The 241,300-nt window shown below is 38.1% G+C and overlaps 9 protein-coding genes, 3 non-coding genes and 1 pseudogene across 18 annotated transcripts in view; 4 read left to right on the plus strand and 9 right to left on the minus strand.

The window, feature by feature from the left end:
- Positions 1–4,839, plus strand: part of LOC149817280 (uncharacterized) — a 13,882-nt gene extending 9,043 nt beyond the window's left edge. The window contains exons 2-6 of one of the 2 annotated variants that reach the window (XM_089987174.1): positions 895–950; positions 1,035–1,210; positions 2,022–2,130; positions 2,746–2,820; positions 2,925–3,128. In XM_089987174.1, the coding sequence (XP_089843300.1) occupies positions 895–950; positions 1,035–1,210; positions 2,022–2,130; positions 2,746–2,772 (368 nt within the window). In that variant the 3' untranslated portion in view covers positions 2,773–2,820; positions 2,925–3,128. Of the gene's footprint in view, positions 1–894; positions 951–1,034; positions 1,211–2,021; positions 2,131–2,745; positions 2,821–2,924; positions 3,129–3,786 lie in introns of those variants that run through there. The other variant, XM_089987173.1, reaches the window with a different exon arrangement.
- A 9,674-nt stretch (positions 4,840–14,513) lies between these two features.
- Positions 14,514–28,319, plus strand: LOC149817281 (serine carboxypeptidase-like 42). The gene is made up of 12 exons (XM_089987058.1): positions 14,514–14,706; positions 14,777–14,825; positions 22,055–22,233; positions 24,788–24,895; positions 25,198–25,290; positions 25,449–25,541; positions 25,621–25,706; positions 25,947–26,222; positions 26,344–26,477; positions 27,284–27,376; positions 27,464–27,581; positions 28,101–28,319. Exons 1-12 carry the CDS (start codon positions 14,514–14,516, stop codon positions 28,263–28,265), a joined length of 1,587 nt encoding a protein of 528 aa, XP_089843184.1. The 3' UTR covers positions 28,266–28,319.
- Positions 28,320–36,636: 8,317 nt separating this feature from the next.
- TBL7 (TRICHOME BIREFRINGENCE-LIKE 7) lies at positions 36,637–42,203 on the plus strand. 2 transcript variants are annotated; one of them, XM_089987430.1, is made up of 4 exons: positions 36,637–37,715; positions 38,272–38,661; positions 39,919–40,077; positions 41,306–42,036. In XM_089987430.1, the coding sequence occupies exons 1-4, from the start codon at positions 37,318–37,320 to the stop codon at positions 41,604–41,606; spliced, it is 1,248 nt and encodes a 415-aa protein (XP_089843556.1). In that variant the 5' UTR covers positions 36,637–37,317; the 3' UTR covers positions 41,607–42,036. The 2 variants fall into 2 exon arrangements, with proteins under 2 accessions (XP_089843556.1, XP_089843557.1); XM_089987431.1 differs by lacking the exon at positions 41,306–42,036 and adding an exon at positions 42,104–42,203 and having other exon boundaries at positions 37,173–37,715.
- Positions 42,204–43,943: 1,740 nt separating this feature from the next.
- LOC149817283 (pentatricopeptide repeat-containing protein At5g16860 pseudogene) lies at positions 43,944–46,846 on the minus strand (annotated as a pseudogene). Its single transcript, XR_016427580.1, has one exon. The product of XR_016427580.1 is annotated as a pentatricopeptide repeat-containing protein At5g16860 pseudogene (transcript).
- Positions 46,847–66,107: 19,261 nt separating this feature from the next.
- On the plus strand, positions 66,108–91,634 carry LOC149817284 (pyruvate kinase 2, cytosolic-like). 3 transcript variants are annotated; one of them, XM_089987248.1, is made up of 16 exons: positions 66,108–66,252; positions 68,678–68,774; positions 68,883–68,980; positions 73,864–74,019; positions 74,229–74,306; positions 74,387–74,518; positions 76,148–76,228; positions 77,129–77,197; positions 77,288–77,377; positions 88,913–89,057; positions 89,151–89,239; positions 89,862–89,957; positions 90,050–90,117; positions 90,212–90,311; positions 90,379–90,438; positions 91,139–91,634. In XM_089987248.1, exons 1-16 carry the CDS (start codon positions 66,184–66,186, stop codon positions 91,289–91,291), a joined length of 1,581 nt encoding a protein of 526 aa, XP_089843374.1. In that variant the 5' UTR covers positions 66,108–66,183; the 3' UTR covers positions 91,292–91,634. The 3 variants fall into 3 exon arrangements, with proteins under 3 accessions (XP_089843374.1, XP_089843376.1, XP_089843377.1); XM_089987250.1 differs by lacking the exon at positions 90,379–90,438 and having other exon boundaries at positions 91,139–91,546; XM_089987251.1 differs by lacking the exons at positions 88,913–89,057; positions 89,151–89,239 and having other exon boundaries at positions 91,139–91,546.
- An 8,247-nt stretch (positions 91,635–99,881) lies between these two features.
- Positions 99,882–99,954, minus strand: TRNAA-UGC (transfer RNA alanine (anticodon UGC)). Its single transcript has one exon. It is a non-coding gene; the product is annotated as a tRNA-Ala (tRNA).
- Positions 99,955–101,828: 1,874 nt separating this feature from the next.
- Positions 101,829–104,350, minus strand: LOC149817286 (Tetratricopeptide repeat (TPR)-like superfamily protein). Its single transcript, XM_089987863.1, has 2 exons — positions 102,139–104,350; positions 101,829–102,102 (listed from the first exon to the last, which is right to left on the minus strand). Exons 1-2 carry the CDS (start codon positions 104,305–104,307, stop codon positions 101,863–101,865), a joined length of 2,409 nt encoding a protein of 802 aa, XP_089843989.1. The 5' UTR covers positions 104,308–104,350; the 3' UTR covers positions 101,829–101,862.
- Positions 104,351–121,581: 17,231 nt separating this feature from the next.
- Positions 121,582–142,879, minus strand: LOC149817287 (phospholipase D delta-like). Its single transcript, XM_089987059.1, has 10 exons — positions 141,953–142,879; positions 141,018–141,134; positions 139,983–140,177; positions 135,639–135,911; positions 135,481–135,549; positions 135,182–135,329; positions 133,990–134,138; positions 132,871–133,041; positions 122,624–122,821; positions 121,582–121,875 (listed from the first exon to the last, which is right to left on the minus strand). Exons 1-10 carry the CDS (start codon positions 142,877–142,879, stop codon positions 121,582–121,584), a joined length of 2,541 nt encoding a protein of 846 aa, XP_089843185.1.
- A 307-nt stretch (positions 142,880–143,186) lies between these two features.
- On the minus strand, positions 143,187–157,504 carry LOC149817288 (V-type proton ATPase subunit G 1-like). The gene is made up of 4 exons (XM_089987060.1): positions 157,417–157,504; positions 157,162–157,262; positions 154,608–154,747; positions 143,187–143,286 (listed from the first exon to the last, which is right to left on the minus strand). The coding sequence occupies exons 1-4, from the start codon at positions 157,502–157,504 to the stop codon at positions 143,187–143,189; spliced, it is 429 nt and encodes a 142-aa protein (XP_089843186.1).
- Positions 157,505–159,993: 2,489 nt separating this feature from the next.
- TRNAS-GCU (transfer RNA serine (anticodon GCU)) lies at positions 159,994–160,075 on the minus strand. The gene has a single exon. It is a non-coding gene; the product is annotated as a tRNA-Ser (tRNA).
- A 2,867-nt stretch (positions 160,076–162,942) lies between these two features.
- On the minus strand, positions 162,943–202,375 carry ATSAC1 (Phosphoinositide phosphatase family protein). Its single transcript, XM_089988089.1, has 16 exons — positions 202,107–202,375; positions 201,335–201,539; positions 200,987–201,152; positions 199,581–199,803; positions 179,602–179,678; positions 178,252–178,439; positions 178,035–178,132; positions 176,344–176,477; positions 176,125–176,256; positions 169,230–169,590; positions 169,024–169,145; positions 168,718–168,828; positions 168,333–168,539; positions 165,670–165,858; positions 164,552–164,663; positions 162,943–163,302 (listed from the first exon to the last, which is right to left on the minus strand). The coding sequence occupies exons 1-16, from the start codon at positions 202,251–202,253 to the stop codon at positions 163,057–163,059; spliced, it is 2,718 nt and encodes a 905-aa protein (XP_089844215.1). The 5' UTR covers positions 202,254–202,375; the 3' UTR covers positions 162,943–163,056.
- A 1,916-nt stretch (positions 202,376–204,291) lies between these two features.
- Positions 204,292–204,365, minus strand: TRNAR-UCG (transfer RNA arginine (anticodon UCG)). Its single transcript has one exon. It is a non-coding gene; the product is annotated as a tRNA-Arg (tRNA).
- Positions 204,366–211,428: 7,063 nt separating this feature from the next.
- LOC149817292 (uncharacterized protein At4g06598-like) lies at positions 211,429–218,235 on the minus strand. 2 transcript variants are annotated; one of them, XM_089986633.1, is made up of 6 exons: positions 217,816–218,235; positions 217,207–217,548; positions 214,848–215,586; positions 212,698–212,773; positions 212,493–212,619; positions 211,429–212,084 (listed from the first exon to the last, which is right to left on the minus strand). In XM_089986633.1, the coding sequence occupies exons 3-6, from the start codon at positions 215,570–215,572 to the stop codon at positions 211,894–211,896; spliced, it is 1,119 nt and encodes a 372-aa protein (XP_089842759.1). In that variant the 5' UTR covers positions 215,573–215,586; positions 217,207–217,548; positions 217,816–218,235; the 3' UTR covers positions 211,429–211,893. The 2 variants fall into 2 exon arrangements, with proteins under 2 accessions (XP_089842759.1, XP_089842760.1); XM_089986634.1 differs by having other exon boundaries at positions 217,207–218,186.
- Positions 218,236–241,300: the final 23,065 nt, after the last annotated feature.

The raw sequence follows: 241,300 nt of genomic DNA on the forward strand, positions 1-241,300 counted from the left end.
CTTATTTCTTCTTGCCTCTTTCTTGTTCATCCATGTGCATGAAATCTTGAATAGCATGCACGCATGCAGGTGGTGCACACATGCACATATACCCACATATATCATGTTCTGGAAGCAAGCATTCAAGGAAGTGATTTTTCTGAGGCACTATTGGAAATTCTAGTAGTGGTGTTTGAAGTTATTCCACATAATCTTGTTTTTCAACATAGATTATGTATTTACTAAACACAACAATCTCATTACTTCTGCTAGTTGAATATAAAAAGAAAAGAAAAAAGCAAGCAATTCAATGTGTGACTGCTTTGTTTTTTTATTTGGTGGGATATGCTTCTCAATCTTGATTCTTCTGTATCACCTTCAATTGGTTTCTTTATCCTGCATGCTCCTATGTTGGCCTCAGGCTCTGTGAATTGATGAAATTATTGGTAGACGTGTCTGTGTTAGACCAGGATTTTATTGTGATAAGTTTTGTTGTAACTGCTTAGATGTTCATATACAGTTTGGCCTTGTATCATGCAGTATCAGGCAGACCATTTGTTTGGGGGTCAAATGTTGCATTTCCTTATGTATCATATAATGTTGGGCTGCTTCCTTATTCCTTTTTTTTTACTTGGAGAAACCACCCCAGGATCGTAGACCTAGTTGTGCTGGCTCTGCCTGCCGTACTTACGGTCGCTGTCCTGGCGGTGTAAAACTCCGAGGGCTTACCCCTTGCCCCCAGGGAGTCACCATGCTTTGGCTTGCGCAGGGGGTGACGCTGCTTTCTTATTCCTGCAACTCAATTTTAAAGGGATTTACTTTGTATTTGCTACTTTTAAAATACTTTGTTTTAGTTCAATGCAAAATCATTAGTATTGGGATTTCTGGCAGACATGACATCCTTCTTTGATGTAGGTATCTTTTCAGAAGATGATGATGTTTTCAACTTTGAGGAGGATGCTGAACCATCTGTAAGTTATTTAATATTTAGTTGCATTACCAAAGTCGGCAAAGTTTAGCTTTTAGTGAACCTCAAAGTTTGCTTCATTTTTAAGGTGGGGGATGGAGTTGGAGGTGGTGGGATTGTCATTGGTGATGCACAGTGGGAAAAAGAAGCATTGTCTATAGCAAAAGAGGTTGTGCTTTCATTTGACGGTGACTTGCAAATATATGCTTTTAAGACATCCCCCAATTTATTAATTCAAGTAAGAATCGAGAGACTAACTAATAAGTAAGTATCCTTCTCTGTATCTAACCAGCATATGCACTTTTTTTTATATTTACATGGAGAAACCGCCCCCAGGATCAGAGACCGAGCCACGCTGGCTCTGCCTGTCGTACTTATGATCACTGTCTTGGAAGTGTAAAACTACGTGGGCTTACCCCTTGCCCCCAGGGAGTCACCACGCTTTGGCTTGCGCAAGGAGTGACACCCATGGGATTTGAACCTAGACCGCCTGCTTGGTGCCCTAGGCCCCATCACACTATGCCAAACCCCTTTGGGGCAGCATATGCACTTACATGTCTTTATTCTGGATATCTAGTTATATCAACTTATCATTCATTCTAGACACAATTCATGATGCAATGTTTTATATATTAACCAGTGGTTTCTTTTTACTAGCTACAACTTCAGGACTAAGTCACATGTTGACACCCGAGTTATGCCTATTTCATGTTCAAGTGCTTGAAGTATCAAAAACTCAAATAACAGCCTGACTTTTCCAGGAAATAGCTCAAACAGGTGCTTCTGTTCATGTCTGCTAATGGAACTAAGCTTGTTGGTTAACTACCCTCTAGTTGATTAAAAAAATGACAATCTTATTCTATCATTTTTTCTCTCCTCCAAACTCCATGAGTACCCAAACTAGCTGGTTATTTTCTATCATGAGGGGTTTACTTCTATCATGAATTTCCATATGGCCTTCTCTTGCAATCTTTTCATGTGGACAAATTGAAACTTCATGGACAAGGATGTGCAATAACTTCTCTGCTATATGATTATGCTGAAGTGTGTATTTCTTTGATACTGCTTCCTGTAGGTCTGGTTCTCCTAGTATGGATGACATTGAAGCTTTTTCTTCTGCATATAGAGCACGTCTGGACGATGCTGAGCGCACTGGAGCTGTTCCAGAAAATATATCTCTAGAGGTAGTTTCTGTACCATTAACTTTGGTAATCATTTCATGATCTGCTAGGTTAAACTCTTTTGTCTACGTTCTTGGTGCTTAAGGTTTTTTATGATTCATTTTTGCTGGTTAGGAATAGAATAGTAAGTTTTTTTCTTGTTTAGAAGATTGATTGCAAACTAGAGATTGAAATATATGGAAGTATTTTCTCGATAGTGTAGATAATACACCTTGAATTTAATAAAGCAACAATTTAAGAATGACAAAAACAATCCAGAATCTTTTGCCTCTAAAATTTCAGAAAAATGGTTTAAGTTATGTAAACTGCATTTATTTCTCCTTGGATTTAGGCCCTCTTAAGTCTGACAACTTCGTTTAGCCAAGTACAATTGTTTCTCTCTTATATACTCCCATCAAACTGATTCTCTCTTGGTGATGGGAACACTAGCCAAGGAGACAAGTGGGAAAACTTGGTATAACTCAAGGGAAGCTAGATTGAAGGAAGTGATTGTATGCTGAGCTAAGAAACTTTGTTGGTGTCATCTTGGCTCTGTCTTTCTCTCTTGGCCTGAGAATAGTCAAATTTTGTTACCTAGTGATCATCTGCTTGTTATAATAAATTTTCTTCTTTTTGCAGAAAAAGAAGAAAATTAATGTGCTATAGCAAATGCACTCAATTTTAGAAAAGTCATATCGGATGATAGGATGCAAGGTCCTTGTTTTTTCCCTCCCATAAGCAGTATTAGGTTCTTTTTTCTTCTCGTGTTCTACTGGAAAATATGAATCATCTCTCTTCCCTCTTTCTCTGCTTTTCAGCAACTGTCTCCAATTTTTAATAGGCAAGAAGCACACACGAATGATCAGAAGGCCATTTTCTAAATAGTTTTTATATTTTGTCATGCCCCACTGCAGCAAAAACATAGTGCTGGTGGTTGCTGGACTATTTTTTTAATGGTTTTTGTTGTAGCTACTGGTTCCATAAAGCACACATATACATGAAATCTAGCAATTGCATGCAAATATATTTTGGCATGTCTAACTGCAGAAAAAACAGTGTTGGTGATTGCTGGACTATTTTTTTCCAATGGTTTTGGTTGTTGCTACTGGTTCCACAAAGTAGGGCTGCACAACGAGCCCAGCTAGCTCGGACTCAACCCGTTTAAGTTCAGTTCGAACTCGTGTGAGAAAATAAATGAGCCAAGCTTGAACAAGGGTTGAAGCTCAGTTCATATAAATGAGCCCAGCTTGAACAGGTGATCAAGCTCGGTTAAGCCCGATTAGGCTCAGTTCCTTTAGTTATATGGAGATCAGTTTTCTATGTATATATTCTCTTAAGTAATGAAACAACAAAATAGGTGTTGCCTCTATGATTTACCCGCTGGCCAGTTACTCAGGAGATGGAAAGTTTGAATCCCATCCTTCATGTTGTTTAAAAAAAAAATTATATTGGAGTAGCCAGCTCAAGCCGAATCTATTCTAGCTCAAGCTCGACTCAAGATGGTTATAGACAGAGGGTGTTCAAGCTTGGCTCGAGCTTGAACACCCAAAATTTTTATAACAAGCCGAGCCAGCCCATGCTTCGAACCCAGCTCATTTGCAGCCCTACCACAAAGCACACATATACATGAAATCTAGCAATTACATACAAATCTTTACTTGAACAGCACTGGATCTTCAGGTATCCTCACCCGGCGTTGAAAGGTTGGTTCGAATTCCAGAAGAGTTGGATCGGTTCAAGGAATTACCAATGTATGTCAAATATATGAGTGAGGCACCTGGAACCAGCTCCACGATAGAGCAGGATGGTGTATTCAACCTTGACTCTGTTGAGTATGAAACAAGATTTTGCACTTGGCGCATAGCAAACATAAGAAAAAATCGAGAGAAGTTGGGGAAGGGCAGGTCATTAAGCAAAAAGCAGAAAGAGTGGCGGCTACGGATACCTTTTGACTCGCTACGGATCGTCAGATTGTCTTCTGACTTTTGAAGAATGGTGGGTTATCTTTTGATTCTTTCACTTTTCCAACTTATAATGTCCCACATGATTTTGTTTGACCGGGAATAAATGTCAATTTAGTACAGGATTGAATCATTATTTGAAATGAGGCTCTGTTTGGAAACTGCCTCTTGCGGATGAAAAAGTGTATTGCATAATGGTCATGGATTTAGCAAATCCTAAGAGTCATCTGGGAGCAAACTTTAGAATTGACTAGGGATTCTCCCACTTCCATGGTCATGTTGTTTGGGATGCAGTTTTTACCCTCATAAATGTACTGAAAAGGTCACTAGAAAGTCACCGGTGTGACCATCGGAAGTGACACTGGTGTAGCATTTGGTAATTATCAGCTCACCCTGGTAGTTTTTCCCGTTTTTTCTGGCTTCCAAACAGTTATGAAGTGAGGATTACGCACCGCTGGGTGACCTCCGATGGTCATTTTCCAAACAGATGGTCACTTTCCAAAAAGACCGTTCATTTGATTTTTAAAAGTACTTGCTGGAGACAGGAAGTAGGATATGTGTGTGCACATGCATGGGTGCATGTTTTCGCAGTCATATTTGTTTGTGTTGAAATACTGTTAGATTGGCAGTACAAGATGCCGATTAATGGCTTTCTGGAGAGTGTGGGATTGCTCATTGTGAAGTTCTGCATGGTAGTACTTTTGTGGACAGTTGATCTAGTGACGTTCTTGCACACATATTAATGCATAATTCCAAGGATTGAGTGTTTCTTTAGGCAGGGTTGTAATCATTTATATTCTAGAAAATGATTTATGGAGAATAAACTTGCTCATGCTGACAACAAGAGTGCTTTTTGTACTGAAAGCTGGTTACACGAAACACAACTATGACTAAGAATGCAGTACTAGAAGCAATCAGGCATATTGCGGCGCAGAGCTTTTTGTACTGAAAGCTGGGTTCATATTAAGATGCTCTTGCACCTCTTGCAGGTGTTGTGGTTCCAATATTCAGGAGTCATACTAGATAAAAGAAGATGACCAACTATTACCTCAATGCTGGCTGAGCATCACTGCGCAAAGTTAATTGTCGTTGGGTGTCTCTAACTTGTAAATTCATTGATTAGTTGGTTGTTCAGTTTTATGAAGTATTAAAACCACTAGTTGGGTACTCACCAATGTTGTCAGTATCGTACTGGGCCTTGAATCTTTTTGAAAATTATTCAGGTGAATTGGCCAATTCCAATTCAGAGCTGAATCAAACTGAAGCAACCAACTTTCAACCAAAAAATAACACACCACAAAAATATTAAAATAATATTTAAATTATTTAGAAATATATAAAAATATTTATAACCATTTTTAAAATTTTTGAAAAATAAACTGAATCAGCCTTGTACCTTATTGATTTCTCGCTTATACGATAGTAAGATACTAATCGGCTGATTCAGGCTGATTGGCATCGATACTGACAACACTGCTATTCACTGAAAAAAAGACCACCAGTTGTATCAATAGTAAGAACATCGGTCGGGGAATGACCCCCTTTGCGAAAACTGCATGTGTGACACACACACACACACACACACACACACACACACACACACACACAAACATATAACTTGTGAATTCAGATATATGATTACTTAATGTGAACATTTTGAAAAACCATTGGTTGTTTCAATTCTGAAATTGCCTACTGTTTGAGTACTTCGCTGCTCAGGATTGCTTGACTATTGTTGTTTGACATTTACATCGTGCAACGCCCACCAGTAAGCAGGAATGAACATCCTTGGACTTCATATAAATAGTTTATGCCCATGTTTTCTTCTTCACCAGGATTATGCCACCATTAAGGCTCTGTTTGGGAGCCGGTGGCTGGAATGATATGGGAGGGGGGTTGCTATCCGCAGATTTCACAACCTCCTCCTGCAGATGTTAAAATCCACCGTTTGGAGGGCTATCACCCCTCTCGTCTCCACTCCGATCTCCCGCTCTCGTCCCAACTCCGCAACACCAACCAGCAGAGACCGATGGGGATTTCACAAATCCCGGTTGCCGCTCTCAAAGCGGGTTCCCAAACAGAGCCTAAATAGGGTTACTGTCTTCTATTCAAATGCCACATTATGAGTTGAGGAATCTAAGCTCATGGGTCAGTTACCAAATAGCAGCATAGGTGTATCCCGTGTTGTATTGATCAGTCACTTTTTTAGCACTGTGCATGGCTGAAAGAATTAGGTTCCTATTCAGCCAACGCCATCTTAATGCTATGTAGCATCTCTCTCTCTCTCTCCTATTACTAGACCGAGCAAATATTATTCTGTTATTTTTTGTTTCTTTTGGCAAATCTAACTTTACAGATGTGATCTACATGGTGTGTCTAGTGGGATTGGCGTTCTGGTCTTCAGATTTTAATGTGTGATTAGGGTTTTGCGAAAAATATATCAATATTTTTTATTTAAAAAATAATTTTTTTTAATTGAGAAAACATGATCCAAGGGTCAATTCCTATCAAATCAACTATTTTCAACACATGAGACATGGATATGTGAAAACATAGTATATTTTGGTTAAAAAAAAACTTGATCTGAATGTCAATTCCTATCAAATGGACTATCCAAACACGTCAGCAAGGAAATATTTAAAAAAATGGAAATGTTTGTCTACATGAAATTGGTTCACATGAAACAGTTTCGTAAACACTTCAAAAAACATAATTTTTCCTTAATCTAAACCTGCAGATGTGTTTGTCACTGTTTATTTACAAAAAAGTATGCTTTGAGTCAAATTAATTTGTCCAGAAAATTTGATCTTTTTTTCATGTTTCATTGCAATATGTGCCTTTAAACTTTTGTTGCTCTAAAACCACATGTAAACTTGAAACTACTTCTAAAGTACGTTATCTACCAAGCAGATTACATCATCTGTAAGTTCTAGTTAATCAAGATGCTACATGTTTTTTTTTGCCATTTACGACAATACAAGAGATAAAACTGTTTAGGAGTTAGAACTCTCTCTCTCTCTCTCTCTCTCTCTCTCTCTCTCTCTCTATATATATATATATATATATATATATATATATATATATATATATATATATGTGTGTGTGTGTGTGTGTGTGTGTGTGTGCTAAATGAAACTTGTTATTAGATTTTCGGGTTTTTTCTAAATTCTGACTGTACTTACGGATGTGATCTATATGCTTGTTTTTATAGGAATCAGTTCTTGGAACATTTGATTTCGATTCGATGCATGGATAGGTTTTTATAAGGTTTAAAAAATCAATGGCCTGTAATTTTCATAAATTTTTGAAGATCCAAATACCATTTTTTTCATCTAAATTGCATGATTTAAGTGCTGATTTCTAGTAAATCAATCACATTGAACACATATAGGATTAAAATTGCAAAAAAAACACCAAACATCTAATAGCTTGTTTCATTTAGCACCATGCCCATTTAGCATATATATATATATATATATATATATATATATATATATATATATATATATATATATATATATATATATATATATATATATATATATATATATATATAAAGTGGTAGTTGCACAACCCTTAATTGCACTCAGCATCGTTTTTGTGCCAAAATACTTTTAGCTGTGACAAAAGTCGCTGCTAAAGGTCTTGGTGGGACTTTTAGCGGCAACTTTTTGTCACCGCAAATGGTGTTTTGGCAGCATCATTCCGGTTTTTGTTACTAGAATATGAGAACTGGAAATATAAGAACTAATGTGTGAACGGCAATTTTCATGCTTGGTTTTATATGAAGCTACTTTTAAATCATTCGATTTTGATGCATAAACAAGATTTTTTTTAAGGCTTTAAAATCAATGGCTCATAATCTTCATAAATATTCTAGCATTCAAAATTCACATTTTTTCATCAAAAATACACAATTCAATGGTTGATTTCTAGAAAATTCACCATTCCAAGCACATCTACATTGTTGGAATTGCAAAAAAAGCATTGAAAATGCCTGTAATTTTAGTTCTCATATTCTAGTCGGAGAGAGAGAGAGAGAGAGAGAGAGAGAGGAGGGGGGAGAAAGTACAACCTTGATTTGACAAATACACCTTACAGTGGGCCGCGCTTTTGAATGAAATATGGGGTCTACAGTCCATTGAATGACCTGTATTTCATGCAAAAACATGGTCCTCAAAAAGGTGACAAATCAACCTCATCGGATCTTGAAGATAATGATATAAATGGCCTTATGTGCAGTCAAAGGAACATCATTTTTGCCCCTTTTAGTGGTTATGCTTTTTGACCTGCACAAACCAATGCAGCAAGCAACCAAATGCTACAAAATGCAATAAATGTGAGCTTGCAGTTTCTTTTTTTCAGATATATTTAAATGAAGATCTGATTATTAATTTTCAAAGTTATCCTTAATGCAGTAGCATTCTTGTGATATTCTAACTGATATTATTTTCAATCTTTTTTATGATTCTAATTTACTTTGATGGCAACGAGTGGATGGGACTTTTTCAAAAGTTAAAATGCAGTTTCAATTTTTAGCTGTAAAGTTACTATTCTAGATAATGATATTTTGAGACAAGATTGTTATCCTTAATGCAGTAGCATTATTGTGATATTCTACCTTATATTATTTTCAATCTTTTTTATGATTCTAATTTACTTTGATGGCGATGAGTGGATGGGATTTTTTCAAAAAGTTAAAATGCACTTTCATTTTTTAGCTATAAAGTTACTATTCTAGATAATGATATTTTGAGACAAGATAAGATTGTTCAATTGTTTGGTCTAGAAAAAGGAAAAGAAATAAAAAAAATCCTTGGGTGCTGCACCCCATTACATGTCTATTGATCTTCTTTTGATGTAACGTAGCACAACTTTTATGAAAGTAAAAGTTATACCTTTTTTCTGAAAAATAAAAGTTATACTTGACCATTTAAAAAGGGAGAAATTAAAAGTCAAAAATTGAAATGTCACACATGTCTGTTTTTCTTTTCTTTTAACTCCGCAAGTGGCAATTAAATTTCTAAAAATATTTATTAGTCTTTTTTATTTCCTTTTTCTTTTCCATGTCAATGGGGATGGGGAGATTGGTGGAACCATAACAGTTTATTAACCCATATTGACACGACACGTCATATTACTTTTTGCCACACTATATTCAATCGTATCCAATATGAACTGCAAAAGCAATACTATTATCCAAACTTAATTTATAATGCAAATTAAAAAAAAAATGCAGACCATGTCCAACTTCAATCGTTTATCAGGAGAAAAGTTATCTTAAGTTATTGAGATGCACTCTCTACGATCTACCAGTAATTTAATTCAGTTAAACATCATTATTTTTAAATAAATTATCTATTATTTGTCTTTTCCTTTTATTTCTTTATTTTCTTGGTTAGCTTATTTTTTGTGCCTTCTGGAATTCATGAGTCACTTAACTCTGCATAGGGCTGGGAAACGAACTGAGCAGCTCGTGACTCAGCTTGATTGGGCTCGTGGTGATCTGGTGAACCGAGCCATGAGCAGCTCGTTCAGCTTAAATGAGTCAAGCCCGAACATAGTGTTCTGCTAGGGTGAGCTCATATAGATAAAGTATGTATATGTTTTACGTGTAGTATATATATTTAGTATAAGATATAAAGAGAATGCATAGAATATAAATATAAAGAGAAGGATACATGAAAATATATAAATTATGAACTATTATGTGTAATATATAAAATGTATACAATTTTAAGTGTAATATATAAACATTATATATAGAGATATAGATTCTATGTAATTATTAACATAGATTATTTTACACAAACAAGTTTGTGTTTGGAGCATCTCGTTCAGGCATGCAAGCTCCGCTCAAGTAAAAATGAAAACAAGCCGAGTTATGAGCTCGGTCAACTGCTAGACGAGCCAAGCCCAAACATTCCCCACTAGGTTCATTAATTAGGTGTGTTTATCAACCCTAACTCTGCATGTATTGAGTGTTCTCTCTCTCTCTCTCATATATATATATATATATATATATATATATATATATATATATATATATATATATATATTGGTGCTTGAGCTGTATATATGCAATGCTTTAAGGCAAACTGCAGTTGAACAAACCCCTACCAGTTACCATTGAACTATACCATTGGGTTTTGAACCTGCAATGGTCCAACACAGGCGGAGCCCCCCGTTGGTGTATATATGCAATGCTTGCTAGTGCTAATTATAGTTTTCTTTTTTTGTTTTCTATGGCATCCACTAGACACAATATACATTGATTTGTCCCTATTAGGGTATTCTCTATATTTTAGATTTACATTTTACCTTGTAAACATGACTTTTTTTTTAATTTATAATTAAAAAAAACTGCACCCAGCACGAAGACCTGATCGGCTCAGCCTGTCATACCTACGGTGGACGGCTGCGTAAAACTCCAAGGCTAGGACCCAAGGGCGGCTCAAGAGAAGTTGAGGCACTAAGCAAGTTTGTATTTTCAGCATAGTAAACCTAGAAGCAGTAATTGGGAAATCAAGCAAACTTAGCATGCTTACAGTATTCCTATATGATTTATTTTTATTTTTTGTTTGAGGGTGTGGAAGGTGCTACTCATGGAGCATAATTCCAATTACCATGAAAAACAGCAAACAAGTTTTTTCTCTCAGAAAAATGTAGAACATAAAGGTAACAATTTCATTATTTACACCAACAATATAAATATAATTGATGCAATTAGACAACTTGGTATTTCATATATGACAAAGTAGTTAAAAACTTACCCAAGAGTCAAGCTGGCAAGACTATTGCTATTAATAATATGGTCTGAGCCATAATTTATAATTCTGCTCTTTTATTTTTATTTTTATTTTCAGATTCATTGACGAGTAATAATTTCACCTAGGAAAACTGTCAACAAGTAAAACAACGAGCAACGTAAATAACTCGGCTTAGAGAAATGGAAGAAATTAGATCAACAGAAAAGTATATAGAGTGAGAGTAGGACAAATGATTCCATATTCAATATGTAGGAAATATTATTATGAACTCTGAGAGAGAGAGAGAAAGAGCTCTTCACCTTTTTGAAGACGTGCAAGTTCAGATAGCATGTAGGGTAATCCTCTGTGCCTTTGTCTTAGCCATAGCGAGCTTCTGTATAAAACCCCAATACCTGAGAATGTTTGCCCTCACAAGCTATGTACTTTCAAAAGAAAGGATGTAATATCGTCTGTTAAATTATGAGATTTTTGAAAAATTGACCAAGTATTTTTTAGAGTCGATAAAAATCTTTGATTTTTAGGTGGCGTCAATTGCGTCTAGGCATAGCCCAGGACCTATTAACAAGACTTAAACGAGTCAATTAAGATTTAGTAAAACTTTTATTTTTGACCTTTAAAATTGAATGAAATATGAGTTAAATTCAAGCAAAATTCAGGTAATATATCATTAGATGTGTCTCAAAATTTTGAAAACATCGACATTTGCTAAAAAAATCAAATTTGCTAGATTACCAAAACAAACGACAATATCATTTACAAACTAAAGATTTCATAAGTTTGCATGCTATTCTGTGCTAAATGCAATGCGAAATCATATTGTATTCATGCAACAAAACAAAATATAACTGAACTACATGCAAAACAAATAAAGAGACAGGGGAGGAAGAAGCAAACCTCACAATTTGCCTCCGACAAAGGGGGTTGAGAAGAAGATGCATTCTTTCTGCGAGCTGCACGTGCCTCCGACGATGGAGACAAGAAGAAACCGGCGATGACAAGGGCAAGAAGTAAAGAATAAAATAAGAAGAAGAAGGAAGAACATAGGAAGAAAACCGGCCAAGGATTGAAAAGGAGGAAGAAGAGAGAAGATAGAGAGAAAGGAAGAGGTTGGGCATGAATCCCTAGAGGAAGACACCCAGTTCTTCTTTAAAATTATTATTTATACTAAAAAAATCTAGGTTAAATGAAAATTTCTAAAAACTACCACTAATGTTTCAAAAATTCTCAAAACCATACTTCTAAAAATATATTTCAGAAAAAAGGACATTCCTAAACACATAAAACTATTAATTGGAAACTCCTAAACTAATTAAAACATTGTAAAAGATGCAGGGTGTGTTTGAAATTGGCGTTTTCCCCTTATTTTTTATTTTAAAGCAGTTTCTTGAAAGACATTGACAAGGGTTTTTGATGCATTTTTTGGACAGATCATGCATATATATATATATATATATATATATATATATATAATGCAAAAACTATGCATGATCACTGTTGAAGACCTGCGATGAGACTGTGATTAAATATTGTTTTCAAGACATGCATATATGTAGAAATCGTTGGCTATTATATAAAAGAAAAAAAAATCTGATTTCTATTACGACGAGTGTCAAATTTAATTCCCTGTGTTTTTATGATTTTGACATCGAGGTTGTTTTGGGGTGGTGACATGGGTTGATATCGAAACTGTTTTGATGATATCGTAATTGTTTTGACACTATCAAAACTATTTTAATATCAAGACCTATTTTTTAGGCTATGATGTTTGAGGTCAAAATTGTTTTGATACTATCAAACAGTTTGATACGATTATGATATCAAAATTGTGTTGAGGTTGTCAAATCTTATCAGATCTGTTGTTTTTCTTTATGTTGTCATGATGGGCTGAATACTAAATCTGTTTTGTTTATGCTGTCTTTGAAATTGTTGATAACTATGCTTTAATGCAGCCTGTTTCAGGTGAGTTGTCAAGGTAGCTGAGCTACACCTGTGTACAACTTTAGGTGTTGTTCATGGCACACTACCGTGTACTGTGAATAGCAAATTGTTGTGCATGGTGGGCAGCAATGCAGCATGTTAGTTGTTTGCCTTAGTAGTAGTAACATGCTGATTTACATGTTATTGTGCAGAATGTATTATACTTGCTTATTTTCAATTCAGACCGCTATTTGTGAGTTTGCAAGTTGTCCAGGCTTGTGCATTGCTTGAATGCCTACAATCTGATCGAGTCTGGCAATGATTGCACTGGTGTACTCTGATCGGATTCATTGAATGGCAAGCCTTGTGCAATCCGATTAGATCGCCATGGTTTGTGTCACATGAATTTTGTTCAGATTAGTAGTGTGGTATGCTTTGTTTGGCTGAACTATGTAGTTATGTTCTATATCACAAGCATGCCCAAATTTGTTGCATGAATGACAAAAGTATTATTGGTTATATATGTTCATTGATCATGCATAATTTCATACATTTTCATGCATGATCATGTGGGATAATCGTTTAAAAATGTTTGTTTGCAAAGGTTTTCAAAGATTTTTATTAAATTATAATTTAAGCCATTTTTTAGCCTTTTTATGAAATTAATCAAGTTTTTGGAAAACACCTTCAATAAATAGACTTGTTTGAAATATTTGAAAAATATCTAGACTCTTTTTGAAAACTCTTTCAAGAAAAAAAAACTAATTAAGAAGCTATAAATAGGAGGTTTTGAGAAAGAGGGGGTGTCTCCCACCTTGAGAATCACACCCCCCTCTGTTTGTCTCTCTCCTCTCTCTCTCCTCCTTCTCTCCTAGCCGGCTCCTTCGTCTTCTTCTTCTTCTTTCCTCTACTTCTTTCCCTCTTTCTTCTTTCTCTCCTCTACCCTTTTTTCTCGTCAGCGTCCTCTTCTTCTTCCATCAAGGGGTGTAGCCTGACAAGCATAGATCGTGGAAGACCACTCTTTCTCTCGATTTCTCCATCGAGAGCGACCGCGAGGTACGTTTCTTCTCTTCTTCTTTCATTGTGTTGCAGGTAGATTAGATTTAGATTGTTTTATTAAATGCATAAAAATATTTTTTTAATTAGCATCATATTTTATTTTCAGTACATCGCTTATTCATCTAGAATAGTGTAAGCCATCTTTGCTTTCTACCTTTAGGTTAGAAATAAACCCAATACCTTGCATTGCATAAATAACTTTTGCAGAGTGTTTGATTCTTTTTACTATTTTAAAATTTTTTTAAAAACCACAGTCCATACTTACTCTTTTAAGGCATGCAAATCAGCCTATGTGACGTGCATCTTTTGTACAAAATGAACAGAAAGAACAGAACAGAACATTGGTTTTGTTCGTTCTGTAACAATTATTCTAAGTCCAACGTTTGTTTGGATCGTACTTAAATGCTATGTTCCAAATGTTCGTTGTTTGATGACAATGTACGGACAACTTGCACAGTCATGGATAATGGGTCAAATTACTTTATTTTGGATCATATGACCCAATCCGTTCACTATTTTACATGTTTTAACAAGTTTATTATGGTTTTTTAACCAAATATGAATTCAATTGCGCAAATATATCTAAAATCATGGATTTTTGCCCTGAATATGAATTTAGAATTGGAATTTTGCCCTGAATATGGATCTCAATCTCTCTGGAGAGATCATCGTAGTAGCCAATCAAAGAAACCAAATGATGATGTCGAAGCTTGGACAACATCTGAATTTTAGTTTGAAACTCAGTGAGACCTTGCTCCGATATTGGATTTCTTCTTTTGATAGCAACGTTGGTGCCATCGTCAATCATTCCCTTGTAAACTTTGCCAAAGCTGCCTACACCGAGAAGCAGACCCTCATCAAACTTGTTGGTTGCATCCAATATCTCTTGGAAGGTGAATAAGCGCCCCAAATTTGAATTTGCCAAAGAGATTAAGCTGGCAGTTCTGGTCTTCTGAGAAGTAGTTGAAACTTTGCTCATGGTGTGTGAATTTTCATATAATGGCAATGGCAGTCACGAATGAGCATGGTGTTGCCTTTTCGATCTCAGAAAGGCAAAGCAACAGTAATACATAGCTATCAGCAGAATTGCCGCCAGACTGCCCACAATCTCTAAGAACGATTGTCAACTTCATCTTCTTCGGCTGTGAACCAGAATAAATGTCTCAGACAAAAAGCAGTCCATCCAAACTTCCAGCATCATTGTTGATCTTCATGATCTCTAAACCATTGAGAGCGGCATTGGCATTATCCAAAATAGTCGAATCAAGGCCAATGCTCACATTTATGCGAGTTGATCCAGGAGAGGTATTGGAAACAAAAACTGCACAATATGGTCTTCTTGGAGGGATCAAGACCAGTTGCCCCATAATCAAAATGGACATACACATTGAAGATGAGCTCATTCAAAGCATTGCTAATGATATCACAGAAGTGAAGCCGTATATAATACAAGAAGCTTGGATCAACGGGGAGAGACCATGTGATGTTGTAGTTGACATTTAAAACATTCGCGTTTGCCATTGCTTCAGCAGTGGCATATACCCAATTGGGTGCAATCTCCTTGGTGACCATCATTTCGTTGTTAATGGAGGTTGGATCCACATATGCAACAGTCACGAAGTTGTTAGAGAACATGTAAACCCTATCATTTTCCCAAGTTATTCATAATGTATCATTGATTGGGGTAATCTTAGGACCTCCCACATTGAGCCTGTAGACAGTCTCCAAGGCCAAATTGGACATACCACTGAAAGGGGAACCAACAGAGACCTGCTCAGCCGCATTTCGTTGATCTCTCCGGGGACCAGAGACGCATCGATCTCTCTGGCCAGCCGCATTTCGTCAAAGATTTTTCCACCGGCGAGGAACCAAACCCGGAGAAATGAGACAGATCCAACGACACTAGGGTTGGTGCTGAAGCTTGCAGAAGAAGGATCGTGAGAAAAAGAGGAAGAAGCGCAAACGAGGGGAGAAGTTTCTGGCACGCCCGTCGATGCACATTTTTTTTGTTCCCTCTGTTTCTGTTCTTTTTGTAACGGGGGGAGGGGTGGAGCCAAAATTACACATCAAAATGGACGCAGCGAAAGCGCGGAACGTCGTCCACCGCATCCAACGTTTGTTGAAAATTGACGTTCTCAGCGTGATTTTCGTCCGAATCACGCTGAGAGCGGCACATCAAACGTACCCTAAGTACACGAATTACTCTCAATCAGGTCTTGGGTCCCACACCTGACAGGCTCAGTCCCCAAGATAGAGGGTAATTAGATACTTAATGTACAAATATTTGTGCAATCACATTGCACCTGATCTTTTCACAACATTTGTGGTCCACAGGCCAGACCAATTAACTGATGGTCCTGCTCAATGTTGTCAGCATCGGTTTGTATCGTATAGTCAGAAAACCGGTACGATACTAACCTGAATCGCCTATTTTTTAATAAATTAAACAAAATACTTAAAGTTAATTTTTTAATATTTTTAATAATTCTAACACATGTCAGATTGACACAAAATGCTTTTTAATTGTTTTTTAGCTGATTAAGAACGATTCACTTGAGAATCGGTACCGTTGGCCAAACGATTCAGGGCCGAGCCTATACTGACAATTGTACTTTGGGCTGGTATGAGCTAGGCCTACATGACTAACTTGGTCAAGAACAGTATATGTTTCAGCAGTAGGGATGTCACCAGGTTGGGTTTGTATTTGATTTTTCGGCTTGAACCTAAATATCTGGGTATGGGCATAAAGTTGGTGAGTCAAATATTATTTGGGTTGACCCGAACCCCGACCCGAGTAATGTGCAAGTCAGGATTGAACTATGTGTTTTTGTTAGATATCCAACATAACCCAGCCTGACTCACACGCGTTCTTGCATATTTTTTTAAGTGAAAACATTTTTTTTTATAATCTTAGCTCACATTTCTGGTCTCATTTTCTTGACCTAATTAACCTAAACCCAAACCTAAATCTGATTGGCTGTTATTTGGGCAGGCTTCAGTGCAACTTTCTAGGTCGGATACCCGATCCATTGACATCCCTACCCAGTGCATCCATGTCTGCCAAATTGACAATTGAGATTAGGTCCCAACCAGCTTACTTAAGTACATCCAAATTACATCCATTTTATCAAATCCAAAAGTTTCAGCTCCAGTAGACCCAAATTACTACATTTTATTCAAATTCAATGCAGTATTAGGATCAAATGCAAGATTGATTTCTGATTAAAAGGTTCAGATCTGGTTCCTATACAATGGTGATTTCAGTGCATTTTGTGTGTTAAATGAGCCAGATCTATACTGATCACTGTCCAAATCAAAATTTCTAAGTCCCAACTGATTCAGTTTTCTGACCTAAATCTGATATATTCCCTAATTGGGCCCCATTTATCCCATCCATATCTAGGAAAACTGGATCTAGGATGGGTCCTACTAATTGAGTTCCTATATCGTCAATCCCCCAAATGAAACAAGGTAAGGATAAACAATTAGCGGTTATCCCAATGGTGCATTCCTGTAAAAACAAAGTAGGAAACTATTGTGAATAGATCCAAGATAACCTAATTTCTAGAAAAGTTTGTTTTTTTTTCTTTACAATTTTTATGCCAAATGTCCAAGATGACGAGACATCACAAGTTTGAAACCCACGAGTGGCGTCCTTTGCCATAAGGTTGAAGTTGAGTGTACTTCTCAATAGGTAGGGAGACCTTAAGGGTTTTAACAACCGGAGGCCACCCATGGTGCAGTTCGTGATGAGGGGTTTTCCCTTGGATTATCCAAAAAAAAAAAGAAAATAACTTTTATGCCAAAGGGAGATGACTTTGGAAAAGATCACTTGACAAAAAAAAGGGACATGTTTGGGTGAGCCCCACTCTCTTCCACTTAAAAGAAAGTTACTGTTGTGCCCTGCATTTTTTCAATAATGGTTCTTATTGTCCTAGACTGAGCCTTCGGAATGGGGCATGTGCAGTATTGAGCTCTACAGAGTGAAAAATGCATCGAGTGCAGAAATGTGCGGCATGCGTTGGCTTGATCGATGACGTGCGATGACAGCACGGCACACAATAAGCAACGATATCGACATTAGTGCATCGATATATGGCGGCATAGACGTGAAGCGTTGTTTGATTAAGCAGTGTCAGCGGATTAGATGATGTTGTCTTTGGAGATTTAGTTAAGGACCTCTTAGCTTGCAAGAGTTTTTCACGCATAGCGGTTGGACGCATGGGGGTGCACGTGAGTTAAGGCTAATCCCTCCAGAAATCAGCTTAGATAATTTCAACCGAGTATGGTGACTCGGGGCTAGGCGAGTGAATGCCTAGGCACCGATGAATGAGTCTGGGTGATGCTCTTTGTTATGGTCTTTAATCATCAACTGGTCTTTGAACTGGGGGCCGCAATGTCTTATTTCTTCAGTGACAAGGTTTTGTTATGTCATGCTCATGGAGTCGCAATACGCTCCATGGCATGCAAGGTTAAGGCAAATTTGTACCCCTTTTGGAAGTAATAGTTGGTATGGGACGACTATGTACTAAGCAACATGGACTAGATGAAATTTGCATTTGAAGATGCGCTTGATTAGCTTTCGCTAGGCAATTGCGCATGAGGTGATGCACAGGGCCAATAAAAATGATTCAGCACATGGGAAAGTGTTGGTGCGCGGTCTTTGATCATTGGGCTGGGCAGTCTGGCGCATCGCGGGTTTGCAAAAAATTCTATACCCGTGATAAATTAGCATCAGAGTAGAAAGATTTACGGAGACCTTGTTGTTCATTGTATGCGACACTGAAGAGGACAATGATGGTTTATCTTGGTTACGTAATTTTGCGTAACTGAAGTGTGGTTTATCGAGCATAGAAAGCAAGATATTGGCAGGTTGGTATAGGTCATCTTGTCGATAAGCAAAAGTGTAAGGTTGTTGTTCAGTTGGCTAAGGGGACGTGGATAAGCCAAAGATTCCTACCAGTTGTGTGTTAGGCTCGCAGGTAGAGCATGGCGTTTGCCTTGTGTATGCAGAGAATGTACATTGGATTCGTCTAGATGGATTTGCACCTTTGGGTATGGGAGACTCAACTAAACTTCTAGATTCTCTTTCAAGATTATGGGTTAGTAGAGTGCCCATGTTGAGGAGAATGTTCATTATTTTGGTTCAATGAGTTGGCAGTTTCTCTGTGGATTGTGTGTGTGAAAAAAGTTGTTGTTCTTGGCTCATCTATTTGGTTCCTGCGAGAACGTTTTGTTGACTCCGGATGAGAGTTGCAGCATATTGGCTCTGGATGAGAGTTGCAGTGTTGGGCCGTGTTACCCTTTATATGGACGAGTGCCTAGAAAAACGCTTTGAAGGACCACTTTGAAGTGATACGCAAGTAAGCGTCTCCCACTTGAAGACTAGTTTGAACTATTGAAAAACCACAAGTTGGTGTTTAAGGGGGTTGATATCCTTGTGGCACGCGTTGGTGGTCGTCTTTCTCTGTGAGGACCACGAAAGGCTTGGAATTTCCCTTGTTGGGGTTGGAAGGCACCCTAGCCATGAGCTTGAAGACAACAAGTTTGTCATGTGGGTGAGGATGACCTGCTTGTGTTTGTGATTGCACTGAGGTCCTACAAGCAAATAATGCTCGATATTGATAGAGTGAAAGACCATTGTCTAAGTGATTGAATGCGCGTTAAGGAATGAGACTTAGCATGTTAAAGATTGCGGCGATGATGAATAAAAACCAGAATAAGTTGAGTATGGTGAAGAAAATAAGCAAACCAAAGATGATTTAAAAGGGAAACCGACATATCAATTAAGACTATGTTCTTACCTGCACCGGCATTGTCAAGGACGACAATGGTTTGGGTGGGAAATAATGTCCCGGATTGAGCCTTCGGAATGGGGCATGTGCAATGCGGAGCTCTACAGAGTGAAAAATGCATCGAGTGCAGAAATGTGTGGCATGCATTGGCTTGATCGGTGACGTGCGGTGATAATACGACATGCGATAAGCAACAATATCAACGTTAGTGCATTGCTATGTGGTAGCATAGGCGTGGAGCGTTGTTTGATTAAGCAGTGTCAGCGGATCAGAGGATGTTGCCTTTGGAGATTTGGTTAAGGATCTCTCGGCTTGCAAGAGTTTTCTACGCGTAGTGGTTGGATGCATGGGGGTGTGTGTGGGTTAGGGCTAATTCCTCTAGAAATTACCTTAGGTGGTTCCAACTAAGTATAGTGACTCGGGACTAGGCGAGTGAATGCCTAAGCGCAGGCGAATACGTCTGAGTGGTGCTCTTCGCTATGTTGTTCAATCATCAACTGGTCTTCGGACTGGGGGTTGCAAGGTTTTGTTTCTTCAGTGGCGAGGTTTTGTTATGTCGTGCGCATAGAGTCGCAATACGCTCTATGGAACGTATGGCTAAGACAAGTTTGTGTCCCTTTCGAAAGCGATAGCTGGTATGGGACAACTATGGACTAAGCAGCATGAACTAAATAGAATTCGCATTTGAAGATGTGTTTGATCAACTTTTGCTAGGCAATTGCGCACGAGGTTGTGCTCAAGGCCAATGAAAATGATTCAACACATAGGAAAGTGTTGGTGTGCGGCCTTTGGTCGTTGGGCTGGCTAGACTGAGCTCTGACGCATCGTAGGTTTGCAAAAAATTATATGCCCATGACAGTTATATCCATAGTTCTTAAACAAGGCTCTTACTTTATTTCGCATATTACTCGTGTGTAGGTCCATCCATGTGGGCCCCAAAGGAGTTTGCCCTTGTGGGATGGGACCTAGGCGGTTGGCCTGCTCTCTAGGTTCAAATCCCATGGGCATCACCCCTTGCGCAAGCCAAAGCTTGGTGACTCATTTAGGGGAAGGAGTAAGGACAACGACTATAAGCATGGTAAACGAAGCCTGTGCTGCTAGGTCTCAGATCCTGTGGGTGGTTTCTCCGTGTAAATATCAAAAAAGAAAAAATCCAACCATATGGAGCCTACAAGGGCTTGACTCTTCTGGTAAGGGCAACTTGTATCAAGTTTGCGAGACGTCATAACTTCAAAACTCATGGATGCTGAGTGTACTTTTCGATGGATGGGTGAGACCTTAAGGGTTTTGGAGGCCTACCAACGTACCATTAATTATGGTATGGTTTTCCCTTCGCCTAGCCAAAAAAGAAAAGCCTAACCACATGGGGAGACTCAGTCAGGGGCCACTCAATTTGGGTTGAATCTTGGGCACAATGTGCGGTGAAGGTCCAACTCAATCCCTTGACCATTTACCTTCATTGAGTCAAACTAAGCCCACTTGGAACCACTTGAAATACAGGATCTAGGCAAGAGTCGACTGGCTTGAGTCAGCTCAATGGATTTACATGAGTCAACCCATGTCTAAACTCGCTGAACCTACTTGATTGGCTTGAATTAGCACTGCTTAGGCTTAGGACTCCAACAACTGAACATTACAACCAATTCAGATCGGACGCCCAATCGGGTCCGATCCGTTTAGTCAGATTCCATACTATAAGTGGCATCTGAGTAATAACATTGTTTCTAAAACTGACGTACATTCCAAATCTGAGTACATGTAAACGTTATATCCTACTAGCTATTTAAGCTATTGGATCTTGATTCAGTTTTAACTCTTTCTATTTGAATCTGAATCAGAATCCAAATCCAATCATGTATAATCCAATTAGACCAGAACAGATTCGGACCCGTGTACATCCCTAATCATGGTTTTTGGATGCTTTTCATGGCTGACCCGGTCCGCTCTCATCATGGACCTCCTCTACCCAAGACCCGCAGGTGGTCCAAATCCAAAAGAGAATGGACCTGGGTATGGACACGAGAGTCATTCCAAAAATCACCAATTGACATAAATGGCAATCGAAATTTCTTTTTATTTTTTTGCCAAAAGTAAAAAAGCCAACGGTAACAATTTAGATAAGGACGCTTCTTGTTGTAGATGGGCCCAACCCTCCTTCAAAATTAACAAAGATTTTATGACTTTCCTTTACTGCTTGGCATCATGCTTCTGTGGCAAAACAGGACTCTTCCCGCAATTCCCTCAATTTCTGGAAACCCAATCTCGCTATTCCATCCCTCTCTCTTTCTATATAAGCATCACCCATGCCTCCTCTGCGAAAACTACACTTTTTTTTTCTTTGATTCTGGGCCTCTGACATGATGGGTCCTCTTCATTCTGCTCCAAACAAGGATTTTGCATTGTGGGTGTCTGTGTTTCTTCTTGTGTTCTTGGTTTTTGTGGGTGTTCATGGGTACCCACGTGAGGATTTGATACATAGATTGCCAGGACAGCCAGAAGTTGGCTTCAGGCAGTTTGGTGGGTATGTGACAGTAGATGAGAAGGCGGGGAGGAGTCTCTTTTACTACTTCGTTGAGGCAGAGCACCATGCTCATCATAAGCCCTTAACTCTTTGGTTGAATGGAGGTATTCTGTTCCTCTGTTTATGGTTTCAATCTTTTTTCTTTTTTGGAATTGAATTAGCTAATAGGATGTGTTTCTGAGTTTCATCCTTGTGGTGATGTGGAGTTAACATTTAGCATTTGTTTTCTGTTGGTTTAGAGAACATTGAATTGAGGATTCAGTTTCATGGTTGTTCATGATTCCTCATCTTTTTTTTGTGTTTTTTGGGTAATGGAGTAAATCAGTTGAAGGCTTTTTGGATGTTAAAGAAACAAAAAATCTGTGAATCTGTGAATTAGTATAAGGCTGAATTCTCTCTTCATGATATGAATTTTCAGTTTGTAGCTAAAAATTTAGAAGTTTTTATCTTTGATTATTTTATAACAAGCAATATACTTCGGCTATTCTTCTTCTGGTTATGAATTGGATGTCTCTGAACTTTCAGGTGACGGATAATATTAGGGCCTTAGGGGATTTGAAGTAAAGTCGATTTTTCATCTGCTTAGCTTTTTGCTTTGTTTTACTGTTCCCAACTTTTTTTTCTTTTTTTCTTGAGAGATTGTTTTACTGTTCCCATCACTCTTTGGTTCTCCAGTATAAAAGGTTATCGTGTCAACTATCTGGACCACTAGATGCACTCGGTCTAGTAGGTTCATTATATGAATATTTTACTGTTAGCTTCTGTTCTTGTCTTATTAATTACTTTTTTGCTATACTGTCACTCATGTTTTTCTTGTCACCTTTCAGCCTTGTTGGTATTAATGTATTAGTTTAGTGACTACAACAACAACAACAACAACTACGCCTTCATCCCAAAACAATTGGGGTCGGCGATATGAACCAAAAAAGAAAATCATTCTGGGTCTTCCACATGAATCCTTCTCCTCCAATCATTTCTATCCAATGCCATGTCCTCGGTGAGGTTCAAAGCATTCATATCTTTTCCTATCACCTCCATCCATGTCTTCCTAGGCCTACCCCGACCTCTTTTAACTAATATATTTTCCCATTTCTCCATCCTTCTAACTGGAGCATCATTAGGCCTTCGCCGAATATGTCCAAACCACCGTAAACGATTCTCTCTCATTTTATTTTCAATGGGCCTTGGTATTAACATATTAGTCTAGTGACTATGTATTCAAAATATTTTGGATGTTATTCCTTGCCTCCTCAAATATAGAAATACTCCGGACGTACACAAGTAGCCATCTTTTCGCTTCCATCGTTTTTGACTTATAGTGACAAATTGAGAGGGTCTTGGCCAGGTAATTTCTCATCTAGTCCCAAATGTTGCAACCTGCATACCATTGTTTCAGTGTTGTATCGCTTTTATAACGACACAATCCTGAAAAAATTGTGATATTTCAAAATATCCCCTATGTTGAACATATTGTGTTTTTATTATGATATTATTGTGTTATTAACACAATATTCACATATATATATATGTTCTTATATATTTACATATATTTTCTTATATATTTTTAAATTTTAAATATGCCGATATTTTCTCAAGATTTTCCCAAAAAACATTTTGTTTTTAATTTATCATGAGATGTTACTTTGCCAAGAAAATCCTAATAACAAGAATTGAAATTTGTGTTTATTTGGTTGGCTCATTCAGGTCTTGCAAGATTAGACTTAAATCCATTTAGCTTTCTTTAACTTTTCCAACCATCTTTTAGATCAGACTAGCAGAGTGGCTAGGAGACATAATGACTCTGTAAGATGTAAAAGATAGAGCACAATTGACTCAATAAGTTAAGTTGACCAAGTCCTCTTAAGTTTTTTTATTCTTTGCTTTTTTTTTTGTTTTTAGTGTTTCACCAAATCATGGATTGACTTTTCTCTAAATGTATACTTTTGACACCATGGTTAACTTTCCTATGCAAAGCCTGCTAGTTGAAGGTTTAATCAATTGACTTTTTTTTATATTTCTGTGAATGATCTACAAATGGTCATCTTTTATATGTACACAAGAAATTTAGTATTAAGGATTTGTTCATATTTTTATAGCGTGATAGTAGTAGCATCTTTCCAGCAGCTTAAGTAACCTTATTGGTTTCTAGAAATTAACTCCAGTAATAATGTGCATGTGTATAGCAGCTGAATCGGTAGAATTGATTATGTTAATTTTAGGTATCTCAGATTTGAATCCATTGGGGACCATTCCCTAGCTTGGCTATCTAAAACACTTTATGGGATGATGTAGAATTTTCTCCATCATGTCATTGAAGTATTCAGCCTTCAATCAATTTCAATAAGTTCATGTTTTCATTCTTTATGAAGATCTTGCATTAAATGATTAGACAAAAAGTGATTTTGATTGTGTTCACATTTTTTTCCATTCGTTAGAAAGATCTTGCATACCAGAAGGGATTTTGGTTGTGTTATCTAGTAAAGGAACATAACTTCAAACCCCCACACCAAGAAAAAAAAAGTCACATATGCACATCATGTGTAGTGGCATGTGACTTCTAAAAGAATAATTTGGGTGTATTCATTCTCTTATTTGCATCTTAGAATCTAATGATTTCATAATCACATCAAAATGACTGTTTGGCTTTTTTGTGATCAGGCCCTGGTTGTTCCTCAATTGGAGGTGGCGGTTTCACAGAATTGGGCCCATTTTTTCCCAGAGGAGATGGTCGTGGCCTCCGAAAAAATCCCAAATCATGGAACAAAGGTTATAAATTCTAGTAAATAATCCAGAAATATGCACCTATTGAAGTCAGTACCAAAGCTTTTCTAGTTCATTCTCATTGAGCTGCTCAATATGTGGCAATAAGACTAATATGCAGTGCAGCCATCATTAGTTATTGTCACACATTTAGCTTACCAAATAGATAATTTATGACCTGTGCATTTTTCACAATTTCTTCATGGAAGATTAGTGATTTTAATTCAGATATAGATGGTCTTGTTATTGTTGGAGATTCTTCTCTATTACTCTTTGTCATATATTAAATATATTGCAATTTATTACAGCCTCTAATCTCCTTTTTGTTGAATCTCCTGCTGGAGTGGGATGGTCATACTCAAATACGAGTTCTAATTATAACTGTGGAGATGCATCTGCTGGTAAGAAATATCTAAAAGATCAAAATAAGAAATTGTAATTTTTTTTATTGGTATATGTGGTTAATAACTTTTGCCAATTATGAAGCTTATGTGCTTCATACTTCCACTAGGAAGATCTAGACTTTGATCTGACTGCATCTTCCATTTGTCTTTTTTAGCTTCGGACATGCACAAATTCTTGTTGGGATGGTATGAGAAATTTCCAGAGTACAAATCAAGAGCTTTGTTACTAATGGGAGAAAGCTATGCAGGTCTTGAAAACTATAAATTTATAGTCTATGTGATGTGATTCTGTTTCTTGATCAGTTTCTCACTTATGACTACTTGTAGGGCACTACATACCTCAGTTGGCAAGTGTTCTGCTACGCCACAATAGACATTCATCTGGGTTCAAGTTCAACCTCAAGGGTTTAGCTGTAAGTTAACCAGTCTCATTGACATAGCATACAGTACCAATCAATGAACACATTGCAAGCCATAACAGAATTGCCAAATATACTGATCTCCCCTGAGCCGATAAGTATTTGGCATTTGGTTTGACCTGGCATGAGCTCATATTTTCAATCAAGTTGGCAATGCCAAATTTTGTATATAAAGGTTGGTCTTCTGAATTTAACTTCAATTTTTTAAATTTTGGTTTCTTTCTGATTATGTAGATCGGCAATCCCCTTCTCAATCTGGCAGTAGACACTGCTGCTACTTATGAATATTTTTGGTCCCATGGGTTGATTTCTGAAGAGACTGGTTCAATCATCAAGAAAGAATGTGATTTCAGTAACTACACAGACAGTAATAACAATCTTTCATCTTCTTGCAAAAAAGCAACTGATGATGCAGACACAGAAGTTAGTGACTATATCAACAACTATGATGTCATACTAGATGTCTGCTATCCATCTATTGTTGAGCAAGAACTTCGTCTGCGAAAATGGGTATGTTTGATTCATTTTGTTTAATATGCTAATTTTTTGTCATTATTCAACACTATGATTGAATTTTGGGCAATATGACGACTATGTCATTGAGATTGTAATAATTATCAATGTTCAACAGGTCACTAAGATCAGTGTAGGGGTTGATGTGTGCATGACATATGAAAGACGCTTCTATTTTAATCTTCCAGAAGTTCAAGAAGCTCTTCATGCAAACAGAACTAAATTGCCATATAGTTGGAGCATGTGCAGTGGGTAAGTACTGTTGATGGACTTAAATCATCCATGATAGTTTTAGGGCATGTTTGCAATGCCCTGTTCCTGGATTTTCTCAAGATCATATGATTGTAAATCACAATCACAACACTTTCTCATGGCCAGTGAAACATGAGGAAAGTACAAGTGATTGTGATTGCCAGCTGACTGTTCCAAATTGCTGCTTAAGTTGACCCAGTGACATGAGAATCAACTGAGTTCATTTCTTATCGCTTGGGACACATCTGATTCCTTTTTCATGGCACGTGTTTTGAACTTATCTTGACACAGAATTTTGTGCCAGTACAATGTTGGAACTGTTATACTAGTCATCTGTACTCTTGGTCTCTGGTTTCATGATTGATTATCCAAATCTTGCAATAGTTAAACATAAATAAAGAAGTTTTGTAGCTTCATCTGTATGTTAAAGTTTGAGAATGCACCTTCCATTTCTTTGACATTGTTAATAGACAGTTCTTATTCCCCATCATGCTAATTCAGAATCCCGGAAAGACTGATTTTTTTTATTGTAAAGAAAAGCTATTCTTAATTTAATATTACAGATTATAGTATTTAATACAAACCACTAAGAAAACTTTCTAGATTGTAGACTTTCAAATGGCATTTTTGGTGCATCTTGAAAATTCATTTCATAAATTACCAAGAGTTCTTTGTCATTATTGACCCTCTAATTTTTTAACCACAGTATAGAACTTGTGTGATTCAATCTGCACTTTCATCATCACCAGTCATTTGCTTTAAATTCAAATGGTAGAATTCATACTGATTCTTTCTTTCTTGTCTAGAATCCTGAATTACAGTGATACAGACTCAAGTATTAGCATTCTTCCCGTGCTCAAAACAATCATCAAACATCGTATACCTGTGTGGATATTCAGGTGCTCATAAAAATTAACTACCAAGATCCTTCTTCTGTTAGTCCATCAAGGAAATGGACTTCTCTTACTAGTTGTATTGGATTGCAGTGGTGACCAGGACTCTGTTGTGCCTCTATTGGGTTCACGAGCACTCACACGTGAGCTAGCTGCTGATTTAGGCTTCAGTATAACAGTCCCATATGGTGCTTGGTTTTACAAGGGGCAGGTATTTCCCCCTTATCTATTAAATGGTCCATTGTCTTGCTTAAACATTCTTATTTCTGTATATGATTGTATTTGACGCCAACAGGTTGCAGCTAAAAATTCAATTGGATTAAAATGTTCACTTTTTAATGCCTTGTTTGTCCTTTGTTGTCTGTTTACCTGATTTTTAGGAAATAAAAAAGTAAAGAGATGAACCTAGAAAACTCTGTATTAGGCTATTAGCACTTGTGACTGTCGTTGCACTTTGATTACAATAATACATTGTCATCTTGGTACAATATCTATTCCCTTGTTTAGTTCTCTCTCTCCCTCTCATTATAATTTTCACATTGAATTTTTTTTACCGCTTTTTTGTTATATTTTAGCCTTTGTTTTTGGAAAGGAAAAATTAAAAAGAAATGAACCTAGAAAACTTGGGATTATCAGTTTGCGGTTGCATTTGATTGCAATGATGCATAACTGTTATCTTGGTTCAAAATCTATGCTTTGTTGAGTGCTAATTATGAATCTCTCTCAACAGGTTGGTGGATGGGCAACTGAATATGGGAACTTGTTGACCTTTGCAACTGTTAGAGGTGCATCCCACATGGTACCATTTGCTCAACCAGCAAGGGCACTTGCCCTCTTCAAGGCTTTTGTGTCAAATAAAAGGCTGCCAAACGCTACCCATCCTTCCATTGACTAAAGACAGAGACAGAAGGGAACCCTTCTTTCATTCATTGTTTGAACTTGATAATGCCATTAATAAATTAACATGTTCACTTTCCAAAGGAATATGTCTCTTCATTGAAGCTCTTTCATTATCTTGGAATGTGAGTAGGTTGAATGAAATTTTCTAGCCAATGTCAATCAAAATTTCAAAGAAATTTTTCATTGGAACTGTCTCATTACTATGATTTTGGATGGAATCAGTAAGACATTTCAATCAATACCAAACAATAGATCCGCATAAGGGCTCTGCTCATCTGGTAAGGGTGGATATCTCATTCTCGAAACCCACTTAGACATTCTTTGTGGCAAGGTTAAAGCTGGGTGTACTCCCTGGTGAGCAGGGGAGGCCTCAAAGGTTTTATCAACCTGAGGCCTGCCAATGTGTAGTTGATGATGGGAGAGTTTTTTCTAGCCAAAAAGAACGTCAAACAACAAATGAATTACACTTAAACTTTTTAGTTTTACCGGTATGGATTGGCTCGGGTTTATGTAATTTTTATCAGATTCAATCCCAGGTATGATTTTTTTTTTTTTAAAGATCTGACCAAATTTCTATCCAGATCTGATACCAACACCTCTTAGTTAGATCTGGGTCTAGACCCACCCATTTAAGCAATGCCTCTGGCAATAATATGTTGGAGGTGAGATGTTTTATCTGTTTAATTTGGTGTATTAATAACATGACTACCTGAGAATATGATAATCAAGCTATGTTACATAGATACGGCTGCCCATAAAGGGATATGGCAGTTTTTATGAAGTTTTCAATGTGATTGATAATTGAGGGGACATACATAGAGCGGGAGTCTTAAGGAGGTATTTTTTTTTTAGGGAAACCACCTCCGGGATCAAAGATCTAGTCGCTCTGGCTAAGCCTGTCGAACTTACAATTGCTTTTGCAACAATGTAAACTTGTGGTGCACCCCTTGCTCCCAAGGACTCGCTTTGCTTCGGCACTAGCAAGGGGCATGGCAATCGGGTCGGGTTGGCGGGTCGGATTGGCGGGTTGGTGGGTCAGCATACCTCAACATGAACCCGATCTGTTTATTAAATGGGTTGGCTGTGGCAAACACGAACCCGACCCATTTATTAAACGGGTAGCCCGACACAACATGGTTAACCCGTTTAATAAACGGGTTGGCGGGTTGGGTTTGGGTAAACGGGTTGGCGGGTCGGGTTCGAGTAAATGGGTAAACAGGTTGGCGGGTTGGGTCGGGTAAGCGGGTTGGCATGTCGGGTTCGGGTAAACGGGTTGACCTGCCCGCCTAACCCGTTTATTAAACGGGTCAGCCGGGTTGGCGGGTTGGCATACCCCTCACACGAACCCGACCTGTTTAATAAACGGGTTAGGCGGGTCGACCCGTTTATGACAGGAACCCATTTAAGCCAAACCCGAACCCGGTTAATAAGCGGGTTGGCGGGTCAGGTCAGATTTTGCCACCCCTACCCTTGCCCAATGTCATATGCAAAGGGCTAACGTCCATAAGAATAGTACCCTCATTATTCATCTATAGGGTTGCACAACTAGCCAAGCTAGCTCAGGATTGACTCGTTCAAATCCGACTGGGACTCAGTCGAGTAAGTAAATGAGCCGAGCTTGATCAAGCATTGGAGTTCAATTAAGCTCGATTGGCCCGATTAAGCTCTGCTAAACGAGTCATATAATGGCCAGTTCAAGGATATGTAGAGATTTTGTCCAATAATAAGCACAAAAAGTCCTTTCACTAAAGTGGGTAGGGTATTGTGCATTTGAGTTCAAGTTTGGGGTTCAAATTTTTCATGATTTGCAATTATTCTTGTTATATTTATTTAAAATAAAACAATCCGGCTCAAGCCTAAGCTAAGTTTGACCTCAAACTTAAGCCGAGTTTGTACACAAAGAGCCAGGCTCGAGCTCAAATGAACCAAGCTTTTTGAATTGAAACTCGGCTCGATCCTGGCTCGCTGCCTATGTTCCATCCCATTAAGCCAAACCCCTCCGGGGGGGAGAGCTTCTTTAAGTTATAATGAGGTAATCAGTAAATTATTTTTCAACACTTGTCCAGGGATTGTTTTGCAAATAAGGATGGAAAAAGCATGATTTTTCTGTCATGCTAGCTCAAAGAGCAAGATCTAGGTCTCTAGGGATGCAAACGGGTCAGAGCACCAACCTGATCCAAACTGGATCTGGCCCATATTATTGGATTTGTCTAACATGTATCTGGATCCAGGCTGGATTCAAAACAAATGTGGTCATTTCTAGTTGAATCTAGATCAAAACTGCACAATTAAATATGTGCAGAACCGGATCCGGACTGGGTCTAATGCGACCTGTTTTACTGATAAAAATCAATATATTTTACCCATTTTTGGCAGCTTCAGTACAACAGAGCATCAAATTATATCTGGATCCAAAATGCTGATATAGGATCCAAAATGAATCTGGATTTAAACTGGACCCGCTTTCTGAAATTCGGATCCTGTTCTGCATAAAGCTCGACCCTGACCCATATTTTTTTGCCCAAAAATTTCCTTTTTTAAATTTGTTAATTCTTTCAATACCCTAATATTGTAGTGTGGCAATGCGTAATATAGCTTGGTTTTTACTCGATATGCAACCACCTTCTTAATGGAGCAGTTTGGATCTGCGTAAACCCCGGTTCCATGAAATAATTAACTCAAGAGCTGTTGAATTATGCATTCTGGATCATAGGACGAAAATATCATGGGTCATGGTTCCTACTGAATTATTTACAATAGGGTGCAAATGCACAGTGAAATGGAAAAATAATTTCTATAACAATACATTATATTAGCAAGTACAAACAAAAATTTGAAGAGCTAAAGAGTGTCATATTCATAATTAAGAACCTTGGTTAAAACTAAACAACATGTTTTGAGTAATAAAGAAAATTGTTTAAGAACTGTAGAGTACCATAATAACACATTTAACTTTGTTTGATATAAAGGCCAAAGAAAATATCTTATGAATAATGTACCCTAACCAAACTCAACTATTGAACAAGATGCGGCAAAAGAACACAAATATCCTACAAATAAATATCCAATTGATTAGTTAATCTTCCAAAAAATGTCCAAAAGATATCATAAATATTTTATAAATAATTAAAAGAAACACAAGCCACAAAAAAGAAACATCAAACATATTTAATAAATTTTATGTTTTTCACTAATTTATATACATTTTATATTAACATAGTTAAATGAAACATATTTAATTATTTCTCTAATCAAATCACTAATCAATTAAAGTTTTTCAAATAACTTCTAAAAACAATTGTATACTAATGATTAATAATAAGTAACAAGTATTTAATAAGTGAATAAGAACATAATTAATTGAAACAAAGACATGCTAATTGAAAACAATAAATAAGATAAAATTCAAAGTTCTAACCAAAGTCAAGTATTAAAAAGAAAAAATACATAACACTTAAAAGTATGAAACAAAATTTATGTTATTTAAACAAATATAAAATCAAAACCCTAATTCTTACATCATCAAGTATACATTTATATTATTTAAGCATGTAGAATTATGCTTAATGTTAATTAAAATTATAAAAATACCTAAATTAAATATTCATCTTATTTAAAAAAAAAATTTAATTGTTATTGAAAAACATAAAAACTCTAAAACCTAATTAAATATTCATGCTATTAAAAAAATAAAAAACATCATTTTTAACGAACATCATTCATAGTTTCCGTACATCAACTAATTGAAACAAAAAATAAAAAACCCTCAAATTTTTAACTAAAATCAAGCATGTGGATAATGTATAATGTTGATTAAAAAAATAAAAAATAACTAATTAATATTCATCTCAAAAAACAAAAAAGTCCTAAATCTAACTAATTGAAACAAAAAATAACAAAACCCTCAAATTTTTAACTAAAATCAAGCATGTGGATAATGTATAATGTTGATTAAAAAAATAAAAAATAACTAATTAATATTCGTATCATTAAAAACCTAAATGCTAATTGAAAAAACAAAAAAGTCCTAAATCTAAATTTTAATCAAAACCCTAATTCTTACGCCCTGCATTTATGTTCTAAATACGGTAGAGAAAGAGGGTATAAATCATCATGTGCACATTGTGGTAGATGTGTCGGACGACTATGCCGCTGTGGGGTTAGTCCGTTGGGGGAGGAAGCCACACAAAAAGTCGAGAGGGGCTCACTGGTGGAGTCACGAGGAGGGCAGAGCTGCGAAGGCTGTGAGCAAATCGAGACATAGAGGGGGGTGGTGTGGGGTTACGAGCAGGGGCAAAGTCGCAAAGAGGGGTCATAGGTAGGGTCATGGGAAGGGAAGAGCCGCAAAGACCGGAAGCAAATCGAGAAAGAAAGAGAGAATGGAGGGGGACTTGTCGGGTAACAGGTAGGAGTGGAGTAGCAAAGAGGGGGCACGACCCACAAGCCCACAAGTGGAGTCGTGGGGAAGGCAAAGCCACACACACACACACACACACACACACATATATATATATATATATATATATATATAAAAGAAAATAGGGCCGTTCAAATCCACAGTGTAACGTCACACATTCTGTTTTTCAAAAAAATCAGAATTAGCAGTGGTCAAGACCGCCACTAAAAATTATGAGCGCGCAAAAAAAACATAATGAAGCGTCGTTGTTTGATCGCACACTAAAAACTTTGTGTTTAATGATACAGGTTACTATATATATATATATATATATATATATATATATATATATATATATATATATATATATATATATAAAGAGAAAGAGAGAGAGAGAGATGGTTGATCATTGTATATTAATAAAATTCATACATTACTAGTTTCATGTGTTAGACACATGAGCACTCCACATCTGCATGTGCATGACAATCCGTGTACATGCTTGTGAAAACTGACATGACAATGCCACTTCACATTTATTTATTTTAGTAAGTGTAGAGTCGGAGTGTCATTCCAAGTTAAGTTTTTGTTAGTCAATCACAAAGTTAGGTTTTCATGGTTTGGCATGGGCCTATCCTTGGCATCTTGTAGGGTTTAATATTGCCCTCCCTCCCTACCTACCTAAGCATTAAGACAATAGCATGACATTCTTTTCCTTATTGTTTGTAATTGCTTTGTATGCAAGATAAAATAGAAGATTTTAGATGTTGAAAATGATAGACAGTGAAATAATGACAGTGACATAAAAAAAAAGACATTATAGGCATAACCCACCATTGATTATGACCATCCTTCCTTCCTATTTTGTTATTATGAAAAAATTACATTTGAAGACCCACCTTTTGCCAGCTATTCTAAAAAGAGTCTCATAAGGGGTGGCAATTTCTGACACGACCCGCCAACCCGACCCTTAGGCGGGTTCGGGTTGGGCTTAAGCCAACCCGTTTAATAAACGGGTCGACCCGCGTAACCCGTTTATTAAACAGGTCGGGTTCGGGTTGGGGGTATGCCAACCCGCCAACCCGGCTGACCCGTTTAATAAACGGGTTAGGCGGGTGGGTCAACCCGACAACCCGAACCGCCAACCCGACCCGTCAACCCGTCGACCCGCCAACCCGACCCGTCAACCTGACCCGTGAACCTGAGAACCCGTTTACCCGACCCAACCCATTTATTAAATGGGTTGGCGAGTCGTGTCGGGTTACCCGTTTATTAAACGGGTCGGGTTCGTGTTTGCCACAGCCGACCCGTTTAATAAACGGGTCGGGTTCGGGTTGAGGTATGCTGACCCGCCAACCCGACACGATTGCCACCCCTACTGTCATACTACCATTTCATGACCCAACTTTTCACTGAAACTGCCAAATAGAAACCTTAAAATAATTTCATAGTTAAGATCTTTATAGAATATAAATTTTTTAACCTTTGATTTTAAACATGTCTTGCCAATAAAGGCAGGTTAGTCATTTTTATGCTTAACTCACAATTAAACCTAATTAGTCCAATTGAAGTCTCAATTTGACAGTTTTTTTTTTGTGAAAATTTGGGTCTTGCAGCATCTTTGCAAAAACTATGAGACTCTTTTTGAAATATTAGCAAAAGGCGGGACTCTAAAGGGTAATTTTCTTATTATTAAAGATATTCAATTTCATTATCAGCTGAATGAGAAGGACCACCACGGTTCGAAACCCACTGTGGGCATTCCTTGCTGCAAGGTTTAAGCTGAGTATACTCATTGGTAAGCAAGGGGCCTCATGGGTTTCACCAACCAAAGGCCTGCCAGTGTGCAAAACTGAATCCCTAAAAAAAAAAAAACTTAAACAAGGAGCAGACAAAATCCAACTGAAAACATCCTACCCAATATCCAAACCAAATTTGGTAACATCGGTGCCCTTGCATTAGGGTTACCGAGAAACAAAATGGATACGAGAAGCAATGCATGGAGCAGAAGAAGCTAAATGCATGTTAAAAAGTGGCATGAAGTAGAAAGCAAGATATAGTTGTGAAGCAATTATAAAAGTACACTAGAAATGAATTTTTTTTTATAAAAATCAATATGAATCAATCGTAAAAATAAATAAAAAAAGTTATGAAAAATTAATAGAAAACAATATAAAAACAACATACAAGCTTATAATTTTTTTTTTAATATCAAATATATAGAAAGTAAGGAGGAAGCAAGTGGGAAGCACCAAGAAACAAGAAACAAGGGGAAAATGCTAAGAGGGAATAGATTTAGAAACTAAAGAGGGAAGCAAGCTTCCTAACTCAAGGGTAGGGATGGCAGGGGACCGGGGGAAAGCGGAGCCCCGCCACGTTTGGACCGGGGATGAAGGTTAAAATCCATCCCTGTTCGGGGATGGAGGCGATGATGGACTTACACTTTTCCTCTCCCCGCCATGATCCCCTCCCGCCCCATCCCCATCCTCATCCTCATATCCCCCATCCCCCGTCCTTGTAAAGGATGGCAATAGACTATAAGGAAACGGAGCCCCACCCCACCTCATCCCCGCTTGAATCAGGGATGGAGGACATGAAACGAAGATGAAGGCGGGGGTGGAGGTTAAAATTCATCCCCGTGCAGGGATGGAGGTTCTAATCTTGAGACGGGGTGGGGGTGGAGACCCTATCCCCCGCTTAGGGATGGCAGTGGACCGGGGGAAAGCGAAGCCCCCCCCCCCCCGCTTTGAACCGGGGATGAAGGTTAAAATCCATCCCCATGCGGGGATGAAGGCAAGGATGGACTTATGCTTTCCCCGTCCCTATCTCAATCCCTGCCTTGCTCCGTCCCGCCCCATCTCCAATCCTTCTAAGGGATGACACTAGACCGAGGGGAAATGGGGCCCCACCTCACCCCTGTTTGGACCGAGGACGGAGAACATAAACGGGAATAGAGGCGGGGGCGGAGGTTAAAATCCATCCCAGTGCCCGGATGAAGGTTCGGATTTTGAGACAGGACAGGGGTGGAGACCTTGTCCCCCGCTCCGGTCCATTGTCATCCCTACCCCCGCCCCCGCCTCAGTCCATTGCCATCCCTACTCAAGGGAAGTGGTTTCCCATTACTTCTTTTCGTGTCTACTTCTAATGCAAGGAGTTTTCCTAGAAAACCTAGCTTTCCCATCTAATAAGAAGCTTCGGGTAACTATGGTTTCAATTAGCATTTTTCAATCCTATAGAATCACGTCAAGCTCAATTAATTTATATTCAGATGAAAAAAAAATCATAACCTAATCATTGTCGAATGTCAAATCATTCAGATACAGATCCATTACAAACATTTAAAACAAAATCCAATTCAATTACCAATCAGATTTGATTTCTTTTACCGATTCGGTTAAATGGATTCAGACTCAATCGGATATCCAACCAAAACCCCAAGTGCAAGTAGGGGGGTGTCAACGAGTCAGGTTTACCCTAACCCAACCCGTAACAAACCGTATAGGGTCTATGTATAATGATAAATAAGAAGACCCAATTAAGACCTAAGTCCAGACCCGAAGGCCTGATTAATACATAGATCCGGGTATAGTTTATGAAATTTTACACCAGACCTATGCCCGACTCAAGTTACTATTAAGACCCACAATTTTTCAATGTAAAAATGATAAAAAATAGTATTTTACCGGGTATGGCCCAGTCTGGTTCATGTAGTTCTTATCAGGTCTGGTATGGTTTCTCTTATAGTATATCAGATTAGACCCGGGTTCGGACTGCATACCCTATCCGAAAATTAGAGCCAAGTCTAGTTCCACCTGGATCCGAACCAAACCCGACCCGTTGACATCACTAAGTACAAGGGACTCGGCAACCAACGCTCATCATAGGGGCACGATGGTAATTTCGACTGAATCGAGGGCATCATAGTCATTTTCTCTTCCTATATAGGGGCCCCACACCCTCTTCTCTGTTCTCCCTTTCTCTCTTCAACGCTCTGCGGCTCTCCTTCTCTCGATCTAGGGTTTCCTGTTATAGTGTCCCCTTTTTATTACCCAAAACTCTAATTCATCTCTATCATTCTTCCGATTACCATCCTTCCAATCCTTTGGTTCGTCGTCTTCGTTGATCTCTTTGGCCATTTCTTCCCTCGAATCTCTGGTTTTTCCGGCGAAGAAACGCTGCCCCGATTTACCCATAAAACCCTAATCTCCATCACGATTGCGCCGCATTCCGGAATCAGATGATCGATAGATTGAAGTCGCTTCGATTCTTCCGCGGACTGTTCGCCGTTCGAGCTGCGGTTGATCCAGTGGTTTTGGTTCGGGGACGATTAATAATTTCGGAAATTATGGTTTTAGGGTGCATTTTGTATATAGCATATTCTGATAACGGATTATGTTGAGCCGGTCCCCGCTTCATCCTTTGGGATTTTGTTTCCCCTGTTTCTTTCTGGGTGTTGGTTGTGTGGTGGATAGATTGTTGGCGATGGTTAACAGATGGGGAAATCTTTTCTGAGTGTTTTTGGGTTTTAGAGAACAATGTATTGCGTCTAATTTCCTTTTATTGGTCTTTGTTGCCCGGAAAGAAATAGAATTGATTGTTGAACTGTTCAGTTACGAAGAAGGTGTAGGTGTTTGTTAATACAGTGACTCGCATGGCGAACTTGGCGAATTCTGGCAGTTTTGGCCGGAAAATTCAGAGCCCTAGAGTTGTTGGCCATCGGAAGAATTGGGTTTTGGTTCATTCCAGTTTCAAGGCAGTAGTCGTCCTATGTGTAGTGATGGTTGCCTGTTTAGTTATGGGACGAGGGTACGTTTTCATCCCCATCCTTGAACGAGCTGAGAGCTATAAAGATGCAATTCTTGATGGGTTTGAGTTGGTTGGGGAGTGCAATATTTTTAAAGGGAAGTGGGTCAATGATGACTCCTATCCGTTATATAACAGCTCGCTTTGTCCATTTACAGAGCGGGGCTTTAATTGTCAAGGCAATGGGCGTAGAGATGACGATTATTTAAAATGGAGGTGGAAGCCCCAGCATTGCGATATACCAAGGTAATTAGTCCTTTTCTTTTCTTGAGCGCCTTCGATTATTGTGTTACTTTTTAATATTTGTAGAAAATTGATTGGTTGGGATCGACAGTCTTAAATCAATGCCTCACACATTCGGTTTTTTTCTCTTTCTTTCTTTCTTTTGGTCTGGACTCAAAAATAATATTTGATACACCGTATATCATTCTCTCTTTGTTTTTCTTTTTCTGATTATCGGTTTTCAATATAATTACCTGAAATATGTATGAATGTACTATTCTTTCATCTTTTACATACCTTTTTTCCTCCTGAATATCTGAGTGTTCTTATTTTCCTTTCACTTTCACTTTCATTATGAAATCGATGATCTTTCTGGGGCTTTTATAGTCACTATTACATAAATGTGCTTTTGCATGGATCTGTCCTTAAAACAAACTGTTTTCCTTACTTTATAATCTCATGTCAATAAAGAGCCATGTGCCGATTATTTGATTGTGTGTATCTATGTTTATTTGTATGAATAGTTGTGTAAAAGTCAGTGCGTGCTATTTAATTTTTCTCCACTCCTTAAATATGCCAGGTTTGATGTGCATGGTATTTTGCAAAGCCTGCAAGGATTGAGAATTGTTTTTGTTGGTGACTCAATGGGAAGAACGCAGTGGGAGAGTATGATATGCCTTCTCATGACTGGTGTGTCAGATAAGAGTTCTGTTTATGAAATAAATGGGAACAACATCACAAAACAGATCAGATTTCTTGGTGTGAAATTTAGTTCATTTAACTTTACAGTGGAATTCTATCGTTCACCATTCCTTGTTCAAGGGAGTCTTCCACCCAGACATGCGCCAAAGAGAGTCCAGTCTACTCTTAGGCTGGACAGATTGGATAGTATCAGTAAAAGATGGATCAATTCAGATTTTTTGATCTTCAATTCTGGCCATTGGTGGAACCCAGTGAAGATCTTTGACGTGTAAGTTCTGTGCTTGAGTGGCCTTGTTCCTTCGTTTATCATTTGTGATTGATGCTTTGCACAAAAGGTTATGCACTCAGAGAGAGAAAATGTCATGAGATTTTAAAGTTGGCCTTAAAAAGTAGTTTAGATGATACACTTGTAGAAATTGTATGCCATAAGATTCTAAAGTTGGTCCTAAAAAAAATAGTTTAACTTACACAATTAGCATAAACATCTATCTCATGGAGACTTCAATCATTCTTATTGGAGACTTGATCTGTGGATGAAGAAACACATTAATGTTTTTCCGTTCACCTTTATTTATTCTTGTATTAGCTAAAATCTGAACAAATAGTGTTTCTAAAATTTTGTGCTCTCTCTCTCTCTCATGCAAGTTTTTGTTATTTTTGTCTTTTTTGTTCATTAATGACTAGATGGTTTTTTGTTTTGTTGCATTTGTCAATAATGGCAAGGTTTTTTGTTTTTTCATTATTGATGTATCATATTATATATAAGAAAGCGTATGTTCATTTTGAAGGTTTAATGTTCACCCAATTTGTATTTAGCCATCTGCTAGTATTTTGAATCATGAATAGTCAGCATTTTTTGTTGTTTTTGTTCATCAATGGAATATCATATTCTATATAAGAAAGCTTTATGCTCATTTTGAAGGTTCTATGTTCATCCAATCTGCCTGTATTTTTGAATGATGAGTAGTTGGCACCTGGCATGCCTAACTTTTCATATTTCTGGGTTAGGTGCATCTTGGAATGCATGTTGAGAACTTGACTCTCTCATCAAGGCAAGATTATGTTTCCAGCGCTATTCCCATATGCTTAAGTCCTCTAGGAAAGGATGAAATAAGGAAATGTCATATCAGAATCTATATTACCACCTCAAGAGGTGGACACAAGTATTCCCTCTCTATACCAGTAGTATATGCCACAGTTGTCCAGTTAAAACCTTTCTTGACATTGTCGTTGATGGGTTAGGAGTGCAATGAACATTCCTATTCAAATGTATTGATCAGTTACTTGCCTTGATACCTTACAATTTATTCATTTCATAAATAAGTGTATGATTTATGGTTTTCTTTGCCAGAACGTATCTCATGTAAATGCATTGGTATGTTGATAAAGCAGGATTTTTTTTAGTGTGCATATCCATATGCATGCATGTCATCTGCTTATCTTATCAAAGAAAATGTAGATTTAGATTTCAATCTGGAGACGTGGATGTTCTGGAACAGAGATTCTGAACCACATTTTCATACAGTGGCTGCTATTTTCAGGTGGGGAATTCAGTGAAGCTGGGAATGCAAATCACCAGTGCGTATAGGATGGCATTGAACACATGGGCTTCTTGGGTTGAGTCAATGGTCAACACAAATAGGACACATGTCTTCTTTCGAACTTTTGAACCTTCTCATTGGAGGTATTTATTTATATCACTTCCTTTTGTTTAGTTGGTGGCATGATCAAAATAACAATCCAAATATTTCTTCATCTTATGCAGTCTTCTTGTGTCTGATATTTATTATCTCCATCCAACTAAATGGTGGGGAACAAAAGTCATTCTAATTCATAGATGTGCATGTTAAGGACTGTGTTGTTGTGGATCTTGTGATTGCTCTAGTTTTCATGAGAAATTTTCCCATTAAATGATTTTTATAGTAATGAGGATAGGATGATAAGCCTTCCCTGAAAGGGAGAAAATTTGAGTTAATAGAAGCACCTAGGTAAGTGGGGAAGCGCGCTTCAGAAGCGCGGAACGTCGCACTTCCGAAACGCGCTGGGAAGCACCCTTTTTAGATGGGAAGCGTGCTTCCCATCACACTTCCCCCGTTTTTTCAATTTTTTTGTATTTTTTTGTATTATTTTTTTTTTCACTTTCCCCTCGCTTCCTAGGTCGCTTCCGAGACGATTCCCGATTCGCTCTTAAGTGGTCCCACGCTTCTCACTTCCTAAAATTTTGAAAGTACCTCGCTTCCGGCTCCCGCTTCCCGCTTCCTCAACTGGCAACCATGGAGAAAACCCTGTGTGTGTGTTGGGGTGGTGGTGTGGTTTGGGGTAGGGGAGAGAGAGAGAGAGAGAGAGAGAGAGAGAGAGAGAGAGAGAGAGAGAGAGGTTACCAAGTCTCTAGGAGGTAGGGCAACCTCCATCCCCACCCACCATCCAAGCTCTCACAAGCAAGGCAGAGTTATTTTGAACCTACATTTTTTCCTTTCATGGAGGTTGGAACCATGAACCACTCCATCCCATCTGTAGAAGGTGATATTACTAATATTTTAGCCATCATGGGACTGCTAATGTGGGCTGGTAGATATAATTCCTGGACAGTTTGAGAAAAATGATGGAAATTCTTCAAGTTGATCTGCAATTAGAATCTCTTTAATTCATTATATGAACTGCTTGAGATAAAAGGTGCCAATGATCCAGTCTCCAGTTTGTTTTTCATGGCTCCTGTTTTTGTCCAGAACAAATATGAAAGATATCACCGACACACAAACAGTATATCTAAGATGTGAAACTTTTAGGCGTAACACATTATTTTGCAATTGTTAAAGCCAGTATGTCCTTTGTTTGCTATTTATTGGTTATTGAAGTGTTGATAAAGAAGTCTCATGGAGCAAGGACACAAAAACCTGTTTGTTCTTTGACAGTGATTTTCTACAACAGAGAAGTTGCAGTGTTACTCAGCATCCTATGATTGAGCCAGGAGAATTTGCTCAGAGCCCACTCTCAGAGATTGTATCTGAGGTGGTATCAGAAATGAGCGTTCCAATAGTGGTCCTAAACATAACTTCCATGTCTGCCTTCCGAAGTGATGCACATATTGGCAACTGGAGCGATACACCATCTGTGGAAGACTGCAGTCATTGGTGCCTTCCTGGAGTGCCTGATGCCTGGAACGAGATTCTTCTCTCATATCTACCAAGGAAGAACATAGTTTCCCCAAGTTGAATCAGTTGATGATGGGAAAAATTCTTTTGTATTCTTCAATACGTGCAGCCTTCCCTGCTGTGGTAGGTGACAACCGAGGGCCAATGTTATGAGGTTTTCTTTGGCAAGAAGCACGTACAGCCACCAACACAAATTTGAGTTGCTCTCTTATTAAAGGGTTGTTGCTTCACGGTTGCTGCTTCCCCGAGTAGTTTTTTCAGTCATTCTTTTATCAAACACACATAACAAAGTAATGCTAAGATTGTTTTATTTGTTATTTTGATGTATATGTTCCTCATACAGATCTTTTTTTTTAAATCACCATTTGTATCTTCATCAGTTAGTCACTGATGTGTCTTACAAGTCATCAAAAGAGAGGGACATGTTTTGTAGTTTCTGTAGTCTTTGGTTTCAAGATCAAATACTAAGAGCAAGAACATCACATTTTTTCTAATTATCCATGCATAACAATGGTATGTTCTGGTATTCCTTTATTTGTTGATTGTATTCTTGTGTAGGGTCGTAGGGCCCAAAACAAGCAATTGAAGCCTTGGAAATGCATTGCAAAGCAAAATATGACACCCCATCAAATTCTTGCCATGGAAGGCAAGATTCAAGCCTCAAACAAGTAACCAAGTGGAAGCCACAACTGCTGCTCAATTACAAATAGCCCTCTTTGCATGCACTTTCTCTCATCGCAGCAAATACACATTCTCCTTTGCCATGGCTTTCCTCCAACCTTACAATTTCCCCACTTTCACTGCACCACTGCTGCCTCTTTGGCCACCCGAGGCATCACCACCTCATGGCAACATTCACCCAACTCCATCATCACCAGAATCAAAGGCACCACCTCCACCACCTTATGTATTTCCACCACCTATGGTTCCCAACATCCCTCCACCCTCCCCTGCTCCTGCACACCATTCAACAGTCATAATAGTCGTGTTCATCTCCTTGGGAGGATTCTTCTTCCTTGCATTTCTCTCTCTTGCTCTCTGTTGTTTCATCAAAAAGAGTAAGAAGAGGGTGGAAAAGTCAGAGATAATCAACATGGAGGAGCACTTCAAAATCCAGGAGGCTGTAGCCCCTGGTCGTCATGGTGAGCAGACCATTGTATTGTCCATGGAGGAGGACATCAAGATTGAGGAAAAAATAAAGAAGGATGAAAAACTTGGTGAAGCTGGTGAAGGGTCAATCATCATGCATGAAGGGCCTTATCATTCACATAGCCATGATCTGCTTCATGTTCAGCATAAGAGTTGAATCACATGGATGCCAGTAAGTACCCTTTATTATTTAAGCCTATTGTCCTTATTTGTAATAAACAAGAAAAGAGAGTTTATGTGAACTCTTGCCATTCACGAAAATTGTATCCTCCATCTACTTTATCCAGAAGTGAATAAATGTTCTCAGCTTTTGTTGTCTAAGGAAAGCCACTACGCATTCGTTTTGGTACTTTGTCAGGCATTATTCCATTGAAACAGTCCACCTGATATATGATTGATTTACCATTTTAAGGGTTTTATGATTAACTTGAGAGCCCCCATTTAACTGATTGGCTGATACTGGATTATTTGGTCCAACTCACTCTCAGAATGTCTTAGCTAATAGGCCCGCTTCAATCAGAATCAACCTGACCTTTTTCCATTCATCTACCTGTACTCAAAACTAGGGGTGGCAAAATCTGACACGACCCGCCAACCCGCTTCTTAGCCGGGTTCGGGTTTGGCTTAAACGGGTTCATGTCGTAAACGGGTCGATGAGTCTAACCCGTTTATTAAACGGGTCGGGTTCGTGTTAGGGGCATGCCAACCCGGCTGACCCGTTTAATAAACGGGTTAGGCGGGTGGGTCAACCCATTTACCTGAACCCGACCCGCCAACCCACCCACCAACCCGTTTACCCGATCCTGACCCACCAACCCGTTTACCCAATCCATTTATTAAACGGGTTAACTGTGTCGTGTCGGGTTAACCGTTTAATAAATGGGTCGGGTTCATGTTTGCCACAGCAGACCCATTTAATAAACAGGTCAGGTTCGCGTTGAGATATGCTGACCCACCAACCCGGCCCGATTGCCACCCCTACTCAAAACACTAGCCAGGCCCCTTTATCAATATTTTTTTTCTGCTCTTAAAAGCAGGTCAGCGGTTCCTGTTTTATTGACCTAGGCCTGATGGATCTTACCGCAGGCATAGGAATACCAGATACTGGTATGAAACTCTTCTTACGAATCATATATAGGAATATCAAATACAAAAAATATTTTTTCTGAAAAAACTTAAGAAGCTTACAATCACTGCATTTCGTACGATAACCATCAGTCTGGTGACAATAATATTTTCAAGATAAGCATTTTCTCTTTTATTCCCCTTTCTTTTCAGGAATAAGAATTCAAGACAAGAAACACTCGTGTGTTTTTTACCATCACATAATTTTTCTGATGACTTCCTTTTCCCCCGTCATTTAAATCACCTACCTTGCATCCACGGAATAGCTTTGAGACGGTAAAAACACACAGCATTACTCACCAAAAACCTCTGCATGAGCAGGATCCCTTGTAGAAATGATGGAACCGGCTTGAATCTCGAACGATAATCTCATGGTCAATAATTTGAGAAATAAATCCCATGGCAGAATGACAGTCGCCACAAACCCGAAGATTCTTGGTAATCCTAATTGGTGCTCCAGGTACTGCTTCGAGGAGTGCAAAAGCAAGTGCAAGCTTCTCACTATGTTCAGAGAGAAGTGAATCCTTCTCTTCATCATCCACATCATGGAGGGCAAATCTGGTTTCTGAAACATAACCAATCTCTTTGATCCTTTGGAGCAAGTCCTTAAGCATCATGTATATTTCCACTGATCGAGGGTGCGACCTGTCTCCAACAAAGAAGGTAATGGTACCACTCTTGCCTTGTACCCAGCTGCAACCAGGTCTCTTTTTTATCCCTGAAGACTTCATCAGGCCTCTAATTCTTGCCACATCTTTCCAGCGGCCAGCATTGGCGTATATGTTAGACAGCAGTGTAAATGATCCATCATTTCCATCTGAGTCTAATTCTAACAGACGCTGTGCAGCATATTCACCAAGTTCAACATTTTTGTGAATCCCGCATGCACTAAGCAATGCCACCCACACAACATGGCTAGGTTCCATAGGCATGCTTGCTATAAGCTCTTGTACCTCATCCAAGTGGCCAGATCGGCCAAGAAGGTCAACCACGCAAGCATAGTGTTCAACTCCAGCAACCACCCCATAATCTCGAGTCATGCTTTCGAAATACCTGCGCCCTTGATCCAACAGTCCAGAATGGCTACATGCATAAAGTAACACAACAAAGGTTACATCATCAGGCACAAAGCCGTCTCCTTGCATCTTATGAAACATGTCAATGGCTTCACTGCCATGCCCGTGCACTCCATAACCAGTCATCATCGTTGTCCAAGATACTGCATTTCTTTCAGGCATCTTGTCAAACACTTTCCTTGCTGTTTCTATGGTCCCACATTTCGAATACATATCTATGAGGCAGTTAGAAACAAACAAAACTGGATGACCACTATTTCGGAAAACAAATGCATGGATCTGTTTGCCTTCACGCAGTGCTGATAAATCAGCGCAAGCCATCAAAGAACATGATATAGTAAATGAATTGGGCTTGGCTTGAGAATGCACCATATGAGAGAAGAGTCTTAGAGCATTGTTGGCATTACCATTTTGAGCATGACCGCCAATCATGACAGTCCATGTAACCACATTCCTGTCCAATGAAGAGTTAGAAATCCCTGTTGAATCGAACAAAATTTCTGCAGACTCCATATGTCTGCACTTGGCATACATGTCGATAAGAGCATTGTTCAGCATGGCATTTTCTTGGTGGCGGACACTATCTGGATAACATTTGACAATATGACCGTGTACTTCCTTCCCCTGAACCGAAGCTCCAATAGAAGCACATGCTGAGAGAAGTGATACGAGTGTGATAGCATTGGCCTTTGCGCCTGAAAGCTGCATCTTCCGGAAAATCATCAATGCCTTATTCCCTTGTCCTCTCTGTGCATAACCAGCAATTACTGCACTCCAAGTTACAACGTCGAGTGCTACGTTATCCGCCTGCATCTCATTGAATAGCTTGAGTGCACTCTCACAATCTCCATTCTGGGAATAACCAGTAACCATCGCATTCCAAGAAACCACATCCCTTGTTGGCATCCTATTGAAAACCTTGACAGCTTCTTGCATCAGCCCACATTTGCAATACATATCAATAATTGCATTGTTCACAAAAAGATCAGAAGAGAGCCCCTTAATTATGGCAAAACCATGTATCTGTTTCCCACCTAGAGCATATCTCAGAGAAGCACATGCAGGAAGAACATTGACAAGACTTATCCTATCCGGCATAATTCTGTTATTGCCCATACTTTTATCATTCTCTTGCATCCTCGAGAACATCGAGAACATCAGTAAACCAGTCTCTGGATTACCAGCTTGAACATAGGCTGATACAATCGAGTTCCATGAGACAACATCCCTCTGATTAGCTGGTATTTCACTGAACACATCATAAGCATCCTTGATGCATCCACACCTTGCATACATGGCAATCAGAGCATTATAGACAAACACATTTGCCACAAAGCCATCACTAGAAATGCAACGATGAATGTCTTTTCCATCATCTAAGGAGGATAATTCACCACATGCTTTCAAGACAAAAGGAAAGGTGAAATTATCTGGCTTCACCCCAACCTTTAGCATGCGTTTGTAAAGGCTGACTGCATCTGCAAAGAGGCCGTGTCTGACATGTTCCTTGATAGTAGTATTCCACCAGAAAACAGATAAAGGTTGGGAGGAAAACTGACAACTCGACACAACAGAGCGAGCCTCTGATAGACCGCCACATTTCAAGTACATATCTACCAAACAGTTTTGGATTGCAGGATTGGGTTTTATGCCTAGATCCAGTATTTGTTGATGGATTTGTCTCCCATGAGACAAACACTTGCTTCTGATGCATTCCTTCAAGAGAGATATCATGTACCCTTCTATATTGGCTATAACTTCCTTCACATTGTCCTCCACAGAACATAACCACTGACAAGATAATGTTGGGGATGAAGAGGATGAAGAATTCTTCCGCCATAAATGGCTACGGCAATAGCAGGAGTGGAAAAAGAAAGGCTGCTTTTTTACCCAGCTGAATGAATGTATTATCATGCCAACTCCTGTCCATGTTCTAGGCCTGCTGAAGTGACGAACCTACAAAACAGAGCCAGTGTTGGCTGGTTTGAACCAGTCTTAAATGCATGACACTCTCTGCATCCATGGTGTCTCTGTAACAATGAACAAAATTTGCATAACTCAGAAAATATAATATTAACAGTAACATTGCAAACTCTTGTTTTGACTGCCATAGTGCTAAATGTCATTTTTCCACAACAGACAAATTAATTGGACGCACTGGGCGCATCCGACCTATGTTCGACGATTGGGTGTTCGATCATATGTTCAATCATGTTTGTATATATATATATATAGGAAATGAAAAAATACCCACTAAAAAACATGCCAAACCTACCCAACGGAAAAAAAATAGTATTTTTTTCAAAATGTTGATCGTACAGATGTGTAAAGCATGATTGATTTACTAGAAATTGACACTTGGATCATGAATGTTGGATAGAAAAATGGTATTTAGAGCCTCAAAAATTTATGAAAATTGTACGCCATTGATTTTTGAAACTTGTAAAAACCTATCCATGAATCGGAATCAAAATGCTCTAAGAACTGATTCCTATAAAAACAAGGATGTCGATCACATATGTATGGTTGGAATTTTGAAAAAAATATCAAAAATCAATTAAAACGTGTGGTGGATAGGTTTTCATTCCTATATATATATATATATATATATATATATATATATATATATATATATATATATATATATATATATATATATATATATATATATATATATATATATATATATATATATATATATATATATATATATATATATATATATATATATGAGTAACCTGCTTTTTTACCCAGCTGAATGAATGTATTATCATGCCAACTCCTGTCCATGTTCTAGGCCTGCTGAAGTGACGAACCTACAAAACAGAGCCAGTGTTGGCTGGTTTGAACCAGTCTTAAATGCAGGACACTCTCTGCATCCATAGTGTCTCTGTAACAATGAACAAAATTTGCGTAACTCAGAAAATATAATATTAACAGTAACATTGCAAACTCTTGTTTTGACTGCCAGAGAACTCCCCGTAGTTGCCTAAGTATAGCCTTTCAATATATCCACATTCACAATAGTTTCCAAGAAGAGATAATCATTATAAGTCATCAATTTCCCAACAGAAAGGACAAAAAAATAAAGGAAATGGTATTCTGGTAAGAAATATTGTTCAAATAGCACGTGCACTAGCAATATAATTTTAGTCACAAATAGTCAGCGAGGTCATGTGTCAAGCTGAAGACCCAGCAGCATCAAATCCCACTCGTGCATGGAGGACTGCCGTTGCTTTATCATGGTTGGGGCACGTAAGGTTGGGTGGCTGTGTCCTCAACCCGGAGTTTTACCTCGTAGGGAGGCAGGCCCTTTAAGTCACCCGGTTCTCGGTGAGGGTTCCTTCATCATATATATATATATATATATATATATATATATACCCTTAAATAAATCCCATGTAGCCCTCTTTCCAGGCCTAAACAGTATTCTCTCTCTCTCTCTCTGCTCCAACCCTGGTTAAACCCTTAAATAAATCCCATTTAGCCCTCTTTCCAGCCCTAAACATGATTCCCTCTCTCTCTCTCTCTCTCTCTCTCTCTCACCTCCCTTCTCCCTTATTCGGCGACCCAGACTGGCCGAGTCCCCTCTCTCCAGCTCCCCTCTCCTGCGACGACTGCCCAAATCGGACGGTACCGACTGGTGGCGGTGACCACCGACCACTCTGGCGAGCTAACCCCTAAACATGATCCTCTCTCTCTCTCTCTCTCTCTCTCTATATATATATATATATATATATATATATATATATATATATATAAATGACCATTTGACGGCAGTCCTGGACCGCCGCTAAATGTTATTTTTCCGCAACAGAAACAAATTAATTGGAAGCACTGGGCGCATCCGATCTTTGTTCGACGATTGGGTGATCGATCATATGTTCAATCATGTGTGTATATATATATAGAAAATGAAAAAAATACCCACTAAAAAACATGCCAAACCTACCCAACGGAAAAATTTTAGTGTTTTTTTCTAAATGTTGATCGTACAGATGTGTAAAGCATGATTGATTTACTAGAAATCGACACTTGGATCATGAATGTTGGATAGAAAAATGGTATTTAGAGCCTCAAAAATTTATGAAAATTGTACGCCATTGATTTTTGAAACTTGTAAAAACCTATCCATGAATCGGAATCAAAATGCTCTAAGAACTGATTCCTATAAAAACAAGGATGTCGATCACATATGTATGGTTGGAATTTTGAAAAAAATATCAAAAATCCAATAAAACGTGTGGTGGATAGGTTTTCATTCCTATATATATATATATATGAGTAACCTGTATCATCAAACAGGTAAGTTGACTGACACATATCGGACACTTTTTGCACTGCAATTTTTTTTGTGTTTTTTCAGTTTTTAGTGGTGGTCAGGAACCACCGCTAAAAACCCATTTTGACTGGTGGCGTTTGGCCGCATGTCAGAGCCTTGTTTGACGAAAACCCGTTTGACGATATGGGTTTTCAATATATATATATATATAGATATATATATATATATAGGGGAATGAAAACCTCCCCAATGAAAATGGCCCCAAACCTACCAAATGGAATTCTTTTGGTGTTTTTTCCAAAATTCTGAAAGGAAGATGTGTTCAGCATGACTAGAAATCGACACTTGGATCATGAATTTTGGATAGAAAAAATGGTATTTGGAGCCTCTAAAATTTATGAAAATTATATGTTGTTGATTTTTGAAACTTATAAAAACCTATCCATGCATAGGAATCAAATGTTCCAAGAACTGTTTCGTATAAAAACAAGCATATATAGATCACATAAATACTATCAGAATTTTGAAAAAAACACCAAGAATCCAATAAAACGTCCATTTGGGAGGTTTGGGAGGGTTTTCCATTGGGAAGGTTTTCAAAATCATATATATATGTGTGTGTGTGTGTGTGTGTGTAAACAAATAGTGAATCTTATGGACATTGAAAAATAATGTTAACAGAATGCTAAGTACTTCTTTGTGATATTTCAACAACAGTTTGTGTGCGTGTTCCCGTGATCAAGTGAAGCACTTGGGCCGCACTTCTCACATGCACACAAGGCCAAAATCTACACAATCTTGCGGCCTGAATATAGACTACCGATTCAACTACCCCAGATTGCATTAATAGTAGTTAGAGTCTTCATGGCCGAGATTCACAGATTCGTCAGAAAATTAAGCTCACACGCGCGGTGAGGCATAACAACAAACACTTGGTGTGCGATTCTTTTTCTTCACACACAGACACCTGGACTTCGCTAGGAATCGATGGGTTGTTAGAAATCCGATTTCCTGTCGCCGGAAAGCCAACAACAAAAGGGTGGTGGTGGAAGAGGGGGCAAGAAAATTACCAGTTTGGTCTCGCTGGCGTTTCTTCTCTTCAGACTCCATCCAGTGCCTTCCTATCGCATTGGCGGATCCAGTGAACTTAAAGTTGCAAGCGGATCCGGTCCGGTTTGGTTGGAAATCCGATCCGAAACTGATACCTTAAATTTTCATTTTTCTCCCCTGAAATGAATCTTAAAATAAGATCCACCATGTATTCAGACCAGATTCAGATTTATTTGGTGGGATTTTTTTACATATTTGGAACTCGATTCAGATACATTGTTTTTGTTTGGTTGGTATTTGGGTCTGGATTAGCAATGCAAGTTCCTTCTTTCGAACCTTTCTATCTGATCCAGTATGATCATATAAAATTCGGGTCTAAAATGTTTAGAGTGCAAGTGGAGCAGATTCGGATTATACATCTGATACAAATATGACAAATTAGTGTTGGATATTGTTCTCACAATTGAACCCGAACTTATCTTGAGTTTGTATTTGGACCAATGTTAAAATCCGTCTAAATCGCCTGATTCAGATCGAATCGGTCCAATGACAATTCAAAAGGGGTGATTCAATTCATTTTTTAAATATTTTTTAAGGAGGTTAAAAAAATTATTTCATATTATTTATTCTTTAATGACACATGTCATCTGATGGTAAAAGATTGTCGATAAAAAAAGATTCAGTTCCATTTTATTCGTATGTGAACCAATTTTTACAACATTGATTTAAACTTGTATCAGTTGTATGGAAGGATTCCAAAGGAGCTGGCTCAATTTAAATAAAAAAAAAACTCATTTTCATAGGGTTGAAGAATATTTGATACTAATGGAGGTATGGAAATATCGAGTAAAAATCACATGGTTTTCATAATTTTAGTACCTTTTTTTCTTCAATCAAACCCTAAAGATGTGATTTGTAAGTTTTTTATTAAGTAATGAGTTTTGAATCATATGATCGAAATTCCTTGTCGGGTAAGTTTTGACCCGCATAAAAGGCGTAACGATCTGGGTACTGTCTCGGAGAGAGGCTCGATGAAATAGACATGTTTGAAGATACAGACTACCTACATTTGGACAGAATCTGAGTAGGTTTTTCAAGGGCTTCAAAAAATCACCTGTCAACAATTTGCCAAAACTTCATGATTAAAAAAAAATGTATAGGGTGTTGGGACTGCGTGGAATGGAGAACTTTTGGAATGGTGTATCTCTTCCTTCCCCTCTATGGGGCAAGTGAAGCATAACTCCTATCTCGACTGCTGATCAGTGGCGGCACAAGAGAAGTTGAAGCCTTAGGCATATTATATTTCATTGGACGCTGATATTTCTCCATATTTTTTTCATTGGAGGCCTTCAGCTTGTGCCATGTTTCATTGGAAGCTCTCAGCATGTGAAATATAAGCAATATATATATATATATATATATATATATATATATATATATATATATTTCATTTGAGACCTTAGGATATAATATGGTGGATGTTTCTTAGCTCACTTTAGAAGATTTGAACGTGACACATAGTTTGTCCGAGCGATGGGGTTCTACTTTCCATGTGAGGCTGCCCTACCCCAATTGGGGGAATGGAAGAAGCATATGTAGTGGAAGATCTAAGAATCCAAAAGGATCAGATTGATTCTACAATCGAGGAGTTGCAACCCAATATAGCTCAAGGCTTCCTAGAAGCCATTGATCGATAACTTCATCTTTATGATGAACTTTCAGAAATTCTTATGCTCGAAGAAACCAATTGGAGACAAATTTCGAGGTGTAGATGGATCAAAATTCGTGTTACTTCCATCTACTTGCCACCAAGAATATGCACAAATTTGCGTCACATTGCTCTCTAAATTTCGTCTCATTAGCTTGTGCAATTTCTTGAATAAAATTATTACCAAGACAATGGTGGCTTGAATGACCCCCATTCTAGCTCGAATTATCTCTCATAATCAGAGAGTCTTTCTTAAGGGCCTAGTATCCAGGAGGGCATCCTCATTGCCCACGAGCTTGTGTCCTCCATGGCTACTAGCAACGTCCCATCCTTCCTCTCTCTAAAACAGACCTTGCTAAAGCCTATGACTCAATGGACTGACAGTTTTAGAGGACACCCTCTGGCACTTCAGTTTTGTAGGAGCTTGGATACATTGTATCATGCAATGTGTTTCTACAACCAAATTTATGGAGAACTTGGTCCATAATTTACTATCTGCAGAGCTATTGGACATGGGGACCCTCTATCACCCTTTCTCTTTTTATTGGTTATGGAAAGGCTAATTAAGTCGTAAACTAAACAACCTCAAGCACACGAGAGGGTGTTGCGTGTGCACCCCTGGAACACGCACTGTAGCTACAGTGCATGTTCCGGGCTCCCCACTGAGCATCGCATGGTGCTCAGTGCGGTGTACGGGAGAGCCGTACACCAGCCTGTAGGATGTACGGTGGTGTACGGGTCCCCCGTACACCCCACTGAGCATCACGCGGCGCTCAGTGGAGACCCAGGAACACGTATTGTAGCTACAGTGCGTGTTCCTGGGGGGAACATATAACCTGCCCGCCAAGCACACCTTATCCGGAGCAAAAGGTCACAACCCCAGGGCGGCTACAACTCTTTTTTTTTCGCATTCTCTAACAAGCTGCTAACCCATGAAAGTCTAAAATCTCTAACAAGCAGATTTATGATTGGCGAGAGAAGAACAGACGTGGTTGGTAGGATCTGTCAGTGCACATCTCGTTGTGGTGGGACGTTGCAGGTTCAAACCCCACTGGTACGATTGAATAATAAATGGTGGGGTCTGCCTAACCCCAGCTTGCCTTTCAAATAAAAAGGATGAGTCCTGATTGGACTCCTCAACTGTAAATTCTATGGTTTTTAGCTATGTTTTTCCTTGATTTTACATTAATAAACACTGTTAGGGGTTCACCTAACCCCGGCTTTCTATGTCCAAAAAAAAAATCGTATACTAAGGTCAAGAAAACATGATCCAAGTTTGGATCCATGGTAAATAAGCCAACACATTTATGTGATCAAAACCGAGTCATCATCACTTCCACCTCTTCCACCCATATATACATGTATGACAGTACAAGGGTTGAAATTTTTGTATATTATAGGGTGTTGATTTTTCAAAAGCTGCAATATCTCACATGCACGTTTCACATTTCAAAGGTTACATGGTTAGATGTGTAAAAAAACATCAAAATATTAATAGTATAGTTTTATATATATATGAACATAATAAGCCCTCTTTTCTCATTCTGCCTCATAGCTTGAAGTGTTTTAATGTGTTTATCATGCTAGATTTAATGAGAATCAATTCATGGATCATATTTTTTTGATGAAACAATGTATTTTTATGAGTCAAAAAAAATTGATGCATTCATAGCCATTGATTTTAGATCTCAAAGAAACCTCTATACAGGTCAGATTCCGGTAATCCAAAAGTCGGTTCCCACTATACAAAACCTATAGATCACATCTAGATCATATATATATAGGGTCTGATCAACAAAAAAAATTAAGAAATTTGAAAATCTAAAGGTTCTACTAGGTGGGAGTAAGTACTCCGAGAACACCCTTTCATTACCAATATATAGAGAGTGTCCTGCATCAGATGACATGTGTCATTAAAGAATAAATAATATGAAATAATTTTTTTAACCTCCTTAAAAAATATTTAAAAAATGAATTGAATCGCCCCTTTTGAATTGTCATTGGACTGATTCGATCTGAATCAGGCGATTTAGACGGATTTTAACATTGGTCCAAATACAAACTCAAGATAAGTTCGGGTTCAATTGTGAGAACAATATCCAACACTAATTTGTCAGATTTGTATCAGATGTATAATCTGAATCTGCTCCACTTGCACTCTAAACATTTTAGACCCGAATTTTATATGATCATACTGGATCAGATAGAAAGGTTCGAAAGAAGGAACTTGCATTGCTAATCCAGACCCAAATACCAACCAAACAAACACAATGTATCTGAATCGAGTTCCAAATATGTAAAAAAAATCCCACCAAATAAATCTGAATCCGGTCTGAATACATGGTGGGATCTTATTTTAAGATCCATTTCAGGTGAGAAAAATGAAAATTTAAGGTATCAGTTTCGGATCGGATATCCAACCAAACCGGATCCGCTTGCAACTTTAAGTTCATTGGATCCGCCAACGCGATAGGGAGGCGCTGGATGGAGTCCGAAGAGAAGAAACGCCAGCGAGACCAAACTGGTAATTTTCTTGCCCCTCTTCCACTACCACCCTTTTGTTGTTGGCTTTTCGGCGACAAGAAATCGGATTTCTGACAACACATCAATTCCTAGCGAAGTCCAGGTGTCGGTGTGTGAAGAAAAAGAATCGCACACCAAGTGTTTGTTGTTATGCCTCACCGCGCGTGTGAGCTTAATTTTCTGACGAATCTGTGAATCTCGGCCATGAAGACTCTAACTACTATTAATGCAATCTGGGGTAGTTGAATCGGTAGTCTCTATTCAGGCCGCAAGATTGTGTAGATTTTGGCCTTGTGTGCATGTGAGAAGTGCGGCCCAAGTGCTTCACTTGATCACGGGAACACGCACGCAAACTGTTGTTGAAATATCACAAAGAAGTACTTAGCATTCTGTTAACATTATTTTTCAATGTCCATAAGATTCACTATTTGTTTACACACACACACACACACACACACACACACACACACACATATATATATATATATATATATATATGATTTTGAAAACCTTCCCAATGGAAAACCCTCCCAAACCTCCCAAATGGACGTTTTATTGGATTCTTGGTGTTTTTTTTTCAAAATTCTGATAGTATTTATGTGATCTATATATGCTTGTTTTTATACGAAACAGTTCTTGGAACATTTGATTCCTATGCATGGATAGGTTTTTATAAGTTTCAAAAATCAACAACATATAATTTTCATAAATTTTAGAGGCTCAAATACCATTTTTCCTATCCAAAATTCATGATCCAAGTGTCGATTTCTAGTCATGCTGAACACATCTTCCTTTCAGAATTTTGGAAAAAACACCAAAAGAATTCCATTTGGTAGGTTTGGGGCCATTTTCATTGGGGAGGTTTTCATTCCCCTATATATATATATATATATATATTGAAAACCCATATCGTCAAATGGGTTTTCGTCAAACAAGGCTCTAACATGCGGCCAAACGCCACCAGTCAAAATGGGTTTTTAGCGGTGGTTCCTGACCACCACTAAAAACTGAAAAAACACAAAAAAAATTGTGGTGCAAAAAGTGTCTGATATGTGTCGGGCAACTTACCTGTTTGATGATACAGGTTACTCATATATATATATATATATAACAATAACAACAACTACGCCTTCATCCCAAAACAATTGGGGTCGACGATATGAACCAACAAAGAAAATCATTATGGGTCTTCCACATGAATCCTTCTCCTCCAATCATTTTTATCCAATGCCATGTCCTCGGTGAGGTTCAAAGCATTCATATCTTTTCCTATCATCTCCATCCAAGTCTTACTAGGCCTACCCCGACCTCTTTTAACTAATATATTTTCCCATTTCTCCATCCTTCTAACTGGAGCATCATTAGGCCTTCGCTGAATATGTCCAAACCACCGTAAACGATTCTCTCTCATCTTATTTTCAATGGCTGCAACGCCTACCTTCTTACGTATCTCCTCGTTCCGAATCTTATCTTTTATTGTATTTTCACACATCCATCTAAGCATACGCATCTCAACTATACTCATTTTTTGAATATGATGTCTCTTGGCAACCCAACATTCCGTACCATATAGTAAAGCGGGCCTAATAGTCATCCTATAAAACTTCCCCTTCAACCACAATGGCATTCTACGATCGCACAACACTCCAGTTGCACTTTTCCATTTCATCCACCCAACCTTTATCCTATGATTTACATCTTCATCAATTTCTCCATACTTTTGAATGATAGATCCCAAATATTTGAAACACTCATCCACTGGTATTTCTTGCTCACCAAGCTTCACTACACTCCCATCACTACTTCTTTGCTTACTAAACTAACATTCCATATATTTTGTCTTACTCTTACTCAACTTAAAACCTCTTGCTTCCAATGTCTGTCGCCATAATTCTAACTTAGCACTAACCCTAGCTCTAGACTCATCAATCAAAACAATATCATCAGCAAACAACATACACCACGGCACATTTTCTTGAATTGATCTCGTAAGCTCATCCATCACTATAGCAAATAGGAAAGGGCTTAAAGCAGATCCTTGATGTAACCCAACCGTTATAGGAAAATTGGTTGTCACCCCTCCACAAATGCGGACATTGGTTACTACTCCTTCATACATATCTTTAATTATACTAATATACTTGAGAGAAACACCTTTCTTCATCATTGTCCACCAGAGAACATCCCTAGGTACTCTATCGTATGCCTTCTCTAAATCAATAAAAACCATACGCAAATCTTTGTTCCTCTCTATATCTTTCAATAAGTTGTCTAAGAAGATGTATAGCTTCCATAGTAGATCTTCCAAGCATAAAACCAAATTGATTCTCCGATATCATGACAACCTTCCTCAACCTAGACTCAATCACCCTCTCCCAAAGTTTCATAGTATGACTCATGAGTTTTATACCACGATAGTTTGTGCAATCTTGTATATCACCCTTATTCTTATATAGAGGCACCAAAGTACTCTTCCTCCACTCATTAGGCATCTTATTTGTCTGCCAAATCTTGTTAAAAAGATTTGTCAACCATTCTAAATCATTCTCTCCCAAGCATTTACAAGCCTCGATAGGTATACCATCTGGGCCAACTGCCCTTATTGATTTCATTTACTTCAAAAGCCTCTGCAATTTCTTTCTTTCATGAAGTCACGATTCATCTCATGAAAATGAATGGACAAGTCTCCAAGATCCTGAGCATGACTTTCATTAAATAGCTTATCAAAATAATCTTTTTATCTCTCCTTAATCTCTTCATCTTTGACTAAAGCCCTTTGTGTTTCATCTTTGATACATCTAATCATACCCAGATCCTTCGATTTCCTATCTCTCATCTTTGCAAGCCTATAAATATCCTTCTCGCCCTCTTTGGTATCCAACTTGTCATAAACCTCCTTATATACCTTATCCCTCGCGTTTCGAACTACTTTTTTAGCTTCCTTCTTTGCTATCATATACTTCTCCAAATTCTCATTCTATATATATATATATAGGAATGAAAACCTATCCACCACACGTTTTATTGGATTTTTTATATTTTTTTCAAAATTCCAACCATACATATGTGATCGACATCCTTGTTTTTATAGGAGTCAGTTCTTAGAGCATTATGATTCCAATTCATGGATAGGTTTTTACAAGTTTCAAAAATCAATGGCGTACAATTTTCATAAATTTTTGAGGCTCTAAATACCATTTTTCTATCCAACATTCATGATCCAAGTGTCGATTTCTAGTAAATCAATCATGCTTTACACATCTGTACGATCAAAATTTTGAAAAAAAAAACACTAAAATTTTTCCGTTGGGTAGGTTTGGCATGTTTTTTAGTGGGTATTTTTTCATTTCCTATATATATATATATACACACATGATTGAACATATGATCGATCACCCAATCGTCGAACAAAGGTCGGATGCGCCCAGTGCGTCCAATTAATTTGTTTCTGTTGCAAAAAAATGACATTTAGCGGTGGTCTAGGACTGCCTCCAAATGGTCATTTATATATATAGAGAGAGAAAGATAGATAGATAGAGAGAGAGAGAGAGAGGATGGGAACCTGCTAAATGGGTTTCGCTACTAAACCTGCTAAATCAACCAAAGTCGTCCGATCAATTTTTATTTTAACAATATTTGGAGGTTTGCAACATATAAGTTCACACAAATATGTTGCGAATCTCCTTGGTGTTTTAACCATAGTTGGAGGTTCACAACATATTTGTGCAAAATCTCCTCGGTGATTTAACCATAGTCGGATGTTCACAACATATTTGTGTGAACGTGAGGAGGTTTGCACAAATACGTTGTGAATCTCCTTAGTTTGATTTTAATCATATTTGAAGGTTCAGCCAGTCTGGGTCATCGTCGCCAAAGAAGGGGGCTCAATCGTCACCAGTCGTGGTCGTCATCGCTGGAGAAGAGAGAAGGGAGAAGGGGGGAGGCGCGCGCGCGAGAGAGAGAGATGATCATGTTTAGGGGTTAGCTCGCTAGAGTGGTCGGTGGTCACCGCCACCAGTCGGTACCGTCCGATTTGGGCAGTCGTCGCAGGAGAGGGGAGCTGGAGAGAGGGGGCTCGGCTAGTCTGGGTCGCCGAATAAGGGAGAAGGGAGGTGGGAGAGAAGGAGAGAGAGAGAGAGGGAATCATGTTTAGGGCTGGAAAGAGGGCTAAATGGGATTTATTTAAGGGTTTAACCAGGGTTGGAGCGGGGAGAGAGAGAGAGAGAGAATAATGTTTAGGCCTAGAAAGAAGGCTAAATGGGATTTATTTAAGGGTTTAACCAGGGCCGTCCGATCAAAAAATGATCGGCTCTGGTTGATTTAGCAAGTTTAGTAGGGAAACTCATTTAACATGTTCCCATGTATATATATATATATATATATATATATATATATATATATGAAGGAACCCTCACCGAGAACCGAGTGACTTAAAGGGCCTGCCTCCCTACGAGGTAAAACTCCGGGTTGAGGACACAGCCACCCAGCCTTATGTGCCCCAACCATGATAAAGCAACGGCAGTCCTCCATGCACGAGTGGGATTTGATGTTGGGTCTTCAGCTTGACACAAGACCTCGCTGACTATTTGTGACTAAAATTATATTGTTAGTGCACGTGCTATTTGAACAATATTTCTTACCAGAATACCATTTCCTTTATTTTTTTATCCTTTTTGTTGAGAAATTTATGACTTATAATGATTATCTCTTCTTCGAAACTATTGTGAATGTGGATATATTGAAATGCTATACTTAGGCAACTGGGGAGAGTCCTCTGGCAGTCAAAACAAGAGTTTGCAATGTTACTGTTAATATTATATTTTTTGAGTTATGCAAATTCTGTTCATTGTTACAGAGAGACTAAGGAGCACAACCGCTTGTACAGTCGAAACAAACGTTGGACTTGGTACAGTTGTTAGAGAACTGACAGAACGTAGTATACATTTTGTTAGTTCATTCAGTCCAATCCTGGACAAGCCATCAAACAAACCCTAAACAGACTTCTTTTTTATGAGGATCTCCCAAGCAAGAAAACCCCGGTAGGATCCCACGGCCACTCTGCCTTACGTGGCCCACCTCTAAAAGCTACGGACATACCCGTGCGCCAAAAGGGTTTGATCCCGCTTCTTTCTATTCCTGCAACTCTAGATAAAGAAATGAGCCCCTTTTTCTTGTTCACCCCAAGGAGAAACAGAAGGAATCTTGATTCCACTATTGAAAAAAGAAGAAACAGCGGTCATGAGCAATCCAAAACAGAGCACGCAGTAAATAAAAACCAAGAGTTCGGAATACGATGGCAAATTAGAGAACAAGAAGGCAAATTTCTCATCCAAAACACTCGCCCTGCTTGGAAAAAAAAAGAAAGAAAGAAAGAAAAAGAAAGCAGCAGTTCGGCATAAGCACAAAAGAAGACGAGCAAAAGCAAAGATGAAACTAAAAAAACATGCCTCAGCAATTTCGAGCACACGCTTCCCACGTTCCGTAACGAAAGAATCAAACAGAAACATAATGAGGAAAAGAATCGCTTGGAGCACCAAAGAATTCCAGAAAAATATCGAAAAAAGGGAAAATCTTACTTGTTTTGAAGGAGTAAGACGGAGACGAGCCGGGGCGGTTCATCCATGATCAACTGACCTCCTTGCATTGCGTGATACGACGGAAACGTTCGACGATGAGAGAGAAAAATTAGGGTTTTCGGACGAGAGAAAGAGAAGAAGGAGAAAGTCGAGGGAGGAGGGAAAGCGCGGGGTTGCGGGTTGACGGGTTCGTGTAAACGGGTTGACCCGCCCGCCTAACCCGTTTATTAAACGGGTCAAACGGGTTGGCGGGTTGGCATACCCCTAACATGAACACGACCCGTTTGATAAACGGGTTAGGCGGGTCAACCCGTTTACGACACGAACCCGTTTAAGCCAAACCCTAACCCGGCTAAGAAGCGGGTTGGCGGGTCGGGTCAGATTTTGCCACCCTTATATACAATTATTTAATTTGGAAAGGAAAAGAAAAAAAAGGCCCAAATGTTTTTTCAATTCACGTTGTTTTCATTCGATGGGCAGCAATGACCTCTCTTTTGACCTAGCAAAAAGAAAAAAAATTTAATTGCAGAAGACATAACTTTGTTGCCTGTTTTTTGGTTTCAAGAAATCATTAGGGTTTGGCTTAAACGGGTTCGTGTCTTAAACGGGTTGACCCGCCTAACCTGTTTATTAAACGGTCATGTTCATGTTAGGGGTATGCCAACCCGCCAACCCGTTTGACCCGTTTATTAAACGGGTTAACAGTGTCGTGTCAGGTTACCCGTTTAATAAATGGGTCGTGTTTGCCACATTCGACCTGTTTAATAAACGGATCATGTTTGTGTTGAGGTATTCTGACCCGCTGACCCAACCCGACCTACCAACCCGACCCAATTGCCACCCCTACTTGTATCAGAATCATTGCTCATGCACCGTTGATAAACAGAGAAAAAAAATATTATCATAGCATCTTCCGTAAGGGCTTGGGTGTCAGTGACCCCACTCGGGGTATGGACTGATGACCTAGTTCTTGGTGAGGATTCCTGATCATAAAAAAAAATAACGATGCCAGTATAAAATGACGATAACAACATAACCAAGACATACTATCATAGTTTTTACTACACTAAAAAATCTTCAAAATATCAGGGCCTCTTTGTAGCGTGGGAAAATAACCCATTTTCATACGAAAATAGGCTACCCAAGGGAGAATATGGGTCAGCTTTTCAACTTATGTAAAGCATAATTAAACCTTATTTGAATGTTACCCACATTGTTAGATTTGGTGTTATGATCCAATGACCCAACTTGGACCTAAACCTGCAACCTTGGTTCTGCTCAAATGTTTGGATCCAGACAGAATCCATCTCGGATTCGATCCGTTTCACTCGAAATCTAATGCCAATGCCAGCTGGATTAGAATCATTTGATGCTGAAAAGAAGAGAAGGCTTGTCCATCCAAACCCTAACATGCCCCCTACTTTTAACATTAGGGATGGATTTCAGTACCTTTAACCCGAATCCTTATCTTCACATCTTTTTAAGTTTTAGTCCTTTTTTCTCACATTTTAAAATTTCCAAATGTGTTTCCCATTTTTTATGAAAATCAAATAAAATTTTTGAAATTTCATTCAGAAATTTGCATAAAAAATGATAATTATAAAGATTTGTCAACACAGCAGTGCATACAACATCTGCAGGGTCGCAACCAGAGCCACAATGAACATATATGTCCATAATTTTGAAAACATCCCAAAAATAATATTTTTTCACATACTTTTATAACTTTTACATATCACAATCTTTTGAGTTGGGATGCAAATGGGTCGTATCCGGTTGGAGCTTTTGCAATTTTTGGCGGTTTTGGATCCGATTCTGATCTGAATCCCCATGTATTTAGTTTTTTTTTTCGGATCCGAACCGCTTGCACCCCCACTCTTGAGACTGTTGCAACCTGCAATTCATGTTGCTTAAATGAATATATGTGGGTATATTTATGTTTATTGATAAAATCCAATACAACTGTTCATTTTATTTTTGAAAAATTTATGCTTTATATTTGTGGAATTTAAATTTTCAAAATTTGTTACATTTATTGGACTGCAGGGTTTGCGCACAGCAATGGGCGAGGGCGAAGGTAATGCACACTGCACGTTTGCAATACCTGTGATTTTGTGACTTTCACATGCTCTTGTGATTCTGAATCACATTTTAGAACTTTCATATGGGTATCGCAAACATGCCAAAATGCAACTGGTGAATGTGATTCCCATATGTGAATGTTAAAGCTTCAAAACGTGTAAAAGTTTTATGGTGTATAAACCAAGGTTGTTAAATGCGATGAGGCGAAGCGAGGCGTTGAGCCTGCGCTTCGCCTCTGAGGCGTACGCCTCACACAACATGAGTATTCGTGGTATTATCTAAAATATCATAAAAATATGTGGCATCACACTCAACGCCTCGCACTAGTGATCTTACTTCTCTTGGAGGGGCTTCGTATCACACTCTCAAGTGATCTTACTTCTCAAGTATCTGTGGTATTTTTTTTATATTTACTTTAAGTGCATCACAACAACGCCTCAGTACCTTGAGTGTGCGCCTCGCCTCTGAGGCGTACGATTCAGGTACTGAGGCGTATGCCTCTCACAACACTGGTATAAACCTTTCACAAGTGGTAAAACTAGGTCCTGTGCCAAGCTCAAGGCTTAGATTCGAATCCTTCTGTCACATGACATGATAGGGTAGTTTGCCTTTCAAAAAAATAAAATAAAAAATAATGACATGACATGATAGGACACATTCTCACATGATCATTTTCACGCAAACATCAAAAAGTTTAATGCTTGAGAATGTGAATCACATAAATCACTTTCATAAGGACAACTTTTTCAGCTGAAGTAACATCCCCAATTGCAATGTGTGCAAGCCACAGCTGTGAGTGTAGGGATGGCAGTGGATCAGGGAGAAATGGGGCACCGCCCTGCCTCGTCACTTTTGTAATGGAGATGGATGAAGGTTAAAATCAAAACCCGTGCAAGGATGAAGGTGGGGATGGAGGGCAGAATTTTGAGACAGGACAGGGATAGAGACCTTGTCCCGGCCTCGTCCCCGCTGCCATTCCTAGCGGAGTGCAGTGATGAACCCAAAAACTTTTATTGGAGGCCTAAACATAAATAAGATATTTCATTTATATTGAGAAAACCCCCAAAAAAAATCCTTTTTTTTATTACATATGTTGGGATCGGACCTCCTAAGGTCAGGCCCTTAAAGACCTTAAATGACCCACTTAGGGTGTGTTTGATTACCTCATATCTCGAATTAAAACCGAAGTTTTGTGGATCGAGATGTGCGACCCACACCTTGATCCAACATCGAGGTTTTGAAATCCTCGTTTTAGGGTTTTACTGGTGTTTCTATGAGGGTTTACTACGAGGTTTTCCCTTGAGTCAATGTTATCAGTATCGATATTAACCCTCGGTCCCGGCGCGGAATCGCCCGATACCGATTCTCAAGTGAATCATTCTGAATCGACTGAAAAATAATTCATGTGACATGTATTAAAATTAGCAAGATAATACTAAAATAATATTACAAATTAATTTTAAGTACTTTTATATTTATTAAAAAAGGCCGATTCGATTCAGGTTAGTATCGATTTTTTCCTGCCAATACGATCTGTATCGGTCGATACTTACAGCATTGCCTTGACTTAACCTAAAAAAGTTACATTTATTAAAAATAAAAAAAAAAATAGTTGTCATGAACAATTCACCTCATGGGGGCATACCATGACAAATTTACAACATATGGTACGCCAAACTCTTTGACGCATTTATTAGTTTACTTCTATTTCAAGTCCAAGCACTATGACGTCACTGCAATCGTAAGATTGCATTCCTCAAACTTTGTTACTTTTTATTCTAAGAAAATTTCATTTAGTTGTCAACATTTTGCACCTAATTGCAAAACTTGACTTACATTTTTTGAAATTCTTGATATGTGCCACAGGTTTACTGAAAACTGTCAAAAATACAGACCTGAGATATTGGCATCTATTATCTCATAAAATGCGAGTTTTGGGTTTTTTTCATATTGTCCTATAGGATTTGAAAGCCTCTTTTATTCTCATAGAGAGCCTAACTGTTTTTTGTTTTTAATCGATTCTTCCGTTTAAGAAAAGGAAATCTGAATGGGTTCATAGTTCTGGAAAAAATACTATGGCTGGGAAAATTGAGATATACCTATTTTTTTTCTTGGCGATTTTCAGTGCTGAGCACGGACAAATTTCTTTTATTAGAACTTGTGTGTGGTTGCGTTGAAGCTGAATTATTCGCGACAACAAACCTATGTGTGTTGGTAGTACATGTTTGCTCATGTATAATGCTTGTTAAATCTTTTAATACATGAAAAGTTTTTAGATCTGCACATAGTTATTAGATTTGCTCATGCATGAGGGTTATTGGATCACAGGATGTTTTATTGGGTCTGCATAGGCAGGTCATGGGTTTTCAAGAAATTGTGAGGTATAAACTTGATTTCTGAACCATGGGTAAGAATATGATTATACTAGTATGCGTGTATATGCTTTCGAATTTAATTTTCTATACGGTCATGAGTTATCATAAAATCTATGCATTTTTTATGCCTATTTGATAATTTTCTAAAAATTAGAGGAAGCTATGAAGAAATTTAGATATATGAGCAATTTTTTTAAATTAGGGGTAAAAGGTTGCCCTAAATGAGATTTTCTTTTTATTCTATGATTTCAAAAAGTCAACGTCAATGGAGAATATAGTTTAGTTGAAAAGGTTAGATGTGTCTTGAAGGCGCCACCGCGGGGACTTGACGCCGTGGCATATTTTCTAAAGTCTAAACTATCCTCTTAAAACAGATAAATGACCAACAAGTCCCTATAGCGTTTGAGTCAAGTCTACCCAATTTGGACTTGAGAAGCTCGTTAGAGTCAAGGTGGTCTAGTCCACCTTGGCCTAGATTCATGGATTGTGTGTAGGCTTGATTAACGGGATAACTAAATCAATAATCGACATTGTTAATTGGTTGATATTACTATTTATCGATCAAACCCAAATCAAACTAGTTTCCATGCATTTTGATTTCATTTACCAACATTTTTTTTGGGTTTTAATGTTGGGTTTGATTTTGACAAAAAACTTTGTTATATATTAAGAAAAACACAATCAACTCGTGCTAATCAAGTCTATAGTCATCAAAGCCGGTTGAAGAGCTTTGACATTTTTCTTAATTACCAAAATCAAGTTCAATAAAAACGCTTGAGCATGCATTTGCAAGCTAAAAACTTATTGATCCATGAATTCATGCAATGAGTCCTAATATTTAAAATTTTAGTTTCCCGTAAAAAAAACATTCAAAATTTTAGAGTTAGCCATAACTCATAGTCATAAATCTAGTTTTAGGGATTTTCTCAATGACATAAAGTATAGCAACAAATTGATTTTTTTTGTTTTTCGAGAAGATGCAAAAAAATACATATATTACAAGAATAAGGAAATAGTCATAAAAATATAAAAAATATAAAAACTCCAAAAAACTTGACAAATATGCAACAACATTGATGTATTCAAAATAAACACTATCTTGCTTTTTTTGCTATTTTATAGAGATTCTCAAAGAACTAAACTATAACCACCTCGGCTACGAACTGCCCACGTGTCCACCTGCAACTGCACCTCAACGAACCAAACTGGATCCATTTAACCCATGACCTAGCCAAGCTCACCAGTCCAGCACCAAGGCCATGCATACCATCCCAAAGTAGAACGGACGCTCATGACATTTTAAACTTTTATGGGGCAGTTCCGTCATTTACTAAAACAAAGAATAAAGACAAGGGGATCAACGACCGTCGCAACAAACCACTCAATCACCCTTCACCATAATACAACATATGATAAGATCCATCATACTTAGCCGTCCAACCTACGGCTACCCCATTTGAGACTAATCACAGCCACCCAGATACGTTAGTTGGACGGTTAGATCGACGTAGTATGATTCGTATCATATGACGTATGATAGAATATTTCTTTTCGTTCCATCGCGCCCTTTCCTTGCTCCCATAAATACCCCGCGCTTTCCCTCCTCCCTCGACTTTCTCCTTCTTCTCTTTCTCTCGTCTGAAAACCCTAAATTTTCTCTCTCATCGTCGAACGTTTCCGTCGTATCACGCAATGCAAGGAGGGCAGTTGATTATGGATGAGCCGCTCCGGCTCGTCTCCGTTCTTACTCCTTCAAAACAAGTAAGATTTTCCCTTTTTTCGATATTTTCTGGAATTCTTTGGTGCTCCAAGCGATTCTTTTCCTCATTATGTTTCTGTTTGATTCTTTCGTTACGGGACGTGGGAAGCGTGTGCTCGAAATTGCTGAGGCATGTTTTTTGAGTTTCATCTTTGCTTTTGCTCGTCTTCTTTTGTGCTTATGCCGAACTGCTGCTTTCTTTTTCTTTCTTTCTTTTTTCCAAGCAGGGCGAGTGTTTTGGATGAGAAATTTGCCTTCTTGTTCTCGAATTTTCCATCGTATTCCGAATTCTTGGTTTTTATTTACTGCGTGCTCTGTTTTGGATTGCTCATGACCGCTGTTTTTTCTTCTTTCAATAGTGGAATCAAGATTCCTTCTGTTTCTCCTTGGGGTGAACAAGAAAAAGGTGCTCATTTCTTTATCTAGAGTTGCAGGAATAGAAAGAAGCGTGTTTAAGAAGTCACCGGATCAAACCCTTTTGGCGCACGGGTATGTCCGTAGCTTTTAGAGGTGGGCCACGTAAGGCAGAGTGGCCGTGGGATCCTACCGGGGTTTTCTTGCTTGGGAGATCCTCATAAAAAAGAAGAAGTCTGTTTAGGGTTTGTTTGATGGCTTGTCCAGGATTGGACTGAATGAACGAACAAAATGTATACTACGTTCTGTCAGTTCTCTAACAACTGTACCAAGTCCAACGTTTGTTTCAACTATACAAGAGGTTGTGCTCCTTGTATCTGATGTTTGTTTTACGCTGTTAGCGGATAGTATGAACACACATGGATAATGGGTTGGATAACTTCGTTTTGGATCTTACTACTTGTTCTGCCCAACCATATGAGTGTTTTAACATGTTTATTATGGATTTTAGCCTCAAATATGGATCTAAAAACTAAAAGATATTTACAATTTGAGTCATTTGAGAAAAATTAAGAATTGATAATTTTTTTATATATAAATGATTTAATCAATGTCATATCACATCTAATTATGAAAGTTTATCATAAAAATATCAAACCCTAAAAGCAAATTAACTATAAAAAATCAAATGATCAAATCTTATTAAATCATAAAACTGTAAAATGCAATAAAATAAATCATAAATAAATAAAAAAACCCTAAATTATCAGAAAAACCCATAAAATTAAATAAAAATACCCTAATTCAAACTCTAATCAAAGAAAATAAAACAAATCCCTAATCAAATGCAAGAAAAGCCTTAATCAAATTATAAAATAATAAAATGCAATAAAATAAATCATAAATAAATCAAAACACCCTAAACTATATGAAAAAACCATAAAATTGAATAAAAAAACCCTAATTCAAACCCTAACCAAAGAAATTAAAAAAAATCCCTAATCAAATTATAAAACCTTAAAACACAATAAAATAAATCATAAATAAAGCAAAAACCCTAAACTATAAGAAAATAACCATAAAATTAAATAAAAACCACCTAATTCAAACCCTAACCAAAGAAAATAAAAAAATCCCTAATCAAATTAACTATAAAAAACCTTAATTTTAAAAAAATTATTCAAAGCTGTAATCATAAAAAATCAAAGAAAAACTTTAATCAAACCAAAGAAAACCCTAATCAAATTAACTATGTCACATGGGTGCGGGTGCGGGTGCGGGTGCGGGGGTGCGGAACAATATATATATATATATATATATAAAGTCCAAAAGTTGGACATAAATGGCCCTAGGTGCATTGACTGCACCCAGTGTCAGGTTGACCGCATCGGGTGCGGGTGCGACACCTAGTTGGAGAATCCCTGTGACATATATTAAAAAAAAATTTCTTGGCAATTTTTTTTTGGTCCAAAAAATTGGACCAAAATGACCCTGGGTGCGTTGACCGCACCTAGGGTCGGGTTGACCGCACCCGGTGCCGCATCCGCACCCGCGTTGCGTCGACGCGGGTGCGGCACCCTGCTAGCCGAATCCCTGTGACATACAAATTAACTATAAAAAGCCCTAATTAAAAAAAATTGATTAAAAAAACGTAATCAATGGAAAAACCCTAAATAATAGAAATCAATACGAAGAAGAAGAAAGAAAGTCTGTTTAAAGTGGAGTCTAGAGAAAAAAACACCTAGCTGCACATATCTCACTCTAATGAGTGAGGATTTCGTAGTTCTGGATCTTCAAAATTGCTTGGTCCTTTGATTTTTCTGGGATTTCAGAGGATATCACTGTTACTCTTCATGTTGATTGGCTACCAATGAATTTTTGTTATCGGGTTTCACATTCAAGCTGGGGATATAGATTATAGACCGCAATGAGATTTTTGAACATGAGACCCCCCTGTTAAGATAGTGCAACTCCCCCTTGTCCAGCTATCATGAAATTTACAGCAATAAGAAAAAAGAGAGGTGTTGACCATTTTCACTTAAATATCTTCTGAATTCTTTGTGGGATGTGCAGAGCTTTTTCCCATCATTGACCAAAATTGTTGGCACACTTGGACCAAAGACACGATCTGTTGAGGTTATTGAAGCTTGTCTGAGGGCAGGAATGTCAGGTAAACTTTTATTCATATTTTTTTTCCTGTTTCTTTTACAGTTGATGGTTATTCAGCCATGTATGTGATGCTGCAACAGCTTATGATTTTATGGCATGGTTTTGGCAGTTGCACGTTTTGATTTCTCGTGGTTAGATAGTGACTACCATCAGCAAACACTTGTCAACCTCAAGGCCGCTGCTAAAAATGTTAAAATGTTGTATTCTGTAAGTTGGTAACCTTTCACTTATTTTTATGGATCACTAGATAATGAGTGTGGACCGTGGAATAATGTGAAAACTTTGAGAAGTTATATTGCGTTAAATTCTTCTGGTATTAAATGATGAGAAGCATTAAAAGTGTTAGTGCCTCTTGTACATGCAACCGAGCATATGGAATATAAATGAAATAGTTGGACTGTAGTCATTTATATTGGAGCTATAGTGCAGTTTACAGCTTTAACTATACTCACCAACTATTTCTATATTTTCAGCTTATGGCATTTTTATGTCACAAGGGCATGCTTTTTCCACACATTTTGTATGACATGATCAATATGTATCCAACATGAAATACCATGCTGCATGGTGGTGTCCAACTTGGTCGACTATGGCTGACCAATCTTAAACTCTGTCAAAATGTTTCCAAGAGTACAATCATCTTTGGTAAATGTAATCAAAATTGAAAGCAGAAAAAGATTAAGAGTAAAAAATAAAATTAATGAGTAAGAAAAAAGAACTTTAAAGCCTTTCCTTCAATTTTGAGATGGAACACATCAGGAATGCCTTCCTAGTGCTGGGAGTCCTTATTTCCATATTCAGAATCAAATTTTCTGGGATTAAAGAATCATTATTCCTAGATACATTAATCAAGATTCTTGAAGCATTCGTATATTTATAGTTTTCATCTATATGTTTGAATAAGCACTAGAGAATACATGCCAATTGTTGCGTAGATTTTTCATTATTATTATTAAGATATTGGCACATATCACATACATAATTGTTGTTTTGAATGATAGATGCACGATTTTGTGTTGGTCATTTAAATAAAGTGGTATAGGAATGTCTTGTTTACCTTTAGGAACTGCTTTTTGCTTGTTTTTTCACTTCCCTGCCACTTCATATGCATATCCTATATTGCTTCTGAACTGGTTCTTTTTGATATGTTGGTTTACCTAGAATATTTAATATCATTCTGATGAACTTTTCTTCAGACCAGTGCTTAATGTTTTAGGATTGATAAACAACAACAACAACAACAACTACGCCTTCATCCCAAAACAATTGGGGTCAGCGATATGAACCAAAAAAGAAATTCATTTTGGGTCTTCCACATGAATCCTTTTCCTCCAATCATTTCTATCCAACGCCATGTCCTCGGTGAGGTTCAAAGCATTCATATCCTTTCCTATCATCTCCATCCAAGTCTTCCTAGGCCTACCCCGACCTCTTTTAACTAATATATTTTCCCATTTCTCCAACCTTCTAACTGGAGCATCATTAGGCCTTCGCCGAATATGTCCAAACCACCGTAAACGATTCTCTCGCATCTTATTTTCAATTGGTGCAACACCTACCTTCTTACGTATCTCTTCGTTCCGAATCTTATCTTTTATTGTATTTCCACACATCCATCTAAGCATCCGCATCTCAGCTACACTCATTTTTTGAATATGATGTCTCTTGGCAGCCCAACATTCCGTACCATATAGTAAAGCGGGTCTAATAGTCGTCCTATAAAACTTTCCCTTCAACCGCAATGGCATTCTACGATCGCACAGCACTCCAGTAGCACTTTTCCATTTCATCCACCCAACCTTTATCCTATGATTTACATCTCCATCAATTTCTCCATACTTTTGAATGATGGATCCCAAATATTTGAAATAATCATTCACCGGTATATCTTGCTCACCAAGCTTCACTACACTCCCATCACTACTTCGTTGCTTACTAAACCGACATTCCATATATTCAGTCTTACTCTTACTCAACTTAAAACCTCTAGCTTCCAATGTCTGTCTCCATAATTCTAACTTAGCATTAACCCCAGTTCTAGACTCATCAATCAAAACAATATCATCAGCAAACAACATACACCACGGTACATTTTCTTGGATTGATCTCGTAAGCTCATCCATCACTATCGCAAATAGGAAAGGGCTTAAAGCAGATCCTTGATGTAACCCAACCGTTATCGGAAAATTGGTTGTCACCCCTCCACAAGTGCGGACATTGGTTACTACTCCTTCATACATATCTTTAATTATACTAATGTACTTGAGAGAAACACCTTTCTTCATCATTGTCCACCAGAGAACGTCCCTAGGTACTCTATCGTATGCCTTCTCTAAATCAATAAAAACCATATGCAAATCTTTGTTCCTCTCTCTATATCTTTCAATAAGTTGTCTAAGAAGATGTATAGCTTCCATAGTTGATCTTCCAGGCATAAAACCAAATTGATTCTCCGATATCATGACAACCTTCCTCAACCTAGACTCAATCACCCTCTCCCAAAGTTTCATAGTATGACTCATGAGTTTTATACCACGATAGTTTGTGCAATCTTGTATATCACCCTTATTCTTATATAAAGGCACCAAAGTACTCTTCCTCCACTCATTAGGCATCTTATTTGTTCGCCAAATCAAGTTAAAAAGATTTGTCAACCATTCTAAACCTTTCTCTCCCAAGCATTTCCAAGCCTCGATAGGTATACCATCTGGGCCAACTGCCCTTCTTGATTTCATTTTCTTCAAAGCCTCTGCAATTTCTTTCTTTTGAATCTTGCGCATGAAGTCACGATTTATCTCATGAAAAGGAATGGAGAAGTCTCCAAGATCTTGAGCATGACTATCATTAAATAGCTTATCAAAATAATCTTTCCATCTTTCCTTAATCTCCTCATCTTTGACTAAAACCCTTTGCGTTTCATCTTTGATACATCTAACCATACCCAAATCCTTCGATTTCCTATCTCTCATCTTTGCAAGCCTATAAATATCCTTCTCGCCTTCTTTGGTATCCAACTTGTCATAAACCTCCTTATATACCTTAGCCCTCGCGTTTCGAACAACTTTTTTAGCTTCCTTCTTTGCTATCATATACTTCTCCAAATTCTCATTATCACGACTCTTACTTAGATTTCTATAACACTCTCTTTTAACCTTAATAGCTAATTTGACATCCTCGTTCCACCATGATGTATCCTTACCTAGTGGTGCACCGCCTTTAGACTCACCCAATACCTCCTTAGCTACTTTTCTCATACCACCCGCTATCTTATTCCACATTGATTCTGAATCCTCCTCGAGACACCAATCAACTTCCTTAACTACCTGCTCTACAAACATTCCTTGTTTAGCTCCTTTCAGTGCCCACCACTTAATTCTAGGATCTATCCTATGTCTATCCCTTTTGCGGCATTGTCTAATTCTAAGATCTAAAATTAAGACTCTATGTTGTGTAGCTACACTTTCTCCTGGTATAACCTTACAATCGATGCAACAACCCCTATCTCTCTTTCTAAGTAGGAAAAAATCTATTTGACTCGTATTAACCCCACTTTTAAATGTTACTAGGTGAGACTCCCTCTTCCTAAACCAAGTGTTTGCTAAGATCATATCATAGGACAAACAAAAATCTAAAATCCTTTCTCCACTTTCATTTCTTTCTCCTATACCATAGCCTCCATGGATATTCTCAAATCCATCCCTACTAATGCCTACATGTCCATTAAGGTCACCGCCGATGAAAATCTTTTCTCCATAAGATGTCTCTTGTACTACTCCATCTAAATCTTCCCAAAATTGATGCTTAATGGAATCATCTAAACCTACTTGAGGTGCATAAACACTAATAATATTAATAATATCCGTACCTAATACTAATTTAATAAGTAAAATTCTATCACCCTTCCTACGGACCTCAACTACATTATCTATAAACTGACGACTCATAACAATCCCTACTCCATTCCTATTCCTATTTATTCCTGTATACCAAATCTTATATCCCCAAGGTTCTATCACTTTAGCTTTCTCACCTACCCATTTGGTCTCTTGAAGACATAAAATATCAATCTTTCTCCTACACATAACATCTACTAACTCTACCAACTTACCAGTTAAAGACCCTATGTTCCAAGTGGCTAACCTAATTTTATGGTCTTGGACTAACTTCTTTACCCCCACCCGTCCAACAAAGTGAGGGAACCCTTGCCTATTTGACACCACACCCGGGCGCCGGTGTGACGCGTCGCTTCTGGGCGACGACCTAGCAACCCTTGCACATTTATCACTGCCTCCGGGCCTAGAGAGTACAGCGCGTCGCTCAGTAGGGAACGCCCCAACGAAATTCTCATATTGGTTCATTTTCATAGGATATGACAAAGTTTTTATGCTGGCTGTCACAGGCCTACCGCAACCCTCCTCCTTTATCCGGGCTTGGGACCGGCAGTATTCAAAAAATAAAAGAAAAGAAAAGATGAAAAAGGATTCTAGGATTAACTTAAGGTACCATTTTCAGTCTTTGTCTGCAGATGTGTTAGTAGCATTTTCTTTTAGAGAAAACATTTTAGTCCATTAATGAGCCATGGGCTAAACATTATAGGGAGGCCCTAGGTTTTCATTAGAGACCAAGTTAGTCCATTAAGTAAGAAGTCATGAGCTAACCATTTCTGATAAGTCCTTTGTTGTCAATTTCCATTTGTATTAGTGCACCAGTGAATGGTGTAAGTATGGATATGATTCCTCAAGTACTATACATTTATCTAATTAACTATGCCAAAAATTTTTACTTGTTAAAGATAACGATATTTAGGCGTAGGGATTGTACAATAAAAGAACCATTTTTGGAGTTTGATCTATGAATTTTTTTCTTTCCTTTGCTTGGAAACACATTTTGTATAGCCTTCTCTTTTTTCTTTTTGCCATCATATTCCATTGATTTGGTATAAAAGTCAATGTTAGCTTCATGGAGTAACAAGTTTTCTGTGCACATACATGCATTGATGCATATTTGCATTCAGATAAAGTTTTTTATTCTTATTCAACATCTGCTTTTAATGTTTATGGGTTAACTGCATTATCTTTCTATTTTATTAGGTCATGTTAGACACAGTGGGACCTGAGCTACAGGTTCATAACAAGACCGGAAACCCAATCGACTTAAAAGCTGATAACCACGTCATTCTCACTCCAGACCTCACTAGAGAACCCTCTGCCATGGTTTTGCCTGTTAATTATCCCGGGCTTTCTGAGGTATTTACATCATATGTTTCAAAAATGTTCTTGATGGAAAGAGCTGGAATGATCTTGTTCAACCCCCGCTGTGTGTGTGCGTGTGTGGGTGTGTGCCGGTGTGCGTGTGTGCGTGTGTGCGTGTGTGCCGGTGTGCGTGTGTGTGTTTTTCATTTATAGATGCATACTTCTATTTATAAATGATGTTTCTCCTCTTATATTGAACACAGGCTGTGAAGACGGGTGATACTATCTTCATAGGACAGTATCTTTTCACTGGAAGTGAGACCACCTCTGTGTGGCTTGAGGTGAACATAGTTCTCGTGCTTGTTTCAATTATATTATATCGAGACAGCTATATGTTGAGTGTGGTGTATGGTTTGTGCAGGTCTTAGAGATAAATGGTTTAGAAGTTGTCTGTCTTGTAAAGAATAGTGCTACACTTGCAGGTTTCATCTTCACAATGCACGTCTCTCAAGTTCATATCAATATGCCCACCTTTTCTGATTTTGATAAGCAGGTAAATTGATTTTAGCTTTCCATCCTGGTATTTGTAGTTTCTCATTCACTTGCCTATGGATTATGGCATATCAGTTAAGGCTGCCTAGATCTGTATGATGTATGTCAAGGTTACCTGGTACATGTGTTTTAATTTCAAATTATTCATGTCTTTTAATTTCAATTTCTTGCAAATTGAGTATTCCTTTTGGTTGCAATCTCATTTACTAAAGGACTTGTAAAATAACCAGCTTATGTGGTTCCTAGGGAAATTTAATTTGTCTAGACTATTAAAAATCTTTGCCATTTTCTTGAGCTTTTATCTGATTTCTGGGCCATATGAATACTGACTTGGACAGTGAACTTTTAAATCAGGACAAATACATTACATTCTTTCGGTGTTTTCTTTTCACTAATAGTCTTATTTGATCTTAGTGTAGCATGTCAATCCTCTTAGAAAAGCGCCACCAGATCTTTAAGCTAGAAAAATAACATAGTAATGGAGTCAAATAGCAGACTGCCTATTTGCGAATCCTTGAAATGTCACAAACATTATAATTTTTAATTAAATTGTACTTATTATTATTTGAGGAGAAACCAACCCATTATGATTTATGGTTCGCACATCCACAATACAAGCTGAGAGGTACCATGTTGACAGTGGCCCTGTTTAGGTGTTCGCAGTGTAAAACTCCTTGGGTACCCCATCCCCACTGGAAAATTTGCCCCATCTCTTCAGGCTTATGGCAATGGATGTACACACCATGCATCAAACTTGCAATGTCCTTTGGCTTGAATACCTTAAGTCGACCCACCTAGCCAGGTGGGAATCAAATTGTACTTTGGGCAAAATTATTGTAACTACCAAAGTTACAAAGAACTGGTAGTTGGCAGTGAACAAGACCTGCATTGCACCTTTATCTTTTATTATGTGCCTCAGTAAAATGCACAGTTCTATAGATTATCTTGTCCGACATCAAAGCTGCAGCCAATTTTTCATCCAATGACAAAGTCTGGTTCCATAATTTTATGGTTCTATTTTCTTGCCTTGAATAGAAATTTTATGACTGTATGATCCAATTTGATTATGTATCATTTCTTATTGCATACATGTGCTCCAACAAGCTTCTGTCAAATCAACAAGTAACTAGTTGTTCTGAACCTGCTGATCTTTGAGTGGTCGAGCAATATACTTGGGTTCTTCTGTTGACCAGTGAGGCTTGGTCTTGATTTATGCTATCATTCCACTGTATTAGGATTTCCGTTGCCTTTCCCTTCTTAATTGGCTTGAACTTTTATCCTTTTTTATCACGACATGCCAAAGTTTAGTGTTTGTGATGTACCAGGTTCAATAAATAGGTATTCCCAAATAGTAAATTAACTATTTTTTATTTAACTAGATAACATATGGTTCATGAGCATCATAGTGAAAGACATAGCAGTCTGTGGCGGTTTCCACTGAATGAAAACAGATCGAAACAAGGAAATTTTTTGCTTGATATATGAATGCTTTTTAGTTTTTACTTGTATTACATTGACACCCTTTTTCTTTTATGATTTGTATTTTCAATTTGTTGTATCATTTGATGTGCTGATCTAGCAATATTGGGCATGTATCCTCTTGTATTAATTTTTGTTTATTTATTGTCAGATTATTTCAACATGGGGGGTCCACAACAATGTTGATATTATTTCTCTTTCATATACACGTCATGCAGAGGATGTGAGAGAGGTATTTTAAGTTTTAAGGATCCTCAAGGATGTTTATGGTCATGTATTCACAGGCTTTGCGAAATTTGCATTGATGTATTTATAACAGTGGATGATGTACCCTATACATAGGGCATGTTTGCAATGCCCTGTGATTCTTGGATTTTCTCAAGATCCTGTAATTGTAATTTACAATCAAAACACTTTGTCAAAGTTGGTGAAAATGAGAAAGTACAAGTTGTGATTTGTGGTTACCAGCGGTGATTTTCCTGCCTTGAATCTGGTGAAAATTGGTCACAAGATTGACCATGTGACTGAATCACAGCTTGAACTTTCTCAGCTGTGATTGTTCATCCCACTTGTGACTAAAGCAAACATCCCCATAATTGTTTATTTTATCCTGTATTCCTTCTCCGTGGAAGTAATGCCATGTATATCATTCTTTAGAGTCAAGATGATTGAGGATTCCTTATCGGGTATCAGTTTTAGTCACCTTGTGCTGAATATATTATTGATAAATATAAAGGACAAAGCACCTGATGGATATATTCTGGGCAGGTGTATAGCACTTCTGTGCCAGTCTCAAAAATACCAAGCTGTGCTGTACAAGCCTGTATCTTGCCATTAACATCTGCATACTGTTGAAATTTCAAATTTTGTTGGTAAACATTCAAATATATTTGCCTCTAGAGAAGAAGACTCATGTTCTTTCAAAGTTGTATTTTTTCTTGTTGGACAAAAAAGAAAGTCAAGTTGAAAAAGTCTTGTTTCTAAGGTGCACAATATGAAGGATTTTTTTTTCTGAATTGGTGCTTTAGTAATTTAGTTCTTGAGAATTGAGCTGGAATTACATTGTAATTAAGTGATGGTATCTTCGTTTTGTCATGAGTTGATGATGAAAGTTTTGTCCTATATTTTACAGCTTAGAGATTTTCTTCAAAAGCAAAATCTGCATCATGCACAGATATTTGCAAAAGTGGAAAATGTTGAGGTAAGCCAATCTTTTCTCATTGAAATTTTGCCAAATTCTGCTTTTTAGCTATTTCATTCCTTGTAATATTTGTTGCTTATAACTTCCCAGGGTTTAAAGCATTTTGATGAAATCCTTGAAGCAGCAGATGGAATTATCCTCTCGCGTGGAAATTTAGGAATTGACCTTCCACCAGAGAAGGTTAGCTGTTCTGCTTATACATGTAGAGGCACTGCATTGTAATATAGCAATGCATTACCCTTATCCTACCATCCAAGTTTTTTCCATTATTCTGAGGTGAAATTTCTTATAAGATCAAAGACCTCCAATTACACTATGCATATGGAAATTGATGTTTAGATCTAATTTCGCATCAGTCAACATCTATTTAAAATAGAAAAGGTTCACATAATCTTTTTTGTTATAGACATCCAACCATGAGATTTAAGCAAAATTCAATAATCTAGGTCAAAATCCAAGACTTGGGGCGTTTGAACTTCATTTGGTATAGTCACCTATACTCATTTTTTTCATGAAAATCTTGGATTTATTGCATGTACTGTAAGAAAATGGTGGTATTCCACAGAAGCACTTGAATCAACAAAACAAGTGTCTAGAAAGACACTTCACACAAGACCCGTAAAAGGGTAAATATGGAAAACACAATGAAAAAAAAGATTTTATTCAAACTATGAAATGCTTAAAAAGCATTTTCTTCAAGTGAGATACAATGGGGGATGCAACCCCTATTTATAAGAGAGGGGAGGAGAGCTCATAAAGAGCTCTCCCTCTAGCCGTTGGAGCTAGTCCAACGGCTAGAAATCTAGCTGTTGGACTAGCTCCAATGGCTAGAGTTTGGTCAAGTTCCAACTGGAACTTGACCAAAACCCTAACTATCTAGTTCGATGTGAACTAGATAGTTATGATACAAAATAAGAGAAAAATAAATTAATAAGAAAATAAAAAATAAAAATACATATAATTCTTTTTACATTTTAACACTCATACTTACGGTACAATGAGCGAAAGTTTGTTTAAGAGAGTGAAATTGGGGAGCTGCAAGAGGCTTGGTGAAGAAGTTTGCTAACTGGTATTTTGATATAACATATGGCAAATCAATTGTTCCATTTAAGTACTCCTCTCTTACATAGTGACAATTCATTTGAATGTGTTTGGTGCGTTCGTGGAACGTCCAGTTGCTTGCAATGTAGATTGCACTCTTGTTGTCACAACACATTCGTGAAACGTGTGTTGCTGCAGCTCCCATGTCCGTAAGTAGACGTCGGAGCCATACGACCTCCATTGTGGTGGTTGCCATGGCTCTATATTCAACTTCAATGTAGGATAGAGAAACCTTTTGCTGCTTATTGCACCTCCACAATATGAGAGATTCACCTAAAAACACACAAAAACCAATGGCCTATTATTAGGATCACCTCCCCAGTCAACATCAGTATAAGCAATTAAATTCAATGATGATGAAGCATACAAGAAGAGTCCTTGTGAAAGAGAGCTCTTTAAATATCTAACAATACGTAAAACCACTCTCATGTGAACAGAGGTGGGAGCATGCTGAAACTGGCTAGCTGTGTGTACGTCATGTGCAATGTCTAGCCTAGTGATAGAAAGATAGGAGAGTGCTCCAACAAGCTGTTTGGGGTAGGATCATCGAGACGCTCTCCATCATCAATTTTCATTTTAACATTGATTACTTCAGGAGTGTCCACCATTTTTTATCTGTAATGCTAGAGCTGAAAACAATATCATAAGCAAATTTAGATTGAGATATCAAATATCCTCGAAGAGAATAAACAACTTTTATTCCTAAAAAATATCTCAAAAATCCTAAGTTAGACATTTCAAAATGAGTTTTAAGAAGAGTTTTGATGTTGGCCACTCCCTGTTTGTCATTACCAGTGATGATCATATCGTCCACGTATTAATAAACAAGGCAGTGTCAGTTAAGCAAGAATGAAATCCAATATCTGTCATAACATAACTAAACTTGTCATACCAGACTTTCAGTGCTTGTTTGAGACCATAGAGCCTTCTCAAGACGAAGAATTTTGCCTTTGAGAATACAAATACCAGGTGGAGGATCCATGTAGACTTCTTCAACAAGACTCTCATTTAAGAAAGTGTTTTTGACATCCATTTTAAAAATATGTCATATTTTAATAGAGGCCAAGGCGATTAGAGTTCTGACAATGGTCATACGAGCTACAGGAGCGAAGGTTTCTTCATAGTCAATGCCATACTCTGGAGCATAACCTTTGGCTACGAGTTGTGCTTTATATCTTTCTAGGGTCCTATCACTTTTGGTTTTGACCAGAGTTATCAGAAGCTTCTTAGGTAGGTGGAAAGCTCCCTTCCCGGAAACTCGCTTCGGAAGCGCGATACTCCTCGCTTTCGAAACTTCATGCGAATCTCGATTCCCCCACGCTTCTTCTATGCTTCCCACACACATGGTCTATGCTTCCTATATGCTTTTCTCGCGTTTCTTTTCAAGATTCAAGTTGTTTATGTATTTTTTCTCACGCTTTCACTCACTTTCCATGTACTTTCTTTAAATTAGTAACCATCATTGTTAGATTTTAACAAAAATTTAACTCTTTTACTGAAAAATCATGAAATATAAGAATGATCAATTTTATTTTAGTTTTTATTTGTTTCTTGTTCGATTCCTATTCAATTACCATATTGCTTCATTTTTTTAATATTTCGCTTTTAAATTGATACTTTGCTTCCCGCTTCCTATAAATTTTAAAATGCCTTGCTTCTCGTATCGTTTCCTTCTTCTAGCTTCAACCCATTCTTTATGATTTTTGGCTTTAGAGTAAGAGGAAGGTTCAACATAGGATTGGATTAATGCAAAGGTTGCCCTATATGACGGTGAAAATGAGTCATAAGAAACAAATTTGTGGGGAGGTCTAGAAATTCTAGAAGTCCGTCGAGGAGAAACTTCAGAAAACCTTTCTAACGCACATGGAGGATGTTGTTCTCCAACTCTTCGTCTTGCATACTGCAATCCAACTTCCCTACTGGTTTGGTCTCTGCTATCAATGTCATGAACAATGGGGCTTTGATCATTGTCAAAGTTACATTCAAAATCTTCTTCATCAAATTTTGAGGTTACATCTATTAGAAAGGAATATTCAGTATTATTCTTAGGTTTTTTACTCTCAAAAGCATTTTCTTTTTCTAGAAAAGACACATTTCTTGATACATATAATTTTCCATTTTGAATATCATAGCACCTGTAACCTTTTTTATTCTCAGCATATCCAAAAAAGGCACATGTGATTGCTTGAGGAGAGAATTTATCATTTTTTTGTAAATACAAAACATTTGCAACCAAAAACTCTCAACCTGGAGTAATCTGGTGTTAAATCATAAAGTTTCTCAATTGGACATACATTTTTTAAAGAAGAGGATGGCATTCTATTGATGAGATAGGTGGCAGTTAAAACCAAAACCCTTTTGGAACTTTACTTGCAATCAACAAAGTCCGAGTGGTTTCCATAACGTGGCGATGTTTGTGTTCAACAAGACCATTTTTGTTGAGGTGTGTGGGGGCATGATCGGTGATGAGTAATGCCATTATTAGGATTAAGATAATTTTTAAATTCTCTCGATATAAATTCTCCCCCTGAATTGGTGCGAAAAAGGAGATATTACTTTAAAATTTGTTAATAACCATTTTATGAAACATTTGAAAGTGAGCAAAAACTTCAGATTTATGTTTAAGAAAATAAATCCAAGTGTGTCTAGAAAAATCATCAACAAAAATGACATAATACACATAACCGCCTTTAGAAATAACTAGTGCGGGTCCCCAAACATCCGAATGTACTAACTCAAAAGGTTTTGTAGTGACAAAGGTTCAACTAGAAAAAGGTAATCTTTTCATTTTTACCAAGAATGCAATATGTACAAGCACAATTTTCAGATTTACAAAATTTTTCCAAAGTTGGGAAGAATCAAATTTTAGACATATGAGGATGGGCAAGTCTTTTGTGCCATAATTCTATTTTCAATTTCTGAACATTTAGACAAAAAACATTCTTTGGTAATTCCAAAAGGTCCATGTAATATAGTCCTCCTTCTTTATGACTTTCCCCAATCAGCTTTCCTGATCCTGATTGACGATCATGTACCCAACAACTATCAAAAGAGAATGATATATTACATCAATAATCAGAAATTTGTGAAACAGATAAAAGATTCAAATTTAATTTTGGGATATATCTAACATTAGGAATACAAAAACTTTTAGATTTTTGATAACTTTCAAAACATCATATTCCTTTTATTTCAAAGGATGTTCCATCTACTGTGAAAAATTTGATATACTTGAATTGTTTTTAAGATATTCGGATAGGCAGTTGTCATTTGAGGTCATATGAAATGAAGCACCAGAATCTAAAAGCCAAGGAAAGTTACTTGGACCGAAAACAAATGCGACTGCTGCTCCAGTTGAGGCTTTAGTTAAAGATGATACCCCTTTGAGAAGAGGTTGGAGGATCTCCATCGATTGAGCCATTGAAACAGGTGCATCTTGGTCTTTTGGCTCGACTTCAACAGAGGCAACCCTTTTTTCATCCTCCTTTTTAGTTTTGGACATTAGTGCCTGTAATGCCCTGGCTCATGACAGTGGTGGCAGATAACTTTTATTTTGTCGAACTCACCATTTTGCCTTCTAAAATTAGGCATCCTGGAAGCACGAGTATGATTCTCTGGCCCAGATATTGCTAGGACGGAATCATCATTTGTTTTTTGGGTGCTCTTCCGGAGACGATTTTCCTTCATTGTTAATTCTTCAATAGTTTCCACAATAGTGGGAACTGTTCCACGGTGAAGGAGGGCCGATTTGGTGGACTCAAACTCCAGCCTTAACCCAATTATAAATTGGTAGAAATGTTCAGTATCGAGTTGCTTTTGGCGAAACTCGATATCCTCGGCACAGTGCCATTTCGGTTCTAAAAGAGCTAATTCTTCCCAGAGTTCGGATAACCCATTGTAATATTCTCGAATGGATTTGTCATCTTGGGTCATCGTCCGAACGTTCTCTTGAAGATTGCACACATGTGCAATATCTTTAAGGGAATACATATTCTTAAGGTATTTTCATGTCTTATTGGATGTTCAAACTTGTCAAGACTAGAACACTTTAATGTCAACGCTATTGATAAGCCATGACATTATTTTAGCATGTCCCATCCTCCACTCTTTTTAATTTTTTTCATAAGAGGCTAAAGCCTTGATTTTCTCCTCCTCCGACAATGAGACTTCTTTATCTCCCTCTTTATTGGTAAGGGATAGCTTGTTAAAATGTAAAACTGTACATATATGTATATATAATAATATTATATTATTATATATATATATATAAATACATTTTTAATTTCTTTCTTTTCTGTATTTTTTTTCCTTTATTTTTATTTTTTGTCTTTATGTCATCTAGTTCAGTTTGAACTAGAATGACTGTTGCTAGCCTGTCCAGACTTGACTAGCAATAGAGCTGTTGGACTGACACAGTCTACAGCTCTTAATAGAGCTGTTGGACTGACACATTCCAACAGCTCTAAATAGAGCTGTTGGACTGTGCCCAACAGCTCTATTGAGTCCTCTTTCAGCTGTGTATATAAAGGGGTGCAGCCCCTCTTGTATTTGACTCCAATGCTTCTTAAGCAATTGGTTTTTCATATCAATAAAGAATACATTTTTATTTTTATTTTGTTTCCAGTTATACCCTTTTTAAGGGTTATGCTTTAGTGTCATTCTTGACACTTGCTCTTGTTAATCAAAGCTCGTGTTTCGAAGATCCCCATTTCATTTCATGGTATCAAAGCCGCGGAAGTACTAAATCTTGAGGAAAAGCTGCCTCGGTTTCCGTGCCCGTTTGCAAAAGTGTTCGCCACTTGAAGAGAAGTGTTTTATCACTTCATTGGAAAAGATTTCACATCTTGTTGTATTGTTTTTTTTTTCTTTCTTTCTCATTTTCCTTCTTGTTTCTCTTCTATCCCTATTCTTTCTCTCCTTGTAATCGATGGATGACAATGATAAAGTCACCATCATGCCTATGAAACTAAGCGATACGAACTATGTAACATGGGCTTCAATCATGAAGCACCATATATGGGGAAAAGGCTTATGGGGGATTGTGGATGGTTCCGATTCGGAACCTAAGCTATCTCTTACTAAAAAGGAGGGAGATAAAGACGTCCCTCTATCGGAAGAAGAGAAAATCAAGGCTATTGCCTCATACGAGAAGAAATGGAAAGAATGGAGAATATCTCATGCGAAGATAATGTCATGGCTTATCAATAGCGTTGACATTAAACAATGCCCAAGTCTTGCCAAATTTGATCATGCCGATAAGGCATGGGAATACCTTAAGAATATGTATTCCCTTAAAGATATTGCACACGTGTGCAACCTCCAAGAAAAAGTTCGAATGATGACACAAGGAGACAAAACTATTCGTGAATATTACAATGGGTTGTCTGAACTTTGGGAAGAACTTTCCCTTTTAGAACCAAAGTGGCATTGTGCCGAAGACATTGAGCTTCGTCAGAAACAACTCGATGTTGAACATTTTTACCAGTTTATCACTGGATTAAGGCCGGAATTTGAAACCACTAAATCGGCCCTACTTCACCGGGGAAAAATTCCTTCTATTGTTGAAACTATTGAAGAGTTAACAATGGAAGAAAATCGTCTCTGGAAAGGTTCTTTAAAAATTGAAGATGATTCCGTTTTAGCCGTGTCTAGACCAGGGAATCATGTTCGATCATATAGGCCTCCTCACTTTAACCGACAAAATGGTGACTATGATAAGAAGAAAGTTATTTGTCATCACTGTCATGAACCGGGACACTACAGGCCACAATGTCCCAAACTTAAGGAGCTGAGAGAAAAAAAAAGCTGCAATTGCTGGATCGGAGCCTAAAGATCAGGATGCACCAGTTTCCCTGGCCCAACTAATGGAGATCCTTCAGCCTCTCATCAAAGGTGCCTCTTCCTCATCTGAAGCTTCAACCGGCGCAGCAGCCTCATCTTTTTCTGATTTAGGTAAAATTTCTTGGCTTCTTGACTCTGGTGCATCTTTTCATATGACCCCAAATAATCAAAGTCTATCCAAATGTGTTAAAAATAAAACAAGTGTGTCAAAGGTCTTTACTGCTGATGGAACTTCTCTTGAAATAGAAGGAATAGGAGATTTTGAAAAAATTTATAAAACAAATTTTTTTTTTATTCCAGAAATTAGACATGTTCCCAAATTAAATTTAAATCTTTTATCTGTATCTCAAATTTCTGATTATGGGTGTAATATTTCTTTTTCTTCTCATGGTTGTTGGGTACAGGATCGCCAGTCAGGCAAGCTGATTGGGGAAGGCCATAGAGAAGGAGGACTCTATTACATGGATTTTTTGGAAATGCCGAAGAAAGCTTTTTGTTATAATATTCAAAAAATAGAGTTGGAACTGTGGCATAAGAGACTTGGTCACCCACATATAGCCAAAATCCAACATTTTCCAAATCTAGGGAAATTTTGTAACTCTGAATCATTTGATTGTAAAGATTGTATTCTCGGCAAAATGAAAAGATTACCATTTCAGAACAGAACCTTTTTCTCTTCAAGACCACTTGAATTAATACACTCGGATGTTTGGGGTCCTGCACCAGTAATTTCTAAAGGAGGATTTGTTTACTATGTTATTTTTGTCGATGATTTCTCCCGACATACGTGGATGTACTTTCTCAAACATAAGTCTGAAGTATTTTCATACTTTCAAACTTTTCATAATATGGTTAAAAACAAATTTCAAAATGATATTACTATTTTTCGCACAGATTCAGGGGGAGAGTTTTTATCCACATATTTTCAAAATTATCTTAAATTGCATGGCATCACACATCAAAGATCTTGTCCTTATACACCTCAACAAAATGGATTGGCAGAACGAAAACATCGCCATATTATAGAAACCACTAGAACTTTATTAATAGCAAATCAAGTCCCTAAAGACTTTTGGGCAGAAGCTGCCTTAACTGCCACCTATCTCATTAATAGGATGCCATCTTCTTCGTTACAAAATATCACTCCCATTGAAAAACTTATGAACATTTCTCCAGACTACTCTAGATTAAGAATATTTGGGTGCAAATGTTTCATATTTACTGACAAAAATGATAAACTTTCCCCTCGTGCGATTCCCTGTGCCTTTTTAGGATATGCTGAAAACCAGAAAGGTTATAGATGTTTTGACTTCAAAAATAATAAACTATGTGTCTAGAAATGTTTCATTTCTTGAAAAGGAGAGCTTCTTTGATTTTAGAAAATTAAAAGACGTCACTGAGTACTCCTTTTTGCTAGATCTAACATCAACATCTGATGAATATGACCTTGATTGTAACTTTGATGATGATCCAAGAATTATTGATCTTAATGTTGAAAATGAAGAAGTTCATAGAGATACTAGTATTCAATATTCCAGGCGACAAGAGTCTAATACTCCATGTGCACTTGAGAAATATTCTAACATTCCAACTAGACAATCATCCCGAATCTCGAGGCCTCCAGAAAAGTTTGTATCATACGAGTCTTTCTCACCCACATATAGGGCAGTTATTGCATTAATTCACTCATATGAAGAACCATCCACATATTTTCAAGCAAAAAATGATATCAAATGGATAGAAGCCATGAAAGTTGAATTAGATGCACTTGAAAAGGCTTCTACATGGAATATTCAAGATCTTCCTCCAGGGAAGAAAACTATAGGATGTCGATGGGTTTATAAAATTAAAACCAAGAGTGATGGTACTCTTGAAAGATATAAAGCCCGTTTAGTAGCCAAAGGTTATGCCCAAGAATATGGGATTGATTATGAAGAAACTTTTGCTCCGGTGGCTCGTATGACTACTGTCCGAACCTTAATTGCCTTAGCTTCTATCAAAAAATGGTCTATTTTTCAAATGGATGTCAAAAATGCTTTTTTAAATGGAAAGCTAGTTGAAGAAGTATATATGGAACCCCCTCCTGGTCTAAGTATTCCTAAGGGTAAAGTCCTTCGCTTAGAAAAAGCTCTTTATGGACTTAAACAAGCACCAAAAGCTTGGTATGATAGGTTTAGTCGTGTTATGATTGATATTGGTTTTCAATTCTGTTTAACTGACACTGCTTTGTTTATTAAGAATTCTGATGCAGGGATCATTGTGCTTCTTCTCTATGTGGATGATATGATCATCACCGGAAGCGATAAACAGGGAGTTGAAACAATCAAAACACTTCTTAAATCTCATTTTGAAATGACTGATTTGGGCTTGTTGAGATATTTTTTAGGCATTGAAGTTGCTTATTCTCCTAGAGGATATTTATTATCTCAGACTAAATTTGCTTTTGATATTGTTTTCAGGTCTGGTATTACTGATGATAAGAAAGTTGACACTCCAGAAGTTGTTAATGTTAAAATGAAGATTGATGATGAAGAACTTCTTGCAGACCCTACTCCTTACAGACAGCTTGTCGGGGCACTTTCCTATCTATCCATTACCAGACCAGATATAGCACATGTTGTTCATACAGCAAGTCAATTTCAACATGCTCCTACTTCTGTTCATATGGGAGCAGTCATGCGTATTATCAGATACATCAAGTCCTCTCTTTCACGAGGACTTTTCTTATCTTCCTCCTCTTCTCTTGATTTAATTGCATATACTGATGCTGATTGGGGAGGTGATCCCAATAACAGACACTCAACCACTGGCTTTTGTATCTTTTTAGGAGAATCATTAATCTCTTGGAGGTGTAAAAAGCAGCAGAAGGTATCTCTCTCATCCACCGAAGCTGAATACAGAGCCATGGCAACCACGACCATGGAAGTAGTTTGGCTCCGACGACTGCTTGCTGACATGGGAGTTGAAGCAACAAAGGCTTCACAAATGTGTTGTGACAACAAAAGTGCGATCTACATTGCCAGTAACAGAACATTCCACGAACGCACCAAACACATCGAAATGGATTGTCACTACGTCAGAGAGGAATATCTACACGGGATAATTGATCTGCCATATGTCACTTCAGAATATCAGTTAGCAGACCTCTTTACAAAGCCTCTCGCTGCTCCCCGATTTCACTTTCTCTTAGACAAACTTTCGCTCATTGTACCGTAAGTTTGAGGGGGAGTGTTAAAATGTAAAACTGTACATATATGTATATATAATAATATTATATTATTATATATATATATATAAATACATTTTTAATTTCTTTCTTTTCTGTATTTTTTTTCCTTTATTTTTATTTTTTGTCTTTATGTCATCTAGTTCAGTTTGAACTAGAATGACTGTTGCTAGTCAAGTCCTGTCCAGACTTGACTAGCAATAGAGCTGTTGGACTGACACAGTCCAACAGCTCTTAATAGAGCTGTTGGACTGTGCCCAACAGCTCTATTGAGTCCTCTTTCAGCTGTGTATATAAAGGGGTGCAGCCCCTCTTGTATTTGACTCCAATGCTTCTTAAGCAATTGGTTTTTCATATCAATAAAGAATACATTTTTATTTTTATTTTGTTTCCAGTTATACCCTTTTTAAGGGTTATGCTTTAGTGTCATTCTTGACACTTGCTCTTGTTAATCAAAGCTCGTGTTTCGAAGATCCCCATTTCATTTCATAGCTTAGGTTCCGAATCAACGATTCTCCATAAACCTTTACCCGTGCTTCATGATTGAAGCTCATATTACATATTTGTGTCAATTAATTTCATGGGGATGATGGTGACTTTAGTTTACAAGGGGGGAAGAAGGAAGGATAGAAGAAAAAGGAAAGAAAATATGAGAGAAGGAAAAAAAGTAAAATACAATGATGTTGTAGCCCTTCAAATGATTCGTTTTGTAGCCAATAGTAAAGTGATAAAACACTTCTCTCCAAGTGACGAAACACTTTTGCAAGAACAAGTTGATAACATACCTTTTGCACAAGAGGCACATAAACTAAGGTGGATTTTCTCCAAGATCTAATAATTCCGCTGCTCTGATACCATGTAAGAAAATGGTGGTATTCCACCGAAGCACTTGAATCAACCACATAAGTGTCTAGAAAGACACTTCACACAAGACCCGTAAAAGGATAAATATGGAAAACACAAAATGAAAAAAGGATTTTATTCAAACTATGAAATGCTTAGAAAGCATTTTCTTCAAGTGAGATACAATGGGGGATGCACCCCCTATTTATAAGAGAGAGGGGAGGAGAGCTCATAAAGAGCTCTCCCTCTAGCCGTTGGAGCTAGTCCAACGGCTAGAGTTTGGTCAAGTTCCAACTGGAACTTGACCAAAACCCTAACTATCTAGTTCGATGTGAACTAGATAGTTATGATACAAAATAAGAGAAAAATAAAATAATAAGAAAGTAAAAAATAAAAATACATATAATTCTTTTTACATTTTAACATGTACTGTCTACGTTTTGTGGAAATTGATTTCCAGTCTATTCCAGATTATGAAATAAACTTTTTTTCCTTCTAGAAGTTGATTTTAGGTCCAATTACTGTTTTCTTTTTTTGTGAAAATGTTCTCGATTTGTATTTGATCTTCCCTAGTTTGTTACACTTAGTGCATGGTAGATCTGCAGCATCTGCCCCTCATGACTTGGCAGTTTTGAGATTGCTTTATCAGTTCAAGTTTCTGCTCTGGTCTAGCTTCATCTGAAGACTCAGAGATTGTATTGCAGGTTTTCTTGTTCCAGAAGTCTGCTGTTCACAAATGCAATGTTGCAGGAAAACCTGCGATTATTACTCGAGTTGTGGATAGCATGACTAATAATCTACGTCCAACGCGTGCTGAGGCCACTGATGTGGCAAATGCTGTCCTTGATGGTTTGTATCGCCCAGATTTCGTGCAGATCCTTTATATCTCTGTCATCCTTTGTCTTCTGTGTCTTAAAGGCTGGATGTCTTTCTATTGTGCAGGAACTGATGGTATTTTGTTAGGTGCAGAAACCCTGAGGGGCCTCTACCCAGTCGAGACAATTAGAACTGTGGGTAGAATATGTGCTGAAGTATGTCACTGGATCTGCAATTCTGCATATTCTTACAGTAGAATTATATAATTTATATTATAATTACTTAATTTTACTGTGCACACAGGATAAATAAAATGCTTCTTGTTTCATTTTTTTGGTTAATGCCTGGCAGCCTATGTCACATGGGTGCGGGTGCGGCACTTTCAAAAACCTTGGGTGCGGGGGTGTGGCAAAAAATAAAAATTATATATATATATATAGATAGATAGAAGGGGGGTCCGTGGGTCCTGCTGACCGCAGGGCGGGGCCGCCCCTGGCGGGGGGTTATAGGGGGCAGCCCCCCCAAGATTTTTTTTTAAATTCTGCAGCCCATTTCATAGGTCATAATTAAAAAAAAAAATCAAAAAATGGACCAAAATGACCCTGGGTGCATTGACCGCACCGGGTGCCGCACCCGCATCGCGTCCCCTGTGACATAGCTGGCAGCTGTACTAGTTTATCAGTGCAATGGATAATGGTTTAGTACTACTTTTCTAGGCATGACAATTGAAGGAAAGCATAAAACATGATATTTTTTTCTCATTTAGATATTTGTAATTTGCAAATAGATTTCAGAGGTCTTTTTTTGTATATATGATGGAGATAATCTGTTTTGCAGGCTGAAGTTGTTTATAATCAATCTCTTCATTTCAAGCGAATAACCAAACATGTTGGTGAGCCAATGTCGGACGAGGAATCAGTTGCCTCATCAGCGGTATTTGCAGTACCATTTGTTTATGATATCTATGCTGTGACATAATTGGCGTTTTATTTAACCTACCAATTCTTTTTTATGTTATCAAAAAGGTCCGTTCTGCAATCAAAGTTAAAGCAGCTGTAATTGTTGTATTCACATCATCCGGGAGAGCTGCAAGGTCTTTTATAAGCCTTTTCTTCTAGAAATGTGATGTTCAGAAAAATAAAAGGGATGTTCTGGTGGACTGGCTCTTTAAACATTTGCCACTGCAGGTTGATTGCAAAGTATAGGCCTGGCATGCCTGTGTTGGCTGTTGTTATTCCAATGCTCATGACTAATTCACTGAAATGGACCTTTTCTGGTTCAACTCAGGTATAATTTCAAACTGAAGTTCCACGTAATGGGTTTTTCACACTTTAAGACTTCACTCTTGATGCAGGCAAGGCAGTGTCTGTCATTGAGAGGTGTCCATCCCATTCTTGCCGCTCCAGCTCGTTTGGTAATATTTTGAAGTGCAAACTTTTTCCTCACTTTTAGGTTTTAAAATTGTATAGATGGTAGAATTTCTACTGAAATAAAGAAAAGATCATATAGGTTACTGCTCTAGTTTAGTATGTTTTTGTAACCTCTCTAAAATCTAAGTTTTTTACATTGCGAGCTATGTCAGACGAATACTCCATTTTGACTGCTGTTCTGTATCCCTTTATCTGCAAGTCATACTGGAAACTTCATAAAAATGGCTGTATCCCTGTATCCGCAGCTGTATCCATGTGACATAGATTGCGAGTGTCACTGCTCTTATCATCAGCAGATGACATTAACTCCCCCTTCCTGGGGCTATATTTTAAAGCCTTTCTACTTTCAAGTTTTGAATCTGAATAATGATCGTGTCAGTGAATAATATACATTTCTTATTTATCTGCAATGAGAATCATCACATTTTTGTTAAATGTGATCAAACTTTGAAGTACTTATGTTGCATCTTTCGGTTGGCTTTTACTTTATGTTTTAGGTATACTTAATTTATTTGCGTTTGGATGAAATTACAGTAATGTAAATAAAGTAGAAGGGTGACTCTCTTTATTGCACTTAAAAATTTATGCTGCTGGTCAAAGGAGCAAATTCTGCTAAAGATTAGTCAAGGCACATAGCTCATATATATGGGGGTTTCCCTTATTGTAGCTTATTTCATGTTGCAGGATGGTCCTGCCATCTCCACCGAAGAGTCCAGGCTCACTCTCGCACTTGAACATGGAAAGAAGGTTGGATTAGTTAAGCCCCATGACCGGATTGTCGTGTTTGAGAAGATTGGTGATTCATCTGTGGTCAAAATTATCGAGGTTGAGGACTAGGTCGAGGGATGAATTTTGAAAGAAATGCTATGGCTATTGTATCCGCCTGCAAAATTTTGTCTCCATTTTTTTGTGGTTTGCATTTTTTGCAGCATGTTTAATAAATGAGGATTCCAGAAGCCCCTTATATGGGAGGTTTTCCCAGCTGATAAAGTATAAACAGTTTAACTTTTTGTATTGTCCAAATCTGAACCTGAGGCATGGGCTCTTTAAGATAGTACTTTTAATATTTTGATCAGTTTTTGCAAGTTTCATGTGACTGTTCACTAGTTATGGCTTCTCTTTTAATAGAAAAGCTGCATTTTGTAATTCAATTCAACCACCCCTTTGCACTCAATGAAAAGTGCTTTGTGTGTGTGTGTGTGTGTGAGAGAGAGAGAGAGAGAGAGAGAGAGAGAGAGAGAGAGAGAGAGAGAGTTATATCTTTATTTAAATTATAAACCTCTTTATTTTCATCAGTTGAAAATTCCTTTCATGATTATAGTGAAATAATGGAAATTTTTTCTAATTGGGTTCCTTAAAGAAGAGCACATGTATTATATAACAGATGGAGAATATAATGATTGCAACATCAATTGTGATAGCAGTGAGAGTCTGATCACTGAGCTTCATGTTCTTCCCACCAAGCCCATCAGCCATGTCGGACAGATTCCCACTTCTTGTGACATCTTGTTCATAAGGGTCCTCTAGTCTCACCTTCGTCCTTTCGGCTTGATGGTTCGCGGCTTCCTGAGCCAAGCTCCAGTCATAAAACTGGCACCTCTTCATTACTTAAGACATCGTAAGCTTCTCGCAGACACATTAACTTGTCCAAAGCTGCCTTTAATAGGAGTGATGTGGTATCAGGATGGTATTCCTTTGTCAATCTTCTGTAAGCTGCCTTCTCTTCCAAGTCTGCTTTAGCCGATACCCCTACAAAACTGAATTTGCAAATTATGTCAAGATTAAAATAAAAAAATCTGTCAAGCTTAGCCTGGCTGGTCCAAATAGACTGTTTGGTTTGACCAGGTTGCGGCCCATTGACTGGATGGCCTGGACCACCCTTAACCAATACAGGCTTTTCTTGGTTTAGACAGCAAAAGATCCAACACCAAAAACAAAGACTTGCTCGTAATAGAAGCCTGTAGTGTTCTTGAGAAGTTCAGAAAATTTCTCCCCAAAGTTCTCTTGTTTCTCTGCACCAACTGTGCTGGACTTCCCTCCTACCCAGCCTTTTTCAGGATTATCCCAACCGATGAAGTTGGTGGAAAAAAGAGAGGCTCTGGATGAACGAGGAAGACAATTACCCAACCGTCTCTCACTCTTCGTGGAAAAGGGAAAGGATAAACCTTACCCTCCATGACCAGTGGGTGGAGGGTGAGGTTTATCCTCACCCACCGAACAGCTCTCACAGTGAGCCCTCCTGCCCCCAAAACCCCTTTTGATATATATATATATATATATATATATATATATATATATATATATATATATATATATATATATATATATATATATATAAAGAGAGAGAGAAAGAGTGAGTCATCTGAGCGCCATCGAGATGAACCGTCGCATGTACGCCCTTCTCCTTCTTTCTTGTTTCGTTTTGGAAGGTTGGCATCCATGGCTGCCAGCGTATTAAAAAAAATATCCGGCAGCCATGGCTGGTGGCATTGTTGCAAAGAGAGAGAGAGAGAGAGAGAGAGAGAGAGAGAGAGAGAGAGAGAGAGAGAGAGAGAGAGAGAGAGAGAGAGGGTCAACAACCAGAGGTTGTCGGTAACCTCTGCAGCAAGGGGGAGAGAGGTCGGGAAGGGGTTATGCCCCTTCTGCTTTAAACCCCAGCCCTGAGTCGGCAGAACCGACTTGGTCTGAGAGGTATACCAGACCGAGTTGGGTCTGCCGAATCTCAGATCAATCTAGGTGCAACCCAAACTGAACCAAGTGGTTTGGGTCCGACCTAGACCAAACTAAAAAAAAAACTTGATCGTAGTCAACCCAACCGGTTCAGACTGAACCGCACCAACTCAATTGGATCAAACTGGTTTGGGTGTGAACCCAGACTGGGTCAGGTCTGACTAAGGCTGACTTGGTCTGGTTTAGCCTGGACAAAGTCTAGTCAACATTTTTGAACTTGACTCGATTGATCGAACTGGTTCTGACCTAGTCAGGTCTGACAAGGTCTCAATTCCCTGTTTGGTTCTCATTTGATTTGGACCATATCAAATATGAGTCCAGTTCGATCGAGTCAATATGAACTGATCCAAGTTGAACTAGATTCAGACAAAAAATAGGTTTGGATCTGGTATGGACTAGATGTAACAATACTGGATCTGGATCTACTTCAAAACTGTTCAGATCAGTTCTGGATCAAATATATAGCTGAATCTGGATCCAACCCATAGCTGGATGGATCAGTTTTAATCCAGATTCAAAACAGTTTTTGTTCCAGATCATAATTGGATCTAGGTTTAGTTTGTAATTTATTATGAATTTTTGAGAATTCAATTGAGTTTCAAAGCAAACTTAATTGGGTCGAGACTAGGTTTAGTAAACCTAATACTCTAAACTCATACCGAACCTATTTTTAACCTCGGATGAGTTAGGTCAAATCATAAGAGTGAAAATGATCAAATTACCCTTATGTGAAACCAATATCTGATTAAGTAAAATGGGCATAACTTTGCATTCCAAACTTAAAATTGAGTGAGGTTTACTGCGTTGAACTCGTACTATAGAGGGAAATCTTCTTGTCTTATGGTTCTGGTTAAATTAGGAGCACAAAAATCAAGGTCTTACAAGTAAACTCGAAAGGAATATTTTGAGAATTCTATCATAATATAAACAATATATGGGTATTAACATGAACATGTTTGTGTGACGATCAAGTTTTATTGTTAGAATCACTTGAGACTCAATTGTGAATAGAGTACACAATTCGTATTCGAGGTAAGAGATATTATAAGCAATCTTAGTTGTAAATAGATAATATTGTGTTGTATATTGTATATTAGCATGTTTAGAAATATAGCCCTTGAGTGTGTACATGATATGGATAGAATGATCATGCATGAGTTAATTGCAATGAGATAACTATATGCATACATGAATCGTAACGTACCTTGCATATTAGAAAGAAATTGTTTTATGATAGCATATCTATGTTATAATCTTTGAATAATATGTATTGTGATTAGCTTTGAGTTCCTTGAATTTGGTTATGTCATTTGAACTTATATTGAGATTATCATGATTAACCCCTTAAATCTTGAAAGTAGTGGCCTGTGAAAAGGGGTAGCCGGTTCGTAGTCAGAGTGTAGCCACCATGAAGAGTGGGCCACTGATGATTTAACGACGTAGAGACTCTATCTCGTTGCATGCTTAATATGATACAAAGTGTGAACCCTAATGCCATTTTGAGATTGAGAATGAGATACACCGTGATTATTTCATGATGGTATTCATGGGAGAACGAGTGCGACCCGAGCTTAAGAAGGAGGTCAAGTGAATGAACTTAAAGTATGACTTAAGGTTTTATGTTAACATAGTATTCGAGACTCTAGACAATGATAGATGGTTGAAAGTCATTTATGGTTAGGATGTAGCATAAACTATGTCGAGTTTGAGTCTGACCCTCCTGCTAGCTATTGGTGGAGTCACTCTTGTTGGTTCACTGCAGTGCCTAGTGATCTGGAGATCATTAGGAGCGTATGGTTTATAGTTTGGTCAACAATGTAGATTTGATATGTTATGCACGGGTTGCTACGTTTATAAATGGCTATGACTGATATAGCCGATATAGAGTTATAGTCTGCAGTGAATGAATATTAAATTGAGAGAGTTAAGAAGAGAATTTAAAACATATAAACCTTTTGTGGTGCCTCAAAAATTAAACTCAGATTCGTAGTTTAGAGTCCACTGCAGTTATAAGTTAAAGTTATTTATTGCTTATAAATATTCTTTATTGAGTTGTAGACTCACCTCTTATATAACTATAACTATAAGTTTCATGCATACTAGCACAGGCAGGATGTGATGCTGTGCAAGAGAGTACTTGTTAGTTTTATTATTATTTTCATGATGAACTTTGTCAAATAAAATGAACTTATTAAAAAAAAAAATTTAACCATGTTTTCTTTGTATGAACTCTATATGTTGTTTCTTTAAGAAGTAATACCAACCGGACCTAGACTCTAGAAGTTTCGAATCGAGATATTACAATGCCAATGAATTTTGGTGTAAACACTTAGTTTACGTTTTTTCCGATGTTGGTTTTCTTTCATCGAGTTCTTTGACGCAAACACGAGTGATCGGCGAGGCCTTGCAATTGCCGCCTTTGTGCCTTTCTTGCTTCTGAAGAGGATGGTCAAAGAAGTTGGTGGAGTTGAAGCCATGGTTAGCTAAGAAGGAAGAGCAAGAATGTGTGAAGCATAGACAACTAACTGCACATGAGTTCTCTACGTCCACAAAAATAGCGTCCAAAAACAACATATTTGTTGCATTAAAATATAGCTATTATTTTTTTAGCTGATATAGCCAACGCCTAACAATTCCAAGATAATGGCGATGGGTCCCATCTGATAATTTAGGCTGTCAATGAATCGGATACATGGTGGTCTCAACTGGATCCAGGCCAGACTAGCATAATGCTTGAACTAGACTCAGACCCAATCAGCATCCATATATATTTGGACCTGGATCTAAGTCCTAACCCATATGGACGCAAGATGTTGGCTTCTTTTGTTATAATTTTTCCAATTTTTGTGTTATGTTTTTTATGACTTGGAACCCTCGCCAAAGGAAGAAAAACCCTGGGCGGGACCCCATGACCACCCTGCACCACCTCTTAAAGCTGTGGACACACCCATGTGCAAGTGGGGTTTGATCAGGTGCCTTCATCTCAACACCCTCACAACCACCCTGCTAGCCAATCGGGCAATGCCGGGTGTGTTCTTTCTGTTGAAAAACAAGAACGTTCATGCCCAAGGGCTCCACTCATTTAGTTGGGGCGACTTTGTGAATATCACTAAGTTGAAAACATGGGTTAACTCCAGTTTGGACCCAGGTCCCAATGATTTTCATCCGATCCAAAGATGCATCGATCATGGAGTCGTGTAATCATTTTCCCTGAAAAAATGAATCTGGACTGGATCCATTCACTATTTAAAATTTAGATACGTATTAAAAGCAAAAAAAAAAAAGTAACCAGTTCTTTTCTTTTTAATATCAGAAATACACCACTCTTCTGGGGGATGAAACCTTCTGATTATTGAATTTGACAAATATGCCACTTGACCATTTCAAAAGCACCAGAGCAGATCGGGTCCTATGGAGGGATAGGACTAGCTCCGATCCAACTGCTGGCAGTACCTTTTGGCAGGCAAGCTTGACGAATTTATATTCACAAATTGATTTTTATTAAGAGTTTAAAATTACAATTATCATCATGATCACGATGATTAATGAGGTAATGAAGCCTACATATTTAATTGGGTTCCTTAAATAACAAAGCATATATTATACAACAAATTGAGACTATAGCAGCCACAAGATCAATTGTGAGAGCAGCGAGAATCTGCTCACCAAGCCTATCAACCATGTCAAGTATGGACTTCCAATTCCTCACCTCTTGTTCATAAGGGTCCTCTAGTCTCAGCTTCATGCCCTCAGCTTGGCGGCTCGCGGCTTCTCGGACCAGAGCCGGACCTGTCAAGAGGCCAATGAGACTTGGGCCTCAGGGCCCCTGGGCCAAAAAAAAATTTAGGGGCCCATTTTTAATAGGGATTCCATTTTTAATGGGGACTAAAACAACAAAAAATTTAGGGGCCCCAAAAAAATTGGAGGCGTTGCCCTCGAACTCCTACTATTAATAAGGGGCTCAAAAAATTCTGAGGCGCTGCCCCCAAACTCCTACTATTAATAGGGGGGCTATTTTTAAGAAGCCCATTTTTAATAGGGGCTCAAAAAATTTCGAGGCACTGCCCCAGAACTCTTGCTATTAATAAGGGGCCCATTTTTTCCCTCTGCCTCAGGCCCCATAAAACACAGGTACGACCCTGTCTCGGACCAAGCCCTAGTCATACGACTGGCAGCTCGCTTCATTGATCAACACATCAAAAACCTCCTGCAGATGCGAAACTTGTCGTAAGCCACCTTTATCAGAAGCAATGGCGCATCGGGATGGAACTCCTTTGACAGATGCCGGTAAGCCGACTTGATCTCAGGACCAAGCCAGCTTGAGCTGATACACCCAATAGCCTGAAAAAAAAACTCAAAGTACCAAATAAGTCAAGTTACTTATTCCCAAACATAGGAGGAGATGCAACATTTGATTCTCACCAAGTTTACTCCTCATACTCTGCTTGGAAAACCTTAAAATAGTATGCCAAAGAGAGCGTACTTATTCCTAAAACTAATACCCAAACCCAAGGATATAAGAAAAACCTAATTATAATCCCATTCAGATAAGCATTTTAAGATTGGGCCACCAGCCCCATGCCCAACCCTAATTCCCAACATAAGTTGCTATATTCAAAATATTATGGCCCACAAAAAGCTTAGCACACATGACTAGGTGGGTCAGCTTAAGACCTTCAAATTGAAGGGCATTGCGAGTTCGATACCTTGTGTGTGCATCATCTCTTGCCCCAAGGTCAAAGCCAACAAAAAACTGTCTGATAGGCAAAAGGGTACTTATGGAGTTTTATAGGAAGCAGGTCAGGTCATGCTGAACATGAGCGTTTTTGGTCATGCCGACATCGTGGCCGTCTGTTTGCATTTCGGATGAATGCCACGTGGTTTTGTTGACTTTTGAGCTTTTTTAAAATGCAAATCCTACGGCCACGATGTCGGCATGACCAAAAACGCTCATGTTCAACATGACCTGATCTGCATCCAGTTTTATATAGGGGACAAGGAAACATGACCACGCCACTATTGTGATCTTTCTTATCACTGCATATTTGGAAAATTACAGAAAAAAAAAATCAACAATCTTAGAAGCATATTATTGCAATATTAATACCTTAATTTTTTTTTCTGGATTGACATGCTGGGTTAGTCTGATCCATACCCATTGTTGTCAGTATCAATCGGTATCGGCCCTGAATCGTTGGGCCACCAATTCAGCTGTTTTCGGCCTATACCGATACTCAATTGAATCGTTCTGTCAACAATAATAAAAAAATATAACATGTCAATCATAATATAACACGTGTTAAAATCATTAAAATAATATTTAAAAGTGATTTTTGGTAATTTTTTTAATTATAAAAAAATAGCCGAATTCAGGCCTGCAGCTTTTCAAAATTCTGCCAATATACAGGCTGATACACACCGATACTGATGACATTGCCCCGACCAGTTAAAAAAAATCAATTGCACTCATATTACATCACTGGAAAGAAACCAATCCAGAGGTTTGTCCTTCAACCCTATATCAAACTCCAGGACTCCATAGCAAAAATTTTTAGGCACATTGTTATACTTAGGGCTGGTAAACCAGCCGAACAGGGCATGTTCGGGCTCGACTCGTTTACTAGTGGATTGAGCTCGTGGCTCAGCTCATATTTGTGTTCAGCTGATCCGAGCTCGAGCTCGGCTTGTATCACCTGAATGAGACAAGCCGAACACGAGCTGGCTAGTGTGAAAACATTCTATGTTATTTATGCATAGTTTATACATTTTTATATATTATACTTGAAAATATATATAACTTTTTATAAATTACACATAGTAGTCCATATTTTATGTATATATTTTTCATTGTATCCTTCTTTTTATATATATTTATGCATTCTTCCTTTTATATATTACACAAAATATATTATCAAATTTTTTTGAAAGAAACAAAATATATTATCCATAATATATATATTGTCTATACGACCACTATCAAGCCAAGCCAACACCAAGTGTTCGAGCTCGACTCGTTTAAGCTAAAAGAGCTGCTTGTGGCCCGGCTTGCCAACTATACGAACCATTCACAAACGAGTTCGCGATGAGCCGATTTGCTGTTTGTTTACCAGCCATGGTTACACTCCTTTGGAATCCATCAGCGGCCATACATTGTTTAATTGTTTTATATTTTTAACAGAACTCGTTATGCTAATATATTTCACAAAATATTTTAAATTGATCGTGGGATTTTTTCCCTTACCAATAAAAAGCCTTGATACCGAGAAAAAAGAAAAAGAAAAAGAAAAAAACTCCGATGCTGAGATATTTGAGATTGTTGAAAATTTTATTTTATTTTTTTCGAGGAAAGAATTTTTTTATTGCTGATGGAAAGAATTAAGCACCTGCAGACAGTGAAGTGGATGACGAGTGGTCACCCAAAAAACAGATCAGAAATCAGAAACAAACAGAACCAAATAGAATCTTAGCTTAAGTCTACAGATTGATTGACTTTAAACAAATTGCAGCTTCAGTATTAAAAAAAATATTTCAAATTAAAGAGAAAAAAAGAAATTGCATGAAAAACAGAACAATCTTCCTCTCCCTTGTTGTGGTTTCGACGAATGAGCATATATATGCCACATGTGATGTAGCTCTTCAGAAACTTGGATATATAAAAAACTGAAATACCGTTTGAGCTCAAGAAAAATAGTAGCAATGGAGATGCGGGGTATCGAACCCCGTGCCTCTCGCATGCAAAGCGAGCGCTCTACCGTTTGAGCTACATCCCCATTTGTTGCCGTTTAATTTTACGAAATATATAAATTCTTTATTTTTGTGGTTGATTATTCTTTGTCAACACTTTCTGATGCATTTGTCCTCTTCGCTGGCGTGCCATAGCACTGTGTAAGCCCCCCCCCCCCCCCTCTCTCTCTCTCTCACGCAGACGCTTTATATATATATTACAATTGGTCATGTCGCCATTACTTACAAATGAGTTTTTTTTTTCATTTTTTGTTGTTTTTCATAAAACTAACCTTACAGATGTGATCTAAATGTTTGTGTTAGTGGGAATCGGATCTTAGACCATCCTATTATGAAACATAAGTAGGTTTTTACATGGCTTCAAAAATCAATGGCCTACAATGTACTATACTTTCTTGGGTCATAAGATCATGTTTTTTCATCGACAAAACATGATCCAAAAGCCAGTTCCCACTATTTTGAACATGCTGAATTCATCCATGAGGTCAGATTGGATAAAAAAAAGACACACCAAGGAGACCCAGAGGTATTTGTACATAATGGCACCATTACCAAATGTTATCGTGCACATATATATATATATATATATATATATATATATATATATATATATATATATATATAGAGAGAGAGAGAGAGAGAGAGAGAGAGAGAGAGAGAGTCTTCTTTCTTATAATAGAAGCCCAGTCTGCCTCCTTTGTTAAATGTCCTCAATACTCTTGTTAACTATTCGTATTTCAAAAAATAATTTCAAAAACAAAGATGAACCATCTTGAACTAGGAAGAACTAGATTGATCTCATTTCGCACCTCAGACCAATGAAGTAAAAGAGAATTTGTCTATACAATAATTACAGAGACAGCCTTGTGTATCTTTTTTCATGAAAATCATTGTCTTCGAATTTCTTGCATCTTGGGTTATCAATTAGAGAACAGACAGACGAGCCATAACACCTAAAACTTCTATAATACTGAAATCTAAGAACAAAATCCCCATGCATACATTCAACTTGACAAAAAATGTTATCAACCAGCTGTTGGAGATTGGTAGATGTCAATAGGAAAAGTCATGGGCCAACTGTGACCAATTTACAAGAAATTTAGTACCTTGGGAGGGCAAGCATAAAACCTAGTTTTCAGAGACTCAATAGGGTTAAGTCAGACTTGAATGATTGGCAAGGATCCCAAGTCAAAATCAGTTACAGTTGCTGAAAATTATTTTTGACTCAGGTAAATCAGGTAACTTGTCATGGACTTCTTCCACAGTTGAGAAAGTGAATGAGAATCTGCCCAAGTTCCACCTTGAAAAGAATAGACTCTGACATGCCTGAGAGTATCCAGGTGAAGACCAGGCCCAATCAGGTTTTTGTGCAAGGGTACAAGAAAATAAGCCAAATTCAGGTCAACTATATTATTGTAACCTCTATACCAAGACAACAAATCTTATTGGCTATAAATCTTTCTTGATGCCAAAGGATGAAGATGAGTATACGACACCCTTATCAAGACTAAAATGTGTCAATACTTACAAAAGAAAAAGTAAAGAACCATTTTTGGGTATCTTCAACAAAACAAGAACAAATAAAAAAGAAAACTATTTCAGATAACATCCATATTATCTAAACAGTGGTCAAACAATGAAGACACATTTACTGGAAATGTAGGATTGTGGAAGTCATTTGCAAAGACATCATCAAGATTGCGGACCATAGTTACCGACCACAAAATTTTGGCCTACCATTGTGCCATAGATCCAATTACTAGCCAGGTTAGGCCTAGGCTACAAGCAATCGGCCTTGGTCTGAGGAATTGGGCAGAAGCCAAGTGCTTACATGGAATAACTGGGCTAGGTCCAACGGCCACCTACACATTTGTAGTTTTTACCTGAAACAGAAGACTACTGCTGGGAAACAATAACAGGAACCTTAAGAAAAATTACCAATAATCTTTGCAAGAACAAAGGCCACCCTTGAAATGGTGAAAACGTATACAATCTCTTAAGATAATCTCTCTATCCTCAATTTTAGATACATATTTCATAAAGGAGTGACAATCACCACATACTCTCAGATTCTTCATGACCCTTACTGCAACATTTCCGGGCATACTCACCAACCCAAAAGCCACAGCCAATTTCTCACTATGGTAATTCACAGAGCTTCCATCTTGATCACTCTCCTCATGCAAGAACAGCAATCCCTGATTATCAACATATCCCAGCTCTTTAATTCTCTTAATAACAACCTCTAGCTTTCGGTAAATCGATTCTGTTTGAGAGTGTGATTTATCACACGAGATGAATGAATGCATCTCTTTTCCAGTATCGATCCAACTCAAGCCTGGCTCTTTCTTAACCCCTCTAAGCATCATTAGTTTCCGTATCTCCATTGCCTGTGCCAATTTTCTGTTGGAGATGTACATGTTATATAGCAGTACATATGCAGCTGAGGCATGCGGTTCAAGCTCAATTACTCGCTCAGCTGCCCGTTTTCCAGCTACAATGTCTCCATGATTCCGGCAAGCACCTAGTAGTGCTCGCCATATAGTAGGATCATTCTCAAACCCGGATATGTTGATGAACTGCTCAGCCTCAGCTAGTTTGCCAGCACGACCGAGCAAGTCAACAATGCAAGCAGAATGTTTAACGTTCGGATTAATGTTGTGATCTCTAATCATGCTTTCATAGTACTTGAAGCCTTCACGCACCAACCCTGCATGGCTGCAAGCAGTTAGTACAGAAAGGAATGTGATTTCGTTTGGAACAACGCCCGATTCCTTCATTTGATTGAAAATTTTGAATGCTTCAATTGCCGAACCCTGATGGGCATGCATGGAGATCAATGCAGACCAAGTAATTACGTCTTTGCTCGTGGTCTCCTGAAATAGCTGCTCAGATTTCTCAACTTCGCCGGACTTTGAATACATGCATATAAGAGCATTTGAAGTTCCGATAAGACGATTGATGCCGGATTTCACCATGTAAACATGGACTTGAGCACCAATGCATGCTACTGCCAAGCTTGCACATGCACTCAGCACACTTGAGATTGTGTACTCATCTGGTTTCAGCCCAACACCAAGCATTACATGAAACAGCCTCAATGCCCCTTCAAACTGCCCATTCCAGATACTCCCGACAATTGCCGCAGTCCAAGAAACACAGTCTTTTTTCGGCAACAGTGTGAAGCATTTCAAGCCATCACCAATCTCCCCTGATTTCACATACAGATCAATGAGGGCACTGCCGATGAACTCATCAGAATCAAGCCTGTTCTTGATGATATGAACATGTATTTGCTTCCCCTCTTTGAAAGCTTCAAACAGGACACAGGCTTTCAATATGGCTGAAAATGTGAAATTGGACGGCTTCACTCCATTCATCTGCATCTCCAAGAAGAGTTCTAGAGCTGTTTCTGCAGACCCATTACTGATATTTTCTATAGTTCCAGCAATCATGGCATTATAGGCAACAACATTCCGATCAGGCATCTGGTTGAAAACCTTCTCCGCATCAATTATACAGCCATTCTTCACATACATATCAAGAGTTGCAGTGCTGACCACTACATCAGAGTCAAGTCCGGACTTCATCAGGGATGCATGAATCTGTTCTCCGGCAGCGGCACCACAACCACTATCAGCACATGCCTTAAGGCAACTACCTGCAGCATAGCTGTTCATCTTGAACCCTGACCGAAGCATCCGAACCAGAATTCTCCAAGTTTCATCTTCCTGTCCTTTTCGAGCACAGCCTGCAATCAATGTATTATATGAAGCCTCATCCAATTCCAATGAACTATGAAAAACCCTCAGGGCTTCATCCATCAGACTGAATTTAATGTACATATGGATGAGGGTATTGACCACAAAAACCTCTAATCCAAAACCTCCAGTGACAATTCTGCCATGAATTTGCCTCCCTGAATCGAAATCCATCGCCTGACCACACGCACTCAATGCAGAACACAATGTAAAACGGTCAGGGAACACTCCAACCATCATCGCTCTCTGGAATTCTTCCAGTGCTTCACTGTTGAGACCCAATTGGGAGTACCCAGAAATCAAAGCATTCCATGACACAATATTTGGCTTAGACATTTGAACAAACAGTCGGTGTGCATGACTAAAACACCCACATTTGCAATACATATTCAACAGATTGTTGGCGAGAAAAAGGCATGAATTGAATGAGTTCTTAATCATCCTTCCATGTATGAGCTTCCCAAGATACAGAGACTTGTTCCTCACACAAGCTTGTATGAGGCTTGTGTATGTAACAGAGTCTGAATGAAAACCAAGTTGGAATTCCATTGTTGCCCACAATTGCATGGCTTCTTTCAACAGTCCCTCCCTGCAAAGAAAACTCAATTCTTTGATCATAGGGAAGAGCTCATTTCTGATGTTATGTAATTGGGATTTGGGTTGTGAGGTGAAAGTTCTTTGGGTCTTGAAAAAGATGAAGCATTCTGAAAACCCAATGTGGTATTTGAGGAAACATGGCATTTTGGGGTCAGAGAAGGACAAGAGCTAATGAAGGTTACAGGTAACGCTGTGTGTGGGTGTGTGTTGGATCAGGTCCAGATCCAGGTTATAAGCATAGTGAAAAAAGTTAAAAACGGGAAAATATCGGAAGTAAAAAACTCACGAGAATTTGATTTTTTTTAAATATTGCATTTTGTGGCAAAATCTCTGCAATAAAAAATAAATTAAAATATATAAAAAATATTTTTATAAGAAAATATAAAAATTATTTAAAAATAAAAACGACACCCCTTTTCACGATAAATAGCCATTTAAAACGTAAATATCATGTTTAAATCACAATATTTATGTTTTGACGAAAAATCACGATATTTTGAAAATATCGCTAGAAATTGCCGTTTTTAACTTTCAAATAATTTCTAGTGAGATTTTCATAAATCTGGCGATATTTGTCACTATGGTTACAAGTATCCAGATCAGTACATCCAACCCAGTTCCAGGCCCACCGAAAGCCCCGACTCTTAACAGATTTGGGCTGAGCTCGGGTCTCATTGGACTGGGTTCCATGTAGGTCTGGTTGAGCCCTTTAAATCCAGTTACTAAACAGTCAGTGTCGTGTCAGGCTCCATTGAGATGACATTCTGCCCCTATCCGTATCCTGGCCCATTTATTAATCAGGAAGCATCGGGCCTGGCATTTGTCTGGTTTGGGACTGCACAAGGCATCCTAAACCTGGCCTATATCGGGTTGGTTACCAATTACCCATCGGGTGCCAAGCTGATGTCTGCTCCTACAGGCCAGGCAGGCCTTGGATTGGATCCCACTGATCCAAACAGGTGAGAGAGACTTAGCCACTTGAATGGGTTGAGAACAGACCTCGTCTGGTGGGGTACAGACCCAACACATTGACAGCCCAGTTTCAGCTTAAAAATCTTAAATTTATTTGACATTTTAGTGATGATTCTAAATCATGTGGCTGTTTGTTTGCTTTGGTTTTGGTATTTTTATTCCACCTTTAAATTCACCAAGATTTCTGGATATTTTTGGAAAAAGAAAAAGAAAAGCCATCTCTAAGATGGCTTTGTGATAACTAGAGAGACTTAAACCAACTTGGCATCAACACAATCTTGGAAAAAAAACCGAACATGAATCCAATGTTCAGAATATCTTTTTTTTGGTATTTTATAAAATTCTTTTTCCTATGTTTTCTATTTTTTAATATACCAAGATTTTCCCAACTTTTTTTTTTCTTTTGAAACAAGCAATTTTTTAAAATATGACAAGCTTTTCCTTTACACGACCCCCCCCCCCCCCCCCAAAGATTTGTAACAACCATTCATCTTTCATTAATAGCAGCCTTCGAAGGATATCAAAGGGTCAGGTTTGATTCAGATCTGTTTATCCAGATCCAGTAAAGCTCTACCAGATTGAATCAGATAAATGGTTGGATTGGTTGTGAAGTTTTTAATTTAAATCAGTGAAAAATACAACTACAATTGCACTAACTATATGTAATAGTCATATCCAAGGGGATAGCTAATTGAATCTGGATCTGCTAAAGTCTTTTCTCAGCCTTTCTAGAATCCGATCCAATCAGGCCGCATCTGATCAATTATAGTTACAAATCATGTTCTCTGGAAAGTATCTGGGAAAACTCAGGAAATTTTGAAAAATGAGATTTTCTTAAGAAACTCTCAAGAAAATACTAGTAAATATATTTTAAAATATAATATAAATATAAGTAATGTAAAAACAAAGCAAAAAGTGTTTTATCACATTAATATCAAGCTACAAACGCTATATTTTCCTGGATTAATTGGATGATTTGGTGAAATAACTAGTAAATCTCCTCCCAGCTCAAGTTTTTCAGTGCATCAACGTTCATTCTCCAAAAAACAGGCTCATTTTGATATTAATCCGGGAACACTATCATTTCTGCATGGATCTTGCAACCTGACGGTTAAAGACTCCACTTCCACAGGACAGTTTGACAGGCACTAACATGCAAAACACACACTAACAAGTCTGTGCATACTAAGTGCAAGACACACAGAACGAGCATGTACTATATATCACAACACAACCCATATTTTAAAGCACACAGGCTGAGGCATTTTCACAATCAATGAAATTGAAATTGTTATGACTAAGGTTTTACACCACAAATATTGACAATTATACGTCCATCCATCCCTGCTGGTTAGTAATTACAGTTACCTGGATACACCCAGAAGAAAGGAAGCAGCACATGAACATTTTTCAGACAGTAAAAGATAGCTACGAATTTGAAAAAAAGATGGCTATGAATCGATTTAACAGTCAAGACATGTTTCTTGCATTGCTACACCGGCTCTTGCTTCTTCAGTCTGTGCATTGCATCTCAACGCCATCCCTGCATCAGAATATTCCACATAATGTGAATCGCACAAATGGCAAAAATTTTCATTAAAGCAAAAACTGCCTTTAAGGGACTTGCTGAGTAGCAGTACCCCAAGAATTCGAAGGTACCAAATTTTGGATGCAATATGTTCTTGAAACACAATCTCAAAGTAAAGTATATATGTCGCTAACAAGAGATCATACACATTAAAATAAACATGATACCAAAAACAGGTTGATGCTCTATTTTCATGACTTTCTTTTTCTCAAGATTAATAGCATGCTATTATTTCTAGAAATACACTAAATTGTGAATGCAATCACCTACAAGGAACAATTTTCAAATGTGTAGAGCAGAACAAGAAGTGGAAGCATAAACAAGAAGCCACTAAAATCAGGGGATGCAAGATGCCAAAAATCTTAGTTTGAAGAGAACAGCCATGAGTGAATCCATCAAGATATTTTAGGGCAAACGTGATGCAAGATCTTCCAAGAAGGTGAGATTACCAAACCCATGCATCAGGGACATATCTAGTAACTACAGAAAGGTCTCTAGTACTCCACCCTACCCAGCTATTTCCATTAGTTACCTACTGCCGCAGCACTGATCATTGATCAATCTCTTACATTTAGCTTTCTTTTTGTATTCTAGTTTTTGAAACTAACAAGAAAATATGTTTGAGAAACCAAGCTAAAAAGAAACACAACAAAAAGACTTTTCAGCAAGATATGGATGCTTTGCAACCGGTAAAGACCTCCCCACTTTGATTGCCCTATGCATTTAAACAAATGTTACAACAACATATCACTTACATGGTTAAACAAAAAGGAAGAAACAAAGAAATAACAATACCTGTCAGCTTTGTCAAGGGCATAAAATTTTTTACAAACCCGTGATGCGCTAGACTGTCCAGTCTGGCTAGCCTAACGGCCAAAGTCCGTACACCAACACTTTTTCATGTGCTGAATCATTTCATTGACCCTGCGCAGCACCTCGGGCGTAGTTGCCTAGCGGAAGCTGATCAAGCACATCTTTAAATGTGTATTCTATCTACTATATGTCACTTAGTGCATAACCGTCCCATACCAACTATCACTTCTGAAAATGACACAAACTTGGTTTATCCTTGCGTGCCATGGAGGATATTGCGACTCTATGCGCAAGGTACAACAAAACCTTACCACTGAAGAAACAAGACCTTGCGACCCTCAGTTTGAAGACCAATTGATGATTAAACACCATATTGAAGAGCACCACCTAAACTCATTCTCCAGCGCCTAGGCATTCTCTTGCCTAGCCGCAAGTCACCATACTCGGTTGGAATCACCTAAGGCAATTCTTGGAGGAATTAACCCTAACCCACACGCACCCTCGTGCATCCAACCGCTACGTGTGAAAAACTCTTTCAAGCCGAGAGATCCTTAACCAATTTTCTAAAGGCAACATCCTCTGATCCGTTGGCACTGCTTAATCAGACAACACTCCACGTATGTGCCGCCACACAACAATGCACTAACGATGATATCATTGCTTATCGTGTGTCATGCTATCACTGCACGTCACTGATCAAGCCAACGAATGTTGTGTGTTCCTGCACTTGATGCATTTTCCACTCGGTAAAGCTTCACACTGCACATGCCCTATTCTAAAGGCTCGATCCGGGACATTCTTCCCTACCTAAACCATTGTCGTCCTTGACAATGTCGGTGCAGGTAAGAACATAGTATTAACTGATATGCCAGTTTGCCTTTGTAATTATCTTTGGTTTACTTCTTTTCTTCACTCTACTCAACTTGTTCTAGTTTTCATTCACTATCACCGCAACCCTTAACATGCCAAGTCTCATTCCTCAACATGCCTTCAATTACTTAGACAACGATATTCCGCTCTATCAACATCGAGCATCATTTGCTTGTGGGTTCCTAGTGCAATCACATATATAAGCAGGTTATCCTTGCCTGCACGACGAACTTGTTAACTTCAAGCTCATGGCTGGGGTGCCTTCCCACCCCAGCAAGGAAAATTTCAAGCCCTTTGTAGTCCTCACAGAGAAAAATGACCACCAACGCATGCTGCAAGGATATCAACTCCCTTAAGCACCAACTTGTGATTTTTCAATGGTCCAAACTAGTCATCAAGTGGGGGACGTCTACTTGCGTATCACCCCAAAGCGGTCCTTCAAAACGTCTTTCAGGGCACTCGTCCACACAAGCGGCAACATGTCTTTCTAATAACTCAATTTCTTTTACAAAGTTCATCATTCATAACATAAGAAAATAACAACTACATGAATGTTTAATGACATGAAAATAAAAATTAACAATTATTGTGTTGCAAAGTCGGAGTAACCGATTATGGCATGCCTACGTTAGTGTGCCTGAAACCTACAATTAAAATTATATAGGGAGTGAGTCTACAACTCAGTAAAGAATATTTATAAGCAAATAATGACTTTAAATTATAACTATAGTAGACTCTAAGCCCCTAGTATGAGTTTAGTTTTCGACACACCACACAAGCTTTGTATGTTTTAAATTTTCTCCCTTAATTCTTTCAATCAAACACTCACTCACACAAAACTATAACACTAGGTTATACCGATCATAATCGTCTATGGGCGTAACAACCCGCGTAGAACACCTCAATTCTACAATGTTGGCCAGACTATGAGCTGTATACTCCCAGTGATCCCCGGATCACCATGCACTGCAGTGAAACAACAAGAGGGACTCCACCGATATCTAGTAGGGAGGTTAGGCTTAAACTCAATCTTGACATAATTTATGATACATCCTAACCACAATGACTTTCAACTATTCATGGTTGTCTAGAGTCCTAAATACTGTGTGAATATAACTCTAAGTCATATTTTAAGTTAATTATATTGAACCTTACTCTCAAGCTCATGTTTCACTCGTTCTCCCATGAGTGATATCGTAAAATAATCATGACGGATCTCACTCTCAATCTTAAAATGATATTAGGGTTCATACCTTGTATCATACTAAGCATGTAACAAAGTACAATTTCTACGTCGTTAAATCACCAACGACCCACTATCCATGATGACTGCACTCTGGCTGCGAACCAGGTAGCCTTTTCCACAGGTCACCACTTTCGAGATTTAAGGGATTATGCATGCTCATCTCAATATAAAATTTACATGACATGACTAGATTTAAGGGACTCAAGGCTAATCACAATCTCACTACAATGCATGTTATTTGCACATTATAACATAGATATACTATCATAAAAATAATTTATTTCTAATATGCACGATATATCATGACTAGCATGTATATATAATCATCTCATTACAATAATGTCATGCATGATCATTTAATACATATCATGTTAACACTCAAGAGCCACATTTCTAAACATACTAATGTGCAATATTAATCATAACATGCAACGCAATATGGTTTGTTCGCAATTAAGATTACTTATAATATCTTTTATCTCGAATACAAATGTTGTACTCTGGTCACAATCAAGTCTCAAGAAGCTCTAACAATAGGATCTGATCATCACATAAGTATATTAATATTAATACACATAACTTCTTTATATTTTGACAAAATTACTAAAATACACCTCTTGAGTTGACTCATCAGACTTCAATTTTTGTACCCCTGATTTGACTTGAATCGGAGAACAAGGAGATTTCTCTCTACGATACGAGTTCAATGCACTAAACCTCACTCAATTTTGAGTTCAGAGTGCAAAGTTATGCCCATTTCACTTAATCGGGTATTAGATACACACAAGGGTAATTTGATCATTTCAACTCTTATAATTTGACTTGACTCATCCTAAGTCAAAACATATTCAGTTTTAGTTTAGAGCACTAGGTTTTCTGAATCTAGTCTCAACTCACCTGGGTTTGGTTTAAAAAACTCAATTGAATTCTCAAAATTCAAAATAATCACAAACTGGATCTAGATCCAATTCTGATATGGATCTAAAACTGTTAGACTAGATCCAGACCCACTTCTGATCTAAATCTAGAATTGTCAGACTGGAACTAGACCCAGTTTTAATCTGGATCTAGAACTAATCCAAACCAGATTCAGTCCTATTCTGAATCCAACACTGATTCAAACTAGATCGAGACCTAGATTTAGTTCAATTTGGATCGGTCCAAACTAACTGGATTGAACTGGACCCAGATTTGGCCTGGTCCAGATCAGACCAGATCCAAACAGAGAATCAATACCTAGTTAGACTCGAGTCGATCTGGTTCACACCTAGACTGGTTTGGTCTAACTAAGTCGGTATGATCGAGTTAAACTAGTTCGGTCTGCGTCGCACTCAGACCGACCCAAGTCGATCATCAAGGTAAAAAGGGGTGAAAGGGGCACGACCCCTTCCATTTTTTTCCTTTTTTGAAACAGTTGGACCGACAACCAGAGCTCTCTCTCTCTCTCTCTCTCTCTCTCTCTCTCTCTCTCTCTCTCTCTCTCTCTCTCTCTCGGCAACAAGGCCGGTAGCCATGGCTGTCGTTTTTTTTTTTTTCTGCAACTCATTGGTAGCCATGGTTGTCGGCCCTCTTATCACCCAAAAAAAAGCAAGAAGAAGAAGAAGACATACCTGCTGGTAGGGGTGGCAATCAGGTCAGGTTGGCGGGTCAGCATACCTCAACACGAACCCGACCCATTTATTAAATGGGTAACCCGACACGACACGGTTAACCCGTTTAATAAATGGGTCGGGTCGGGTAAACGGGTTGACGGGCGGGTTGGCGGGTCAGGTTCAGGTAAACGGGTTGGTGGGAGGGTTGGTGGGTTGGGTTCGAGTAAATGGGTTGGCGGGCGGGTCGGGGTCGGGTAAACGGGTTGGCGGGTCGGATTCGGGTAAACGGGTTGACCCGCCCGCCTAACCCGTTTATTAAACGGGTCAGCCGGGTTGGCGGGTTGTCATACCCCTAACACAAACCCGACCCGTTTAATAAATGAGTTAGGCGGGTTGACCTGTTTATGACACGAACCTATTTAAGCCAAACCCGAACCCGGCTAAGAAGCCGGTTGGCGGGTCGTGTCAGATTTTGCCACCCCTATCTGCTGGTCGCCGTCGACAATTTCAGTAAGTTCCTCCCCCTCTCTATGCAACTCTTTCTTGCTTTCTATTTTTTCTTCTTCACTCTCTCATTGTCGCTCTGGGTGTCAAGGGGTGGCAGGAGACGCACCATGAGGGCTTTTTATAGAGCCCTCACGATGTGTGAGAATAAACCTCACCCCACCCGTCGATCATGGGGGGGGGGGGGGGGGTGAGGTTTATCTTCATCTCCCCCCCCCCCCCCAACACACACACACAAATAATGGGGAATAGGGATGGCAGTGGACCGGGGGACAATGGGGCTCCACCCCGCCTCGCCCTGTTTGGATAGGGGATGAAGGGCATGAAACGGGGATGGAGGCGGGTATGAAGGTTAAAATCTATCCCCGTGTGGGGATGGAGGCGAGTATGAAGGTTAAAATCTATCTCCGTGTGGGGAAGGAGGCAGGGATGGACTTAAGCTTTTCCCCGCCCCGTCCGAATCCCCACCTAGCCTCGCCCCGCCTCATCCCTATTCCTTTAAGGGATGACTATAGACTAAGGGGAAACGGGGCCCCGCCCAGCCTCGCCCCCGTTTGGACCGGGGATGGAGGACATGAAACGGGGATGGAGGCAGGGGTGAAGGTTGAAATCCATCCCCATGCGGGGATGAAGGTTCGGATTTTGAAATGGGGCGGGGGTGGAGACCTTGTTCCCCGCCCCTGCCCCCACCCCGGTCCACTGCCATTTCTAATAGAGAAGGTGGTTCCCGAAAATGGGGAAATTGTCTACCCCTAATGTTTTTTTTAACTTCCCCCCACCGATGATCTCGTCGGGTGGTTTTACATATGGTGTTCGTAGAAAGGTATTGTTGGGGAGTCATGCGGGCGTTTGGAAGAGTGATGGTAATGATGGTGGTGCTGGTGACATAGAGAAATGGTGCTTGAGAAGCGAAGAAGACACTAGGATGAAGCATAAAAGACGAAGGCAGGAAAGAGCCATCAACTCTAATACAGAGAGAGAGAGAGTACAGGGATGCCAGTGGGAAGGGCCCGGATCCGTTTTTGTGGTTTTTGGATCTTTGGCGAGCCCCCTTCTATATCTGATTGTGGAGAGGGTTGTGTATGTTCGCCCCCGATGATTCACTGAATCCCACGTCTGTGTTCAGGGCTTTGAATGAGCACCACGTATACAAGCACATGGGGCTCGTATTCCCGTGTATGTTGACATAACTTTGCATCGGACTCTGGTGTTGTTGCAAAGACTTAAGTACCCTTTCTTGCTATTCTTCTCATAAAGTGATGGTTTGAGAAAATGACAAAAATGCCCTTCATTCAAAAAAGAAAAAACAAACAGTTTAAAAAAAGGACAAACATGTCCTCCATCCAGAAAGTCGAGGATGATGTTGACTCTTCAAAGTCTTCTTCTTTTTCTGTTAAAAAAAAGGACAAACATGTCTTCTTCTTCTTTCTCCGTAAAACACTGTAAAACCCTCTCTCTCTCTAGAGAAGAAATCAAGGGAAACAAAGAGTTCTTCCTGGAGAAGGCCATGAACAACAACCATCTCACTCTCTCTCTCTTCTCTCTCTACTTCTGTGCACATCCAACAGACGATCCTACATTGCTCCATCGTCATCTTCTTCTTCTTCCTTCTTCGTAAAACACTGTAAAACCCTCTCTCTCTAGAGAAGAAATCAATGGAGGTAAAGGGTTCCTCTTGGAGAAGGCCATGAACACCAACCCTCTCACTCTCTCTCCCTTCTCTCTCTACTTATGTGCCTGATTTAGAGTTTTTGCCCTTACAGGAGGGGGGTCTGGGGGTTCATCCCAGCGTGGGTAGCATCATTCAACTAAATGAGTTGTAGATCCTGATTTAGAGTTTTTGCCCTTACAGGAGGGGGGTTTGGGGGCTCCTCCCAACGTGGGTAGCATCATTCAACTTGAAGAGTTGTAGACTCTGATTCAAAGTTTTTACCCATTCATATTTTAAGGCATTAGATCTCATGTTTGAACATCCATGCATGTGCAGTTTGCTTTCATCATGTTTAGTTGCTTTCTAGATTATACTTTGAATTCTTGTGCATTTTAGATCTATCGATTTGTATGTAACCAGAGCTCATTTTAATTTTAAATTTTTACTGCAACTTCATGCATATGTCTTCATGCTCTCCACCAAAAATCAGATCATTCTGAGTTTGTTTGTCCCACTTTAAAAATCGAGATTCAAAACCTGTTATTTTGCACCGTCAGGATTTTAGCCGAATCAGGACCAACTTGCGGAAGTGATTTCTCCCTAACCAGAGATGATTTTTCCGATCCGTAAAAAGGGTTGTTTTTTAAATTGAATCTAGTTTGTTCATACCAAATTTCAGCGATTTTTATGGTGTTTTCGTACCAGTTTCGGGTGAAAAACCATAACCCTATCACCCTGTGTCATTTTAACGGCTCAGATTTTGATCCATTTTGTTTGAATTTTATTTTCCTAATGGAAGATCATTTTTCAATTCTGTAAAACGGGTTCTCTTTGTTTATGTGTCTAGTTCATCCCTGTATATTTTTAGAATTTTTCATGGTCAATTACTATTTTATTTTAATTAAATACCAGAACCTTGTATCCAGATTTTATAAATGTTCTGATTTTGGCCCCCATATCATGACTGTTGTAGCACTTCTTCAACAAATCGTTATTTGATTGGCAATATTCTTCAGCAAATTATTGTTATGATTTTTTTGAGTCTGTAATGAGTCTCTAATATGATTTGTAGTATTTTTGGGTCTCCAATGAGCCTCACAATGATTTATAGTGTTGTTCGATCTTTTAACTATGATTTATAGTGCTTTGGGGTCTCCAACGAGCCCCACAATGATTTGTAGTATTTTTCGGTCTTTTAACTATGATTTATAGTGTTTTCGGGTCTCTAACGAGACCCACAGTGATTTATAGTGTTGTTGGACCTCGCTATAGCGATTTGTAGTGTTTCTCGCTAAACACTACAGCAATTTGTGATACAAATCGCTATCCGAATCAGGACCAACTTGTCAGGGTCATATCTCCCTAACCAGAGATCGGATTTCAAATCCGTAAAAAGTGGTGTCTTTGTTATGAAGTCTAGTTTATTCTTGTAAATTTTCAGCGACTTCTATGGTCATTTAATACCCTATTTGGATCTAAAACCAGACCCCTATCAGTCTGCCTTATTTGAGTGACATAGGTTTTTATTTCATTTTGTAAGAGTCATATCTCCCCAACGGAAGATCATTTTTCAAATCCGTAAAAAAGGTTTTCTTTCTCTATGTGTCTAGTTTATATTTAGAAAGTTTTATAACTTTTTTTGCTCATTTGATATTTCGAACCTGTTAAAAACCGAGACATGTTATAAAATGTTATAAAACTTAAAAAGTTTGAAACTTCCTTTATGTGTCTCGATTTTTAACAGGTTTGAAATATCAAATGAGCATAAAAAGTTATAAATCTTTCCAGATATAAACTAGACATATAGAGGAAGAAAACCCTTTTTACGGATTTGGAAAATGATCTTCCGTTAGGGAGATATAACTCTTACAAAATGAAATAAAAACCTATGTCACTCAAATAAGACAGACTGATAGGGGTATGGTTTTAGATCCAAATAGGGTATCAAATGACCATAAAAATCGCTGAAAATTTACAGGAATAAACTAGACTTCATAACAAAGATACCACTTTTTACGGATTTGAAATCCAATCTCTGGTTAGGGAGATATGGCCCTAATAAGTTGGTCCTGATTCGGATAGCGATTTGTATCACAAATCGCTATAGTGTTTAGCGATTTGTAGTATTTCTCGCTAAACACTACAGCGATTTGTGATACAAATCGCTATCCGAATCAAGACAAACTTGTCAGGGCCATATCTCCCTAACCAGAGATCGGATTTCAAATCCGTAAAAAGTGGTGTCTTCGTTATGAAGTTTAGTTTATTCCTGTAAATTTTCAGCAATTTCTATAGTCATTTGATACCCCATTTGGATCTAAAACCAGACCCCTATCAGTCTGCCTTATTTGAGTGACACAGGTTTTTATTTCATTTTGTAAGAGTCATATCTCCCCAACGGAAGATCATTTTTCAAATCCGTAAAAAGGGTTTTCTTTCTCTATGTGTCTAGTTTATATATGTAAGTTTTATAACTTTTTATGCTCATTTGATATTTCGAACCTGTTAAAAACCGAGACATGTTATAAAATGTTATAAAACTTAAAAAGTTTGAAACTTCCTCTATGTGTCTCGATTTTTAACAGATTTGAAATATCAAATGAGCATAAAAAGTTATAAAACTTTTCAGATATAAACTAGACACATAGAGGAAGAAAACCCTTTTTACGGATTTGGAAAATGATCTACCGTTGGGAAGATATGACTCTTACAAAATGAAATAAAAACCTATGTCACTCAAATAAGGCAAACTGATAGGGGTCTGGTTTTAGATCCAAATGGGGTATCAAATGACCATAGAAATCGCTGAAAATTTATAGGAATAAACTAAACTTCATAACAAAGATACCACTTTTTACGGATTTGAAATCTGATCTCTGGTTAGAGAGATATGGCCCTGACAAGTTGGTCTTGATTCAGATAACGATTTGTATCACAAATCGCTGTAGTGTTTAGCGATTTGTACTGTTTCTCGCTAAACACTACAGCGATTTGTGATACAAATAAATATCCGAATCAGGACCAACTTATCAGGGTCATATCTCCCTAACCAAAGATCGGATTTCAAATCCGTAAAAAGTGGTGTCTTCGTTATGAAGTTTAGTTTATTCCTGTAAATTTTCAGAAATTTCTATGGTCATTTGATACCTCATTTGGATCTAAAATCAGACCTCTATCAGTCTGCCTTATTTGAGTGACATAGGTTTTTATTTCATCTTGTAAGAGTCATATCTCCCCAACGGAAGATCATTTTCCAAATCCGTAAAAAAGGTTTTCTTTCTCTATATGTCTAGTTTATATCTAAAAAGTTTTATAACTTTTTATGCTCATTTGATATTTCAAACCTGTTAAAAATCGAGACACATAGAGGAAGTTTCAAACTTTTTAAGTTTTATAACATTTTATAACATGTCTCAGTTTTTAACAGGTTCAAAATATCAAATGATCATAAAAAGTTATAAAACTTTCCAGATATAAACTAGACACATAGAGAAAGAAAACTCTTTTTACGGATTTAAAAAATGATCTTCCGTTGGGGAGATATGACTCTTACAAAATGAAATAAAAACCCGTGTCACTCAAATAAGGCAGACTGATAGGGGTCTGGTTTTAGATCCAAATGAGGTATCAAATGACCATAGAAATTGCTGAAAATTTACAGGAATAAACTTGACTTTATAACGAAGACACCACTTTTTACGGATTTAAAATCTGATCTCTGGTTAGGGAGATATGACCCTGACAAGTTGGTCCTGATTCGGATAGCGATTTGTATCACAAATCGCTGTAGTGTTTAGCGAGAAACACTACAAATCGCTATAGCGAGGTCCAACAACACTATAAATCGCTGTGAGTCTCGTTAGAGACCCGAAAACACTATAAATCATAGTTAAAAGACCGAAAAATACTACAAATCATTGTGGGGCTCGTTGGAGACCCCAAAGCACTATAAATCATAGTTAAAAGATCGAACAACACTATAAATCATTGTGAGGCTCATTGGAGACCCAAAAATACTACAAATCATATTAGAGACTCATTACAGACTCAAAAAAATCATAACAATAATTTGCTGAAGAATATTGCCAATCAAATAACGATTTGTTGAAGAAGTGCTACAACAGTCATGATATGGGGGCCAAAATCAGAACATTTATAAAATCTGGATACAAGGTTCTGGTATTTAATCAAAATAAAATAGTAATTAACCATGAAAAATTCTGAAAATATACAAGGATGAACTAGACACATAAACGAAGAGAACCCGTTTTACAGAATTGAAAAATGATCTTCCATTAGGAAAATAAAATTCAAACAAAATGGATCAAAATCTGAGCCGTTAAAATGACACAGGGTGACAGGGTTATGGTTTTTGACCTGAAACTGGTACGAAAACACCATAGAAATCGCTGAAATTTGATATGAACAAACTAGATTCAATTTAGAAAACAACCCTTTTTACGGATCGGAAAAATCATCTCTGGTTAGGGAGAAATCACTTCCGCAAGTTGGTCCTGATTCGGCTAAAATCGTGACGGTGCAAAATAACAGGTTTTGAATCTCGATTTTTAAAGTGGGTCAAACAAACTCAGAATGATCTGATTTTTGGTGGAGAGCATGAAGAGATATGCATGAAGTTGCAGTAAAAAATTCAAGTTAAAATGAGCTCTGGTTACATACAAATCGATAGATCTAAAATGCACAAGAATTCAAAGTATAATATAGAAAGCAACTGAATATGATGAAAGCAAACTGCACATGCGTGGATGTTCAAAAATGAGATCTAATGCCTTAAAATATGAATGGATAAAAACTTTGAATCAGACTTCACAACTCTTCAAGTTGAATGATGCTACCCACGTTGGGAGGAGCCCCCAAACCCCCCTCCTGTAAGGGCAAAAACTCTAAATCAGGTTCCATAACTCATCAAGTTGAACGATGCTACAATTAGTGTGCAGGTCAGTCGGTGTTTGATGGAGAAATGTTAGATCGTTTGTTGGATGTGCACAGAAGTAGAGAGAGAAGGGAGAGCGAGTGAGATGAGGTTTTACCCCTCTCTTGTAAGGGTAAAAACTCTGAATCAGGATCTACAACTCATTTAGTTGAATGATGATACCCACGCTGGGAGGAGCCCCCAAACCCTCCTCCTGTAAGGGTAAAAACTCTGAATCAGGCTTCACAAGAGTCAATGTATAGGTCAGTCGGTGCTTGATGGAGCAATATATGATCTTCTAATGGATGTGCACAGAAGCAGAAATAGAAGGGAGAGAGAGAGTGAGAGGGTTGATGTTCATGGCCTCCTCCAGGGGAGATTTCTTTCTCGGATAATCCTGCAGTGCAGAGACTGGGTCTTAAATAATCATCTTCGGGGCACTTAAGTCTTTACAACCACTCCTTTTCAAGAACCGTCATTTTTTTTGCACCAATGGTGGAGAGGGTACTTAAGTCTTTGCAATCTTATCAAACTCCAACGCTAATTAATGCTGACAAACATGGGGATACGAGACGCACATGCTTACATACGTGGTGCTCTTTGGGACCCCCGATCATGAGATGTAGCTAACTGCCCTGTTCGGGGGGGGGGCATATAACCTGCTTCGCTGATTGTGTAGATAGTTCACTGTGGTAAGGGTCCGTGAATGTCCGAATTTGAATAGATCTTTAAATCCAGTTATGATATTTTAGGAAAGGAAAATTTTGCTTATGAGAAGTTTTCTTTAAGAAAAAATTTCTTTTGTTTGTGTGACATGCGAAAACTGGATTGAAAAAAATGCTAGAATGATTTGATTAGGATGAGGGCTGCTATCAAAACTAAATTTTTTTTATAAGAAAATTTTCTCTATTTCTTAACATGGAGAAAATTTTTCCCTCAAAATCAGGGCAAAATAGAAAATTTTCTATTGTCTGAAACAAATAGAAAAGTTGTCACTTTTCCTTTCCGTTTTGATAGTTCACTATGGTAAGGCAGAGTACAATGTCTATGTCCATCAAAGGTTTCCGTTTTGATATCGACAAAAGCAATGCTTATTTGTGGATCTATTAAAGCTTTTGATTTTGGTGTCTAGACTATTTTGAATTTGCCCCTAGGTGGTTGGCTCAGTGGGGTGGGGCCTTGGCTGCTAGAAGGACAGTTAAGGTTCGATTCTCATGGGGGCGCCGGCCCTCTGCGCAAGCCAATGTGTAGCATAAGCCCCGGTGTCCTAGCCTCGGAGTTTTACACTGCCAGCACAATGACCGTAGGTATGACAGGCTGAGCCAGCGCGACCAGGCCTTCATGCCGGGTGTGGTTTCTTCGGGTTATAAATTAAAAAAAAATGAATTCAAAAGAAATCATAAACCAATGTACATTCTCAATGAATTATCTTTATCGCATGCATTGCCAACCATGGTAATGAGTGTTTGGTGCACATAAGAAATGCATATTGGATAAAATACATTCCGTGTACATTTAGATACACCTTTCTTATATTTTTCATGTTTTATCCCAGAAAATTTATCAACCTGTGTACATGTGACCTGAAAATCTACCCATATGAGATGCATATAGCACCACTTACACACGTAGAAGCATTTTGTTTTCCTTGGATAATCCAAAGGAACCCAGCAAGGGACGCCACCCATGGGTTTCGAATTTGTAATGTCCCATCAACTTGGTGACATTCACAAGTAGACCCTACCACATGAGCACACGTAGAAGCAAATTTGCAGATGTACACAGTGCAAAATAACTTGTGTTTAAGCTATCACCTTTTAATGTATAAAAGAGCAATGTTATAAGAACTCAAACCATTTCAATGATTCTTGATTAATTCCTGTACTAATAAAATCAAAATCTAGGGCAACATGCTCTTTTTTTAAAATTGTTCCCTATCCACCTTTGAAATATAGCACTTTAAACCCTAACTGAATTTTCCATCTATAATTCTTATTCGTTGTTATAGCTGGCACTTCTCAACTTGTTCACCAAATTTAATCATAGCAGCTCTATTCATTGTTGAGTAAATTCCTAACAACCAGCTAAAAAGCAAAAAATTTCACTTAACCATGTGCAACTCACATGCTTAGCTATAGTGAGAGAAACTTGTTTATGCATGTAACAATATCTTCCATCTCATCCCAACGGTTCTGTTAGAGTTTTGGTATAAACAATAAAGAAGATTTCTTCAAAAGAGCAGACAATCAGAATCTCTTCTATTTCTTTAAAAGAACAGACCAAAAAGGCCCTCTCAATCTCCATATACTTGATAAAAGAAGTCACCAATATCGCTGATATTTTGAAAATATCTCTGTATCAAATTATCGGCAATATATCACGATATTTACAAAATAACGTGATAAGTGCTAGCTTATTCATAATATCACTGACTACGACAACTGAATGTAGCAAGATGAGCAGAAAGTCTCTGAACCCATCCATGTCATACAGTCAGACTTGGATATGGGATATGACACCGTTACACTTGGTATGATACCGGATTTTCCTAAATCTAGGATACGAGGGCATGGCTATACATATATTAACTATGTGTGTGTGTGTGTGTGCGCATGCATGCTCAAATATGTGTGCCTGTGTCTCTTTGTATGATTCAGTATCTAAAGCAATAAGGCATAACGATCATATTAAAAGTGCAGATTCTAAAACAATTCTAAGACAGCTTAAAAAACATAAAATAATAATTATACAAGAACAACGTCAAATTCTTAACAAAATAAAAAAATAATAATATACAAATGAAGTTAGGAACATGGGTTTGGCCATCTTTGATACAAGTTCGACTGTGTTCACGAAGTGTCATGGAATGTCCAATGTCCCGATCAGTGTCCTGACATTTTGGCATGACAACCATGCTAAGTGTTCTGCAAGTGGGAACTTGTGGAGTAACCAAACAGTTGTTGCTCTTCTAAGTTATTTCCAACGTGTTTGCTGATTGCTCTAATTGGAAGATTATATTTTGCATGGCTTTTTCAGTTCCATGAAGAGCTTCTGTTATCATGTTTGGTAGGCAATGCCAACTTGTTCTCAGGCCTTAGAAATATTTCCTCCACGCACATCATCTATCTAAGTAGTTAGAGCATCAGGAAGAGATGAATGTGCACCAAGAATCTTACCACCCACATCTGGAAAGCACTCGTACCCAGGCAATGGTCCAACACTACCATCCCTACCAACCTGGACTGGATACTTTAGTAGGTGTCCATTCATCTCCCTCGTTTCATCTGCAATGTAGGTCTGCCAATTGTTTTCAGCTAATTCAGTCACACGCTTAACACATTTAAGAGTTTGTGGCTTGGAGAAGCAGTCCTCCAATAAGCCTAGGTGCTCTGCCCATAGTGACATCCTGTATCCATAAACCTGCAAAATGATTACCAGCCATATGAACAGAGTGAAACCCTAAATCTTCTCAACAGAGTTCAAACCACTCAGCCAGGCTCAGGAGTAGGGTCTATGCATCAACTGAGGCAACTGGAATTACCTAGTTAGAGTCAGGTTAACCACATTATAAACACCCGACTGCTTGAGTTTTTTCTTCATTGTTCAAGATAGACATGATGCTTGCACAATTAAGCTGCACCAACTAGAGACTTGGATTATGCATAGTCAATACAACCAAGTTCCTAGTCAGGCTGCTGGGTCCTTGCATATTATTTTGCATGACCATCCACTTGCAGTATATGCCAGCAAATATTCAACTTTTTGAAAGTGATGTATTCATCAAACAGGGAATTCTTTTGTGACCAGTGGTTAATGTCCCCCAGTGTGCTTGACAAATGCAGTGTTCATAGCATCTGTCAAAGGTCTAAAAGCCATCTTGTAGGTGCAAATTGATTGAAAGAACTAACTCCCAAATTTTAAGACCTAGAACACACTGGCCTCAACATCTATATTTGAAACACTGAGGTAACATATTTGTAAACCTCTATGAAGTGGCCAAACAATTCCAGCACCTGATGCACAAGGTAAGTGCCAGACAAAGTAATATAACTGGTCTCAGCAGTGTAATAAATAGCAAGCTAGAAGTTTACAATTGGTCAGTGGATTCACATCATTTGGCTTTCTGAACACTGCAAGGTTCAAAACTAAGAGATTAAAGGACATATACCTGTCCACGTGGATGGCTCTGCTTTCTGGCCCAACTATGATGGGGTTGATAGGCGCCAATCGCAATTTCTGTGTCCCTTGAACCATCCAAAGACCTTTGGTTAATGTTTGCAGATCCTAAAATTACATACTCGTCATCTACTATCATCCCCTTGGAATGAACATAAATCATAAACCTGCAGAACTTCTGAACAAGGCCCTGGGAAACAGAAATTTTCTGATTTAGCCATCTAAAGTAGCCACAACTAATGATTATCTATAATACAATACAATGAGGGGGAAAACAGTAACACAAGTGTTATACAACAAAAGACTACAAATATAAAACGTGATGTGGATCTGGATCCTCAACCGATCCATAAATCAGGTTCACTCCTCAATAGGTTGGGCAACCCATGCAGGTTGTGCCCTTCTTCCGCATATTTCTCTTAAACCTATGAAACCCACCGTGAATCATGTGCCTACAAAACTGACATCTCATAGAATTTTCAGAAGCATTTAGTTCACAATATTCCAATGTCAAGTTATTCATGTGTTTCTTCTTTCACTTGATACATCTAAATCAAAAGGACAAAAACCTCAAAACAATGAATACTTGACCTCAAAGCCTTTGAAATGTGCCCCTTTGAAGGCCATTCCACTCCAAAATCATGTATCAGTATAACTGAGAAAAGAAAAAGATTTTGTATCTAGAAGCTAAAAAAAGAGTGAAACTGGTGAACTTCACTTTCCTTTCCCTCAACAAATAGAAATTTGCCTCTTTCTTTCACAAAATGGTACTCTAAGATGGAAAACATAATAAAGTCCCAAAAACATACCATCTCTCTATTTCAATCAATTTTTTACTAGCCAAATAAACCCAAAAAGATCATTAATTTCCTTAGGCAAGTCTTCTTCTAGAGGACATGCACACACACACAAACACACACACACAAATATGCCTGCACTTGCATGCACAAGTTCCCCTTTCATTCATGAATAGAGGCAATGCCCTAGAAGACTTTGATATGCTTAGCTACATATATTTCCAAAATAATTATGCAAAGCTAAGTATAGGGCCTACAGTTTTTCTTTTCAACAACACACAAGGCAGGTAAACGAGCCAAAAGAGCCAAGCTTGGCCTCTTGAACCTCCATTCATGGAGTCCAAACCCGGCTTGAGTTTGTCTCAGGCTCTCAGCTCACTTTGCCTACTTTACAAACTCCAGCAAATCCTTAATGAGTCAAGTTTGAACCGAGAATGAGCTGCTCTTCCTGTTTTGCAACCTTACACTTGAGTGTACATGAGAAATCACCAAAATGAGTATGAACAATCAACAAAAGGTAAATGAATGCAAATAGATGTCACACTGGTTTATCGATATTGTTGGATATTTGGTAGAATTCTTATTAGATCATTGGGACTGAAGCTTGGAGGTGCACAACAAAGGCACTGTCTTGAAAGCGACAGTTGCCCCACCAGGACTTAGCCCGGGTGTAGTAGGGTTAAACACAACCTCACTTTCGGGATACAACCAAGCCTACACCTCTCATGTAATACTAACCTCTCCTGGCACTGAGTAGGTTAGTCACCACAACACAATTACCCTGAACAACTTCGCAGGTAGAGAGAGAAAGAGAGAGGCTCGGGAATAAGCAAAAAAATGGAAGACATTAACTCGTTTTTGAAAATCTTTTTCCATATAAAGCCGTTGGGGGTATACCAAACCAAGTGGTTCAAGGTAACTCGCCCATCCTGGGTAGCCACTGATCCGACATGGGCGCCACGTGTCACTAGCATCCCATCATGGGCAGCCACCATCCCAACATGAACATCACGTGTCACTAGCATCCCATCATGGGTGGCCACCGTCCCAACATGGATGCCACGTATCACTAGCATTCGATCATGGGCGACTACCATCCAAACATGGGCACCACATGTCACTGCCATCGTCCCATCATGGGCGGCCACCGCTACAATATGGGCTCCACGTGTCACTGACCTCTCAACGTACTTACACGTAGAGGCTATCCAAAAAGGATAGGTGTCGCCTCCCAGAAAAGTCATAAAGAACTTTTTGAAAACTTTTAAAGGTCAAGGTCAGGGCCAGGACAATGACTAGGTCCAGGACTAGCCCAAGATCTAATGCCTTTAGGGCCTTGCCCTCTAAGGCAACCCTTATTATAAACTTATAAAGTTTTCAATAATAATCAACACAGAATAAAACATTTTTCATAAAATGGGTTTTTTCATCTAAAAGACTTTCTCAAACAACTAGTAGTAAGAAAGGGTTATTTTTCCAAAAAACCTTGGTCTCAAGAGGTTATATTTTGAGTCAAATAGCAACAATCCTCCACGTGGTTCAAAATATAGGATAGAAAGAAAAAGCAAAGCTATTCGTAAAAGTCATATGCTTAAATGAAAGTACCTTTCGGTTTGAACCTATACTTAGTATAAACAAGATTCAGACAGTCTCAGAAATTAAGTAGCTAGCAGCTTTGAACATAGTCTCTAATAAGAACTTCTTAGGCCTATTCACACCCATACTTCTTTCAGGTAACTTTATGTGTCATCAAATACATAAAGGTTGCATTTATTAAGGGTCCTATGCAGTATCTCACTTTATGACTGCTTTAGAGACAACCTCCATCTCATAGAGGGTGACCCACACCTTCACACTCATATAGGTAAGTCTATCAAGGGTGAAAACCTGTTTCAAACACCATAGCCAATCTGGCTTACAGATCTCATTAAGAGCCAAGGGACTCATCCGCATGTCACAGGTTTTTCGAGCACTTACATCAGAATGGAACTTGAAGATACTCTTTATCTTCATATATTCCTTTGTACTCACCCAATTACTCCAGTGACTTGTTCTTCCCATTGAACCAAGAACTTAGGTGACCCAAGTCACTTGGTTGGGTTTTCATCATGGGTAATCTTTTTAGTGGGTTTTAATTTCATTCCCTCGTATGTATTTTTAATAATTTTACGTGAAAGGTCTTTCGTAAGTGAAACTGCCAAATTTTGGCAAGATTCTATATATTCCATTGAAATTACTTCTTGCTTTAGTAAATTATTCACAGTGTTGTGCTTTAGACTAATATGTCTAGATTTTCCTTTGTATATATTGTTTCCTGCTTTATATATAACAGCTTGGCTATCACAGTGAATAGCCACAGGAGTAAAGAGTTTGCTACAGGGTTACCGAAAGCGTTTTAAGACTAAAGAAAGCATGCTTCCCTGAAGCGCATTTCGGAAGCACGAAATGTGGCACTTTCGAAACGCACTCAGAAGCGCCAATTTTTTAGGGTAAGCACGCTTCCCCTAAATGGGAAACTCGCTTTCCCTTCACGGGAAGCTTGCTTCCCCCTCGCTTCTCCTTTTTTTTATTTATTTTTTGTTTTTTCCTTTTTTGCTTCTCCCTCGCTTTCAGTTCGCTTCCTAGGTCACTTCTGGTTCATTTATCTTCTCGCTTTTGAGACAATTTCTAGTTTGCCTCTAAGTCTTCCCGTGCTTTCGGCTTCCTAAAAGTTTAGAAGTGTCTCGCTTTCCGCTCCCACTTCCCTTACTGACAGCTCTATTTTGCTATTCAATAGAATCTCAATCAAGATGTTACTTAGCCATTCAGCTTCCATACTAGCATATGCTAGTGCTATGAGCTCAGCCTCCATAGTGAATTGGGTTATAATGGTTTGCTTCTTGGAAGCCCAGAAAATAGCCCACGATCCAAGGGTAAAGACCCATCAACTTGTGGATTGTGGATATCGAGTCAACCCTATCGGAGTTCCAATTAGCATTACTATAACCTTCAAGCTATGTCACATGGGTGTGGGTGCGGGTGCGGGGATGCGGTACTTCCAAAAAACCAGGGTGGGGGTGCGGCAAAAAAAAAAAAAAAAAATAAAAAAAAAAAAAAAATATATATATATATATATATATATATATATATATATATATATATATATATATATATATATATATATATATATATATATATATATATATAAAGTCCAAAAGTTGGACATAAATGACCCTGGGAGCATTGACTGCACCTAGGGTCAGGTTGACCGCATCGGGTGCGGGTGCGGCACCTAGTTGGAGAATCCCTGTGACATATAGGGCAAAAAAAAATTTCTTGGCAATTTTTTTTTTAAGTCCGAAAAATTAGGCCAAAATGACCCTGGGTGCGTTGACCGCACCCAGGGTCGGGTTGACCGCACCCACATCGCGTCGACGCGGGTGCAGCACCCTGCTAGCCGAATCCCTGTGACATAGCCTTCAAGGTTAGCGGGTTCCTCCGAATAGAATAACCCATAATCCAAAGTCCCAGTAAGGTACTTCAGGACCTTGAAAGCAACATCCCAATGATCCTGGATTGTTATATCTACTCAGTTTGCTCATGCAAAAATGTTACGTCTGATTTAGTTTCATTCATATCATACATAAGACTTCTTATAATACTAGCATACTCAAGCTAAGAAATACCTCTTCCAGTGTATTTAGATAATTTAACACTGGGATCAAACAAAGTATCAACAATTTTATAATCAAAACAGTTAAATTTTCTAAGCACTTTCTTAATATAACACGATTGATTTAAGCCATATCTATGCTCGTATCTCACAAGTTTGATTCCTAAAATCACATCAGCAAGCCCCATATCTTTCATAAGAAGTAACAAGAAAATGCTTAGTATCTAACTCATCTCTCATAAGATATGGGGCTTGCAGATGTGATTCTAGGAATCAAACTTGTGAGTCATGAGCAACAATATAGAATGCATAAGTTAAGTGACAAAAAAAGCTTAGTATCATTTATGCATTCTATATTGTTACTAAGTATCAATATGCCATCTAAATATAAACAAATTATGACAATGTTTTCATAATCAACTTTAGTATATATATGCATTTATCATAATCAAGAGTGTTAAACCCAAAACTGGAAATTACTTGGTCAAAATTTTTATGCCATTGTTTTGGAGTTTATTTCAATCCGTATAAAGACTTAAGCAATTTACAAACTTTATTTCTTTGACCAGGAACTACAAAACCTTTAGGTTGATCCATGTAATTTTTTTTTGTCTAAGTTGTCATTTAGAAAAGCAATTTTAACATCCATTTGATGAATTTCGAGTTTGAAAATAGAAGTTATGCTATAAGAACTCTAAATGATGTTATGCTAGATACTAGAGCATACATATCAAAATAATCAATCTCAAAATTTTGTTTAAAACCTTTTGCTACTAATTTTGCCTTAAATTTGTCAATTGATCCCTCAACTCTAAATTTTCTTTTGAAAATCCATTTGTAGTCAAGAGGTTTAAAACTTTAAATTATGGTGGTCATTCTGCTAAGACCCAAATTTTATTTTCAAGTATGGAATACATTTCACTTTAAATCGCTTCTTTCCAAAATGCAGCATCAAGTGATGACATAGCTTTAGAAAAGCTTAAAGGATCTCTATCAATCATATATAGATGAAAGTCTTTTCCAAAATCATTTGGTTTCCTAATCATCTTACTTCTAAGTTGTGTATTTTCATGTTCCAAAGCAGGTCTTTTGGATACAAGTTCATGAAAACCAATGGAAGAAGAAAGATTTTGCAAGTTTTTGAAAAATAGATCTTCTCTAAACTCAACTTGTACAGATTCAGAAATAACTTTAGTTTCTAAGTTCATAAATCTATATGCCTTGCTGTTTTGAGAATAGCCAATAAAAATACATGTATTAGTTTTAGGTCCTAATTTAGTTTATTTGGGTTCATTCAATCTACCATAGGTCACACAACCCCAAACTTTAAGATAACTTAAATTTGGTTTTCTGTTTTTCCATAATTCATATGGAGTAACATATAATTTTGAATAAGGCACATGATTCAAAATATGACATGCACCGAGTAGGGCTTCTCTCTATAAATTAAAATTAAGTCCATAACTAATTAGCATTGCATTCACCATGTCAATTAAAGTTATGTTTTTTTGTTCTAGAACACCATTATGCTCGGGAGTCTAAGGTGCAGTGTTATGTCTATGTATGCCATGTTTTTCACAAAATTTAATAAATTCATGAGATAAATATTCTCCACCTCTGTCGAACCTAAACGAAACAATTTTGCCATTGTGAAAATTTTCAACTTCATCCTTAAAAATCTTAAATTTCTCGAATGACTCGTCTTTACTTTTCATAAGATAAACATAAGCAAATTTAGACAAATCATCTATGAAAGTTATGAAATACAGATTACTTCCACGAGTTGGAGTGTTTTTCAAATCACAACATCACTACGTATGAGTTCAAGAATTTTAGAACTTCTTTTCACTCAATAAAAAGGTTTCTTAGAGAACTTTGATTAAATGCATACGCCATATTTATTATAATGATCATGCTTCTTACAAACAGGAATTAATCATGATTTACCCATTTTCTTAATTGATCCAAAATACACATGACTAAGTTTAGCAAGCTATACATCAAGAGAGTCAAACAAGTAAATAAAAACAAAGATATTATCATTGATCACATTTAGTTCGAACAATCCATCAAAAACAAAACCCTTTCCAACAAATACATGATTCTTCGACAATATTATATTGTCGGATTTAAAGACAAGCTTAAAACCATGTGCGGTCAGTAGGAAGGCTGATACAAGGTTCTTAGTTACAATGGGTACATGGTACATATTTGTTAAGATAAGACATTTTCCATATGTGAATTTTATTTCCACAATCCTTTTTCCTTCAACCTTTGCAGGATGAGAGTCTTCCATGTAAATTTGATTGTCTTTCCCCACGATATCGTATGTTTTAAACATACATTGGTCATTACAAGTATGAATTGTAGACCCTGAATCCGCATACTACCTTCTGTCCATTTGAACCATGAAAACAAAGTTTGCTACATCCACTAGGTTCTCTTTGGGATTGTGCCTTGGTGCCTTGTCTCTTGTGATGATGACACTCTCTCGCATAGTGCCCGGTTTGCCACATACATAGCAGGAAACAATTTCTCGTTTAAATTTCTTAAAATATTTGAATTTCTTGTTTTTAGATTTCATACAGGGCTTGAATCTTGGCTTACGATCCACCATATTCACTTTGGTGCCAACTTCTTTGACTTCCTCCTTTTTTGTTTCTATGACGAGCTTCTTCAATACGAAAATGAGAAAGAAGTTATTTGAAGTAGTCTTTGTTCTTATGTTTTAACATATTACGATAAACTTTCCATGAATTGGGTAATTTCCCAATAATAGCAGCCACTTAAAAAGACTCATCAAGATTCATACCTTCCACCCTAAGTTGGTGAACCAGTAATTGCATTTCATCAATTTGGGGTAGAAGTGGTTTGTTATCAATAAACACAAAATCCATATATTTACTAACTAGGAACTTTCGGTTACCTGCATCCACTGTATTGTATTTGCTCTGAAGAGCTTCCTAGAGCTTTTTCGTAGAGTCTACTTCAGAGTAGAGATCAAACATGGGGTCGGACAACGCATTCGAAATGTGCCCTTGGCACACATAGTCATCTTCCATCCACTTTCGGCGCTTCCTGTTCTGAGCATTGGTCTCTTCTTCTCGTTCATGAGGACATGGTTCAGTGAGCATGTACCCCACCTTGGCCATGGTCAAGAAGATTATAACCTTTTTCTGCCAGCATTTAAAGTTAGTCTCATCGAAATGAGACAATTTGGGAATCTTTTGGTTCTCGATCTTCACAATAGACACCATGGAGCTAGACATGTCGCTTTCAAATTATTGGATATTTGGCAGAATTCTTCTCAGATCGTTAGGACTGAAGCTTGGAGGCGCACAACAAAGGCATTGTCTTGAAAGCGACAGTTGCCCCACCAAGACTTAGCCCGAGTGCTGTAGGGTTAAACACAACCTCGCTTCCGGGATACAACCAAGTTTGCACCTCTCGTGCAATGCTAACCTCTCCTGGCACTGGGTAAGTTAGTCACCATGGCACAGTTACCCTGAACAACTTCACAAGTAGAGAGAGAAGGAGAAAGGCTTGGGAAAAAGAAAAAACTGGAGGAAGTTAACTCATTTTTTAAAAATCTTTTTCCATATAAAGCAGCTGGGGTATACCAAACCAAATGGTGCAAGGTAACTCGCCTATCCTAGGCAGCCATCGACCAGACGTGGGCACCATGTGTCACTAGTGTCCCATCATGGGAAGCCATCATCCCAACATGGATGCTACGTGTCACTAGCATCCCATCATAGGCGGCCACCATCCAAACATGGGTGCCACATGCCACTGCCATCATCCTATCACGGGCAGCCACTGCTACAACATAGTCTCCACGTGTTACTAACCTCTCAACGTGCTTACACGTAGAGGCTATCCAAAAAGGATAGGTGTCGCCTCCCAGAAAAGTCATAAAGGACTTTTTGAAAACTTTTAAAGGTCAAGGTTAAGGCCATGACCAAGTCCTGGTCTAAATCTAAATATTAATATTTAATATTTAAAGTTTATTTGACAAGCATTTGACAAGCCGAAGATCTAATGCCCTTGAGGGCCTTGCCCTCTAAGGCAACCCTTTTCATTATAAACCTATGAAGTTTTACAACCATGGATGCCACGTGTCACTAGCGTCCCATCATGGGTGGCCACCATCTAAACATGGGCGCCACATGCCATTGCCATCGTCCCATCATGGGCAGTCACTGCTACAACATGGGCTCCACGTGTCACTGACCTCTCAATGTGCTTACACGGAGACGCTATCCAAAAAGGATAGGTGTCGTCTCCCAGAAAAGTCATAAAGGACTTTTTGAAAACTTTTAAAGGTCAAGGCCAAGTTTGGGTCCGAGTCTAAATCCAAATCCAAATTCAAATATTAATATTAATATTAATATTTAATATTTAAAGTTCATTTGACAAGCCCAAGATCTAATGCCCTTGAACATCTTGCCCTCTAAGGCAACTAGGGGTGGCAATCAGGTCGGGTTGGCGGGTAAGCATACCTCAACACGAACCTGACCCGTTTATTAAACGGGTCGGCTGTGGCAAACACGAACCCAACCCATTTATTAAACGGGTAACCCGACACGACATGGTTAACCCGTTTAATAAATAGGTCGGGTAAACAGGTTGGCGGGTAGGGTTCAAGTAAACGGGTTGGCGGGCGGGTCAGGGTCGGGTAAACCGGTTGGCGGGTCGGGGTCGGGTAAACGGATTGACCTGCCCGCCTAACCCGTTTATTAAACGGGTCAGCCGGGTTGGCATACCCCTAACACGAACCCGACCCGTTTAATAAACGGGTTAGGCGGGTCGACCCGTTTATGACACGAACCCGTTTAAGTCAAACCCGAACCCGGCTAAGAAGCGGGTTGGCGGGTCGTGTCAGATTTTGCCACCCCTAATGGCAACCCTTCTCATTATAAACTTATGAAGTTTTCCAACAATAATCAATAAGGGACAAAACATTTTTCATAAAATAGTTTTTTCCCACTAAAAGGCTTTCTCAAACAACTAGTAGTAAGAAAGGGTTATTTTGCCAAAAAATCTTGGTTTCAAAAGGTTATATTTTGAGCCAAATAACAACATATATAACTTAATAAGATGCCATAGAGGTCAATAAAAGAGACTTCTAAAACGGAGGTTCAACCTAAAAATCAATACTTGGAGACTGACATACATAGTCAAACTTGAAAGGGATGATATCTAATATGCCCAAGGTTTTTAGGCAATGAAAAATTTTGCACGGACTTTCTTGTCAAAATGTTTAACAAGTTTAGTGACTGCTTTTAAGAACAAAGAAAAGAAATGTTCATTTTAAAAAGGACAAAGTATATGAAAATGAAAAACAGTAAGAATGATTTGAACCACTGCAAATAAGTAAAAGAGTCTGGCTCGTTTCTTCCATATAAAGCATCTCGTGGAAGTTGACCACATTCTAGCTAATGCAACCCTCTACATCAGGAAAACAACCAAAGGGAATGTAATGATAACTGCTCCAGACAAGTCTCCACCTTTGGGCATTGGCAATAAATTTAAAGCATGGTCATACATCCTGATGTGAACTACAAATGTGCAACTTCTCTAAAAAAAATTCCTCATGCATTATCATTAAAAAGCTTAAGACATGATGCCTTGCAGTGACAAACCCATTCAATCATGCAGCAAAAATAATTTGACTACAAAATCCAATCAGAATTATTAATGTAAAGTATGATGATATAGTAAAAATATGCTGCAACTACATGAATAAAATATAAGTACACGTATGCATGGAGTTTATATGGTTGATACCAAGGAACCACCATCAGCATGTTGACTTTTTGAATATGAATTTTCTCCTGGATATTCACGTTTTCCTAGACAATAGAAGCTCAAATAATCCTGCGGGTGCTTGTCATTAGAACCCCCAACTTTAGCAAGTGCGTTTGCAATAACCCTGTACATCATCTCCATTGTTTGACCCTGTGACAAAAGTGCAATTTAATTACAGTGCCTATTGTTGTTTGAAAACATAAAAATAATGCTTATATGCATGTGAGATGTGCATGTGCTGGTAACTTGTACTTACTATGTACAAAGCATAAAAAAAGAACAGTATATTATTTACATCAAGTAATTGTAAATGAAAGCACAACATTGACGTCCAAATACACACAAAATAAATAAGCATATGATCCAGAAGAGGACTTGGAAATTATATTAAGACTCCATATGTATCTCAGGTTAAAAAAAATACTGAAGGATTTTTTAAGTGTTTTGTTTTTGAAGGAGTAAAAGATTCCATACTCTTGATAGGAGTGTACCACTATCCCAAACTCTTGAAGGAGTAAAAGATTCCACTCTTGATAACAATGAAAACCAATCAGTTACAACTTACAATACACCATACTCTTGATAGGAGTGTACCACTATCCCAAACTATTCCTACACTCATCTGATGTACCCATTAAAATTTTGACTCAGTGTGTCCATAATTTCTTTACTGAATGTTGGCATTAAGAAATATAGATTGATCATATGATAATATTTTCCCTTCTAAAAAGTTGTTGTTCTTATTCCATCCCAGCAGATACTGCAGTACTTTCAGTTCTTTAGCCAATATTGGAAATTAGTAATGAATTAAATATCCTTCTGAAGAAAATCAAAATATGATTTCATTACTGAATATAATTTCAGATCGTTAAATAATGTTGGCATAGTACTCAATTAAACACCCTCACAAAGAAAGACGAATAAATTTTCTGCATTGAAAGCCATCCATTTCAAACTTAAAGGCCACAGAGCTGGGCAACTGGATGAATTTTTCTATTTCCAATATATCTCAATAATATATTCCCTACTAATAATCTCATAAGACAATTTATGCAATACTTATTTTGGACAGCATGAGGCAGAAAATCACACACTAACCTGCCAAAATAGGATTTCTTGAACTGCAGCAGTACTTGGTATGCCTTCAGGCCACATTGGTATAACTACATACACAGAGAATCTTTCATTCGCAGCAATCTTGTCTGCAATTTTCAGTGCTAGTTCCATAGGTACTAAATTATCCGCACCTGTCCATAACATTGCCATTATAATAAAAAAGAAGAAGAAAAACTCTAACATTCAAAGGACGATGAAAAGAAAGGAAATGACTAAATAAAACTCTAATAAATTGGGCTGCACATATTCTACAGTTACAATCTTAAGTTGCTAAACAATGTCATAGATAATTGAAAAATAGAAATTATCTTATGTAGAAGCAAAGATTAGAACATCAAAAGAATTTGTGGACTCAAAATGTTTCTAAAATGCATAGAAAAACAATGTCCATAATCCTCTTTTAATATTTCTAATTATCATTTATTGACCTATTATGGGAGTTTATGTACTTATCATTCTTATGTATAATTTGCATGTTATTGATGCTACAGGGTGTCCTACCCTTTTGGTTATCTCTTATATTTTACATATAAAACCCCCAAGACTTTCTATATCAAGAAATTCATCAACTTGCATTCTTTCCTAGGAACTTCAGATGCACAAACTCTAGATTCTACTTAGTATTAGCCCTAAGTTTTCCCTTAGTAGATTATGAACAGGTTTATACCACACCACATAAAGACTTCCATTGTCTATCTACAATATGCTACTTACAAATTATTGACTTCCCATAAATTTTCCTAAAAAGAACTACCTGCAAACTAAGCATTATGCTGGTTGCCAATGTACGATTTGTTAGAAGGCAATTGCTTGATATTCCCAAGAAGTTTATTTTTTGAAATTACTTGTTTCCCCCAATTTTAAAGTTCAATTATTTGTATGTAGAGATCAATTGCAAAGTCTTTCTAGAGATAAAAAATAGATTGCAAGAGTGCATTGCATGCATGGCAACAATTACAGAAAAATCAAATTGCAAGGAAAATGATCATCTCCCACTATAGAAGACAATGTTAAGCAATATTCAAGAAACAAAGTTCAGCAATGCATAGGAACAGTGACTGTTAGATGAATGATAAATTGTGCCCTCAGTAGAAAGAGCTTCTTTAACAGCAGAGTTAGTTGAGAAGAAGGACAGGGTAGGTACTCAGGAAAGAAACATGTGGAAACAATCCACCTGCATTTTTGTAAGATGGCCAGCAATAAGAAGATCCCAGAAAATATTGGTTCTCTATGTAAATGAAATGTCGTGCAGATCTAATCGCCTTGATGTATGCATTGTGTATGCTTTTGTCTATTTTAAGGTTTTTCCCACACACAAGATTCTGCAAAAAATAAAATGTCTGGAATTAGCTATACTAAAGATATCAGAAGATTATTATCAATTAAAGAATAAATGATAAGTAAATAAATATTAAGTACCATAGGCTAATTGATGAAATGCATGACTATAATGCTCTAAATATAACCACTAACCTGTGCTTCAGCTTCCTGGACAACTTTTGGAAAGCCTTTCACTGATCCTGAATCAATTGATCTGAATACCTAGCAAAACAGCAAGAAATCCATACAGGTTCCAATTTGACTCTGATTGAAAAAGCAATTGATACAATGGATGTTTTTAAGTGTCCAACCTGCACATGCCAATTTTCTGAATCATCTTCCTTGGAGACCTGCAATTCAGAGTCATCACCAGGAGCATCGGAGGAAGGATAAAGTATCCACGACATGCGGTCAAGCCTTATCAAAACATCATCATGCCAATGTGTTACTTTTTGAAATCTTTGTTTCCATTTTGTAGCTTTTCTCCATCTCTGTTCAAAGTTTGTTAGTATATCATATGCTGCAGGACCTTCAATTCTGCAGTGTAAATCATGCCATGGTTGCCTTGGTGATCGGGTTCCTGCCTGTATAAAGAATATCTAGTCAACTTTAGTCATGCATATGATCATTGCAGTTACATATTTCTTTGTTGTGTAAACATCATGCCAGATGTTGAAGTTCTTCATTTTTCAATACTGTTAAGGCATCTAAACTTTGTCTTCCACTATTTATCAAGTGATATTTGATCCTTCACAAGTGAATTGCATATCTATACTGGCATATTAGCAAATCAAGCCAGGCATAGATGCTGTCATATTCAATCTTATGTTAAATATTTCTTCCATATCTTTCATTATATGTTCCCAAGATTTGCTTCTGCTCTTAAACATAAAACTGAGTAAGCATACACTTGTTGCTTTAAACTTGTGTGCATTATCATATGCTTCTATTTTGCAGACCTTTATATACTACTCTTAGTGGAAACTACACAAAAACAGAATGTCCCATGCCCTTTTAGCCATGTCCACGTGACAGATTTACCAACCTATGACACATAGTTGTGGGTGCCGCTGCCGGTGCGAAAGGTGAAACATGACAATTTTAAAAAACTTGGGTGTGGGGGTGCAGTGTGTGTCTATATATATATATATATATATATATATATATATATATATATATATATATATATATTGCTTTTACTTTTATGTGTACAATATAGTTGAAAAATCATATGTGCAAGTTATATCCAGTCAATCTGACCTTATAGATGTGTTTATCATGATTTATTTGCTAGGCATCGCACTATGGATCATTTTTTCCATGTAAAAATTAGATTTTATGAGTCATAAAATTTTGGTACATTGTGGGCCATTGATTTTAAAGCCCTTGAAAAACCAATTTATGTTTACAAAAATATGATTTAAAACCTATTTTCTACTAAACATTTGTAAGCTTAAATTTATAAAAACATGAAAAAATTGTGGAAAAGTTGGTGTTTTCTATTAGACTGCATGTACAAACGACTGTAGCAAATGTAAATTCTACACACACAAGTTTCTTTAGGTTTTCAAGTTTTTTTTTTTGAAATTTGAACAATTTTGGACTTGGTCAAAGTTGACCAAGTAAAAATTTGAACTAAAATGATTCGGGGCGGGGTTGACCACACCTGACACTTGTTGACCCACACCCAGCCATGTTGGGTGCTGCACCCGTACCCAGCAGTGTCGGGACGGATGCTTCAAGGGTACAGAAGTACCAATGTTACATAGCATCCAACAAATAGTGTTGCATATTACACTTGACATAAGGTTCAATCCTACTACTACCAAACCACCCAGTTTGGTCTGGCTCTATTTATGGATAAAGAATCAAGATTAAGTGTTCTTTTTTTCCTAGGAGAGTAGATAATATTAAATGTCATATTTGGCACTGGCAGTTTTGTAATTTCTTTTGTACTACCCTTTCTGTAATGGCAGAGATGTAATGATAATAGCTTGCTGATTTTTTGTCATTAAGCCTTTTGGCTAGTTTTATTATTAACATAACAACTATTTTGCTGCCCCTCACATAAGAGAATCTTCCCGTGAAGCTGCTGCTAGTCTTCACAAAACTTTCTCTTCTCCTTCATCCTAGGTTTACTGATAAGTTTGCCAGAAATGCACAGAAGAATTTTTATAACCAAATTTCTTGCAGAAATATTTAGTTCCCTAGAGGAAGCTGGATAGGTTGATTATGATCTAATGGCAGGTTACACAGCTCAGATATTTTTATTATAAAAAGCAAATGACACTGGCCAAACTCAAACTCAAAAATATTTGAAAATATAGTAATATTTGATTCCACCAGCCAATCAATCCAACCTGCTGATAAGCGATCCAGGTTTCGGTCTGGGAACTTGAAAGTTTTACATGGTAGGATATGGGTTTCTTCATTGCTGACCAGATAAATATCCGAACCTGAACCTGCTTATTTAAGAGAGCATTTTTTATGCAGTGTCCGCCGCTGAATATCTAAAAATAATGCTACATGGTGCAGACCTTCACGGAGAGTCCTTCAACATTGTGCATAGGATGCCAACTTTGGCTCAGTCAGTAAAAAAGAATATCTCCAGGCCTTTGCTTCAAGGCTTTAATCAGCTGACCATTCAGTGTTCCCTGACTTTTTCATTTCTTAGTTATTGTATGAATAACATTTTGTTTTTATCCAGCAATTTTACATATAGACACATACATATGTACACACATATCAATATCATTATCCATCAACATTTAATCACATCTTCAAGTAGTTTTTTTGTGCAAAGCTATTTCATCCTTGTCCATATATTCATTTGGACTACAGAAGCCTCCCCAAGAAGGTGGTTATCAAAAGCAGCATTATTTTGAACATAGTCATAGCTATCACCAATATATTGAAAATATCAGCTATAAATGACGTTTTTTGGTAAAACAATTTAAAAGGAAAAATGTCATGATATTTTAAAAATTAATTTCACAGCAATATTATCACAATAATATCATGATATTTCAGTTAATTTTATTTTTTTATTTCTTTTATATATCTTAAATATGTTTTTTATTCTTTCTTTTTATATCATTTACTTATTTATTTCATAATATGTATATTTTATTATCTAAACATGTTGATTTCTTACTTATTTCTGCTAAAAAAATTTAAGGCCAAGATTTTTCCGAGATTTATCAACTAAACCTATTTTATCTTGAGAATTTGCCTTAGTGAGATATAGCCAAGACCGATTTTTGTAACTATGACTTGGAAAATGGTATGCTTTATTTTTCTGGCGCTAGAACTATGAATATGGGATTTTAACATGTGAAAAACTAACAATTTTACAATAATTCTTCTCCATTAAAAAATATAGCTATTAAACTCATATTGATAGCAGTTGTCACTTTCCTTCAACTATATCATTTTATTAGGCCCACTGCCTATGTACAACACCAAAAATCAGAAAAAGTGCAGCAGATGAAGCGAGGAGGTAGGGCAACAACATATTAAAAAGCATTACTCACTTTGGTGGTTTTTAGCATGAATGGAGCATGATAAATAATGTCAATCATAGAAAAAATTCATACTTGCAAATATTGTCTTCTTTCTTATATAGAAGCCCAGTCTGCCTCCTTTGTTAAATGTCCTCAATACTCCTGTTAACTATTCATATTTCATAAAATAATTTCAAAATCAAAGATGAACCATCTTGAACTAGGAAGAACTAGATTGATCTCATTTTGCACCTCAGACCAATGAAGTAAAAGGGAATTGGTGAACTATACCATAATTACAGAGACAGACTTATGTATCTCTTTACGTGAAAATCATTTTCTTCAAATTTCTTGCATCTTGAGTTCTCAATTAGAGAACAGAACAGACGAGCCATAACACCTAAAACTTCTATAATACTGAAATCAAAGAACAAAATCCTCATGCATACATTCAACTTGACAAAAAAGTTATCAACCAGCTGTTGGAGATTGGTAGATGCCAATAGGAAAAGTCATGGGCCAACTGTGACCAATTTACAAGAAATTTAGTACCTTGGGAGGGCAAGCATAAAACCTAGTTTTCAGAGACTCAATAGGGTTAAGTCAGACTTGAATGATTGGCAAGGATTCCAAGTCAAGAATCAGTTACACTTGCTGAAAATTGTTTTTGACTCAGGTAAATCAGGTAACTTGTCATGGACTTCTTCCACAGTTGAGAAAGTGAATGAGAATCTGCCCAAGTTCCACCTTGGAAAGAATAGACTCTGACTGACATGCCTGAGAGTATCCAGGTGAACTAAGACCAGGCTCAATCAGGTCTTTGTGCAAGGGTACAAGAAAATAAGCCAAATTCAGGTCAACTATATTATTGTAACCTCTAGAGTCTATACCAAGACAACACATCTTATTGGCTATAAATCTTTCTTGATGCCAAAGAATGAAGATGAGTATACGACACCCTTATCAAGACTAAAACGTATCAATACTTACAAAAGATAAAGTAAAGAACCATTTTTGGATATCTTCAACAAAAACAAGAACAAATAAAATAAAGAAAACTAATTCAGATAACATTCATATTATTTTCCAATACTGAAGGATCAAAATATATAAGGTCTGTGAACAGTGGTCAAACAATGAAGACACACTTACTGGAAATGTAGGATTGTGGAAGTCATTTGCAAAGACATCATCAAGATTGCGGAACAGCCTGTGCTGGGGGGTATCATAACGACCATCACAGAGATCAAGACCACCTACAAATGCAATTATTTTCCTTTTGTTTCCAGAAGCTTGGCTATCAACTATCACACATTTCTGATGGTGTGTGAAAAGAGTTCCTACAACCTGGAGAAAAGAACCATAAGTGCTACAGTAGATAACCATAATCATAATAGGATAAACGGGCAAGCAAGACCTAGCGACCAGGGCCTAGGCATGGGGAAAGGGACGTGAAGTTTTGGCAGACAACCCTTTTCTTCTCCACTTGTCATGGACATGTTATTGGTACGGCATGCCGGGGTCAGGCATGCTATAAACAGGGTGTCAACGGACCTGATTTACCCGGACCCCACCCGAACCAAACCCTATAGGGTCCGGGTATGGTGATAAATAAGAAGACCCAATTAAGACCTGGGTCCCGGCCTGAAGGTCCGATTATTACATGGACCCGGGCAGAGTTTGTGAAATTTTATACCAAACCCGAACCCAACCTAGTTTAGATTAAGACCCACAATTTTTCAATGTAAAAATGATAAAAAATATGGTTTTATAGGGTTTGGTTCATGCAGTTTTTATCAGGTCCGGGTATGGTTTTTGTATAGTGGACCCAATTAGATACAGGTTCAGACCCGATACCATACCCAAAAATCTGGTCCAAGTCTAGTTCCACCTGGGTCCGAACCAAACCGGACCCGTTGACACCCCTAAGTGTCAAGTATCAGATATGCTAGACGTAGCGTGTCAAGGATCGAACACCCAAGCATTCTGTATGGACACCTCCAATTTAAGGAAATATCCATATTTTAAACTTTTTTCTTGTCTACATTTTGCGCACACATGCACACACATCAAGGTGAACAAAGTTAAGCAAGTTCCATGGAGAAACATGATTTGTTGATCCATGGAGGATCACAGAGTCGTTGAGCACTACCTATTGCTTGAGAAAACTGAGCTTAGAAGCAGTACCTTTTGCTTGAAAATACTGAGTTTATGACTGGCATAACGAGGAGACAGCACACAATGAACTGCCGAGTGCTTAAAAAAATTTCGAGTTTCCTCATCATGAGTTTGCATAACACCTTCCTGCATCCATGATAACTTTTAGTTGAACAGGCTAGCATAGTAGTGGACCATTTTCATGATTAGTCATCATGCCATTACAAGCTTGGACCCAACAAGATCTGATAAATGCAAAATTCACTTAGCGTTCAACCTTCAGTGAAGATTAAGATTGTACTTGAAGAGGTGTCGGTCACATACAATTTTTCAAAACTGTAAATATTTATACAACTTAATTCTTTTGGGATGAATCTATGCATCAGTCTCAACTGATACCACCATCAATTATCAGCCAACACTATCAAGCTAATGTGTCTATCTCCAGTTAAATTTGCACGCCTTGTGCATTATCTTACATTTCACACCATTTTTCCCATGGGAACAGTAGACAGAAGACGAGTTTGTTGCCAGAAGGCTTCCTTAACCTATGTTTGGAAGCTTATCTTGTAAAGATGCAGTTTCCTACGGTTGCTGGCCCAACAAGAAATGCATATATCAAGAGGATGCCATGAAAATTTAAAAATGAGTCATCTGTTGTATCACTTTTTCTTTTTACAATAAATAAACTGATTCTTGTTTTCTGATCACGCCATTTAATTTGAACCATTGATTATGTTTAGTTCATTGTTTCATGAGGGAAATGGCTTGCTCTTGGCCACAAAACAAGCATGAAAAGCAGCTGCATTTTTATCAAACAAATCATGGGAGTGGAAGTTTTGAAGCTTCAACAGATCGTAGCAATCTACTTGTGATTATATGAACTTCATAAACCAAGACCACCAAAAAGAAGCAGCAGAATAATAATAAGAAAGAATTAACAGACAAGGGGTGTAATTTGATACCGTTTTCAAAAGAAACATATCGTGTGAGGTTTTGTCATCCCATATCAGCATTGCAACACGGACACCTTCCTGAGACTTGAACTTCAACAAGTCACCCAGCTGCAGTTCACCTCCACTAGGTATTGGCTTTGTAGGCTCTCTCACAAGCTTCACTTTGTGAAATACCGACCAGCCAATAATGTAGACCAAGTGGTGTGCTTCCAAAATAGCATGGCAGATGTCTTCCCAACACTTGGCATGCTCAAACACCTTCCCCCCATCTAATGGAATTTCAGGAAGCAATCCATCAGGGACATGAGCATCCTGATAAAGGGTAACTTTCCCACATTGGTGCAGTGGAAAATATGCATTGACACCCCAATAATCTGGACCTGAACCAGCTCCACCTTTATACATGGGATTCCCTTCCACAGGACTAAACTGCAAGGAAAGATGCAGTTCAGGACATGGTTTCATAAGATTTCCATTAGGACCAACCACTGGGAACCACCCATCGATCATATTCCCGGTTATGATCTTCTGTACAGGTATTGTAACCACCCCAATAAGCTGAGCCCCAAGAACATCATTATCTTTTACTTGGAACTCAATTCTTGATACAGGGTGAGCAACAGGGACACGGAAATGCTCATCCCAGTTAGGATCCTCAGAATTGGTGATCACTCTGGTTTGTGCAATGGTCGCCCCCGCCATGTAAACTGATACATAAGGATCACTTGTTATTGCCTTATGCCTGCCACTGCGTTTATCTGGTTTATGAAATTGTGATGTACAAGCATCAAAGATGGTGAAACACCTTCTCATTCTTTCTGAAGTAAGGTCCATGTTTGGCAAAGAACGAGCCTCAAAGATCCACAATTCAAGGTCACCATGCAAGAAAACAACCTCAGAATCATTTGCCTTGGATCCGTGAGAAGAACCAGCCATTGAGATCCAATGCACAGGCTCTGAAGCACAATCACAACTCGAAAAACTCTAATTTATCTCACCAATCTTGACGTCAAGTTAATGGCCTGAACAACCCCAACTTCCAACCAAGACAAGTTAAAGTTTAGAACAGCTTTTTACAATACTGCAGGCATGCCAAATTATAGACTAATTGCTCATAATTTGGCTTTTCTTTTGACACGAAGACCACGTCGAAACTCATGAAGCATTCAGAACAATCTACATCTCGTGGAACGATTGATTATTAAACATTAGTCACTCAACAAAATTTTACTAAATTCTGCTGCTACTCCAATCTCAATCTTTTAAATGGGCATCCACGTACAAAATCTTTAAAACCAGTCTTCTGATCCAATTCAACATCATAATCCTTGTACACTAGCATCCTAATAGCAATTAAAAAGAACCAACCTTCATCTCTATAATTCGACGAGAAACACAAGATCATCGGCGACAATCATAGCCGTGTGCCTAACCATCCATCATAATCTACTGTAAAATTGAAAATAGTTCAGTCAGCAACCGATCTACAGCAAGAAACAGAGCGTCCAAAAGATGCAATTCTAACTGAAATCGTGAAACAAACTTAAACAGATAATACACCCGATGATTCCAAAAAAAAAAACTTTGCCCACCAAACTAGACGATATCCAGATCTTGTCTCATCGATATTCAGACTCCAATCCTTAAAATTTTCCAAAACCAACAATGTTAAACGAATCAATCCTTCCGAAAGACCCCTTTTGGTTTTTCTTCCAAACCAAAATCCTATTAAAAATAACAAACAAACCAAAAAGGGAAGAAATTAACTAAATCTAGAGTAAATTGACCCAATGTACAACCAAAATCATCAAATATTTTGACGAAATTTCAAAAAATGGCATTGGATTTCGAGTAAATTCATCAACAACGACCAAAAAAAAAATTACAAAACACGCTCAAGTTTTGGAATATGTACAAATTCGTACCTAACTATTCAAAGTATTACGTTTAACCACCTCATATTTACAAGTAATGCTCAAACAGCCGCTTCTAGCTACTACCGCCCGGTTAACCTTGGTTGAACATAAGTTAATGAGAGAAAAAGACTAAATTATCCTTGAATCCAGATATGTTAAATGTCTTCACACCATCTTCACGATTCAACGGTCTTTTTTTCAACCCAGGGAGCTGGGGTTAGGCAGACCCCTACCAGTTACACAACCATACCATTTTGGGTTCGAACTTGCAACGTCCTAACACAAGGTGACTGCACTAACTGCTTCTGCCAGACAAGCAGAGCCCCCCCCCCCCCCCCCGTTCAACAGTCTTCCTTCATCTTCGCCGTCCACTGTCGGCATCCTGCTGTATTTTGAGGGGTATTTTATGTATTTTGCATGCGAGGGTATAATAGTAATTACAACTAAGAGATGATGGTTTCCATCTCCCGGCCACCGTTAGCCAAGCGGTCCTTTGTGATAATGTTTCTTAAACTAGGTGGCTAAACGTAATATTTGGAACCCCAGGCATAAAGTTGTACATACATCAAAATTTGAGCGTGTTGTGGTAAATTTTTCAAAAAAAGAAGAATATCATATTTAGTTACCAACCACACAAAATAGAAATGGGAAAGGTAAGAACGTGGGGGAGCGAGAAAAGCTGGACCGTTGGAGGTCGGTGGGTGGAAGGCCATCCGCGTGGGGGGCAACCGGATCTGATACTGCCCGGATCATTGTTGATTTGACCCAAACCCTATTTTTAAGTGACCACACAAATCTCTCTCGTTCTTGAAAAAATTTTGTTATAAATTAATTGTCAGAAAATCTCGACAAATTACTGGTATAGATATCTATATAAGGAATTGAAAACTTACCCACTTAAAAAGCTATCAAACCTACCCACTAAGAAACATTTTATCAGATTTCTGGTGTTTTTTTTTTAATTCTGACCTTACAGATGTGTTCAGCATGATTGATTTACTAAAAAATCATACTTAATCATGCATTTTGGATGGAAAAATGGTATTTGGAGCTTTTAAAATTTATGAAATTTGTAAGCCATTGATTTTTGAAAAATTATAAAAACCTATCCATACATCTGAATCAAATGTTCCAAGACCTGATTCCTATAAAAACAAGCCCATAGATAATATCTGTAAGGTCAAAATAAAAACCAAAAATCTGATAAAATGTTTCTTAATAGGTAGCTTTTCATTCAGAAACATTTTATGGGATTTTCGATATTTTTTTTTCAAAATTCTGACCTTACAGATGTGGCCATTGATTTTTGAAACCTTATAAAAACAAATCCATGCATTGAAATCAAATGCTCCAAGAACTGGTTCCTATAAAAGCAAGCGCATAAATTGTAGGGTCAGACTTTCAAAAAAACACCAAAATTTTGATAAATATTTCTTATTGGGTAGTTTTGGGAGCCAATAACAATATTTATCGAAATTCAATGTTTTTTCAAAATTCTGACCTTACAGATGTGTTCAGCGTGATTGATTTATTAAAAATCAACACTTGGATCATGCATTTTGGATGAAAAAAATGGTATTTGGTGACTCAAAAATTTATGAAATTGTAGGCCATTGATTTTTAAAACCTTACAAAAACATATCCATACATCAGAATTAAATACTCCAAGAACTGATTCCTATAAAAACAAGTGCATATATCATATTTGTAAGGTCAGAATTTTGTAAAAACACCGAAAATCTGATAAATGTTTTTTATTGGACAGGTTTGAAAGGTTCTCTTTTGGGTAGGTTTCAGAGGTTATATATATATATATATATATATATAAAGAGAGAGAGAGAGATAACATATAACCAATTTTCTAGCTAACTTCTCAGCTAATTCTAGGCTTTCTAAAGGGTTTTCCCATGCTTTACTCAAATCTTACCGTGCAAATGTGTTTGGCATGGTAGATTTACGGAAAACACTTGGGTGTTGTTTTTATAAAAAAATATGATTTTTAAGCCTTGAATATTTTAAAAAATCTTAAACTATCAATTTTTTAAACCTTATAAAAACAGACCTACCTATTGGAATCAGATGATCCAAGAGTCTCTTCTTTTAAAATCAAGCATATAGAACTCATATGATCAGATTTAAGGAAAAAGAAAACCCTTCTAAAGCCCCGTTAGCTAAAGAAGTGGTTAACAACTACCACCTTATATATATATATATATATATATATGGAAAACATAACATATATAAAATTGTTAAAAAGGTGATTTATCGTATTATTTGATACATCCCTGATCAAAACCAATTCCTAAACAATGTCGCATGCCTCATTCATCGAAAAGATCTTTGTGAGAAAAAACTTGCTATAAATTATATTATTTGAAGAAAAATCTTGGAAAATTATAGTATAAAAATATTAATATTTAAAAATGTTGAAAAGGTAGTTTTTACTGCATCACTATCAAAATGTCATGTTAAAACTGCAATGTTTTCAAAATAGGCGATGCTTTAAATATTTCATTTTTTGAGTGATTTGGTCAGAAAATTTATCAATATATCGTGAAAGTCCGTGATATAGGCTTTGAACAAAAAGTCTTTTTCTTTATTTTATGCTGAATTTCAAGCCTGCAGCCAGAAAATGACTTTTTTTTTTCTTTTTTTTCTTTTAAGTTGCACTATCCAACTATTTTCTAGCCAACCACTGGTATCATCCTTACTTGGAGGCACTACAAAAAATATGCGTATCAGCGACAGACGCTATCCGTCGTTAAATATGTTTGTGGCGACCTTTGCGACAGATAGCGTCTGTCGCATAACCCTAGTCGCTAAACTACGACAGAATTTATCTGTCGCCAATCCGTCGCTAGGTAGCGTCAGATTGGCGGCGGATCATGCTCGTCGTTAATCCACCGCTAAATAGAGACTGAATTTGGTTATGCGACGAAATTTAATCAGTCGCTACTATTTAACGAGATATATATATATATATATATATACGTCGCTAATGGTCGTCGCCAAGTTGGCGACGACCATTAGCGACGGCTTAAATTCCATTGCAAAATGACGACTGCCTCAAATTGGTGACGGAGTAGCGACAGATAATATCCATCGCCAATTAGTCATTAATTTTAAAAAAATAAATAAATTTTTTTTCTGAAACTCGAGAAAAAAATTTCGTTATACAATTCATATAACTTGCTTATAAAAAAGAAAACACACATAAAAAATACATATACAGGAGGAACAAATTTAACACAAGTTCTAAATTAGGCAAACTTTAACAATCAAATACAGTCCTTATCAAGTTATAATTAGTTACAAATATGTCAAAGAAATTAAACAAATGAATCTAATCCTGGTCAAGATTTTGGGCATCATCCTCTTCATTTTGTCGATCTGCGCCTCCCTCCATGCCTCCATCAGTTCATCTACGCTGATCATCTCCAACATCCTACAAGAAAAAAAAATGTTAGTATTTATAAATAAAATTTAATGAAATAAGTTATATGCAATGCACCTAATCTAATGCAACAAAGTAAATGGCTGAATGACACAGAGAATAGCAATAAACTGAAGGACATTAATAGAATTCAAATATGTGTTCTAAGACTGAAAAAAAATATATAGTGACTCAATCATGCAGATATGTGTTTTAAGTTTGTCAAAGAATTTTACAGTGATTCACGCATGCATATATAGTATATAAGACTGTCAAATAAATGTGTTATGTATCACAATCATGCATATATGTGTTGCAAGACAGTCAAAAAACCTTTATAGTGATGAAATCATGCTTATATGTGTTCTAAGGCAGTCAAAAAACCATTTATGTGATTCCATCATGCCTATCATGTTCTAAAGCAGTAAAAAAAAATTATAGTTATTCAATCATGCATATATGTATTATAAGGCATTAAAAAACTTTCTTATATGCTAATATCAGGTTCATATGTGTTCTAAGGTTGTCATAGTGATGAAAGCATGTTTGTATCTAAGGTTTTTCAAAAACTTTTATAGTGATTAAATCATGAATATATGTGTTATAAGATTGTAAAAAAACTTTCATAGTGATTCAATCATGCGTATATGTGTTATAAGGGTGTCAAACAAAATTATAGTGAATCAATCATGCATATACGCGTTATAAGATGTCAAAAAAAATTATAGTGAGGTAATCATGCATATATGTATTCAATCATGCACATACTAGCTTGAAATCTAACGACATGAAACAAATTACTTTCATTACACCTCTCCTTGTGGTCAAACGTTGCAGGTTCAAAACCCAGTGGTACGTTTAATAGTAACTGGTGGGGGTCTGCCTAACCCCAGCTTTAGGGATGGCACTGGACCGAGGCGGGGTTGGGGGACAAGGTCTCACTACAAGAAAAATGCTAATTAGCGACGAAAATTTGTGACGGATTTTTTTCGTTGCAAATTTGCGACGGATTAGCGAGAGAAAACTATTTGTCACTAACATTCAAAATATTTCCAAAATTAGCGACGAAAATATCTTTCTCGCTAAATCCATCGCTAATTAGCGATGGATTAGTGAGAACATTTTTCTGTTGCCAAAACGCTACAAAAAATGCTAATTAGCGACGAAATTAGCGAGGGAATTTTTTTGACGCTAATTAGCGATGAAAAAATTCCCTCGCTAATTCCATTGCTAGTTTTCTATTTAAACTGTCCCACCTGAGGCACGAAATTTTCCCTCCCCCCGTTCGATTTAAACCATCCTCACCTGAGGCGCTTCTCAGGACGCCAGAAGCCCCGTCCTTCCTCTGAAGTCGCGCAGCGGCCTCTCGCACCCTCCTAGCGTGACAATGGCGTCGGCCCCCGGAGGTCAAAAGCTTGCGAGATCAACTCCCGCTACCTCTCCCCTGCGTCATCCTCCTCCTCTCGGTGGTGCCCCTCGCCAATCTCTATCGTCGTCTCGCCGGATCTTGTCTCCACTACAACCCCAAAAAGGTCATAGTCAGTTGATCGATGTCGCTCCTCTACCCCCTCCCGTGCGTCCACTCCTTCACCGGCAGTTTATTCCGTGAAGCGGGGGTCGGAGGTCCTCTGGCCATCAACACGGAGCTTGTCGGTCTCCTTCCAGGGGGAGTCGTTCTCCCTCCCGATCGGCCGCCGTGAGAGGCCGCCTACGGTTGTCTGCATCCCTTCTCCCGCCGTGACTGGCTCATTGCAGAAGAGTGTCCCGACGCCGGAACGCACCGGTTCTGTGCAAAAAAAAGTGCTCTCTGCCGGAGAACGCGCCGACAGAGAGCAAATTTTTTTTAAATTTTTTTTTTAAATTTAACGATGGATTAGCGATGGATATTATCCATCGCTAATTTAAAATAGCGAAGGACTCACGATGAATTATGTTTGTCGCTAATCCATCATAAATTAGGGACGAAAGTAGTGACGGATAAGTTGTCACTACTTAGCATCAAAAATTCGTGATGAAAGTTATCCATCTCTAATCCGAAGTTAATCCATCGCTAAACTATTTAGCGACGGATTAACGTCGGATTAACGATGGATTTAGGTCGTCGCTAATCCACCGGTTTCTTGTAGTGTCTCTACCCCCGCCCCGTCTCAAAATCTGGACCTCCATTGCCGCACGGGTTTGGATTTTAACCTCCATCCCCAGTCCAAACAGGGCAAGGTGGGGTGGGGCTCCATTTCCCCTCTGTCCATTGCCTTCTATAAAGAATGATTGGGGGACAGGGCGAGGCGGGGGAAAGCGTAATTCCATCCCCGCCTCCATCTCTGCATGGGTTTTGATTTTAACTTCCATTCTCATTTCATGTCTTCCATCCCCGGTCTAAACGGGGCGAGGTGGGGCTGGGCCCTATTACCCAGCTTGTCTTTTAAAAAAAAATGAAAGTATAGAACCGTATGAGTAAATAGGCGGATTATGTATGAACGATCTAAATTTAAGTAGCAAAATTTCTCCTAATCCTTATGCAATAAAAATTATCTTTCTTTCAAAAAAAGAAAATTCACATGGGTCTACAAGGTTTTGGATCAAATGACATTTTGCACCAGATGCCAAATCTCACAAATTCTTTTGAATGACATTTAGTATCCAGCCCTTGATCCACTAAGATGGGCGGTGGATATTCAAAATCACCAACAATGGTTAAGTTGGAAAAAAAATTGAGTTTCATATTTGCTAAAAAACAACAGCAAAAAAAAAAATCTACATATGTATAATGTAAAAATATAAAAAAGTAAAAATTATAAAATATATGACAAAAAAGTTCCCCTAAGAATCTACTGAACAACAAATATATACCATGATAAATTTGTGATATATTTACTTTAAATGATAAGTCATTAATATTTTAAGATATTATGATTTTGTGCATGTCTGTAACTGTTACTAAAAGATAAAATCTGTCACAACATTTTCTAGAATATCCAGAAATTTGTCACCATGTAAAATAGATGCACTCAAGTGACTTGAATATCGACCAGGTACCTAAGTTGGCCAATTTGTGAGAATGTTTGGCATTTTTTTAAATGCTCAATCTTAGTTGGACCAAGTGTTTAAATATATATGGGCGACATCACATGAAATAAGCCCACTAGGTCTCTGATCTTGTGGGCGGTTTCTCCGTGTAAATATATATAAAAAAAAGTGACATATCAATATTGAATGTATTCAAATAAGGCACGAAGAAGTGCAAAGATCAGGTGCAATATGATTGCACAATTATTTGTATACTAAGCACCCAATCGCCCTCCATCAGGAGTGCAATATCAGGGGTGCAATATGATTGCACAAAAAATGTGCATTAAGCACCAGATCACCCTCCATCTTGGGGACAGGGACTGTGAGGTGTGGGGCCCAATACCTGATGGAGGGCGATTGGGTGCTTAATGCACATTTTTTGTGCAATCATATTGCACCCTAACCTGACTCCATGAAGAATGATAAGTACATGATACTTCTATCCTAGCCGTCCAACTGAATGCATCCCAAGGCATTCAGTTGGATGGCTAGGATCGGCTTATAATGTGCAATGTTATATGTGATAGGATACAATCCTTTTTTTGGGAAACATGCTATGGCAAACTATTAGAATGAACATAATTGGATAATTTTGATATTTAAAAGCTATGTTTAAAAAGTGAAAACAAATTGGATTTGATATGGATCAGAATTTGATACGAGATATTTTCAATTGATGTACTTGATCCAATAAAAAAAAAGAGCTTTATGTGTAAAAAGTGCAAACAAATTGGATTTGATATGGGTCTAAATTTGATATGAGATAAAGTACATGTCTGAATTTAAATCCCAAATATGATAAAGCGTGATCATGTAAGTTGAAATCAGGGTTACTCATGATTTAAGATCTAAATTCTAGAATAAATTGCCGGATTTGGATTGGAGGACCTACTGAATCTGATCCATTTGCACCCCTATCGCTTCAAGTAGGGGCATCAACAGGCTGAACCTTCACAGGACCCAGTCCAGTCCAGGCCCGGATCCAACTCTGAGGTGATGGTACCATGTCTGGGTCCAGGTCTGACCGGACCTCCCAAATGCAAAACCATACCCTCGTGCTGTAAAAGTAACATAAACCAGGCCCGGTAAAATACTAACCTTTCTTAGATTTTACATAGAAGTAAAAATTCATGCCATAATTATAATCAGAGACAGTAATTGCATTGTGGTGACTGGTTTTTAGGTGCTTTCTGTTACACCCGCAGGACCGCAACACTAGATCCATTCGACAATGAATCCATAGTTTTAAAACCCAGTGACTCGTCGCTCAGCTCGTCCTTGTGTGACTCATGACTCGGTCGTATCAACTCCATGACTCGGCCGGGTCATGTTAACTTTATATTTTATATAAAATATGTAAATATATGTATGTGCTATCTATATTTTATAATATTTTACCAATATATTATATATAATATGCATTATCTGATATTTTTATAATATATTTAATGTATTATTTTATCAATACATGTATAATCATATTTTTATATATAGTATACATAATATTTATATTATATTTTATATAATATATGTAATTATATATGTATATATATGCATGATTCGGCCGAGTTTTGCAAAAACCGAGTTCAACATTTTTTTGACGGCGATCCGGAACGAGTGAACTGTTATTGCGTTGACCCGGAGAGTTTTTAAATTATGGTCTGAAGCACTTGTTTTTTTTTAATGAAAATAAAATTTTATTTAAAGAAAGGATAGTAACTTGGGCATTACACTGTCATGGGGATGAACAATCATCTCATATGAAGAAGGCAGACATAGGATTGTTTACACTTTTAGGAGCTTAAAACTGATACACGAATTGCCATGCATTGAAAACAAATGCTCTAAAGAAAATTAATTAAAAAATATTTTGCGTTAATAAGAATGTGATATGTGTTAAAATCATTAAAATAATGTTAAAATTTTAATTTTAAGCAAATTTTTTATATATTTAAAACTAACCGATTCAGGTTAGTATTGTATCTATTTTCCAACGATATGATGATACGTATCGGCCGATACTGACAACATTGCTATGAAGGCATCTCGATCACGGTGAGTTGGGATATTCCTTAGCCAACGAAAAACTATTGATCAACTTTTAAAATTCATGTCACACAACAAAATTTAAGCTAAATTGGGGACATTAGGCAAATGGGTCAGATCAAGGATGAAGATTTTGTGATTTTTGGTGGATCGACTCCCCAATGTATTTAGCTGTTCCCAATCCAATCCGTTTGCATCCCTAGTTAAGGTATCTTAATGGGCTTGACTTACCTTTTAACTGTGCATAAGAACATCATTTAGACTATGATAGGTTACAGATTTAAGCAGGCTTATAATTAGGGTTGTAAACCTGACCTAGCCCGAACCCAGGAATCTGGGTATAAAAATAAAGTGTTGGCCTTGGTCGATCTGAATTGATTGAGCAACATGTGGAGTATATATGGATCCAGTCCTTTGACATAGGACGGATTATATCCTACACACAATCCTAGCCGTCCAATCAATGGCTAGGATCTGTCTACATTTTCCCCTGGATGTGGACTAACCCTAGCCGTCCAGATGCTTCAGTTAGATGGCTAGGATCAACATAGGATGGAAGCCACTGTATGTCACTACAAGAAAAACCACTTTTTATTATTGTGTCTCCTGACACTCCAAGAGCTTTTTCACTGATGTTATTTTACTTAGTGCTAGTGAAAAGGTGAGTTATACTGGCGCAAACTGTATTGTTGTAATCCTGGACACCTTCACATCCTATTGAATATTTTAATAAGGATAGAGAGAGATGTTTGGGCTTATCAAATTGTCCTATGGAATATTTTAATAAGGATAAGCATCTTTTAATTATAGGACATGCTTTTTGAAACATTTATCAATATAATTACTATGGTTAAACAAGTAAAAAAAAAATTAATGAAAGGTTATGCATGAACCATTTGGATAAATTTTTGCCAAGGGGTAGTGGCAATCGGGTCGGGTTGGCGGGTCAGCATACCTCAACTTGAACCCGACCCGTTTATTAAACAGGTCGGCTGTGGCAAACACGAACTCGGCCCATTTATTAAACGGGTAACCCGACACGACCCGCCAACCCGTTTATAAACGGGTTGGGTCAGGAAACGGGTTGGCGGGTTAGCGGGCGGGTTGGTGGGTCGACCCGTCCGCCTAACCCGTTTATTAAATGGGTCAGCCGGGTTGGCGGGTTGGCATACCCCTAACACGAACCTGACCCGTTTAATAAACGGGTTAGGCGGGTCGATCCGTTTATTAAACGGGTTAGTTTAAGCCCAACCCGAAACCGCCTAAGAGGCAGGTTGGCGGGTTTTGCCACCCCTACTTTTGCGGGTTTTATGGACAAACAACATTTTGTGCAAAGTGTAAACCGAGGGCAAGAGAATAAAACTTACAATTCTATGATATATTTCTTCAAATGTAATGCCATTTTGAAAAAACGGTCATAAAGGCTAACTTTTTTACTACCCCCACTTCTCCTTTCATATGTGGTGTATGATTATCATCAGCATAATATGGCATTGTCCTTGTTAACATCATCACAATGAGTGAGTATGATGCTTATAATGATGATGGTAGCATTTGCATGCATAGGCATCCTACTTGGTGTGTTCTACCCCAATACTATTTAGTGCCGTGTTGGACAGAACCTAATTTAGTTTGGAAACATCTAATTCAAGACCAACTGTCCAAGCCTGAACCAAGCAGACAAAGGGGTTGATGCAGGTATTTTGTGGATCTTTATCAATTCAATTCATGTTCATCTTCACATACAGGCCTGTGCCAGATTTCAGAAATTCTGCCGCAACTATTACTCATAAAATCCAATATACCAGGCCAAAAATCACATTCAAATGACTTATTTTATACTGCTCTGGTTTATTTAAGCAAATAAATGGTAAACCATATATATAGTGAGAGAAAAATTGGTAGCTGCTCACACGTTAGGTGTTAAATGATACGTGCTAAATGGGTTTTTCTGCCCATTTGGTGTTTTTTTTGCAGTTCCGAAATATATATATATATATATACCATCTCAATTTTCTTACAGAAGAGTGTCCAAATGCTGAACCTTTATTGAGAATCAACATGAATTACAAATAAAGCAGAGGCTGACATTTTCGTTATTCATGAGCTTAGGAGATCCACTTGTGAGCAGAAAGGGGGTGGTTTCTCTGAGTAAAAAAAAGGTTGGATCTGCAGGCACATATGCAACAAAGAATTTCACGTTTTGATAGTCATCACATGCTTCATGATCATGCTAACAACCTCACGTGAAACTCTAGCAGAATCACTCCTCAAATTCTGAATCTTTGCTTCAGTTTCTTGTTCTAGCCATTGGACATTAAAGCTGGAATTTCCAGTGTTCTGTTTATCATTTTATTGCAATTAAAATGTGAAAAAACAATTTGAAGCAAACACAAACCGATGAACATAGTAAACAAAGTTTCAGAAAATCCATACTGTTATGCAAACCACAACCGAAAGCAAACAACAAAATAAAGAGAATAAAAAACAAGATACAAGATTTACTTGGTTCGGCTCTCAAGCCTGTGTCCACGGGCGAAAGAATGAGCAAAATCCACTAGCAAAATGTGAGAAAATACAAAAACAAAATAAAAAGCGCTTAAAACCCTAATCTCCAATACACTCGAAATTCTTCTGCTCTAACTCTAAAAAAAGAAGCGGCTATAAATATGACAAAGGGCATAAAATCCTAGCCGGTACAAAAAAAATTACAAAACAGGATAGGTCCATAGACTGTGGGGCTCCGCCTCCACACACGAGTAGGGGTGGCAATCGGGTCGGGTTGGCGGGTCAAAATACCTCAACACGAACATGACCCATTTATTAAACGGGTAACCCGACACGTTAACCCGTTTAATAAATGGGTCGGGTAGACACGACACGATGACCCATTTATTAAACGGGTCAACCCGATAACATAGACACGATAACCGCACAGGCGCACACCACCACTGGAGAGGAGAGGTCTCGGGCTCTCGGCTGCGGCTGCGTAGGAAGGAGTTAGGTGGGTGACTAAAGTGTAAAGTTAGGAGTTAGGGTTATATATATATATATATATATATATATATATATATATATATATATATATATATATGGGTTGCGGGTTGACGGGTTCGTGTAAACGGGTTGACCCACCCGCCTAACCCGTTTATTAAACGGGTCAAACAGGTTGACGGGTTGGCATACCCCTAACACAAACACGACCCATTTAATAAACGGATTAGGCGGGTCAACCCGTTTATGACACAAACCTATTTAAGCCAAACCTAACCCGGCTAAGAAGCGGGTTGGCGGGTCGGGTCAGATTTTGCCACCCTAACAGGCCGGTCCCTCTGCTACCACCACAAACCCCCATTAAAAATTTTCATTGTACGATAACCAAATTAAATACTTTTGAATCGGGTCACCGATTCTAGCAGGTCCAGAATTCAAGACACCCACGACACAGTATATTAAACCTTAACCATGCCATGAAAAATGCACATCATATTGTAAGACAAAGCAACACTTAGATACGAGCAAAAAGTTCTATTTTTTTTTTTAAATATTTAACAAAGAGAAACCACCAATGTCATTTGGGTCCGGATGCACAAATATTTTTGTGCATTACGCAGACCTATGATTTGGATGCCATGTTACGGACCGAGAGGTATCACAATGATCATGGACCTGAGTCAGTGTTCGCAGGGTAAAACTCCACGAATCTTCCCCTTTGCTTAAACAGAGATAATTTCTCATTTGGCTTTGGCCTTGAACAAAGGACACACCGGGCCCTCGACCTTCCTCAACTTGAAAGCCTTCGGCCGACCCACCTAGCCAGGTGTGTGGAGCCTTTATGGGCAGATATGAGTTAGAATATGAATGCAATTTCCTCATCTTTTGTGAAATGAAGGATGTCAATGCTCATCCATTTGAGAATACAGATGCTGCTAGAAACAATACCTAATTGCCACATAATCAACCTAGATTTCATTAACAAAATGTAGTCCTACTCAACCTCCCAACTTGCAATGTGCACCTTTCTTCTACTTGTTTGTGTGCATCTGACACCATACCCCTGTTTGCGCTCATTTGATTCATGTGAAAATGTGTACATGATTCGCGTGATATATATATATATATATATATATATATATATATATATATATATATATATATATATATATATATATATATATATATATATATATATATATATAGGGAAGTGAGACCATCCAACTAAAGAAAGGTCTAAAATCTATAACCAATGATAATCGATGGCATTCTTTCTCGAAAAATTGAGTTTTTCATCGATGGGACTTTATATATTGGATTTTTATCATTCATTTAGTGAGCGACGTATTTTGGATTATGAATTTCCAATGTTTAGATGTGTTTTTTAAAGTGACAAAAATCAACGGCACATAATATTTTGTATTGTAAAGTTTTAAATGCATTGTGAGCCATCCAATTTTCAAGTTTCTAAAAACATGGCTATTTGTTGTAAAGTATTCATGTAAAGCATATTTCTTACTAAATAAATAATAAAGAATAAATATATGAGGTCCGAGATGCTAAAGCATTGGAGAATTGGGAAGCCGTCAGATTGTTGTTGATTGTAGATTTTGTACCTTCTTTGGTTGGACGGTCCCTTTTCCTATATATATATATATATATATATATATATATATATATATATATATATATATATATATATATATATATATATATATATAGAGAGAGAGAGAGAGAGAGAGAGAGAGAGAGATCATAACCTGAGAGATCCTTTTTAGATGCTCAGCCTCTAATTGAGCTCGAAATGCTGCAGCTTCTCTCTCTGCTTCATCTTTTGCCTGCTTCAACTTTGTCATTTTTGCTGCAGGAAGAAAGCAGGAGGACCAAACGAAAAATAAAGAAACAAACGTATAATCTAAAAATCAACACTGGCCAAAAATTCAAGTGGCATAAGAGAGAGAATAGTGTCAAATATTTAAAAAAAAATGTTAATGAAACAGTGAATAGCAGCTTACCGTTTCTCGCATTAGCAACAACCTGTTGTGCCTCCTGCTCAGCAGCCAGCAACAACTGAATCCCACCCTGTGTCCTCATGTACTCCATGATTGCAGCTCAATCTGAGTTTACATGGACAAAAGCAGAGAAATCACCATCAACAGTCACAAATATCTCTATCTTCTCATGAAAAATTGGACAGTCCAAAATCTGATATTGACTTCAATGAAATTATGATTAGTAGATTTCTGTAATACAATTAAACCACTGGAGATTGAATATAATAGGAACATTGCAATCTATCATGGTATATTTCTATTTTATCTATTAAAAACTTTTAGTTTTTCTCTTATATATTCTGTTACTACTTGGTTAGAATAAAAAAATCACGTATTTGCAAATTTGTATTTTATTGATTACAATTTTGTCACCATTACTACTTAATGTCACTCACAAGCTCACAATAACACATATATATTATGTATGTTCTTTACAAAACAAGTAAATTTTTTGAAAAAATAAAAAGTTCATAAGCAACTCTTTGGTGATCAGATTGCTATTTTCTAATTGTATCATAATGATGCCAATAATGCCTTTAGCTTATGGGGAGTGAACAACATGCAAACAGAAAAGATTACTCTAGATGGTTTCATAAAATCTGGCTCTTAACAATCATGAAGCACTTTATTTATCATTTCATAACCTCTTTTGCCTACAACAACTATCCCAATTGGATAAGATCCCATGTGGTAGCATAGCCAATGGTTTAACCATCATCTACAAACCAGAATGTAAATAAATCAATCAATCAAATAATGGGCTCAAATGTACCCATTTTATCTTTTTATTCAAACAATAAATTTTCCTCATGATTCCCCAGGAAAAATAATTGGCTAAAACCCATTTTATCTTTATATTCAAACACTAAATTTTTCTCATGATTCTCCAGGAACCAATTCTCATTTTCTTGAAAAAACACAAAATTAACAATGTTAATGGCAACATATACATCAGTCGAGCAATTACATAAAAAACATGAGAAATTCAATCTTAGAAGGAAATTTATATGATTCAAATCAGAAATATATCACATAAATTGAGAAAATGAATGAAACAATTCCATGAAACAAAGAATTTAGACCCACAAATTCACAAATCACATATCTCTCACCCATTGAATAATTTATAAAAAACGTAAAAAAGAAAGGACTTCGATCTAATACTAATCTGCATCTGATTTCATAATCTCTGAAATTTCTCTCCTTTCTTATCATTAATGGAAAAACTCACATAGAGAATCTGAAAATTAACGAAAAATAATGACTTAATTGAGAATCTATTGAGGAAGAAGAATAAAATTTTAGGGTTTTGATTTCGACCTTTACCTCGTCGATGCTCTCTTGGTTGAATTCTGTTATTTGAGAAGACGCAGAATAGATCATGATCATATACCATCATAAGGGTAGTTATGACAAAAAAAATTAACTGCCTTTATGACTTTTCTTAAAATGACATGATCAGGGGTTCATAGGAATTTAGATGGAATTTTAAAACTGTGTTGTTTTTATGTTATAATAATAAAAAAAAATCTTACCCACCACCCATTTAAGATTTTTTTTTTTCTGAATAAGCCCCTTTTAAGAAGTTGCTTAAATTATTTTTATTAAAATTTATTTTAATATCTCAAAATTCGCATTCCCTCTTTGTTTTTCAACAGTTTCCTGTTTTTATGCGTCAACCGCCCGCAATTCCGGATATTATTGAAAAATCGAAGTGCAAGAACGAGAACTTTTTAGTTTTTAATCATTAAAAACCTTTTGTGATATTTAATATACAAAAATATTATCAAAGATATAAGTTTTATTAAAATATCAAAATAATGTTTGTACATTTCATAGTCATGTTTGCGTGTCATGGCATGTGTAGCTCATGTCACCCATGACACGCACTCTAAATAGCAAGTCACTCCAATATTTTCTCTTTTTTTTGTCAAAAATTACTTCACCTTTGATAAAAGTTGCATGGCCCTTCCAAAGGACCCGTTCTCACTCCTACATTTGTGCCAAAAGTTGCTAAAGCTAAACGATATAGGCTCACAAGGACTCCCACCGGGTGTGTAGGTGCCTTTGATTGGTGGGCTTCGTAAGGACTCCCGCGACAATCAAATATTTGGGTTTGGATTGGATATTCGACTGCCCATTTTCCATTTACATGGACTCGATAAACACATTTTGGATCTGAACCAATTAGCCGAAAACCCAGGTCCAGTTTGAATTTCCACATCCAAATCTCATCCAAATATGATAACATGTAATTTCCTCAGGGGGGGCGGCAAGTAGTGCTTGTATCTGGCATTTGAATCCAATTAGGACATTTTAGGACAAAATATAAAGTTGCTTTGATTATGAGTGCAGAATCAATGGATCGGATCTGGCCAGGGTCAAGTTAGGTACAGGACTAGGCTTAGCGAGTGGACGATCCTTGTTGGAGATGGGGATGCTAATAACTTGATAATGAGATCAAAAGGTAAAAATCATGGTAACAAAAAAAACGGATTTTTTCTCAAAGAAACAAAAAAAGAAGACGCAAAAGGAAATCGTCGCCTGAGAGATTCGAACTCTCGCGGGGAAACCCCATGTACTTAGCAGGCACACGCCTTAACCACTCGGCCAAAGCGACTACAGATGGCTACAATACCGCAACCAATTTATTTATGTGTTTTTAGTAATGATGTGTATCGGACGATTTGTATCGTATCGCCAGAAAATCTATACGACACTTACCTCAATCGGCTATTTTTATTAAATGTAAAAATAGCCTAAAATTAAATTTAAATATTTTTTTAATAGATTTAACATGTGTCACGTCCTGATTGACACGTAATATTTTTTAATTGTTTTTTGACCGATTCACCCGAATCGTTGGCCAAACGATACAGGTCCAATTCCGATACTGATGGTCAGCTTTCTCACCTGTCCTCACGCTCTTCAAATTTACCAGTTTCTACACCGGTTTTGGATCCCGGGACGAACTTAACTGGACTAGACACTAATCAACGAAAAACTGGCTCAAACTTTCGCCTGGCATAACGGAGCTTGGCCCAATATTGCACATAAACAGGCTAGGTTTTGGGACCCAGCACAACATGACTCTGGGGACAAATGAAACTTCCATATTGTTTAAAATGCCAGCAAAATAACTCATCCTCTTAGGGGAAATGTTTAGAACATGGAAGTTTATAGTAAAAGTACTTTTCAAAGGACTAGTATGGATAAAAGGTGCAAACATGTATGATTTGATCCAGATCTGAATGCAGATCCAACAGAAAGTACTTACTGGGTCCGAATCCAAGAAGTCCGATCATGTAAGCCCAACCCGATCTGAGCATACGTTTTGACCTTGCTTTAATATCCATGTTCTCGAATAGTGTGTTGGATTTTGGTTGGAGGTTCTGACCTAGTCTGATCCATTTGCACTGCTAGTATGGATGTCAAATCCAATAGATCTTATATTGGAACTTGGGGCGACATGAGGTATAAGCACTTCTTCTTCTTTTCCTTTTTTTTTCATTTTTTTATTGTTTTTCATGAAACTAACCTTACAAATGTGATCTACAAGTTTTACTTGGTGGGAATCAGTTCTTGAATCGTGTAGGTAGGTTTCTATAAGGTTTCAAAAATCAACAGCCTCCAATGTGTGATGCTTTCCCGGGTCATGAAATCATGTTTTCATTAAAAAAACATGATCCAAAAGCCGGTTCCCAATATTTTGAACATACTGAATCCATCCATGGGGTCGGATTGGACCAAAACAACTTGGGCATGGAGCTGCAGAGGTGTTTGTTGGTAATGGCACCATGATCAAATCCCCCACCCCCCCACCCCTCTCAACTTGGTTTTCAAGGAGAAAAATCCCTCTCTATGCACATGCCAACGTGTGAATGTATATTGCTCGCATGTTTTCAACCTTGAAATTAAAAACAGAATTAAAAGTTACTGATTTTTTAATTCATGATTTTCATTTATCTGTCTTCTACATTTCAAAAAGTTGTTTCCAAAATCTTCTATTTGTTCCACTTGTCTGGCAGGAGCAGTTAGTGCACGTCAACTTGTGTTGGGACATTGCAAGTTTGAATCCCAATGGTATGGTTGTGTAACTGGTAGGGGTCTTTCTAACCCCAGATTTCTCTGTTGAAAAAAAAATCTTTTATTTCTTCTTCAACTAACTTTTGTTCATGTCACATATAGATAACTAAGGGTATGTTTGATGGCTTGTCCATGGTTGGACGAAATGAACAAAAAGAACAGAACAGAGGGCCACCAAGGCCAGCCTTTGTCGACCCCACTTGTTCCATCCCCTATCTGTTTCTACATCCATTCCCACTTGATCCAAGCCCTTTATCCATCCCTTGTATGTAAATCTTATTTAATCCACTTTTATTGATTAGATACACTACAGATCTGAGTTGGATACGGGTCAGAAACAAATCAAGCCGGATATTTTTAGTTCTTTTCAATTAGCATGGACAAACCACCATTATGGTTTGAACATCCCATTACATGTTGACCATGGATTCAAACTAGTGTCTGCCGTGCAAAAATCCGCTTAGTACTTCCTACCCACCAGGGATAGTTTCCTTTTTCATTTGGTTTAGTCCTTGCGGCAAAGGACACGCACCCCGTGTATCAAACTCTGGACCTTCTTCCACTTGAAAGCCTTAAGCGACCCACCTAGCCAGTTGTGCAGAGCCCTCGTAGGCTGAACCAAGTTGGATAATAAGTACTACTGAGTCAAAATCCGGCAGGTAGTATCTGACAACCCCATAATAACATGTTCATCCATACCATCAAAAACTCGTATCAAGCAAGTTCAAAAAATGGGGGTTCTCTCTCTCTCTCTCTCTCTCTCTCTCTGTGTGTGTGTGTGTGTGTGTGTGTGTGTGTGTGTGAGAGAGAGAGAGACTGAATCTGCATGGACCTTAATCACTATCCTACCAATTGTATTAACTTAATGGCTCAAGAATCATCCTTGTTGTGGGTGTCTTGAATTTTGGGCCCACTACCATTCATGACCCAATTCAAACAAATTTTGGTGATCATACAATCAGAATTTTCAATAAGGTTTGTCGTGGTGGCAGTGGACTTGGGTCTGGAGACAACCACAAACTTCTCTCAAGGGTGCAGGGCCCAGACCCCAGGGTATGAATCTATCTAGTTTAATACTTTTTCTTTCTATACCGGCTAGGGTTTTATGGCTTTGGTCATATATATATAGCCACCCTCCTTTGAGAATTGGGAAAGGAGAGTTTTCAGGTATATTGGGGATTAGGATTTTGAAAGCTCTGTATCTGTCATTGTATTTTCTCACATCTTGCCAGTGGATTTTTGCTACACCACTCATGGACGTAGGCCAGAGTGCCGGACCATGTAAATATTGTATCTCTTGTTTTTCTTATTCCCCTTATCTTGTAGTATGCTTCTTATCGGTTGTGGTTTTGCATAACAATCATTAACAGATTCATTTCACAAATTAGCAAAACTATTACAAGAGGGAAAAAAATACATTTTCCACTGCAAAATATGGATTGTACAATAAAATTCACAACAGATTATATTATGTTCTCTTTACTAAGAGAAGGGAAGAAAAAACTGAAGATTAAATTACACCTTTCCCCTTGACACCTCCCCGATTATCCATCTGGTTAATCTGCTCGGATCTTCGGCAGAAGATTTGCAAGTGGCAGTGATCCCAAGGTCTGCTCCTATCTGCTCATACTCCTTCAGCGCCGCCTCCATCTCCAATTCAGCCATGGAGTCATCCGTGCCTTCCATTATCGGCACCAGCAGGACTTCTGCATAGTGTTTCTCCTTCTCCGGCTCATCCTGGAAAGGCTCTAGAGTAGGGCCCTGCTTGTGTGCGACAAATGTTAGTTTCTGTTCATGTTTTATGAATCTCAGAAGAACACAGTTGTTTTTGCTTGTGTCCAAAGACAGAAATCAAAGTAAAAATCCAATGGGGACACAGTTTTATCAGATTAGATGAAGCCTACAACTTAGGTCTTAGGCCGGGTCCTCCGACCTGAGTATGGGATCGACAGAAGATGCCTCTGTTTAAGCAGTAAAGCAAGCTAAAATATGCAAGCAATAACGAATCAGATCTCCAGTAATACTTGGAATAACCAGCCAAGCACATTCAGTCCACATTACTCCTGGACTCTCGTTATATCGCTCTTTACTAGCTTGTAGTTTCATCACATGGCCAAAGATGTGGCTGATGTTATGAATTTAGCACATTTTGGAGTTCTTGGAAAAAAAAAACCCGAGATATTGTGATATATTGAAAAAGTGGGAAAGAAAACATAATCATATTTGTGATGTTTTTCCAAGAACTCAGTTTTTCATTCTCTTCAAATGTTCAATTTTTAGTAACATCTTATTTTTAAAAGGCCCCTGAGATTTTCTCAGGAAACCCACCTATTTTAAATTTTCCACTAATAAAAACGCAGGCTATCAACTCAACCGATTTTTTTTTTTTGGATAATCCAAGGAAAAAAAAAACATCACTGGCCGCACATTGGCTGGCCTCCAATTGGTAAAACCCTTGAGCCCCCCTGCCCACCAGGGAGTACACCCAGCTTTGACCTTGCAGCAAGGAATGACACCCATGGGTTTAGAACTTGTGACATTCACAAGTCGCCCCTACCAGATGAGTGGAGCCCTTGTGGGCAACTTGACTGATATTTGTGCCTATAACTCAGCTAGAAAATTTTGAAGTGAACTGACTGAGAGTTCTGACAATTATAACTCATCCAACTCAAGATAACTTGAATGGAGACTTGGGATATTCAAGTCAGTAAGAACCCACAACAAACCATATTTTTGTTTCTGTCGTTTAATTTTTGTTCTTCGACTCAAACAAGGCAATTCAGGCAGAAAAGTATGAACCCTTAATGTCAATCTTCTTGAACTTTGCTCTAATTGCTCCTCCTGGTATATTCATTAACAAGTATGACTATAACTTTCCTAAAATCAACACCATAAACCTATTTTAACAGGATTATCCTAAAAAAAACTCTTTTTGCAAGCAAAAACAAAATACAGTTTTCCATATCTGAGATTCTAACGTCCCATCCTGCAAATAAGGCATGAAAGTTACCTGACACAGCTCTGCATAATGTATGTAGATTTCACTGCTTTCATCTTGATCAAACAGAAGGTTTCCACCACACAAACCATCACCATCAGGGCCAGAAGTCATTGCAAGATACCTTAAAAAAAATGACATACAGATTAACAATCCAGTACATAGTAGCAAATATATAATAAAGTTATAAAAGGAAGCATCCACATAAAGATACAGAGAAAATTCTAAGGACCAAACTAATTCAGTTGCAGTTATTGGCCATGAAGGTAGATACCAACTGCCTCCCTCTATGAACTCAAGCTAGCTTTGACATAAATAAACTCTCCGTGATAACCAAAGTACTAAGAGCGATATGGCAACAAGGGATACTTTTTTTCGATTTATAACCCGAAGAAACCACACCCAGCACGAAGACCTGGTTGCGCTGGCTCAGCCCTGCCGTACCTACGGCTATCGTGCCGGCGGCGTGAAACTCCAAGGCTCGAACCCCCGCCCCCAGGGTCTATGCTGGGCGTCGGCTTGCACAGAGGGGCGACGCCCATGAGAATCGAACCTTGATTGCCCGTCTAGTAGCCAAGGCCCCACCCCTCTATGCCAACCCCACTTGGGGCCTGCAACAAGAGATACTTGAAAAGTCAAATTTACTAGTAATCGTTCATAGTACCATTCGATATTAGTAACTTCTGAAGCATGGATTTTTTAACTTCAAGGAAATTCTAACTTCAAGTACATCTTGAGCATATAAGCTTAAGCAAGGACTAAACAACACACTCACAGCCAGTTTCTAAAACTAACCGTTCAGGCATGAAATCATTAAGCTACATCAAGTATAGGTGGACATGAGATCATTCAATCAGAAACCACTAATGAAACAAAACCATCATTAATTGCAATTCCATTTAACACGCAAATTAAATAAGGCAATGCACTCAAGACTAATGGCACTCTAGACAGCATCAGTCCAAGTCATATGAAGTCCCTTCTCTGATATGTATTGGTCAAATCACAATTAAAGAACGCAAATCAATAGAAATATTCTGCTTGGTCCCTTAACTCTAATTGCCTCACCAAGATTTTGAACTAACAATATACGTATTATCAGGGATATAACATAGCATCAGCTTTTTTACCTCTGGAAGATGTCCTCCTCACACACGTCGCCAGAGAAAAGCCAACTCAATTCACAGAAACGATCGACACTCATTTCCTCTTGTGATTTTGCATTTGCACTGTCTTGTGATGCAAATTTTGGGGCACTGGAGCTGTCTTCATACTTTCTTTGACCAAACAACCAGTTGGGACTCTTAAGCTGAATCTCACTGCAAATAGAAAGTAAATAATTCAGAACATGGATACGGTTTTTAGATATTCATCTTTCTACTAATTACCAGTCTCTGAAGGTCAAATAGTATGATATCAAAGAAAGCAGCAGATACCCAATGGAAAAAAACAAAGTAGCAAGCAAAAGATACACAAGGACAATAATTGAGAACTAGTGCCGGTCTAAGAGGTTGATTGCAAAAATAGGAAGAAAATCCAGAACATGATGAAGTGGAAAACATGTTACTAAATGCAACATTCTGAAGCACTCTATAAAGATACATACTTCCAAGATTTCCACAAAACCTCTTCATGCATGCAGCATCCCATACACCTTAATTTTGATGTCTATCCCCCTCCCCTCATCACCTGGAAGCCCCCAGATGCAGACTCTTTTCCAAAAATATCTCCCATTCCGTTTTCCAATGAAACCTTGCCATCTCCGTCATCCACCTCTCGATGTCAGTTTACTGTTTTCCTGTCCTGGATATATCTTCAACTCCTTTTGCCACTGAATAAATCTCCCTCTATGTTGTCATTATCATCAACCTCTCTACCAGCAGGCCCTCATTTTTATATTTAGTAAGCACATATATCAACTTTTCTGGTGCAAAGATCAATGGATCCACCCTCACAAGGAGAAAAGCAACAAAGAAATGATAGCCGACCATAGAGAGATAGCAACCAAGACAAGGAACAAATATGATGACACCATGGACTTATTAGATCGCTTGTTCAAAGAAAACAATCAACCTTGCCTGATATCTTGCCCTTCTCCTTTAAAACCTTAGATCCAACATTCAAGTGCAAACAAGAACTACCCCTCAGTAGAGCATGAAAATTAATCAACAAAAGCATAAATAAAATAGACAAATACATACTTATGCAACCCGACCACTAATGTATCTGATAAACAACACAATGTCTACCAGACCTTTCTTGAAGGAAGCAAACCTGTACCAATTACTAACAAATTAATAAAGAACAACAGAACCATTTTTATAACCAGATAATTGCCATAATAAATAGTTTACCAACTTAGTAAAGAAAAGAAAAATTATGCATAATGCACTTTCCCATGTTCTCCTTGCTAACCTATGACAGTGGCGGAGCCAGGGGTGGGCATGGGTGGGCGGTCGCCCACCCCAAAATTAGAAACCGAAAAAAAAAATTTCGAACAAGTGTCAGTATAATATCAGTAATAGTTTTTTGCACATTATCCAATAATTCTGTTACTTTACCTTATATTTTTACATACATTAGCTTAAAAGAGTCTTTAATTAGCCCGTAAATGAATTGATTCCCTCTAGCTCGGATTCAGACCTAAATTCACACGGGTCTGGACTGTAGTCCGACCTGTATGCAGCCCTAGACTCTCTCTTTCGCTCTCTACATGTCTCTCTCCCTCTGTCGCCAAGGCCGAAATAGAACAGGAGAAGACGGCCATCTCTCTCTGAAACCGATGGCCTGCACCATCGATTTCCGGTGTCTAGATGAAGGGCTGGGAGGCCAGAACAGCAACAAGCGGAAGAGATCGACTGCCGACGACGGTGGTCAGCCCCTCGCCATGGAGATCGACAACCACCCATCTTCGAAGAGGGCGGCCCTCCCTTCCGCCGAGGACTCGGACAGACCCACCTTCGGCAAGCCCACCTACGATGGAGTCATCGCCGGGAACTTCTGGCATTGTCCCTGAGACCCGAGGTCTGCCCACCCAACGAAAAACTTTTGGCTCCGCCACTGACCTATGATGCCAACGGTGGCAACTATGAATGGATAACAGTGATATTTTGATGACATTGTAATTTTATTGCAATACATAGCTCTTCAAGGGCTACTGCATTTCATTGGTTGATCAATCATCACAAGCCTCCAAATCACCTAGCAGGGCAGAAATGAAGTGTTCTTTGCTCATGTTGGGAATTATTGTGTATGATATGCAGTGTATAATATAGATGTATATTTATTTGCGCTAACCCCTTCTCTTATGTAAATGAATATATTCTTAGGGGTATTTTTGTAACATAAAGATAGGGGGCATAGTCAAAGAATTTTGTCTTGTAGTGCCATTAGGGTTGTAGCCCCATATTTATTGTTGTAATGTTTTCGTTTTTCTTTTAATGAAAGTCGAGTTCCTCATCTCCCTCTCTCTTGCTTCTTGTGAATGCTAACCCTAGTTTGTATAGCTCAAAAATGTTGAATCAACTTTATACGTATTTGTTCTTTGTCTACTACTTGGGAAGCTATTCCAATTAGTTTGGTTAGTAAGGAGGAAACTACAGCTACAGTCATAACTTATCGGAGCTTTTATTGGGAAAATAGACCAGAACTATAGGAATTTGTCACCTAGGATATTTATTGTTAGCAAGCATTTAATGATTTTTAAGATGTAGCAGTATGATAAAATAAAAATAAAAGGCGTCTCATTTAAATATTTGAGATATTTGTATCCATCGGGAAGAAGGGATCTTACGCTGCATCAGGAGCCATTCCAGATATGCATGAAGCAACTTTTACATCAGGTTCACTGCAAAGGCGTACATTCCTTATTGAACTGCAGGTTTTCTCAATTAGTTTGCCAAAAGAAGTTAACTTTATTCTGGAAAAGTCTTCTCTACAAGCTGGAGTAGGGTAGAGATTATTTCCAGCACCTATGACAGAAATAGCATCCAGCGACAAGCTGCATAATGGTGGGGAAAAAAGAAAATAAGAAAAAAATAGTGAGAATAACAGGAAACCACTAGCTTACAAAAGACTGAGAACAATCCAAACATTCATTAGTTCCAACATGTAGCAACTTCAGAAAAAACAATATCTCTTTGAAACCTCAACTTAGCAATTATAGAAGAAAATGGGACCTGTTATCTTGGGCTGGCTCATCACCAATTCCAGATACATGAAGATAATAATCCGAGTCCAACTCCCAGAGAGCAGGTTTTCCTTCTTGAGGTTGGAAGTACCCTAAAAACCTAATCACAACATGGAATAAAAATTACAAGGTAAATACAGTATCAATTTCCATAATAAAATCGACGGAATGAAAAACAATATAGAAGCATAATACAACCATGTAGTAAATATAGATTATAGAATTAATTTCCTCAACTACATCAATTCTATTGGCACAGAAAATACATGAACAATTGAGAAGGGAGGAAGGATACAAGTTTATTGCATCTTGCTTTTCACCATCCGTGTAAGCATTGCTATAGTAGCGTTTGATTGATTTCAGAAACTCACGTGACTGAGTTGTAGCCTTCCACTTTCCTTGCCTCTCAGGGAAAACCTAAAACATTCATGTAATGAAATCAATGGCTGATATTTACCATACAATCATAATGTCAAACTAAGAAGAAAAAAGTAAACATACAGTATTATGTGCTGCAGAGCCCCCATATTGAAGTGCAAGAGCATCACCCATACTCTGATACATATCCATAAGTGCAGCAGCAATTGTACTATCTGGATCCACTTTAGGCACATCAGCCAAACCCAATGCATGGAGTTGACGACCCAAAGCTGCTAATCCATAGGCATACTGAGCAACATTTGTACGATCCAAGCAGTCAATGCAATTTGTACGCAACACACCATTCTGGAAAAAGGGTTCTGACCCTGTATCCTTATTGCTCCTTTGCTGTTGATCGGCTTCATTTTCTCTGTCTCGGTTTACTATAGAGTTCAAATGTTCAGTCACATTTCCAATCTTTGGCAGATCAATAGAATTCGTTCTGAAATTTACAAAGAATTTATGTAAGAAATTAACAATCCCCAAGAAACTAGAAGATGTCAAGATTTATGGTCCCATCAGTGAATGCATCAAAGCTCAAGAGCCATATTACAGTTAAACAACATTATGATACAAAACTCAGAAACGATGCAGAAGATTCAAGGCATTATTCACTGTAAAAGTATCTTCAACAAGATACTTTAGTTGATAACACAATAACCTTGAAAATAAATGTGTGAACATACACACTCAAGAACACTTGTGCACAACAAGCACAACACACCGAATCACAAATGTGCAATTGCACTCATAAGATTCATAAACAACTAAAGAGGTTGGGCTATAATCCCAAATCCCTTGAGGAAATACAAGAGGAGCTGCCCATATATATAGGGCTTTGGAGGAGGCCTTGGGAGGGGCTCCACCTAGTCGTTGGAGCCCCTCCAACGGTCACAAATGTGACCGTTGGAGGGGTCCAACGACTAGTGGGTTGGGCCCCTCCCAATGCATGTACAATGCATTAAATGCAAAAGCAAAAATAAATAAAGAAAAAAGAAAAAAGGAAAATACAAAAAACATATTCTCGAAAAAGAATGTGTAAAATTCCTAAACTACCCTTACTATGACTATATATATTTTATATATATAATTGGTAAATACATATACATATATTATATATATGTATATGTATTACCTTATATATATAAAATATATATACGAAATTACAAGTTTGATTACATAATTTAACACCCCCCCTCAAACTTAGGGCAAGATGACCGATAGTTTGCCAAGAAGGAAGTTGAACCGCGGAGCGCACAAGGCTTTAGTAAAGAAATCTGCCAACTGATATTCGGACGTGACATAAGGAAGATCGATAACTCCTCGGAGATATGCTTCACGAACATAGTGACAGTCCATTTCGATGTGTTTAGTCCGCTCATGAAAGGTGTGGTTCTTTGCAATGTAGATTGCACTTTTGTTGTCGCAGCATAGCTTGGTGGGTCCTTCAATTTTGATCCCCATGTCTTCTACCAGTTGGTGAATCCAAACAATCTTCATGGTAGTAGTGGCCATGGCACGATATTCAGCTTCAGTTGAGGAGAGCGACACCTTTTGTTGCTTCTTGCATCTCCACGAAATTAGTGAGTCTCCTAAGAACACACAAAAACCAGTGGTGGAGTGACGGTTATTTGGGTCACCTCCCCAATCTGAGTCAGTATAAGCAATCAATTTTAAGTCAGAGGAAAAGGACAGAAAAACTCCCTTATTTAGAGTACCCTTTATGTATCTTACGACCCGTAAGATGGCACTCATGTGAACGGATGTAGGCGCATGCTGAAACTGACTTGCAGTATGGACTGCATGGGATATATCTGGTCTGGTAATACTCAGATACATCAGAGATCCTACAAGCTGTCTGTAGGGTGTAGGATCCAACAGGGGAACTCCATCATCAATTTTCATCTTAGCTCCTACTACCGCAGGAGTTTCACACAGCTTCTCATCTGTAATACCTGACCTGTCAATGATCTCAGAAGCAAGCTTAGTTTGAGATAAGAAATATCCTCTAAGAGAGTATGCCACGTCAATTCCCAAAAAATAAGTTAAAAAACCCAAGTCAGACATTTCAAATTTATCTTTTAAGATAGATTTTATACTTTTAACCCCGTTAGAATCAATCCCAGTGATGAGCATGTCATCAACATACAGAAGTAAAATTACAATCCCTGCATTGGATTTTCTAACAAATAGAGCAGTGTCAGTAAAACAAGAGGAAAAACCATTCTCAATCATAACAGAGTTAAATCTATCATACCAAGCCTTGGGAGCTTGTTTTAGGCCATAGAGTGCTTTCTGAAGACGAAACACCTTTCCCTTAGGAGTCTTCATTCCAGGAGGAGCATCCATGTAGACTTCTTCGCTTAAATCGTCATTTAAAAAGGCATTTTTCACATCCATTTGATAGATGTTTCATTTGTTGATAGAGGCAACGGTTATAAGACATCGAACAGTGACCATACGAGCTACAGGAGCAAAAGTTTCTTCATAGTCAATACCATATTCTTGACTATATCCTTTTGCAACCAAGCGAGCTTTATACCTTTCAAGGGATCCATCACTTTTAGTTTTTACTTTAAAAACCCATCTGCACCCTATTGTTTTCTTGCCTTTAGGAAGATTTTGGAATTCCCAGGTTTTGGCTCTTCTCAGAGCCTCAAGTTCATTGTCCATGGCATTAATCCATTCAGGGCATTTACGTGCTTCTTCAAAATTTCTAGGTTCTATATAAGAGTGGATGGCACTAAGGCAGGCTCTATATCTTGGTGAGAAAGAGTCATAGGAAATGAACCTAGAAGGACGCCTTCTACTTCTCTCAGTTCTACGAGGGATCACTTCATTCTGAGAGGCACTGGGACTGGCATCATTATATCTGTCAAGAGCACTCCTAAAGTTGTTTTGATCTCTATGAGAGTAGGTGATAGGGTCTCTAGGTAATTCAATAGGTTGATGTGACAAGGAGATGTTTTCCTCGGTTTCAAGTTCATTTGTGTTACTTTGATCTGACTCATTATCACTAGTATCATCGTCCTTATTCAATAAATCAAATAAAAAAGAATAATCCATATTTTCATTATGGGGGTCACAACGTTCAAATCCACTAACATTTTCCAAAAAACTCACGTTTCTGGAAACATACAATTTATCACTTTTGATATCATAACAACGAAACCCCTTTTGGGTTTCAGAATAGCCAAGAAAGGCACAACGAATGGCTTTTGGAGAAAGTTTGTCATTCTTATCAGTAAGAACAAAACACTTACACCCAAAGACCCTTAACCTGCTATAATCAGGTTCCTTATCATACAGTTTTTCAAAGGGAGAAATTTTGTTTAAATTTTTCGATGGAAGTCGGTTTATGAGATAGACAGAGGTAAGGGCTGCCTCAGCCCAAAGATTTTTTGGAATGTTTTGAGAAATGAGCAAAGTCCTAGTTGTTTCAATGATGTGCCTGTGCTTTCGTTCGGCTAACCCATTTTGTTGAGGGGTTTTCGGACATGATTTTTGGTGAAGAATTCCAAAATTTTCAAGATAACTCTTAAATTCATTTGAAAGGTATTCTCCTCCAGAGTCAGACCTAAAGATTTTTAAACATCCATTGAATTGATTTGAAATCATCATGTGAAAACTTTTTAAGGTTGAAAAAACTTCATGTTTATGTTTAAGGAAATAGATCCAACAAAACCTAGTATAGTCATCCACAAAGATCACATAATATGAAAAACCTCCTTTTGACATTACCGGAGCCGGTCCCCATACATCGGAATGGACAATTTCAAATGGTTTTGTCGTAAACATGGATCTTTGAGGAAAAGGCAAACATTTCATTTTCCCAAGAATGCATTCATTACACAAAAAGTCACTTTTACAAAGATGTTTAACAAAAGGCAAATACGAGATTTTAACAATATTGGGATGACCCAATCTCTTATGCCATACATGAATGTCTTTGTTTTGGACGACGTTGCAAAATTGACTCTTGGGAACTTGAAGAAAATCTACGTAGTAGAGGTCTCCTCTTCTAGAGCCTTCCCCAATCAATCTCCCAGACTGGCGATCCTGTATCCAACATTTATTAGAAGAAAATTTTATATCGCAACCATGGTCCGAGAGTTGGGAAACGGAAAGAAGATTTAGGTTAAGGTTTGGGATAAAACGAATTTTTGGAACAAAGAAGTCTTGTTTTTCAAAATTACCTATTCCTTTAATCTCAAGAGATGTACCGTCCGCGGTTGATACAAAGGATGGAAAAGCATTTTTAGAAAAATTTGAAAGAGTGCAATAACTAGGGGTCATGTGAAAGGATGCCCCGGAATCTAAAAGCCAAGATGTCTTACCGGGGGAAGAGGATGACATAGCGGCTCCGGAAGTACCTCCCTTGAGAAGAGGTTGTAGGGCTTCCACGATTTGTTGAAGAGAAAGAGACGCACTTGATAAAGAGGGTCGTTCTTCAACTTGAGATGCCATAGCCATTGCAATCAATTTCTTCCATTTAGGACACAAGGGTTTGATATGTCCGGGTTCTTTACAATGATAGCAAGTTACTTTGCTATAGTCTCTTTTGCCATACCGATCATTTCCTCCTTGACCTTGATTCTTGAAATGAGGAGGTCTATAGGTCCTCATGTTATTTCCCGGTCTTGACACGGCATTAGCTATTTCACCATCTTCTTGAGTAGAGGAAGTAACAAGAATGCTAGGATTATTTTTGCCAATCCCCATACGGGTTTCTTCACCACTTAGCTTGGTGATAACATCTTCGAATGAGGGGGATGTGAAGGCGGAGAGAAGAGAGGACCGAACTTGTTCAAATTCGGGTCTAAGGCCATTTAAAAATTTGAAGAACCGGTCTTCTTCAAGTTGTTTGTGCCTTAATTCGATTGCCTCACCACTCCATTTAGGTTCAAGGATTGCGAGCTCGTCCCAAATAGAGGATAATTCGGCAAAGTACTCCCGAATGGTCATGTCATTTTGTTGGAGAGTCAAAGCCCTCTTTTGGAGAAAGTACTTGTGGGATAGATCTCTTGAGGTGTACATTTTCTCAAGATATACCCAAGCTTCGGAAGCCCTTTTAAATTTGATGATGTTGGCATTTATCTTGGTCTCAACGGATGAGAAAATCCAAGATAAGATCTTGAAGTTCTTCATTTCCCAATCATCATGTTTCTTAGAATACTCTTCAAGGGCCTTTTGTCTTTCATCCCCTTCAAGGATCTTAATATCCCCTCCTTCAACAATGGTAATTTTGGGTTCCGGTTCCGGTATGGATCCATAAACGTAACCCCAAAGCCCATTTCCTTTAATATGGGCTTCCATATTACCGGCCCAAACATGATAGTTTGAGCCATTAAGCTTAAACTCAAGAGAGAAATGGGAGTCTTTTTCGCCCATTAGAGAGGAAAGAATGCAAGAGATAGTATGTACCTTAATTACTTTTTGCGTCTTTCTTGACAAAAGAAGCTCCTAAAATATTGCTCGAAGAAGATGATCCTCTTTGATTTCAAAAAACTTGAAGGCACGCTTCCCGAGGAATGCAAAAGAAGGCGAGTCGCAATTCTTCTTCTTCAACGAGGCTTTGATACCATGTAAAAGTATCTTCAACAAGATACTTTAGTTGATAACACAATAACCTTGAAAATAAATGTGTGAACATACACACTCAAGAACACGTGTGCACAACAAGCACAACACACCGAATCACAAATGTGCAATTGCACTCATAAGATTCATAAACAACTAAAGAGGTTGGGCTATAATCCCAAATCACTTGAGGAAATACAAGAGGAGCTGCCCATATATATAGGGCTTTGGAGGAGGCCTTGGGAGGGGCTCCACCTAGTCGTTGGAGCCCCTCCAACGGTCACAAATGTGACCGTTGGAACGGTCCAACGACTAGTGGGTTGGGCCCCTCTCAATGCATGTACAATGCATTAAATGCAAAAGCAAAAATAAATAAAGAAAAAAGAAAAAAGGAAAATACAAAAAACATATTCTCGAAAAAGAATATGTGTAAAATTCCTAAACTACCCTTACTATGACTATATATATTTTATATATATAATTGGTAAATACATATACATATATTATATATATGTATATGTATTACCTTATATATATATAATATATATACGAAATTACAAGTTTGATTACATAATTTAACATTCACATAACTCTAAAAGATATACAGAAAGTCCCTGACTAAAATGCAACCAACCTGCAAATGCACAAAGGTGACTGCACAAAAATATGGAAAAGATAAACAAATTGCAACCATTAAAATGAAGAAAGAAAAGATGCCTTGGTTGGACTTTCAACCATTACTAGAGTTTTTAATCTGGAAGACTAGAGATTCTGCAGAAATGTCCATGACAGAGCTGATGCAGAAAATGTTGAATATGTAAATGAATTGTGCTCAAAAGACAACAATTCAATTCCGGGAACTCAAAAGGTCAAAGCCCAAAAGACAACCGTAAGACTGTCTGCACGCCACATGCTTGACTTCCGTGGCAGAAATGGCCATAAGATTGCTGATGCAGACAATTTCAAATACATGAATGGATTCTCAAAGACAACACTACAATTTTCAATTCAAGAGGTCACGCCCAAAGAGCAACTATAAGACTTTTCGCACACCACATGCTAAATTTGGAAAAGTGAAAAGCTTGACTTTGCTTGTTTTTTCAATCTATATGAAAAGGGAAATAAAAAGAAGTGCCTGGGCAATACAAATGAGTCCATCAACCATCTCTAAACCAGACAGTCGGTGAACCAACTTTTAACTGCCTTGAGCAGCCTCCACCACACTGCTCAGCTGTCAAAGTTACTTATTTAAAGTTTTAAACATATTATGGCATATGAAGAACATAAATGATGCACTTTTACTGGAAACCTTTGCATTATTACAAGAGATTGCAAAGCCCAGACGTGTCTGCAGTGCAAAAATATTTAGATATGATGTGAAAACAAAAACACAAACCTTGTACTTGTCCGACTAAGTTGGTTCACTCTCTTTTTAGTTACAGCACGCTTCCCACTGTAGTAAAATCCAGTCAGATCAAGTGCTTCACTTGCTACAGCACCTAAAACTGCCAATACATTGGCAGACTTGCTTTTGAACACAAAAGAGAAGAGACAGATTTATCAACTCTCTGAAGACATGATTCACAGTCAAGAAAGTTAAAGAAAAATCACACACCTTTTGGCAAATTTATGGAAGTCCCAGTGAATAAACTTCAGATGCTTTTCTTCTGGAAAGATCTGATTTAGATATCCAACTGCACTTGCAAACTCGCGCCTTAACATCATTTCTCGGGGCCTTTTCTCAACTGTCTGTTTTTTTTTTCAGACATATGTTAGACAAGATTGCACAAACTATCGTGGTATAAAACTCATGAGTCATACTATGAAACTTTGGGAGAGGGTGATTGAGTCTAGGTTGAGGAAGGTTGTCATGATATCGGAGAATCAATTTGGTTTTATGCCTGGAAGATCAACTATGGAAGCTATACATCTTCTTAGACAACTTATTGAAAGATATAGAGAGATGAACAAAGATTTGCATATGGTTTTTATTGATTTAGAGAAGGCATACGATAGAGTACCTAGGGACGTTCTCTGGTGGACAATGATGAAGAAAGGTGTTTCTCTCAAGTACATTAGTATAATTAAAGATATGTATGAAGGAGTAGTAACCAATGTCCGCACTTGTGGAGGGGTGACAACCAATTTTCCGATAACGGTTGGGTTACATCAAGGATCTGCTTTAAGCCCTTTCCTATTTGCGATAGTGATGGATGAACTTACGAGATCAATTCAAGAAAATGTACCGTGGTGTATGTTGTTTGCTGATGATATTGTTTTGATTGATGAGTCTAGAGCTGGGGTTAATGCTAAGTTAGAATTATGGAGACAGACATTGGAAGCTAGAGGTTTTAAGTTGAGTAAGAGTAAGACTGAATATATGGAATGTCGGTTTAGTAAGCAACGAAGTAGTGATGGGAGTGTAGTGAAGCTTGGTGAGCAAGATATACCGGTGAATGATTATTTCAAATATTTGGGATCCATCATTCAAAAGTATGGAGAAATTGATGGAGATGTAAATCATAGGATAAAGGTTGGGTGGATGAAATGGAAAAGTGCTACTGGAGTGCTGTGCGATCGTAGAATGCCATTGCGGTTGAAGGGAAAGTTTTATAGGACGACTATTAGACCCGCTTTACTATATGGTACGGAATGTTGGGCTGCCAAGAGACATCATATTCAAAAAATGAGTGTAGCTGAGATGCGGATGCTTAGATGGATGTGTGGAAATACAATAAAAGATAAGATTCGGAACGAAGAGATACGTAAGAAGGTAGGTGTTGCACCCATTGAAAATAAGATGCGAGAGAATCGTTTACGGTGGTTTGGACATATTCGGCGAAGGCCTAATGATGCTCCAGTTAGAAGGTTGGAGAAATGGGAAAATATATTAGTTAAAAGAGGTCGGGGTAGGCCTAGGAAGACTTGGATGGAGATGATAGGAAAGGATATGAATGCTTTGAACCTCACCGAGGACATGGCGTTGGATAGAAATGATTGGAGGAAAAGGATTCATGTGGAAGACCCAAAATGAATTTCTTTTTGGTTCATATCGCTGACCCCAATTGTTTTGGGATGAAGGCGTAGTTGTTGTTGTTGTTGTTGTATGTTAGACAAGCTGAGTGAAGCAGATCAAAAACCTTGCACATGGATTTTCAAAAGAACACATCATTTTACTTGCTAAAACAATAGATCACAGGAACCACTTATTTTAAGTACAAGGAATGCCATGAAACAGGAAACTAAATAAAAAGCATGAAAGAGCTCTTTATGACATCTTCTTGAGCACAATATTTAGCAACCCACCTTAATTAAGTTGAGCACAATGATTGGATTTCCATATCTATTTGCGAGGTCTTCAAAATGCAACTTGGTTGACTCGTATGTTGGATCATATCGCTGCACTACAGCCAAGAGAGAAACCAGACAGTTCAAGAGAAACTCAAAAAATGATATCAGTGCAATCTAACAATGTTCCCAAAATCAAGGAAAAAATTGTGCAGCTTAGAATTGTTTAGCTTACAAATTATGTCAGGCTTTGGACTGAACCTGGAAGCCTCTTGTGACCAGAAAAGAGGAATAGAACCACGCATCTGAACCACCGAACTCATTTTTCCCCTGAAAGACCCAGCTTCCTCGTCAAGGACTATTTGTTCAGTTTCAACATCATTTGCCACACGACCCCTGTCATTAACTCCCCTTTTCAAGTATCTGTCAAACCATTGCAAGAAATTTAACCCCAAGATTCGCCCACAAAAAATTAACCCCTGATACTGGAAATATTGAAACATGATATCACTCAAAACATGCCCAAGACTATGGGTCATTAACCGTGGGAAGAACGACAAAGTTTTGTTAACCTGATCGGGCTTCACATGATTCAAGAACATACCTTAAGATGAAGATGTCAAAGTCACCGACCATGGTCACTAATAAATGGTTACCCACCACTAGATCTTGATGAGGATGCAACATAAGACAGTAGCATATGTATTCTTTCAATATAGTTGCTTGACTTATAGTATTAAAGGGAGGCAGCATCAGTGAGCATGTTCAGTTGGGATAGATTGCAAGGGTGGAATAACATCCAGAGATGGATCCTTGATCCCTTGAAGGTTCAGGGCAAATGATTGAAAAAATATCCCTGAATATGTTTTTATTTTAAGATCTTCAAATGAAACAAATACTTGGTGGGAAAAAAAAGCTAGGAAACAAAACTTTGGCATTATAGAATGCACTAAGTTCTTGCAAAGACATACACCAATCACTTTGGCAGTGCAAATGCAACTAGATGGAAATGCTTATATTCTGAAGTCAACCCGTGAGGGCAGCTGGTAACAGGGTACAGGTTGCCCAGGCCCCAGGACCCCAGTATGATAGGGTACCAATGGGTCACAGGTCACAGGTCACAGGTCACTGTCAAAAATAGAGAACATGATAACTTCCAGGCACATTCAATTCTCAAATCCGTTTCTATTTTGGAGATTTTGAAATTCAATGGAACCAGCAATTTTGAGAAATTGTAGAGAATAAGGGACGAAACTGAGTTTCATACAAGCATTCCTAAAAGGATAGCAACCTTATGATAGGAAATCATATCACCAGCTGCAAACTTGTCTCAAGAAGAATAAAATCAAGAGTCATACTGTTTCCATAAATGTTTAGTCAAAGGACTAGATAACATTTCATGATTCATGATCATCAAGTTATTTAGAAAATAACTCCTGCATTTTATAATTTCTTCCATCTATAACTAGAAGGCAATTAATGACTTTCAAATCCACTGAAAATGCTCATGCAGGAATATACCTTCTACAAGCAGACAATATGAGTGCATTATCTGCTACATCAAAATATTTGAGTTGAAGGATACCTTGTTCCTGCAAAATGCCGGGAGCGCCGAGAGATGAGACACACACTAAACTCCCTACCAAATATTGACAGCCTGACCTGCCACCATAATCACCATTTCTGAAATTGCAAAGCGTTGTGCAGTGACACGACAGAAAGCATAAACATGAGATGAGCTTTGTGTTACGTGTACGTATAGAGAGAGAGAGAGAGAGAGAGAGATGGACCCTGAATGTCTGATCTATTTTTATTAGACAGCCACAAACACTAGAATAGAAAAAATAGGAAAAGCCAAAACTCCTAACCCCCCCATCCACCCCCTCTCGTTTGGCAGCGAAGATCTTTCATATCTCTCCATCTCCCATCTTTTCTCCTTCTTCCTACTAGTCAATAGGGCGAGGCACACACACACACACACACACACACACAGATGCAAGTCGTCAGTAATAAAAAAGAGAGCTAGGATATGAGAGAAAGACGGTATGGGAATTCAGGGTTTTGGTTTGCAACTGCATGATCAAAGATAGACAGGAACATTCCAGTCTATTGTGTAACTTGTGCAAATAATAATGACATTTCTTTTGTTATCAAATGTCTTTTTCCAACTGGTTAATTATGAAAAATAATAAAGCTATGACACATTTCCTTTAGGACTCCAATTTGAAATGTATTTCTATATTCAATATGATACTGCCTTCTTTTGGGAATGCCACATCATAAAGTTCTCACAGACTCAGACTTTGGTTTGAATATTGACCAACCTAGCAACATTTCTTCTTGAAGATACTTGTGGTACTTTCTTTATTTTGATATTCAAAAAAATGTCTCTATAAACAGAATTACCCACTACACAGCAACCGGTGTTAGAGAAAAATTCTTGATTTCTCACGTGATCATGAACAAATGATCTAAAGACCCTCTGAATTAGTATAAACTATTTTTGCTTGGATACCAGATGGGCTGCCATGAATCCACCATAACTACATTATGGATGTGTCATCAATTTCCATGAACCCAGATACAAGCATAGGATATGCTTCAAGTCCAATAATAGCAAATGCCAACCCGAAAACAGCAGCAAAACAGAATTCAGGCACCATTTCAATTGAAAAGATGCTATTATATTTACATCATCTAGTATCATTATCAAACAAAACCACCAGAACCATAACAAGGTATAATCTACGTCACAGGGACATGTCCATTTATTGGCTCAATGTCTAGGGACACAGCACGACACGTGGACACCCGACACATATGGACAATATTTTATTTTTTTAATAATGTTAATGGTTTTAGTAATATTTTCAATAATAAATATATATTTATATATTAAAATATAAAAAATAAAAATAAAGTAATAAAAAATGTCTCATGTCCTATTTTGCAAAACAATGGTGAACTCATAACAAGTCAAGGCTCGTGTTTGCATCTGTGTGACATAAAGCATAATGAGGCCACATGTTGCCAATATCCTATGGATCCTAGTACACTATACATTATCAAGTAAACTGTGAATATCATGGCATGCGGTGATCTATAAACTTGATACGCGCCCACGCGGAGGATCACGCCAACGCCCATGCGTTGGCGCTGAATGCCAACGGCTAGAAGACCCCGGAAGACACTGCAGTCTGACGGGTTGCGTGTGCAGGCTTCTCTATCAGAAAAGGCAAGGCAGGCCTGCGGCAGGGGGCCGATTTTGGCAAGCCAGGAGCCCAGACTTGGGCGCCTGTGTTCAGACCCCCTGCAGAGGCTGCAGGGGGGATCAGTTCGACTGAGCACACCGACGGGGTGCTCAGCCTCTTTTGTAACAGCGCCCTTCACAGAAGGGGCCCTTCTCCTGTAGGCTATATAGCCATTTTGTAACAGGCCTGAGGGCATCGAAATTTGGAATAGAAATCCCCTGTGTGGGTTCCCTTCTCCCTTCAGCCCCAGAAGGCGCAAGCCCTGGGCAGGACTCGCCTCGTGAGTAGCCAGGGATGTGGTTCTTCCCTTGGCTGGCAGGTAGTCGCGTGGCTCTCGACCCCGGATTCACTTCAGCTTCAGCTCCGGGAGTGGCAAGCCACGGCAACGTGTACCTGCCAGCCCCCGCAGCACCTTCGTCCCTCCGCGGGCCATCGCGTAGGCCCGACGCCGTGCGTCGCCCCCACCTCCGCACTAAAGGCGTTCTCTTGTGCGCACGGAGCGTGCTGCGCAGAGAAACTCCCTAGCGCCGGTGCAGACGCCCTCACCTCGCCCCTCCGCGCATGCCCCGGGCCCCCGGGCGGAGAACCTCCCCAGCTTCGTCATTCGCCACGCAAGAGGTAGACCGCCAGCATCTTCCATCACCCGGTCGGAAAGCCTCCCTTACCAAGGCAGGACCTCGCAAATCAATGCCCCCGACGCGCGAGGCGCGTGTGCTATGTTGTCAAAAGCGCTAGGCGGGGCTAGTCGGTGGACCTTCGAAAATGCCTAGGCGGGGCCTAAGCAGGCAAAAAAAATTAAGAACAAACAATGTAGAAAAAGATAAACTACACAATATTGAGATAAATAAAGCATGTATGAAGCATAACAATTAATATTAACAAAACATAAGAGTGAATGGCATTAAACATCGAACAAACAATTAATATTACTTGGGTTTGCATCTTCCATTGTTCTAATTAAACATTTCAAAACAAACAATTATTAATCAATAAAGTAGATAAACAAAACATACACAATATATATATATATATATATATATTGTGTATATTTATAAACAATACATATATAACAGTATGTATAAACTGTTCAGTATATAAACAATACATATATAAAATATATAATTGTTATATATATATATATATATTGTTGAGTATATATATATATATGCATATATGGTTCAATATATATGTATAAACAATATATAAACTAACAGTATATATATACTGAACCGACTAGGTAGCTTGCCTAGTTGAGCTGGGTGGCGCCCAGCGCCTAGGCGCGCCTTTGACAACATAGCGCGCGTCTCTCCCAAAACCCGCTCTTCGGTAATTCAAGGTGTGGCAGCCTCCCTCTTACCGCCGTCATCCTCGTTGTGCACAGGTCCTTCTGCAGTCATAGGGCGAGGAAGGGGTTTTCCCCAAGTACCCAAGGGTCGGGGCTCGGAGGTGCGCCCGGTACTGCAACTACACCAGTTCGGCTTAGAGCCGGTGCATCCGAGTGTGTCGCCCTCCCTCCTCTCTGAGGGACATCTGGACGAAAATTGGGAAGCTCCCAACTAGCAGGTGCTATCATCTTGGTATCAAAGTGAACCTCCGCTCATGGACATTCCAGAGTCCTCGCAGGAGCATGAACGCACAGAAGACTCCCTTTGCCACGGCGAACGAGCTCGTGCATTGGCCGAGCAAACGCAGGTGGAATTGGAGAGGGATCGGCAGGACAATGCTGAGAATTTCCTGCACATCCGGCGCACGTTGGCCACCTTGACAGAGTGCATAGAGGCGTTGGGCACCTCCCTACGTACCGGGCAAGGCGCGGGTTATGGCGGCACCAACCTGCAGCGTACCAACGATGCAGCAAGCTTGGGCGCAACCGACCAAGCCAGCATGTCCGGCCGCATGGATGACGCAGCCGAATCTCTCCTCGGCGACCCGCCAAGGCACGCGCATGGTGGAAACTTCTACGGCTATGAATCGAGGCATAGCCGCAAGGTGAGATTCGAAATGTCCTCATTTTTTGAAGAAAATGTTCGTGATTGGCTTTACAAGGCAGCCTATTTCTTCACTTGCCACGGCATACCACAAGACGCCAAAGTTGATGCGGTCGTGGCCCACCTTGAGGGCAGCGCGCTTAAATGGTATCAATAGGTGGTTACCGTGTGGGGAAAGCCCACATGGAAGCAGTTCATGACCGGGGTCATAGAACGCTTTTGACCTACGACCCTAGTCAACTACCATGTGGACTTGAAAAATTTGAGGCAAAAAGGTAGCCTTGAGGAATACCAAAATGAATTTGAAGAACTTTGCACATTGATCCCGCACATGGACCGTGAAACATTGTTGGGCTCCTACACGGGCAGGCTCCATGAAGAATTAAGAATTGAAGTGTTGGCCGCCAACATACGGAATCCCAAAGAGGCTTACAAGGTAGCCCGTTTGCATGACGAAAAGCAAAAATGGTTGTGGGCTTTGAAGAAGCCACACCGCCTAGCCGACTCGCACGTGAAGGGTAAGACGAGCAAACCCAACCCACGGTTTGCCAAAGGGTCCTCACCCTCCACGCCAAAGGTGGAATTCATATCACGAGCTCAAAGGGAGGAACGAATCAAAAAAGGTCTTTGCTTTAATTGTAAAGAAACGTGGTCAAAACATCATCAATGTAAAAAAATTTACATGTACCAAGTGAGAGAAGAGAGTGAGGAAGAAGAGAGAATCTCCATCGAATCGAAAGGTGGAGAAGAGAACGAGAGTGGTGAGGATCCCACGCATGGGATCTCTTACAATGCTCTCTCGGGTGCGCCTAGCCCACAATCCATGAGAATACGTGGGAAGACATGCACCCAAGAAGTGGATGTCTTGATAGACACCGGGAGCACTCACAATTTCATTCGTGAGAGTCTCGTGTTATCTTTAGGTTGCAAGTTCAAAGAACACCCAACATTTGATGTAATGGTGGGGGACGGCTCTCACCTCAAATGTAGAGAAGTATGCTCCGTCGTACCCCTACGGCTTCAAGAGAGTGATTTTGTTGTAGACATCTACGTGATCCCAATGAAAGGGGCGGACGTGGTATTGGGAATGCAATGGTTGAAGGGCCTTGGGCAAGTTACTTGGGATTTCTCCTCCTCCATGAAGATGAAATTCCAAAATGAGGGAAAAAAGGTCAAGCTCGCAGGCGTCAAGGCCCCCACGGCCACCGCCATTGAGTCCACAGGAACACTTAAGCTACTACGGGGCAGCCACATGGCCTAACTCCTCACGGCCCAAGCCATATATACAAGCGAGGGGAAGTCCTCCTCTCATACGGTTTCGCTGGAATTGGCAAAAGTGTTGCAACAATTTGTGGATGTGTTTGAAGAGCCACGCGGTATACCCCGCACCAGGACCCAAGATCATCGTATTCCATTGAAGATAGGGAGTGGACCCGTATCGGTGAGGCCTTACGGTATGTCCATTCCCAAAAGAAGAAAATAGAGAGACTTGTGCAAGAGATGGTAGATCAGAAAATCATTCGACCTAGCACAAGCCCTTATTCCTCCTCGGTTCTCTTGGTGAAGAAAAAGATGGTGGATGGCGATTTTGTGTGGACTATCGAGCCTTGAATGATATTAGTGTGAAAGATAAGTTTCCCATTCCCGTCATAGAAGAGCTACTTGATGAGCTCCACAACACTATGTACTTCACAAAGTTAGATTTAAGGTCCGACTACAATCAAGTACGGATGAGCGATCGAGACTCGCTCTTCCTAAATCAATTATGGGAAGAATATTTTCAAAGAAACGGGACTCAACTCCGGTTTAGCACTTCTAATCACCCCAAAATGGATGGACAAACGGAAGTAGTAAATCGGATCCTTGCCTCCTACTTGCGGTGTTTCACTAGCGATCAACCTTCACAATGGGCTGCCTACCTCCTTTGGGTGGAATTTGCATACAATACAAGTTTTCAATCCACCATCGACATCACTCTGTTTGAAGCATTATATGGGTATCCCCCGCCCTCCATCATCTCATACGAGCACGGGAGTGCCCATTCATTGGATGTGGACCGTGAGCTCCAGACCCGTGATGAAATAAGAGTCATCCTCAAGACGAATATTGCTTAAGCACAACAACGGATGAAGCGAATCTATGACAAGGGGCGGTTAGATCGGAACTTCGAAGAGGGTGATTGGGAGTGGCTCAAGCGAGTTCAAAGGGGACAAAAAACACTCTTCGGTCAACCCTACACTAAGCTACTCCCACGGTATTATGGCCCTTTTTGGATTGAGAAGAAGGTTGGCAAAGTGGCCTACCTCCTTGAGTTACCTCCGAAGGTCAAGATCCACCCGGTTTTTCACGTCTCAAGGCTCAAACCATATTATGGGACGCCACCAACAACCATTGAGGTTCCCCAAGAAGATGATGCCCCCCTTCCCACAAAGATCTTGAAAACTAAGAGGATGCAACGGGGAGGTGGGCGGTTTGTAAAGAAGCACCTCGTTGAGTAGGACGGCGAAGGCATAAAGACAGCCAGTTGGATGTGGGAAAATGAACTCTGGAGGGACTACCCAAGGTTTTTGTCTTGAGGGCAAGCAAAGGCGGACGTGTAGTGGGACTTGATACGCGCCCACACGGAGGATCACGCCAACGCCCATGCGTTGGCGCTGAAGGCCAATGGCTAGAAGACCTCGACAGGCACTATAGTCTGCCGGGTTGCATATGCAGGCTTCTCCATCAGAAAAGGCAAGGCAGACCACCTGTCGCAGCCGCGGCAGGGAGCCGATTTTGGCAAGCAGGCACCCAGACCTGGGCGCTTGTGTTCATACCCCCTACAGAGGCTGCAGGGGGGATTAGTTTGACTGAGCACACCGACAGGGTGCTCAGCCTCTTTTGTAACAGCGCCCTTCACAGAAAGGGCCCCTCTCTTGTAGGCTATATAACCATTTTGTGACAAGCCTTAGGGCATCGAAATTTGGAATAGAAATCCCCTGTGTGGGGTTCCCTTCTCCCTCTTCTCCCTTCAGCCCCAGCAGGCGCAAGCCCTGGGCAGGACTCACCTCGTGAGTAGCCAAGGACGTGGTTCTTCCCTTGGTCGGTCGATGGTCGTATGGCTCTCAACCCCGGATTCGCTTCAGCTTCAGCTCCGAGAGTGGCAAGCCACGGCAACGTGTACCTGCCAGCCCCCGCAACAGCTTCGTCCCTCCCCGACGCCGCGCATCGCTCCCACCTCTGCACCAGAGGCATTCTCGCGCGCGCACGGAACGTGCCGCGAGGAGAACCTCCCTAACATCGGCGCAGACACCCTCGCCTCGCCCCTCTACGCATGCCCCGGGCCCCCATAAGGAGAACCTCCCCAGCTTCGGCATTCACCGCGCAAGAGGAAGACCACCAACGTCTTCCATCACCAGGTCGAAAAGCCTCCCTTTCTAAGGCAGGCCCTCGCAGATCAATGCCCCCAACGCGCGAGGCGCGCACGTCTCTCCCAAAACCCGCTCTTCGGTGATTCAAGGTGTGATAGCCTCCCTCTTATCCGCCCTCATCCTCGTCGTGCACAGTGTTAAATTGTAATTCATAAGACAATGTATTTTATATATATATTATATATATATAAGAAGATACATATATATGTACATGTATCCATCTACTTATATATATAATATATATTTCTTTAGTTATAGGGGTATTTTAGTCATTTCTATGTTTTACACATTCATGTTTTTTAATATGATTGTAATTCCTCCTTTTTATTTTTTTCTTATTTTTATAATTTTTTTCATTTCTTATTTTTGTTCTTTTATGTAATATTTTTGTACACAGTCAGTGGCTGGCTGACTTTGTACGGTGTACAATAGTCAGCCACTGACTCTTGTACACAGTTTAAAAGGTAGACGTTGGGCTAATTCCCAACGTATCTAATAAGAGTCGTTCCCAACGTCTCCTTAAGTGCTTATAAATAAAGGCTATGTGAGTCCATTAAAGGAACGTATTACAGTAAGGAGTCTCCTTAAGCTTATAAACAGTGTGCATTTATTGCACTTCTTTTGTGGTGTAAAGCTTATAAACATTGTGCATTTATTGCACTTCTTTTGTTGTGTAAAGCTTATAAACACCGTGCATTTATTTTGTATCTTGAGTATTTAAAGTATCAAGTTATTTGAAAACTTGATTGTTTGCAAGGATTATTCACATGGTATCAAAGCAAGGTTGGAGAAAGAAAGATGGTGTGGATTCTCACTTTTTTCGATGCCTCAAAAAGCATGCCTTCGAATTTTTGGTGATTGGAGTGGATCCTCTTGTTCATCCAAAATTTTAGAAGACTCTTCTATCAAGAAAGGTCTAAAAATCCTTTGTGGTACGTATTCTTTTTCATCATCTCTCCTCTCCAATGGGTGAAAAGGACTCATTTTTCTCTCGGTTTCAAACTCAATGGAACCAACTATCGCGTTTGAGCCGAAAACATGGAGGCTCATATTAAAGGGAAAGGACTTTGGCGCTATTTCTAAGGCTTGATTCCTGAACCGAAGCCAAAGATAACCTTGATGGAGAAAGGAGAAATAAAAATCCTTGAAGGCGAAAAAAGAGCCAAGGCTCTTGAAGACTACACCAAAAAGCATGAAGAATGGGAGATGAGAAATTTTAAAATCCTCTCATGGATTTTCTCATCCGTAGAAACAAGAATTAACGTCAATATTATCAAGTTTAAAAAGGCTTCTCAAGCGTGGGAGTACCTTGAGAAGATATACATCTCTAGGGACTTATCCCATAAATATTACCTCCAAAAGAGGGCGCTAACTCTTCATCAAGGAGAGATGACTATAAGGGAGTATTTTGCCGAACACTTTTCTATTTGGGATGAGTTTGCTATGCTCGAACCCAAGTGGAGTGGAGAAGCCATAGAGCTTCATCATAAACAATTGGAAGAAGATAGATTTTTTAATTTTTTGAATGGGCTTAGGCCTGAATTCGAACAAATCCGATCTTCTCTTTTATTTGTCTTCACTTCCCCCTCTCTTAAAGATGTAATTACTAAACTAAGTGGGAAAGAGACTCGTATGGGTATAAGCAAGAACAACCCAAGTGTTCTAGCTAACAAATGTTGGATACAGGATCGCCAGTCCGAGAGATTGATTGGGGAAAGCACTAGGAAGGGCAATCTATACTATGTCGATTCCCTCAAATTCCAAAGAACCCGTTTTGTAATGTTATCCAACAAAAGGATATTAATGTGTGGCACAAGAGACTTGGACATCCAAATATTGCAAAAATTTCTCATTTACCTTTTGTTAAAAGTCTATGTAAAAGAGATCATTTGTAACGACTGTATTCTTGGGAAAATGAAAAAATTTGCTTTTTTGTCAAAGATCTATGTTTACAACAAGACCTTTTGAAATTATCCATTCGGATGTACGGGAACCGGCACACGTCCTATCAAAATGAGGCTTTGCATATTATGTCATTTTTGTTGACGACTACACGAGATATTGTTAAATCAATTTAATAGGAATCTAAAAAATTTTAGAACTGACTCTGGTGGAGAATACCTTTCAAGTGAATTCAAAAATTATCTTGAAAGTCATGATATTCTTCACCAAAGATCTTGTCCGAAAACCCTCAACAAAATGGATTAGCCGAAATGAAGCATAGACATATAATAGAGACAACTCGAAGATTACTTGTTTCTCAAAACATCCCAAAAGGTTTTTGGGTTGAAGCGGCTTTAGCATCTGTCTATCTGATAAATCGGATACCTTCTAAAAACTTGAACAATATCTCGCCTTTTGAAAAATTGTATACCAAAGAACCCGACTATAGTCGGTTGAGAATTTTCGGTTGTAAATGCTTTGTTCTTACTGACAAGAACGACAAGCTTTCACCAAAAATCATTGCATGCGCTTTTCTTGGATATTCCGAAACCCAAAAAAGGTTTCGTTGTTATGATATTAAGAATGACAAGCTATATGCTTCCAGAAATGTGAGTTTTCTAGAAAATGTTAATGGTTTTGAAAGGAGTGAACCCTTTGAAGAAAACATGGATTACTCTTTTTTATTTGAAATGTTAGCACATGATGATGATAGTGACGATTTCATTCATAATGACGTCAATGATAAAGAAGATGGCTCTTCCCATCCACCTATCTCCCAACATAGAAATGAAGGAGCATTGAGAGATCCTATAACATATACTCATAGAGATAGAAACAGTTTTAGGAGTCCAATTGAAAAAATTAGTGAACCTAGTGGGTCCAATTCAACAAATGATGAAAACCTACAAAGAACTGAGTGAAGTAGAAAGATGCCTTCTAAGTTTATTTCATATGATTCGTTTACTCCTAAACATAGAGCCTACCTTAGCGCCATTCATTCTTATATAAAACACAGAAAGTTCGAAGAAGCAAAAAAGAATGATGAATGGTTGAAAGCAATGGAATGTGAGCTTTCAGCTCTCAACAGGGCAAAGACTTAGGAGTTCCAAGATCTTCCTAAGGGTAAGAAAGCAATAGGGTGTAGATGGGTATTTAAGGTAAAAACTAAGAGCGATGGATCTCTTGAGAGATATAAGGCTCGATTAGTTGCAAATGAATATAGTCAAGAATACGAGATTGACTATGAAGAAACTTTTGCCCAAAACACGAAGACAACATGATGTTATTGTAAAATTGTCTATGAAGAGACAATACTCATACAAGCACAAATACTCTATAAAAGAAGTGCACGAAAGCACTCTCACAATACTTGAACAAAATATGCAAAAAGCATATAAATAATAAACATGCAATAATGCATGTATTTCATAAATAAAAGCAAATGCTTGAGACTCTCAAGCTTAAAGAATTACAAGGGGGAACACCCCTATTTATACAAGAAATGAGAGGTGCAAGGGGGCTCCCCAAAGGAGTCGTTGGGGAGCTCCCAACGGTCACAATTGTGACCGTTGGGGGCTCCCCAACGACTCTATTGGGGAGACCCCCAAGGCACCTTTTTGTAATTAAAAAAAGGAAAAACATAAAAAATAAAAGAAATTAAAAATAAAGAAAAAAGGTACAACATATTCCAAATGGAATATGCGCAAAATGTAAAAGAACAAAAATACCCTTTTCGGGTAAAAAGGAAAAAATATATAAATATATATACTTATATATAGAGATACGTATACATATAACATATGTATATAAGTATATATATTTATACTTACAATAAGGTTTTTGAGTATACATTTTAACACCCCCCCTCAAACTTACAGTGTGATAACCGCAAGTTTGTCAAGAAGGAACTGAAATCTAGGCGAACAAAGTGCTTTTGTGAAGAAGTCTGCAAGTTGATACTCAGACGTCACGTATGGTAGATCAATGACCTTCTTCAAGTATTCTTCCCTGACATAATGGCAGTCCATCTCTATATGCTTTGTTCGCTCGTGAAATGTGTAGTTCTTGGCAATGTAGATTGCACTTTTATTGTCACAGCAAAGCTTTGTTGGTTCTTTGACAACTACTCTCATATCTTCCAAAAGACGTCTAATCCATACTATTTCCATGGTAGTAGATGTCATGGCTCTGTATTCGACTTTAGTGGATGATAAGGAGACCTTCTGTTGCTTTTTACAACGCCATGAGATCAAAGATTCTCCTAAGAAAATACAAAAACCAGTGGTGGAGTGACGGTTACTAGGGTCACCTCCCCAATCTGAGTCAGTATAAGCAAGCAATTTCAATTCAGAAGAAGAGGATAGGAATACTCCCTTATTTACCGTTCCCTTCAAATATCTGATGATGCGAAGCACAGCACTCATATGAACGGTTGTAGGAGCATGTTGAAACTGGCTGGCTATGTGTATAGCATGGGACAAATCGGGTCGAGTAATGCTGAGATACATTAAAGAACCTACCAACTGTCTGTAAGGAGTAGGATCGATTAGAGGAACACCGTCGTCAATCTTCATTTTTGCTCCCACGACTTCAGGGGTTTCGCATACTTTGTCATCAGAGATTCCTGATCTGTCAATAATCTCACAAGCAAGCTTAGACTGGGATAAAAAATAACCACGTTGCGAATAGGCAACCTCAATTCCAAGAAAATATGTCAGAAAACCCAAGTCTGACATCTCAAATTTTGAAGTCAAGACGGACTTAATACCCTTGACTCCTTGAACATCATCACCTGTAATTAACATGTCATCAACATATAGTAATAATATTACAATTCCTGCCTTAGATTTTCTAGTAAATAGAGCAGTGTCAGTATAACAGGAGGAGAAACCATTTTCCAGCATTACACTGGTAAATCTGTCATACCAGGCTTTGGGGGCTTGTTTCAAACCATAAAGGACCTTTCGAAGACGAAGGACTTTATCTTTAGGGATCTTCATGCCTGGTGGAGCATCTATATACACTTCTTCATTAAGATCACCATTTAAAAAGGCATTTTTTACATCCATTTGAAAGATATTTCAATTTTTAATAGATGCAATAGTGATAAGACATCTAACTGTAACCATTCGTGCTACAGGAGCAAAAGTTTCTTCATAATCAATTCCATACTCTTGCCCATACCCTTTTGCAACTAAGCGAGCCCTATACCTTTCAAGGGATCCGTCGCTCTTAGTTTTAATCTTAAAAACCCATCGAGAGCCTATAGTTTTCTTTCCTATGGGTAGAGTTTGGAAATCCCAAGTTTCAGCCTTTTTAAGAGCATTAAGTTCATTTTGCATAGCTTCTTGCCATTCTATACATTTTTTTGCTTCTTCAAAATTTCTTGGTTCAAAATAAGAGTGAATGGCACTAAGACAAGCCCTATATCGGGGTGAGAAGGAATCAAAGGAGACAAAATGAGTGGGAGGTCTCCTATTCCTCTCCGATCTTCGGTGATCGAGAACAGGAACAAGTTCACTATATTGATCTATAGCACTTCTAAAGGTGTCTTGGTTTCTACGAGAGTATGTTATAGGATCACTTGAAATCCTGCCTTCTTGTTGGTTATGCTCTTCGACATTACTTTCAATGTTCTCATCATGGTTTGATGATACATCATCATCACTAGATGTATCATCATTACTAGATAATAAGTCAAAAAGGAAGGAATAATCAAAATTTTCTTGTTGAGAAACATTTTTTTCAAATCCACTTTCATTTTCCAAAAAAGTTACATTTCTAGAGACATATAACTTATCTTCTCGAGGATTATAGCATCGAAATCTCTTTTGAGTTTCAGAATATCCAAGAAAAGCGCAGGGAATAGCCTTGGGAGATAGTTTGTCATTCTTATCTGTAAGTATGAAACACTTACACCCGAAGACTCGTAACCTATTATAATCCGGTTCGAGTTTATATAAAATCTTAAAAGGAGATATTTTCCCTAATATTCTAGAAGGCAAGCGATTTATCAGATAAACAGAAGCAAGAGCTGCTTCAACCCAAAAATTTTTAGGGATGTTTTGGGAAATAAGAAGAGTTCTAGTGGTCTCAATGATATGCCTATGTTTTCTTTCGGCCAACCCATTCTGTTGTGGGGTTTTAGGACAAGATCTTTGGTGAATGATTCCTTGATCTTCAAGATATATTTTAAATTGGTTGGAGAGATATTCTCCTCCAGAATCACTTCTAAAAATCTTTATGTTACTATTAAATTGATTCTTGATCATTGAATGGAAAGTTCTAAAGCACGAAAAGACTTCATGTTTGAATTTAAGAAAAAAGATCCATGAATATCTAGAGAAATCATCCACAAAAATAACATAATAAGAAAAGCCTCCTTTTGAGACTACAGGTGCGGGTCCCCAAACATCAGAATGAACAATTTCAAAGGGTTTTGATGAGATTATAGTTCTTTGCTCAAAAGGTAAACTTTGCATTTTTCTGAGAATACAGTCATTACAAGAAAAAGAACTTTTACATAGGTCCTTTGCAAAATGTAAATAAGATAACTTGGTGATATTAGGATGACCAAGTCTTTTGTGCCACACATTTATATCTTTGTTTCGGGCAACATTACAAAAAGATTTTGGAACTTGAAGAGATTCCATATAGTATAAATCGCCTTTTCTAAAGCCTTCCCAAATCAATTTCTCGGACAGGCGATCCTGTATTAAACATTTATCACATGAAAATTTAATATCACAACCATGGTCCGAGAGTTGAGAAACAGAGAGAAGATTTAAGTTAAGTTTAGGTATAAATCTAATTTTAGGAATAAAAAAATCTTGAGTTTCAAAATTGCCTATTCCTTTAATTTCAAGAGAGGTTCCATCCGCAGTGGAAACAAAGGATGGAGAAACATTTTTTGAATAATCGGAAAGTGAAAACATGTTTGGGGACATATGAAAAGATGCACCTGAGTCCAAAAGCCAAGAGACTTTACCTGGAATGGAAGAAGTAGATACGGCGGCACCGGATGTAGCTCCCTTGAGAAGAGGTTGAAGAGCTTCCATTATTTGGTTCAACGAGAGTGACTCACTTGATGATGCATCTTCCTTTTGTGGTGCACCGGTGGTGGCCATAGCTAGAAGCTTCTTCCATTTGGGACATACGGGCTTGATATGCCCCGGTTCTTTACAAAAATGACATATAGTCTTGCTATAGTTTCTCTTTCCTCTTTGTCCACTATCTCCTCCTTGATTTTGGAATTTAAAATGAGGGGGACGATAGGTCTTTACATTATTTCCGGGTCTTGATACGGCATTAACCTCATTGTTTTCTTCATGATTACAAGGAACCATAAGAACACTTGGTCCTTGTTTGCATAAACTCATACGAGTCTCCTCACCACTTAATTTGGTGAGAACATCTTCAAGAGAGGGAGGAGAAAATGAGGATAGAAGTGATGACCTTATTTGCTCAAATTCCGGTCTCAACCCATTCAAAAAATTGAAGAAACGATCTTCTTCAAGTTGCTTGTGGCGAAGTTCAATTGCCTCTCCACTCCATTTTGGTTCGAGCATAGAGAGCTCATCCCAAATAGAGGAAAGATCGGCAAAATATTCCCTAATCGACATTTCACCTTGAGTAAGGGAGAGGGCCTTCTTTTGAAGGTAATACTTATGGGATAGATCTCTTGATGTATACATTTTCTCGAGATAATGCCAAGCTTCCGATGCTTTTTTGAATTTGATAATGTTGGCATTAATCTTTGTTTCGACGGATGCGAAGAACCAAGAAAGAATCTTGAAGTTCTTCATTTCCCATTCGTCGTGTTTCTTGGAGTATTCCTCAAGAGCTTTGATTCTTTCCTCTCCCTCAAGAATCTTGATTTCGCTTCCGTCCGCTACGGTTATCTTGGGTTCCGGTTCCGGAATCGTTCCTTGCACATAACCCAACAATCCTTTTTCCTTTTATGTGGGCCTCCATATTCCCGGCCCAAATATGATAGTTGGACCCATTCAACTTGAAGCCAAGGGCAAAATGAGACTCTTTCTCACCCATTAAGGCGTAAAGAGAAGGAGAAAAAAGACGTACCAATACAATGTTTCAACTTCTACTTTGCACAAGATCCTTCTAAAATATTTGAGAAGCAAGATCCACCACTTCAATCTCTAAAAATCCGAAGGCACGGTTTTCGAGGCACTCGAACAAAAGAGGATCCCACGATCTTCAATCACCAACCGAGCTCTGATGCCATGTAAAATTGTCTATGAAGAGACAATACCCATACAAGCACAAATACTCTATAAAAGAAGTGCATGAAAGCACTCTCACAATACTTGAACAAAATATGCAAAAAGATATAAATAATAAACATGCAATAATGCATGTATTTCATAAATAAAAGCAAATGCTTGAGACTCTCAAGCTTAAAGAATTACAAGGGGGAACACCCCTATTTATACAAGAAATAAGAGGTGCAAGGGGGCTCCCCAAAGGAGTCGTTGGGGAGCTCCCAACGGTCACAATTGTGACCGTTGGGGGCTCCCCAACGACTCTATTGGGGAGACCCCCAAGGCACCTTTTTGTAATTACAAAAAGGAAAAACATAAAAAATAAAAGAAATTAAAAATAAAGAAAAAAGGTACAACATATTCCAAATGGAATATGCGCAAAATATAAAAGGACAAAAATACCCTTTTCGAGTAAAAAGGAAAAAATGTATAAATATATATACTTATATATAGAGATACGTATACATATAACATATGTATACGTATCTCTATGTATATAAGTATATATATTTATACTTACAATAAGGTTTTTGAGTATACATTTTAACAGCTATCTGGGTGATTATAGATCGACTCACAAAATCAGCTTATTTTCTACCCATAAGGATCGCTCAATCTCTCGAGAGCTTAGCAAATCTATATATTCGAGAGGTTGTTCGCTTACATGAAGTACTTGTCTCAATTATATCAGATCGTGACCCACGGTTCACTTCTCGGTTTTAGGGTCAGTTACAGCAGGCATTGGGTACAAAGTTGAAGCTGAGTACGGCCTTTCATCCCCAAACCGACGGCCAATCGGAAATAACTATCCAGACGCTCGAAGATATGTTACAAGCATGTATGCTGGACTGGAAGGGTGAATGGGATAAGCATGTGGTTTTAGCAGAATATGCTTATAATAATAGTTATCATGCAAGCATCGGCATGGCTCCTTTTAAGGCTCTTTATGGAAGACCTTGCAGATCACCGATTTATTGGGATGCGGTTGGTGAACGCTCTTTAGAATCACCAATCGTACTACAACATTACACTCAGCAGGTCAAGATGATCAGAGACAGATTGCTAATAGCTCAAAGTCGTCAGACGAGCTATGCGGACCTGAGGCGCAGAGAACTCATTTTTGGTGTGGGGGGTCGAGTTTTTGTGAAAATATCACCCAACAAAAGTGTGTTTCGATTTGGTAAGAAAGGAAAACTAAGCCCCAGATTCGTGGGACCATTCGAGATTCTAGAACGGATTGGAGAGACGGCTTATCGAGTAGCTTTACTTCTCCAATATGCTCAGGATACATAACGTGTTTCACGTCTCGATGTTGAGAAAGTATCTGCAAGATTTGTCTCATGTCATTCAATATGAGGATGTGGATATACGAGAAAACTTGACAATGGAAGAAAAGCCCGTGGAAATATTGGAGCGAAGCGATCGTGTCTTACGATCTAAGACCATTCCTTTTGTCAAGGTGAGATGGCAACATCATAGCATCGATGAAAGCACATGGGAGCCTAAGGTTGATATGCGGAAAAAGTACCCCAATCTTTTCGAGTAATCTCTTACAGGTAAATTTCGAGGAGGAAATTTTTTTCCTGGGAGAGGATGTAATATCTACAAATTTTAAGATTTGGGTTTGGGATCCGTTACCCGGATCTACAAGAAATCTATAAAAAGGGGTATTAAAAGTATATAGAAAATACTGAAACTATTTAAGAAAATAGTTATAATTTAAATATATATACATATAGTAAAAATAATATGTATTTTGTTGGGTCGAATCCACAATTGGACCCAAATGGATCCAATTGTGGATCCACCACTCACTGCTGACCCGGATTCACACTAGGGTGGATCCGGCATCGCGGGTCGCGGGGTTCGGACCCGGACCCGATCGCAGGTTATTAAAAACCTTGCATACAAGAATCGTACCTAGGGCACAATTCTTGCCAAGCTCAAGAAGGGAGGGGAGTTACAGAGGGTCGTAAATAACTCCCTCCGCCTTTCGCGGAGGGAGGGAGGGCCTTGGATCGATAAAGAGGGGGTGGAGGGAAGCTTTACCCTTCACTCTGCTCTTGCTCTCTCTCTCACGCTCGACCCTCTCTGACGATCTTGCGCACACCAGCGGGAGCACCAACGTCGGAAAGCTCCAACCACCTGCTGCATCAGTCGCCAGCCACCTCCTCCTCCAATCGTCGGAAAAAGGTAGGATTTTGTCTATGTTTTTGTTGGGAGTGGACTGAATCCATCTGTGGTTGGGTCGGTCAAGAGGAATCCCGATTCTTTTCTCATGATCTGAACATTACAATGTATTTCTTGGCTGCCGGAAACCCAACTCTGTGAGTCGGGGTTTTTAGTAGTTGTGACATCGATTTGGGGGTTCCTTGCCTAACCCTAACCCAGAAACCCCAAATCTGTTCAGAATTGGGGGGTTTGGCTGAAACAATGGGTAATTTCACCCGGGAGAAAAAAAAAGATAACCCCGAATTTGGGGGTTATCGATCTTCGAATTTATAACCCAGATCGGGGAGGAAGCTTTTCGGCTGAAGTATTGGAACCCCAGGTTTGGGGATTTCGGTTGGCAGAGTCAAAAGATTTAATTCGGTTAGGAATTATGGGGTTTTAACTTTTAACATTAAAAGAAAGTAGGAAAGATCATATTCTCACCATATATCTATGTTATTCCAAAAAAAAATTTATTCGATTAAGGCATGGGGTTTCTTTATTTTAAATTTGTATAAGAAGTGACATGTATAACCTGATTTAGGCATATTATACGATGTGCATCATGTTTTCAGATAGATTATGATGTTGTGGGATTATAAATTTCATATGATTTTCGTAATGTAAAGTTGTTTGCATGATTATTATTTGACAGTTATGTTGTAGATTGTCATCCAATCCGATTACCTATGATTTTGTTCTTTGAACTGTGATTACATTTGATTTCTATGAAATTTTGTGTTCTGTCATCAAACCAGAATTTATATTATTATAAAGACTATACAACAGTGTGCTGACTATATCAAATATATTCCTATGGTGGTTTATTAACTGATATCAAGCCTGAATACATATGTTTTCGTTACCTGTTATCAAACTTGATTTCGATTCATTTTCTTAGTTATTATTGATTAGGCTACAATGTACCATAAACTGCTCAGCAACATATACTGTTACTGTTATCATTGATTAGGTTGCAATGTATCATATATTGCTCAACAACAGCCTGTTTAGAAACAGATTAAGTGTTCCTGGGATTTACTATTTAACTGTGCATAAAACTGATATGTGTATAAACTGGTTATAACACTACTATAATTACATGGTATTATTCCCAAATGAATCATTTGGGTTTACATAACACATAGGTACCCGATGCAGGTATTTAAGGCTGATAAATTGTGTACAATGGAAATTAGACATGACAAGAAATCTTAAACTAAATGGTTGTGTGCTTGACTGGCTTAAAGGCACTGGAGCACTCTAAGTGGGATATGAAATCCATATGAAAAGGTTTGGTATTTGGGTTATAAACCTTGGTAAAAAGGGGTTAAGGTTGGGAATATACTACTACGATATCAGGAGGAAGTTGGGAAAATACCCTGTAATTCGGAAACGTAATTAAATAATAAAACCAACCCACTCAGTTTTGGGGCTTACCTTGGAGAGGGTAGGTAGTATAAAACTTCGAGGACTTGTGTTTTGGTTTTCGAGCGTAAAGCGGCTCGTTGGTCCCCCATCCTTGGAGTCAGAGGATCCGGACTACCTATGTGTCCTAGGTGGTAGTCCCACGTCTTTTGCAGAAGTTAAGGATGTATCCTGTTTTTTTTTTTAGTTGAGCCCTTGGGAGGTTCTTCTAGGCTACTGATCGCTCCCTTGGGATTACAGTCTCAGTTAGAACGTTCGGGTTAATAAAATACTCTTAAATAATATACCCCCGAACGTTTTCTTCTGTGATGGTTGCCGGAGCCCGTGTGTACCAGCGGAATAAGATAATTTAAACACAATTTTAGAACAGTTAGGTAGCACAATGAATAGAGTTAGTAAGGAGACAGTTTCATATTCTTTCAGTATGATTATACTTTAGTTTTGTACTAGATTTAATTAATGAAATGTGTAAAGGTTAGAAATGAATTAACTGATAATGTTGTTTATTCACTATGATTGCTTTTGACTATGCTACATACTGGCACTTGACACCCACATCACATACTAGATTCATGATATACTTGCATTAAAAGTTACAGTTTCCTGCTTAGACTGGTTGTAGTCTAATTCCTATACTTCTATTTTTTTTTTTTTTTCAAAACATGAGTAGTCATCACAAGTGGCTACAAGGAAGGCGTCGACTATCGGTTTGATCTACTGGTTCCCGGGCTGTTCTGTTGTAGACTTTCCTTTTCTTTGATCCGTAGAATGTAATATTCATTTGTAGGACTCTGATGAAATAAATAAAGTGAAGTGTGTTTGGTTATCCTTTTCCTGTATTGTTCCGATCACTTAACCATGAGTTGTGAAATGATTTCCGCTGCAAAAAAAAATCCTCATATTTTTGGGTTAAGTTTTCGGGGCGTTACAGCTATTGTAGCATTCAAGCACACTCTCTACCAGGTAAATAATGATGATGAAATATGACAGAACTGAAAACCATTTGACGACAAATATGAGACAGAAATATCATAATCCAAAGCAATAATACCTGCTTGAAGTGCCCATGAACCAAGGCAATAGTCCAACGTGTATTATTACACCATTGTCGAACTGCTTCTGTAAGGTATGCATTCCAAACAAATATGTTCTCATAAGGCATCCCTTCATCACCCACTGCAAGGACATTTTTTTGCAAACTTCGCATAATAGGATATGTATAACTATAGAAGAAATCTTTGGTCAGGTCAACACTGGATAAAAGCTTCTTGTACCTGAACAAAATACAAACAGTTCTCAGATGAAAGACCAACCATGCACAATTTCACAGGAACAACAAAATATTCAAATGCATACAAATAAAAGATCCAGCAAAGCAAATTCTGTTGGCATCTTAAAATCACCAAAACGACATGCTAGAGAAATTATAAAGCATTGACTTTGATGAACTGCACAAAAATTGCAAACCCAGAATATAAAAACTTGTGTAAAAGTGATAAAGGGGCTTTTTAGATAACAAACATGAAATGATTTCCATGTTATTTATAAATTTAAATACATAACATATGTATAAATAAATGCTGATACACTTAAAAAGAGATCAAAGTAGAACATTAAACTGAAGCATGCCACATTCCAGCAACAAAAACCCTTCAAAAAATTGCTAACCTCATCAACATTAATCAGACATCAACAACAGCATCTACTTTTGACTGAAACAATAGTTGATACAGCAAAACTATGAACAGCTGAGGAGCAGTTCCAATCATGTTGTTGCAACTTATTTGACAACAATATATGGTGCAAGAAAAAAAATCATGTTCCTCAAATTAAACGTATGTAAACATAACATTTCAATGATTTCATGCATTTACCAACAGGAAAACACCAAGTTGCTTATGAAAAATGGCCAGATGTTCCTATATAAAATTCACAATGGCTAAAGCATAGATATTTTCATCCAAAGAATCTCACAAAAAATGTCAAGTTTTTTACTTAGTAATCTGCTAAACTATTCATGAGCTCTTCCATGGTCGGATAAGCCACTAAACAAAGAAGCACCATTCCACCTCGGTACATCTAGAAAATCACAAATAAGCAGAGATGAAAAAGGCATTGCTGCAATGTATATGTTATCACAGACCTTGCCATATTTAGAATACACTGGCTCGTAAAGAATGATTAAAAAGGTAAATATCCTAACTTCTTCAAAATATCAGATACTTAAAATGTCATGATTTATCATAATAATTTTTTTTTCTTATTTTTCTATTATCGTTTTTATATTTTGAAAATTTTCTATTAATTTAAGGCAAGAATTTCCAGGAATAATGAATAAGCCTATAATATCCTGAGATTTTTCCTTGAAGAGATATAGTCGACACTGATATGTGTGACCATAATTTAAGCACTCGAGGACGAATTCAACACCAAGGAACAAGAAACAACAATAGATACCTGAGTTCGGTCTTAGAGTGCGCAGTATCAGTCTGTATAGATGAATGTGGAACTGTGATCAATTGGCTCTCCTCAATGCTATAAATGGCATGCCCACAGATGCACCCTATCTGCCTTCGCTTTGTCACTAAGATAAGATAATACGACTCTAAAAACTTTATGCAACCTGCAATTCGATTCGATCCACTCCATCAGATTGTTCACCAAAAAATAAAGCACAGAATTTCATTAACTGATCGAATTAGATGCTCGGAACAACAGGTGCGTGCTGATGAAAAAATAAGTAGAGAAATATTAATGGAGAAGTGCTGAATAGAGCCAAAACGTTAAAACGTTGAAGACTCTAACCTGCTATCCCGTAGACTTTAGCCACAAAAACGAGACCTCCAGTCGCTCGATTCCCTTCGCTGATACGCTGCAGCAAATTCTTGATTTCCAGAGGCGAATAAACAACCGGATCTTCACTTATGTTGAGCTCATATGGCTCGCATCTGTCGATCTTGAGTACACGGAAGAATCTCTTCAAACGATCACTTCCAATAAGATAGAACCTCTGAAACACCAAAAGGCGACCCTCATTCACCAATTAAAAAGAAAATAAAAAGAATGACCAATCAGAAAAAAAGAAACAAAAATGTCCTAATTCAGCATATGAGCAGACGAACTCCACCTAACTATTCAATCAAAATCGAAGAAACTCCTCAGAAGCGACAGGAGACTCAAAATCATCGAACAAAGCAAGCAAATTCAGCCTAACTTTTGAAAGACAGAAAAGACACTCTGAGACAATGAAAACAAACCCTAACTCCATTTTAAAGAGAACAAATTCGACCTGATTTTCAACAACACCGAAGATTACAGAACATCTGCAACATTAAAAAAAAAACTCCAATTCGTCATCAAAAAGGAGCAAAGACGACGTAATTCGTCAATGATACCCAGAATTCCTACAACATCAAGAGGAGCATCAATTGGATATCAAAGCTAACGATTTTAACCTAATTTCTTTAAAGTATCAAGGAATCTCTTCAAGAAAATACGGATTGATCGCCAGAACAAACGAATTCGTCCCAATTTCTCAACCGAAAGGGGAAAATAGGGCTTCCTCCCGTATTCTTACCGCTCTCGTCTCGTAGAGCCTAAATTTCTCGAGCGAGCAGCTGTTTGGGTCGACGTCTGCATCGCTCGCCGGAAGGTTCTTGCCAGAGAACGGAAGATATGACTGAAGAATCGACGGATTATGCTTCTGATTCTCCGATTTCGCCATCCGATCGTCGGAAATTAGGGTTGGGCCTTTTGAGAACAAAAAAAGCGGAAGAAATTCCCGGCGTGCTCGCCGGAAACCGTCGGAGTGACGTCGGAAATGTACGAATTTATATATACTCTGAGGTCGTTTGAGTTCACGAGTTTGCGTTCTCTAGTGAAAGGCAATAAACGGGTCGGGTTCAGTCCCAGTACTTGACCCGAGACTCGTGAGTTTTTAAACGGGTCGGGTCTAGGCCGAACTCCACCTGCACATAGGAGAGAAAGTTAGAAGGGGAAATAAAAACAGGAAACATTTTGGACAACGGCTGAAAAATGAATGCGAAACGTTCAAGAAGAATAAGCCTTAATAACATACTAAAGGAAACAGCTCTGTTTCCTATGAAAATGCGCATTTTCTAAGAGAGTGAAACAAACACGCTGAAGTTTGGGATTTGGTGGAGCTCAAGGTCAATGGGAAGCCAAAATACCGGTGACTGGGTTTCATATGAAATCCCTTCCATATGCCCTCCAAGAGGGTGTTTGATGGCGGAACAGTGATTCACTATTTTAAACACCCTCCATTACACTGAGAACAGGAACAAAGAACGGACTAAAAAATAAATAAATAAATAAAATAACGCCGAGAGGACAGGGTGTCTACTCCTTACCTCTCTCTCTCTTTCTCTTTTCTTTTTCTTCTTCTCTCTTTGATTTGATTCAGGGTTTTTCTTGGTTTTGATTATGATTTTTTTTATTTTTTTTTATTAGGGCTTTGACTCAAATTTTTTTAATTAGATATTTTTATAAATAATTTAGTTAGGGTTTTTCTTGTATTTGATTAGGGCAGTTTTTTATTAAGATTTAAATTAGGGTTTAGATCAAAATTCTTTGATTAGGGATTTTTCATATTTAGTTTGATTAAGCTTTTGTTTTCTTTAATTAGGGCTTTGAATCAAATATTTTTAATTAGGGCTTTTGATATTTAATTTGATTAATGTTTTTCTTTGATTTGATTTGGGTTTTTTTATTAGGGCGCCCCCTAAATGAATAAAACCAAAATTGAGAAACATTTATCCTACGAAAGAGAAACATGTTTGCTGAAAAATGAAACTCATTTTTTACACTATGAAGATTGCATTTCTCATAAAATCTTTGGCGCTTCCCAAATGTTTCAAAGACGCTTCCCAAATATTTCAGAAAAATATTTCCCATCTCGGTAGCGGTTTTTCAAGAATGTGCTTCCCATCTACTTGTAGTATTTCCAATTAAGGCTGCAAAATAAGCCGAGCTCGGCTCGTTTCAGCCCGGCACAGACTCGTCCGAGTAAGTAGATGTGAGGGTGAAAAACCAAAGGGGTTCCACCCCCATCAACTGTAGCAAATCTTAACCCCAAACCCGATACTAACTCAGTATTATTATATGATTCTGGATCCAGATAAGGCATATTTAATTTTACTCGGACCGGGCCAAGCATAGGACTATATGGGCTCAAACCTAGAATGTCGGGCCCAGTCCACCACTGCATATGACCAACTCGTCTGACTCATACAGCCATAGCTCAGCTGGGTCTGACCCATTAGACTTAAGAGTGGTGGTGCGACTGGAGTGGACCCAGCCAGACCACTGACCCAGATCTGACATATTACTCTCGGATATGGATATTTAATTAAGATCCGAATGTATGATATGATCAGATTCGGACTTATGTGGCCTGGCTTCTTTGGATTCAGATACAGATGGTGTCTGTTTGATTATATTTGGATTTAGATTAAATCAGATCCATTCAAAATTTACACGTAAAATACTTGTTTTTTGTGAGTTTCAGCTTCAGCATATAAAACTCTGATGTGGGTTCAACTCTACATCTTCAGATCTTATTTGGATCTGGATTAGGACCTATTGTTCAATGTTTAGATTCAGGGTTGGGTCAACCATGTTCCAGCCCTATCCGATCCGCTTGCAGCCCTACCTAGTTAACAGAAACGCATTGAACTTTTGTGGTCCAAAAACGCTAAAATGTGCCTTAGGAGGATCCAAATAAAAAAAAAGAGCAAACGAAACGACCACACTGGGAGTCGAACCCAGGACCTTTTGATCCGAAGTCAAACGCGCTAATCCACTGCGCTATGCGGTCACGTTATTAAAGTTTTCGCTCTTTTTTATTTAGTGTGCTGCTGCACCTGATCACCCATCATCTGCTGTTGGGCTCCGCAGCTGACAAGCTGTATCGCAAAGATGGAAGGTGATCAGGTGGAATGGCACACTAAAAGTTGTGCAATCACATTGCACCGGATCCACCCTCATCACGATGTTGACGGAATGCTTCTTCCTTGTCATCCTCATCTATGACAAGCAACCACTGGATGTGCTTGAGATGTTGTCTGCCATCTGTAGCTCTCTTTCAACATCTATGTATCGATGAGTTCTATTTGCTTATATGGAGCTCTAGAGCTTAACCAATGCGCAATGTGCAACACAAAGTCTTCTCGATCCTCTGCTTGCTCGTCATCTCCCTCACCTTCACTTATCGCCCCATTGATTCATAGATCCGCAGATGTGATAAAAAGCACATAATTCGAACTGTAATTCCGCTCAAATTTGATCAACCATTTGCTAATGCTCTCTCCTAGTTTGAGGCTGCCATGAATTCTGCACACACTAGGCAACATTCAGAACACTCTGCTGCAAGGGAAAGCAAAGGCCTCAACCGGATACCAACATAGGATCTGTACAAGATATCACCTACCTTATAAGATTTTGTAAAACCCTTGCGGTCCGACCGGAAAGTATGCCCTTCAACCTTGCGGCAAGGGTCGCCACCTTGGGTTAGTGTTACCTAGTTTATTAAATTGGATGGATCAAGATGTGTATTTTTGGTGAATTAATACAAAGTATCTATGCGTGCAAAGTAGTGACCAGGTTCACTGCAGTGAACAACGAGAAGAGCCAGGTTTGAGGCCTGATTCATTGTTTATTTTATGAGAAAAACGCGGGGGGGGGGGGGGGGGGGGAGTGTTGGGTTTTCCTCCTTACGGGGCCCATCTATCTTGAAAATGGATCGTCTGATAACTAATCATTTATGGCATCATCAGTAGTTCGATGCATATTCATTATCGCGGTAGAATTCTCAAGCACGATACTTGATCTTTTTGAGGACGTTTTCAAGTATTCGTTGAATAGCGATTTGTAAAAGTCCTCACAACTGAATGATGATTCAGTTGTTCATAGTTTTGAGGATCCGCGATTTATCGATGGTGAATTATGGTTAGTGCTTTAAGCTGCATAGCGATTTATTTCAATACTCGCTAGATAGTGATTTGTTTTACTACTCGCTGAATAGCGATTTGTAGTATTCGCTAAATAGTGATATGTTTCAATACTCGTTGGATAGCAATTTGTGATAAGGCGATTCATGTGCATTTTAAGTTGTGCAAGACGTTTAGCCTTCCGCATTAAATGCGAGTCTCATTCGCTATTTAAGAAATGGATGAGAGGGAGAAAGAGAGCTAAAAAGTATGAAGAAAGTCTGAGAAACACTTTTAGGACACCGAAAAGGTGTATTGTAAACAAATGCAAGAAATGTTGTTACACTTCTTTCAGAACAGCTTCGTGAGGTTGGTTCTTCAGAGCATTCGTTTTTTGTTCTTTAATAAGGTATATCCTCTTTTGTTTATTTCGTTGAACCTTCGTGTGTTTGTAAGGGCTTATGTCTTTTGGCTACTTTGTAAACTCTGTTTGAAAATAGTGAAAGGTGTTGACCTATTGGACGTCGTGGACGTACCTCAATTTGAGAGGAAACCACGTAAATCTTTGTGTGTTGTTTTTTTTTTCGTTGTTGGTTTACCTTTCTTCTATTGTCATCGTTGTATTGCCTCCATTGATTCACACTTGTAGGAAAGCCATATTTTTTCCAACATCTGGTATTAAAGCCTTGGTTCCTCTAGTCGTAGTTTGTTATATTTATGTGTGAAGTCATGGATAACAACGTCGGTCGTATGATCAGTTTGAATTGCACAAACTGGATGACCTGAAAAACAAAAATGGAAGACCTCTTACCTTGTAAAGATTTGGATGGACCTATATAGGGTGATAGCGGCAAACTAGAAGAGATGAAAGATGATGAATGGAAAAAGTTAGACAGGAAAGTTGTCGGTTTCATTCGGTAATGGATTAATGATAGTGTTTTTCATCATGTATCCACAGAAACTTCTGTGCATGATCTTTGAACCAAACTGAAAAGTCTTTATGATAGAAAAACAATAGTGAATAAGGTTTTTCTATTTTAAAAGCTTATGAACCTCAAATATAAAGAGGGTGGCTCTATTGCAGAGCATCTAAACGAGATCAAAAACATTGTAAATCAGTTGGCCATAATGAAAATCACTTTTGATGATGAGTTGCAAGCTTTGTTGCTCCTTAGTTCCCTTCTTGAGAGTTGGGAAACCTTGGTGGTCATAGTTAGTAACTCTGCACCTGATGGAATGGTAACGATGAGCCAAGTTATTAGCAGTCTGCTGAATGAAGAAACTAGAAGAAAATCATCAAGTCCTTCCGTCTTCGAGGCACTTGCAATTGAAAATCGAGGGAGAAGGAGGAGTAAGAGCAAGACTTCGCACTATCATGCCAAAGCTAGAGGTCACTCACACTCGAGTTCAAAAAAAGACATCGATTGTTATTATTGCCACAAGAAAGAGTACATAAAGCGGGAGTGTAGGAAGCTCAAGTTCAAAGAGCAGAACAAAGAAAAAAAGCTCAGAAGAAAAGCAAAGTGTCACAGCAGCAGTCATAGATGGAGAGCCCATGTTTAGCTGTGATAGTACTAGCATCAATTTGATCGGTCAAGAGACTGATTGGGTAATTGATTCTGGAGCTTCATTTCATGTTACCTTGCGGGCTGATTTCTTCACTTCCTATTCGCAAGATGATTTCAGGAATGTTCGAATGGGAAATAAAGATGTGTCAAAGATTGTTGGCATAGGCGATATTTGCTTGGAAACAAATGTTGACTGCAAATTGTTGATCAAAGATGTTAGGCATGTACCACACATCTGACTAAATCTGATCTCTGCCAGAAAGTTGGATGATGAAGACTACAACACCTTAAGTGACGGAAGGTGAAAGTTAACCAAAGGCTCCTTGGTGGTAGCAAGAGGAACGAAGATCTGCTTCATCTACACTTTGCAAGCAAAGATCTGCAAGTGTTGTGAATGCTGTGGAGAATGGCTCATCCACGGAGTTATGGCATAAAAGGCTCGGGCATATGAGCGAGAAGGGGTTGCAAGTCTTGGTCAAGAAAGAGCTCCTAGCAGCGGTAGAAGGTACATCTTTGAAACCATGTGTTCATTGCTTCTATGGTAAACAGAATAGGGTTTATTTTCATAGAAGCATTGCATCTAGAAAATCTCATGTTCTAGATCTTATACACTCTGATGTGTGTGGACCTTTGAAAGTCAAGACACTTGGTGGTGCAATATATTTTGTGACTTTCATAGATTATCACTCTAGGAAAATCTGGGCTTATACACTAAGAACTAAAGACTAAGTTCTAGATGTATTCAAACATTTTCAGGCCATGGTTGACAGTTGAAATATGTTCGCTCGAATAATGGTGGTGAATACATTAGGTCATTTGAACAGTATTGCATCACTCATGGCATCAAGCATGAAAGGACTGTGAGGATGACGCCTCAACAAAACGGGGTTGCTGAGAGAATAAATAGCATCATTCTTGAGAGAGTCAGATGTTTGTTGTCACACTCTAAATTGCCAAGATGTTTCTGGGGTGAGGCTGTGAGGATAGCAATTGATCTTATCAACTTGTCTCATTATATTTCCTTGAAGGAAAATGTTCGAGAGAAAGTTTGGACTGGGAAATAAGCTTCCTATGATCACTTAAAAGTTTTTGGCTGCAGAGCTTTTGTTCATGTTTTAAACGAAAAGAGGTCACAGCTAGATCCAAAGGCCAAGCAGTGTATATTTATTGGCTATGGCCATGAAGAATTTGGCTACAGACTATATGACCATGTTGAGAAGAAGGTGGGCAGAAGTCAAGATGTTGAATTTTTAAAAGATCAAACCATTGAAGACATTGGTAAGTCTGGGTCATCAAAGTCTTGTAAAGGTGATCTTGTTGACTTAGATCCCCTTGATGCACCGGTTATTCATGATTTCATGAAGTAGATGTCACCTTCTCATAATAATGCAGAGGAAGGAAGTGTTGAGACAAAAATTGAGGGGGAGCCAACACCCCAAGGGCCACTTCCTCAAACTCTCGTAAGGAGATCCACTAGAGAGAAACAATCATCCAAAAAATACTCATCAAATGAGTATGTGATGATTAAAGATCAAGGAAAGACAGAAACTTTTCAATAAGTTTTGGAGAATGAAAACAAATCTGAGTGGCTCAAGGTAATAAAAGAGAAAATGAATTCATTGCATGAGAATCACACCTTTGATCTGGTAAAGCCACTTAAGGGGAAGAAGGTGTTGAAGAACAAGTGGGTCTTCAGGCAAAAGACTGATAGGAACACCTCTCAGCCTAGATTCAAGGCACGACTTATCGTGAAAGGTTTTGGTTAGAAAAAAAGAGTTGACTTTGATGAGATCTTCCCACCAGTTATGAAGATATCCTCTATTCGAACTATGCTCGGTATAGCAGCAACAATGAACTTAGAAGTTGAGCAGCTTGATGTGAAGACTGCATTTCTGTATGGTGACTTGGAAGAAAAAAATTATATGGAAAAATCTAAAGGCTTCATTGACAAAGGCAAAGAAGACCTTGTCTGCAAACTGAAGAAGAGCTTGTATGAATTGAAGCAAGCACCAAGGCAGTGGTATAAGAAGTTTGATTCTTTTATGACTGAGCATGGATATTCAAGAACCTCCACAGACCATTGTGTGTTTGTCAAGAAATTTTCAGATGGAAATTTTACAATTCTCTTGCTTTATGTGGATGATATGCTGATTATAGGCTAAGACATCAGCAGGATAAGCAAGCTGGAGTTGGAGCTGAGTAAGACCTTTGCCATGAAAGATTTAGGTCTAGCAAAGCATATTCTTGGGATGAGAATCATTCGTGACAGATCACATGGGTTGATCTGGTTATCTCAAGAGAATTATATCAAAAAAGTTCTTGAGAGGTTCAACATGGATAAAGCAAAGCCTGTTAATTATCCTTTTACAGGGCATTTCAAACTTAGCTCAAGTCAATGTCCTGCAAATGATGAAGAAGAAATTGAGATGCAGAAAATTCTCTATACTTCGGCGGTAAGTTATTTGATATATGCTATGGTTTGTACTCGACCAGACATAGCTCATGTTGTTGGAGTTGTTAGTAAATTTTTGTCAAATCTAGGGAAAGAACAATGGGTAGCAGTGAAATAGATTATAAGGTATCTTCAAGGCACTTCGAAAATGAGTCTGTGTTTTGGAAATGGTGAACCTATTCTCGATGGGTTCATAGATTCTGATATAGTTGGTGATGTCGATAGTAGAAAATCTACTTATGAGTAATTGATTATTTTTGCAAGGATAGCAGTTGCATGGCAGTCGAAATTACAGAAATGTGTAGCTCTCTCCACCACAGAAGTTGAGTTTATCGTCATTACAGAAGCAAGTAAGAAATTATTGTGGTTGAAGAAATTCTTGCAAGAGTTGGGCTTAAAGCAAGAAAGGTATGTTCTTCACTGTGATAGCCAGAGTGCAATTCACTAGAGTAAGAAATCCTCATTTCATTCAAGATCAAAACATATTGATGTTTGATACCAGTGGATTTGAGATGTCTTGAATGACAAATTGTTGCAACTTGAGAAAGTTCACACTGATGATAATACATCAGATATGTTGACTAAGGCATTGCCCAAAGATAAGCCTGAGAAGTGTCGATTATTAGCAGGAATGGTAGAAGTCTCCTCATAAGTCGGGAAGGGGGAGAATTGTTGGGTTTCCCTCTTTATGGGACCCATCTATCTTGAAAATAGATCGTCTGATAACTGATCATTTATGGCATCAACAGTAGTTCGATGCATATTCATTATCGCGACAGAATTCTCAAGCACGATGCTTGATCTTCTCGAGGACGTTTTGGAGTATTCGTTGGATAGTGATTTGTAGAAGTCCTCGCAGTTGAATGACGATTCAGTTGTTCAGAGTTTTAAGGATCATCGATTTGTCGATGGTGATTTGTAGTTAGTGTTTTAAGCTGCATAGTGATTTGTTTCATTACTCGTTGAATAGAGATTTGTTTCAATACTCGCTGAATAGCGATTTGTAGTATTCGTTGGTTAGCGATTTGTTTCAGTACTTGCTGAATAGCGATTTGTAGTACTCGCTGGATAACGATTTATGATCAGGCGATTCAAGTGCATTATAAGTTGTGCAAGACATTTAGTCTTCTGCATTAAATATGGGTCTCGTCATCTATTTAAGGGATGGATGAGAGAGAAAAAGAGAGCTGAAAAAACAAAAAATGTGAAAAACACTTTTAAGGCACAAAAATGATGTGTTGTGAACAAAGGCAAAAGGTGGCATTACACTTCTTTCAGGACAGTTTTGTAAAGTTGGTTCTTCAGAGCATTCGTTCTTTGTTCTTCAGTGAGGTATATGTTTTTTTGTTTATTTCGTTACACATTCATGTGTCTGTAAGAGCTTATGTCATTTGGCCACTTTGTAAACTCTATTTGAAAGTAGTAAAAGGCGTTGACCTATTGATCACCATGGACGTACCTCAGTTTGAGAAAAAATCACGTAAATTTTTGTATACTGTTTTTGTTTCCACTGTTAGTTTACCGTTTCTTCTACTGTCATAGTTGTATTGCCTCCATCGATTCACACTTGTGGGAAAGCCAATTTTTTCCCAACAAGAAGGCCCCTACCAACTCCCCTCCGAACTCCTCTCCAATCTCAACTACGCCAAAACAACCAGCAGAGGAGGCAGAGATCTTGGAATTTCCTGTCTACACTTCTGACACCATTTCCCAAACAGAGCCTTGGTGACGTTATGAGCCACCCCCTGACCAGATGAGCAGGGCCCCCCTTGATTTCCATCGTTGCCAACATATGTGCATACTTTTTTGAAAGAAGTCCATCATAAACATGAAAGTTACTTAATATCAGTATCCTATATTGGTATCCTGATAATAGAAGTCATCACCAAAAATTTTGGAAGAAATGAAAATTAGTTTGGCCGTAACAGATGATACAGGTGAAAAGGCTGGAGATAACCAGAATTTAGATAAATAAAGGTATATGGATACAAGAGGCATACAATTCATCAATATTAGGAAATGCCATGAACTAAATCATTTGTAGACGGTCCTGTAGACCAAGGAAGCGACTGAGCATTCGACTTGTACTACAGAGACACCCACCTGATACATTCAATAATGGTTAAGAGACAGAAAACAGAAAAAAAGGCGCAAACAAGCCTCATATGGTCAGTGTACAATACTCGGCAGTTGCAGCATCAAATACGCCATCACCACAGGCGGGTTGTGCGACTCCATTGCCAGAAGGTCTCCTGGCCAGACCACCAGGTGCAGAGTAAAAACGAAGAGTTGAAGTTCGGTATGTTTGAGTGTGTAAGAAAGTGAAGCAGATAAACAGTGAAATGGAGTTGGGTCTGCAAGCAGCAGTAGATGGAGATAATAGAGCCCGCAGTGGTATCAGATGCGTAGAGGCCCACTGAGGGAATCCCGGTTGGAATTCCCCTGACCACGGCTTAGGGAGAGAGCAGCAAAGTGTGAATCCAGATCCCTCGTGGTAGCGTTGGAGTTCTGCTGATCATAGCAACGCTGCTGCTGGTATAGTAACATTCTCAACCTCTGAACCTCCCTCTCCAATACCTCCTGCTCCACTGCATCATCACATATATTTAGACCAAGTCTGAAATTTCAAGAAAAAAAAGATGCATTTATGCATGGTGGATGCAAAAGTGATCCGTGCAAGTGCAAGTTGACACACACACACACACATTGAGGTCTAAAGGGATCTAACTCGCACAAGACAAAGCATTTAGCTTCAAAAACTGCCTAGTGCCTAGGGATCTAACATGATATATTTCATAATGCTACTGAAGACAACAAAATAAAGTGCCCTAAGTCTGTCTAAACAAGCATAAGTTTGCTTCCTATGGAGTATGCCAGTGGCTTCTTTTTTAATGGTTTATATTTTGATGTTATAGAAACATTAGCAACAGAATTACACATGGGAAGAAAAAGAAAAATAACAAATAATAGTAGAGAAGTTAAGCAAGATTACTTACAATACTTTACTAGTTGTTCCTGAGCCATACTTTCCAACCGTTGCCTCAATGCCTTGTTCTCTAAGCTCAGTATGAGTCGCTGCTGGTCAAGAAATTGCAGCTCGGCTGAAATTTCAGACTCTTCAGCCTAAAATTACACATGAAATATAAATAACACGTCCATTGGCGCTTTCACAAAACAGGAATATTTCTGAAATAAACTTGCCTGCAAAACCTGAACATTTCTTTCTAATTCAGCTATATACTGAAGCTTCCGAACTCGAGAACGTTGAGCAAATTGCCTGCATCGTGGAAATCATCAAAGGAATAAATAGCTTAATGGAAGCAAAAGAGGGTTACTTAATAAGAAGTGGACAAGTCAATAAGAATGATCTTCAATTGTGCCTCTCCTTCCAATAGCAATTAATGAAAAGGAAAGAACATGGAGGTAATCTTTTAGTGATGAAGGTTTTGACAGCTTCTCATTTACAATAAGTCCTAGGGTTAAATCTATTGGGAGAAAAGGCTACCTTCAAATGAGAAGAAACTAGTCTAAATAAAAAATGTCTACTAGATGAGGCAAAAATTAGTCATGATGGACTACAGGCAGCCCTAAGTACTGCAGTGCCAGTAATCATCCTGTGAAAGTTTCAGATATTTAACATGGATACTTCCGAAAGGTGTCGTGTCTGACACAGGCACAGGCATTGGTACTTCATTGGTAGAAGTCAGACCAGTTTTGGATCTGACCTGATCCAGACCCCAAGCCATTACCTCTTATGACAGGGTCATGCTCATCCACTTTTATGGTGCATAAAGTGTGTGTGTGTAGATGTACCACTAAACCATTATACAAATTCCCATGATCGGACATGCACTTGTACCTAGATGACATAGGTTCAGGTCCAAGGAGACCAAACTCAATTACCAATAAAACTAGATGGGTCCATATTGTGAAGAGTGAATCAACTCTAACAACGAAAGTCAACAATCCTCAAATTCAAGAAAAGTGACAAAAAAAAGTTAGAAGCTGGAACCAAATCATGGTTCGTTATCAACAATTATCAACACACCAGAAAGGGAAGCGGAGATAACTACAAAACCTTTCTTTTTTTTACTTTTCCTTTTGAGGTTAAGAAGCTAACCAGTGTAAAACACAAATAACGAGGCATCAAAAAGGTAAAACCTTAGGTGGAAAACCTGGGGAGTTGACTCAGGAATCACCCGAGTAATCCTGGATTGGACACCAACTGGGTCACCGATTCAGGATCGCCGATCCGCATGCCTCTCATGTGTTTTTTGTCATGCATTTTGTTGTTTTAGTGTGTAATGCAGATAAAAGGTTACTTGTTATAAAGAATCATATGTTTTTAAATCATAAATATTAACAAATATGTATAGTTGAGTACTTATATAGCTTAGTCATTGATGTCATGTGCTAAATGTAGTGATTATACAGTATGGAGTTTGATTCTCTCCATATCTTAACACTAGAAAATAGGGGTGGCCATTGAGCAACGGGTCGGGCCCAAAGCCTGGTTCGGGACGGCCCATTGGGAAACCCCCAGCGCACAACCCGCCTGTTAGGCCCATGGGCACTATCAAGCCGGGCCAGGCTGAATATATATACACATAATATATATGTTTAATCATAATATTATATATATAACATATATATAAACTCTCTCTCTCTCTCTCTCTCTCTCTCTCTCTCTCTCTCTCTCTCTCTCTCTCTCTCACACACACACACACACACACACACACACACACTATATATATATATATATATATATATATATATATATATATATATATATATATATATATATTCGTGCCCCACCGGGCTGGGCCAAAAGCCTGATTTTAGGCCGAGTTTGGGTCTAATTTATAATTTTATAGGCCCACGCTCGGCCCATGGTGGGCTGGGCGGGCCGGCCCATTGCCCACCACTACTAGAAAATGCCCCACAGGGCTGGGCCAAAAGCCTGGTTTTAGGCCGAGCTTGGGTCTAATTTATAATTTTATAGGCCCAAGCTCGACCCGTGGTGGGCTGGGCGGGCCGGCTCATTGCCCACCTCTACTAGAAAATGCATAGTCCTAACTTGTCTGAGTTACCAAGTCAACCCGCTGACTCACAAGTCAAGGATCAGGCGATCCGAATCCAAGTCATGAGTTCACAAACTATGTGCAAAACATCAAAAATATATATGAAATATATTGTTTGCATCATTTTCCTTTTCAGAAAACTAGGTAGGAGATCGAGGAGTCTGCAAAATCATTTTAGGACCAAACCAGATGCATATAAACTGCAGCAAGCAAGTCAATAGTGTATGCAAGGATGACAGAGTAACCATGGCAAATTAATGTGCAACTTACTGTTTTACACGTTTTGTATCCGCCTCAGCAAATGACGGCTTAGCTTGCGAGCCTTCCAAATTGTCAGATGATACATTTTGCTCATGTGGAACAGAATCCCTTGTGTCTTGCTTATAATCAGTTGTGGCTGATGTGCCTTCTTTCTGAGTGGACAATGATTCTGAGGTTACAGATGCAGTGCTACTTCTTGTAGATTTATGATTGACAACGTTTACATGATTTGGGGTTGATGACCATCTCCTATTCGATCGTCGTAATCCAAAAGAATTTGCATCAGAATATAAAGAAGCATGATAATCATCTTTAGCCCATTGAAAGTCCAGGGAGCCCCCTAATGTCATAGGGGCTACATTCCTGTACATGGGTTCCAACTGAGGAAAGCTATCTACATAAGAGAAATTGCTAGGTGCATCTAAATATGCAAAAGAGTCACTCGATGATCGGCGATGGCCTCCCTTCTTAACAGGTGTGTCAGGCTCATTGAGCAGGTCATCAAGCCATGAAGGCTGCTCCTCAATGAGACAGCTCTCAGATGAGGTTCGCTGGTGTTGCTTCTGTCCCTCTCTTGGCTTTGTTATACCTCTTGATGTTGTTGCATGAGCAGATCCATAATCCACAAAGGAAGGAGTTACACTTGGAAACGGGCTCTTGGGCGGAAGATGTGACTGTTGTCTTCCCGTGTATGACCACATACCAGTCTGTGAAAGGCCTTTGTTGTTGGCCATTGACAACTATTGTCCTGAGAAAGTATAGAAAAGAACGTTTGGATCAATGAAAAGCGGAAACTTAACAAGTCTCAGAAGGATTTTATTTGGATCAACATAGAAAAAGTAAAGTCTCATAACCAAATCAGAAAAAAATAAACCAAGGAAACAAACCCAGTATTCAAGAATCAAAATTATATCACACACTGTTCTAGGTGAAAAAGCTTCCTACAATTACACATTCATGCATGAATAGGACTTACAAAGTTTTCTATGCCCCTTTTTCATAGTTGACAATGAATAAGTGGCATAGGGATTGCTGGAGCATGAGAATCATAGGTTACAAAATTCTCAATGATGGAATCACGAGCAAGCCAACCAAATGGCAAGTTCTTACAATTTGATGGAATGCATTATAATTGCACCATTCAAAGAATCAAAATATGCCCAAAAGATTTCTAGCCACTAACCTTCATATGCCCGTAGACCAATCTATCATGTTAAATGACTACAAAGCACAGAAGTCAATCATCGTCCAGCATCACTAAAACCTTAAGAGTTGCTCGTCATGCTAAGTTGAAGGACAGTTCCCAGAGCCTAATGACTAGATCAACTTCAGAAATCAATGAGACAAATCTTACCACACGCGCTAGCAATTTAAGTCCCTTCCATTAAGACAATAGACATGCATGTACCACATATCAATGGAAAAAATGCTCAGTGGTACCTATAACACCAAAGACAACCACAACAGTTACAACAAACTGAACATCAGTCAGCTCGAAAGCCATCGTGTTTGCTTAAACAATCACTGCACGTGGCCAACAGTTCAAGATTCAGTTTGGCGGGCCCAACAACCACAATAACTGCCATAAGCTAATAATAACTCAAGCAAACTGTCATTCTCCAAGGAAATGTAACCAACATGGAAAGTCAACTTTCCAATTGAATTGGTATATCATTTTCATATTATTTGCCAGTTGCAAATTACTCAAGTTACAAGATGCTTATTTTGTAGAGTTGCAGATAATTTTGCTTGACCATGGTAGGTACCAGTCAAGGCCTCTAAAGTCTAAACAAATGGTGACAGCTTCAGAACCGATATCTTGGTAGCTTCCATTGAAACGACCTCAAGCATTAAATTACTACTGCTTGACAAACATCAAGGCAAGTGTAACTAAAAATGGGACACAGAATCGCCATCCCATCTGTTGTTTAGAACATAAACTTGACGACCAACAAATCTTGTTTCCCAAAAATAAATCTGTAAGAAAAAGTCCACAAAATAATGGAAGGGCAACGTCATACTGTACATAAATCAAAACAAGGAGATTATATATACACTAATCCACATCCAAGTATAACATTTTTGCGGATTCACCACCATTTCTTTCGTGTGCAATACAACATTGATAGATAAAGGGAAACACCTCCTTTTCATGATTATGCATAAACACTGCACATAATCATAATTAAAAAAGTATATACATTTACGGATCACGTATAGATAATTAACAAGAAAATCCAGAAGTCTAAAGGTTGGCAGATAATAATCAACATAAAACATCAAAAAATAAAAAAATCCATTACACATTCACGTAAACAAAGAAAAATAAGAAGCTAAAATTCAAGAAAAAACTGAAAGCAAAACTTACCAATGGAAACAGAGATTGAATACAGAGACCCAAATACAGCACGGATCACCCCCTTAACTCAGGCTTCTTATAACCCGCATCAACAGAAAACTCACGGTCTCAAAATCCTGAAATCTTCATAATGGCTGTAAACGTAAAAATAACAGAAGCAAGCCTTCTGCATCTAAACAAACTATTCGAGTATCTGCACTGCCAGCCTCCTGAGAATTCTTTCCCACCGATTCTAGCGAAATCTATCAACAAGGAAGAGTGTTCCAGACAGAAGAGGGGAGAAAAAGAAACCGTGGTGTACCAAGCAAATGACCACGAAAATGAAGGAAAATACGAATCAGATCAATTTAACTGCAAAATAAAGGCACAGCGTAATCGGATTTCGATTATTTTAAGACCAAATCAACGATTTTTTCTTTAAGAGATCGAAAAAACGCATCAAACTATGGGCATATACACCACCTCCAGAAGGAAAAGCACAAATCGGATCGAGCCCTAGGATGATAAATAAATAATTTTTTTTTCGATTTAGACAAGACTAAGCCAAATCGAAAGAAAGATCATAGGGAAACAACCAAAAATCACGACCATAAACAACAAAATCCCATTTTTTTTTACCAAAAGAAGATCAATGCCACGTATTAGGTCGATTCGGACAGAAAAGAACAAAAGGGAGGAGAAAATCCCGTGAGGAAACCCTAAAATCTTCGGGATTAGTGCGATTTCGCTCCAGAAAAAGGGAGAAATTTAGGGTTTTGGTTCAGGAGGAAGGAGAGGGTCGCCGGATTATATTTAAGTGTTTGGTGGTCAAAAACAGGGAGGTGCAGAGCTGGAACCAGCGGAGGGAGATCGGATTCCGGTCGTCCGATCGGCTAGGACACCGAATCGAACGGTTTTCCGGTAGGGTTTGGATTAAAAATAGGGTGGGGTGACAGAGGAGCGGGAAGAGGACACACTTTCCCCTTCCTTTATTTATATATTGCTCTGTCTCTCTCTACTTTCCCCTTCCTTTATTTATATATTGCTCTGTCTCTCTCTCTGTCTCTCTCTATAGGCGATTGATCATGTGACTCCTTGTTGCACCAACCCACGAATCTGTCGTCAGTGTCGTGTGAATGTGATTGTGAGGCAGCTATCTTTCATATGAATCGGTTTTCTCGGAATGAAACGTGTCGCGTCATAGATGACTCCCCAGTTGATTCGATTTTGTGCGAAGAATATAGCTGGTTTTGGATTTGGGACTGACCTGACATTTATGATACGGCCCCTATGGTATTGGAACCACTGAAAAATAAGAATTTTTTATTAATTTTCATGTGAGTAATGCTAAAACGGATCGGGTTAGAGTTAATCGTGACTTCGATGTGACATTTTCTATTCACTTGATTTCCAGGACTGTACTTTTGCTGTATTTATTCTTCAAAGATTTAACTCTAAACAATTTTTTATATATATAGAGCAGGGCCTAAATCAAAACCCTATTTTTCGACAAAATATCGTAAATTGTTTATATATTATAACCTAAATCAAATTACATAATATTTATGAATTTATGTCTAATGGTAATAATTAGAAGAATAAAATATCAAAAACCCTAAAACAATAAACTAAACATTTATGGTAAGCAAGGTCTTGTGCCAAGCTCAAGGCCAGGTTTGAATCCCTCCATCATGAGGGGCTTATGAGATATTTGGTAGGGTCTACCCAACCACTACTTGACTATAAAAATAATAAACTTAACATCTATATCATTTAAAAATATTAATATTTTTAACCAAAATCACATCTCAAAATATTCATATATATGAGTAGGATGACTATTGAAAAAGAGCACAAAAAATCCCTTAAATAATAACTAAACATTTATGCTATTAAAAAAAATAAAACTCTAACCCCTGCAAACATTACAACAAATTGTGTGGTTATGATTAATTAATAAAGAAACCTTTAGTATTCTAACCAAAATCAAATCACACAAAATTCAAGAACTTATATCTATTGGTAATTAAACACACACACTAAAACCATAAAGATAAATATTTACATCATTCTAAAAAACTAAATAAAAACCTTAAATTCTAACAGACATCAAAAAAAAACTAAACCCCTTAATTATATATTTTCATCGTCAAATAAAATAAAAGGCATAAATCTTAACAAAATCCAAACAGGATTTAGTAAAAATTAAAAAATATATAAAAAGAGAACTCCCACCTCAATTTACAAATACTTATAGGTCCAAAACAAACTCATACAAAAAGAAGATGCAACATATTCAAATAGAAATTTGAAAACACATAAAATGTCACTAATTGCATCACAAAATGACCACGAAAACAAAAAAACATCATAATTAAGTACAAAGCCAGAAAATATAAAATTTAGAAATTGAATCGTAAAATGAACCATAGAAATAATGAAGCACACAAACACAATATAATCAATTAGAAAAAATGTAAAATTATACAAATAATATAAAATAAACTACAAAAAAAAGAAGCAAGTGCAGCATAATCAAGTAAAAACTAAAAAAATCCTAAAATTTTACCAAATAGATCATAAAATGAACCACAAAAATAGAAAATCAGCAAGTAAATGCAACATAATCGAGTAGAAAATCATAAATACATAAAATTTCATCCATCGCATCACAAAATGAACCATAAAAACAAAGAACCAACAAGTAAATGCAATATAATCAACTAAAAATTTGAAAACGAAAAATTTCACTAATCGCATCTGTAAAACCCATGAATTTTAAGGAATTATCAATGAAATAAAAATGTGCATTTGTGTGAAATAATATGATTTTTGTAATATTCAATGTGATTTCGATGCTTGCGGGTTAATAGAGTGAACCCGATAACAAATACTAGAGATGGGACTTGGATCCGAACTTTAGCGAGATCCGAAGGTCCGACCCAATTTGTGAAGTTATCTGAAGAAATTTGAATACTTCAAGACTCTGGTGTAAGATCCGAAGTATATTAAATGAAAGCTAATGCGAAGACAAGAAGAATCGAGAAAGCCCACGTGAAAACAAGAAAAATTCAGCAACTAGAGAAACGTCCCAAAAAGACATACAGAAAATTTCTTTGCAAAAGTAAACAACAAATGATGAAGTGGTGTTGTGGTAAGACACATTGTTGTGTGGAACCACAACCCTAGTTCAAAACCCACGGTGTGCCTACGTAGGATGAAAAAATGTTTCCTTTTTACATGAAATCCGCAACAAAACAAAAAGGGGATAAATACAAAAAAATTCACACACTTTACAATAAAGTCAAGGATAGCACAAGTGGTGGGGTTCGTTGCTCATTTGGTGGAAGACCATGGTTTGAAACCTCCTATGCATGGAATAACTTTTTGCACAAAAAGACAATGATTTTTACTCTAAAAAGGGTAAAATCGTGAAGCTGGTAACTCCCTATTCTAAAGCCCATCTCCCACAAAAACGTGTGGGAGTTGGCTGGGTGGTTTCCCCTTTTCCAAGAAGTTAGGGGAATCCCACCAAAATGGTGTGTAGGGGTACCACTAAATAAAAAAAATGGAAGTTAGAGAGATGTTAGCTAAAGGGAAAGAGGGCATTTTTGGAAATGTAATCACCCACCAAAAATCATGGGATATGGTGGAGGTTTGAGTTTTGAAAATTGAAAACTCCCCTAAGTAGGTGGAGTTAAAATAGGGGCTCAAGAGAGAAATGTGCAGCCCACTATTGACGTCTCTCTCTCTCTCTCTCTCTCTCTCTCTCTCTCTCTCTCTCTCTCTCTCTTTGGTGATCGGCTGCCATTGTTGGACGTGGAAGCTACTCCTAGCAATGACGTGCAGCTCCTTCGCGAGGAAGAAACATTGCCTCGTTCGCTTGAAGCTCCAACAAGAGGTAAGGACTATTGTTTTGTATGGAAGTGTTCAATGGCTTGTAGCACAACTATACTGCAGCGTTATCAAGACTATTTGGGATAGCACCATCGACTTGTGCGGGCGATAAGGCATCGAAGCCACTAGAGTTTGGATTGAGCCACCTTTTCGCCTATGTAGCGATACGGTGTGGTCCGACTAATGGTTTTTGCCATGATGGACGCTGAGGGAGACGTGCAATGCTGCTACCGACGTGCACCCGACTTTGTGCGAAGCTCCATACAAAAAAAAAAAGATAAAGTCTATCGGGTGAATTGACCCAGGATACCATCACGTAACTCATAAGGGTTACATGATAGGGTGGTTGCATGATCAACAAGTGACAAATATACAATTAGGGATTTAAAATTTTAGTTATTGATTTCCCAAACACTATTGTACATGTTTTATTTTCTTCGTATAGTTATGCAAGTGATGACACAAAAGATTTTGGTTTCTAAGTGTAGGTTTTTACATGTTTTGATGTCTTTGAAATATAGATATGTTTGTGGATCCTGAGTAGTTTAAAACAATAGTTTACAATCTGGTTTATTAGCATTTCATATTCAAAGGGTCCATTGGTGTGTGCGTGTGCTTAGGCTCGGTCTGACGTAGCCCCATTTTTTTTCTTTCTGCTGTTGAGGATACCCACTAACGTGTTTTGAATAGACTCTATTACCAAGCTGGCATAGTCAGACCGGGTCGGTCCGATGTGAGCCAACACGTTCTGGCCAGGGTCGTGAATCTTTTTGCAGGGCAGCAGACGCTACTCCAATTGGTGCTGACGGTACCGTGTGTGCAAAAGGTCGCTGACCCTGCTGGCGTGGTCTGCACTATTGGTGCTTACAACCATGCTGGCCCAGTGGGGTTGTTGATGGATAGCACGCAAGACCAGGAGGACTGAGCCTGCACCCAGTGACCCGATGCATGTTGGCCAGACCCGCGTGGGGCTGACGCTGTTGGACACCAAATGCTCAGTAGGGTTCAGTTGAACTGTGGGATAGGTTTGGATGGGGGCTCGATTTGGTCCTTGTCGTGGCCTAGCTACTCCTGTCTCACTGAGCTTGATCAGACGGTCTGGTAGCAGACCTGGGTTGGCTGGTGGACATGGCCTTGTCAGTTGACGACCTAGAATCGTGGCATTACCTGTTGCCAATGACAGGTGGTCAGCTAAAGCAGACCATGAGTCACCCTCTTGGGTGGCTGTGGGAGTAGGGAGGTCTGGGGTCAGTTGGACCCTAGCCATTGTTTTTCATGTTTTCCATGCACAAACCGGATGTATTTTGACGCAGGGTTTGAACCAATTCCAGTGGTGTTTTGGGCCACTGCATGTAGCGAATGGTTTACCCATAGGGGGGGGGGGGTGTCCTGTAGGAACCGATATTGACTGTACACCTAACTCGGGTTCAGCAACAGTGGGGGGAAACCCCTTCTTTTGGGGAACTAGCGGGTCCCTACTCACATTGGTATGGCAGGCGGGACTCGTGAGCCTGACTCTAATTGTCGAACTTTTGGTGGCAAGACAAGAACTACATTGATGGCATGACTCAATACAGGTAACAAAGAGGTCATGATTGTGAAAGGACTCGGGAAGTCGTCATGGTGCAATAAGTCATTATGACTGTAGATGAAGATATGCGAGAATATATATATCAAGTAAATTAAGCCACAAGGCTGGCATAGCTCGTGGGTTGTGGATGTGTGCACACTAACTAGAGTTTTAAATAATGATTATGGCTCTAGGGTCGAGCCGAGTCCTGTGAAATCTCACTTTTTGATGGTGCTATGGCACCCTAACTCGAAAGTGCATATAAGTTGTATGAACCCAATGGCGGGTTTAGGATTTTGGAAATCCCCTATGGTGTGATGGCTTGCACAGGGAAGTAAATGAGAAATAAAAATATATGCATAATCATAAGGTTCATGAGGTTCTGGGTATACCTAAAGGACGGTATATGTTACCGGACCTCTCGTTGAGTGATGGCTTGCACGTGATATTAAATAAAAGGTTAAATGAAAATATAAACATAAAACCTTCAAGATTCTGGGTACACCTGAAAGACGATGTATGTTACCGAATTCTCTGAGCTCTTTGTACACCTGAAAGATTGTGTATGTTACTGGACCCATGGTCTACCTTAGAGAGGGTAGGTGGTACAAGCTTCGTGGATGTTCTTGTTTTTCGTGAGAGCTAGGCGTTTCACCGGGTTCCCAGCCCACGAAGTTAGGGTGTCAGGACTACCAGTATGTCCAAGGTGATAGATCCAAGTCTTCTGCAGAAGTGTTCAGGTTACATCCTAATTCTAGTTCTAGCCTCTAAGGAGTTTCTCTCTCAGTCATAGACTGTCCCCTTTGGATATTCGTATGGCCAGTCATACGGGTTATTAATTAATAGACCCCTGTATGGTCTCGATCCGCTATGATGTCTATGTATGTGCGTACCCACAGAGAAAGAGTAAGAAAACATAAAAAGAATTAAATTGGTCTAGAAACTTGCTCTTGAGAAATTGTGAAAATTATTGATATGGGATCTGTAGAAATCATAGAAATAAAATCATGTTAGTGTGAATAAATTTAGCTATAGACTTGTTTTTACTATATTGTATAGTGATGTAGAAAGCATGCTTAACTCATTAGAATATCACAAATTACGTGCTAGTTTAGAAAGTAAATTGTTGCACATACTTGTACAGATGACATTGAGCACAACATATAAATATAATACTTCTTATGCAGAAAGGGGAGTCTGACCCTTCTGCTTTAAATCTTTTTAAGGTAGCGAGTAAATAGGTGCATCGGGGCGTCATTTTGAAAATAGCAAAGAGATCTCATTTATTTCAGTATTGTTATTATTAGACTTTGATCAGTTGTTGGTTTTCATTTATTTGATGTAATTGACATTTTAATTAATGAATTAAATGCTTTTAGTACTTCTCTGTTTTACCTTGTAATTCGCCTGACACTTGGACTTTTCACTTCTGCTAATAAAAAAATAGAAAATTTTACGTCCAAATTGTTGGGGTGTTACAGCATCATAAAAAGAAACACATAAACGGAGAATCAGCAAGTAAATACATCGTTAATCAAATAAAAACTAGAAAAAACATAAAATTTTACCATTTTTTCCTTCGGGTCCGACACGACCGGTTTCCATCCTAATCGAGGAAACTACCCACCTGCACTCTAGGTCAGGGTGGGCACTGCCCACATGTGCTCTGGGTCAGTGTGGGCATTGCCTGCCTGACCCATTATCCCCTAGGAAGATTTTTCTGGGTCAGGGTGGGCATGTGCCCACCCTACCCACTATGTGGCTCCGCCCTTGATAGAGAGAGAGAACAATGTTGTCAGTATCGGTATTGACCCTGAATCGTTGGGCCACTAGTTCATTTGTATCAGGCTGATACTAATACTCAACTAAATCATTCTGTATCAGCCAAAAATAATAAAAAATATGATGTGTCAACCATAACGTGACATGTTAAAACAATTAAAATAATAATAGAAGAGTAATTTTTAGTATTTTTGTTATTTATTTAAAAAATAGTCAATTCAAGGTGAAACATATCAAAATTCTACCATTGCGAAGCGTATCGACTAATATATAACAATAATAGTAACATTGAGAGAGAGAACTAATGTGTGAACCATGATTTTCATGGATATGGATGTGATCTACATGTTTAGTTTATTAAGGATCCACCCTTGAATCATCTGATTATGATGCATAAACAAATTTTTTTGCATAAACAAAATTTTTTAAGGTTTTAAAATCAGTGTTTCACAATCTTTATTATAAATATTTCTAGTTATCTTATTCTATTGACTATATATACAACACTAGAATATGTGAACTAAAACATGAATCAAGATTTTCAAAGTTTCTATTTTATTATTTTTCTTAATTTTCACAATACAAATGTGATCTAGATGTTTGGTTTTATAGAAACAAACTCCTAGCTAATCTGATTATGATGCATAAGAAATAACTTTTAAGGCTTTAAAATTCATGGCTCAGATTTTTTATAAGCATCCAAAATTCATGTTTTTTCATCTAAAATACATGATCCAACAATCAATTTCTAGCAAATAGACCATGCCAAATGCATCTGCAGGGTTGGATTTGCAAAAAGAGTGTGAGAAATACCTAGTTCACGCTCCGGTTTACATATTTCCAGTTAACATATTATAGTAAGAATCATTTCTTGAGTTATATTTTATACGTAAAAATATGATTTTTTAGGATTAAAAATTTAGTTGATTGTAAAACATTAACTTTTCAATTATTGTCAAATCTTACATACATGTTGAAATCTAAATTTGACCTAAATATATGTATTAAGTTCAATCATGTAGGGTTTATACTACAATTAGAAAAGTATTAAGCTATGCTTCCTAAAACAATCAAGTAAAAATCGAGTATAACCGAAAAATATGAATGAAACTAAATCTTATGATGCATATGAATTATTCTAAGTTGTGAAAACAAAACAAATAGAAATTAGATTATGATTATGCTATATGCCGTGAATATGAAAAAAAATAAAAAACTATGCATGCTATGATCCTGAATTCTACGAAGATGGAAGAGAAGATGATGGTTTTTACCTACTGCACCCAAAAGAACTTCGACTCTCTCTTCGACAAAGGGGATGCGAGGAACCGACGACGATAGAGTTTAGAAGAAGGATTGAAATGCGTAAGAAGCAAGAAGAACGAGGTAGGCAACCGATTGATCGAATAAGAGGAGGAAAAGAAGAAGGGGAGGCGGAGAAGAGAGAGAGAGAGAGAGAGAGAGGCACACGATCCAATAAAGGAAAAACATTCCCTCTTGGCTGGAAATAAGTATTTATATAGAACACTGAAAAATGCAGGGCAAGCTTTGAATTTGATGATTTTTGATATTTTTAATTTCAATGTGGTTTCTCGAAACTAATGATAAGAATGGTTTTTTAATACAATTTTATCATGAATCATGCATAAATAGAGATGAATAAAATGCAAATATTATGCATAATCAATGCCCCTAGCTATCCAACATCTACCTCTAAAGGCTATATGACCACAACTTGCTACCTTGCCATAGGTTTAAAGGTAATTAGTGACTTTCTCTGAGCACACATTTTTCTATTCCAACTTCTACCCCTAAGGCGGTCTCATGACGAGAGCCTGCCACTTTACCATGTGCCTGAAGAATGTGTGAGCCTAAATGCACTAATCTTTTTTGTGTTTTTTTTTTCTTTTTTGATATTTTTTTATATTTTTTTTTTAATGTTTTTTTCTTTCGAGATAAAAGAAAAAGACTCCTCGAAGGGCAACCTATGAAACAGATTAGCATTGATGGTATTCAACATTTGACGCTTTTCTTGGAGAGTTATTTACCTAGTTGGGCTCCACAGGCTTGGCACACATGCATTGATAATGATCCCATGCCCTCATAATTCAACATTATAGACTGATGAGCTAGAATAATTATATTAAAGTCCCTTAGATTCACTTTATCGCTGCCTTATTTTCTCATAAGAATTTGATGTCTTATGTGATAGACTCTCATGTGTAGGGATACACTTGTGGGAAGGACCATCTTGAAGAAAGCTATATTGATTTTAGGACAAGATCCCTGAACTTTAATGATCTTAAAATGATATGCCTAGCATTATGGTGAAGCTTTATTGAGAGATACAACCTTTGTAAGTCAGAACAAAATTTTTGTCCTCACAGAAATTCTTTAATGACTGCATAATTTTGTTGATTTTATTTTTTCTAGTTTGTTTCAGATTTATGACTAATATTTTTATCATGGTTAGTTTATATATTAAAGAAGTTGCAGTAAATATATTATGTATATATTTATTACGGTTTGTGAATTAAAAATCATGAAAGCTATTTTCAGAAACTTGAAATTTCTGAACACAGTATGTCCAAAAACAGAAAAGACTATAGTGCATGAATTTTAATTATCAATTGTGATGGAATTTAGACTTCATTTCTTTTCGAGATTGTGTTAAATATGCCCAACTAATTAGAGTAAATTTTATATAATTTATTTTATCTTGCAAATTCGTGGGTTGATGGTTTTTTCATTAAAGCCAAATCAAATAGGTCTATTATATGAAAAGAAAACATGTTTCTGTAAAAAAAACTATATTAATAAGATTATGATGCATAAAAAGAATATTTTAATGCTTTAAAATCAACAACTCAAAATTTTTGTAATATTTAAGCACAAAAATCACAAATTTTTTTATCGAAAATACATAATCCAACAATCATTTCCTAGCAAATAAACCATGCAGAATGCATATGCAAGGTTGAATTTGTAAACAAAGTGATGAAAATGCCTAATTTACACTTCGGTTGATATATTTTTAGTTAACATATTGTAGTGACTACATATATATTACTTGGATCATGTTATTTCAGTTATTTCAATATGTTTGGATTAGTAAAAATCAATGCATGGATCATGTTATTTCAACATGTATGTAAGATTCAACAATAATTGAAAAGTTAATGTTTTATTATAAATACTTTTTTTCCAGCGAAGAGGGGTTGTTTTTTCCTTGTTGGATCATGTCTCTCTCTTTCTCTCTCTCTCCCCCCCCCCCCCCTTCTTCCTTTCTCCCTCTTGTTCGATCGATTGGTTGCCTAACTCGTTCTTCTTGCTTTTTATGTTTTTCAATCATTCTTCTAAACCCCGTTATCATCAGTTCCTCGCATCCCCTCTGCCGGAGAGAGAGTTGAAGTCCGTTTGGGTGCAGCAGGTAAAAGCCATCATCTTCTCTCCCATCTTCGTAGAATTTAGGATCATAGCATGCATCATTTTTTATTTTTTTTCATAGTCATGGCATATAGCATAATCATAATCTCATTTCTATCTTTTTGTTTTCACAACTTAGAATAATTCATATGCATCATAAGATTTAGTTTCATTCATATTTTTCAGTTATACCCGATTTTTACTTGATTGTTTTAGGAAGCATAGCTGAACTCGAATCTAATTATAGTATAAACCCTACTTGATTGAACTTAATACATATAATATGGTCAGATTTGGATTGTGATGTAAAAATCCTACAACCAAATGCAAATATAATTAGCATTCTAATATGGTTTTGCGAAAAAAAGAAAAACTAGATGGTTTTAGATAAGTTGAATATCTGACTCGAATCCAAATCATTTACATCTATATATGTCTTTAAGCCCACACGTAGATCGTGCTAGGGCTAAAATTTATCTTAATGCCATGTATCAAGGTAAAAATATCATAAGAACACTGGCATTTTGTAGGTTGGATATGGATTACAAGACACAAAAATGCAATTTTCCTTTTTAGAGCGGGACAATAGTTAGGGATGCCAATAGGTCAGATATAATCCGATATCTGACCAAAATTCTAAGTTCTAACCAAAGTTAGGTATTCATTTTTCATGTTTAATGCTAAATAAAAAATATACAGAACCCTAAAGGCATAATTTAAAATTCATGTCATTTAAACAAATACAAGATCGAAACCCAAATTCTTACATTATCAATTCTGCATTTATGCTAATCAAGCATGTAGGCCCCAAGGGGGTTATCGTAGGGTGTGGTCATGGCTGCTAAAGCAACCAAGGTTTGATTCTAATGGGTGTTACCCCTCTGCACAAGCCAACATGTAGCATAGGTCGTAGGGTCAGGAGGTCCTAGCCTCAGAGTTTTACATTGTTGATGCGACGACTGTAGGTATGTTCGATTGAGCCAGTGTGACCAAGTCTTCGTGTCAGGTGCAGTTTCTTCGGGTTATAAATACAAAAAATATTAAACATGTAGAATCATATTTAATGTTAATTAAAATATATAAGAATACTTAAATTAAATATTCATCTTATTAAAAATAAAATAAAAATATAAATGCTATTAAAATAAATATAAAAACTCCAAAACCTAATTAAATATTCATGTTATTAAAAAAAACTAAATATAAATGTCAATCCTAACAAGAATCATTCATAGCTTTCATATAAGCTAATTGAAACAGAAAAATAACGAAACCCTCAAAATTCTAACTAAAATCAAGCATGTGAATTATGTCTAATGTTGATTTAAAAAGTACAAAAATAGCTAATTAATATTCATCTTATTAAAAACCTAAATGCTAATTGAAAAAAAAAAGCACAAAGAGCCCTAAACCCTTCTTATTGAAATGCAACTATTTAAGAAAAAAAATAAAAAACCTAAATCTTAATTCCAACTAACAACATTCATAATTTCATACACTAATTAATAAAAAGAAAATTTAATTAAAATTTTACCAAAAACCTTAATCTTAAAAAGGGACATGAAAAACATATCTTGGTGTCTGCCATGTCGAAGAGACTAACGGACAATGTATGGCATGATGCAAGACACTGGCCTGAGCAAGAACGAGAGAGAGACAGAGAGTTAGGACCAGTCCTGTGGGCATTACGACAGCAGTGTGTGCGGTTTGTCAAATGCCTTCTAGTGAGGTGGGTGGTGGGCAGTGGTCCTATACCCTGTGGGGTTGGGGGGAGGGCACACATAAAGAATCTAGAGAGAGAGAGAAGTGGGGTTGACCAAGCTCAAAAGAATCAAGAGAGAATGAGAGAGTGGGGTGGGTTCTCGGGCTCAAAGTCAGGTGGGCCATGGGACTATCATGCCCCCTTTGGGTCGGGCATGAGTGGTGCCCACCCTAACCCGAGGCACTGCCCCACCTGCACTTTGGGTTAGGATGGGCATTGACCCATTACCCCCTTGGGGGATTTTTCTGGTTCAGGGTGGGCACATGCCCACCCTACCCACTGCGTGACTCTGCCCCTCATTTAAACTTGCAAAATTTTAGAGATTTATTTTTGTTAAAATATATGTAAAATACTCGGGTTGATCTGGTATCCAGCAAAAGGCTGGGTCAGGTCGGATACCCAACAAAAATCATGGCCCAAACCTGGCTCACATATTGCTCGGGGCAAGTTCAGGTCGACCCGAATATTATTCAGGTTGGTACTTTTCATGCCCACACCTGTGAATTCAGTCTGGGTTGGGTTGGATTCTCGATACAACCCGGACCAGAGACATAGTCATTGTCCTGGCAGCATAAAACTACAAGGCTAGGACCTTCGCTCCGGGTCTATGCTAGGCATTGCCTTGTGCAAGAGGGTAGCGCCTGCGGAAATTGAACCTTGATTGCCCATATGACAGCCTAGGAACGCTCCAACTACTCTAATCTCTTTAGGGCTAAGTATATGTTTAGTTATTTTGTGGTTAAGATAAAATGGTGATTTATGATTTAAGCAGATACTTGGTTACTCGTGTGGTAAGCGGGGTAAAAAAACTCTGGCGATTTTAAAATTTTTCATAAATCTTGCATTTTTTGGGCAAATTCTTGGTAATAAAAAATAATCTTTTTTATAAGAAAATATAAATTAAACACATTTAAAAAATAAAAATCTCAGGAGTTTTCACGATAAATATCGCGATATTTATCACAGTTTGAAAATGGCTCAAGAAATTGCCGTTTTTAACTTTTAGGAATCTTCGTCATTAAAAAAAAACACTTGAGCAGCTACTTAAAAATTTTTAAAGAATAAGGTGGTTGTTTAATATAATAATGAAAAAGCTGGGTCCCATGATAAATTAGGCACATTTTTATAATTTAACTTCAAATTTTAATTTAAGCATCCAGGCAATTTTGTCAGTATTGGTATCGGCTCTGAATTGTATCGGCCGATACTGATACTCAAGTGAATAATTCTGTATCCGGCAAAAAACAACAAAAAACATTATGTGTCAAGCAGAATATGACACATGTTAAAACTATTAAAATAATATTAAAATTTATTTTTTAGTATTTTTATATTTATTAAAAATTAGTTTGATTCAGGGGTGATGCATATCGACCTATACCCATAGTTACAAATACCGTGAGATTTATGAAAATCTTGCAATAATATCGCAAGAAATTGCTTGAAAGTTTAAAACGGCAATTTCTTGCGAGATTTTCAAAATATTGTAAGATTTATGAAAAAACATAAATACCATGATTTAAATGCGATATTTACATTTTAAACAGCTATTTATCGCAAAAAAAAATCATGTATTTTATTTTTTTAAAATTTTTATTAACATTTTCTTATATTTTTAATTAGATTTTTTATTGCCAAGATTTTGCCCAAAAAAAGTAAGATTTATGGAATTTTTTCAATTTCTCATGAGTTTTTGAAAAACAAAAAATTGCCAATAAAAACGTTTGTCACTATGCCTATACCCACCCATACTGACAACATTGCATCAAGGTCTAAATATGGACCGGATGAGATCTGGTTAGAGTGTGCTATTCTATCAGAGCACCTTTGGATGCTGTTGATCTCAAGATGATCTACATCCAAAACCTGTTGGAATGGAATGCCCACATTTTGGATGGGCCCTACTCTTTTTTCTGACGTCGTTTGTATTTCCGATGGACGACATCGGAATGGTTTAAAATGAACGGCTCACAATGATCTTGTTAATTGATTTTATGAGTGTTTGTTAATTGATTTTATGAGGGTCGTTCATTGTTAATTGGTACATGGGTCATTTAATTACCCCTACAAAGATAGGGTTTTTTTAGCCAAAACAAGTTTTATCAATATTGTAGTGTCTGTTTGGAAGAGACCAGGACCGTGACTGCAGACCGCCCCCACATGGACAAGGTGTCATCCTCCTTAGGGGTGTCAACGAGTCGGGTTTACCGGGACCAAACCCTATAGAGTTCGGGTATGGTGACAAATAAGAAGACCCGATTAAGACTCAGGTTCGGACCTGAAGGTCCCATTAATACATGGACCCAGGTATAGTTTGTGAAATTTTATACCAGACCCGGGCCCAACACGAGTTTCGATTAAGGCCCACAAATTTTCAATGTAAAAATGATAAAAAAATATCATTTTTACTGGGTATGATCCGGGTATGGTTTCTATTATAGTAGACCAAATTAGACCCGGGTCTGAACCCGATACTATACCCAAAAATCTGGTCTAATTCTGGTTTCATTTGGGTCTGAACCAAACCCGACCCGTTGACACCCCTAATCCTCCTACCAACATGTTGGTTCCAACTCTAGGTTCTGACCCTACCTTTTGCTTTAGCACCTAGTTGTGTCACCTAGTGACCCATCAAGGCTCCACAACATACTCTTGGGAGTGGGTGTCATCTAGTCAAGTGTACTAAAAGCGTGGTTTTGTCCACTCCATGCATTGAAAACGATTGATTAGGGTTTCCTCCTAATGACTTGTTTTTCTTAAGAAATTTAAGATAAGAATCCTTCTTTCACTTGAAATTTGCTGTCAGGCTTGGGCATGTTTGAACTGCCTTGTGATTTTTTTATTTTCTCAATATCCTTTAATTGTAAATCACTGGCATGTTTGCTTTTGTCACATGTGAAAAAGTAGTTGTGATTATGAATCGCAAGGTCAACCTTTGTGGTTGTGATTTATTTTCTCAAGATTTGTGGAAAAAACAAGCAAAAACAATCACAGCACATTTTTTACTTTTTCATGTTCCACTTGCCTTGAGAAAATATGATGATTGTGATTTACATTCACAAGATCCAAGAATTACAAGGCATTGTAAATTCAAGATAAGTGAAATATGAGAAAAGTATAAGTTGTGATTGTGATGGCTGATTGTTTTAAATCTTATGAAAGTTGGTCACAAGATTGACCATGAATCACATTTTTCAGTTTGGATGATTCTTCCCCACCCGTGAAAATTAGAAAGTGATATTCAAAATTACATTTGAAATAATTTGACATGAAATGGCATGATGTTGAATCGCATGAAATGGAATAATTTGTGAATTGGAATCATATGAAATGCAAAGGAAGCATCGGTCGTGGAGAGAGAGAGAGTACTCCAACGCAGCTGACACGAAGACCCCTAACTTTAGACATATTTACAAACACAGGTCTCAGTTTTTATATATTACAAATACAGCCTGATTATCAAAATAATTCACAAACACCCGCTCTCCTTAACTCAGGTGAGTTTACCCTGGTCAAACCCTGTTACAAGAAATAAAATTACCAATTATCCTTTCTTTAATTCATTCACAAACAAATAAACAAAAACCAGTGGACCATAACCACCGCCACCACCTGATTGCCTGCCACTCCCCAAGTAACAATCCCTGGCCAAATGACCTGGCTGCCCACAATTGTAGCAAGTGCCACCAACACCTCCTCTATAACCACTGCCTCCTCCACCATAACCACCACCTCTGCCTCCATATCCACCACCACATCCTTCGCCTCTTCCACTCTTGCTTCCCCTTCCACCATCATATCCACCAAACCCAACACTATAACTTTCATCGCCTCCTCGACCTCTACCACCACCATTGCCACCGCTCGAAGACCCTCTTCTGCCACTAGCATCACTTGATCCATCAAGCGAGAGGGGACTTTCTGGGCCTGTGACGTTGACTGCCTTGGTCCTACCATTTTCACCCTTCTCGACATCGTACCCTATGACGTTGCCCAAGCGAGTGAGTGGACTCAGCTCACCATCCCTGTTGCCCTCCTCCCTATGCCTTCTTCCTCTTCCCTTCCTCCTCTGTCTACCCAGCAAGAACATGAACAAGACTATCAATAATCCAATACTTTTAATGGTAAATAAAAATAAAACAAGAATAATTAGGTAATTTTATTTTTGATAACTAGGGTAAAATCAAATGAGTTAAAAGGAGGGAGTGTTTGAGAATTATTTTGGCAGACCAACCTCTTATTTTGGTTGAGGATTCTCCTATGCAAAAGGACCCTCACTTTCCTTTTCTTTCGACTAATGACCATTAATCTTCTTCACTTCATCCTTGGCATGCCCACATTGTTGAGGTACTTCCTCCGCCCTTCTCACCCTCACGATGTTCACACTCTTCCTCTCCATCTCGCCAATGCCACTGCAAGTAGCCACGTCTCCTGCTTCCTCTATCCGAACATTCAGGTTAGCAACGACCTTAATCAATAATTCTTACTTCTTCACCACTGACTGCACATATAAATCTCCCTCATTTGATGCTTTCAGAATGAGTGACAAGATTTATGTCACAAACTCTTAAACTTTTTCAATAGATATTTTCTTTATGGGCTTTCACTTAGTGATGCTTCATTTCTCATGGTATATGTTAGACACTCATACTTCTGGCTACAAACGAGGTCTCCCCTCTATCCACGTGTCAAGCCTCGTGCGTACTTCTCCGTAGCACGAATCAACCAATTATAATGTATTTGTTTCTTTGTTTGCTTTGTTTCATCAGTGGGTGTTGTTGCCTCCATAACAATCTCTTCAATCTTGCAGAGGAACCATAATCAGTTTCAACGAAACATAAATATCCTTTAATGGTCATCAATGTATGAAGTCTTTAAAAGAGATAACTAGAAGCAAAGTTGAAAATGTTCAATTATTTAAGTATATAGCTATTTGAATCATTACTAAAGAAAAGATGTACTTAGGCGTGATTGAAAAGAGAATAACATCCAAAACAACAACAAAGTTATGCATTAAGAAAAAAATTATAATAACAATGTTATTTTTGCAAAAACAAAATATTAAAAAAATAAATAGGAGCAACAAATGTGTCATGAAAAAATAGTGATTTTTTTATTGTTTGCATAGTAATGAAACTAACAAATTTGTTATGATGATTCCAAATGCTCATCATTGTGTTGGCAGATGGTTTTTAATAGTGCAGTTGGTTATGATACGAGAAAATACAAACTAATAACCATTCTAACAAAAATCATAAAATTTTTCATGCTATCAGAAATTTCTAAATGAAAAAAAAACTTAAGCATTTTCCATTATTTCAAAGCAATAAGAAAAAAAATATACTTTTGTGAATACTGAAACCACAAAATACTAAAAGATCTTCGTTTCTTTAGATTAGCAACAAACAAAAATAAAGAAAAATAAAAGAACCTTCAAGATATATTGATGTCTTGTACATATACAAAAAATATCACATATTGTAAATGTCATTGTTTAACTCATGATGCACATGAGTGTCTTGCACAAAGTAAAGTTTGGTTAACCTAATGAAACATCAAAAAAGGTTGCAAGAGTTCTTACAATAGTCAGTTTTCTCAAGAAAATCCAATTGTTTTTTGCCACATGTACTCAATAGAATACTTAAAAAAACATATTGCAAGATTTCTTACAATAACCAGATTTATATTTTCTACTATTTGGGTAGCAAATTAAGATATTAAAAAATTAGATTACTTAAAAAACCAAGAAATATATTAATTCAATGGATGTATAGATTAACAAAAAAAAGAAACACCTGAGTTCTCCAAGGCCAATTCCACTCAAGATTTTTTACAAAAATTATATATGGAAAAGATTTAACCTGCTCGAATTCAAAACAAAAAATAAACAAAAGAACCTAGCATTGGTATTTATAGCAACATTTACCCCAATCTTCACTTAAGTATCATATCTAAGAAATCAAAATATAAGAGCCAACACCAAGCATATACATAAAAAAAGAATACAACAATGTCTAACTTGAGTGGATGCACTGAATACATTTTTTTTTGTAGTGTAAAGCTCATGACCACATAAGATAAACACCCACATAAGAAACAAGGAAACAAAGCATGGAAGAGAGACATAAAAAATGAATTAAAAAAAATGAAATACAAGCAAAGATAACTTAAGAACCATGCAATTCTTTTACAAAATAACCCATTTATACCAATGTTTAAAAAAGTAACTCATTCATGCCAAAAAATCAAAAAATAATTAATTTATCCGTTAAAGATGTGTTTATCGGAATGTCTCACCACTGATGATGTTCAAGACACTAAAAAATTCACTGATGATGTGTTGTTGCATGACAGAGAGCCAACAATAGCTTTAAAGAATTTTGACAAAAAATAGTCATAAAAAAACCACCAAAAAAATTTGCGGGAAAGACAGTTGGGGAATAAAGGATTGGGAACCACAAAAAAACCTTGTTTATTAAAAAATAGCCAAAAAATGTGAACCATCGCTTTTGAAAAAATGAAGCTTTACATTTAATACTATGAGGAGATTCGCCAATAAAATAAGAAAAATTGTATTAAAGTCTTGAGATAATTTATGAATCTCATGTTGAACATGTGAATGTTCTAAAAGTTTGTAAATGAGGTCAGGAGATTTGCATATATAGAGAATGTTCACAAATTATCTTGTGAATGTTCACAAATGAGTAACGACATTCGCAATATGCATTTGAGAATGTCACTAAACATTTGTGGATGTACGTAAGGAGTATTTATTTAAAGAAAGCTCGAAGATTTTCTTCGCAAAGGTCATCTTATATTTGTGAAGGTCATATTGTATCTGCACACATCGAATCAGAGTGTGAATGCTAGAGACATTCACAACAGGTGATTGCAAACATCGACATATATTTGTGGATCTTCTTGAGTAATATTTACTTAAGGGAGGTTCACAGAGTATATTTGTGACGATAGTACTACATTTGCAAAGGTAGTACTATCTTTACCAATCTTCGCAGTTTTATTAAAGGATGCAAACTTCCTACAACGTACCTATATATCGTGCAAACCTCAAGAGGTTCTCATGTACAAAGGGCAACAATATTTCTACAAAAGTCAGGAATAAAAGAATTTAGATATGCAATGGATTTCATCAAATTGTGGGGTATTTGGGGGAAGCACGCCATTTTGCAAGGACAATATGATTAATTTCTATAGTTTTTTTTTTACCAGCCTTACAAGAAGCCAAGTTCCCCGTTTTCTTTTGAATAGAGGGATTCAACACCCAACCGTTGATCCAGCAAGATGGGATTGGCATAATGAAAATAACCATCAATGGTGATTTTCAATATAATCCGATCCCTTATTGTGCAAGTGGGTCAGTGTTTAGACACTTAAATGGGTGACCTGTCATAGTCTGTGTGGGTGGTGACGGTTAGGAGTGCTAATGGATAAGATTAGGGTGAATATTTGGTTTGAATCCAACATATTAATCTAATATTTAGATCACACAATTAGATCCGGATGTAAATTTGGTTTGGATTTGGACTTACATAATCAGACCTTTTGGATTTGGATTTGGATTAGGATTCAGATCCAAATATGAATCTGGATCAGCCTTTTAAGTTGGACATTGGGCCTGTTTGCAAATTTTTTACATGGTAAAGCTTGTTTTTTAACCCTCCTTTGGTAAGATATGGGCATGTAGCTGGTTCGAGTAGTATATCCAAACCGAATTGATGAGCTGAACTGATTGGACCTGACCCTAGGGGTGTAGCTGAGTCAAGTCAAGGTGAGTCCGATTTCGTCAAACACATTTCTGAATCAAATATAAAACTTAGATACAAACCTGACCCAATTTAATTCAAGTCCAGAGTCCGGGTCTTGCTGGAATTATATACCCGTACGGGATAATGAATTCCAATATAAAACGGGTATAAAACGAGTCGCCAAACATGGACAAGGTTTTAAATAGACCCATTTTTTTAATCAGGTCTAAGAGCTAGATCTGACTCGATCCAATTTGATTTAGGTCCGGATTCGGGTCCGGCTACCACTAAGAAATATACAATCGGTTTAAAAGCATCTTGTTGGATTTTTTTTTAACTTATTTATTATTTTTATTGTTTGTGAGTTAGGAAAGTCATTTACCACAGGGCACTTTTGAAAGAAAATATTACCTATTAGAAGTTTTGATATGATCTGTTCCAAATGAAAAAAAATTTATTGTTTGTGTAGCATGAGAAAATGGAAGAACAATGTGTGTTTTAGCAGGGTCCTGTGCCAAACTGAAGGCCCAAGTTCGAATCTCTCTGTCACATGGGGCTTAAGAGATATCTGGTAGGGTATGCCTAATCCCAGTTTGTCTCTCAAAGAAAAAAAAAATGAAAGAACAATGTGTGTAAGAAAAAAATAATTTTTATAGGAAAAATTCCTCCACTCCAATAGGTGGGGATGTTTTTTTATAAAAAATCAAACTTTTTAGAAAAAAAAATTTATTTCAAAAAGTTTCTCTCGTTTAGACGGTTAAAAAAGTTATAGTTTTATTCTTTCCTACCTTCATTTTTTGTAGTATTTTTCTCAATTTCAAATGTGTCCATAGAGCACATTTGGTAGCAAAAAAATTTCTCATAAAAAAGAAAAATTTTGCTTATGAGAAATTTTGATATGATAACTTTTTCAAATAAAAAATTCTTGCTTGTTTGTGTAGCATGAGAAAAAGTAAAAATTTGAGAAAAATAAGAGAGAGATAGAAGTGGGTTGACTGTACTAAAGAGAGAAAGAGAGAGAGAGATCTGAAAATGGTGGTAGTTGGAGGAAGATGAAGGTGGAGGAACCTCTCGTTGTTGCAACCCATGGAATGAAATGTGTTATGGGTGAATGGTTGCCCTAATGCAAAAGAAATTTTATAGAAAAAAATTCTCTACTCCCTCAGGTGAACAAATTTTTTCTATAAAAAGTAATAATTTTTAGTAAAACTTTTCTTTAAAAAAAATTCTCTCGTATGAAAAAGTTATAATTTATCCTTTCCTACTATTTATTCATTGGAATAAAGCCATAAGAAAAAGAAAAGTCATTGGAATAAAGCCAGTGATTCCTATATACAAGAACAAGTGGCAAATAGGGCTTAAAATGAGTTCAGATTTGGGATCGGTTTTGGTTTAGCCCAAAATGGCCGTGGTTTGGGTTGGTACAAAGGGGTTCGTGTTTGGATTCGATCATAGATTTCGTGGAAACATTTGGGTTGGGTATAAAAAAATGTAAACAAGCATAAATAAAAAAAAAAAAACAAATCTCAATAAGGTAGATACCGTTATCAAGTTAATTTCAATGAAGACTTGTCAAAGTTGTTGTCTTTAGAATTATCAAATGCTATCTTCTGTCAAATTTTACTTGTAGTCTTTGGTAGTTTAAAATAGTGAAAAAAAAAGAAATAAACACTGTGGACATACGGGTCGGGTTGGATATGTGGCCAAAATCATAACCCCAACTCAACCGACCTGTTACTCAGGTTCGGATAGGCATTTTTGTGCCCATACTTGGATATACGAGGCCAATCAAGTATTGAGACAGACCCGACCCACTGGCAGCCCTAATTGCATCCAAAGATATTTTACTTTGGATCAGCATAAAGTTATTGGAATCGGCTGATATATTGCAAAGTTTGCTATTTACACATGGTGATAAAATATATTTATCGTGCTGATTCACGTTAAGCAAAATAATTTATCCAAAGTTACTCGAAGCGGTATACTTATCACCATGTTGTTTGCCACTTTTTGCTTTACACTTGTCCAGTTGTTGTTTGGAACTGCAGCTGTCAGGGGGTCGGATCGGGTTCAAACTCTAGTAGGACCGAACCCGGATATGAGTTGAAGTGCTGGTATTGGGTCCACACTCAATCCAATTGAGTCCATCATAATTGTCATGGGTTTATTTGAAAGCACCGCGCAACACCTGGTGATTCCAACCAGGTCAGCCTTTCGAGTCAAGAAAGCAACACAAACACCCCGCACGAGGATGCACAATTGCAACAGAACACACAATCTTAAATAGAGTAATAGAGAAAGCAAGAAGTTGCAAGATTGCACCAAGAGAGTAAGAAAAGGAGGAACCCATAACAATTGTTGTTCATGAGAGATCTTAGGTCAAAGGCCATTTATGTACACTACAAATGATCAAAGAGGTATTTACATCAAGAAACAAAGGTATCAATATGGCGGGCAGGAACATGCACCCCCGCCTAAACTGGCACCACCTTCGGTGCGATCTGTTGTTGGTAGTCTTCAATGGCTTGCTGGAACTGACGAATATTTCTTGGAGTCTTCCAACTAGCATCAATCTCTGGTAGTCATTTCCATTTCATGAGTGATGCAGCGTTCTTCGGGAAGAAAAGAATAGTTGCCCACCTAGAATCGGTGCGGCTTATGCTCTCTTTTATTTTCAGTAAGGTTTCAATAACACAAGGGAGGACAAAGAACAAGAAAGGAATAAATTAAACAAAAAATAACTGAAAGGAGAAAAGAAACAAGCAATATCAAACGAAAGAAAAGAAAGGCTGACGAGTCTTCAATCTTCTGTAATCTCCACGAAACCCTAGGAGAGGGTTTTATAAAGTCGACTGAGGCTCCCGGGTCTTGGGTCCAATCATGGACCCGAGATAGGATCCGAACCGTTTTCCTGTTGGATTTGGGTCATCTGGATCCGTGTGCCTCATGCTTGTCTGGAGTAGGTACGCAGGGGTGCCACGTCCCGATACCGTGTGCTGGGTCGGATTCGCTGCTTGGGTCCGATCCTCAATCCCTTCATGTGGATCTGGTCCGCTATAGAGGTCAGGCTGTATGGACCTGGGTCCATCCTGCTCTGCATCATTCTCTCTAGGTTGGAAAGAAGTCGGCTCTGACGAGTTGTTGTCTCCACATTAAGCATATAGATCAGACACGTTGAAAATAGGCGAAATGTGTCAATCGTCAGGCAACTTGAGGAGGTAGGCATTCAGACCCAGTCGCTGAAGAACCTTAAAAGGACCATACTTCTCAGGACTCAGCTTGTTATAAGTACCTACAGGAAAACGCTCAGGACACGAGTAGACCCAAACTAACTGACCGACCCTGAATTGAACATCACGACGACATTGATCTGCTAAAGATTTGTAGGCATCGTAGCTTTCAACAAGTTTGGCTCGGACCTGTCTGTGGACATCACACATATATTCGACTGCATCAAATGTGTCTGGGGCTGGATCGGGAAGACCGAACACAAGGGCTAGGTCAACGACATGGGTGGGTGACCGACCATAGACCACTTGGAACAAAGATTTGCCTGTAGGCCAGCTGATGGAGCTGTTATAAGCGAACTCGGCTTGAGGCTATGCAAGGTTCCAAGTTTTGACATTTTCCCCCATAAGACTCTGTAACAGGTTTCCTAAGGTGCGGTTGACAACTTCGGTTTGGCCATCTGTTTGAGGGTGATATGCACTGCTAAACTGGAGCTTGGTTTTCAGTAAGGCCCATAACAACTTCCAAAAATGACTCAAAAAATGGGTGTCACGATCCGAGGTGATTGTGTGAGGCAATCCATGAAAACGGGCCACGTCCTTGAAGTAGTATGAGGCTATCGACGAGGCATCGGTGGTCCGTTTACATGGGACAAAGATACCCATCTTGAAAAATTTGTCAACTACCACTAGG

The sequence above is a fragment of the Nuphar pumila genome, chromosome 14 (assembly GCF_984573655.1).
Source record: "Nuphar pumila chromosome 14, dmNupPumi1.hap1.1, whole genome shotgun sequence".
NCBI classification, from domain to species: domain Eukaryota; kingdom Viridiplantae; phylum Streptophyta; class Magnoliopsida; order Nymphaeales; family Nymphaeaceae; genus Nuphar; species Nuphar pumila.

What these genes read in the sequence shown, in the direction of transcription:
- LOC149817284 (XM_089987248.1), top strand. Translation starts at nt 66,184, where the DNA reads ATGCAAGGAGGGCAGTTGATTATGGATGAGCCGCTCCGGCTCGTCTCC. An exon ending in GGCAAATGCTGTCCTTGATG is followed by an intron (nt 89,058 to 89,150) that starts GTTTGTATCGCC and finishes TCTATTGTGCAG; the next exon opens with GAACTGATGGTATTTTGTTA. An exon ending in TTGCCGCTCCAGCTCGTTTG is followed by an intron (nt 90,439 to 91,138) that starts GTAATATTTTGA and finishes TTCATGTTGCAG; the next exon opens with GATGGTCCTGCCATCTCCAC.
- LOC149817286 (XM_089987863.1), bottom strand. Translation starts at nt 104,307, where the DNA reads ATGATCAAAGAATTGAGTTTTCTTTGCAGGGAGGGACTGTTGAAAGAA. An exon ending in GAATTAAAGAGCTGGGATAT is followed by an intron (nt 102,103 to 102,138) that starts GTTGATAATCAG and finishes TTGCATGAGGAG; the next exon opens with AGTGATCAAGATGGAAGCTC.
- TBL7 (XM_089987430.1), top strand. Translation starts at nt 37,318, where the DNA reads ATGGCGAACTTGGCGAATTCTGGCAGTTTTGGCCGGAAAATTCAGAGC. An exon ending in CAGCATTGCGATATACCAAG is followed by an intron (nt 37,716 to 38,271) that starts GTAATTAGTCCT and finishes TAAATATGCCAG; the next exon opens with GTTTGATGTGCATGGTATTT. An exon ending in TTTGAACCTTCTCATTGGAG is followed by an intron (nt 40,078 to 41,305) that starts GTATTTATTTAT and finishes GTTCTTTGACAG; the next exon opens with TGATTTTCTACAACAGAGAA.
- LOC149817292 (XM_089986633.1), bottom strand. Translation starts at nt 215,572, where the DNA reads ATGGCCAACAACAAAGGCCTTTCACAGACTGGTATGTGGTCATACACG. An exon ending in GATACAAAACGTGTAAAACA is followed by an intron (nt 212,774 to 214,847) that starts GTAAGTTGCACA and finishes TCCACGATGCAG; the next exon opens with GCAATTTGCTCAACGTTCTC. An exon ending in GAAATGTTCAGGTTTTGCAG is followed by an intron (nt 212,620 to 212,697) that starts GCAAGTTTATTT and finishes GTGTAATTTTAG; the next exon opens with GCTGAAGAGTCTGAAATTTC.
- LOC149817281 (XM_089987058.1), top strand. Translation starts at nt 14,514, where the DNA reads ATGTCGAAGCTTGGACAACATCTGAATTTTAGTTTGAAACTCAGTGAG. An exon ending in TCAACCTCAAGGGTTTAGCT is followed by an intron (nt 25,707 to 25,946) that starts GTAAGTTAACCA and finishes CTGATTATGTAG; the next exon opens with ATCGGCAATCCCCTTCTCAA. An exon ending in ATACCTGTGTGGATATTCAG is followed by an intron (nt 27,377 to 27,463) that starts GTGCTCATAAAA and finishes ATTGGATTGCAG; the next exon opens with TGGTGACCAGGACTCTGTTG.
- LOC149817287 (XM_089987059.1), bottom strand. Translation starts at nt 142,879, where the DNA reads ATGGCTGGTTCTTCTCACGGATCCAAGGCAAATGATTCTGAGGTTGTT. An exon ending in TCAGTATTTTCAAGCAAAAG is followed by an intron (nt 140,178 to 141,017) that starts GTACTGCTTCTA and finishes TCTTTTCTCCAG; the next exon opens with GTTGTAGGAACTCTTTTCAC. An exon ending in TCCAGGAAGCTGAAGCACAG is followed by an intron (nt 135,330 to 135,480) that starts GTTAGTGGTTAT and finishes TATTTTTTGCAG; the next exon opens with AATCTTGTGTGTGGGAAAAA.
- LOC149817288 (XM_089987060.1), bottom strand. Translation starts at nt 157,504, where the DNA reads ATGGAGTACATGAGGACACAGGGTGGGATTCAGTTGTTGCTGGCTGCT. An exon ending in ATCTAAAAAGGATCTCTCAG is followed by an intron (nt 154,748 to 157,161) that starts GTTATGATCTCT and finishes AATGATAAACAG; the next exon opens with AACACTGGAAATTCCAGCTT. An exon ending in CATGTGATGACTATCAAAAC is followed by an intron (nt 143,287 to 154,607) that starts GTGAAATTCTTT and finishes AATTGCTATTAG; the next exon opens with GATGCTAGTGTACAAGGATT.
- ATSAC1 (XM_089988089.1), bottom strand. Translation starts at nt 202,253, where the DNA reads ATGGCGAAATCGGAGAATCAGAAGCATAATCCGTCGATTCTTCAGTCA. An exon ending in GGCTCTACGAGACGAGAGCG is followed by an intron (nt 201,540 to 202,106) that starts GTAAGAATACGG and finishes TTGGTGTTTCAG; the next exon opens with AGGTTCTATCTTATTGGAAG. An exon ending in ATTATGCAGAGCTGTGTCAG is followed by an intron (nt 163,303 to 164,551) that starts GTAACTTTCATG and finishes GCACACAAGCAG; the next exon opens with GGCCCTACTCTAGAGCCTTT.